Consider the following 244,492-nt stretch of genomic DNA (forward strand, 5'->3'; position numbering starts at 1 on the left):
CCCGCAACCCAGTAGGATAAGCGGTTTGGAAAATGGATGGATGGATGGATGTGTATTATGTTCCTTGTGTTTCTGCCCTTTGCTGGGGTCCTTACCTTGTCTGTACTTAAGTTGAGTATATAGTCACATGTGTCCAGTTTATATCCTGTGTTCCCTGGATCTCTTAGTGATGAAGCCCTTAGTAGTGATGTAGCCCTTAGTTCTTGGTTGAGTGTTAATAACCATGATAATAACGCATACCTGTCCCTTGTCAAGACCTCATTTCTTATCCATATACATCCCTGTCTGTTCTCTATCCCATTGTCAGCTGTTCTATGCGTTGAATGTGTTTGCAGTTAGATGGTCCCTGTGAAAACCCTGCTTTGAATCTTTGCATGTGCTTTCCATTTTCTCATGTTTGCTTTAAGTCTTTGGTAGTTCGATGTTTGCCTGCCTGTCTTTGCCATCGTGGTCCCTTTGGATTCTTGTTTGTGTGAATCTAGTGTGAAACCTTCTTCATAAGCCAACCACTGGATCATTGTCCATTGTGCCCCATTGTAACAGGCACCCTGGATGAGATGTAATACATCCATCCATCCATCCATTTTCCGAACCGCGTATCCTACTGGGTCTCGGGGGGTCCGGAGCCTATCCCGGAAGCAATGGGCACGAGGCAGGGAACAACCCAGGATGGGGGGCCAGCCCATCACAAATGTAATACATTACAGTTTTTAAGTTAATGTTATTTTAAAATAATGAATCTTGTGATACATTTGCAGGATGATAGAATGGTAATATTTATCATAATCATCTAAACCTAAATTGTGGCACAGTAAGGTCTGGCATTGAGAAACTTGGTCTCCATGTATTGGGACTAAGCACTCTAGGGTGTGACTGTAACATTCTTAACATCATATAAATTAGAGCATCTTAAATTTCTGTTCATCAAATGTTTATCAGTGTTTCATCAAAGGTTATCAATGTTAAATTGGTTCATGGAAAACCCATCCATTTTCCAAACCGCTTATCTTACTGGGTCGTGGGGGGTCCGGAGCCTATCCCGGAAGCAATGGGCACGAGGCAGAGAACAACCCAGGATGGGGGGCCAGCCCATCACAGGGCTCACTCACACACCATACACTCACACATGCACACCTATGGGCAATTTAGCAACTCCAATTAGCCTCAGCATGTCTTTGGACTGTGGGGGGAAATCAGAGTACCCGGAGGAAACCCCACGACGACATGGGGAGAACATGCAAACTCCACACACATGTGACCCAGGCGGAGACTCGAACCGGGGTCCCAGAGGTGTGAGGTAGTGCTAACCACTGCACCACGATGCCGCCCCACATGGAAAATCATCATTTATTTTTTTTTACGTTTTTTTCTAATAAATGTAACAGGTTTGTGCTTGATTTGGCCAGTAAGTTTGTAAGTTAGCATTAGCTAACGTTTTGAATGTAATAAAAAAAACTGCTGGGCAAGTTTTGTAGGAGTTACAAATGTTCTGTGTGCCTTCGACTACATGCAACATCATGTATCCACTTCTACAATAAACAGTGTCGTGTTCATAGTTCTCACGCGTTTCAGCTTTTTAGGCAATGAGTATTTTGTGCTGCTGTTGCATTGTAGACCTAAATTTTACACGCCGATGCTCAGGCCCACCCCATAAATACATTATTTTTAAAAGTTTCTAATTAAGTACAATGCAAAACATCTCATCCCATTCCCCTTAAATCACAATAGATCCGACAGAACTCATAATTCATGTTTTATTTTTTATTTATTAAATTTTTTTTTTTTTTTTTTTTACAAAAATAAGTATTTTCAAAATATAAACAAAATACTGATGTTAGAATCCTCCTTCTCAGTTAAAAACAGGGTAATAAAATCCAAACAAACAAACAATAAGATTGCATGTACAAATGTGCACATGGAGTGGACCCATATATATAAACAAACAGCATCACTCAAACCAGAAAAGGCACATTGATGTTACTTCAAAGTAATATAGCAAAACACAATTATACTCTGCTTTGAAAATGATCCTAATAGAATGGAAATGAGCACTACAGCACTGGGCACATGAAATTCCAAACTGCAACATATAATTTTCCAAAAGTAATATGAGGGTCTTTTAAAGTAGCTGGATCATACGTCTGGTCATTATTACAAAAACAGAAGAAATCTACAAAGTGGCGTAAAGCTCTTTGCCCACTGAGCATTCGAAAGTTGATCTTAGAACTTGGTGAAATATAGTTTTCAGGCTTTTAATAACTGCTTTGTCAGCATAGAGGATATGAAACCTATCCTAGCACTGCAAATACAATACAGGAATCCAGAATACCGAAATGGTCTCATAAATCTTCATGCTGGACACCATGTTCTATATTCCAACCAGCTTTTGCAGACATTTTACGTTATATGATCAAACAAAATATGCATGCACAAAAAACACTGCACTGTTTTTAAGCACTAAATACCTTATAGAGTGTACTTTGGGGTCCACAGAAATGTCGGTATGTTAAATGCTGCAGTAACAGATTGCACAATTGAATTGCATTACATAAACTGTGGAAACTAAGGACCACATGCAATGTTGCTAATTAATTTTTGCGAGTCATGACAGAGGATGCCTATTTCCAAAGCAGACACACCAACCGATTTTCAGCATGACTACTGCAGCTTCCGGTCACCCCTTAATACGCCTTGGCCAGCGAAACTCTAGACCCTATACTGGCAATTATTCTTTGGCTGGACAAGCTTGTGCCATAGACAAGTATACCCAGGTTTTCTGGGAGAAAAAACAATCATAATTTGGGGACAAATCAAAATAGGGGCAGGGATATTTACATTATATCATGCATGTGACACAGGATCCTCTAAATCAATGGCTGTATAAGTACCACAAGCTTATGAGACAAGATGAGAAAGGTATAAACATTACATGATCAACAGCAAAGACAACCTAATGGATACAGAATCTTTCCAAATCCTTTATCTCCTTGTAAAATGTTTAGAACTGCTCATCAGTTGAGTGGCATTTTTAAAACGCTGCTTTTGATCATTTCCTATCTGGAATGCCCTCTAAAACTCCGAACACAATTCCAAGGACAACATGCTCAGGCCTCTTTCACTTTCTAAGTCACGGCTACCTGTACTCAGGCCAAACCTCCACGCTATCGTCACACAACGGCTTGGTCAGAAAATCTAGGAGACAGTGAGAGATGGACAAATACAGCGATCCTGAAATGGTACAACAACCGCGGTTTGAAATAGTGCCACATCTTTCATAGTCCAGAAATTCCACGGACAGATGATCTACAAATCCTTACAGATGTCGGTCTCTTCGGTCTCCTGCCTCAAGTCGCCTCCTATTAGTTTGCTACTGAGCTGCAGTCTGCATTCCCGCTTCGAGCAGAATGGTCGATGAGTAAGGCTGGCGGTCTACACCATCTCCTTCACTTGGCCACCCGGTAAAAAGCCAGGTTGAGGGGTTCCTTACTGGGCACGCACCAGTCATCTGCCTCGTGGCTCATCTTGTAATGTCTCAGCGCTGTCATGTTGAACACAGGCAGCTTCTCCACAGAATCAGTTGACAAAGCCTGGTGATGGGAGAACAACCATCAACTTGTGTGCAGAATAAAGACAAAGAACAATGCTTCTTAATAGGTGCCAGCCTGTGTTTGAGATGCTACACTAATACTTCATGGATATGCGGAGCATATAGCTCCATGCAGCTAAGAATAACCAGGGTGACTTACTTTCAAGTGGATGACGGCATCAGTGCCGTGACCCTCCATCGAGTAAAGCTGCAGATCTCCTTGGAAGTACTGTGCGTACAGCCGTGAGATGGGAAGTCCATAGCCAAAGCCAGCCTACAACCAGGGTGAGGAGTACAAGCCATTTAGCTGCTTTTACATACTGCTTTTTAACGTGTGTGCCAGCGGGAATCTGATGTTTTGTGTGCTGCAGGTACTGGTAGAAAGATTTACCAGTGGGGTTCGCTGGTGCTGGCCGATCTGTGGTGTGGGAGCTGTAGAATACATATAGCTGAATAGCTTCTCCATCTTCCGGAAGGGCACGCCTCCACCCCTGTCACTCATCTGCAAGACAGAATGGCAGAATTAGTCAGCAAACAGGTGACTAATGCATAGCAGATCAATAGGCCAAAATCGTTTGTTCAAGACACAACGATAAGCACTGAACAAAAAACAAAATTTAGGCCAACATCCCGTACGTCAGCACGGTTACCAAAAGTCAAACGAAAACGTACTATAGACAGAAACTGTTACAGCAGCACAGATATTAAAAACAGATATGATCACCGCCCTGCTTTGTTAATAAACTCCTAATACAGCAGTTACTGTTTAACAGATTGTGTTAACCTTATCTGGGATTAATGGATAAAGTTTAACAGTGCTGGATAAATTGCATAACATAACCAGCCTTGGACAACATTCATAAAATGAACTGTAAATACAGCAGAAAGTGCTCTAGAGGGAGCCAAAAAAAAAGGGAAAAGGCTAGTCAGCTAAAAAATAATACCTTGATTGACAGGTCCTCTCCACCAATCGCTACCATGACTTGAATTGGTGGAAGGAAGTTACTGGCCTCATGGTTTTCAATCGTTGCTCTCATAGCATTCTGAAGACGGTAAGTTATAGTTAGACAGTGACTCATAAGAGTGTTCACTGACAAACATTTTAAGACAGATAGGCTTTCTTACCTTGAAAAGCTCAAAGAGGATGTGATACAGGTGGGAAGGCACATAGACAATGTGGATGGGTTGTTTGGCATTGTTTGCTGAGCAAGGGGGGGAAAAAATCCTTTTTTAACTTTGCATATCCTAACATGGCCTCAAAAGGACTGTGACTTTCACCATGTTGACTCAACAGATTTACATGGATCACCTCACCTGCTGGTACTCAGTGGTACACAGAATTGCTAACAATCACAAAGACAGCCAGTCATATGTACTTTTTTCTTTACGGTGCAAACTTCATACGTTCCATTAAAATGTGCTTGAATTCTATAGCGCTGTTAGATCATTTGGAAAGTAAAGTCAAACAAATAACTGCATAATCAAGGGATTTTCAGCAGCCGGCATTAAAATTTTAGGAAGCAACTGAGCTGTGCTAAGCAGTTTCACTTACTGTTAAGTTCTTGCAGCTCCAGGTCAGGTGAAGTGAGGTAATACTGGTTACAAAGCATCTTGGCACTCTCGAATGCATCTGGAAGAGGACATGTGGACAGACAGCACTTTAAACTCGGCTCTGCTATCAGGCCTAATCTCTCCACGTCGAGGCTAATCATGACCTGGGCTTGCAGACTGACATAACTACTTTTTCTTCTGCACAACAAAACAAAGACCTCAAATCATGCCGACTCACCTCTTACAACCTCTGCGACATGACAGTTGGGGTCAATGGAGCCAATAGTGTTTGGGTGGGCTGGGTTTGTGGTTCCATCAAAGATAAGAGCTACATGAAGCAAAGGAGGAAAGAGCTATAAATTCAATCTGAAAATAAGGCAGTCTAGGAAAGGCCGCAACTTAAAAGTACACTGCCAAAAAATTATACCGTCCTCCTTAAAGGTTCAAATATCACCAAACTTTATGACAAAACATCCATCCATCCATCCATTTTCCAAACCGCTTATCCTACTGGGTCGCGGGGGGTCCGGAGCCTATCCCGGAAGCAATGGGCACGAGGCAGGGAACAACCCAGGATGGGGGGCCAGCCCATCACAGGGCACACTCACACACCATGCACTCACACATGCACACCTACTGGCAATTTAGTAACTCCAATCAGCCTCAGCATGTTTTTGGACTGTGGGGGGAAACCGGAGTACCCGGAGGAAACCCCACAACGACATGGAGAGAACATGCAAACTCCACACACATGTGACCCAGGCGGAGATTCGAACCCGGGTCCCAGAGGTGTGAGGCAACAGTGCTAACCACTGCACCACCATGCCGCCCCCTATGACAAAACAGAACAGCAATTCAGCTAATGCCACAAAGCTTCGCTGAAATTTCTGCACGTCAAGCGTGTCAAGCTCATCACATTTAATAACCTTTCTCACCACACTCATATATCTTATTATGCAACATATTTCTGCACAGTAGCGTTGCTGTTATTGTTCCTGGGCAGTAGATGCCATCTTCATTAGAATTAAACTTCAGCTTAACTACAGCCTGACACTCACTGTGCTGGTTGATGAGCATGCGTATGGAGATGCGGCTCATGTAGAAGCGGTCCAGGAAGTACTGGATGTTCTGATTGGTCACGGGATCCTGGCTGAACGCCTCCTTGTACTCAATGACGCCTTGTGCCATAGTGGGCACTACATCATTGTGCCTGTTCCTGATATTGACCAGTGTCTCCACAAAGCTAAACGAAAATATACAGAGCGAGTCTGAGACACAATCCCACAAGATACAGACTGAATAAAGCACGAAAAATACAGCAACTAATGGAAGACTTACTCTCCCAGGACTTTATGGTCTTCAGAACTTTTGTCAAGGAATTCCAGGATCTCCATCAAGCTTTGGATATACCTAAATCCACAGAAATGGGGAGACGAATGTGCATTTTCAAATTCTGTGAAAACTAAAAAACACACCAAATGCTATTGACCATTTGCAACTGCAGTGAATCACTACATGTAAACAACTGTATATTTGTACTGAGTTTGACAGTGACAAACACAAGCAACTTAGCTAAAACTATTTGAGCCCCCCCCCAAAAAAAGTAATTAATAAAATAGAGAGTAACTGCCCATTTTATACTTCAAAACTCACAATATTTTCTTTTATATACAGCTTTTGTATTTTGTTGTTTGTTGATCCATAGCCTTCAGCCACTGCAGTTTTTTTTACAGAATGTGCACCTGTCTGCTTAAAAAGCAGTGTAGGTGGATCCCGTATAAAAGTTTATATATATATATATATATATATATATATATATATATATATATATATATATATATATATATATAATTCAGTGCGCATTGTTTGCATAAAGCAACTCAATACAGACGAATACAGAAAAGCACCAGCGCTGGCCAGAAATTGTTCACTTATTTCAAATAATTATTGCAAAAACAAAAATATTGTAATAAAGCGAAATGGGATAAAACGGCATTGAGGGTTTCCGTTGAAAAGAAGACTACAGATGGCCTTTTGACCCATGCACCAAGAAAAAAAGAGGCTCAGACTGTACAGTTGGTGCAGAGTACATTGTGTTCCCTCCGCTGCAAGAAAAACAAGCCCAAGCCCACCTAGAGGAAGAGCAGGGCAAACGCCACTGTGTTCCGGGCCAAACGTCTTGGCCGCTGCATTACATTTTTAGAAGTATTGCTTTATTATGTAAATAATAACTAAGTAGTCCGTACTGTTGAAAAAACACTAACCATATTATTCGTTTGCCTGAAATGCAGTGTAAACACTGGACTGAGCGAAAACATCGAGACACGTGACCAGCGGAGGAGGAGGGAAGTGGGACAAAGTTCACAGCATAACCATCGTACTGTAACCTACCCACATAAGCCAAGTAGAACAAAGGACAAGCTATTTATAAAGCTGACGATGCCCATTCTGCTAGAAAACAACTAATAAATACGAGACGTAAACGTAAAACTAACACTTTCATAACACAAAACACGTTTTAAATAACATAAAATCTCTTCTTCATGATAAGCCGTAAACATGCATTTTATGACTGTCCCAAGTCTAGCACACACAATGCTGTTACTTCAACTCGGCATCTAAATAAATGAAAATGCAACGATAATTTGCTCATACCAGCTCTGCACCAGCTGTACGGAGGGGGTTGTCAGCAAACGGCTGGGCAACAAATTGATCTCCTTCATGATGTTAGAAAGGCGGACGGGAAGCTCCTGTCTCAGGAAGGCAAACGACGTCTTCTCACATGCATTGGTTGAACCTGCGATTGCAGAAATTCCAGCGTTTATTGCCAGTCTTTTTAAAAATACAAAACAAATTAAATTGCACTATTTTATCTTGAGAATTTGCCATTGCAAACAAGGAACTGACCAGATACTCCTATTCCACGAAACACCACAACACTGAGTAGTGCTGAATCCAAGATACAAAATGCAGTGCTTGCTTAGGTTAAAAAGCATTTGTTGACCCACTATTGATCTTTATTATCAACTGTCAAGTACACAGTTCTGCAGTTCTGTTATAATGTGACAGATGAGAAAGAATATGCAAAAAAAAATGTTACCAGTAACCGATATCTACTAAAAAAGCTACTGCCTCATTTAATATTAACATTTCTGCTTTACTGTAGCTAAAGATATTGCTGTGATGGATGAACGTTCGTAAGTATTTAGACTGTAAACAGCTCTAAGATTAAATTGCAAATTACGAATGACCAAGCATTCTGACGCAAATGCCACTGAACTAACCGGCCAGAAGAGTACAGTAAAGCAGTACGTTGCGAAACGAAGCACTCCATGCATTTGAAACGTATTTTTTAAAAGTATTTGCATAGATTGTTGCAGATGACTAAAACCCACAACACAAAGTAAATTGTCACTTAAGCGATAACAGATACAAATAAAACGCTATTAGCCACAGCAAAATAAAACGTTATTTAGGCACAGCAAAATGCGAATCTACTTGTTAACCATCGGTTGCGAAACATAATCACGTAAATATAATGCATGTACAAAACCCTGATGACGTTAAAAGTAAACAGTGCTCACCGAAATCAAGAAACTGTTTCATGGAAAGAGGAGAAGGTGAGAATTTAGAAAAATGGTCAATGTGCTTTGGCACGTTGGCCAAAGCAGCATTCTTCATGAGGAACCTCACAAATTTCATTGTGATGGTAAAAGCATAACAACCGCAAACGAAAAATAAGAACGCGCCCCAATAAACACCTACTAGGAAATGAGCACTTATTATCTGACACCAGTTAGCAGTCTGTGGGTCTCCCCTAAAAGGTGTGGTTTGTATGTTGCATGAGGGTCTGTATGTTCAACCAATCAAAAGCGCCGTGAGGCAGTTTTATCCAATGAATTAGAGAGAGGTGTGTCCAAAATCATGCAGTCAGCAACGTGTACGTTAACATACTGATGTATGTGATGTTTATGTGGATTTCGTGGGACGTTCTGTACTGCCTGCATGTCCTACTTAAAACTGGGCAGTGGTTCGAGGAATGGGATAAACAGGAAAAATTCCCTTCAGTCCGTGCCTCCTGAAATATCAGGGTGGTATTTAGCATCATGGAAAAATGCATTGTTTCAAAATAGAAATTACACGACATTGATCGACTTTTTCATAGTAACCAGCTTTAGTCTACATGCAGATTTAACATTTCAGAATATTTGACCATGGGATTTAAAACGGACCATCTATTAATATTATTTTGTTTTCAATTGTTTCAGTTTTTCAAATATGATGTTTTGTTTGTGCTGGGGAAATTATGAAGTTTTTGGCCCTAGGGTAAGCTTTTATCTTCCAATAAAAAAATGGATGTCATGAAACCAAGGCTGGTGTGATATTTACCTGGACATGACTGCGATTTTTGAAACAAATGTATGATAAGTTTATTCAATACAGATTATCCATCATTTCAGTCACATACCCAGTACTGGGACACACAGAGCCTGGAAAATATATAAGAGCAAATGGCAGAGGGATCCCTAAATAGACTCCCAGTGCTGGACAGGGCACACTCACACACACACCCTGTATTGCATAGTGTTGTGAATATACTACCTTCATTAACATTATATACTGGACTCTTCTCATTTTGCATGACCTGATCTCCATATCACGATACCTATTCATCACTTATTTATTGTTTACTTATTTCTATACTGCACTGTCTTGTCTTGCACTGCCTGTTGTTTGCACATCTCCCCCCCCCCCCCCCCTCTCGGCAACTGTGGCACAAGAATTTCACCGTCTTACTCAAACACATCTGATAATAAAACATGAAACATACAGTCACTCCCTATGAGCAATTTAAGGATTCATTCCACCTAGCTGCATGTTTTTGGACTGCAGGAGGAGAACATCAGAAGCTGCACACAGAATGGGGACAGATTGTGAAGCCTTAGCCCTGGACCCCTCCCCACTAAACCAGCATGCAGACCCAGTACTACTAGTGGTAGACTTTTTTTCCACATTTACTTCTTTAGCAGAGACTTTTATTCAAAGTGACAGACAGGTGAGAAAGTCAGGATAAGATAAGATAAGATAAGATAAGATAAGATAAGATAAGATAAGAAAAAACTTTATTTATCACGAGGGAAATTCTTTTGTCATATACATGCTCAGTGAACAAGAGGAATAAAGGTAAGGTATAAGCTATAACAAATATAATAAAATAACAGATTATTAGTGCACGTGGTAATGAAAAGTGTCTTAGTGTTGTGCCTTGAATAATTGAGACAGCAGCATGTGATGATGGGATAAAACAAACATTCAATACCAAACAGATGAGTAATATTGCACAATCCAAATAAGGATTAATGACAAATTCTGAAAAAGATCACCTACAAAATGAGGAAGAGTTATACAGTCTTATAGCCACAGGTAGAAAGGATTTCCTGTGGCGATCGGTTCTGCATTTGGAATCTATCTATCTATCTATTTGGATATCTAGTCCCTGGAGAGGCTGGGGGTAAGGGCCCAACAGCGGAAACAGTTGGCCGATTCAAACCGGTGATCTTCAGATCACAGTCACAGAGTACAAACCCACAGAGGCGTATGCTGCCCACCGGCTGGCCTGCAATGAACCAGCATCCTGACCAGCCCCCTGTTTCATGCCCCGTGCTTCTGGGAATCCGCTGCAGATTTTCCAGACTTTCTTTACAGCGTAAGTGGTCTAGAGAAATGGATGGATTGTTGTTGCTGTTGTTGTTATAAGTACAAAGTATCAAGGGGTCATCAGTCGTGAACGAGACCCCGAGATATTTGAACTCCTCCACTTGGGGTAGTACCTCCTCCCTGACCTGAAGAGGGCAATCCACCCATTCCTGGCTGAGAACCCGCTGTTTCGCTCTCGGGTGCAAACCGCCCCAGAGCACGCTGGAGATGAAGCCAACAGGACGACATCATCCGCAAAAAGCAGCGATGCAATCCTGAGGCCACCAAACTGGACACCCTCAACACCCTGGCTGCGCCTAGACATCCTGTCCATAAATATTATAAACAGGGCCGATGACAAAGGGCAGCCGTGGTGGAGCCCAACACGCACTGGGAACACGTCCGACTTATTACTGGTAATGTGGACCAAGCTTCTGCTCCGTTCATACTGGGACCGAATCTCCCACAAACCCCATATAGCTTGAAGGTTGGTCCGAAGGACCCCGAACCCCATACTCCTGAAGCACCCCCCACAGAGCACCTCGGACCTCGGGAAGCCCGAGTTTTTTCCGAGTCCACAAAACACATGTTGACTGGATAAGCAAACTCCCAGGCCCCCTCCAGTACCCTCGCAGGGGTATAAAGCTGGTCCAGTGTTCCACAGCCAGGACGAAAACTGCATTGTTCCTCCAGAATCCGAGATTCGACTATCGATCTCACCCTCTTCTCCAGTACCCCGAATAGACTTTCCCAGGAAGGCTGAGAAGTGTGATCCCCCTATAGTCGGAACCCTCCAGTCCCCTTTCTTAAATAAGGGGACCACCACCCCGGTCTACTGTGCCTGACCTCCACGTGCTGTTGAGAAGGCGTGTCAGCCATGACAACCCCGCAACGTCCAGAGCCTTTAGGTACTCCAGGAAAATCTCATCCATCCCCCGGGGTCCGCCCACCATGGAGCTCTTTAACCACCTTGGTCTCCTCAGCACCAGTGATGGACAAGTCCTCCCCAGCCCCCTTGGGCTCCGTGCCCTCAGATGTCTCAAAGGCGGTGTGCGTAGATGTATCTGAGGCAGGGTTAAGGAGGTTCTCAAAGTATTCCTTCCACCTCCGGGTGATGTCCCCAGGTGAGGTCAAGAGCACCCCTTCCCCACTATAAATAGTAAGAACCAGGCGCTGCTTCCCCTTCCACATATTCTGGACGGTCTGCCAGAATCTTTGTGAGGCCGACCGAAAGTCACCATCCATGGCCTCACCAAACTCCTCCCACGCCCAGTTTTTTGCTTCTGCAACCAGTCGAGCTGCCTTCCGCCTGGCTTGCTGGTACCTGTCAGCTGCCTGCGGAGACCCCCGAGCTAATAATTCCTGGTAGGCCTCCTTCTTCAGCTTGACAGCCCCCCTCACCTCTGGTGTCCACCATCGGGTACGAGGGTTTCCGCCACGACTGGCACCGACCACCCTGCAGTCACAGCTCCGTACGGCCGCTTCAGCACTGCCTTCCCTTGGCTGCCACCCGATACATAATGCACCAAACCCCTGACATTCCCCTTGCGGATGGTGAGCCTACCTGGGGACGGTCCCGCATACCTCTTTTGCACTGGGCCCGGTCAGGCCCCATGGGCCAAGGCCCGGCCACCAGGCACTCGCCAACAGGCCCCTCCCCGAGGCCTGGCTCCAGGGTGGGGCCCCGGTAACCATAGTCCGGGTGAGGGAAATGAGACCTTACTATAATTCTCTTTCATCAGGGTTTTTTTTTTCGGATTGCTCTTCATCTTGCCCCTCACCTGGGACCTTTTTGCCTTGGGAGTCCCTACCAGGGGCTATTGCCCCCGACAACATAGCCCCCAGGGCCACTGAGGCACGCAAACCCCTCCAGAATGATAAAGTGGCCATTCATGGGAGGTAGCAAAATATGGAAGCAAAAAGGGTTACAAAACAATTTGGACAAAAACCTTCATCTCATGTGATATAATTTTTATAGTCTACTCCAATCTAGCACTGTTACAATACTGTTATTAAAAATATATTGAACATACATATTTTCATTTAACAACATGAAAAGAATAAATGTCATTTTATTAGATTTTCCAATCATCATTCTTTTTCCATACCCATGCAGGGTCGCATAGATTATGTGTTACACAATTAATTCATTTATTACGGCGGGTGTATGATTAACAAATTTGTATAAATGACCATAACACTTCTGTTGTGTTATATTTATTACAACTTATCAGCTAGTTTAAATGTGCAGATAGGCTGCACTATACTATCAATTTGATCGCTAAGTATGACTGTGACCTACTTTGATTAATAATACTTGCCTGTAGATAAAACATACCTCAAACATACAGACAAGCGCCACCATGTGGTGGCTGTGGGAAAATATTATAGTAAACATACATGTTGTGTAATAGTATCAAATGTATGTTTTCCCACAATGTAAATGCATTATATCTAAGAGCAAACTGGAAGTGTTCCTGGTATATAGGAAATGAGGAGTGCTGTGACAGATGACCTGGCCCCCACAATCCCCCGACCTATAACATATAAAGTTGTTTTGTCATGAGTTGGATCGAAGAGTAGGAGCAGAGTAGCCAGCATGTGCTCAGAACTTGTGGAAACTCCTTCAGGCCTGTTGGAGAAGCATTCCAGGTGGCTGCGTCTGGAAGCTGGCTAAAGGAATTCCAAGAGCCTGCTATGTTGTCATCAAACCAAAAGAGGATTGAGAGTATAAAATTTTAGAAAATGTTGGTCGTTGCAATATACAGTGTCCTCCGCAATTATTGGCACCCCTTGTAATGATTTTTAAAAAATTCACAATCAAGAAATAATTATCTTTAACAAAAACACATGTGACATGATTATTGGCAGCCCTGGAAGTTAAAGTGAGCACAATGTAACGGAAGCATGTTTCCCCTGTAAATTACATCTTTGAGTTGAGTGGAGTGAATAGGAACCTTCAAGCTGTAATCCAGGACTTCCTGGTTAACAGGGATACGAACATGAGGTGACACAGAGCCCAAATTCCCTTAGTCATCCACCAACATGGGAAAGATAAGATAATATACAACCCAAATGAAGGAGAAGTGTGCTGACCTTCATAAGTCAGGGAATAGGTATTAAAAATAGCTACTCGCCTTAAAATGCCCATTTCTACTGTTAGGACAATAATAAAAAAGTTAATAACAACTGGAATTGTTACAAACCTGCCTGGAAGAGGAGCCAAGTTCATTCATGTACAGTGAGGAGGATGATAAGAGAGGCAAAAAAATCCCCAAGGATCATGGTTGGTGAATTACAAGGCCAAGTAAAATCTTGGGGTTACCATGTCTCTGAAAAAACTATCAGACAGTCAGGACAAGAGCAACCTATGCTCCCTCTGCAGGCCAAAAGTTACATTACACCCACACACAAACCCAGCACAAGTTTGTAACACACTGATCAAATTTTGAGACAACTTCTCAAAAATTGAAGCAACGTCGCTTAGTGGCAGTGAAAGTTTACAGCTTTTGAACTTCTGAATGTAAAAAATGAAAAAAAAAAAAATTGGCAGTTAATATTTCTGCTTCACTTAAACATTATATGAAAAAAAAACTGAGATAAGAGACTTGACATTGTGAATTCTCTTTGAAGTTATTACTCTATTTACTTTATTTTTTGATAGATCTTATTTCACAAAAAGACATTAAATGGATGAAAAGTTACCCCAGAAAAACTGCATCTGATACACCTTTGATAAATTGCACCAAAACTGACCAGCAGCAATAGGTGGCAGCAGAGGATGGAAACAGCAGCGACGGGACGTAAAGGCAGGCTTGCAGGTACCTTACCGTAAACGCAGCTAGCTGAAGTATTTTTTTCAAAGTTCCCAGGAATGTCGTGCGATGATTCTCAAATTGTGGGATTTCTGACTCCTAGCTCTTGGCCAATAATTCTAAGCCCTACAGGAGAGACGTGAAACTAAAAACTGGCGAAGGAGCCTATTGATTCTTCTCTGAATAGAACAGATTAAACGTTCTTCTTCTGTACTAGGACTTTATATGAAAACACATGCACCTCCCAGGGCTCCTCTGAAGGACAAAGGGACAGACAGTGGAAGGCATTGGATCCTCCAGTAGGCTTTGCCTCCTCTTGTGGCTCTTCAGCTAAAAGATGTAAGGAAACAGACAATTCACTGGAGTCCATATCTCAACACTGGACTGGCTTTCCTTTCAGGCACAGACCTACCTGACGTCCTGCTTAAAGCCTCAACCCCACAAGCTACATGTATGTCGGGGAGAAACAGCCCTAGCCTTCCTGAGGTCTTTCAGGATCTGAGTCAACAGCTTCTCTCAGCATTCCCTGGACTGAGCCTCCGACATTGTCACTGCTTCGGTCTGAAGTCACACTCCAGCGCCTGGACAGCTGGCACTGTCCTGGTGTACAGGACAGGGGAATTACTTCATGTCTAACTAAACACATTATTTCAGAATACCATGTGTATTTTCTTACTCAATGCTTAACACTGTACTACCCACACCACATCTCTTGTTTTCTCAATGTAATGTGCCCGTGTTGCACATCCTTTTCATCATACCGCATCTCTTGTTTTCTCAATGTAATATGCCCACGCTGCACAGCCCTTTCATCAAACACTATTCCATTATACATTATGCATTATACGAACATGGAGTAGAATTGTACAAAATAGAATTTGCACCAGCCTGGCAATGTAGCAATAAAAGTTTCTATTCCATTCATGCAGTCAGCACTGTGGGAGAGCTTCACAGAGGATTGCATGGCAGCCAGACCTTTCTGTATCCTGCTGCCAAGAGTGTCTTACTTTTTCAGTTCCAAAGGTTTTGGCTCCCCACTCCAAACTCTCCACAGTGTTCTTCTTGTTCAGGTGCCTGCACCCCCCCCACTGAAGCCACGGGAGAGCTGCTGCTTCCTAATACAGCTCCATCAGAGCCCACAGCTACCTCAGAAACATTTTCAATGCCTCTCTCAGGCCCTTGAACAGATGTTTCTTTTTATTTGATATATATAAACATTAAATCCTTTCAGCAGATCGACTTGCAAGACAATACTGCTAAATAAGTAGATATACTTGTACATTCACACTTGCTATCCACTTGGTGGCAGTACCTGATTAAATTCAACAGTATATGTTTGCTTGCATGCAGGGTGGCACTGTACAGTATCACATAAGCAGAGCAGGGACGCCAGGCGAAATGGGGGCTCAGCCCTTTTAAATGAGGGGATTCGGGAGTCCACTGCAGCATCAGCATCATACTCACCAAAGTGGTTCAGGGCTGGAAGTGTGAAGCAGTCCCGGAGAACCTGGAACCATGCAGTGGGTTCTGCCAGTGCACGGAGAGCCGAGGGCTTCCTGAAGTGTATAAATACTTTTATATGCTCACTGGTGAAAAAAAATCAGATAATAACATTCTTTATAAAACAAGAGTTTCTGAGCTGGTTTAGCCTGAGGAGCCACATTATCCCTTGGTCAGTAATGACCCAAAATCACAAGGAGGCTGCCGATTGTTATTTATTTATTTATTTATTTTAAATAAACACACTACTTGCGACCCACTGAAAATGGTCTCACCACCCAATTTTGGGTCACGACCCATCAGATGAGAATCACTGCTTTATGCAATGCTGCTTGTAATTTTCACTGGCGTCAGAAGGGCAGTGTTGATTGCAGAACATTAAATATTAGGGATTTAATCTCACGCTTTTCCAAAATTAGTGGAATGATTGAAAGGTACAGATAATTATGATTGCCGGTAATTCTAGTGATGAACAGAAGGGAAGCTGCTGTGCGCGGTACAAGTGCCTAATTAGATTTATTGTATGAAATGACCACCCATCCAAAGGATGGCATTGCAAACATCACAGGTAGCTGTTGGGCTACTTTAAGTGTCCATTTTAATGTTTGTGGTTTCAAGTTATGTGCCTCAGGCTTACTGCAGCATGCGATGGAACCTTACAATCTGCATAAAATTGGACAGACATGGGAAATTAAACTCCGGTTTCCCCCCACAGTCCAAAAACATGCTGAGGCTAATTGGAGTCGCTAAATTGCCCATAGGTGTGCATGTGTGAGTGTGCCCTGTGATGGGCTGGCCCCCCATCCTGGGTTGTTCCCTGCCTCGTGCCCATTGCTTCCGGGATAGGCTCCGGACCCCCCGCGACCCAATAGGATAAGCGGTTTGGAAAATGGATGGATGGATGGATGGGAAATTAAATAGGGCCTTGTATAGCCCATATCGATCAATTGAAAAATACCTGGATCAGCACCGAACCCGATCGTTGATATCGGCTTGGGAAATTATCGGTACATGGAGCAAAATAAAGGGTGCGTAAAAGGCTGTTGCATCTTTAAGTTTCTTTGAAAGAGGAACCTGAGGCAGGTTCTAAAGATACTATATCATTGACATACAAAAGGTATTGCTAAAATAACATAGTGGTTCCTCTGTTCCTTTGGGAAATCATCAGTAATTCAGTGATTAGGGACAAGGGCTCATCTGCCTGTGGGTGAAGGGATGAGAGTTTGATGCATATTTACCTTCTAGGCAAAATGTGCTGCTGAGAAGATGTGGTTTATATATGAAAAACAAAGCAAACCGAAAGTTCCGGCATTTACAAGCAGGAAGGCAGGCACAGGAGACGGGGGGGGGGGGAGGGGGGGGCACAGTCCTTTCAGAGTGAAACAGACCGAACAGAGAGCATGTGCACCTCTGGCTTTCACTCTCCTCACTGGGGGAGGCAGTCTCTGCCCCTGGTTGAGACCACCTGTGTTTTGTGGTCAACTGTAAAGAATCCATGGTTACCATAGGTCCGTGTGGTGCTTATCGCCCCCTGCTGCCGACTTCCCCGTCTTCCTTCGTGCCTCAATGACACAAAACCAATGAGGGAAGCATAAAGAGCTTTGGTGGTGCAACAAACGCTGAAGTTTTTGAAAGGAATATGAGAAAGGGCAGTAGAGACAGACACCTACTAAAATTATACTGATACAGTTCACCTGACATGGACATTACTAGAGGAACGAATGCATAAATCTTATACCTTTTCTGTGTAGCACTTTGCACTGTGGGTTGTGCTGCAGCTGTCCACCAGGATGCCATTACACACCAGCAGGGGGCGATCAGCACCATGGGGGCCTATTGTAACTGTGACACCAATGACAGCTGGTGACCACCAACTGTCCCAAAAAGAGGGAGGGACTGTCTTCCCCAGTGCAGTCCTTAGGGGAGCATGCTATCCTGGCCCATGTAAATACTGGAAGATGTTTCCCTTTAATGGCCTGCTGCCTCTCAAATGACACTTTTGTGTATTTTCTCCCCTTAAGAAACCTCGCCCCTTAAGGGGAATCAGCCCGCAGTCTAGCCTCCCATTCTGGCTTGTCTGCCACAGAGCATTGGGGGGGGGGGGTATATGGGCATGTGAGATAGCCGAAGGGCATTGCCCCCCCAGGGGAGAGAAAAGTAAGGGGAGAGTTCCTCTCCACACTTCTGATCAGCTTGTAAATGTATAAAATTATCCTTTTTAATGAGGAGGTTGAGGAGTAAGTAACGAGCTGGTTCAGGGTGTAGATTTGGGTGTGGACAGTACGTACACATCCCTACCAATACTGTGGGAGTGCTGTGTGTGTTTGGGGGGGGGTCGGGGGTCCAGGCTGATTTGGTTTCTACCCTGTGCTTGGCTCTTGTAGTTTTCTGGTGCCACTTTGCAATAAGGCTCCATTTTGTCACTCATAAATAGTAGCAACTCATTAATAAAAACGGTGTTATAACTTGTTTATAACTGTCTATGATTGATTTACAAAGAATACGCGTAACAGCATAATTAATGATCTGATTATAAGCCATTTATAAGAGGAGTCTTACTGTAAAGAGGTTCCAGTTTTCCTGCAGTTTTTTTGAGCTCAAATGGTGTTTGAGATGCTTGCCTTGTTTGCCCAAGCCTGCTGTGCTCTGTGAGCGTCTGTCCGCCCTCCAGTCCTCCTCTCATGTGGATCTGTTTGCAGATACCAAACCTACAGGGCATTTCGTCATTAATTTCGGAATGACTGAAAAGTTAACAATTAAATAAAATAGAGAGACTTTACACGAACCCATGAGGAAATAATATTTTTGCTTATTATTACATTTTGCATTCCATGAGACACAGATAAAGGGGAGAGAAGGTCGGGGGGGGGGGGGGGTCACAGCAAGGATCAGGCAGCATCCAGCACCCCTGTAGCAACTGGGGTTAATGGCCTTGCTCAAGGGCCGAATGGTGGCATCCCACGGCCAGCCTTGGGACTTGAACAGCAACCTTCTGATGACAGGTATAGGATTCTAACCCACAGAACCGCACACTGTCCCAAGGCATATTACGTTTTTCCATTGTAATAATTGTCACAAAATGACAAGGATCCATGTGAAGATGCAACAAAAAAAATACCCACAGTCCGTAAATAGGCAGTAGATTGTAGGGCAGGGCCAAGCAGCTCAGGGGATTACAGCCACCAATGTGAGCAAAAACACGATAGATCAGGTACACTGGAACAGAACCGAAACACAATAACTCACTACCTGGTAAAGAACGGCATGAGATACACATCCAGTTCCTGAGCTAGAGGCGTGTTAATATTCTGATGAGGCAGACTGCATCATGACCTGCCTGTACGATCCGATCCTTCCGTGTGCTACGCCCCCCTCAGTACCTCGTGTGAAATCCCGATGTGACCAGCTGTCCCATGTTATTTCTGATTAGTCTCCTGTATTTAAGTCCGCCTTCGAGTATGTTTCCCCAGTCCTGTCATGGACGTTTTCACCGTGTTGCCAGCAATAAACCCCCTTGTTCTGGATCTCCGTGCACCTGACCCTGATTCCCCGCTTCCTGGTCGCTCGGCCTGCACACGGTCATCACAGACTGGGCAGACTGGGAATGGCTGAACTGAGATCCTGGCTGCATGCAGGTGTGACAGTACCTCTCCGAATCAACCTTTCTTTATGAATAATAATAATAATGAGTGACATTTATTTAGCGCCTTTCACAATCCCAAAAAAAAAAGAATCAGTAATCGGTACAGGAGGAGGAGACAGAGGAGAAATGTTCAAAGAAAAGAAATGAATCTTATGAATCTGTACTGTGTCTGTCCATCCAGTGTAAGAACAGCACACATTTACATACAGGTGTCAGTTTCTTATATACCTGCAGGGTTTCTCTTCCCATAGCCTCACGCAGAAAGAAGGTGATGCCCTTTTCCGGAAGTCTCTGTATTGCTGAAGCACTTTCATGATAAATTATCCGAATGTCGGAGCCAAAATTCCCACGATTCCCTCATACCGGTCCCGCATGACTTTAGTTTCATGAGGTCATTTGTGTACTTGAGCAGCCGATTACAGTTCAGAGGGCTGCTGAGTTGGCTCAGCTCTGCTTATTTTTACATTGTTTAAGTAGCTAGCAGAAGGGTGCTTTTGGTCTTTGAATGAATGTATTTAGGTAAATATTTACGTGATCGTGAATGTGCATTTACAGTACCAGTCAAAAGTCTGGACACACTTCCTCTTAATCCATATTTCTCTATTTTAGCTGTATTGCAGTAAAAGACCTCTATATAATGAAGTAATACAGATCAAATACTGAAACTACGAATGGAAGTGTTCCGATTTTAAGCTTTCCAAAATAGCCCCCTTTCGGTTTAATGACAGCACTGCAAACTCTTGATATTCTTTCAACCAGCTTGCAGATGCTCCCAGTCCCTTGAAGAAGCTTCCAGAAGTTCTGGGCTGCCTTTCTCTTATGCTTCCATCCAGCTCATGTCAAACCAGCTCTGTCTGGTATAGGTTGGGGGATTGCGGGGGTCAGGTCTTCCATCAGAGCACTCCATCTCTTTCTTTGTTCATAAGATCTTACTACTTAACTTTGAGGTGGCTTAGCATTGTTATCTTGTTAAAAATCAAATGATTTTAGTAGGTATGTCCAGAATTTTGACTCGTACTGTATTTCAGCATATATACGTAATTAATGGAACAAAATATTATAATAGACCTTAAAGCTGAGGCCTTGTTTTTATTACCTATCCTGCCCTCTGCCATAACCTCAAATCCTGGAGGGCTGGGAGTCACCATGAGCCTGGACCTATCCCGAAGCACCATTGTGCAATTTACAAAGGGTTTAAGACTGAGGCTTCAGTGCTAAGCAATGAGCTGGCCCACTTAATGATTTGTAAAAATACATTGTAGCAGACATAATATTATCCAATGAAGTTGTAGATACAAAGGTCTAGTTTAGGGTTACTACAGTCTAAAAAATATCCCAGGAAGGTGTGAAGTTAATTACATCCTGACGGGGTCAAGTTCATCACAGAGCAGTCACCTGACATTTAAAAAAGTTCTTGTGCTGATGAAGAAAACATCATGACTTACAGTCAAACCCAAAGGTTACATAACCAACACTGCAAGGGTTCTCACAGAAATAACATTACAGTCTTCAGAATCATGCTACATTCATGTGGTTTCAAATAAGCTAATCTGTGAGATATTAGGAGTACAGTGCAAAACTTCGCTGTCTGCAGTCAGCATATTTAGTTGTAATTAATCATCACTTCATGAAGCTCACATGGACAATAACTATTGTGGATTACAGATGGACAAGCACAGTCATGGCTGATTAAAGGTCAGCATAATATTGGAAGCATCTGGAGATGTTTTAACGACTAAGCAAATTCACTCAGATTCTCAGAAAATCTGTTATTCAGCGCAACTTAGTCAGCCTTGGCTGAACAAATCTGTGAAACAGAATGAATCAGAAACCAGCTCTCAAAACTTAATTTTATAAAATGTGGTAACATATCATGTTGGTGTTTTGAAAGTTTTGTTTCCTGCAGCTAGATTCATAGATTTACTTAAAACAACCTCTTGAGGTTTTAAAATATAAAATGCTGGGTAAGTGAGTCCTTCCGCATTGAGAAAAAGAAAAAGAAAATGATCGCCTGTAATCAACAAGACAAAAAATATCTCAAAATAACCATCTTGAAAATCATTAGAAAATATACTGTGCAGAGTTACTGATTGTCTTTTGTTCATCAGTGTGTTCAGGGTTTTAAATTGCGTAATATTTGATATTTACAAGAAAATATTACAGCACAATATTTACAACAAAATAAAGGCACCTTCCAGTTATTAGTTATTCAATGCACAGTGTGATCAGGAGCCGCACAACATAGAAAAGTGGCTGGTATTTGGTGTTCAATCCAATAATGCAGCAGTAAATCAGTTGCATTATAGTCGCAGATCTTCAGGGCTTTCAATTCAGTTCCTGCCTTGGCTATGTCAGTGCTGCTAGTATGTTCCCTCTGCGTCTTTGCAGTCCTAAAACATGCAGTAAGGTGAACAGGGTATTACATATAGCGTGCGATTATGAGCATGCATGACAGTGCCCTGATATGGATGTATGGATTATACTTCAGGTTAACATCTTGACCTGTTCCGGTTCTACCTGTACAGTAAAGACATTTCAGTCCATTGCCTTTCGTGGGACTTGAACCAGCAGCCCTGAGAGTGTTAATACCACATCTTTTGTGATATATACCACCCTGACCTACAGGTTATGCATAAATGCAATGTCTGCACAATATAGCAATTTAAGGCCATGGTGTAATTTTAAGCCAGTGATTTAAGATAAATGGATATGTTATACATTGCAGTGGATGTGATACAATAATGTTATAGAGCTTTAGAATAAGAAAACACTTAAGAATTTTTTGCAGCTAGCCAGTGGGGCTAGTTCAGTTAAAAAGGAACTAAGCCAAGAAAAAACGAAGAGACTAAATAAATGGGATCTCTTACGGCGCAGTGCAAGAACCCAGGGTTGGTGTTTGACGATGATAGATCGTCAGCCTCATCCTTACGGAAGCCTCATTTAATGAAACACAGCTTGGTACTCATGAACACATGAACTTATGAATTAAATAGGGCAGGATTAATCGGGGTAGGATTAAGAGGCGGTTGGAGGTAGCTTTGGATGTGTTCCCACAGTGATCCTGCTGGCATAGAAGTTTCGTGAAGCCTCATTTCGCATTACCAGTAGTTGTTTTGGGTTTTCTTTTTGCTAGTTTAGCACTATTTTTTTGAGTTCACCATTTAAAATGGGCCGTGACCCTGTTTTGTGTTGTGATTTCATAATAAAGGTCTAGCTGTAAGTGGCTAGCCTGCACCCCTGTCCTCTTTTCGTGGCTGACCTCCACACCACAACTTTTCAACACAGTATCCAAATAAATGTCACAGCTGATTCATTGGGGTCTTTGTTTCACTGAGTGCTGTGAGTTTTCAATACGAACCAACTTTATGTCACAGTCAGGCCAGAATGTGGCAAATACAAAAAGAACAGGGTGCATTTTCTTTTTCAGTATGGCTTGATTTTATTCAGCTACCTAATTTTCCTTACATTATTTTAAGCATGTTTTGCCCAGAGGCAAATTTGTCCTTGCGTTCGCCAAACATTTCTCTCTCAAAACATTCATTTGGATAAATTCCTCCAATCCATGTAACACGATGCTACGTCAGTTTCACCTAATGGCATGTTTTTGACTGCGAGAGGAAACTAAAGAAAACATGTACAGCCCAGGCAGAAAACTGAAGAAGAACAAACCCTGGGATGGGAATCAAGCCCAGCTGCCGGGAGGTACGGTACCAGGTCACACTGCTGTCCTGTGCTTCTCCCCGGTACCAGAATAGTGCTTCCATTTATCTACAGCTTGACCAGACGAGGACATTATCCTTAGCCTCTTCATTTTAATTTTATTGAAAGCTGCACCAGGAAATGCTCTGGACATGGTGCAGGGTCACAGCAACCTTATCAATCATTCCACATGAAATTATTAATGCAAATTATATATTATTATTATTATTGTTTTATGAATATGTGCTTCTTAAACACTCAGGGCAGCTACTTTTAACTTATGGGAAAATATTTCTGATATTCTATGCAGCACATATAAAAATGACCACAGTTATTAGAAAAACAAACAATATTGTTGTGGTTTGAGAGTCGAAGGACTCATGGCCAGGCACTGGGAGAATGAAAAGGGGCTTTATTAAATCCAGACTAAACAGGGACTGGGAAAGATACAGGACTGCGAGGGATCAAAAACGGAAAGATGGGCACAGGGAAGGGCACAGACAACAGGAAGGTCTGACGTCAATGGGGGACTGGGGGTGGTGAGACAAACAGGGACTTATATATAAACACGAATGAGTGGCAACAAGCGAGCAAATCATCCGGGTAACATTAGTGAGGAGATACTGTAGGAGGGTCAGGCGGACGAGACAGGCGGGATGTTACAAATATATAAATGAACAACAGAATGCTACTTCTGTACTTCATAATGTCTCTGGTCAGTTAACAATTAGCTGCTTACAATAAAAATAATATTTGGACAAAAAGTAAACCTACAACGAAGATTTTGCAAACAAGTTTAAATGGTTATAATCCAATCGACTGTAGGAAACCGTACAACTTAGATAGCTCTCTAACACAGCTAAAGGACAGAGAAAAATGTCATTATTCAGCTGGTTTCCTAGGATATTTCATCAGAATTGCACATCCCAAAATCAATCCTGCTTTTGGGATGATTGTGGATCAGTATCAGTTAGGTGTGGTCCAGTATTGAGCTGTCTGGTCAGATGACGATCAGATTTGGCTGCTATATTTACCCTAATGCATTCGGTTCATAGGCTGACTGTCGTTCAATTTAATACTTGGGTGGATCTGGACTACCAGATATGGGCCATCAAAACTGCCACATTTAATTCAGAACTGGGCCACATTCATGGTGTTATCTGGGTTGAAGCCATGTGCATGTGTCGAGGTAAATCTCTAAAAATGAACAACTGTAGTATTTTGTTTTGTGAAACATAAATATAATTGATTGAAGATGTCGGGAATAGATAGCTTATGAATTAACTTCAATAATTCTGTCATTCGCTGGTGAATGAAGCAAAGGGTTTCACTCTGTTTCTTAGATTAAATAAATCTCTGATATCATATAGGTCAGCCATTAACCAACGGAAATGATGTAAATTAATGAAATGTAGCTCTTTAAGGAGCTGGAGCAAACTTAAGATCTTTTTCTGGAATGGTAGGAGGAAATGGTACACAGAGCATTCTTCTGCAACTCACATTTTCTTCTTTAACTCTATTAAAGCTCTTGTTTCGTACTGTATACAGTTTTGCCAACATCTTGTTACTCAGCCTTCATAGTAAAACAAAGCAGAACAATAGCTAGATAGATAAATAAACATACGAGCGTAAGCTACTTTGTTTCTATAGATCAAATCAAACCAGTCACATGGCCCTCCTACCACTACTACGCTGATGACATTCAGATATACCTCACCTTCTCTTCTGAAGCCACCCAGATCTCCATTCACATCTCTACATGCCTCATGATATTGCAGCCTGGATGTGGTACCATCGCCTCCAACTAAATCTCTCCAAGACCAAGTTTCACGCCTTCCCTGTTAGCCCTACCATCCGCCATGACATCACTGTCAAGCCTGTATCATCCACACTGTCTCCATCAAGGTCCACCAAGATATTTGGGGGTATTGATAGACAAGCGGCTCTCGTTTGCTGACGATGTAAGAGTGTTCAGGCAAAACCAATCTGTATAACATCAAGACATCAGGCCTTATCTGTCTGAAAATGCAGCTCAGCTTCTAGTCCAGGTAATTGAAAATGTGGCAGCATATCTGGTATTCAGTTAGCTTAATGCTCTCATGTCCAATCCCCCCCCCCCCCCCCCCCCATCTCACTTAACTGGCTCCCCATTGGTGCTCACATCAAGTTCAAATCCTTGGCGCTGGCCTTCAGATCCATTAATGGACAGGCACCCATCCTCCATCAAGAGGCAGCGTAAGTCCTATGTCCCAATTCGCACCCTTCAGTTGGCAAACCAACGCTGCTTCACCATGTGAGAAGTATCATTCCAGATGTTCCTCATCTGTGGTTCCCCAATGGTGGAATGAAGGCCTCAAGACCCAGTTGTTCCGGGACTTTCACTATTAGCCTGACACCCCTGCTTGTTTCCTCGATGTTTTTTAACATTGTACTTCAGGTCCTTGAATAGCCTTAGTAGGTTCTTGCCTTGTTAGATGTTGCTGTGTAGCTCCTGCTCCAGTGCTTCTCACACTTGTACCTGGACATTTATTGGAAGCTCAGCCTAGCTACACTTACGCCTAGTCGACTCCTCAACAGCACATATGTTTCTAATGTGCTATTTGCCTCACGTGTACATCGCTTTGGATAGAAGCATCTGCTGTACTATAGTAAATGTAAATGTAAATTTATTTTTAATTAAATTATACATTTTTTGGTATAGACTTATATACAACAACACATTGCAAAAAAAACACTTTAAATTCTTTTTTCCATTGCATAGTGCCCCTTGTCTTCACTAAGCAATATATTCAGGGATATCTCCTGAAAACACAATTAAGGGGACACGGTTAATCTTAAAAAGCTGGTTAAACCTCACTTTACAAATTGAATGTGTCACTCTGCGATTATTAAGTAGCACAAACTTCAATGCCCATACATCAACACTGTTTGTGAGGGAAAAAAAAGAATTCAACTATATCCATGACATTTATGTCCATGTATATGAGATAGGTAACTTACTGTAGCAGCATATACCTAAGATGCACTGTAAGACAAATTTTATATATACCTATTTATACAATTTGAAATAAACCTGGAAGTTATATGCAAAACTTTTTCGAAACACTTGACTGTCACTTGATTTACTGACAAAAATCTTATTGTCTAGATTCTGTTTGGCATAAAAACGTGTCTCATCCTCCTAGATATGAACAAAGAGCTGGAAAGCTTTTTATGCCCGTTCAGCTGGAGCCTGTGCAATACAGCATAGGGCATAATGCAGGGGAACATCCTGGACAGGATGCCAGTCCGTCACAGGCACAGGCTCTGACACACACAAGCTCACACTATGGGGAAATATCGATGCCAGATCACTGAACGTCGTGTCTTTGAGTTGCCGGAAGAAACTGGAAGGAAAACCCACACGACTCACGGAGAACATGCAAACTCCACGCACACACAGCGTTGGGACCTAAACTGTTGTAATCCCACTGAATAAATATATGGTCAACCATAGCTGTTTTTAACAAACTGGGAAAACACTTCTTAAATTCATAAGTAGTGTTTTGAGCGACATTTAAAAGAACGTTTAAGGAATAATACTATAACATAGTTATTTAATTGCTGGGATGGTACCAGCCTTCTGCTACCTATTGGTCCTAGGCTCTTATGTAATGTAAGACGTAATTCATTTATATGGAGAATATTATAATGTGTGTGTGTATATATATATATATGTCTTAAAAGTTGTCGGTAGCGTATTGAAAATATTGTACCCTCCCCGTTATTTACGGAGATTGACATTGGTCCTATTGAGTAGCAGGGATGCTGAAGAATCCACGCCCAGCCTGAACAACAGCAGCCTCTCATCTCCTCTAGTTAGCGCGGCTGGAAAGCTGCTTCTCACTGACAGCGTGAGAGCGAGGGGGCAGCAAACAGCTTCAGCTGTCTTCAGATACCGTTGGGGTACAATCGTTTCCTTCCTGGTCATGGCATTTACGGATTGTGCAATGGGCGACCGTAAGTATGTCTTGGGTTTTTTTCTTCATAACGTTTTCTGATCCTAGCCAGCTGTTTTAGACGCGCGTTATGGAAAGCAAAAGCTGGCGATACTGTATGAGTAAAAGATGCACAGGCAGCGCAAACAGACGTGCCTTCCGAGAGGAGGACGGCGACGGAGCGCACCATACATACAGCCATGTTGTAGTGGCCGTGCTGCAAATGAATTTATGGTTAGGATGAAGATCTTTTGTCTTCCTCAGTTGGCCACAGCACCCCCAAATATAGCGTGGGCTCTGAAACGTAATGAATGCAATTCTTTTTACAGAGCCCGACTGCACGTGATTTTATAGATATAAAGGCTATTCAGTTACACTGAAGCATTCCGGTAACGGGGCCACTTGTGCCGGATATTATTGGCAGCAGTAAGCCGGAGTTCTTCAGCCTTTTTTAACTTCAGCGAATTGCGTATCGTGTGTGTGTATCTCTGTGTGTGATAAATTCGCTGCGCTCTTCCTGTTACTTGAAAACAAAACGACAATTGAGGTTAAGCCTTGAAGTACGAAATCTGCTATATGGCGTTGCGCTTCTGTTTTCTTATGCATAGTAAGCTCCAATTCTTAAAAAAAAATAACTGATCCCTACCATGGATGTGTAAATCTTGTAAAAAGAATGTGTTACATTGTAGCTATAAGGTATCTTCTTATCCGTACGTTATGGAAACACATGCAAACAAATGTATCTTTTACCTAGTGTAATTATGTTAATTCAGTATGTCCTCTTCTTTTCGCGACGAAGGCTCGTTGTAGTTTTGATGTAAAATGCAACGTAGGAAGCTGCATGTCGCAGACCTGACGGCGATTCGTTGCCTGTTTACCGGCTGGAAGCGTAAGAGCGAAGCGCTGGCGAAGACAATGCAGACCAAAAGGATGGCGCTGGGGCTTTAACCTGAACATCGACCCGTGACACTAAAAAAAAAAGTGGACAATTTTTCTACAATTGCCTATATGCATTACAATACGAAATAAATGTGTTGGTACTCTGTATGTTTACATTTTTGTATTTGTTTCCATTCGATCAACAGCTGTAGTCCATAAACCACACTTGGAGTGAAAAACGAATAGGCCAGGATCGTCCTGCTACATTATTATTATTATTATTATTATTATTATTATCACCAACTGTGGTTCAATAATACCATAAAAACAAAGACTGGTAGGGTGTTTTCACTCTCATTTAGGTCTGACGAGTGATTGGCGAGTTTGGCATTTTTGATACTACAGGGGGAAAAGTAGACTCTCGATTTGGTCTTTATTGTTTCATGCCCTTTCTAATACGTACAGTTACAAATTTGTGAAGGATCATTCACTGTGTCCTTGGCTGTCCTATGTTGGGTTCTGAGTGATCTAAATTCTCATGGTTACAGGAGCCATTTGTAGGGCTATTTTCTTGTAACTACTGTTTGTGTCTGTGGGCTGATATGCTTCTTTTCACTAGAGGGAGATGTATGCTGAGTGGTGTTCAGGTGGTGCATGTTGGAGCTTTTAAGGTTGCAGGTGAATAGAAGTGGGTTTGTTGAAGTAGCTGAAGCTGTAATACCACACAGCCTTAAAAGTGCAGTAATGTACCATAGTATTTTATCTGTACTACCATCAAACAAATTGGCTGGATTGACCCATGGGATGAAATATGACATTTCACTGGTGTTATGGGTTTTCATTTCCTGGGAAGTGAAATGGATCAAAATATTCCCCAATTACAGCATTTGTCTGGACACATAATATTTGTCAGCATGACGAACATTGTCTCATGAAGTGGCAGATTTCAGACCTAATTATGATGATTGGAAACAGTGGCAGAACAATTTAGCTGTAGAAAGTGGACAGAACAGTGGCTCAATGGCAGATATGATTAGCCTGTCCATGTGTTTCTGTGTGGTGGAGTACAAACCTCACGGAAGTTTCCTTTGCTGTGTCTAAGCCTTAGTCTGAGATATTTGGGAAGACGGAATCTTGTATGGGGGCGGCATGGTGGTGCAGTGGTTAGCACTGTTGCCTCACACCTCTGGGACCCGGGTTCGATTCTCCGCCTGGGTCACATGTGTGTGGAGTTTGCATGTTCTCCCCATGTCATGCCGGTTTCCCCTCACAGTCCAAAAACATGCTGAGGCTAATTAGACTTGCTAAATTGCCCTCACATGTGAGTGACTGGTGTGTGAGTGTGCCCTGTGATGGGCTGGCCCCCCATCCTGGGTTGTTCCTTGCCTCGTGCCCATTGTTTCCGGGATGGGCTCTGGACCCCCTGTGACCCAGTAGGATAAGCGGTTTGGAAAATGAATGAATGAATGGAAGGATGGAATCTTATACCGCTGTCCGCATGTTTCATGCAAACAAAAATCCCAGCTACTAGATTTAGAATTTTAGCCCAGTAAGTACAGCAAAAATAATGATTTTTTGAAATGAGAATGATTATCTGATGATACATGTTCTGCTTTGTTAAAGAAGTCATGCCTTTCTGTGACACTGAGTAAAAATACTGATAATGACTGATAATACAGATGATGACTGATAATACGGATGATGACTAAACAAACCAACATAGGAAGTCAAGTGAGTCACCTGGAGAGGAAACTGGCACCCATATGGTTGACCAGGAACAGAATTTATGCTTCCTGTTTTTACCGTATTAAAGTCTTAATGTAATCCACTATCTTATTAAAGTTAGCAGGCATAAAGCTGTGGGCATTTTTCCACTGCAACAGGTGTCATATTTCTGATTCCAGCAATTCAGTACTTTCCCTTTCCATTGATTTCTGGTCAGGTACCAGTATCAAAAGTACCAAACCAGCTGGGTTATCTTTTCAATACTTTGGTACTTTGGGGTGGGACTCACAGGCATTTATTTTCGATTATTTGTAAAAAAAAAATAAATAAATAAAAATAACCTGCCTCGCAAACACAAAGTACATCCGCTATCCTGAAAATGCGTAGTTGCCAACTCAGAAAACAAAGATCAACAAAGTTAGAAGAAAAGACCAATAGTAATGATGGATGAGTGGACATATGATGACACTTGAACTTTATTTGCGATATTAGCTGCAATAACAGATTCAGTAAGATGGATATCATGACAAGAAATAAAAAAAGTATTTGCTATAATGCACAGGCGCTGCACGATATTGAAAAAAATTCAGATATTGCGACGTGGTTTCCTGCGATGGGTTGGCACCCCATCCTGGGTTGTTCCCTGCCTTGTGTCCATAGGCTTTGGACCCCCCCCCCCCCCCCCGACCTTGAATACGGCTAGCGGTTTCAGAAAATGGATGGATGGGTGGACATGATTTTGTTGCAATTAATAATGGAATATTTATAAAGCAAAAAATTTCTCATAAACCTGTCTATAGGACTGATTTAAACAATAATGAAAGTGATTATATTTGTCTTGGAGAGCGAATGCAGAGCTCATGGAGGTGCAGCGGGGCTGCACTTTAACCTGATTTTGTAAACATATACGAGATGTTGAAAAAGAACAATCATTAAACTTACTAAGTTCCTGCGACAAAGTAAAAACGTTTTAAATAAGCTTAAGCCCTGTCGCGCTGTAATGTCCAGACAGTGTGAAAAAGGCTGATCTCAACCCAGCTGTCTTGCTCCTTGTGATGTGAGAATTGCATGTGCATGACATGCAATGTTGGTATAATTATCACATATCCCCCAGTCCTATACTATAGGCATTCTTCAAATTCAATACAAAGTATTCCATCTTGTGTTGTGATGATGTCATTCAGCACTGGTATCAGTTGTAGTAATTTTCTGAAGTACCAAAAGTATGGTACCTGGTGCAGTGGGACAGCACCCTAAGATATTAGTGCTTTTGACTGTCTGTGGTATGTAGGGAGAGGTTAACCAGAATTCTACAGGATGGAGCCAGATGAGGTGTCCTGGATGGAGGTAAGCCTGGAACTTCACTTTCCTAATGACTGAATCGACTTTTTAACAGTTTCTGTTTTACCTTCCTTTTTTATTGAACGCTGAGAATTCTGAAACTTTTCTACACATTGTAAAACAACCCTATCCCCAGTACACTGTAAAAGAGCCCTAATCCTAATACCAGAAAATGTTTGTGGCGCGCCTGGAGCTTATTGCATGCAGCATGGGCTAACCCTGGGCAGGATGCAGGGCACACACTCACATGCGCAGTCACACAACTGGTAATTTAAAGATGACTGACTATGTGTTTTTGGGCTGTGGGAGGGAACTGGTGTCCCAGGAGGAAACCCACAAAACACAGGGAGAACATGCAAACCTCAAACACACACACACACACACATACACACACACACAACCGGGGCAGTATTTGAGCCCTATGACTCACTGTGTCCCCCACTACCACTATATTTACGCCGATTTCCAGAATTTGCTTTCAGTCTCTGCATGGGCAGGTTATAAAAAAAAGAGCAAAGAGGAGTCTTCTGCTGAAACCATGGCATACCTTGGTTAAATTAGACAACTAATTAAACTGTAATAGACAGCAGCAGTAGTGGATCAGGACCAAACGAATGCCCATGCTTCGGAGTTCCTATTGACATTAAAGTCAGCTGCCATTGTCTTAGCAGCCCCCTCTGTCACAGTCATGACTTCATTAGCTTGCACTCAATTTGTGCTGCTGTTTTCTTAAGCCCAGAGGACTGTCGGCAAGATGTTACTCAGAGGACAAATGCCTAGAACTGCAACTTTCCTCCTTCTGGTAATACACAGATTCAAGCTGAGCTTTTCACTTGAGCTTTGTTCCGTTATGAACTATTTATACTCTTGTCCCTGGTAGATTTGTTTGGAAAATGGCTTTGACATTTTGTGATAGACAGACTGATGAAAAGCTTATGATAAAGGGTGACCCTGACGCATGCAGATGAGCAGCAGCGTTTGGTCGCCTTTTTACATTTGTAGGACACTCAGATGTCCAGATTAGAGTAAAAAAAAATGGTGAGGTACCATTTCACTTATCTTTAAATCATGGAGATCAGATATAACCAAATTAAAAATGCATTCATACATATTCATGAACCACATACTCACACTATGACCCAGAGTCTCTATGATCCATTATAGGGCTTGAGGTGAAGCTCAAGTAATTCCATGTTGGGCAATGATGCATAAACACAGTTGCATGCACAAACACACACGGCTTGGTTACTAAAACTCACTGTGGAGCAACAGGTTATATGAGCTTTATGTCATTAGAATGCAAACGTGAAGACAATAAATCACAGACAAAGATGGATTCCTGCCCATAAAGGATGATAAATTTAAAGCCATCGTCACATTGTGTAACTTAAAGTCATTCCCTACCATCGAAGGATAATCTCAGCACATTTCTTGGCTCAACAAAGCTAGACTTTAATGTCGCGTCTGTGGAAAAGCACTGTGCGCAGCAGTACAGACAGGTCGGTCTGTCACCTATGAGTCACCCCTGCATTCAAGACCATCTCTCACAAGCTGACCAGTAAGCACCATCTCTAATGAGCTTTGCTAAGATAAGCACCACCCAGTCTTCAGGGGCGTCTGCATGAATACTGCTGTTAAAATAGCTGACACAGCACAGTGCTCCTGAGACTCGGTCATTATGTGGACTTGCTCACGAACGCCTCTGTAAAGAGCATTTAAGCTCTTACATTCGCTACTTTTCAGTTGAAAAGCTTGGAAATACCTGTGATGGGTATGACGCAGCTAGCTACAGTACGCGCGACTCTTTTCATGCTTTTATTTTTAACTCATAAGATTTGATGCAATTGCGCGTTTATGTAAGCCACTCGCATGATAAATTTAGCTGACGGCAAGTGAGTGGCATGAATCTTCCTTGCCAGGTAGGTAGTTAACATGGACAAGAGGAGCCTTACAACCCATCATGGGCTAATTTTATGAGAATTTAAGTAGTTTCTTTCATTTTTATTTATTTATGCTGATTCCATCTGTTTATTCATTTGTTTATGATATGTATAGCATTAATAAATCAATATAACATATTATCGATATGTAATTTAATAATTAGTAAAATACCATATTATATTAATATATTACTATTACACTATATTGGCTTAATATAATATCTTGAATCGAAAAGCCCATGGAAAAAGCCCTGAACTGCTCTGTTTCTCTACTGAGCACCTTTTCTCCCCTTTTAAATAAAAAATGATGGGGCTGTCCCATCAAATCCAAGATTTTTAAAAACATTTTCACAGCAGAAAGAAGACAGCTTGTTATGGAAAGCTCTGATTTATTTATTTCAGCCTCTGATTGGCTCGTCAGAATTTCCGGAGATGGTGAAATGTCATCTCAGTATTGTACCCACAATACACCAATATCATTCTCCTAAGATGCCTGCTACTTTGTACTGAGTGGTCAGTCACCCGGTGTTTCCGCGATGGGACAGAACATCTTATTTTTGCTGAGCCCTTCCTGCTTTCCCAGGTATGACTGATTCTGACGCCCGGCTTCACTGCCGTGGAGAACACCTGCTTTATTGTGTTTTTATGTGCAAGTGATGTAACTGCTCTGGGATGTCACGCCTCTCAGCGCCCACTCAGGACTCAGGAGCTCTGTGCCTCTATGGAGGCGTAACCTGATATATTCTGGTAAGAGGGAGTGCGTGTGAGCAAGCAGCAGAGAGAGATAAATACATCGGGAATGAAGGACAAAGTAAGTTTGTGCGAAGCAGCGAATCTTGTCAATAGGGGAAGAGAAAAGGGCGACGTTCCAGGTTTGGGCTTTGCCTCTTTGATCATTCTTTGTGTTTCACGTAGCCCCCACCTGGGATTCCCAGTATGCTGGCCCAGAAAAACCAGGTTACCCAATTGTTTGTGCTTGGCTCCAGATTGCAAAATCGCAGTAGGTGACATTTAAAATATCTGTTGCTGCTAATGTGGAGAATCTCCACACTGTAAGTGTATCTTGTTCTGAGCTCGAGTATTACCGCTGTAAACACCGCCTGCAGGACTGGTGACGCGGCCGACTGGGAATCGGCCTTTCGAGTTATGGATGTGTGTAAAATTAAATGCTTGTTATCTTGACGGGTTCACACTCCATTTCCAAACATTTCTATAGCAGTGATTGTAATATGTGGCGAGAATTATGATGCTATATAAACAAATTCATGTTGTGGCTGCACCATTGGCTGAGTTAAATAGAAGGCAAGATGCATAATATACGAATAAAATATGGAAGGATGAGTCACTAGTGAAAACTTGAATGGGGGATGGAGCAAACATTCTCTACAGCAAGAATAACTGTATATTGTTAGAGTACAACCCTGCTGGAGTCAGTGTGGAGAGGAGGGAAGGGAGCCATTGAGTGAATAGCAGGTGGACCATCACGGCTGCATGGTTACTCATTTCACTTTGAATTCCCAAGTGCAGCTGGAATGCCTGAAAATCAGCCCTAAAACACGTAAGACGTCAAACAAGGAGGCTGACTGCTGTTTAACATGCTGCTGAACTTCAAACCGCACACACAAGGCAGACATCTTTCATTTATTATGATGCGTAATGATGATAAACTAGCACAGAAAAGAATAGTGATTCCATTTCACGAGTCTAGTTTGTGGGTAGAAAAAATTTGTCCAACCGAGGATCTGCAAAAAGTTTCTCAGTCCATATTGGATTGGTCAGAGCCTGGGTGACCAATAACAACGCCTTCTGCCGCACACGAGGACGGGGGTGACAAATATGTTATCGGTGCCATCATCTCTGTCACTACCAGTGAAATCTGTGGGAGAGAAAACTTCATCAAGTTTAAAAATGAACTTTTTTTTATTTTTATTTTTTTTACCACAATCTAGCTTGATATTGACCAAGACAGCTAAGGTTTATTCATGCTGGTTTTCACATTCATGACAACACCTGAGTACAGTACCTTTTGACAGCACTGTAAATTCTCACCTCTGACAATGATAATACTATAGTAATGTAGTAGCTTAAAAAACTAACAAATGTGATTTATATGCATGCATGTCACCCTAACTGCAGTGAATAACAAGGAACTGGGTGACGGCAAACATTTCCGTGAAAACTATGAGCCATTAAGAAAAGACTCCTTATGCTCATATCTTTTGCTTTTATTGTCATTATTACTACAAAGTAACGCTTTGACATTGAATTACCATTGATGTTTATAGCTACAGAAAATAACTAATCAAAACTCTAAACTTTACTACCCAGGGTCACAGCAGAGAGTCGGGCTGAGGACTGGCACAGATGCCCCAGTTTCATTGCAATTCACTAACTAATAATTTGATTTAATGGGATTCGATTCTGATTCAATATCAGTCCGATAGGAATGAGATATGAAATCCTCTATAGCAGCTTTCCATATTTGGAGAGATGTTTAAAAAGCTCTAAATGGAACACAAATTTACAAATGCAAAGTCACTGGAAACAAATTGTGACAACCATTAAAGAAAAGCCAAAGGCTTGTATACCAAAATCTTTTTATTTCAGGAACACGTGGGTCTAGTTCCTTAAAAACAAAATCAGTCCCCTTCAAAGCACAGAAAATGACTTCTGACTGAATAGAATAGCTGAAAATAAAACTGGGCAAGTCTAAAACTGACACGCAATGTTTCAAGAAGACTTTAGCTTCAAAACCTGTCAAAAAATAAATTGGAATCTTTTTTATTTGAACGACAAACCGGTATTGTTTATTGCTGAGAATCGGCCCTGACCTCACAATTCAATCGATAAGTGTCGAATTGGATTCTATTTTGAGTCTATTCAATCCACAAATTCACTAATTTGGCGTGATCAGGCCAGAAACTGTAAAAACAAGAGTCAGAACACTGTAGTATTAACATAGCAAAGCAACTTAATCAATCAAGTTACTATTAAGTGACGAAAATAAGATCTATACAAAATAAGTATGAGATTTATTCTTGATTTATTTATAGATTTATTTGGTGAATGCACCAAAATATTTCATCCACACTTTTCCCTCTGCAATTCTTATATAAAATAAGACTTACCTGTATACTTTTGGCCGCTTTCATTTGTTTCTGTGTTACTCATGACATTTGCAAAAACAGATAATTACCAGTATTCCCATAACAGACAGCAGGTCACATCCAATAATATCAGTTTTCTCTTTACACCATTTGCTTTTATTTCAGTTTTTTAATGTTCCTTTTATATATTATTTTTCGTCACCTTAAGCGGTATGCTGAGAATGATTGGTGTGAGAATAAAGCCCTACTTGACTTGACTTGCTTGCATTCATGCGCTCACTGTGCTCATTACCATTTCCTGACAGTGCACCAAGATGGAGGTGCGTAATACAACTGTACAACAATCCCACAGGTGAAAGAGAGAGTAGCACCACCTATATGATAGGAGGACCGATACAGGTTATATTCAGTGACAATATTTTCAAAGTCATGGCAAAAAGGCATAAATTAACTAGATCGATGGAATTTTGTGAATTGATATAGAGTCATCAAAACCAGGATCACAATTAATTGTAGCAGAGGACCCCCCCCCCTCCACAGTATTAATTTATAACCCAAAAATTAATGGAGAGAGACTCGAGGGGGGGGCAAATATATTTTTATGTGTATTCAGATAAGCCTTAAGACCAGCTAATTTCTGCTGCTAAAGTAAAATTTTTTGTTTGGTTTAAGCCCATCATAATCCGTGAGATAGCAGCAAAGACTTGCGCAAGACTAGACACCTATGAATATGCTAAGTCTGAGGAAGACCAAATTCAGTTACATAAAGATACTGGAATTCACAATTAAGACTCAACAGACAATCCATGAACCAGTGAGTTTATGCTTTTAGAGCTTGCTGTCTAAAAATGTCCTGCTGACTAATATAATTGACCCCTAGAAACAATCAAGAAGATGGACTTGGCACAGTCCAAATAGTGAATGCCAGAGCAGAATTGACTCTTCTATTGAAAATGCACTTTGACACAGGTGTGAACATTGCCAGGATGAGAAATGTCAATGGAAGTTGGTAGTTACTGAAGAAAGCTGGACAATAGGGAGCATTTGATCTTGAGTTCCTGAATCTGTTACGTCAGCTAGAAGATATGATTCATATAGTGTTTGTTCATCACAATAGTTGGTGTTTGAACTCTTCTGACACCATTTTCTAGTCTGCAGTAAGTGATCAATGCACAGAAAGTAACAATAGACATCGTAAGGACTGTGTTGGCCTTGCCGAAAAAGAAATTGCTGAGTGAGAGCAGCAAGAAAAACTAGCGATAATCTGAACAAGCATGACGAACAGGGAGTTCTTCTTCGTTTAAAAAAAAAAAAAAACTGCATTTACAGTATTAAATAGTGTAGCGCTAGAGCATGCTGGGAATATTGCAAATAGCCTCTTGTTGTTGAGTGTGTGCTTGCCTGTATCATATGTGAAATCTGTGCGATCTTCGCGTGTCTTTAGTCATTGTATAAATTACCTAACATGTATGTGCCTTATTGTCCAGCGTCAGACCTGGTTGTCTTTCTGCATTATGTGTGTTTTGGTGCTGCTTTCATGCCTGTATTAGTCCTTTTAAGGGCTTGATTAAAGGGTGTTCTTATCCTGTTAAAAAGAAGCCTCCTTGTTTCTCCCAGCTGTGATGCCTCAGTCTGCTAGACTTCACAATACAAAGAATGTCAGACGTCTGTAACTAATAGACAGAATGCTGTTCAAAACTATATAATTGAAAGATTGGGTGGGACCCTGTCAAAATACCTAAGGTATTTCTATTTCAGGGTGGCTAAGCCCAATGTTTTTGTGAAGAGCTGCAGGCTTCAGTGAGCCGTCTGAATGTAGGGAAGTCAACAGAAGTGGATAAGTTATTGGGGGGTCTGGTGCAAACACGATGAAATGAGCCAAATCTCCATGCTAAAACCAGTCAGCTACAAGATCTGCCACGCAAGGATGTGGCTTTGCGTCTAGGGCTGTGGATCACCACACTGCCCAAATTAACCAAAGTAACTGCCCTTTTAATTGATGCTTGTCTGATTGTTTGCCTCTAAATTCAGATTTTGTTTTTCCTCTGTGCTTTTGCTGTACTAGTTTTATTTTTCTTCAATTGTAGTTTTCAAAAGGCTGATACTCAACACAGTTTGCTCAGAAAAATAAGTGTTGAAACATTGTTCAGCAAAGTTCTTGTACAACGTACAATCACAGCTGGTCAGAGAGCTGCTCCAGCCGGTGAGTAAACAGGTAGATCATTAAAGGAGGTCTATCTCTATAAGTTAAAGTTTTAAGCAAGTGATTTGCTGCAATATGCAGTCGCGTTTCAAAAACACTCAGACAAAGCAAATAGACCTATGTAAAACGTTACCCTTTTATTTTCTCCTTTGTCCTGGCAGTTTATAACAGATTTTTAAGAGTTGAACATTTGTTTGAAAAGAAATTAAGTTAATATTTTATGGTACATCCATATAAAAAACTGGTATTAATTTTCAAAGCCAAACTATGCTCAAGAGAGCAGAAAAGAGAGCTTGAAAGAACCACACAATTGCCCAATCATTTGCCGTCATACTGAAAATTGTGCTACATCCATAGATTCTCTAAGATGTCCGAATGGCCTCTAGGTTAGGGGCTATGTATGGTGTATATATTGGTAACAACTACTACATAGTTTTATACAATATCACTCTGGGGATTGTTTTGTGTATTTTTGAAAATAAACTTGAAAAAAATCTTAATTTGAAATGCTTTTTGGCATATAAGTACATCAGTGGGAATTGATGTTTAACATGAATTTAGCAGATGATTTGTTCCTTGCATCTTCTCAAGCACTTACCCTGGTCATAGTTGCAGGGGGGGCTGAAGCCTATCCCTGGCAGCACAGGACACAAGGCAGGGGTGCACCCTGATGACACACACACACACACACACACACACACATACAGTGGGATATTTAGAGATGAAGTTAGCCTCACTGCACATCTTAGACATGTGGAAGAAAACCTGCCCAACACACAAAGAACATGCAAACGCCACACGCACAGAGCAGAGGACGAACTCAAGCCCCCCAATCACAGAGCTCTCAGACAACAGTGCTGCTCCTCAGATGATCTGTTGTTGTTTTGATTTTGAGTTTTAATATATGTTGTGCAACCAAGCCAAAGTGATCTTGAAAGTCAATGAGCTGATGGTGTTAAGCACTCATTTGCCTTTAAGGCCTTTAGATACCATGTTCTGAGTGTTAGGAATGCTAATTATGTTGACTTGCATGAAGAGGTCTATTAGTCTTGGTACTGGGAAACAAATCCGTAGAATTCTCAATATAATGTTTCCCCAACTGACTAAACATGGTATTTATACCTCAACTGAAATTTAAGTTCCGTTGTTTCTGTAAAATCTTTATTTTATTTTTTTTAACCTGTTCTGCATCAGTAACGTTCATTGAAATAATTGGAATAAAATCAAAAGACATTGTCTGTTATAATAAACTAAATAAAAAACGAAGTGTCTGTTGCAGCAATGTGTGTATGTGTGGGAGGGATGCCATAGCCAAATGACTGAAAGTGCTTCTCTTTTTTAACCACCAATAATTACGCAAAATTTACCGAGAGGGCTTCCGGTTGAGCACCTGCACATCAAAAAGTCTCTGCACGGGCCTGATCTGTTGAAAGCTGAAATAAAATGATCAATTCCAAAAACCTGGAGAAAATATCGAAAACCTATTTTCTTAACTAGCATCTTTAAAGTTATTCAAACCTTGATGGATTAAGTGCTTTTTAAAAATCGGATGCCGGAAAACAATTCGTACTGCCTTTCATATTCATTTGAATCATTTTGCTTGGCAGAAAAATATACGAAGGATATTTGTCACTGGTCATCTGGCTTTGAAACAAGCCAGCCGTCAGTATTTCTCGTTAGAAACAATTAGCCTGTACGCTTTTTTCCTCTCTTTTGTTTTTATCCAGATGGCAGTGCATTGCGCACGGAAAACGCGATATTTATACAGTGACATTTATTCTATTTGTTATGTAATTCTTATCAGTATTATATACTTAAATTATAAACTAAATTATATACTTTTATTGGTATATAATTTATATTAGTATTGGGTATTGTTATCTGCAGATGACCCCAAATGTATTTTGCTAAGGACTACGAGGCCTGATTTTGGCTCCTTAAGAATGTGTGCTGCCCTATGCATGGATTATACAGGACCATTTTAATCACACGGAATGTGTTAGCATTGGATACGGAGAAGCACACATGCAGCCTCTTGGCTTGGCAGTAATCCTCTTCAGCCACACTTCACCTAGCGGTCTATCAGTGAGTTTGGTTGGCGTTTCCGCAGGGAGATTAGTTGGAATCCCCGTCTCTCCCACAGTCCAAAAAAACAGGTGAACCAGTGAGACTAACTGTGTGTGTTTGTGTGTGTGTGTGTGTGTGTCTGGGTCATGTATATATTACACTGCAGGGTCCAAATATGCCCACAATGCGGTAAACACCTGTCATTTTGGCGTTGCGGCGACCAATTTTTGGTCCCCCCTAGAGGAAACTCAATTTTAGAAAAATCTGTGACTGCAATCAAAAAACTTAAAATGGCAAAAAATTGTGTTTTGTTTGGTTAGTTATTACTTACATTGTTGGGATTTAGAGTTATGCCCATAGAAATTCATGGACGGTCCCCACAAACATGTGAATACAAATGTCGGTGTGTGTGTGTGTGTGTGTGTACATGCATGTGAGTGCTTTGTGACACCTGCTGCACTCAACCTCGATCCTGCGAGCCACAGTGTAAGAGTGTAAGCGGGCTTTCCTACTGCTCAGTAGGCATGTAACGATGAACTAGGTATGTAACGATTAATCGTGATTCGGTTACAAATCGATGTAAATGTATGATGATTGGAATGACGATGTGGAAAATGAATCGCTACTTTAGGAGTAATTCAGGGATTTTTCTTAACAGAAAAACTGGTGTAATATTACATTTGATTTCACAAGGTCAGTTTGACGTCAGATGTCACTGCATATTCACGTCGATGTCGTACCACCGGCACCACAGTGAGCTCAATTTACCACCGCCAGAGCGAAGATTATTAAAAGTGCGAACCGCGCTAAAAAGCTGCACATGCAAGTCTTAGTTTATTTGGTAACGCTTTACGTTAAGTGCACCTTCATAATGCATTCATTATGCATTTATAGAACATTCATAAGCAGCATGCAAGTACACCTTAACATCCTAACATCCCTTTACAGCTTTAATATACATTAATAACAAACATTACATGATTATATAATTATAATGTTTGTTATTATTATATAATGTTTGCTATTAATGTATATTACAGCTGTAACGGGATGTTAGGATGTTAAGGTGTACATGCATGATGTTTATGAATGAATGAATACATTATGAAGGTGTACTGAACGTTTTATGAAAGCAATATAAAAGCATTACGAAGATGCAGTTAATATAAAGCGTAACCGTTTATTTATTTGAAGACTTTTTAAAATTAATTCGATTTTTTTAAACAGATGTTATTCAATTTCAGTTGCACTGTTAAGAAGAGGACACATTTTGCACAGTTTAGAAAGACAAATAAAGGAATATTTTGGAATAAATTTGTCTGCAGCTCAATCTGTTCAAAACTCGTGAGAAAATTGTATCGTGAACTCAGAATCGTGAATCGTATGGAATCGTCAGTTGAGTGTATATCCCTATTAAGTGTACATCCCTACTATCAACAAATCATTTATTGGTAATTTTAATTATCGAATATATATATACGAAACTACATAATCACATAGCTGGTGAATGTCGCAAGAGGCTACGTCACATTTACAAAAATATATACGTATTTTCCCAAACACGAGTAACTGGCTGAATAGTCTGTAACAAGAGCAAGTTAGAATAAAACACTGAGTTCATACATTTATTTCGCAGATGCTTTTGGTCACAGTAAGCTACATGTGAGGAAAGCTTTGGAGTCAGAGCACGGGGTCAGGCAGCACCCCTGGGGCAGTCAGGGCTAAGTTTCTTGCTCAAGCACCTAGTTTGACGTCCTTCTCCTTGCCACATGAGACCGGTTATTGATAACCTAATTAAATGAGCAGTTATTGGAAATAGATGGATGGAAAGCAGTTTGGGAAGTAGCTCCATGTATCATTATGAAGTTTACGTCAATAAGTCTCCGCTTAGCTGTCTTTTTATTGCTTGGTATGAAAGTGTGTATATTCACTGAATAAAAGATAAGTGACTGTACGCATTAGACATACATGAATGTATTCACAATAATTTCCGATAGAAAAAAAAACTTATGGTGTTAAAAAGCTGACATCATCGGTGCTTGAAAATAAAATTCATACGACACTGAATAAATTAATAAAATGTGTGTTTCGTTATTTAAAATTAGAAACCGATATATACCAGAGATGCCAATATTGTTACGTGTATTTATATATTCAATATTCTGTACAGAAAAGCGAGATTTATACGCATGTGGTATTAATGGCTTACCAAGTTCAAAGTGTTCTTTATGGATGCTTGTGCAATCTGTCATTTGGATGATGTGTTTCAATCTGCCCCGAATGTAATGGAAGTCTTGAGGTTATACAATATGTTTCAATATATTCTTAAAGCTTTCAGGCCTTTTGTTTTGACGGTGTTTTGTGAGTAGCTGAAGGGTGAAAGGTGCACTGGGGACTTGTAGAGGTCGCATATGGCCGTCATCGAAGCAGGATTGCTGGCTGCTGCATGCCGGGTCTCTAACAGAGTAACGGAAGCTGATTCCGGGAAGATGGCTGCTGTGTTGGCTGCATTGGCTGGTGTAAGGATGGTGTAAAAGCTTTGGAAAGATCTTAGATGTGTTTTTTAATTGCCTGCAATGAAAGTCTACTTAAAAGTTTACGTATGAATATGTTTTATAGCTGAGTCATGAAGATGAAGTGTTACTGAGACCTTCTCTTTTAGAGTAAATATCAGCATAAAGTATAACTAAGATAATTCCCAGTATACTGCATTCTGCTCTCCTGTACTCCCTGTACAGATTTCAACAAAGGTGTTTCTTTATGCCTTTATGGCTATTTATTGCATTTAAGATGCATGCAATACAATTTCCTGTGCATGTGTAGAAGGTTATAAACAAAATAAGCTGATTTTTGTGTGTGATTTCCCTTTTTAAGCAAGCACACTGATGCATTTGCACTGGATGATTTTTTATTTTTTTTTTCTGGAAAGACTAACCAACCCAAAAGCGCATTCACTATTCCTAGATGTCTGCCACAAGCAAGCAAAAACCACCGGCCTGTGGTAATTAGCCTGTCAAACAAAACACAGAAGAGGTATGTCAGTAACGATGGTCAGGAAAGCAGAGTAATGCGTAGGCCAGGGGTGTCCAGTCTTATCCGCAAAGGGCCGGTGTGTATTCGGGTTTTTGTTGCGAAGGGTCTGAGTTCCGATAATGACCCAGTGCCTTTTGCACATCAGTACAGGTCTCGATTATTTGTATTTTCTTAATGTGGCCTATTTTAACTTTGACTTGGTGGTGAACATTTCCTATTTTAGTTACTGTATGTGTAACTGTTGCAAACAGAATGTTTCTAATCGAACTCTTGGATTCAAAGAGCTTCTTTTGAGGGGCAAGTGCACGGAATACGAAATATTTGCTGATACGAAATGTAAATAAAGCATTTGCAAATTAATTTCTTTTTGGTTGGATTTATGCTAGAACAGTCGCTTAAAAGAGAATGCTTCTCGTTATCTCTGGATATTCAAAAGGGGCCTCAAACAGGCAGCGTTTGTTTTTAAGCTTAGGCACCAGTCACCTTTGAAGTCTATAAATACTACAAAAGATACATGGAAAATCTTTGTCTGACGACATTAAGCACGTACCGCATGCAGGCATTATCTTATAGAGACACCTGACATGAATGCTTGATGTTAAGTTGGGCGTATGTTTGCAATAAAATATTTATCGCCGTGTCAAGTTCGTGGTTTGTTGTGTTCTGGATTGGCAGTCGCTGAGCAAACCTACACTGATGATCAACTGTAAACTGGGGATGAACTGGCCAATGAAAATGACTGGGTAGATTCCCAGTGGTCCGCTGCATCCGCTGTGTCCCCTGCCATGAAACGTATTTGGGGGGATTTCGTGTTCAAGGCTGATGCTTGGTATTTTCTTAATGTGGCCTATTTTAACTTTGACTTGGTGGTGAACATTTCCTATTTTAGTTACTGTATGTGTAACTGTTGCAAACAGAATGTTTCTAATCGAACTCTTGGATTCAAAGAGCTTCTTTTGAGGGGCAAGTGCACGGAATACGAAATATTTGCTGATACGAAATGTAAATAAAGCATTTGCAAATTAATTTCTTTTTGGTTGGATTTATGCTAGAACAGTCGCTTAAAAGAGAATGCTTCTCGTTATCTCTGGATATTCAAAAGGGGCCTCAAACAGGCAGCGTTTGTTTTTAAGCTTAGGCACCAGTCACCTTTGAAGTCTATAAATACTACAAAAGATACATGGAAAATCTTTGTCTGACGACATTAAGCACGTACCGCATGCAGGCATTATCTTATAGAGACACCTGACATGAATGCTTGATGTTAAGTTGGGCGTATGTTTGCAATAAAATATTTATCGCCGTGTCAAGTTCGTGGTTTGTTGTGTTCTGGATTGGCAGTCGCTGAGCAAACCTACACTGATGATCAACTGTAAACTGGGGATGAACTGGCCAATGAAAATGACTGGGTAGATTCCCAGTGGTCCGCTGCATCCGCTGTGTCCCCTGCCATGAAACGTATTTGGGGGGATTTCGTGTTCAAGGCTGATGCTTGTTCCCAGTCCAACTCCAATGTAAACTACAGCCTCTATTTATCAGGTTTGCTTACTCAGCATGGTTGTTTTAAAGCTTTGCCAAGTATAAGCTTGATTTAATATATAAACACCTATAATATTAATTTAATTTAAAAGTCATATAATAAAACGAGAATAACCAAAAATGTTTAAAACGGTGCTTATTACTACAGTGAGCTCTTCGAAGTCAGTCCTGGCTTATTGCCTAAATTGCTTTTAATATTTCCTTAACAGACACTTTGAAAAACTGATGCTGAAGTTAAAGCCAAGAACAGAATAGAGATGCTATATTCATCCCTGTGAGGAAATGATCCTCTCCCCCATCATGCATATACAGGTGAGAGCAAGTTAGGGGGTCACAGTGCAGGGTCAGTGAGCGTCCAGTGCCTCTTACTCAAATGCTGTGGGATTCAAACTGGCAGCCTTCTGATCAGGGAAAGCCGCACATATTAATAAAATAGATATATAATATTTATTATTATTAGTAGTAGTAGTAGTGGTAGTAATAATAATAATGGTAGTGATAATAAAATGATTTTAATAAAATAGTTTTACTGGTCAATTGTAAAAGTGATACGTATTACATGTAATGTACATATAATTTAAAGGAAGCTCCTGACAGTATGAGTAAACCCACTGTAATTATTTTCCTGGTATATTTCATAGCTTTTAAGCTAGATCTTTAAATCCTGGGAAAGGTTTTGGCTCGTGCGTATCATGGTGTGGTGCTGGTAGACTTCACGCATGGAGATGGCGGTGAAAGGCCTTGAGGACGAGGGTTCGGTCTTCGCTAGCCTCTTGGCATCTTGCTACAAAGTGCTTGTGGAGGATTTACTGCAGGCCTCATTTGGGCTCCTGCAATGGTGACAAATATGCTGTGCCATATTGCTGCTATTCCCAGTGTTGTACAGCACCAAACACTTACATAATCTGCGTATAGTCTTTGTTTTTTTCAGCCATGTGCTCCATTCAGCGATTTTTACACTCAGGCATCACAACAATGCATTAGTTCGTGAAAGACTATGTGATTCGTAGCTACCTAAAATACCAGGGGATCAACGATGGTTATTCCTAATAATCACAAGTCAAGTGATGCTTCCTACCAAAGAACATCAAAATTGCATCATTATAATGGAGGCTGTGATATTTTGGCCTATATCCATCCATCCATCCATCTTCCATAGCCACATATCAAGAGTCTGGGACAAATCCCAGGAACCATGGGGCAGGGGACACCCTAGACTGGATGCCAATTTCTGACAGGGCAGCCTAGCCTGTAATATGAATTACCATATTGTGTTGGTTGGAAACACAAAAATAGTCAATGCTATACTGTGAGGGTTGTCCCGTTTAGGCTCTGAGAAGTCGGTCGGTGCTTCTTGTCCCGAGAGATTATCCTGACAGTCTCTGTTCTTGATTTTTTTACTAGCAGTGTGATCACAGTTACCATTGAGAACATCAAGCAGATATCCGTGTCAGGTACATTTATGCAGAGATATGAAAGCTAACTGTAAAATAGGATAATTTATAGTCATTACCTTCCCTTCCTTTCTCATTTTTTATTAATGCCAATTTTCAGTTCTTTCAGAATACTGTCCTGGGAAGCAGTGCATGCGAATCTGTTTATTTTGCACCTGAGTTCTCCGGCTCTCCTTTAAAACCTTGCTTAATGAAGCACAGCTGTTTCGAAAAACATGCCGCTAAATTTGTGTAGTAGGCAGTTTTAAATTGTCCACAGATGGGCCAATATAGACAGAAAGCAAACTGCACAAAAAGATTCCACTGTCTGATTGCTATGTGCTGGAGATTTTTTTATGAAAACAGTACCTATATTCCAGTTTCTCATGGGTAATTGAAGTTTGAGGAGTTAGTAATGTTGCAGCGTGTTCTATATGAATTATATATACCATTATAAATCACTCTATTTCCTATTCGTCATTCACATATCAGTTACATCACAGGCCCATATGTCAAGAAATAATCTGGCTCATGTTATAGCGCTAGACACACACATATGCACACACACACACACACACACAAAGGCGCAGGTCGGGTATACCTGTCCTTATGGGGCCCGCTCATTCACTTCTATGGGAAAAATGCTAACGCTAACTATGACAACCTTAACCCCCAGCTCTAACCAAAAACAAGAGTTTTTGTATTTTTAGTTTTTTCATGGCACAAATTTTTATAAAATAGAATTTTCCCTTATGGGGACCGGAAATCTGTGTGTCCCCATAAGGATAGGTATACCCGCTCGCGCACACGCACGCACACACACACACACACATCTATATCTAATCAAATAAAATAATCAATGCTATATATATATATATATATATATATATATATATATATATATATATATATATAAAAATATATAAAAATCCACTGAAATAATGCTCTCTATATATATATACTGTATGTGTGTGCGTGTGTTTTTGTATGTTCATCTTAAATATAATTTTCTTAATTTGCACATTGTCATAAATGGGGATTGCAATAGGTAACAATTTGAACAGACAGACGAACAGATGGTACGCGTAGTACCTGGTAGGTTTGTGGTTGGCTTGGGAAATTTGACTTCCATTTTTGTTAAGCTTTACGGCATTTTATATCCGCTGGCTTACAATATTGTGTGGTCAGAGTCTCTCTTTGAATATTTATTTTTTTGCTTTTGTTTTTAAGGGCGGCTGAAAAGGATGGTGGGTCTTTACATTTCGTCTGGAAATCGTGAGTGGGGATGCAGTTGAATATGCGTGTGTGTGTCGCTCTCCCTCACTCTTCTGAAGCTTCTTTTCCTGACTGTTCCTCTCTGATTCATGCTCTGCTCCACAACAAAGCAGCTGATGGGTTTCCGTGCATGCGGCGTCCCTGCAGAGACCCTGCTACACGTCGGCAGTGCTCATGCAAAGGGCTGTCAATCCGTCGCCGCGTTCTGTTCATCCCATGCAAAGTCCTTCAGGATGTTCCCCCTGCCCGCCCTCCTGTTCCCGCTCTGTTGCTTGTTCTCTGCTTGTTTTCCTGGGTACGTGCCTTGCGACACGCAAAGGTCGGCCGCGATGGCATTCTTCCCAAGGACACTTACCGCTCGCCCGCTCGCTTCCTTTGTCCACTGAAGCTGTACGCAATGTACAGTTTCAGCAACATTTCTCTGTGAAATCTGGTGTGCGTGTGCAGGTGGATATACATAAATCATCAAACATGCTGTACACTTATCGTTCATAAATGGATATGAGGGCTGGGAGGTGGGATTTCGTTATACGAATAAAAATTGAATTTTAAAGACATTTACATATTCAACAACAGAAATCCACGGTCATATTTTTTAAGATTTATGTGGACGACCATTAAGTCATCTAACACATTTCTTCATTTTTGTTCTGCACGTAAGCCATCATCAATCGTTTAATTTTACGCCACAAGTTTTTGTTGTTGCTGCTGCTGGCCTTCGGGTAGCTAAAAACCAAAACATTGTATGTTATCATCTTGTCATTTCCTTCACTTAAGACACTAGCAAGCTAACGTTGCATGTTTCAACTTTCACGGTTGGTTGAACAAATCTGCTGCACGATGATTGGCTGCATGGCTCTGTAGTATAATTGCAATTAATACCCAGATTAATTCGAATGATAAACATTCAAATTCCATTTTAAAGTAGCTTCTCAGCTCTAGGGTATACAGTTTTCTGTTTTTTTCTAAAATGATGGTGTAAGTTTCATACCTGTCTGACCATCACCATATCCGTAAAAAGGACCTGATTTCTGACTGTGATCCTCTGTCCTATAGCCATGCCGGCTCTGGAAATTCCATATGAGGGCAGTCGCCTCATTTTCAAATGTTCAGCTCTAAGGGTTTATGGGGTTTTTTTTATGCAAGTGTTTCAAACGGGTGTTTGACTGAATATGTTATGAATATAAAGAATGAAAGTATGAACTAATAAAGAAAAAGCAAATAGACCCCAAATAGGCACCTAAAGTGTAGCAAATTTTTACGGCCATGTCAAACTTTGATTTAACTTTTGATTTGTTTGATTTGCACAACAGAGTAAGTGGCAGATAAGATGAAATGTAGTCATTACGAAACATTACATTATAATTCAGTTATATGCGATATAATGTTTTGCCAGAATGTCGGTACAATAACATTTAGCCTTTTGACCGGGGCAAACTGGCAACAAAAAGCAGGCCAGGATTTTGGGGGCAGTCCGCTTTGCTATGTCTTGCTGTCGAAAGTAATAATTTTTTGTATAGGCTCTAATCGCTGAGGTTGAGGGAAAAGAACAGGCTATCAGGAAAGGCCAGGCCATGACTGACTTTTGATATCTGATGCTACCATTAATCAATTAATAGTCTTTTGCAACTCCTTCCTTGACCACGGTCTACTTTATACCCAACATTTAACCCTTATATTGTCTCCATTAGGCCTGAGTGTCATTTGTCCAGGTTTTCATCTATAACTCACCAATGGCCACCTGTCAACTCGGCCCCTCAGCTGAATAGGTGTCATTTTGACAGAAAGTCGTTCAGCTTCTTATTCATGAATATACTTTTGACCAATGTTTCGAATAGCCAAGGGCTAAGCCAGGATTGTTTGGCTGCTGTTGAGCTGTAAGTGTGGTGCAAAAGTATACATCATTAAAAAGCTATTTGAAAGCTTTTCCATGCCTGCTAATTAATTATAATTCATTTGCATCCTTAACCGCTTCTTCAGTTGGGACAGCAGCAGCGCAGAGAGTCACGGGGTACAGGGCAGGCATACCCTGAACCGGATGGTAGAGGCAATCAGGCAGCATCTGTGCCCAAATATATTCATAACAGTGTGCTTGACTTTGACCTTCGGGACATCATCAAAATAATAAAACTTAGAAGGAGAACGCAAAGTCTTTATTGGCAGAGGTAGGATAATTAGCACCCGCAGCCATGCTGTGATCATGGATATGTAAAGCTAAACATGTGACGAGGGTTGGGAGGGAGGCAGCTGACGGTGAAGCTTACACAGGTCATTACATGGACTGCGATCACGTTATTGTAGGGTAGCATATCGCTATGGAAGCCTTATCTGTTACTGTGTCTCCACTGTACGGTCCATACAGTCCTTGCATTCTCATTTGTCTCGGCCTAAATGCCGTCCCTTGCAGTGAAGTAGAAGCGGCAAACACCCCTGGCTCTGCACCTCCAGCCTACACACCCGTGCTTGTTACCCCGAGCCTTTGAACTTTGACTATAATGTGTTTTTACGGGCACCCCGGAGCGAAGGCAAAATGCTTAGCAACCAGCACTCCCACGGCACTGTCCTACACTTGCTTTTATGTGACCAGTGCCCTCCCTTCCCAAGGGTCTTTGTGTCTTAAAGCGTCATCGCGTTCCAAGCGCTGATGTAGAACCAGCAAACCTAGAGCTGTAATGCAAAGTGCAGTGTGTGAACAGGCACGCAGCTCGGAAACAATGGATTGCCTTTGATTTCATGGGCTTTGCGACATTAATATATGAATTAGCCATGGGATATAAACATATGGACATTGAATAATTTGCCTCCAGGGAAGTTCTACTGCATCGTTGTTTTCTAGACTCAGAACTTACTGCTGTGCACATTAATTGTTACAGTATACATGTCTAGTTTGTGATCATCGTTTGCCTTCTATTTTTCTAATCCACGTCTCTGTGTGTGCTCCAGTGTGTAGGCAGTGCATTATATTTTCTAGCAACTGCAGAGGAGGTAAGACAGAAGTTATTAAATTTATCGGAGGCTCACCAAATAACCACAAAGGACGATTTGTTGAAACCTTGTTAGCACTCCTCAGGTCTGTGAAGCTGCCATTATATTAACCCTGTACTTTACGGAGCAGAGAAACTCCCTAATTACACACTGATATCCGAGTAATTAGAGTTTTTTCCTTTTCGGATCGTGTCATGGAGATGTAGTTCATAAACTGTCTCTTACATAATTTATTTGAACGCCTATAAATTATACATTTAATATAAAAAATGTTTCTTAGGCTTCCATGTGAGGGTTATTGTGATTATAGCTGTGGTGTCTGTGCAGGTATCTCTGACAATGAGCTGGAATGACCAGGAATTATCTCCAAGGTCAAAGTTTCCCCTGCTGTTAATTTTCGGGGATCAAAGTTCGACAATCTGTCATCAAAGGAGATAAGTGCTTTTTAGAATAGAATGTCGTTATTGTCATTGTGGCAAAAGAATTCAGCCTGCATTTAAATCAAGCCAAAAACCTGGGAAATGAGTCTGAGAAGCTCCTCAGCATGATGCAAAGGGGTCGGACGGAAGGCCAGATACCCTGAGAAGCTGCCCGGGGAGATGGGAGACAGGCCTGCTCCCACAGGCATAGTACAGGTCCAGCAGCCGGCTGTAGGACCTATTGTCTGAGCTGATCCCTTCCATCAATCTGCCGTGTGACACCCACAGACGCTGTCGCCCGCCTCGCCGTCCTGCCCCGACTGCGACAGCATGAATCACCCACTCCATAGAGATTAACTCCTACGGTAGCAGACCTGAGCTTGAACCTCCTAATAGACTCCACCAGTTGCCTCGCTTCCTGATTTTATTCATCCCCTCAGCCTCTCTCTATCCTTGGGCACTTTCTGCTCCACTGTATTGCAGCTCCATCCACATTTAGCGTGACCTGGCCAGGCCGTTGGGAGGGCAGGGAGCGCTGCATTCTCACCCACAGAAATATGAACATGCGAACCTCAGCGCTCTGTCCTCCCCCCCAGAGTCACGCATGTCCGTCTTTGGACTGCGCAGGTAATTTAGGTGATGGGGGAGGCTTTAGCATGTCCTCGTCAGCAGTTCCCATCTCTCCCATGTGGTGCATGAGCTCTGCACCTGTTTCTCGATCCGGTAACACAGCCCTGCCGGGCTCCTCCAAATGCAGAGCGCTCCATGCTCTATTCTCATCTCATCTATTCTCATCTCTTCTCATCTATTCTCATCTCTTATCATTTGTTCTCCTGAAAGCACAAATAATAGAAAGTGTTATAAATGTGCCTGTGTGTGTGTGTGTGTGTGTGTGGGGGGGTGTTTCTGTATGTCTGTGTGTCAGATCCACACACCAGATCATCCATCTATCTTCTATCTTTTGTTCTGGTCCAGTCATAGAGAGTCAGGGGTTCATCTCAGACAGAACAGAGCACAAGGCTGGGGCACCTGTACAGTATTGGATGGCAATCCATCACAGGGCACTTACATGCACAAACAATCATACACTACTGACAATTTAGACGCTAGTTATTCTGACTTCATGTCTATGGACTGTGGGAGGAAGTCATGTGACATGGCAAGAACATGCAATCAGCATGGTCATCAAGCAGAGGCAGCTTTCAGAATGGTAGCACTGCTGGTGGGAGGCACCACTGCTAACTTCTCAGCCACCTGAGCATGAAATATACGTCAAAGAATTTATTGCAGTATTAATTTGTATGAGCCATATGGGCAGAAAGTACGGGGACTTATTGGGGATGTGGCTGAAACGAGCTTAGAATGAGCAGCGAAGACAGGAAGTGAAGAAAGGTCAGTGCGAGGAACACAAACCAGCAAAACAAAACTGGTGGTGTATGGATGGCCAGCAGGCGGGGGTGGGGGGGTCGCTGGAGCTGTTTTAGGACTTCCTTAACCACCCTCCCCTCCAAAAAAAAAATACATAAATTAGTTTAAATAATATTCTCATTCATTTTTATTAAAATCAGACTCACCCTACTAAAGGTTCACTGCTAACCCCCCCCCCCCTCCCCCAAACCCCCGCCCCACTTCATAAATCTCTGGTGATGCTCCTGGCGTCAGGGTCTGAGCTGGGTCACTAGACAACGGGAAACAAAATTCAATCTTTTATAAGGACTATAAATAAGGAGCTGACGACCCCGAACAGTCTACCTGACTTTGCCTGCCGGAGACACTCTCCTGCAAAGTTAATGATAGTCGCTGCATGAATATGCTGATTGCCAGTCATCGCCAAGAACATCACATATCTACATAATGTGAGACACCAATGGAGTGTGCTGAGCTCTGCGGTGGCCTGCTACCAACATCGGCTGCATCCTTCAGCTGGGTTGGAAATATGTAGTCAGGAAATTAGTTTCTTTTAAGGGTAACAGCAGCTGCACTTTCTAAGAAATCAGACTTGCAAATCGTCTTGTGCTGTTTTCTTAGGAGAGACTTGAAGTGTTTCTATTCATAAACTGTTATTTATATTTTTTTTAAATCAGAAAACATTACCATGGTGATGGTAGCTTGTTCTCCCGGGTTCTAAACGATTTTAATAGGAAATAATTTGAAATGGCTTTATTTTTATTTTTAACCATCATAATCCCATTAGAAATAATTGTATGATGCTTTAATAGCCTATTGTCTTATTTAATTTTATTTTATATGAAGTACAGATAATATGATCTTTTTTAGAATTTATAATTAATGTCGTTAAAACTGTGAGTGCAATACTGCATCATTTATGTTATTTTTAACTAACTACCAGTTATTTATACAAAGAAACTGCACAGTAGGGATGTGGGGAAAGGGGAAGTATTCATCACCATAGTTACCAAGGCTTTTGTTCAGTGTTAAACTAGAGGTTATTAAGATTCTCAAGCCTGCAGTGACTATCAAAAAACTTATGAAAGGGGGGAAATTATGCCTCTTAACTGTCACTTTCATCGTAATTATAATTTTATACATATTCAGAGAAACCCGGGTCTCGTAATTTGATTGATAAGTAGAATGGCAGGGTTGGACCTAAAACCCTGAAGTCAGAACTTATGCCTTGAATGACTTCCTCCGATTTCATCTTCGGTAGACAGATTTTTTTGGGAATTTCTATTGAAATGCTGGCTAATTATATGGAATATTATTTAGTACTATATAACGTAGAATACTTGTATTCTACGTTATATAGTACTAAATAATATTCCATAATTACTAAACCCAAAGACCATGTTTGGCTTGAAGTTCATCATCATAAAGCCACAATCAGAGTCTATTTGCCCCTATATATGTTTTTAGATCAGATAAGATGCAATCAGCGATGATCACAGACCAAAATTTATATAGCACTGTTTCAACCACTACGTTTCCAAAGCATTTCAGAGAAATTTTCAAAGAAGAAAAAGAAATTAAGATAAGTAATAAATGAATAAATAAACAAACTAAGTCTAACACAGGCAGGTTAAATTAACAAGAACTTCAACAGGCTAGGAAAACACAAGGAGAAACTAAAACCAAACAGGTTCAAGGAGCACAAGCAAGAAAGACATACAGGAACAAAGCAGGGAGCAAACACAGGGCAACAACAGCTGCGAACACAATGACCAACCGGCGGATCAACGGATCACCGGCAAGGGAAGTCACATATATACACATATAACAGATCAATTAGGACATAATTACAAAACTAAATGCAGAAACAACTGACCAAGGTACAAAACAAGGAATCATACAAGAACACAAGGAACCATAATAAACAAGGATATACAACAGAATTTAGGGGCATGGAACGAAATGTTCAACAAGTTAAGGCCAGGTTCAAACCCATGACAAAGGAGATGGTCAACCACATAGCCCAATCAGCCATGCAGTAGCCCCAGGAGCAGGGAAACACACTAGGAATAGAGTAGAAACATCGGGAGACAGGACAGCCAATGACATCTGCTGGTCAAACGGGGAACTGACATACAAAATGGGGCAGGACAGGGACCATTCCTCACAAGCCCTACTGGGGACTCCAGCCCCCACCTCTTCTGGGGCAGTGACCCCCAGAATTCTCAAAATTAAATGAATAAAATAACTGATTATTAAATGTGCTTAAAATGAAATAATAAATAGCAACAAGCACTAGCTGTACAGTGTTGTCAACATTTTCTTTAGCATGAAAAACAGTCAGCATCAGCTGAGTGAAACGCAAACATAGCACTTCTGATTTTCTGATTCTGTTGTGTTCTGCAGGCTTGTCTGATGGAACATCTATGCTTCTGCAGTTCACCTCACTATTTTTGCATGTGTTTGTGTTTTAATTATTCGATGGCAACAGTTATACAATTGCATATAATTATATAGGTATGATCAAATTATAAATCAAAGCAGATCAAATTATGGATCCATATAAAATTAAGAATCGCATCTCTTTGTAGTTCGTAGAAGATAAAGATATGAGAATTGAGGGAATGTTATTCTAAGGTTTAATCACACATATGTTGTAGTTGAGTGATGATCAATGGTCAATCCTATATGCAACATAGGCGGCCGCCTAGGGCACCAACTTCTGAGGGCATGGCGACTTGCCAGCCAGCTTCAGTTTTCCTTGGACGGGGGCAACGGCGGTGATGCTCACCAGGGGCGCTACCTTGGCCAGGACCGGTACTGGTGATGATTATTTAAAACACTGTCACAATGAATGCCTCTCTGGTCCACCCTAGACCTTTTTGGAGAGTAGCAGTATTACCAGTAATATCAGATTTTCTACTGAGATGTTTTGTTACGTTTCTGTTTGAAGTTCAGCTGGAATTTGACTTAGTAGTTTCAGCATGCAAACTTTGTAGAAAGATTCCACCGCATTGCATCATGCCCCCTACCCACGATCACCAGCTGGGTGCTGACATGGATCTGAACAGACCTCCAGATGGTGTCCTCCAGCCTCCTTTGGCCCTTAGATGGGAACATAAGTGCTTTCTCTACCACTGTGTACCTGGGGGGGGGGGGGGGGGGGGGGGGGTTATGCGGTTGGTTCTTTATTATTCTCGTCCATCTCTGTCTCCCCTCCCCTGCTATAATCTGTCGGCTCACTTGAGATGGGTGTTGGCATCCTTGGAAATTGCAAGGCTGTCATCGCTCTGCCACGTCTTTATAAGTAGCTGAGAATGACATGCACTGATCCAGATGAGAATCAGGTGCGTTTACATGAGACCTCATTTTCTCACAGGTCAGCGCTGGCCAGGTCAGGGTTAGCAAGAAGGTCGAGTTGGAGAGTGCTGAGGCTGCATGACGCCCTGTAAGCTGGCCCCAGTAGAATATCAGACGGAAGAACTCGGTGCCTTTCACAGCACCCATGATGTAGCACAGTGATTCCCAACCGGGGGTACGCGTACCCCTAGTGGTACGCGAGCACATTACAGGGGGTACGTGGAAAAAAATTTTATATTTAATTTCCCTGATGATGGGTAAATATTATCAGCCATTCCATTAGCTGTGCCCTGGTATAGAAAGAAAATCTATCTGGGATGTGTTGCTTAATGAATAACAAACCCAGCTTTTATCAATGAAAAGAGCAAAAAAAGACATAAACTATTGAATCATCAACACATTTGACAAAGGGGGTACTTGTGGTATGAGGAAATCTCTCAGGGGGTACACAATTCAAAAAAGGTTGGGAAACACTGATGTAGCAGATCAAACAAGACATGGGTCACAAATGCACATGCATTTCCTGCGGATTTTGAGGTGGACCAGGCTGCTTTTTCATTCTGAGTGGCGGGGAATATGCTGGATGCAACACTGGAAAAGTATACAGTCCAGGCAGTACTGCAAGCAGGATGCTGAACAGAACCATGGATACGGGGAGGGAACCTTACTTGGTAGCAGGAGTCAGGGAAGGGAAAAGGACACACAAGAAAACAATACAGGCATTGGGTGGCGGGTTCTGAAATCTGGATGTGGGGTCCAAAATCTGCTGCAGTTTTAAATAGGATTCAAGGATTTTAAAGCTCTGTTGTCAATTGTATAAATACAAGTATAATTAAATACTTTCCTGTATGCCACTCTGCAAACTTAAATAACAAATAATGATGAAGGACAATAAATAGCAATAACAGAATAGAACACAATAACAAACATTATGCATACAATACACAAAACATATAATATATAAGCAGTACACATACAACATACAAGGACAAACAAGTAGGACAAGATACAGAGATTTGAAGTGGAAGTGATTAAACATTGGTGATTGGGATTATAGCTCAGGTTCTTGGTGTATGTATATTGTAACTGGACTTTTGGCACTGGTCTTAATCAGAGTGGCTTTCCCTGTCCTGGGATTCCTCATCTTTACTGCATTCCATACTAAATGAGGACCATACCGATACCCAGGCCTAGAAATGGAAATGGGCAGAACAGTGGTTCTCAAAGCATACCTCAGTCAGGAGTGTCTGTGACAATTAAGTAAGACGGGGGGCAGCATGGGAGAGTCCGCGTGGCAGCTGGGTCAGCCTTCTCAGACTTGGGTTGCACACATTGTGTCAGCACTGTTCCACCCGGCCTTGGCATCGATGGTGCTCTTCCCTACAGCCCTGTTAATGGGTTCCCAGTGGCTTTGCCAGAACCTGGTCCAAAACAGCCTCTGTGAAGCACCCCCCTACAGGGCAAACACATGCAATGAGGGCGATGGAATGCGGCAACTGATCTGAGCATTAACCTGTCTGTGTTCTGATGTCTGATTTAGAGGAGCCATATTGCTTGAATAGACACAGCAACAATATATACTAGTAAGTTGCAATTAAAGTGATTGGTTTTCTGTATGCTTGTGTGTTTGTGTGTGGAGCTATGGGTTTTATCCAACAGTCCAAAAACCAATTTACCTTTAAATTACCACTTACTGTTGTGATCGCAGGTAGACGGGCAGGCAGGAAGCAGGGAAGGACGAGGCTGGCAGGTGGGGATGCTGGAAACGGGGTTTATTCAGGGGAAGACAGGGCAGATGGCGACACCAATGATGGACCTGGGGAATACGAACTTAGACGTGGACTAAATACACAAGACAAGCCGAAATAACAGGGAACAGCTGGGCACAATTGGGGAAGCACACGTGGATGATCAGGGGGCGTGGCACACACAAGGACTGGACGCGCAGGTCATGACAGGGCACGCACTCCCCAAGTAGAGCGGAGGACAGGACAAGACCAGGGCACAGGACCTGGAAAACAAGAGCAAAACCATTAACGAGGGACCGGGAACAAGATGGACAAACAAAACAAGCACAAAGGCAGAAGCCAAGACAGGACCGGACACAGGACAGGGAACGCGGACAGACAAACCAGGAAGGGAGATACAGGGGAAACACCAACAGACGGGAGAAAGGGACTGGGAGGAAACGGAGGAACAGAAGGACCAGGAGTGAACATGGGAGGCACAGAGGGACGAAGAGCAGAGACAGGAGGGACACAGGGATGAGCAGCAGACAAGGACAGGCGGAGGCAGAGGGGCCCTAATTTAACACACCTGATACAGATAATCAGGCCCTTCAGTTATAGCTCAGTATGAGAACCAGCTTAACTTCAACATAGCTGACTCTGTGTTAAATTAGAGCTGTACCTAAGCTCTGCAGGGTGGTAGCTCTCCTGGAGCAGGATTGGGCAGCCCTGCCTTAAACACATACCTAGAGAACTAAAATTTTAACCTGTTTAACGCTGAAGTCCAATCTGTTGGACTAGAGTTATTACAAGGGAATATTTAGGATTCAACCAATTGGTATTGTTGGATTCTGTAGAGTCTCCAGAATTAATCTGTGCTTAATTTTTCATTCAATGATATTCACTTGCGATATGCAAGTCCTATTCCAGGACAGGCTCATGCTGATACAGTCGAACCTCGTTACTACGTACCCCAGATACGTTTTCACCTTTTCAACGTACAGGTTTCTAATTCTCGTTTTTAGCCTATGTATTATTGCAATAGCAGCCATTGTTTACAGCGTACAGCCTTACAGCGTAAACTTCGATACAACATCCAAATTTCTAGAGAAAATACGAAAACTAACCATCGTTACAACGTACAGCGCTCTCCTCGCCCACCACAACTTGTGTCGCTACATCTACCTGTATCTACCTGATCTTCGCCCGACAATCTCAACTCTTTATTAGTCTATAACTCTGTCGATCAGAACCCGGAAAATGCAAATATGAAGCAGGGGGGTGTTCCAGGAAGCAGGATTAAGGGAAAGTCTGACTTATTTAGACAAATCTGGCTCATTTAAATGGGAGTTCTGTTCCATCAACGTGTCTTAAATGAATCTCCACTGAGCTACCATGGTAACTTATGCGTATGAACAAGTCTGCTCCTGTCTCTGGAGCGGGGAAACACAAGCAGGAATCCAAGATGTCAAGGAACACGGGGCTTATTCAAGATCTCACACAGGGAAACACACAAATGACATTAAGGACCAGACTGGGAAAACATTCTCGAACACGGACTTAAATACATCAGACTAATTAACAATGAGAAATAGCTGGTCACACAGGGATTCCACATGAGGTACATGAGGGGGCGTGGCACACGGGAGAATCGGACGAGCAGGGCATGACAGCTCTGGACCAGGTTAACTGTCTCACTTAGTTAAGCGTTGTCTCAAAGAACGCCTGACGTGGGGGAACTGATTCTCAAAAGATCGTTCCGACAAATGAAATTCTGCGCTCTCACTACTCATGTCATGTGATCAATCTAATAAAGCCTATAAAAATCATGTCTCAGCATTCCAAATTCTTCCAAATTAATAAAAATAAAAGCGTACCCATATTACAAAGTTCAAACGTGAAATGGAATGACTGAAATTGAAACATATAAAAAACCATTAAAATAATATGAACTGGAAGATATTTTTATATTTTGTTTAGTCACTGTGTACTTTTAAAGTTTATTAGTAAACCGGCAATTAATTTGTCAATAATAAGCCGGTAAAATTGTCAATAATAGACGGCTATTTGTGCAGAACATTTGACAGGGATGCGATTGAAAGTACAGTGGTACCTCAGTTGTCGAACTCATTAGAACTCGAATTTCTTAAAAGTCGAATCAACCAGTTGGAAAAAAATTACCTAGAACTCGATCTGAATCTCAGAATTCGAACCACGAACTCGAGTCGACCTAAGATAACTTGTACGCACAGGGGAATGAGTCACGCTGTGCGTCTCTCAGCGGAAACAAAGGGTAATGCTTCAGTCTCAGCCTCGCATTCGCTGCGATAGCGTCATTTGTTGGTGATAGTGCTTTTTATTGAAAATAAATCCTGTTCTTTTTATGTTTAAATGCTAAAAAAAACAACATATTTAGGTGTATTTTTTGGGGGGGCTGGGAACAATTAATTGGTTTTCCATTATTTCTTATGGGGAAAATACGATCAGAACTTTTTAGGATTCGAACCCCGAGGTACCACTGTATTTTACGGAGATCAAATAATACAGAATAACATTATACAGTAAGAATGACTGTGAACTCGACCCAGAAGGTTCCCCATTGGCTATGGGGATCGAACCAGAAACTTTCACAGTGTAAGGCAACAACATGAACCACTGCACCACCGTGCCACTGTACTAGGCACTTGTAACATTTACATAACTTACGCATTTAGTCAGTCTGAAATTCGTTGCCAAGTCAACACGCTGGCTTTATTTATGGCCACAGTATTGCTTTTTTTGTAGCAATTACATCTTTGTATTCTTCATACAGCTCCATCAGCAGCATTTGTTCTGCGGCGGAAATAAAACACTGCTCTTGTTTTACACGCTTTCTGACTCCTTTGATCGATCAATCGTTCATCCATTCATTTGGACTTAAAGTCTGTCTCGTATGAACCTTTATTAGCTAAAGCTGAACTGCGTTGGTGGAACGACATGAGACAATGAACTCCAATGAAGTTTAGAGATGGTGCTAGTTTGAGTCTGACTTTTTCGGGAAAGTCTGGCTTTCTTTAGCTACTTTCATGGAACACCCCCTAGCATTTCTTGTTTAGCTGGATAACTTAATCATGAATCAGATTTAAGGCAGTCTAGGCTATATGTAAGTGAATGAAAATAAAGTTAATTTAAACTAAGATACCTTAAATCTGACAAGTTATCCAGCTAAACAAGAAATCCAGTTTCATTGTATATACCGCTGCTCTCCGCTTAGTTCAGGGTTCCCCAATTTAAATGGCTTTTATCGTCATTCACTTACATTTAACCCATTCTACCTTAAATCCGACAAGTTATCGCCTAATCATGGCTTGTGTTTATATGTAGTCGACCAACCACATGCCAAATAGTCTGTTGCAGGCATGCTCACAACAGACTGGTGCAAATATGCATGATTTTTGGGTTTACAAATGTTTCTGACTGTTAAGATAATTGAAAAACATTTGTCCTCAAATTTACATCACCTCAAATGTCAAGCAGCACAACTGGGACGAGGGGCTTTTAATTTAAAAGTCAGTTTAGTAACTGGTGCACTGTATGTGACATCATAAAGAAGAAGTGATCTTCATAGCACAGTGAAAAGGTTAGGCCTAGTAGATCTAACACAGATACAATATAATCCCATTATAGTGGATTCACTTATAACGGAATATTGTCTATAACAGACGAGGTCCACTGGTCCTGGCTGTGCGCCTTCACGAACATGCATAAAAACATGATATAGTGGACTCGCATATAACGGAATTTCGCTTATAACAGAAAAACAGTTTGGTCCCCAGGGGCAATTTTAGTATAACCGGGGTATAACGGACATGCAGGCTCCACCTACAAGGCATATGGCGTGCCAGTGATATCCAATGCAGATACGTAGTCGGGATTATTAATAGTCACGCTGTATAAATAGGCATGGTGTAATAGCAGGCAACACTGATTGGTCTGTGTGGCTGTCCATCACCAGGCACGCTGTGCGTCAGCGGACGACGCTCGCAGCTGGAGGGATGCAGTAAGCAAAGAGGTGAAGGTGACTACTGTACCGTACATGTATAACCACTTATAGGCCATAGATACTTCCAACAGTCAGGTAAAGTTGGATTACTACATGTACAATATAATAATCTATACCACAAGTGTTTCTGCTGGGGTGTGTCATGAGTAAATGATGTCCTGTAATGTTCTGGGCATACAGCAACTCTGGATATATCAGACTTTGGTTATAACAGACTATTTTGCCAGATCCCTTAAAGTCCATTATAATGGGATTGTACTGTATTAAAACAATATTTCCAGCTCATGGTTAGGCTTGCACAGTTTGAAATGAGCTTGAAAATGCAGGTGGCGCAAGCGTAGTTAATATTACTACTAATCATGAATGTCATAAATGCAAAAAACAAATGCGCATTAACAATGTCAGATGCATTGTGGACACTCAAACGGTAACTTCTTGAAGGTATTCATTTAAAAAATAACTAAAATAGAATATTTTTTGGCTGCACCATCTGACTCTTTTCAGTCTGTGAAACCCACATGCAAAATATATTGAACACGGGCAAGCAAATGTCTATATTCTGATTACAGCTAGAGGTACCTTTTGTTTTTTTTTTTGTTTTGCTTTTATGTTATGTGTTTGCTTACTCCATTGTTTTGTTGTCATGTATTCTTAGAAATGAAAGATTGTTGCACTACATTGGGAGTACAACAGAACCTACCAGAAGCAGGTAGAACATTTCTATAGATTCATAGAAGCAAGGACTCTGAGCAGAGGTGGGCCAGCACACTCTTAGATTCTGTTTTTAACTGCACTTGACCCAAGAGGTTTGCTAGTGAGATGTTTATGTTTAATGACTTTTGTTCTCTCCTTGTATTAAAACTGCATGCAAAACTTTAGTGTAGTTTTTCATATATAATCTATTTTTAACTGTTTGAAGTAGTAGCAGAAAACAAGAAGAGCTGATAGTACAACTAAATAAAATGTTGGTTGATACAGAGAAACTGCAGTTGGGATTATTAAATGGACACAAGTACAAAAAACGAAAGTTACGTACAAAGAATATTTGATGTGTCAGACAGGACCATTTTGGTTGGTTTGTTCGTACATAAAGGTAGAAGGTCTCAAATGAAAAAAGATTATTACTTAACTACATGAGACAATTTACTAATTACCCTTGTTGAAGGGCAGCCTGCAGGTATTTACATAATGAAGAAAGGGGCAATTCAAGTTAAATGTTTTCAGTTATCGCAATTTACTAAAGAAATGAATACATTTAGTAAATAAGAATGAGGATACTGAATGAAAAATGTGTATGGTGTGAGGTGAAGGCAGGGGGGCGCTGTATAATAGCTGTATTTTTCCCATGGGCTACTAAGACATTTTGGATTGCGATAATGAATGTGTCCACATACAATGTAATTACAAAGTGAAGTGTCATTTGTTTAAAAACCCCACACATGTTAAAAAAGGGTCAAGGGTATAATTACACACAAAACAGAATGGGACATCTATCTAATTTGTACTCAGGGTGATCTGTGTGCTGGGGTTAGGGACAGTTTTCCTTCTCAGGATAGATCAGTCATAACTCGATAAGAGGTTCCTGAACACTGGTGGATGGGTGCAGGAATAGAGGGATGACAGTGTCCAGGGCTGAGTCTGGGCTACCTTACAGTATGTATTAGCTGGGCTGGTAAGTCTGCAAATCTACAGCTTACATCCACTAATACCTGCTCTTAAACTCCCAAACAGCAGCCTTTCCCCAGCATCTTTGGGCTGCGCGCCCACGTGAGTATGTGTGCGGATTTGCGTGGCCCATTCCCGGATTATCCTGGAGGCCGTAATAAATTGAAGAACATTCACAGTTGGCAGCAAATGTCTGCGGGATGTTCAGAGCAACTTCAGAAGTTAGCATATCGACGTGAACCTGAATATTATGAGTCATGTAGGATCCACATCCGGCAGCCAGCACGAATTAACAGATTTGCACATTAAATTTTGCCTCATATGTTTGACTTTAACCTTGTTGCCTCTGGATTCCTTTATACTGTATTGTAATATGAATAATAATTTGTAATGTTTAAATGTCATGGCAAAAAGCACAGTAAAGGATTGTGAAAATACAGTCATGCCTCAGCAAGCACTCAGCCAGTCAAACTTGGAGAACCTGGAACTGCACACATTTCCTGTGACTGTGCTTGCAGTCCCGCTAACGCGCCACATGGCTACTGCTAACACCCAGTACCCCTTGTTCTCCCGGCTGCTGCTACTCTTGTCCGCTCCTCATTACTATCATCTGTTCATTTTCAGTGGTGATCCTCCCCATGGAGTCCATTTGTGAGAATGTGTTGTGTGTGTGTGTGTGTGTGTGTGTGTGTGGGGGGGGGGGGGTGGAGGGAATTAGCAGGGACTCCCTGTGCTGGAGTAGTTTGCAGGTTGGTTCCTGCTCTGCTACCTTTGCTGGCTCACACATGCACCTGTGCCTTGGTATTAAGGCCGTATCGGCTGCAGTCCACGGGCCTCCACTTGCCCTTCACTGACTCGCAAGTGGAGCCCCGCAGGCTGCAGCTTAGAGGCCCACGGGGGCAGGCAGGCTTCTGTTCCTGGAACTCACACTGTAAATGTGTGTATTGCATGTTATACACAAGCCTCCTGAGGACCGGTGCCATGGCTGTGTGGGGGCTGGGATGGAGTGGGTGGGTTTTATTCCTGCTCAGGTACATCTATAAGCTTCTAATGCATTTAATGAGACACATTTGTGCTGGTTGGACTGTTTCAAGGCCTGAAGTAACTAATGTATTTGCATGCCAGTGAAATCGATGGCACCAGTTACAGAGAATATATCTTTCCTCTACATGAACAAAAAAACTCTGTGTGCCTTCCTCCGCCAATGCTCTATAAATAGAAAAAGATATATATAGAGAGTATGATAAAATTTCACATGACCGTTTTTAATAAAAATAGAAACTAGCAGAATAGATCATTTACCAGATGGTTTTACTACCTAGGTAACAGTGAAATGTGTGAGTCAGAAATGAGGAGTATATCTATTGAAATACATTTTTGCACTGGATGTACTTGAATTTAAGTGTAATGCCCATTTTTTTGCCCGACATTGGTCTCTGATCCTCCAGTTTTCTGTTTGTGTCTTGCTTTGCAGATTGAGGGTCACTGATGGAGTCTTTGTTCGGGGGTGAGCTGGGCCTTCTGGGCGGGGGCGAGGGACTCAAGGAGGATGTCTGTGGGGTGGGTTGGCCCTCCAGCCCCATCCCCGATGACATCTACTCTGCCTCCCACTTCGCCCTCATCACCGCCTACCACGACATCAAGACTCGACTCGTCGGCCTGGAACGAGAAAACAGCAGCATCAAGAGGAAACTCAAGCTGTATGAGATAAAGGTAGAGCGTGTGAGCGTCCCCAGGGTAGGGGACGGGACGGCACGTCACAGAGGGCTTTTTGTGGGATTGACTGAACCTTCGGATCTTACGAAAAAGAGGAGCACTTTTCAGTATGTCTAACTCCTCAGTGTTTAACCATAGTGCAGAGCCTGACAGTCACATTCCTGGACTTCCTCAGTGAGGTTCTGGCAGATCCAGACAATGCAGTAAAGTGAGGAACGTAAAACCGGTTTTACGGATAACAATCATGATAACAATAACGAACTAATTATTCCTTTCTGTCCACGTGGCTTTTGCGCTGTGCTCTCATCTCGTCAAACATGCAAAGCCTTGCTGAGCTGTCTACCTACAACTGCTCTGAATCACTGAGAATGTCACATTTGGTTCATCAGATCAAACCCCGATCTTTGACACTGATCAAACTGAAGTTCTGAGTCCTGTCTTGGGATGCTGCTGCTGCATGTCTGTTATACAGCTGCTGTAGTCTGACGCTGGTAAACGGACGAGCAGAAAGAATGGCTAAGTAGATGATTTTTAAAAAGCCGAATCTGAGCTTCTCCAATGTATTGGATAATAGCTGCGGAAGCAGAATAGAAAGCTGTGAGGCTAGAGAGGTGGACACATCTGCTTATAAGTTCACGGCACATTTACATGCGGCGGCTACATGTGTTGTCAGTGGGATTCTCTTAATACACAAACAGCTTTGTGCTCAGGATGTATTTTCCGCTCAAGTTTAAAGACAAGATCTATTAAATCCATTAAATGGGGTTTTTCCACTAGAGTAAGAAAATGTTTTGATATGATAAGTGAACCACGGGTGGGTGATTCTATAAAAAGCTGCCCTACTACCATATCTTGATACAAAAAGCCTTTTGTGGATGAAGTTGGACCAAATCACTAAGATGTTACGCTGTTAATACATTTAGACTGTTAAAGGTTAGAAGAATTCTGTATTCAAATCTAAATTTGATATTACAGCAGAACACATTACTTTTCCATCATTTGGTGCTAATATTATGGTCATGTAATTTACCTGTGAATTTATGAATGTTCTGTCTCCTCTGGCCCCGCCAGAAGGTCGGGTAGCAGCATTCCATAGCAGAAAGTTCCAGGACATACTTCTAATGTCTAAATCATATGTTAGATCCAGGCTAATTGTAACACCAATCCTTCATTTCAGAAAAACTGCGAGATGCAGCCATTGTGACCAACTCGGAAACTTTAGGTGTTTGCACACAAAGGAAATGTGTGCCACTGACAGCAATGGAAGCTATTACCATGCATTGCAATAATACATGAGAGAGATGAGCAAAGGACCCAGCAAGGAGCCCTGTGGCACTCCATGCCTGCCTGCATAGTAAACAGAATATATGAGTTTACTCTAAGACCTGAACCAGTACATCAGCTGTCTGCTGAAACCAACAAGGTTTTGTAGGTCAAGAGAATATGGTGATTTTCATGGTGCCAAAGGCAAGGGAAAATGCAAATACAAACGTACACGAACAAGAGACACGATCAAAGGAGAGAATTGTTTAACGTAGCAGCAACTGGGTCAGTAGCATGGTGCTGCCCAGAACCAAACCGATATGTACCGTGGCCATCGGCAGACTGTGAGACGGTGGACGGCTATAATATTTTTTGTTCAAAAAAAGATTTGAAGACGTTATGTAACTAGAGTGGCAACAGACACACGGAGAGTACAAAATGTATTAGACGAGGTGGATGGGCACAGATATCAAAACGCACAAGTTTTGGAAATGCACTACCTATATAAAAATGTACTATGATGGTTGTGTTATGTGTGTGTATTTCTGAGTACCACCGTCATGTGATATCTCTGCATCCTCAGAGTTCGATATGTTTCTTACTGTTTTCTAGTCGTTATCAGTTGAACATGACTATCATGTCATAAAAAGTTATCATTAGTTCCCACACATTACACCTAACATACTGATATAAGGTTTGAATGCTGCAAAGCTGACTTGCCCCAGAATAGATGGGGTGTGCTCATTGGCTGGCCGGCAGATCATGTGACCGAGAAGCTTGAGGAGCTCTGAAGTGACAGATGCCATCAGCCAGCAGCACCAGTAGCAGCGTACTTACCTTTCACACCCTCGCAGATGTGCCCGTGCTTACAAACGGCCTCTATCCCAGAGCAGGCGGTCAGACCAGGGCATTCGTTCTGGTGACCGAGCAGACAAGAAACATGGGGACATTTTTGCATAAAAAGCAAAACATGTTAGAATGAATCAAAGCGAGAACAAAACAAATCAGTTTTGACTGGCTTATAGAAGAGTTATGTAAGGGATGTAAATGGTAAGACAAAGCTGAAGTAAAGAGGTATAGTGTCTGCTGGGAATTGTCCTGCTCAATTGCGTTTTGGATCCAACCACGTGACCGAGTCCCACGTTTAGCTAAATGACCGTAGCCATTACAATCTTCATTTGTCATGGCCACCGTGGGCTGGGTGTAATTTATCTGGAAGGGTGTAACTAGGTTTCAATGACCCGGTGGTTCTCACGTGCTCGTAAATGTATGAGGAATTGGAATCCAACGTGCTGCAAGGTCACCTCACCCCTGTGCGATGCTCTTTTCAGTTTCCTATGATCAGCGAGTTCGGAGAGGACAGGAACTCGTACTGCTCATTTGAGCCCAAGGAGACTGCTCTGCTGCAATCAGAAAATGATAGCCTGCAACAGAAAGTCAACACCCTCACCCACGAGGTAAGGATGGAAGAATCTGGTGGGGGAGGTGGAGGGCAAGAGAAGGAGAAGCTCGAAAGGGGTGGAGTAAAATGGAGGATGCGCATCAGAGGGTCCCTATAAGCTGCCAGATCAGAGGGTTGTGATGCCTCATGTCTTGGGGAGCAGTTAAAGAGTGTTGGATACATTCCCGGGACCTGCGTCATGATTCACACCTTCGGTGCTTCACTACAAGAATGAAAATGCCTCAAAAGTCCAGCAAACATACACTTTTCATGGGGCTCCAACCAGCTGCCCAGGTCTGTGGACGGCAGCGTGTTACAGTGGCCACTATGGTGATTAGCATCACCGGCTCCTACTCTCTGCCGGCACTTAGTTTCTTCTCCTTCTCTTCTTTGAACGTCTTTCTCAGCCCATGCGTTAGCCGCTCGCCGAACTTTTCCCTCCTCCTCATCCACTAGCACTTACTGTCTAATTCTTCTAGGCATTTGTCATTTTCTCATAACATAATGTCAATTAATTTTATTGGCATTATACATAACCTTCAGCTGCCAATACACTTGAATCTTTTTTGACAGTTCAGTTCCTACCACAATATTTTGAGCCAGCCCCACTTTCTGAGGGCTTAGTCATAATGCTTAAGTCACTGATAATCTTCTTTTCAAAATCTCTGCAGAATACATTTCACATGCAGCACCAACATTAAAGATAAAGATGTCAAACATGCCTTTCCTTAAAATTCAGATCTCCACTTGAATTACAGATGAAGAATTGCTTCCTGGTTGCCATTCTCAGTGCTACGTTACTGTTCATGCACATTAATATCAGATATTATAGTCCAAATCTACCATCATTTGTTGTTTGGCACTGCTCTTGGCCTCAATGTGATGTGACATCAGACCTCAGGGAGCCAAAATTTAGAACTTTTGAAAAGTAATACTTAAGTTCCAATGTTACCCACTTAAAATAACTGGTTTCTAACCCCAAAATGTTTTTACCAGTTTAATCCAGCAGTGTCTTTCTTCCTTGCTCATGTGCACTCTGATCTTCAGGCCCCCTTCTTCTCACAATCTCCTTCCTCCTTCGCTCACAGCTCCAGAAGAGTAAGGAGCGTGAAGAGCAGCTGGAGGATGTCATCCAGGCCTATGAGAAAATCCACATGGAGAAAAGCAACCTGCAGAGAGACCTTGACAAGATGGTTAGAGACAAGCAACCCTCTATGGTTCTCCTCAAGCATGTGAATGACTTTAGCCTGAAACTGCCCCAGTCCAAATCAGGGTAAACTGTAAGATGGTGTAAACGATGGTCAACATGCTCTTATAGAACTTTATTGGTGGTCCTTCTGCCCCTTGGTTTACCAGATCATGTCAGGAGCATGTCAATATGCTTTTCATATAGCATCGTGGCTGCTTGCTATTGGAATGTGTCCCATGATGCTATATGCGGTTTTGACTGCCTACTACCTAGTCAACTAAAAACCCAGCTTAATATTCCAATATAATATATGTTTATAGTGCTGAAGTCCAGTTTTAGCTAGAAGACACTGTTATTAATGCATTTGTGATTGACGATACCAGCCTGGAAAATAAGAACATAACTGGTATAGAAGTGATTACAGGGTATAACTATGTTTCAGGCAAGAAGTGAAATTTGGATTTTCAGTTGAGTCTTCTCGATCGCCACACCTGTCCAAAGACATTCTGGTCATTTAGCCTCGCTGCCTTGAACTGTGTTGTAGACGACGCTTGTGGAGAAGCACGTGGAGCGAATCCGCGGCCTGGAATCGGCACTGAGGCAGCGGGACAGTTCTCTGCAGAAGCTCAACTCGCAGCTGCGCAGCAAGGATGTGCAGTATCTGCAGCTGCATGCCAGCCCGACCATCTCTCACAGTGAGTGCAGCTGCTGCCCCGGTCTCTCGCTCACCTCCTACCCATGATGGCCTGGGGGGCCCCTGTTCCCAGTACTCCTGCTATCTTTGCTTTGTGTCCTTTCCAACTGCTGTGGCCACTCTTGGGCACTTTTAGAGGGTTTTATTGTTCATCCTGCTGCAATGTAGACACTCTGAAGTACTTTAATGATGGTTTGAGGCTCAGGTGCACCATGTAGCTCCCAAAGTGTTCTCATACATACACTGACGCACAGAAACACACACACACAGAAGCATTCTGTACCCCATCCACGCTGCGTGGTCGTCCTCGCTGAACTGGTCCCGTTCAGCAGCACCATCACTTTCCGCCCACTCGCTCGATCTCTCTGCATGAAGGCAACATGATGCATCACGGATAGATGCTCTTCAGGGCCAAGAGGCACCAAAGCCTTTGTATGGTCCGCTCTCCTACGATTGTCAGCTGGCTCTCAGCCAGGGACTGGCTGTCCTGCTTTGTTCTAATTTCCAAACCAGGCTTCCAGAACTGGCCCAAAAGAAATATAGGTATGCGCATTTTCTTTTGTGAATTTGAAACTGTGTTTTTGTGAAAGGTGACTCAGTTTGCGGGGCTTTTTCATAGTGGTTTTGCATCGTTGTCAATGTACCGGACCCATTCAGGTGGGACACCTTACTGGGCACGGAGGCAGCGAGCTACTTCTCACTCAGAGGCATTAGTCATGAGCGGAGGTGCCCCGCCACACGACGGCCGGTGCCAGCTGTTTCTTTCACACACGGTATAGGCAGCGATTAACAGGAGCGCAGATTCGCTGGGAGTCGATGTGCCGTGTGGAGCCGCACGCTAGCGGCCGGGACGCTGGGGAAGCCATGTGGCACCAAAGCTGACAAAACCGGCGCTAAGCAACACAAATGCAGGGGGGTCACCATCCCCATCAGTCCCGAAATTATCCTTCTCATACATATGTTTGACAAGGAATCGTTTCGAAGAATTGGGATCAGTAACTTGTATATTATTATTATTGTAATAATTCTCATTACTGTAATTGTTTCTTCGGACATTCAGTTAGATTAACCGGTATCACCGAATTGGCCATTGTGTGTCTGACTGCGTCTGCGTGGATCCCTGTGAGGAACTGGCATTATGTCTGAAGTGTGTGTGGTGGCAGCTTTGCACCCTGCACCCTGCCTGGCATAGACTCCTGCTCACTTGCACCCCCAACCAATATACATGGTTGGAGGATTGATGGATGGATGGACGACTGTTTCATGTTTCTACTCTGAGTGCCACTCTACTTAAATTACTTGTTTTCCATCCATTTTCCAAACCGCATATCCTACTGGGTCGCGGGGGGTCCGGAGTCTATCCCAGAAGCAATGGGCACGAGGCAGGGAACAACCCAGGATGGGGGGCCAGTCCATCGCAGGGCACACTCACACACCATTCACTCTCACACGGATTCCTATGGGCAACTCCAATTAGCCTCAGCATGTTTTAGACTGTGGGGGGAAACCGGAGTACCCAGAGGAAACCCCATGACGACATGGGGAGAACATGCAAACTCCACACACATGTAACCCAGGCGGAGACTCGAACCCGGGTCCCAGAGGTGTGAGGCAACAGTGCTAACCACTGCACCACCATGCCGCCCCCATTACTTGTTTTTTTCTAGATATAAAAACATGATTACAGTAAGAATAATTACGTAGGTACGCTCCTACATCAATCGATCGTCAGGTCGTCTTCAATCCGTGATTATCTGATGGGAGAATGACAATGATTTATATAAATGGAGCAATAGAAGTATCGATAGGTGACTCATGGGCCACCAGGTGGCAGCATGCACTCACGGGATACCCTTTGTTCTTCAAACAATTAAGGGTCCGGATGGCAGGTAGAGGTTTTCGCTCTGCAGTTTCACCACATTCCTACAGCGACAGTATGCGAAATGTTATCCCTCAAACTAGGATCTTCAGTAATGTAATGGTAACACGGCTGAGCAAGCTGGTTAAAGGCGATATTGCGAAAATGTGCATATCGCCTCTTTATGGCCCTACAGTTGCAATCTCCGTATTGCAGACAGATTTTTTTTAATTAGAAGTAAAATAAGCACCATTATTTATATTGTTTATATATTGTGATCGTTCTGATACTGGTAATGGGATTTCAGTGAGGTTGGTGATGCGCCGGTGTAGCTTGTGGTGAACCTCCACACGCGTGTGCGCTGCTGATGCCTACGTCTTCTCTGGCGCTGCCTCCCCCAAAGCCAAGTCACCAGCATGAGAGAGGCAGCTGCAAAACGCCCGTTCACGTTATTGCAGTGCGTCACCAAAAAGAAAAATTACAAAAGAATACCGGAGTCAGAGAAGGGGGAAAAAACGCAAACGAGCTGCAGCAATCATTCGCTGTTAATTTGCGTCACTGAGTGGAAACAGGCTGTTGACTAGTTTAGCTTTGCGAGGACTGACTGCGGCGCACCGTCAGTTGGTCAGCTGGGAGCCCATGTGCGAAAAATCTAATGATGGAAAAAAACGAATAACCACTTTGTGGCACTGTAGCTCAGGTATTTCGTAGCCTGCATGAAACAATGATCGTGAAATAATAATCAACCGTCACATCCCACCTTATCGTCTCGATCGTTTTTAAAACGCACAGCTGCCGATTTACGTTCATGTGAATTCTAAGGAAACCACCTTCCACGTTAACTGACCTCACTTGGAAACTGCTCTGCAAAGCGTTTTACATCGTCCCAACAGTCTGTAAACTTTCCCAACGTTTCTGATGTAGCTAATTTTAGGTTTATAATGGAATAATATATAAGATTTCTTGCGTAAGCGTGAGAGTCATACCAGTTGCCTGAGAGCTGGCAAGCCTGGGTTATTCAGCTGTAGACGTTAAGGGTGTTACACTTTTTCTGTGTGTGTGCATGTGACCAAAGGTGCGGAGAAGCTCAGTCCGCTGAAAGTCTGAACCACCAATAGACATTACTGAAGTTCTTTTGTATCATCAGTACCTATAAAGAGCTAATAACGTTGGAAATTTTGGTGAAATAATCATAACATCAGCTCATGTATTTGTTGTAGACAGATGTAAGGTAATTCATGCAGGGAGGAGAAATATTAAGAGCAGGTATTTTATGGGTTCCACAGAAATAAAGGTAGACCTTGGTGTGTATGTTGATGCTTCCATGTCCCACTCTCTCCAGTGTGGGGAAGCAATAAAAAGGCCGATAGGTTGTTGGGTTACATCTCTAGGTGTGTAGAGTTTAAGTCAAGAGAGGTAATGCTTGGATTATACAATTCCTTGGTAAGACCCCACCTGGAATATTGTGCGCAGGTTTGGTCACCATACCTTAAAAAGGACATTGCTGCCTTGGAAAAGGTGCAACGTAGGGCCACAAAAATGATTCCTGGTCTTAGAGTTATGTCTTATGAGGAGAGGTTAGCTGAGCTGAATCTGTTCAGCCTCAGGCAAAGGAGACTAAGGGGGGACATGATCCAGGTATATAAGATTCTAACAGGTCTGGATGCTGTTCAGCCAAATGGTGACTTCAATATTAGTTCAAATACAAGAACTCGTGGCCATAGGTGGAAACTAGCGGGACAACATTTTAAACTGGATTTGAGAAAGCACTTCTTTACACAGCATGTAGTTAGAGCATGGAATAGTCTTCCTGTTAGTGTAGTGCAAGCTAAAACCCTGGGTTCCTTTAAATCAACACTAGATAAGATTTTAACAACTCTGAGCTATTAGTTAAGTTCTCCCCAGACGAGCTCGATGGGCTGAATGGCCTCCTCTCGTTTGTAAATTTCTTGCGTTCTTATGCCTCTGAGCCACTGCATGATAATTAACCCCACACTATGTTTATCTTTGACGAAATAGCACAGAAGGGGAGCTGAATCACTCTCAGTACCGCTGCTTCCAGCGCCGCTGTGTGTGGCATGTATCTTTATCCCAGGGTGCGTTTCCTGCAGGCCTGATGCTTGCCTCATACTGTCCGAGGTCATTATTTCTAGGTGAACTGGTAATCCGGGAGATAAATAGCTGATTGATGAGCATGTTGGGGTTCCACTGGATGGGCATGACGCCTTGCATGTGTTCCCACGCCCACAGTGTTGGACTGCCCAGCCCTGACCCTGCAGAGCTCACGCAGCCTGGACACCCTTACTGACATGAAGCTGCAGAGGCTGGAGGCGGAGCTGGAGGGGGCGCGGCACGAGGCCCAGGGCGCCTGTCAGCGGGAGGAGGAGCTGAAGGCCGAGTGCGAGCGGCTGCGCGAGGAGCTGCGGCAGAGCTCCCAAAGGCAACAGGTCAGGGGCCGCCGAGCACAGCGCCCCCCACAGCCATACAGAACTTACTGCGCGGAGATGCTCTCCTCTTAATTAAAGCTTGTTATAGGCAGAATGGAGTGACTTATTGGACACTAATTATGAACTTGATAATCAAGTCAATTAGTTGCACTTACTCCTAAATAAGTATCGAGGGTGGAGAGTGACTGAGCAGGTTAGGTGATCGGTAGGTCGCTGGTTCCAATCCCAGGGTTGGAAGAGTGAGTTATTGTTGGGCCCCTGATCAAGGCCCTTAAGCCCCAATTGTTGCAGGGACTGGCTGACCCTGCTTTCTCTGTAATTTACATTTCTTTGTTTAAAAGCATCTTCTACATAAATAAAAACAAAGAAGATGAATTTATTATGCTAGTTTGATAAAATGTGATCTCTTGCTTTTACTTCTGTACCTTAAGTTTGAGTAAAGACCTCTGCAATGCGATCAGAGTGCTTACAGTACCTGTCAGTACATGTTGACCGGGGATCAGTATGAAGTTAATAGCCCCATCTGTCAACCAGCAACACTGTGATGCCTTTTTGATGCAGGGTACCCATGAAGGGGCAGATAAGGTTAGACCACCGTAGTGACAGGCGCCAGTGAAGTCCTGCCGTCTCGGGCTTATAGCTGTTGCTTGTGCCGCCCAGTAGGTGGCGATGCAGGCGTACCCTTCCCCCAAGAGGTCCCGTCACATGTGAGAGTATCTCACCCTAAATGCATGGCGTGAGCGTCCCAGTCCTGATGTCTGTCTTTCTGCCCCCTGCAGGACATGCCAGGCATCTGCGAACAGTGCGACGTGGCCTGGATTAAGAAAGCGGGGGACGAACAGTGAGTAACCAGCTCACCTCACACTGTCTCATATTTATTTATGTTTTAAACCTAAAAGCATTATGCCTGAATTACCCGTAGTGTGTGTGTGTGTGTGTGTGTGTGTGTGTGTGTGTGTGTGTGTGTGTGTGTGTGTGTGTGTGTGTGCGTGCGCTCACGCCCTGCAGTGGATTGGCAGCTTGGCAGCAGGCTGATCCCCTGCCTTATTCCCTATGCCGCCTGCCACCCAGTTGACCAACATGAATGGGCGAATGCTTTCCCGGGCAGCACAATTTTAATTCGCTCTGGAGGTCTGGCGACTCTCGTTTTTGTCATCCGGCACACGTCCATAGCCCACGGTCCGTGGCAGACCCGGCGTTGCCGCTGCCTGTCGGCACGCCGGAGGAGGCCGTATTGGTGTGGAAGGCAGGGTTCCATGCACAGCAACTGCAGAAGTGCAGAGAGGTGCTCCGTGAGAACAGGAAGCGCCTCGCGGCTGGGCTGTGGCTTCCAGTCCGAGGGAAAACAGTGTCACGGCGAGCCGCTGAGACCCAGCCCTCTTTATCAGCTGTTTCACAGGCTCCCTGTAGGGGGGCGAGGGGAGGGAGGGGGTGTGGGCTTGTCAGGAACTATGGTATGGGTGGGCTGCCAGGGGCCGAGAAACAGCAGAGTTTCAAACAAAGCGAAAAAAATGAAGCGGAGGTTCCGCCCGGGGCAGGCAGCAGAGGGCAGCGGCCGGTGGCCCACTGTCGGAGATTTTCCAAACCTGACTCATTCTGTCGCTTGCCACCCCCTCTCTCATATTTGTATTTTCTGTCTGAGTGGCTGTTCAGTTCTTGTAAGTCCCGTCTTTTAAAATCAGGCCAAATTGACTTGAAAATTGCCAGCATTTTCTTTAATTCTGTACTCTGGAATTCTGTAATGTGAAAAAAAAAAATCTAATTGTTTTAAACCTTCTGAAAAGTTCTGAAACAGTTGAATAAAATAAAATTATAAAATAAGCCACGAGGATTTTGTGACAGTTAATGATTATATTCAGGATTTTTTTCTTATTTAGAATGTCTTCGAATCTGAACCGGTAGTTAGGACTTCAGTTTTTGCTTGATTAGATAACAAGATAAATTGAGTATGTGATAATGCAATCACTGCCCCTTGTGAGACACGTTTCCTCGCAAAGACGGTTTTCTAGCCTTGCTTGCATATGAATGTGCGCCTTGTGAATTTTTATCAGACAAATGTATTGCTGTTGTTCACTGTACACTAAAGGTTCGAATAATCTTAGGGCCATGTGTGTGGAGTTAGCATGTTCACTCCATGCCACCTTAGGTCTGTCTGTGTGGAGTTAGCATGTTCTCTCCATGCCACCTTAGGTCTGTCTGTGTGGAGTTAGCATGTTCTCTCCATGCCACCTTAGGTCTGTCTGTCTGGAGTTAGCAGGCTGTGCACAGCTTTTCTCCAGGTACAAAGTCCAAAGTAATAAGTCCAAAGTCCGGCTGACTGGCGGCTTTATGTTTCCTGTAGTGTGTGTGTGTGTGTGTGTGTGTGTGTCTGTCTGTCTGTCTGGCATCCCATCCTGGGTGTACACATTGTACTATGTCCCGATCGCTGTCATTTGGGTCAGTTCCAGGCCGCAATCACACTCTCTGACATAATTGCCTCTTTGGTTTTGAGAAAAATGATTGGTTCCTTTCTGTGTGTGTGTGTGTGTGTGTGTGTGTCATGTTTATTTTACATTGTGTAATAAAAACCTCTTTTATTTAACGTTGTGGGGACGATTTTTCAGGTGCCCACAAAGATCTGTGAATACAATCATGAAAGTAAAAATGTCAAAACTCACGTATTTTGTTTGGTTACTTATGGTTAAGGTTAGGGCTCATTAGGGGTTTAGGTCATTGTGTTGGGATTAGAGTTTTCCCCATAGAAATGAATGGAGCGTCCCCACAAAGATATAATTACACACCTGTGTATGTTTTAGTAAAAGTTTTTTTAACAGTAAGAAAAGGATTTTCAGTGTATTTTCCTTTTCTTTTCTTCTCTGTATTCCATGCAGTGTACAAACTGCCAGTAAGCCCCAAAAACTGCTTTTCTTTATCATATTTCACGTAGCAGTGGTTTTAAAGTAACATTTTAGTAGTGGTGGGCGATATGATGATAATTAATTGTGGCTGGTTGCAATAAGTGTTTCAGAATTATCACGATACAGCACTACTTGACACTGCTATTATTTTTACAGGCGACAGCAACATCTTCATGCTGTCTGAATATCTCACATCTTTGTCAATTATCTGTCTCAGTGGATCCTAACTTAGTCACTAGATCTTGAACTACTCTTTTCTAATATTTAGCTAACTTGGTTAAAAAAATAAATCTTTTTATGCCATCAGACAGCTAAAAATGTTGCACTCACATCATGCAATAAATGGTGTTTAATGTACTGCATGCGGTTTGGCTGATAGGGAATAATTGGTTCCAAAAAATGGTTCTGTTTTGATTTGTGGAAATGATTTGGATTGGCAAAATTCTACGTGGACTGATCTAGTGATATTTCGAAATTTACCATTCATATAATCGTGAATGTGTACTCAAAACTTTTGATACTTAATTAATAAAAATGCTTTTGGTATAATGAGTCAGTTTCCTTTATATGTAAAGTGATTTAATACCTTAAGTTTGTTATTATAAGGGTACACAGCGTTTCTCGTGAGGATAGAATTTCTGGTTAAGTTGCAAGTGGTTATTAATCAGAACTACATACATACCTATTTGGTTGGCTTGTAAACAAAAAAAAATATATATCTCTATCTTTAATCGTGATCCTAACCAAAGATATTGTTTTGTGGCATTTTGGTCATATCTTCCGCCTCTCTATTTTATCATAGTTGAGCTGAAAAGTCAGGAATGTGCATTTTGTAGATTGTGAACGGCAGCCGTAAAAATTAATATTTTAGTATCGGACTATAGCTTTATCAGTAAATAACCCTTGGCAGCAGATGTTGGTAAAGTATGGCTTAAACTCACTGTGGGTAAACTTTGCTATGAAGAATTTTAGACTTCAAGCCAATTCTAGACGATAACCCTGACTGTTTTATTTGAAACGATTACTGAGCTAAAATCTCTGGCCAGAACCCCAATCTCAGCCAGACTCATGCATTAGTGGGAGAGCGTCTGTTTGTGAGAACAGTCGACACAACTCTTTCGCACTAGTGACGATGGCTCTGTGGGCTTGGGGGTCGTGCCAGCTTGCATTCCAGACGGCGCCAACACGTCTGCTCCGATGGCTTTTGTGACGCCCTTTGTGGTCGCCGGCGATGTCACTGAGACCCTGGCACTGTTTCCACATTGTGGCCAGCGAAAGTCTGCTTTCTGTCCGACTGCACTGACAAAAGATGGCAAAGGCATTCCTGATTTGAATCATGTAATGCAAGTTGTTTTTCCCCTTCATTTGTTAAAAGAAAATAAAAGTAGTGAGGTCTACGTGGTGGACTGTAACCTAGAGCCAGCCGGGGACAGTGAACATGGCAGATCACTGCCCCTAAGCCACAGCCTCTTACCGCTTGTTTGTTTATTCTTTAGTGACACTTTACTATCTATCATTCATTATGAGGAAACGAAATACCACACTGAAATGGAAACCAGGAAGCTTAGCTTGTCTTGAGAGAAGGCATGACTAAAGCTGAATATACTGTTGGGGGTTTTTTCTTTTCACATTCAGTAGGTTAAGCGAGGCAGTCAACCCTCCTGAATAACTTTTAGATTGAGTTAAGTTCATTTCTAGTCCAACTCTAACCCAACTTCTAGTCCATGCCAGTGTGCTAACAAGCAGACCCTGTACTGTTACGTTACACAGGAGTAACCATGTGCAGGACTGGTGGTCGTGCACGCCCATATCATACAGACTTGCAACATGTTATGTCTGTGGAAACTTGTATGCCGACAGACACACAGATCTATGAACAAATGGCACAGTGAAATTCCTCCTGAAAGAAGCTCATATTCACTCATGCAGGTGGGTGCAAACATGCAGACAGACTGCTGTTTATGTGCAGTTAAAGTTGGTAAAGGAGGGCAGCTTCCTCTGACAGAGCGAAGCTGCAGTGGCAGCCACCTGCCATTTGTAACACATTCTAGGCATTCACACGTACTGTAAGCTGTAGTATGAACTAAGTTCACTTTGTTTCTTTCCAGTGTGGAGGGTGAGAAGAGCAGACCGCAGTATGCCACAGGGCAATGGTCCTTTCTCAGAAGGAAACAAACTCTAGCACGTTTGAAGGTGTGCTGACTGAGATGGATTTGCAGTCTGTCTTTGTGTTTGACCTGCTCGTAGCGCCACTGTAAAGCTCCTGTAAGTATGGGAAATGTGAGTGTGACTGTTCTGTCCTGGGGGGGGGGGGGCACAGGCCCTTGGCAACTTCACTGGCATGCATAAGGGTGCAATGCACTGTGTCAGCAAATTGGGTCGTGCATGTTTGGGCTTCAGTTTATATGCGTGCCTCTAAGTAGTGAGAGATCCCAGTAGCAGCAATGCTGGTCTGCATCAGAGTTAGAGAGTTCGTTTGGAAACCTTGCTAACATGGACCAGAAAATAAAGGAGTCTTTGCATATGTGTTTGCAACTGCAGTATGGTTCACTGTAAACAAATACAAGTGGTGTGGAATAGTTTTTCGGCAGGGATCCTGGCTATTAAAATGCAATCATGGTTGTGCTGTATTGTACTCTTAATTTCATGTACCGTTTATTTTTAGAAGTGTTTAGCTATTTTCGCATAGGAAGTATTAAGACAGGACTGAGGCGCAGCCTATGCATGCAAAACAGAAAAGGGTCTCTTTTGCTGAACTCATGAATGTTCACCGCTGCCTTCGTCTTCAGAAAATAATCATGATGCGGCATGAATCCACTATCTCTACTCTGCCTAACCTCCTGGTTGCCGTGAGTAGTTTTTGAGTAGCGTCATTTATGCAGTGATATTTTCGTGTGGTCTGCGACACCATCAGGGTGGCTGTTTTTCTGTCCTGTGAGGTTTGTTTCTAAGTAGCAGAGAAGATGGTCCTATCATTGTTGTCATCTGTACCTGCAGTCATTATCAGTTCAGATCGTGCCACTCCTGTCAATGAAGATGGTTTGTGTTGAGAGCCAGAAATAGGAAATTGTAGTTGGTTTTTATGCTTTGATTTTTTTTTTTTGGTTTGATGGCTTGTTTTTCTCTCTTGTTTAGTCCAGGAAGTACAATAATCAGCTGATACGCTGCTAATTGATGCTGGTACAAAGCAACCAAGTACAGATGCTTGTTATATATTCTCTGCTATTAATAATCGACCACTTTTCATGTCTACAGACACATGACATTGCTCACTTCACATGGTGATTTTTCTCGTTTTACCATGATGCTGAAACCTTCCCCGAATACGGACATTTAGATGCTGTGGCCTTTTCCCTGCTTCTGGTTCATGTCCAATAAGTCAGCCAATTATCGCTGGAAATTTTGTGTCACGGGTCAGAACGATATTGCTGTGGAGAGCCACACAGACCTTTAAGATTACAGCTGGGAGTCCTTGCTTGTGAAATAATTGTCAGGAAATTGCTGTTTAAAAATAAGACAGTTTTAGCTTGTATTTTTTTATGCTTTGCATATGTCCTACGTATCACATATTAGTCTGCATTGAGCATTGCGACCAGCTTTATTAGAGTCTATTTATTGGATGTTCTTTAAACAAATGTAATATTTTAAAGTATTTTAATTCTTTTAATACAAAGCACTTATTCTTTCTCAGTTATTTTCCATAGGCATTAAAGCATTTTTTTTAAATGTATACTTCCCAAAATCTAATTTGATGATTGAAACGTTGAATAGATTTTAAGCCTATATTTAATACAATTAAACGAGCGGTTTTAATCCTAGTCTTCCAATATTGGTCTGCTTCTACATTTTGTAAAATAAGTTGCCATCTTGTTCTGTGACGAATAGTTTTTATTTATGATCCATTTCAAAATTTAGGATCAGAATCAGAATATTTTATTCGCGATGTACGAAAAGTACAAGGAATTTGTTTACAGGCAGGTGGTGGCATGAGGTATACAATTAAACATACAATCAGGACAGCAGTACAAATGACAGGGAATAGACGGTGAAAAAATAAAAATATGCTGAGGATAAATGAATAGCAGTGGAAACGAAACTACTGAATTCTATTTTAAAAAAAAGTATATTGCTAAATGTGAAAATAAACATGAACCCGATGTGCACCTTGTAAGCAGCTAGTGCCAGTTTGAGTCATACTGGGTTGAATCATTCGACATTGTAAGCTCAACATGTATTTCAACCTTGAAAGACTCACTCATATCCATGCCTTTTTTGCCAAATGTTCACGATGACAGGTCTAAAATATTAAAAATACATCTTTAATCCTCCTTTTGTGAATTCTAACTTTAAATTTATATTGCTCTGTTGTTCAAACTCTATCTCAGATCATGTGTATCACAAAAGACTGCAATTATTCATGCTGAGGGTTTTACTGAGCAGATTCGTGTGTCAAATGTCAGAGTTTCTGTGTATGCATGCAGTCCTGCTGCATGTGCAAATGTGGGCGTTACGACAATTATCACACACCTTTTATTAAAGCCACTAAATAAAACCTGCCCTGTTCATTTTAAAGTTTAAACTCCACACACATGTGACCCAGGCGGAGACTCGAACCCAGGTCCCAGAGGTGTGAGGCAACAGTGCTAACCACTGCACCACCATGCCGCCCCTTGCTACTAATATTTTACTGTTAAATACAAGTGTACAGCTACAAATGATTTATTATTATTGGCTTTAACAATGTTTTATTCTTACATTACCTTCTATTCTAGACATTTCAGTGAATGCATTACATTCGAGGCAGTAAATGAGCATTGTACAAATCTACAGATTTGAGTAATTCAGGTCCAGAGAGTAAAAATCCAGACCGGGATTTTGTTTCAACCAACCAGGTGAGTACTACTGTGACTCTTTATGCTTAACTGGTTGGTTAAAGCAGAATCTTGGTCTGGATTTGTACTCTCTGGACATGAATTATCCAACTGATGGTCTATGGGGCTGCTGTGTACACAGTGTTCTTCCCCCAGCTAAGCTCTTAATTAATAAAGCATGATTTGGTCAGATACTTAATGTAGAATTTGCATCTATTAAAGGCTGGTATATTAAATAAAACATATTTCAAGTTATATTAAGCTGCATTCATGTAAAATATGACCGTGTTCTCAATATGGTTGAATTGCTGCTCATGAATTTGATGAGCAGCATCTGTCAACTCGCCTTAACGCTCACATAATTGTTAGTTTATCAAGTGTTTAGATGACTAGCAGTTCAGTATCAGTACGTAAATTTACATAATATATGTGTATTTATGTTATCATAGTGTTTCCTCCAAGTACTCTGGTTTCCCCCCACAGTCCAAAATCATGCTGAGGCTAATTGGACTTAATAAATTGATGGTTGGTGCCCCATCCTGGGTTGTTCCCTGCATTACACCCATAACCTCCAGGATAGGCTCCCACGACCCTGACAAGCAGTTACAGAAATGGACGGTTGGATGGATGGATTATGTACTTCCCAGAAAAGACTGACGGAAATGTTTAGGCGTGTTAAATCATAGGCAGGATTAAATCAACACATTAATTAGGTATTTTTTTAATTGCCAGACAGATACAAAAACCAGCTCTCACAGTCGGTCCTGGACAACAGGGTTAAGAAAGTGTGTTAGAAAAGTGACAGCCTTTGCCTTTTTTCTGAATGGCAAACTGATGAATTCCCCTCCCTCCCACGTATGCAGGTAAATATAGTTGATTTAGGAAAATGGGTTTCCTAGATATCAGAGCTGCCCTGGCCTGATAGGCCGCCGTTTAAAACCATGAGACAGAGACTTGTGGGTAATCGTGTTTTTTCTGGTGCCTTTCGGCCGCAGCCCTTTCTGTCTTCCTAAACTGGGGAGCAGGAAGTAGGCGGTTGATGAGTCATGCCTTGGTGAATACATGAAGCCGCTGCGAGGCCCAGTGGGACAGGGGTTATTAATGCTGCCACATGAGTAATTTTCATCTCCTCCCCCCTTTGTACCGCATCATGCGGTGGGCAGAATTCGAAGCAGCCAGGCGAGCAGCCAGTAGAAAGAAGCTGCAACATGTTTTATTGCCCATCAAGTGAAAGATTTATTTTATGCAAGGAGCTAAAAATAGTTGTTCAGAATAGGTACTTTTAGTTAGTGTGACCAGATAATCCATCTCAGGGAAGAGGCTCTGAGCTAAAACTGAAAGGCTCCTGTGTTTGGCTAAATAGTTCAGTTCTTCTTGTGCTTTGACTGGTTTGTTTCCTTGATTGAGAGACTCATCCAGCTGTTAACATTAGTGGCGCATGCATGATTATCGGAGACTGACCAATCAGCACACAGCATGAACTCGGTGCTTAAGTGAAATCCATAATACGATGGTAGTTTGTAAATCCCGTCTTATCTCAAAATGTCCTCCCTGACATGGATTTGGTTACCCAGTTTTAGTGTGTGATTTCGTACCAGCTTTTTCATTGTTGATCTGACGTTTTGTTAGTGTGGCCATTACCTGAGATTCATCTTTAAAAAGGCCTGATATTTGCAGGTATTTTGTAAGTACACCAGGGATTAGATGAGGTTGTTAGACATGAGGGGAAGCCTGGACTCTGTGTCCTCCCTTATAGATTTAGCCTTTGTTTGCTTTTGTTAGTAGTGATCTTTCAAATCTGTCCTTGCCCAGAGATACAATTTCCCTTTTATAAAAAACAGCAGTTCATTTTCCATTGTACTGTGTAGGTACTAATTGTAAATGTGGTTGGCTGTTCAGCAACAACACAAATGCTTGTGTATGCAGGCTGATAGAAAGTATAGCCCAAAAATTATCTGTGATGGGTGTTTCAACAAAGAATGTTAAGGTTTTCCTTGAGTAGGCCATTCAGCTGTCTAAATAATTAATATCATATTCGTTTGCTTTCACGTCATGCTGTTACGACAATTCAAATTAGTTTAAAACATGGAATCTTTCACCCGTTTATAGAAACATGAGACAGAAATGTGGTTCTTTCTTTTCTGCATACAAATATCACTGTCCGTGATCGTGCAGGAAAGTGGTGCTGTAGCTGTAGGAAACCTCATGTTCGTCTTTTGCAAAATGAAAGGAACTACGAAAGTGGCAAAGCTCAACTATGAGTAAATCAACCTACCCTTTGACTGTATGACTGCATTCTTCCTTAGACTGAGTTGTACTGCGTTTATTATTATTATTATTGTTGTTGTTATGCTATTTTATTGTCATAGTATTCATATAATCCTTGCACTGTGATGTTATTACTGCTCATTGATACGTATTGATCATATGGATACTATATATATATACATACACACACAGGCACACACACAATTAAGTAGTAGTTGTACCCAAATGAGATCCAGGAGGAAACAGTTGAACATTAGATATCTGCATCTAATGCATGAAGTCAGCATTTTTAGCTGTGGAAACATTTAAGATGAAACAGTTTCTACTTTTACTCAACAAGTACTTTACAAATATTTTATTACGATAATTTTTTTTCCCATCTCTGTTGATAATTATCGCAGTATCACTCAAGTGATTATTTCTATACTTAAAGGCTCCATTTTTTAACGGAGCCCCTGAGGGGACAGGTGCAAAAAAAATAAAATGCTGTTACTTTTGACACGCAAAATTATCTCGTGCGCACGGAAAATTATCTCGTGCGCACGCAAAACTTATTCATGAGCACGCAAAAGTAATAGCTATTTATTTTTTACACAGGTCCTTTCTGAGGCTCCATACTTTTGCTTCCATTATGATTATCCTTAAACTGATTCAGAACATAAAAAAGCCAAATTGAATGGAATGCAAAGTGATATATAATTTTACTAAATAAATCTTACAAAAATTACAAGAAAAAAATTACGACAAACTCTGCTTATTGTAGTGAATGACACTAGAAAAATGCCGACAATAGCTTTTGTTGCTGGGTTTTTCTATGGCTGCCTCGCCGCTTATTCCAGGGAGCAGGTTTGACATTTCTCGTACATGTAGAGTTGTCTCTCATCCATTATTAAAAAATAAATCCTTAAGTCCCATTTTAAACCAATATGATATGAAATTAGTCGCACATTTCTTCCGATTGGAAGTGGAAACCCTAATTACAGTACTGGTGTCTGTAACTGTAAGTGCTTGCATTCTGTATTCTCTATTGGATGCCAGTGCTTCAAGTGTTAAAATAAGTTAGTTTCCTGAGTTTACAAGACGCAGCACCGGTCTGTTGCCTGGCAGACTTTAAACCGTACAACGTGTCGCTTTTTATCTTGTTTATGTACAATATCTCCTTTTTGAAAAGATGTTGCAGCTGTTGAACTGCTGCTTTCTTCACCAACACTTGAAGATTACTGAAGGAGTGCTAACGTCCAATGGCAGTTGTAGGTACATGCATTCGACCTTAATGTCCTCCACATATTACTTACACTACACTGCCAGCATTAAGAAGCAAAAGACAATTTTGAAAACTAATAAATTATTTATGCAATCCTTTGCAGTTACATTTTACAGCTTTTGCAAATATGTTACTCTGATTTCTTGAGACTGTCTTGCTGCCACACGCTTGATAATTTTTTTCTGTCGTTAACTTCACTCTTCACCAGCTGAAGCTGCTTGACCTACCGCCGCACTCACATTGAGTACGGCAAAAAAAATGTGCTTATGTTTGCATTTTGCCTGTTCCCAGCGCACAGAATTTTAGCCCACATATATAAATTAATAATAATACATTTATTTCAGACCCACGTAGCACACACATTTTGGGGGGCCATAGGGGGGCCATGCATGTTGTCAAAGGGGCAATTCCCCCCCTTAGAATTGCTGCTGCTGATTTCGTGCATGATTTTACCAAAACAGCCGCATGTGTAATTATGTGATATTTTCAAACAATTAGTTAGCAGGGAAAGAGTTCCTTACATGAATTATGTTCTCTTCCCTGCACAAATTTGTTCTTTAACAAGCAAACACGCTTTATTTGCGATTTGCACAGGTACAGGTACATTGTACAGCTTGTTCTCCATAGCTTGGGGGTCACAGCACAGGGGCAGCTAACGTGCAGTGCTCCTTGAGGTGGGGGTTAAGGGCCTTGCTCATGGGCTCACAGACATGTGACTTCTGCCAAGGCCCGGACTCGACTCAGCAATCTTCTGATCACATTCGTTCTTCCGCTTGTCCTCTGAAATGTGAAAATTACCTTCTCGACTATGGCCAGTGAGAGCCAGTGAAAGCCAGTGAGGCATGTAATGGCATGCTGTGAACGAGCATATGATTGGCTTGAAACTAAACCTGGGACTGAATATATGCACCTACCATGAATAAACGACAAGAGTCTTTCACCCACTCACTCACCAACTTGGTGAGTGAGTGGGTGAATGAGAGACAGGCTACTTCTTGGTCATGACTGAATAAGAGTGCCGTACTGTACCTCAGTCATGACTGAAATACACCATCTACTGGTATAGTATATAGCCTACATGTACAGTTACTTCCCGTATGCTGCACTTGTATTCTAGACACACAACATTTTCATGATTTAAAACAATTTTAACCAAGATTTGTTAGTGTTTGGACTTGTTAGCTGACTATGTGATTAGCTGACTATGTGATTACCAATTAAAATTGACCTTCTCTGGTGCTCAGCAATATGGCAGAAGGAAGACGGCGCAAAGCATATCAAGGTACAAAAAGGGAAATCAACGTTTGTGTGGAAGCCATTCAAATTAAAAGCGAATGAGAATGCAGTCGTCTGTCAGTATCAAGTACAGCTTAAATATCACTACAGCACGACTGCAGCACAAGTACAGCTTAAAAGAAGACATTCAGGTTTGACAGATTGACCCAATAATGCAAGATTAGCAATAGAAATGTGCCAGTTACCTTCTCGGAGTAGCTTAGCCTGCCTTTGTCACTGCTTTGTCGCACCATAACGTGATATGGAACATACATAATAAGCACGTAATATTCTGTCTTGTGTACGTATTCTGTGTCTTCAAGGGCTAAATGATATAGAAAAAGTTCACATTACGACAATTGTTGAAAATCTGAATTGAAAATTAACTATGTAGCCAATGCGGTGTAATTACGTAATGCATCGTCACACACTGTGTAACAACACATTATGTAATAACACCATATTATGTACCAACTCGACAGAATGTTACAAATTTTAATTAGATAACTTTTCAGGGGTGCGTTCCCAGAAAGTTTCACCATGCTAAGTAGTTCATTTTCACGCACTAAAGATCATTCGTTGATAAATGAGTGTTTCTCAAAACCTTGTGCAACTAAAGTAGTTTGTAACCACATTCATAATTTAATGAGTGATCCGACCCACTCGTTACTTTCTGTCATTCTTCATTTGACTTTTGATCACAAAAACATGCCTATTTCTTTGTTTTTTGATGTTGTAGTAATAAAAATAATAATAATAATAATAATACCAATAATGAGGATAATAATGAAGACAATAATAAAAATTCTAGGTGAATGTTGCAAAATGTAATAATGTAGCCTATAAATTTACTTTTTGTAGAGTCGTTACATAATATGGTGCTATTACATAACGCATTGTTACAAACTTATTATGTACCAGCAGAGTCTGTCAAATTAGTTGCCATAAGTTGTGCGAACAGACACAAAAAGGTGCCGACAAATCACTTGCTTTTGCTCAATATCATCTCTCTGGAATGCAAAATACTGGTATTTCCATACAAAGGAAGACAATGGTCTTTTCTTAACAAGTACTTGTTTGCTTTTGTCCTCTTCACTCATTTCTAATTTCTCGCTTACACATGCACCACATGGTCTATGAGTGAGTCCAACAGCAAGCAGGAAAATGACTGTCTCAGAGAGTGTGTGCAGAACTCATGAAAAGCAAGAACAGTGACTGACAGCCCTGCTGAGTATTTTTATATATGGGTCAGTGACAAATAAGGTCTGGCAATATGATGCAGTTCAGTCTTTGTTTGTTAAAATGTACATTTTATATTCATTTTGGTTTCATGTAATTTGAAATGGCATTTGGACCATTTTTATGAAAGGTACGACTGAACATGTCTAATGGTGTAACCGCAAAAGAATGAGAAATATTTAATATTCCATGCACCTTGACTGTAAATGTACTTAAAAAAAAGTCATTTAAAAATATTGCATAAAAACAGATTTTATTAGCATTATCCCTAAATTAACATTTTATACTTTTTTTGCAATATTGAGTGGGACGTATGCTTAAAACACCTCTGTTTACTAAATAAAATTGTTTTAAAATATTACTACACTACAATAGAGGATTATATTTTATTCCACATTGACTTTCCTATATTTTCATAGTTTTAATGAAAAATACTGGTCACACCAATTGACACAAACCAGTCACACCACATGACCATTTTCTTCTATAGTCAATGGCCATTGCTTGTTGAAGACACAGACAGTGTGACAGTGAACAAGGTCAACTAAATTTATTTTATTTGATTTGAAATCAGGCAGTATGGTGGTGCAGTGGTTAGCGCTGTTGCCTCACACCTCTGGGATCCGGGTTCAAGTCTCTGCCTAGGTTACATGTGTGTGGAGTTTGCATGTTCTCCCCATGTCGTCGTGGGGTTTCCTCCAGGTACTCCGGTTTCCCCCCACAGTCCAAAAACATGCTGAGGCTAATTGGAGTTACCAAATTGCCCGTAGGTGTGCATGAGTGAGTGAATGGTGTGTGAATGTGCCCTGTGATGGGCTGGCCCCCCATCCTGGGTTGTTCCCTGCCTCGTGCCCATTGCTTCCGGGATACGCTCCGGACCCCCCGCGAACCCAGTAGGATAAGCGGTTTAGAAAATGTATGGATGGATGGATGATTTGAAATCTAACTATCAGAATCATGAATTCATGTCTTCTATTGTGATTTCAGTTAAGAAAAATATCTAGCAACAATGACAGTGTAAAAACATGTCTGTCTGTGTCTGTCTATATGTGTATATGTCTGTCTGTTTGTATGTGAGCATTTGTCTGTGTGTTTCTGTCTGTCTGAGACCCTGTTTATACTTAGTTTTAAAATGTGTCTTGAGCAACTGGATCACAAGCGGACAGCACAAAATCCAAACATAAACGATATCTAAGATGCATTATAATCTGGTTACTCAAACCACTTGCCAAGGTGGTGTGGGACACATTTCAGCACATATCTTTTATAGTGTAAAGAATAATGCCTCCTGATGCGTCCTAAACAAAGGTGTCATAATAAAATACGTCGTCAATGCAGGACATAGTGGTTGTTCTGGTGACAGCATGTCAATGGAGAAAATGCAGCACTGATGTATGTAGCTGGAGTACAAGTGAAACCAGACGCCTAAGTTACATTAGGGCAGAAGATTCACTCCAAAGACAGCTAGACGACTCCTATGGTAAACGGGCATTTCTGTTAACTAGGTCTTAACTAATCTTAACTAGGTCGCATTTAACAATGGCCATGTGTCTTGGCTGCCCACTTACGATCCAATGGCCCAACACGCATTTTAAAACCAAATGTAAACAGGGCCATTCTGTCTGTCCGTGTGTCTGTCTGTCTGCTTGTGAGTGTGCAAACTGCCTTTGACTTCTTTTGGCTATAGCAACTTCTTCCTTGCTTGAAAGTGCCATCTATTAGGGGAAAGGAGACTCTGTTATGCTATATTAGTTATGAAATAGCAGAAATTTAAGAAATTGTATTTAAAGATGTCAATTTTAATCTTTGAGTAACATTTCTTCTATCACTGAATTATTGGAGTTTTAGGTCTTTTAAAACTACTGTTCAGGTTCAACAGTCACTGTTCACCGACTTCATTTTGCTATGTTATAAAATTATGTACATATATTACATTATGTATTGCTGGAAAGTGTAAGTGAACGGAAAGCAAATATGCATAATAGATAAACATTTATAAAACACCAGGGTTGTAAAAATAATCATTTTATTCTAGCCTTACAGAGCTTTGATGATAATGTTGTGGATAAATCTAATTTTCCAAAAATGTAGCATTGAACACTTGAAAATAGTTCCAAATAGTAAGTTAATTCAAATTACATTTACCTACCATCATGAACTACAGATATTTGACAAAATTGGCCTCAAACAGAAAGGCTTGCGATAGGAGTTAAATGGTGTAACCGGTTACAATTTAAAATCAAGTTTGACGGGCATTATCAGGGACACTTATGTAAGCACATGGCCTTATATGAATGTTCGAAACATAATTTTTAAAGTACATTTTCATAATTATGATGAATTGTCAGTTTTTTCCTGTGGTCATACCATTTGACATGTAAACTATCTAAAGTATATCTGACCATACACTAAAAATGTCAGATTATCAGATATTGTAACCTTGGCATGCAGCAGTCAGGGCCGTCAGAGGTCCTACTCTGTGATGTTATTTCCCATGACATGGATCTCTTGCACAGTAAGAGCAAAACAGCTCCATGAATGGTGGTTACACCACCTTGACACTAAAGAAGTTTCCCTGATTAACATGAATCACCAAATTAATTATAACATTCAGAACAATGGTTTTCCATTAACCGGGGTTTGCGTCTCTGCCTTGGCTCCTTGTGTGAGGAGTTTGCATGTTATCCACATGTTATTGTAGATTTTCAGTTCAAAAACTTGCTACTAAATTACTAAATTTCCTGTAGGTATGCATGTGTGAGTGACTGGTGTGTGAGTGTGCCCTGCAATGGTTTGCCCCCCCATCCTGGGTTGTTCCCTGCATTGTGCCCATAGCTTCTGGGATAGGCTCTGGACCCCCCCATGACCCTGAGTAGGACAAGCAGTTACAGAAGATGGATGGATGGATGAATGGATACTTCTAATGTAAGATTATGGCACTTGTTGCTACAGTATTTTGCTGAAAATTTCACAATTTTTCGAGCAATAAAATAAGTTTCATCATTTGGTACCAAGTTTTTATGGTTATACTAGATTGACTTTTTTGCCATCATCCTCCAAGCATTTTCTCAAATTTGATGCAAACCAGAAATTTTAGACTAGGTCCTCAAAAAATAATATATGCAAGTAATTTACAATTTTGTTTTTAAACTTCAGGGCCTTTAATTTTAAATTTAGTCATCAGTAGCGTGTCTGTCTGTGGAGAGAATGTCGACCGTGTTGAGAGGTTCACTTACCTCAGCAGCGACATTCATGTCTCTGGTGACTCTTCCTATGAAGTCAGCAGACGGATTGGGAGAGCATGGGGGGTCAATGAGGTCACTGGAAAGGGGTGTGTGGTGTTCCTGGTATCTTTGCAAGAGGACGAAGGTCCAGGTTTTGAGAGTCCTGGTGCTCCCTGTCTTGCTGTATGGCTGTGAGACATGAGCTGAGTGAGCTGAGACGAAGACTGGACTCCTTCGGTACTGTGTCTCTTCGGAGAATCCTTGGGTCCCGCTGGTTTGACTTTGTACCGAATGACCGGTTGCTCAGGGAGTCCTGAATGAGGCACATTACCTGCATTGTGAGGGTGCGTCAGTTACGGCACTACGGCCATGTGGCGCGTTTCCCTGAGGGTGATCCGGCTTACAGGATCCTCAGTGCTGAGGACCCGAGTGGCTGGGTCAGGCCGAGAGGACACCTACGTAACACCTGGCTGCGGCAGATGGACGGCCATTTCCGGAAGGTGGGACTAGACTGTGTCTGCCTGGGGGATCGACGGCTGGGATCCTGAGGAGTTTCCCTGTGTGGTGGTTGCAGCAACGTGCTCCATCAGCGAATGCTTCCCAACCTGACCTAAATTTAATTAAACCATATGGACACAAAAAAATAGCTGAACCTGGTGCAGAACCCTCTGATCTACAGGTTGACCCCTCTTCTATACCATCTGGGGGGGGGGGGGGGGGGGGGAGAAGCGTTGTGCCGCCTTATGGGCTAACCATTTTACCCATTTGCAATTATGTGGTTTGTCCTGCGATGGGTTGGCCCCCCATCCTGGGTTGTTCCCTGCCTCGTGCCCATTGCTTCCGGGATAGACTCCGGACCCCCCACGACCCAGTAGGATAAGCGGTTTGGAAAATGGATGGATGGATGGATGGTTTGTTTTCTTTTCCCCACTTAGTTGAGACTACCTTCCATATTATATATTGTTTTAATGACACAGAGAATGAGATTCAGATGGAAAAAGGAATGATGTTTGTACCTGTGGCACTGGGTAGTAGAGCACAAAGATCTCAAATGCTGTCAAATGCTGTTTTGGGGGATCTCTTTTAATGTGGGACTTTATCTTCAGATGCTGGTACAGTAGATCCCAGATCCTCAACTAGAAACATATCAGCCTCACCTCATATTTGTGCTTGAGAAAAAATGAAACTGTACATTCCTCTGTGTATTGTAAATTCAGTATTAATTTTGATTATATACTTTGCCTAAGTTTTGTCTTGATATGAACAGCTTCACAATTTCACTTCAGTGTTCATTCAGTGTTCATCTGATTGCAGGGTCAGTGAACACACAGGGCCAATGAAAGGTGTAGCCTATCAACTGTTAGCTTCTGTTTATCTCTAGCATGCACACTGGCACCTAAGAAGTACGAATGAAGGACTATAATGAATTTTGTGTTATAGGTTATAAATCACATTTGCATAGATATTTACAGTTTGCATAGTTAACTTTGTTTGAATTAAATGTGAACAAACAGGAAATTATTCTATAATTGGTGTCTCATCGTGTTTTACCAGTCAGCCAAAGATCTTTCATCTGGCAGTGACAGTTTTTGTGTAAACTGGACAACATTCTTCAGCGCCATTTCGGAGAAAAGCATGTTCTGCTGTGCTTTCATGGGCAGGTTAACACTGGTCTTGTTTTGTTAGACCGGAGACCCCAGATTTTTGCAGTGTCGCCGAATTCATTGATTACTTTTAAACATTGTTTTGTGAAATAACCGCATGGTTCATTGTTGTTATGCGTCTAAGAATTGATAAATCTGTGAGTATTGTATGAATTTTCTAACAATATACCCTCAAAATCTGACTTCTTTTCTTCCAATGATGTCTTTGAGTCCTGTTTGACTTTGGCAGTTTGTGGGAGAAAACAAAGATATTACTGAACTCCGGTCAGTAATGAACAGAACTTGTATGTCTGTAAATATTTTGACAAAGTGGAATTTTCAGAATTTGTTTTACCAAACAATATAGAACATGTGTATGATGTCACACAGTCATGTAGAAAAACACGTCTTCAAGTTGAAGAGTCAGTTGACTGGTGCACAGTTTGTACTGAAGTTTGCCAGTGTCATGCGCTGAATCGCGTTTGTGCCGTAGCTCTTCATACAGGCTGCTTTTGGAGGAATTGATCGTTTTACTGAGACATAAATATTTGCTGGTGCATTTCTAGTAATTCGACACTTGCTGTGCTTTTTTTTTCTTATCAAGCACCATCTTTGATTCCAATTTCAGACTGAGTCAAGTTCCGATAAAAACCAAAGCATTTCAGGAAATTGGTTGGAGAGATGAGATAAAGGCTCCTTATCAGGAACATGAGGAAGGTCATCTATGCTGCTGCAGCCTCCATCACACACCATCATCTCAAGATTTACAAAGTTAAAATTAAAAACATAGAGTAGTTTCATATGGATGCTGGAAGTTACCTTGTCTGTCTATAATTTTGCATACTCGTCTGATTGGTATTGTGGCTTTTGTAAGAGGTTTTCAGTTTTCCTAGAAAAGCATTATGATATTCTTAGTTTCTTCGTGTGACAATGGCATTTGTTATTCTTTATATGTTTTTTATCTTACTTATAATCAGAAATACTGAGGGTGCTGGATCATTTTCGATGTTTTTTTTTCAGTTGTGCGAGTTTGTTTTCTCCTTAATTATGCAGATAGGCACTGTAGGCTTTCTAGATATTTTTCGATAATTGTAACAGGAGTATGACCACATGTTTTTGAATGCTAGTGATTTAGCTTTGATTCATGTGCTTTGCAATCCAAATTGAATGATGATACACATTCTAAAACGTGTGAGAAAACTGTGTTTCAGTAATTAATGATAATCAATGGGTGTATTTCCCACTTCATTTGTTTTACATAACAGACAAGATGCCATTCATGGGTAAGCTACATACAAAGTTCAGCTTTATAACAATAAAAGGTTTTAAAATGATGGTGTACCATTTAGTACAATTAAGATTTCTCCAAATAGGCTGCATAACATATTTTTAAATTAAGTGAGACTCGACTTAAAAGGGAAAATAAAGTTAGCTTTGTCTCTGAAGTAGTAATTTGCTAGTGATTGACTGAATTTTCAAGTTTAACTTACCAAGTCATTTTTCATGATTATCGTATGTGCTTATGGCAGTAATGAACAATACAATTGAAAAATGTGATGTAATATGCAGCACTATATATGAGTATCCAGTGTGAGTTTTTGTATGCCACATTTCAGATTCGGTGATTTGTATTTTTCGAGGGATTAACTTAAAGTAGTTTTCACTTCTAAATGGAATGCCCTCCAAGAAGCTATGAACCAGTTAAAGTATTTTTTATTATTTTTATGTTTTGTGATGCTTTTTGAAACATTAAGGTGAAGAGAGCTAAGTTTATGACCACCGGAGGAATTACGGCTGGCTCTAGGGGAAATGGTAAAACTGCATGTATCACAGAACAAGCAGTAGTGGCTCATTAGTGGAGTGCTTACTAATGTTTGATGATTGTTATTTTATTTTTGTTTTTTTAGAAATGTTCCGATAGAATACGTGTGTGTGTGTGTGTTTGGTGTGTATGGTGTGTATGTGTATGGTTAGGGCTGGGTAGGGGTTTAAGGTCGTCATCTACTTATTTATTTATTTATTTTACAGTCTGTCCTTTAGGTCTGAGTATTTTGTTTTGTTTGTTTGAAACAGGTAGTGACTCATTTAAGTTTGACATTTATGTAGTGATGGAGTAGCTGTGAAATTAATGTTCCTATATTCCAGTCCATATGATTTATTAACTTGAGAATGTAGCGTGAGAATCTTTGCTGTTACTGACTGAGAAGGACATCCATATGCCCCAGTTAATGAACATACTATTTTTAGTGAGCTGTTTACTCCCCGTGTAAATTTAGGATCAGATTTGTAGTGGATTTGAAATAGGACATCCTCCATTAGGCTAACAAAGTAAAAAAAAAACTTTCATTCACTTGATCGTTTCCAAGTCAATTGTAAGCCAGCGAGAGCTGCCCATTAAATATATCATTTATGACGCTTGAGCTACGAGCCCAGTAAGGTTAATCACCACCACATACGCAACAGCGCCCCCAGGCTAGGGCAGGATGGAATAGGGCCTGCATGCACTTCTGGTTGTGTCACTGTTGCATGTCTGGCCAATTAGGTGGCCAGATGGTTTGTTATCCCATGACTTCCATGGAAGCCCTTATTTCCTTGCACCCTTTCTCTTCTGACTTTTTACTCATTGCTCATTAATTCAGCCTCAATTGTTAATTTTGTCATCAAATATTTCAGATTAAATTAAAATGAAATCGAATTAAACTGCATGTTGAACGACATCATATATCCCCTGGATGCCCCCCACCTAATTCCTACTCCTCCCAGACCCCCCAATCACTACAATATGTAACCCTCCTACATTAGGGTTCACACAAATTTCCAAATGTTTCAGTACATATACACAAATGGGTTTGTACAACTGTTACCATTTGGCACAATTTTCAGTTGTTTTAGTCTTTAGCCAAAATATATTATGTAGTTATGTAGTATTGTCATTTTGCTATTTTTGCGTTATGCAGTGCTGTGTAGCTTTTTGCTTTGCTACAGTACCGTGTCTTGAGATGTGAAGATATTACATGCACATGCGAGTGCTTTCTCTTGCCGGTGAATTTTACATACCGTGATGTAGAGCATTGTGATGTCGAAACTGGTGTCATTGGCATGAATAATATATCTAAGCATTTTGACTTTCATGGTGTATGTGTGTATATATATATATATATATCCATCCATCCATCCATTTTCCAAACCGCTTATCCTATTGGGTCGCGGGGGGTCCGGAGCCTATCCCGGAAGCAATGGGCACGAGGCAGGGAACAACCCAGGATGGGGGGCCAGCCCATCGCAGGGCACACTCACACACCATTCACTCACACATGCACACCTATGGGCAATTTAGCGACTCCAATTAGCCTCAGCATGTTTTTGGACCGTGGGGGGAAACCGGAGTACCCGGAGGAAACCCCACGACGACATGGGGAGAACATGCAAACTCCACACACATGTGACCCAGGCAGAGACTCGAACCCGGGTCCCAGAGGTGTGAGGCAACAGTGCTAACCACTGCACCACCATGCCGCCCCTATATATATATATATATATATATATATATATATATATATATATATATATATATATATATATATATATATATATATATATATATATATATATATATATATATATATATATATATATATATATATATATATATATATATATATATATATATATATATATATATATATATATAGGGAGAGAGAGAGAGAGAGAGAGAGAGTTTATGGAATCACAGGAGATATCCTGGTCTGAATCCAAACGGTCTCTTGATTTATCTGTATCTTGCAGTACATTTGAAAACTTTCAAGCATTTGCAAATATTGCAGAGCTTGCTTGATTTTGCATCAGTTTCTGTGATTGCGGAATTGTAAAATCCTGGAAGGATATGCAGTCACCCTGTCTGTCCTCTGCTGCCACCTAGCACTTCTGTATTAGTTTTGGGGTGATTCATCTCAAAATTAAATCATGTGTAGATTTTCATCCATATGGTTTTGTGAGGTGATAATATGATCCATCAATGATCAAATACAGTAATAAGATCAAAGTTCCTGTGTCTCCTGCAGTTAACCTTCCCTTTGTTGCCACTAGGCAGATTTGGTTCAATTATGGTGCGTTTTTTCTGCTAAAGATCGCTCAGATGTTTTTGTTATAGATATCACACTAATACGATCAGGCGTCAAACTTGCCCTTTTCTTTGCTATCACTATGCAACACTGCTTTAATTGTGAAGCGATATATCTAAAAATTTGATCATTTCCAGCTTCTCATCCATACAGTTCTTCTGCAATGGTTGGAAATGATTCAGCAAATATTTTTTGAGTTATCATGGTAATAAACTCAAGTGGCTGAAGCTGCCTTTCTCCTTCTACCACTTTACAGCATTGCTTCAGTTTCTGGTGTGATTTCACACAGAATTTGATCAGTTCCAGCTCATCACCTATACAATGCATCTGCAAAGGTATTAATGAGAAAGTGTCTGCACGGGCAGACCGGTCCCAAAGCCGCATGCATTCTCCAAACAGGCAATACAATCATGAACGATACAATAGATGCAAGCATCTTCCACTATTACTGTACTTTCTTACTGTCACTTTTTTTTTCCTAAGGGAGCACTTCTGCTGTGAAATTCCTGTAATAGATTTTCAAACAAAACTTGACAGATCTTAGTTCCCACCTTGCTTATATGAATATGCATTATGGAATCGACTCCATCTGCACATGGTCATTTTTGTATCACTTTCTTACAATTTCACAAACGTGGTTTTATAATATGATGTACAGTAGAACCTTGGAACTCAACCAACTCAGATATCGAACAGGTCAGTTGAATTTTTCACGACTTGTACCTCGACCAAAATCTTGGAACTCGACCGTTATTGGTAAAACTTGTGTGTCGAGACACGTTCATCTCTACCAATTCAGACCTCGGACGAGTTGGTCAGATAAAATCTAGCCACAGTTCAACCAAAAACTCAGAATGAGACAAAACAGACCTACTACAACTCTTCGTCTCTGATTGGCTGAAACAAAAGTAAACGGACCTACTAGGGTGCCGGTACCTACGAACATGGGCATTGCCACCATTTAATCTGAGGGGGACGTGTCCCCCTCACATTTCATAATTATTCGTTTGGACCCCCCCACATTTAGCATAAAATATTAGTTTTATGCCAGTGTGTCCCCCCCCCACATTCAAAATGCTTCTGATGCCCCTGCCTATGAATCACTCTGTCTTGCAGTACCTCTCGACTAAGTTTAACATGTGAAAGCTGCGTTATTATGTTCGATGTGAATTTTTCCGTGCCTTATCTGCAGTAAATTTAGTGTCACAGTAATCATGGCCCCTAAGACAGTGAGCAGAGACAGCAGCAAACAAAAGAGGGAAGTAGTGAGAGCAACTGCAGAACTTAAAGAGGAAATTATAGCGAGACTTGAAGGTGCCGCACGTGTGTCTGCTCTCACTTTAAACTATGGGATTGTCATTTATTTCTTGTTTATTGTTTTTGTTTGTGTGCTTTTTCATGTGTGTATTAGTTTTATATTGATCATCGTTTTCATCATTAGTTAGGAGGTAGATAAGTTTAATCAGGCAAACATTTGGGGGTTTGGAATGAGTTAAATTCATTTACATTATTTTTATGGGGAAATATGAACTCAAACTCGACCACCAAATGTCCCCCCGCAGTGTAATACAAACCTGTTATTTTGATGTTGTGGGAATCTTTTTCAGGTACCCACAAATAACTTTGAATGCAATCAAAAAAGTCAAAATGCCGAAAGTCTCGTATTTTGTTTGGTTACTTATGGTTAAGGTTAGGGCTGGGTAGGGGTTACGGTCGTTATGTAGGGATTGGAGTTTTCCCCATAGAAATGAATGGAGAGTCCCCACAAAGATATATTTACAAACCTGTGTGTGTGTGCGTGTGTGTGTGTGTGTGTGTGCATACATATATGTTGCTGATCTTGAAGAAGTATTTCCGTCACATTGCCTTTTCCATTCTGGGTAGAAACGTTTCGTCAGAGCCTTATGGAATACCTTAGAGTACGTTTTCATTCTCTCTCACTTCCAGGTGAGAGTTGAGTTCTTGGCTTTTGTTGCACGGTTGCAGAGGTCGTTTCTCCAGATGCATAGCAATCGAGAGCACTTGTAGGAGAGGTGAATGGTGGGCAAACGAGAGTGAGGGCTTTCTGATGTTAGATCTGTGATCGCATCAATCTTCAGTTTAGCTGATGGCTAATGTGACGAGTAAGAATTGTTTATGAACTTTAACAAACTGACAGGAAAAAATCCTGACAAATGGTGAGCAGGGGTGAGCAGTCTTGAGGTCAGTCCCAATTATAGCCATGCCAACAGTTTAGAGCTCTTTAGTCCCTTTGTTTCTGTGCACATAACCGGTACAGTAAATTATTTTCTAGAAGATCAAGGGTCTTCCCTGGGATCTGCAAAGCCTGACAAACTGCATTGTTGATACGTCAGCCTCTCCTCTGCCTTGTGCAGCATTTGCCACCAACAAATCAGTACATAAGGCTCCTCCCTTTCATTTATTCTCTCAAAACAAAGGTTTAATTGTCTCTTTCAACGCCAGCTAATTATTGAACATCCCATCTCAGCCTCCTGAAAAATATGTCAACCCCCCCCCCCCCCCCCCCCCCGGATCCCCATTCCTGTAGTTAAACTTCTTAATGGGGGGAGGGGGGGGAGTCCTCTTCTGGGGCTGACCTTAGTTTTAAATAATTGAATATAACATTGTCCTTTAGTGGTAACGTAGCTCAGGTCCTGGTTTTAAAAGTTTTGAAAAAGCGTGCAAAAATGCAGGAAAGGCTGTAAGATAACAGCATGTTGTTGCAGTGCTGTTTCATGGTAATAATTTTTTAAGGTATTTGGTCGATGTATTTCACTCTGGTTCAGTCTGTACAGAAACCGTACAGGCAGAATGTCTTGTTCACTAGCTCATTACGAGACCACATTACAGTGGCTGGTTTCTGCTCTTTTCAGCTTTCTGCCTCAAATGACTGAGACGGTCTGCAGTAGGGTGGCTTTCTCAGTGCAGGCTGTGTATGGTACAGGTGACACTCTGTGCCCTGGCCATCTTCACCTTAACAGCGGATTCTTATTGATCAGACGTGGGCATATTTCATGTCCAATGCCACCGGTTTTCAGTCTGCCTTCACGCAAGCATTTAATTAAACTGATAGCTATTTTAGTCATTAACATTAATGTGGATCATTTTACCTACAGTAATTTACCTATCTTGAGCTTGTCAGGAGTATAGAGAGGAAGGAAACATGTGTTCACACTACAGGACCTGGCATAAAAACCCCATTTTTATACATAAATATGTTGACTGTCTAATTAGGAATGTGTCGCTGTCATCATTAGTGATAAATGTTGTGTGACTAAAAAAATAAATTTCAAAACACTAGGGAATATGGAGTAAAACCATTAAGGCATAGTTGCTGAAAGTCATTGCTGAGATCTTAAGCTTTTCACCATGTATGTTTTTAGATTTCTGGAGGTTTTTGCAACCTTGCTGCTGTGAATTTTGAAATACAGGACAAAACGGTTGCCTGTCGAAGCATAGATTTCTTGTGTGCTTCTGTGGTTTGGATGCAGAAAATAGAACAGCGGGTAGCTTCTGAAAAACAAACCTGGAGGCCTGAGTGTTGGTGAATAGCAGCAGGGGTTGGGGCTCTTTGGAGACGGCCTCTGCGCCGTGAAACCAAAGAGACGCTTGCAGTAGGAGTTGGGGCTCTTTGGAGACGGCCTCAGCGCCGTGAAACCAAAGAGACGCTTGCAGTAGGAGTTGGGGCTCTTTGGAGACGGCCTCGGTGCAGTGAAGCCAAAGAGACGCTTGCAGTAGGAGTTGGGGCTCTTGGGAGACAGCCTCGGCTCCATGAAGCCAAAGAAACACTTGCAATCGGGGTTGGGGCTCTTTGGAGACGGCCTCGGTGCAGTGAAGCCAAAGAGACGCTTGCAGTAGGGGTTGGGGCTCTTTGGAGACGGCCTCGGTGCAGTGAAGCCAAAGAAACACTTGCAATCGGGGTTGGGGCTCTTTGGAGACGGCCTCGGCGCAGTGAAGCCAAAGAAACGCTTGCAGTCGGGGTTGGGGCTCTTTGGAGACGGCCTCGGCTCCGTGAAGCCAAAGAGACGCTTGCAGTAGGAGTTGGGGCTCTTTGGAGACGGCCTCAGCGCCGTGAAGCCAAAGAGACGCTTGCAGCAGGAGTTGGGGCTCTTTGGAGATGGCCTCGGTGCAGTGAAGCCAAAGAGACGCTTGCAGTAGGAGTTGGGGCTCTTTGGAGACGGCCTCCGCACCGTGAAGCCAAAGAGACGCTTGCAGCAGGAGTTGGGGCTCTTTGGAGACGGCCTCGGTGCAGTGAAGCCAAAGAGACGCTTGCAGCAGGAGTTGGGGCTCTTTGGAGACGGCCTCGGTGCAGTGAAGCCAAAGAAACGCTTGCAGTCGGGGTTGGGGCTCTTTGGAGACGGCCTCGGCACAGTGAAGCCAAAGAAACGCTTGCAGTCGGGGTTGGGGCTCTTTGGAGACGGCCTCGGCGCAGTGAAGCCAAAGAGACGCTTGCAGTAGGAGTTGGGGCTCTTTGGAGACGGCCTCGGTGCAGTGAAGCCAAACAGACGCTTGCAGTAGGGGTTGGGGCTCTTTGGAGACGGCCTCGGCGCAGTGAAGCCAAAGAAACGCTTGCAGTCAGAGTTGGGGCTCTTTGGAGACGACCTCGGCGCAGTGAAGCCAAAGAAACGCTTGCAGTCGGAGTTGGGGCTCTTTGGAGATGGCCTCGGCGCAGTGAAGCCAAAGAAACGCTTGCAGTAGGGGTTGGGGCTCTTTGGAGACGGCCTCGGCGCAGTGAAGCCAAAGAAACGCTTGCAGTCGGGGTTAGGGCTCTTTGGAGACGGCCTCAGCGCAGTGAAGCTAAAGAGACGCTTGCAGTCGGGGTTGGGGCTCTTTGGAGACGGCCTCGGCGCAGTGAAGCTAAAGAGACGCTTGCAGTCGGGGTTGGGGCTCTTTGGAGACGGCCTCGGCGCAGTGAAGCCAAAGAGACGCTTGCAGTCGGGGTTGGGGCTCTTTGGAGACGGCCTCGGCGCAGTGAAGCCAAAGAGACGCTTGCAGTCGGCGTTGGGGCTCTTTGGAGACGGCCTCGGCGCAGTGAAGCCAAAGAGACGCTTGCAGTCGGGGTTGGGGCTCTTTGGAGACGGCCTCGGTGCAGTGAAGCCAAAGAGACGCTTGCAGTAGGGGTTGGGGCTCTTTGGAGACGGCCTCGGCGCAGTGAAGCCAAAGAGACGCTTGCAGTAGGGGTTGGGGCTCTTTGGAGACGGCCTCGGCGCAGAGAAGCCAAAGAGACGCTTGCAGTCGGGGTTGGGGCTCTTTGGAGACGGCCTCGGCGCATTGAAGCCAAAGAGACGCTTGCAGTAGGGGTTGGGGCTCTTTGGAGACGGCCTCGGTGCAGTGAAGCCAAAGAGACGCTTGCAGTAGGGGTTGGGCTCTTTGGAGACGGCCTCGGCTCCGTGAAGCCAAAGAGACGCTTGCAGTAGGGGTTGAGGCTCTTTGGAGACGGCCTCGGTGCAGTGAAGCCAAAGAGACGCTTGCAGTTGGAGTTGGGCTCTTTGGAGATGGCCTCGGTGCAGTGAAGCCAAAGAGACGCTTGCAGTAGGGGTTGGGCTCTTTGGAGACGGCCTCGGCACAGTGAAGCCAAAGAGACGCTTGCAGTTGGAGTTGGGGCTCTTTGGAGACGGCCTCGGTGCAGTGAAGCCAAAGAGACGCTTGCAGTTGGAGTTGGGGCTCTTTGGAGACGGCCTCAGCGCAGTGAAGCTAAAGAGACGCTTGCAGTCGGGGTTGGGGCTCTTTGGAGACGGCCTCGGCGCAGTGAAGCCAAAGAGACGCTTGCAGTCGGGGTTGGGGCTCTTTGGAGACGGCCTCGGCGCAGTGAAGCCAAAGAGACGCTTGCAGTCGGCGTTGGGGCTCTTTGGAGACGGCCTCGGCGCAGTGAAGCCAAAGAGACGCTTGCAGTCGGGGTTGGGGCTCTTTGGAGACGGCCTCGGCGCAGTGAAGCCAAAGAGACGCTTGCAGTAGGGGTTGGGGCTCTTTGGAGACGGCCTCGGCGCAGTGAAGCCAAAGAGACGCTTGCAGTAGGGGTTGGGGCTCTTTGGAGACGGCCTCGGCGCAGTGAAGCCAAAGAGACGCTTGCAGTCGGGGTTGGGGCTCTTTGGAGACGGCCTCGGCGCATTGAAGCCAAAGAGACGCTTGCAGTAGGGGTTGGGGCTCTTTGGAGACGGCCTCGGTGCAGTGAAGCCAAAGAGACGCTTGCAGTAGGGGTTGGGCTCTTTGGAGACGGCCTCGGCTCCGTGAAGCCAAAGAGACGCTTGCAGTAGGGGTTGAGGCTCTTTGGAGACGGCCTCGGTGCAGTGAAGCCAAAGAGACGCTTGCAGTTGGAGTTGGGCTCTTTGGAGATGGCCTCGGTGCAGTGAAGCCAAAGAGACGCTTGCAGTAGGGGTTGGGCTCTTTGGAGACGGCCTCGGCACAGTGAAGCCAAAGAGACGCTTGCAGTTGGAGTTGGGGCTCTTTGGAGACGGCCTCGGTGCAGTGAAGCCAAAGAGACGCTTGCAGTTGGAGTTGGGGCTCTTTGGAGACGGCCTCAGTGCAGTGAAGCCAAAGAGACGCTTGCAGTTGGAGTTGGGGCTCTTTGGAGACGGCCTCGGCGCAGTGAAGCCAAAGAGACGCTTGCAGTAGGGGTTGGGGCTCTTTGGAGACGGCCTCGGCGCAGTGAAGCCAAAGAGACGCTTGCAGTCGGGGTTGGGGCTCTTTGGAGACGGCCTCGGCGCATTGAAGCCAAAGAGACGCTTGCAGTAGGGGTTGGGGCTCTTTGGAGACGGCCTCGGTGCAGTGAAGCCAAAGAGACGCTTGCAGTAGGGGTTGGGCTCTTTGGAGACGGCCTCGGCACAGTGAAGCCAAAGAGACGCTTGCAGTTGGAGTTGGGGCTCTTTGGAGACGGCCTCGGTGCAGTGAAGCCAAAGAGACGCTTGCAGTTGGAGTTGGGGCTCTTTGGAGACGGCCTCAGTGCAGTGAAGCCAAAGAGACGCTTGCAGTTGGAGTTGGGGCTCTTTGGAGACGGCCTCGGCTCTGTGAAGCCAATGAAACGCTTGCAGTAGGGGTTGAGGCTCTTTGGAGACGGCCTCGGTGCAGTGACACCAAAGAGACGCTTGCAGTAGGAGTTGGTGCTCTTTGGAGACGGCCTCGATGCAGTGAAGCCAAAGAGACGCTTACAGTTGGAGTTGGGGCTCTTTGGAGACGGCCTCGGCTCCGTGAAGCCAAAGAAACGCTTGCAGTCGGGGTTGGGGCTCTTTGGAGACGGCCTCGGCGCAGTGAAGCCAAAGAAACGCTTGCAGTAGGGGTTGGGGCTCTTTGGAGACGGCCTCGGCGCAGTGAAGCCAAAGAAACGCTTGCAGTCGGGGTTGGGGCTCTTTGAAGACGGCCTCGGCGCAGTGAAGCCAAAGAAACGCTTGCAGTAGGGGTTGGGCTCTTTGGAGACGGCCTCGGCACAGTCAAGCCAAAGAGACGCTTGCAGTTGGAGTTGGGGCTCTTTGGAGACGGCCTCGGTGCAGTGAAGCCAAAGAGACGCTTGCAGTTGGAGTTGGGGCTCTGGAGACGGCCTCGGTGCAGTGAAGCCAAAGAGACGCTTGCAGTTGGAGTTGGGGCTCTTTGGAGACGGCCTCGGTGCAGTGAAGCCAAAGAGACGCTTGCAGTCGGGGTTGGGGCTCTTTGGAGACGGCCTCGGCGCAGTGAAGCCAAAGAAACGCTTGCAGTCGGGGTTGGGGCTCTTTGGAGACGGCCTCGGCTCCGTGAAGCCAAAGAGACGCTTGCAGCAGGGTCCTACTCTGTTTCTGAAAGGAGCTTCTCACCGCTAATGTGGGTTTGTTATGATTCGACTTTCAGGCATCGCTCTCATTTTCTGTTCTGCCGTGCATTCAGTTGGATCAAATAGATCCATGAATGAAGCAAACCGCTCATTTTTCAGCAGATTAACTCATAATAGAAAAAGAGAAACTTCAAGACGACAAATCTGTACTGTCCTATAATGTTCTGATTGTATTTTTAAAAACATCGCAAATAACTTGGCATTTGTGTGCTGAAGGGGACTGTGATCACCACATCTGTTTTAGTACAAATTCAACGTTTGCTATTTTAATCATTCAACAAATTCCCCAGAAGTGATGTCACCTCCTGCCTCTCATGTCCTCAAGTGGAAGATTAGCATTGATACAGGGCTATGGTAATAGCAGAAAAACCTATGCTAATTGTCCTAATTGTTCAAGTCACACTTCCAGTCTAAGCCAGACTGTCATAAGGACTACTGTACATAGAGTTACTGATGCAAAGACTTTCCAAATGACCTCAAGACAGAGCAAACTATACCAGCCAGTAAGTGCAGGTTCTGCAAAAGCTAATAGTCATACTGGGCCTTTTTCCTGCAAATGTGAGCGAGTGGCGAGACTGATCACCGATCAAGGAGCTTTTCGGAAGGAAAGCCGAACCTTTACAGTTATGTTAGCCATTAATGCCTGTAATGTGGTATGGAGAGCAGAGTATGGTGGACACATATAAGGGAAGTTCCGTTTTCGTGGCTGCGCCCTCATCTTCAAACCCAAGAAAACCAGTAAGAATGATACATTTGGTTATTTTGCTCTACTTGCTGTTCATGTCTTTTTGCGGCCTCTCTGATGTGTGCTGAGCTTGTGACTTCACTGCTGAGCCAGTCATTCCAGCGCAGCTCTGTGGTGGTTCGCATCTTAGTCAGACAGACAAATTATTACATTTATAATTAGTTAAAAAATATTTTGATTCTGTAACAACACAAAGTGCCTAGTTTTCTCAATACAATGCCTGTCATTTATAGAAAGAATTATTCCCACAAAGACCTTGTATAATAGAAGTCTTTGATTGTTTTTAAGGCATTTGTACAAACTACTGAAAAAACGTCAGTTTTAAGTAAATGAGCAAGTAATAGATACCTAATATTTAGATTTTTTAAATAGTGCTTTCACAAATTTTCCTCTGATTTATTTACAATGAAATATACATACTTTTATACATGAATCCATTTCACCCCTTTACCAATTTGTATTTTTAAAGAATCCACATTATAGGTTCCTGAACTGCACTAGATTTGCTGTCACCTCAATGCACAGGAATTATCCTTTTTGTGATGTTTACTGTGCTGAACATAATTCCACGAGCTGCTTTGCTAATGAAGAAGTAATAGGTTTTGGTTTGTCATGTGTTTGATTTGTAAGGTATAAAAGCTATTAAAGATGTGTTTCTCAACCCAATCTTCAGAGATCCCCCCGCCCCAGACAGTCCACATTTTTGCTCTCTCCCAGCTCCCAACAGACCTGTACCGGGTATCAGGCATTCTGGATTGGCTGGGAGCTGGAACAGAGCAAAAACGTGGACTGCATGGGAGTCCATGAGGACTGGGTTGAGAAAAACACATTCTTACGTTCTTTCATCCTTCTTTTTGCCTTGGATGCGCATTATTGTTTGCAATTATTGACCATGTGCCCGGCTTACATTCGCCTGCTGGCTGATATTCTTCAGGGTGAACCTGGCGCTGGCCTACACCGAACTGACCGAGGAGCTGAGTCGCCTACAGGCCCTCAGCGCCAAGCAGAATGAGATCCTAAGGAAAATGTCACAGGAGCAGGCCAGTCCAGGTGAGATGGCGCCGTGCTCGTCCCACTGTGCAACAGGCTCAAAACCTACAGTTTTGCGGTTCTCAAACTACCGTCTCTGACTGCCCCAGGACATCCTGAATCTGGTGTGCAGATTACTTCCCACCTCAATCAGTGTTCACACAGGTAAACAGCGCCTGTGAAGTCGGAAGCGGGGGTGCTGATGCACTTGCATGGTTGTCCGCTCTCACGCATCTGGCGTGACACTCACGATTTCTCACTCACGCGCTCACGCAAGAAATCTTACGGCATATCTGTGTTTCATTGGAAACCTAAAATTAGTTGCATCAGAATCACCGGGGCTGTTTGCAAACCCTACAGACTATTCACAAGGTAATGTTACATGTATGTAAAGGCGTGTGCATGTGTGTGCAAACTTATTTCGAATTGATAATCTCACGCCAGCCAACTGACCAAAGTTAGCAATCCTGCACCTGTAATCTCAATCTCCGCAGCAGAAATCGACCTTCCATTAGCAGTAAAGGGAAAAACACAAACGTATTCCAGCAGCCAGTCGCCATTGTTTCACTGGCATGTGTTTCGTTTTATTGACTGAAACAATAAAGCATACAGAAACCAACAAACTGTTACATTTTCTCCTGTATAAGATAAAGAGCATAAACGACCTATGACCCATCTGTAAGACCTGCACACCTAACCACACAACCACAAAGATTGTTTTCTCTTTGATACTGGATACAGAACTTGAGCAAGAAGTGTAGATGCGAAGACCTACGGATTTTTAGGAGCTATCTTTTATCTTTATTTTTATTTTCTGTGCAGGATACACAATTCATATTACTTACCTTTGAAAAGGTCATTCCAGAAATGAGAGAACACTGTAAAATAATCTAAGAATACTTTTTATTTACATATTAAGCTAGAGGAAGGTTGCATACTATGCTCAAGGAAGCATGAAAGCAATATTAGTGAATGATTACAGTGGAAAAAATTGTGTTACAAATGTACAGCGAAAACCACTGAGGTGTGAGGCAGGAAGCAACATAAAAAAGTAAATGGATTCTGGTCATTCAGCTTATGATCAGTGATCTTTAATACTGGCAGTTTTTCCTCGCAACTCTCATTACATATGGATGACAAAAAAAATTTGACTCACGGTTAGTGGTTTTTTATTGGGCTGAAAACTAGGATATGCTGATTGGTCCAAAGCAGAAAAAGAATGCAGTGTGTGACTCCTCCTCATAGAGTTCAGATTTCAAGCTTCATTGTCATGTGTTTCAGAGTGAAATTTTTGCGCCATGGTCGTAGGGGAGGGATGGCTGGATGGAGGCATAGTCAGCATTGCCAACTCTCACGCATCCGGTGTGACACTCACGCTTCCAGACTCTCACGCAAGAAATCTTACGGCAAATCTATATTATTCAGTTATAAACCTAAAATCATTCACATCAAAAGTGTTGGGGCAGTTTGCAAACCTTACAGACTATTTACAAGGTAATTAGACTGTTACATACATGTGCACGTGTGTGCAGACTTGTTTCAGATTGAATATCTCTCTCCAGCCAACTGACCAAAGTTGGCAACCCTGTGCACAGGACAGACTGTAGCACAATACAAGAAAAACAATGTAATGAGCAGTTATAAATATATATAATATAAACATAATATAAATAACCACTGTGAGGATAAGGATGCAAAAGATCTGCTTTTTTTTTGTAAGTAATCAGTTTGTCTTTGGACTGTTTCTCTCTGTGGTCGACCAAATGTGGCCCATTCTAACCCCCCACCGCTGTGCTGTGCCTCCCCAGTTCAGCTGCACTCCCCAGTCCAGCTGCACTCCCCCATCCCACAGAGGCACTCCCCCATCCCGCAGCGCCACTCGCCCGTGCCCCAGCGCCACTCCCCCATCCCCCAGCGCCGCTCACCCGTGCCCCAGCGCCTCTCCCCGGACATCCACCGCCGCTCGCCACTTCCCGAAATGACCGATGGCCCGGCGTCCTACTCGTGCCGGCCCACCCCCCACCACCTGCGGGCCAGCTTCCAGGGCCGGCGCAGCTACTCCGAAGTGGCGGACCCCTCTGCCTACCAGCGGCCGCCTCGCTTCACCCTGGACCCGGTGTCCACACTGCCCAAACCCCGGCCCTATGCGGAAGGCTACGTCAAACAAGGGATTCCCCAGCCTGGGCCTCCAGGGGGAAGTGGGGGTAGCCTGGCAGGAAGCCCGCGACACAGCCGTGAGCCTCCCTTTCCCATCTCAGAGGTACCCCATCTGCGTTTTGATCCGCCTCCGGGTCCCGCCCCCCTGCTGCCCCCGGCGCCACCGCAGTCCTCCGAAGACGAGGAGGAGTGGGCCTGCGCCCACTCCAGCAGCCCCCCACGCACCCTGGGGGCATCGGCTGCCACCTCCGCTGTCCGGGGGCCATCCTCCTGCTCAGCTTTTCCAATCCCCACAGGGCCAAACACTCTCAGCTGCCATCCACCTGGCTACATGCACGCCGATCACGCCCAGTCCTGGCCCTCCATCAACGTGAGTCATAGAGCACAGATTATCCGGAATTTTCTTTGATACGTTACTCCGGGAAAAAGTACATCTGCATGAATTAGGGAGGCTTAGCTGCGTCACTTAAACACCTTTTTCTTGCTCATAGATATGCCAGTGTTAAGCTGAAATTGTTCTGAAAGATGTTAAGAATTACGTACTTATTTCTGGAAAAGCAACATGCAGTTTTGATAAACAAATGAATTTAGTATTTTGATGAATTCATCAAAAGTAGTGACTCGTCATGCTGCTAATAACCCAAGTCTGTTGGCCATTTATTCAGCAAAAACTTTGCTTTTCCACCCTTCTAAAAATATAGAACAAAACAGAAATGAAACTTGTGGGAAATGTAAGCAGCCACCTCAGTAAAAATGCCCGGTAATAAGGTCAGCAAAAGGACCGCCGTGTGTGACGGTATTTTAATGGCAGATTTTAATTGATTTCAGCTGTGGATGGAAACTGAGGAGAATGACATCCGGAGTTGTCCCCTGTGTCAGCTGATCTTCCCCGTCGGTTACCCTGACGATGCTCTCATCAAGCACATCGACACACACCTGGAGAACAGCAAGATCTGAGGCACACGCCTGGGTTCGGCCACCCAGTACCTTCTGCAGTCTCAGATCGTTTTGTGAGAACACCACATGTTAACTGGGTATCATTTTCCAGAGTTGAGTCATGCATGCATTGCTGGAAGGAAGCAGAAACTGCAAAAAAAGATAAATAAAGCAATTAGAGAGGGCCATTATAGAAGAAACAGTTGCCTGTACTCCTTTACTAACTGACTGTTTTCAAGTCTCCATCCCAGGGTAAATCTTGTACAACACGGTGAGTGAGGGTGGATGCTTTCAGGGACTTTCAGAATGACAAGTTGATCTGTTTGATGAGACTGTAAATGGACTGAGATTTGATGCAGAGTCCTGGTGTTCGACGGCAGCCGTGAATCATTGCTGATGTCTGTGGAGCATCCTGCCCCCACATCACACTGAGGCGGCATCACCACCGCTGTCATCGCTCGCGATCTCAAGCACACGAACGAAGATGCATGACCTTGGAAGCGCTTGCACTTTCATTCACGTCAGCGACGGTCTGTCCTCTCGTGGACGCGTCCAGGACGGCCACACGCAGCTTGCGGAGAGGAGCGGAACAGCTGCTGTCAGTCTGCTGGCCTTTACTGTGTAATTCGGCGACGAAACCCAGACCTTTAGGGTCCCACCTCATGATCTTAGCAAGACATCACACTTAGTTCCTCCGACAAACTCACAGTACCTACAGACTGCATTTTGGTAACACTGTTTAGCAGATAGCTAAGGACATTCTCCTAGAGCAGTAGATTTTAGTTGCATTTTTTATTTGAATGGAAACAGTCTTTCAGAGGGAGCAGTACGTGCAAATTTTCATTTTAACTAATTGCCTAAAGTAATTATTTTAATAACTGAGCTAATTTAGTGAGCTTTCTTTTTGTGTTCAATTTAGCAGCTAAGAGAGAGCAGGAAGACCTGTACACAGTTGTCCAGGACCATGAATAGAGAAAATGCAGCTTGAACAGGCACTAATTTCACTTTCAGGAGTTTTGGGACGTATTTCCCAAAGCAGTCTTGTCATCTGTCACGTTTTCCTGTTTTTTTTTTGGATGTTATTAAAGGATTTCATTTGATCCAGGGAGCAAGTGTAGTCAGTTATTTAAGAACTGTACTCAGGTTTGCCAGCATTCGAACACGGGGCAGGCAATGTGGTTAAGATGCCCAAATGTCTCTCTCCATGTGCTGTGAGGTTGTAGGTCATGTGTTTCATACAGATGAAGTGTGCTGCTTTTAATGGTTTCCTCTGTGCATGCAATTAACTTGTTTAAGGGTTTTTGGTAGGGAATAAATTAAAAAAAATAACTTAATGGGAGAATACAGATCTGACAAAATCCTTTCCTGTCAGCTAATTTGAATTTAGTAAGTACTGCTGGTGTATATAATTTTTAAAAAGATCAAACGGTATCGCTCTTTCTTTTTTTCAGTCAAGTGATTGAAAGTTTTGTTTCTGAATTTTTATATCTCCGCCCCACACGCATCGAGACTGTATGGTTTCTGAGTATAAGGTGCCAGGGCTTTTGTTTCATGACTAACTGCCTTTAGTTGTTTGCACATAAGCTGCTTTTCGTTACGTCTTCCTGGACATTAGAGGAACGCGGTGCTTATTTTACAGCTCAAGCTGAGGCCATAAAGAAAGACTTGTGGTGACGTTAATTCATTTTTTGCACCTCGCAAGAGCCATGTCTATTGGTTTTGGTGATTAATAGCAAACGCTTCTGCTGTGATGTAGGGCACAAATCCCACAGATGCGGTCCTCTTATGATGAACGTACCAGACAGACAGCTTGCTGTCTGATCCCACTGATTCATATTCATTCACCAAACCACCAGTTTATAAATATAATGAAGCATTGCAGTGATCTGAAGTGTTGGTTGAAATCAGTCCACAGAACAGGAGGATCCCGTTCTTAGTCTGCCTGTTTCACCTTTAGCTCCTGGGTGATTCTGAAATCTTGAAGCCTCATAAAGGTTCACATGGGCTTTCAGAATCACTCTTTTTACGTCAAATTATCCAATGCAGGGCCAGATTGTACATGTACATGGCCTGATGTCTCCTTGAGAAACCGCAGCCACTCCATGTAGTTTTTCTCTAAACTAAGTGATCCTCTGGCACATGTTTAGTGGAATTCAATTTGCGAGAGAAGAACTAGAAAAAATATAAGGGTTGGCTGGAGAACTCAGAATGATGTCGCCTTGAAAAACAACTGAGGCACAGTAGCTATTGATTGAATTCCTGTTCCTTTTTAATCGGTGTTGCTAATTGGAGAAGAACGTTATTAAATCTCCAAGAATCACAGTGTTTAACTGACCTTTGGTTGCTGAGCAGCGGCAAAAGCTTAAGAACTTAAGTACATGTATGTAGTGGTAGGGCACGCACTGCTATGGTTTTGTGTAAACATTAGTAGTAGCTGAAATCAATTTCTCCATTTTGTGGCGTCTAGAAAACGGAAACATACTGTTATTAGAACTTGTGTCTGTCTGGAGTCAGTATGTTTTCCAGGTATTTGTGTGGCTTCCTCCCCTGTCCTCTGGATTTCTCTCTCCTAGGGGGAAAGTTCAGGGGAATTCAGGATGACTCTAGGTGACTGAACGCATGTGTGCATGTGTATGATGTATGTTGAGCCAGAAGAGAAAATTAAACAAAGAAAAGTGTTATCAGGACAGGTTCCCCATAACAGAAAAGTGATATTGTGAATAACATAACCTGGTATTAGACATAATAGGAATTTTCCCTATTCCCTCCTTTTTTCCCCGTACGTTATGTTTGATGCCCAAGTTAGATATAGGCAATGACACTGAATTGCATTGAGACTGATGCTGATCTGCAAATGCAGTCTGTTAAAACACGAGGCAGTGAGGCAATGGTTGTCTCCACGACACTGACTTGATGTCTTTGGATACCGTTGGCAAAAAAGTTGCATATCTCTGTTGAATAGATTAAACTGCCTTGTGTGAATATGATGCTAATTAAAATACTTTCAATGTGACTTTTAAAAATACCAGCTGTCCCCCACTGTAACTAGTGGAGTATTTTAGAGTTTTCAGCCGTTGTGTTCGTAGCTATTTTCTTTGCACTAGTGTACTTGCTTAGAATCTTTCTGCCTATCGCATGGCATACTGGAGACTACTTATTATGTTCATTTAAGGATTTGACTCTCAGAGAGAATATAAGCTGTCACAGAAAGCTTCTGCAATTTCGATTTCAGCAAACAACTGCGGAACGGTCTTCGTTTTTGACTTTTTCAGTTTGCAGCATAAACATCTACTGTGGTCCTCTGTAAGTAACTACTGCATTCTTACAATATTTAATATATCAGCAATAAAAACTGTGCCATCCCTCTTTCTATCTATCTATCTGTCTGTCTGTCTGTCTGTCTGTCTCTGTCTGTCTAATCTGTTTGCTAATTTACCAATTTAGCTGTTTAGCTTGTCTGTAATTATTCCATTATATTTTAGTGTTTTTGCTTTACTGATCCTTTATGGTTTTCTGTCATCGCCGCAAACCGGCGGCTCTGCTGCCACATGTATCTACACAATCAGTCACAGGGGCAAACCAGGTTCTTCGTAACCCTCTATAACAAATTTCTTCATTTTCGTGACGTATCCGTTTGATCCCGACAGATTCTACAGTTTCAATGAATATATCAACGTAATTTTCCTCTGTCAATGTTTAATTGCCGTTAGTGTGAAAGTTGTTTTTATCGTATGTGTTTTATTCACCGAGTGCCGCACAGTCATCATTTTGTCGGCGTTAAAACAGAATGTCAACTGTTTGTAATTTATGACTTTTTCAAAGTGTAATGGGTATCAAAATGCATCAGATATGTTCAAATGATGTAACACATAAAAATATCTAAAGGGGTGTTTTCCTTTTGTGTGGCTGCCTTCTACCGCTGCATTTCGTTGAGAATGCTTGTGACCCTCTGTGTTCACTCCTACATGCACAGATAGTCAGATTCATCCAGCTACATCCTGTCCCATGCTGGTTAAAGTCGCACTTCTCTCCGCAGCAATCCCTTTTGAATCATGCTTTCTTTTTAAATGCTGATTATGTACCCATCGCTTGATGCATTTATTATAAATCACAGGCGCCGTCTGTGCCAGTCCTCTCAACAAGCCACCCAAAGGAAACGCCTTTCTTAGATTTTCTTTGATGCTTAACTTATAGGTGACATAGAATCGGTTATCTAAGTACTCTTAACATGGTGGTAAAGGACGGAGGTTGAAAGTTAAAAGTCCTCTACAGTGAGCCCCTATTTCATTTTAACGAAACAAAACTTCCATGAATTTTTTGGCTTGTATTGTCAATTTCAGAAACTTCCAGTCCTGTTCCCTGCATATAACTGTATTTGCTTGCTTGTGTTCCAGTTAATCAGTAAGCATTAGCTTCACGTGAGCTGATAATTGAAATCATTAAACCAAATGTGTTGGATTTGTTACTATATATTTTTGTCATACTTAGCTGAATTTTGTGTTAAGAAATTTCAGTAATGGCAAAATGAAGATGTGACTATTTTATAGATTTGTTCTTTAAAAGGAAATATCAGTTTTCCGAACATTTGATAATGAAAATGTGAGATTAGGCCTAATTAGACCGTTTTCCTTTGTTTGCAACATGAACCACACAAAGTACATTTTATCAAAGGCCTAGTTCTGATAAATCAAGACTTTATTTATTTTATGTAGTAAGACTGAAACACTGCAAAAAACGATAGTAAGTCTCCCCCAGTGCATTATGTTGATTGTCGTCATTTCAACCAACTCATGCGTTCGCATGCGTACAAAACCATCATGGTTTGGCCAAATAATGAGACTAGGAAGCAGGTAAATAGTACAGAATGTAAAAAGTTGCAATTGTTTAATCTGTGGATGTTTTATTGAATTAGGAGCAAAATCTCCATGTTTAATTATTCAGCTGTTAAAGCATCATAATTTGTATATAGTATTACTCAACGCAGTGTAAATACTTATATGTTTCTAATGAATTATCCAAATCCACTAATACCACAAAGCAAAAACGGTGTGACTCCAGCCATTATTCACAAAGAATTCACTCAGGAGTTATTTAAAGATTTGCTCTATTTATTTTTTAAGTCGCACTTCCATAAAGCCTGTCGGTGTGGAACATGAAGCTTCTCTAGAATCGTCTGTTTTCTATCTGCAGTCGCTTCATTTAAAGAAAAAAAAATTGTGATAATAGAGAATAAAGTTCTTAAATAACTCAGGGGGCAAAGCTTTGTGAATATGGCTTCTCTTTAGGGCACACCCCCCTCCCCACAGGGACTAAATAACAAATAGCCAAAGTTGTCAAGGCATTTAAGTAATATTAATGGGGAACCCTAATAGGACTATTTTGTGATAGCACTTGCTAGTTTGAGGATTTCAAAATAAACAAATTGTACAAAAGCTTTACTTTTTGGTTTTGTAAATACTGTGAAAAATAAACTCTTACTTGCACTGAAACTTGCACTGTGCTCATTTCAGTACTTGTGAAGGACTGTGCCCTGCAGCGTTAACGGCGGCTCGCATTAGTAGCTGTACTTGCTACCTTTCTGGTCTTTCCACTGCCCTTTTTTGGTCATATCTGTCCCTGTCGCCAAAATCTCTACAATAAAATGCAGTATTTATACTCCAGTTATAAATTATTTTAAAAGGTCAAATATATCGTGATTCCTTAGTAATAAAGTGCGACGGGGTTTAGAATTTGAAGTTATCCTGCCAGGTGCTTGTGGTCTTGGCTTCTAAGGTTTGGTAGATTTGAGGGTATTATAGGCAGTTTGTAGCATTGTGCTGCTGCAGAACACGAGACCTCACGAAGAATAAAGAAATGCTCTTACATATGTATATAGTTGAAATGGTTTCAGACTTAAAGTTAGTGCTTTCTCGGAGTTCAGTGAAGGAGGTGGAAATCTAGATATTGAGTTTTGTAAATGATAGGAAAGAAGCTGGGCTTGAAAGTTCATCCATACATAAATCTTTTGTAACCATTAATCAAGTACAGGGTGCAAGGTTAAAATGAACGCTAGGTAAACGTGCTTGCTGCTTTGTGCACGTGGAGTTTCTCATTTGGGGTTTATAAATAAAGAGCATTGTTCATATGTTTATTTTGCAGCTGCCTTTTTAATTACAGTGTTGCCATGTTCGTTCCTCCCTCTGCCCACCCCCAGATTCATAATTGTCATAAATATAACAAGAACACCATGAATTTTTTAATTCTGCGCTATTCATTTTTCCAGCACAGATATACTCAAATTGATGCACAGAATGCTAATTTTCACCGGTTGTCAAATTTCTAATATGAATAAAGCATCTAATCATAATTAGTTATATTGAACTTGAAAGTTGTGTTTTTCCCCTTCAGTTTTGTATGTGAAGCAGGGAAATTTGCCTCTGCAAAATAAGAGTTTTCTGATTTCATGAAATCATGTGACTGCTTTACATGACCGTGTGTCATAGCCAGTCTAGTGACAAGTGGATGGAATCAATTCTTCAGTCTCTTGCCACCGACTCATCACCTCCTACACCCAAAGTGTGATTGCATACTTTTTCACTTCTGCTTCATATGATTGATGTTTTTCTTCCACTTCTGCTTCGCATGGTCAAAGAGCCGATGCGATTGTGACTGTGTGGTACAGCCCTGCTCTGCTGGGACAAACTGAAAGCTGAAATCTGTCGCGGCCTGGCAGCCTGCTAGGAGCATGACCTTTACTCTCTGAATTCTTCACCAGGGCCAAGTAGGTGGTGTCAACAAAAATATATCGATTTCACCCTCTCCAGCAATATAGGTTCTTCGCATTACGGCTGTAAGCTAGATAGCAGTCCTTCGAGGTTCGGATGCATCTACCAAAAAATAATTTCACACCCAAACTGAGATATAACAGTGTTTACAATCAGACATGTGAAAACATTTGCATAGCAGTTGTCTTTTTACTGTAGACTTACTCTTTATAGGACAAAAGGGTTATTTAGCAGCAGTGTTGGGAAAGTCCAGAAAGTATAAATCCAGACCAAGGTCTTGTTTCAACCAACCAGTTGAGTATAAAGCGTCCTAGTCACAGAGTACTCAGCTGATTGGCTGAAACAGAACCTTGGTCTTCCTGGACCTGAATATTCCACCTCTGTTTGTAATGGGTTACTGTTGTGAGTAACTTCCCCAACACTGTTTAGGAGTAGAGCCTATTTTTGGCATCACATGCGACCAAAACAATACAATGCTGTTATCACAAGCAGATCATTTTGTTAGATAAGGCTTTGTGTCAGCCCAAGATGTTGGTAGGTAGCTATGTACCCATTCAAAATTGCTATAGCCTTATTGTTAATATACACGGAACATTTAACTGATGAGCCGTCTACCTAAGAGCTATGACTAAATCTAGTGGTCCACAGTTTTAGGTCGCTGGTCCTGTCTCAAGCCATTTAAATTGTATTGTTACTCAATAGATCAAGTCTTTATCTTCAGTACCAATGATTATAATCTTAGTCTTTGTAAAGATGACAGCACTGTCGCGTGAGTACATTTTTAATAAGAGGTTTCACATTTTCATTATATTTCACTTGGTAATATAGTATCACACCTCCAAGTTTGTGTGGTTGAATACAGCCCCGTGTGTGTGTGTGTGTGTGTGTGTGTGTGTGTGTGTGGATTATGTTAATATTACATTGTGGGGACCAAATACCCCCACATTGTAATAAAAATCTGTTATTTTGATGTTGTGGGGACCATTTTTCAGGTCCCCACAAAGATCTGTGAATGCAACCAAAAAATGAAAAATGCCAAAAGTCTTGTATTTTGTTTGGTTATTTATGGTTAAGTTAGGGCTGGGTGGGGGTTAAGGTCGTTATGTTGGGATTAGTGTTTTCCCCATAGAAACGAATGAAAAGTCCCCCCAAAGATAATTACAAACCTGTGTGTGTGTGTGTGTGTGTGTGTGTGTGAGTGAGAGAGAGAGAGAGAGAGAGAGAGAGAGAGAGAGCTTGTGTGACAATGTACATGTCAGCATATTTCACTTACCTTTCTGAGGGTTTCCTCCAGGTACACAAGTTCTCTGTCAATATCCAAAGGTGAGTTTGTGACCATTGTTGTGCATTAACATAATGGAGACCCAGTCACATGACCGAAGAAGATGGCTGAGTTAATATCCTATGTGTTAATACCAAAACAATGCTACAGGTGTCAATTAAATTTTTAATAAGTACCCTATGGTTTATTCCTGTATATCATGTGATGGTATTACCGCACTGTTGTGTGTTGAGGTGCAGGTGCATTGAACAAAATATTATTAGTGTAAGAAAAGGTTTTATTCTTATATGATTATATTATTATGAAATACAACCAAAACGACCAGGTGTTTAGGGATTTGGATGCAGACAGTTTGCTTGCAGGGGCAAAGAACGGCTTGATGGACAGAAAATATCAGACATGGATGAAACAGATTGTTTATTAAACAGTATTATTGGGTCACTAACCTGTCTACATCTTCAATCTTATCACAATGGGAAATAACAAAGAGCTGAGACAAGATTGTGGACCTTCACTAAGGTGGAATGGGCTACATGACCATCAGCAAGCAGCTTGGTGAGAAAGCGACTACTGTTGGTGCAATTTTTACAAATGGAAGAAAGACAAGATAACTGTCAATCACCCTCAGTCTGGGGCCCCAAGGAAGATCTCATCTCATGCAGCATCAATGATCCTAAGAACTGTGAGGTCTAACTCCAGAACTACATGGGAGGAGCTCGCTAATGATCTCAAACCAACAGGGACCACAGTCAACAAGAAGTAACACATCATGCCGTTACAGTTTGAAGTCCTGCAGTGCTCCCTAAGTACCCCTGCTCAAGAGGGCCCGTGTTCAGGCCTCTGTGAAGTATGTCAGTGGACACCTGAATAATTCCAATGAGGCTTGAAAGAATGTGACATGGTCAGATGAGACCGAAATCAAGCTGTTTGGCATCAACTCTACTCGCCGTGTTTGGAGGGAAAGGAATGCTGACTATAAGCCCAGGAAGACCATCCCTACCGTCAAACAGGAGGTGGAAGCATTATGCTTTGGGGGTGTTTTTCTGCAAAGGGTACAGGGCGGCTGCACTGCATTGAAGGAAAGATGGATGGAGCAATGTACCGTAAAATCATGGATGAGAACCTTCTTCCTTAAGCCACCCCTTCAGTGGGTCTTCCAGCAAGACAGCCACCCTAAGCATATGGCTAAAGCAACAAAGGAGTGATTCAAGAAGCAGCACATTAAGGTCATGGGGGGCCCTAGCCAGTCTCCGGACTTTAATCCCATAGAAAACCTATGGATGGAACTCAAGCTTCATCTATCCAACTGACGGCATAAAAACCTTTGGATTTGGAAGAGATCTGCAAAGAGGAGTGGATGAAAATTCCTGCTGAGCTGTGTGCAAACCTGGTGACCAACTACAAGAAACTTCTGACGGCTGTGCTTGCCACAATGGTTATTCCACCAAGCACTATAGCATGTGTTCCAAGGGATCAAAAACGTATTTCCCTAGATAAATGACAAATTGGTTTGTAACTGTGAAATAAACCTACCACTGAAATTATAGACTTTGCACTTCTTTATTAATGGGTCAATTTAAGAATTCAGCAGGGAGCCAAATAATTATTTCACTCACTGTAAATAATATTGAAAATGCTTCACATTTTGTCATAAGGGTGGATTATTAGGATTCTGTACTTTTGGCTGCTGTAACTATTTGAATTTGCCAACAGTGGGATTGATAAAGGTTCAACTTATCTTAATCTAATCTTATCTTATCTTAATCGCATCCCATCTTGTCTCATCTTATCTCATATCATCTCATCTCATCTTATTAAGGTGATACTTCTGAATAGGAATCTTACCGCACAACTTACCAGTTTAGACAACCCACCTATCCATCTTCCAGCTGCTTATAGTACTAGGTGACAGTGAGCCAGAATGCCAACCCCCTGCAATGCTCATATACACACTGGCAGCCTTTATACATACTACTCAGGCTAACTGTACGTCTTTGGACTGTGGGAGGAAACCAAAGTACCCAGAGGAAACCTGCAGAACATGGGCCAGAATGTGAAGGGCTGCCCCTATGCCACCCTGCTGCCCTCCTTTACTGCAGAATTAGACGATTAGTGGCAAATCAGCCTCAAAAGAAGACATAGTGATTTAGCCACAATGTAACCAAACTTCCTCTCAGATTTCAAGTATTTTTACTATTTAGGATACTCCAGAGTAACGGGCTAATGGGTTTTAGTCTAGATACAAACTAATGTGGTTGGCTATTGCTTTTAATCCCCTGCTATACTCTGTAAAACTACTTAATCACTTATTTCTTTTTTTTTTACTATGACGATTACTGTGCAAGGCTACAGCTGAGTAGCTTTTCAACACCCTACTCACCAGCCTGAGTGACAGTTTGTTATCATCTGCACAGTGCTGCCTTGTGTTTCACCAGTGTTTGTTTCCAGAGGTTCTTTGGTAAAAACTCCACTGACACTCTTATAGGCATTTTCGGGAGGTAATTACAGATACACTCAAGATAAGACAGTCATGTATCACGGCCAGATGTTTATTCTTATTAATAATCCATCTCATAGTTAAATAGGCTGTGTTATTTGAAAGATGGAGTAGCAACATGAACCATGCAGCGATATGGTACCGCAACAGGAATTAACACTCGTTTAGACAAGTGCTAAATAGTCCCTTGGGGTCTTTTTAAGAAGAAAAGGGGGTTTTTATCAGATGACTTGTAAAGTTACCCCTGATAGAGGGGGAGTTGAAAGAATGAGAGCTCAGGGGGGTTTCCTGCACAGAGAGAAAAAATAGACAAACAACTAGAAAAAAAATTAATTAAACTGTTTGAAAACCAATCAGGTAAGTGAACTTGTCAAATGTGGCAAGACCTGAATGCGAAGCAGCAGTACACATTGTCTCACTTCTGCATTCTCTGCTTTTTCTCAATGAAATACTACATGTATTAATGTATTAATTCATATTATTAATGACTTCCATATTTCTGGCAAGTGTTATGTGGAATAAAGTCAGTGTTTAAGGATCTTAGTCTAATCTAACCCTGAGATGATAATAGACTATGCATGCAGGACACCCACATTATCTGTGAGGTAATTATGCATTACTGCCCTCTAATAAAGAACTGCGAGCATTTAACAATCAGTAAAAGTTTGTTAATTTCTATGTAAACACAAAGAACAATAATATGAACAATGTTTTGGAAACAAGTTGTCTGCATGCGTAAAAGTGCAGGACCCGGGATAGTGTGGTTCTGCATGCAGTTTAATTATCATCTGTACTGCAAACGTCTGTATGCTTTGTCGACTTTCAAATAGCAAACAGTTATAATGACTGTTATGTCTCTAAATGAGCCGAGGCAATGCCAATAAAACGGCACCCGGAGTGCCCGACCCTGCAGTGCACGCACACACAGGCACAGTCTCTTTGTGTTAACACAGGGCTAAACTTCAGACATGCAAGCATTCGATGAACCCACCCATCCTGTTCTGGAAACCACAGGGCCATTATGAGGCAGCTGCCGTGCAGCACATGCTTCTTGGCCTCTGCTCTCTTTCACTCGACCCTAAAGCAGCAGAACGGACTCCTATAAATAGACATAAAGTCAGTGCTGTTGTTCTCTATTCAACAGTAGCTCTGAAGCCCCCCCCACCTCACACACACACAAACACACCGCCAGCAGCGACCGCTGTCACCACACACTCTATGACCACCCACCTACACATAAACCCCAGTACCTTCATCCAACAGCATAAATACGTTTCTTCTCCATTCTCAGACCAAGTTCCCTCCATTTCACGCCCCCCGCAAGCAAATAAAATGTCAGAAACCGGGCAGTTTAGCAGAGTCGCTGAAAGCAACTTGCATTAAAGGATTGATGCGAATTCAACAGCCACTCGGCCTGTGCAGAAAAGGGTTACACGACATTTACACTTTATTTTACAATTTTAAGACTTTGTTTCCATTCCCAGGTACCATACTTAACCATTTAGAACTGCCTTATTTAACAATTTTTTACTCCTTTTTAAAAATACATTCTGTTTATGTTCTTCATTGAAATACTTTGGAAGCATTGATTTGTGTTAAACCATATAGACATAATGTAGTGCGTTGTAAGAGAATGCAGCTGAATCTTTTACACTATTATCAATGGACAGATTAATCTATTTTGCGTTTCATGAACTTGTGATAAAATTACTCTGCAGGTGCAATATGCTTTGTCTATGTGTCACCAGACTGGAAATCAGATGGATTTAAGGATCCCTTTATATTGATCAATGCTGTAAACCACATCTCCATTCATCTATTCATAGCTGTGTTACTGTGTTAGTCAAGTTAGCCGGAGTGCTACTAGATACGTGACTAATTAGCAAATGTACGCAAATTTATTGGCATCCCTTTAGGTCGAATGTAACGCCACAAGGTTTGCACATGTTTTTCTAGACATTTGTGCTGAGAAGGAAATATTTCTGTTTGAGAAACACAGAGATTTATGCAGAGAATACAGGGTAGCCCCAAATACATCCATACAGTGTGATGATTGACACCTAATCTAACAGGCAGATTTAATCACGAGCAGTTTTAACATTCAGTTATATCCAGCCTCTAAATGATTACACAATACGTTTTTAGAGCTGAACTTGGAAGGGACTGCTAGCAGGAAAAGGTATTTTTGCAAACTGCTTCCTTCGTTTTTGTAGTGTGAACGTGTTGCACTTGATTACACACAATGATTGCATGGGCAGGAAGATTCTGAACCTTCTCACCTGACTGCTGGCAAAGTAACACACAAACAGAAACTCAATGACATATGCATTTCATTAACAGCACACGAAGCAGGACTTCTAGGAAGACAGCAGCTCAAACCACGTGTTGTCAAATTCTGGAACTCTCCTAGCCTCCTCTCATTTTACTAGCTTATCTATTTTCTTACCAGACTTTTATATGCATTTCACAATCCACATGTTTTTATAAAACCCAAGTTCATATGTCATTAGTCAGGATATAATCGCACACATGGTAGATTAAATGCTAAACTAAAAGGTACAATAGCAGTGCCCATCTTGTGATTTGAACCTTCAATCAAGGCTGCATCCTGTTCTCATTTCAGAGAAGTACGTTCTCCCTGATCACACCGCAGTTCCATAAGTTCTTTGAACTTTTAAGATCTTTTGTCGTCTTGAATTTGCAGATCGTAAAACAGATGGACTTAAGGATCCCTGTATTTTATATTTGTCGGTGCTGTAAACCACATCTCTTATTCATAGCTGTGTTAACAGGAGTGCTACTGGAAATGTGACTAGCAAATATACACTGATTTATTGGCGCTTCCCTTTGGGTCAAATGTGATGCCACGTGGTATGCACATCTCCATGAGATGTGACAAGGATGATGTGACAGAGAGAGGCTATTTAAGAGCTGGGTCACAGCTGCCATATTTTTGCCATCACATTCGGCCTTCACCAAGAAAGACTTTCCCCATCATAAATTTCCAATTCTGCAATCGAACGCACTCCTTAACAAATTTTAATCTCTATAAATGTTCAGAATTATTCAGCCGTGTCTGCAAATTAATCTTAATCCAAGGAAATGGAACAAGTTGAACAAGTTGAACAAGCTGAAATGTAACAAGATTACATTCAGTATCATCCCTTTGATTATCACTATTTTTTAAATTCCTGGTATGGTATAATTTGGGTGAACTTAGATGTTGCCTATATGGCATTGCGATAGAATTAAGTAAAATGTTTTTTGTTTTTTATTTACTTAGTTGTCAAAAGTTTATGTTAAGTTGAATTATGACTTTTATCACCAGCAAAAATGAAGGTATTATTGCCACATAAAACACCTTTAGGGTTATGGTCTTACATATATTTCATGGACAGTTTACAAGCTCTCATAAATAACCCACAAACTGCAGTATCTATGAACTACGCGTGAATAGAACATGAAGCACACGGTGCAGATAGATTCTGAACCTTCATATCATTTTAGGTAATTCGTTAAGGCCGCCGCGGCCTGTCAGTCTTTCTGCACACATTAGGGGCCGTCTTGGATCTTTGGTAATATTCGATGACAGTGCTGAAATTTCCCGAGGCGGTCTCATTTCACAGTGAATCACTTGCTCAGTCCCCACCTACCTCCCCACTTCTCCATCTCTCAATCGATCTCCAGGCTCAAGCGAACAGCGAGGGACACACGACGCCTTTTGTTTACTAAATGTCACATTTTCTGTTACTTGTACCAACGACTGTAGTCAAGTGCACTGAAAGGCCTGTTTTATTTTAAGCAGTTTGGCAGACTGTGATTTAGAAACGGAAATAAATCTCAAAGTATAACACTAGCAGTACAACTCCCAGCCCTTGGTATTTTTGCATACTCCGTCTTGTCCACTAGGTGGCCAGCCAGCCTAAGGGAAACCAAAAAGGCAACAGCACAATGGACAGGGACCTTTCCCAGAGATTAAATGTAACCAGTTCTACTCCCGCCCGTAATAATGAGAGTCAGGCTTAAATTCTGTTGCTACATCACAGCTGCCACGTGCCTCACAACACAGCCGTACACATTTTTACTGAAATAAGCTACACATGCTACTAAAATCAACTCCACAAATGATATAGATATGATAAGGTGGTTCACTACTCTAAAAATGTTTTGTCAGTCATAGGTGATATAATCCATTGCATTGCAATCTTCATTTTCATTTATTTTAATTTACACAAATGTAATATTTCTTTAATCAAACCACTAGCCTTTTCAATTGTTTTTATTTACTTATTGTTTATATTTCAACATTTATAATACTTACACTCTTCATTATTATTAATGTTGCTCCTCATGCTTACGGATGGAGGAATTTACATCAAATCGTTTCGTTTCTTGTAAGTAATAAAGAGGCATTTACATGGTTTCTTTCCCGGCAGGCTGATCACAGTTGGATGTTTCATACAGCATGAGTCTAGTCTGCCGTTTCTCTTCACATACTATACTGCCAGCTTTTGGTAACTGGCATGAGAGACTCACTCACAAAGGAAATTTTGTTTTTGAGCTGAAATATCAGGAACACTTGACATTTCCTGGGTAAACAGAAATAGTTAGAATTTTCCGGGTGTATAACTCTTGGTAACACTTTACTTGGGGGGACATGAATATTGCAGTAGTGCATGCTCATTTAATGCATTAATTAACCAGTAACTAAGTATCTCTTAAGTACTGATCCCAGGCTTGTTCCTCGTTAATCAACCATGGCAGTTTTCATGGGGGAAACCAATATTAGTTCATGATTTGTTGTTGGGTAGTAAATGAGTTGTTACATGTTTTTCCCTCTCAAGTGAACTCTTACCATTATTAAGTAATTAGGTAACTATGAATTAATATAGCGCCTGAATAGTAACAGAAGTGTCTCTCAAGGGTGTGTCTGTTTATACACACAGGAAATTAACCAGACACACTGTGTGTGCTTTTGGGGTGGAATTCCCATTTAAATGCTAGAGTTTGGTTGGCGTTTCCATTTAAATTCTAGTATTTAATTCACAACAGATCATGAATATTGACTATTCACTAACAGTAAATCACATGGTTTTCAGAACCCAGTGAAAAATGCCTGTGTGCCCGAAACCCCAGAAGGCCACGTGTCTCATATAAAATATTGGCTTTTGTCCCTTATAAATGTAATTTGTTTGTTATCATACTGCACAGTATTAAAAAAAAACAATGATAGTTGGTAAAAAAAAGAGCCAGATTTAGAAAGCAGATAAAGGCAATAAAGACTCATAAGGTGACGTACTTCCACCGCGCTCGCTCGCTCGCTCGGCCCTGCTTAGCTGCTCTTAGCGGTTTCCTTTGCTCTTCACGCTAATCAAGCAGTGATGTACATCTGCACCCCTGCTAATGTAAGAAGCTTTGACGTTTGTTGAATACAAATTGACCTTCCATTTTCCTGGTCTGTAATCTGTGTGCATGCATCAGTCTCTGGATACTGCGCACGACGATTAGCATGAGATGCTAGCTGGCAACAGAGCATACATGCTTTAAAGTCCAGACTTCACACTGATTTACTGTGTGTGCAGGAAGTGAAACGAGCAGTGGGATGGGAATATATATATATATATAGGGTGAAGTTAGACATCAGACAGCAAACCAAAACGAGCAAACTGGCACAAAACATATAACTGGATTATGCCGGTATTTACACAGACATCTCCAGCCCCAAAACAAAGCAAAGAAAAATGTAGAAGCCCTTGTATATGAGAAGTACCGACTACGTCAGGCTTTGATCGGTGATAAAACCATCCACACGAAAGAAATCTATAGTCATAAAAATGTATTAAATGTAAATTCATTGATTTACACCTGCACAGGATCCAAAGGTGCAGGCTACTTTGGCACAAATATAAATAAGTGAATATATCGTTTCAGTTTGTTGAAAACAGTTTGGTGCCTTAGTTGAGCATGGGCCTGTTTCAGCCAGTATCACTGCAAATATGCAACCATTTATCCATCCTGCCTGGAGCCTGTCCCTGGTGGCACACAACACAAGGCAGGAGAGCACTCAGAAGAGGTGCCGGTCCATTGCAGGGCACATACAGTCACACCCAAACACTACAGGTTGTCAGGGTCAGCTCCTGTTGCCTTGGTCTTTTGTGTCCCGTCCCCGTTTGGCCAGCAGACATCGCTGGCCATCCTGTCCCTCCTTTCAGTCTTTGTGTTTTCCCTGTTTCCTAATAGCCGCATGGCTCAACATGGTGTTCGAATCCCACCTCCCCCTAGTTTAGATTCTGTTTCCTTCCTTTCTGTCAGTCTTAGGTTTTCCCCTCCCAGTTCCCTGAGTTAATCAGTTTCACCTGTTCCCTGTTCTTGTACCTGCCCTTGTGTGTTTTCCTGATTGCTCCTTGTCCTACACCTTCCCCTATTGGTTAATTGTCTGTCTCACTGCTGCTGTCTCATTACCCAGTTCAGTTTTCCTATTTAAGTTCTTGCCTTGTGTTCTCCAGTGGTTCATTGTTTGTTGTAGTTTTGCTGTTTGATGTAAGTCCTGCCTGCTCCATTTTGTACTTAGTCTTTCTTTGTCCCTCTGTAGATCATTTGGTTTTGTTAGTTATTTTATACACTTTTAGTTTTGACCCCTCGTGGTCCTTTATGTTTGTAGTGTTCCCAATGTTTTCTGTTTTGTTTAATAAACACATTCTGCCCCATGAACCGCAAGTGGGTCGTCCGCATTTCTGATCGGCCTGCATCATGCCTCATCCTCGCACAAAACCCTCAGTATGCGTTCTTGACCGTTCTTGTGTAACCGTTTTACATCATCTGCCTTTGCCAAAGACAAAGTGCTCAACGTCAGAAGCACGAAGGGTGGTAAACGCCCCCGAATGCTGCTCTGGCCCCACCACAAATAAAGGATATATCGGTTTCATCCTCGTCAAATGAGACCAATCCCATGAATCTCTGCACCCCAAGTTCATTCTTGGAGGCGAATTAGCAAGACCGGTCTTAGCAGGACCACAAGTAAAATCTCTGTGTTCCTTGGTGTTGCCAAGCACCCCACGTCTGTAGCAGGGAACTGGAATCCATGTAACCTGAGAAGATCATGCAGATTCAAGGAGGAAGTCACCATTAAAGTTTAACCTGTTGACTTGTCTTTTTTTTGTGGGGGGGGCTAGGCAGATGCTGGGACAAAGGGGGTTGGGCAAAGAATTAAGCAAAGTGTGGCAGGATTTGGGCTTGTTTTTCTATATAAAAAGATAAATAAAAAGAAGGACATAAAGAAAGCAAACTGCGAAATGCCACAGAAGCAGGATATGACCCGGACTGCCTTTTGACAGATAACTGGATAACGACACTGCGTACCTGAAGGCCGAGCAGCAGCATCTTACTGCCTGCATCTGGGCGTCACAGAGGCTATTGTTCATGTGTCTGTTATAATGTAAAAAACTGGACCTAGAAGTCAAGCAACAATGGGATGTGACTGTCATTCATTTGAAGGTGGATCCTGTTAGAGGTCTGTGTCTGATGGTTGCAACTGAGCAACTGCTCTTGCCCTGGGTCAGCAAGATTGGACAGAAATTTTGGAGGTCAGATCACTGAAACTAAGCTCTTTTCTAAGCCAATATCACAGTCTGATCAGTCGAAACGAGTGTTTCTTTCCTGTCCCTTCCATCCAGCCTTTCTATTCCTCTCAATCAGAGAAAAAATTATCATTACAATCTCCAAAGTAAGTAAAGCGAGATGGGGCGTATAAGCTTACGCAAACTGATAATTACTTTCATACTGCAGTGCAAATGTATGACTGACATACACATAATTGTATTTTGTTAAGTCGAATCATTTATTTTTTAGGTAAGTAAGGTAAAATTTCCAATAAATGAATAGTCTATATTTCAAGATCAGAAATGAAGTATAGAAATGAAATACAGAAAACAAAGCGTTTAACACCATAAAAATATGACTACATAGACATATTTTTATATGCATATTTTTCCATTAATACTAGTAAAAATATCTGACGTAATTATGTGTCTGAATAATATATAACAACATAAAAGAGGTCTATAGCGTAGAACGAAATTCAGTTCAGTGATTTTGTATAAGTGCGGCCTTTATAGGAAACAGAATCTCTGAAAAGAAATTCACCGTGGAGTTTCCTTTTTGGATATTATTCAGTGTCTTTCCATTCTGAGGTCTGTGATCACAAACAACTTGAACCAACTCCCCCCCGTACACGCAGTTCCATAACCACACACCCTCAGAGAAGTGTATGCTCACCACGACCTCCTACACACACTGCTCTCGTCTTCAGTTTTCAGATAAGTTACTTGCATATATATTTGCACGGTTTCCTCGATTGTTTTTGTTGGGCTATGTACTCTGTGTTGTCACATTCTGTGGTGTTTAAGCATGAAGTGTTTCATTTTTGTCTTCTTGCGTTTTAAAAAACTTTCACAGGAAAACAACAAAGTTATTAAAAGAATCAGGTATAGAGGTAAATTGGCTATCCAAATGAATCATAACAGTAACATTGTTATGCAGAATGACTTGAAATAGCTTTTCAGTTAAATTGTTATTGTTTTCTGAATATATTTATTAAATAATGAAACAAGGGTAATATTAAATTATAAATTCTAATTTCTCACCATAACAGTGTTTTAGAAACACAAAAAACAGAAAATGTAATTACATGGGAAGCCAGTGCCAGATCACGAGCGTATAATCTTTATGCAAATATCCCACATGTCACATCTTGCCTGCCATGTCCATCTGACCATCCTGTCTCCACCCTAGCATGGTCCTAACAAGCCACACCTGTTACTCATTTGTCTTACCTCTTGTTCCTAATTCTCATGTTAATATCACTCCCAGCTGCTTCTCATTAGCTCCCTCATGACTTCTGTATATACGTGCTTCCCAGTCTAGTAATCCCCAGTCCGGTCATTGATGCTGAACCTTCCTGTTGCCTGTTCCTTTCCTGGTTGTTTCTTCTCTGATTTTCTATCCCTCCTAATCTTGTTTGTTTCCAGTCTTTGCCCATTTAATTCAATAAACTCCACGCCTGCCCTTCAGTCCTTCAGCAGACTTATACCTGTCTAACCATGAAGCTACCTTTCAAATACCATGTATAATGGCAACACTTTGGCTAGTTTCTGCTCTGGTAGAATTTGTCTACACTCAATATATTACTAGAACCTTTGCTTATTCAACAGATAGTTGAAGAATATAGCCAGTCAAGGTAAGGCACTTTGCTCATTATACAGGAAGCAAAGCCATGGGTCTCACTGGTTTATCTATATTCTCAGGTCATTCACTAATCCTCAGTCGGCTTCATCACATTCCATGTGTCTTGTGTCTTTGCAGAAAGCATAGTTAGTGTTATTGCACTAGTGCCTGTCTGAAACCACAGAACCACACAGTACTACTTTCTACATGTACCGAGGACACATAGAGGTGAAGCACTTTCTCTATGAATCACCTATGTTTTCGTGTTGAGGCTGACGGGCTCATGGTTCCTATTCATCTCTCATCCTCAGGTTCGATCATATGTTAGAAAGTCTGTCTTGAGGTTGTTGTGACCCAACGTTAAATGCCAGCCTTTCCTCACCTGCATCTTTCATGAAACCACATATAAGTGTGTAACAGTGAAAACATGCAATTTGTTTCACTCAAAAAATTTTGCCCAAATCAAATTCTGCACTGAGCTTTTTTTTTCCTCCTAGAGTTTCCCGTCTCCTCAGGAAATCCAAACCGTAAGTCACATGACTGAGTGTAAAGAGCATCGGTTTCCTACCATCTCGTATGATTGTCATCAGGACAATCTCATTTTAGGGAAGCCGGAGACACTGAAGAAAAATAATACCACAGAGAGTGGAACGTTTTCACCCTTTTCTAAGAACACTGTCTCAGCCCGTTTTTATCTTTCAAAACTTTCACCATTTCAATGATAAATCTAGCAACAGTAACTGATGAAACTCATTCTTCTGTTTCTGTTTTTTTATGTATTTCGGTGGCACAGAATTAACAAGTGAGGTTTTAGCAAACCATATTTTGGATACTGGTCGATGGGAGGCTTTGAGCTTTGAGCTTCAGACAAGCTCTTTGGTGTGATCAAGGTGTATTATAGCCATTCCTTTGGGAGAAACGGTCTGTGATTTAAATTCAGAATAAATAAAACATAGTCCATCTTTCAGGGCAGTGCAGAACCCCACACCGCTCTGCCCTTAGACAGTCTTGTGTTGGCACTTTTTTGCACCTGTAAATGAGGGATCTGGCCTGTGCCGATTGGTGGGCGTGTGGCCTCAGTGAGTAGTCCCCGTCACCAGCCTGTGCGGCTCAGTGCCGAGCGACACGCCCCTAGAGCAGCCAGTCTCCCTTTCACTCCCCAGTATCACAGCTCCAATCTGTCACCCTCCACTCACCCTAATGTGTGAAAGCAAGACGTGTTGCGCCTATTAGCACTTTCCGGTAAGGCTGGCACGCTGATCCCCTTTCCCCGGGGAGCTGGGCAATATGGTGCCGCACGGATAGCGCCTGCCAGCCCGTCCCCCCGTTGTCACAACACATCAGTGAGCCTCCCGGGCCGGTCGACGCCGGAGATGGCCTCAGCCACAGCATCGCACACAAGCACAAGCACAGCGGAACACAGGCCGGCTGATCAATGTGCACAGAGACACAGACAGCCTGACTGACACACACAGCACAGGAACACACAGGCCAGCTGATCAATGAGCTTAGAGACACAGACAGCCTGACTGACACACACAGCACAGGAACACACAGGCCAGCTGATCAATGAGCTTAGAGACACAGACAGTCTGACTAACACACACAGCACAGGAACACACAGGCCAGCTGACCAATGAGCTTAAAGACACAGACAGTCTGACTGACACGCACAGCACAGGAACACACAGGCCAGCTGATCAATGAGCTTAAAGACACAGACAGCCTGACTGACACGCACAGCACAGGAACACACAGGCCAGCTGATCAATGAGCTTAGAGACACAGACAGCCTGACTGACACACACAGCACAGGAACACACAGGCCAGCTGATCAATGAGGTTAAAGACGCAGACAGTCTGACTAACACACACAGCACAGGAACACACAGGCCAGCTGACCAATGAGCTTAAAGACACAGACAGTCTGACTGACACACACAGCACAGGAACACACAGGCCAGCTGATCAATGAGCTTAGAGACACAGACAGCCTGACTGACACACACAGCACAGGAACACACAGGCCAGCTGATCAATGAGCTTAGAGACACAGACAGCCTGACTGACACACACAGCACAGGAACACACAGGCCAGCTGATCAATGAGGTTAAAGACGCAGACAGTCTGACTGACACACACAGCACAGGAACACACAGGCCAGCTGATCAATGAGCTTAGAGACACAGACAGTCTGACTGACACACACAGCACAGGAACACACAGGCCAGCTGATCAATGAGCTTAGAGACACAGACAGCCTGACTGACACACACAGCACAGGAACACACAGGCCAGCTGATCAATGAGCTTAGAGACACAGACAGCCTGACTGACACACACAGCACAGGAACACACAGGCCAGCTGATCAATGAGGTTAAAGACGCAGACAGTCTGACTGACACACACAGCACAGGAACACACAGGCCAGCTGATCAATGAGCTTAGAGACACAGACAGCCTGACTGACACACACAGCACAGGAACACACAGGCCAGCTGATCAATGAGCTTAGAGACACAGACAGCCTGACTGACACACACAGCACAGGAACACACAGGCCAGCTGATCAATGAGGTTAAAGACGCAGACAGTCTGACTGACACACACAGCACAGGAACACACAGGCCAGCTGATCAATGAGCTTAGAGACACAGACAGCCTGACTGACACACACAGCACAGGAACACACAGGCCAGCTGATCAATGAGCTTAAAGACGCAGACAGTCTGACTGACACACACAGCACAGGAACACACAGGCCAGTTGATCAATGAGCTTAAAGACACAGACAGCCTGACTGACACACACAGCACAGGAACACACAGGCCAGCTGATCAATGAGCTTAGAGACACAGACAGCCTGACTGACACACACAGCACAGGAACACACAGGCCAGTTGATCAATGAGCTTAAAGACACAGACAGCCTGACTGACACACACAGCACAGGAACACACAGGCCAGCTGATCAATGAGCTTAGAGACACAGACAGCCTGACTGACACACACAGCACAGGAACACACAGGCCAGCTGACCAATGAGCTTAAAGACACAGACAGCCTGACTGACACACACAGCACAGGAACACACAGGCCAGCTGACCAATGAGGTTAAAGACGCAGACAGTCTGACTGACACACACAGCACAGGAACACACAGGCCAGCTGATCAATGAGCTTAGAGACACAGACAGCCTGACTGACACACACAGCACAGGAACACACAGGCCAGCTGATCAATGAGCTTAGAGACACAGACAGCCTGACTGACACACACAGCACAGGAACACACAGGCCAGCTGACCAATGAGCTTAAAGACACAGACAGCCTGACTGACACACATGCACACAGATGCACATGGAAAGACACACAGTGATAGACAAGAGAATCAAAGCACTGACTTGCTCGCACAACTACTGACATGTACATATTAATATATACACATGCATATATGTATGCGACCTACACATCATTAATATGGACACATTTATAGACCCATCCATCCTCATTCTTACACTCATCACAGTCACAGAGGATCCTCAGAAATATTCCAGGTAGCATCAAAATTATCAATACATAGTTCACTTCAGTTCCTACCAAAAAGCCATTGCCCCCAAGGGCTTAACAAAGAATCAGAGATCCAGTTTATGATAAAGGTATGGATGGATGGATGGATGGATGGATGGATGGATGGATGGATGGATGGATGGATGGATGGATGTCAGACTAAGGACTGAGAAGTTGCGAAGATAATTATTTCACAGATAATAATGGCAATCGATCAATGGTGACCCATTGATGTACTTCATCAGAAGGAGAGGTGATACTTTCTTTAGCCTGGAAAGCCTGAGCTGATTCTCAGTTTCAATCATCGATCCACATGGGTCAGATATCTGCATGCTGCCTTCTGTGCTGTTTTCTGTTCATTTCAGAAGAACACAGAGCAGGTTAGAAACAGTCAGATAATTTGTGCATAATTATTAGGTCAAATAAAAAAAAAAAAAAAAAACTTGATGCATTGCATGATGTAAGACATTCAAACACAATCACAGCAAAAGAGATGGGGATGTTTCTCTATGGAATCTTCATCTCCTCCCCTCTGCTATTGTTGTTGGGTAGAAAGTTCTGGTTGGGGATCTGCAGATTTTCACCTGAAATCAAATAAAGATTAAGAGCCCTAGAGGTCTGTCCAGGGCTCAGATGAGGAAGCATCATCTGGGGGGGGGAGTTGTGGCAGACCTGGGTGCCCACTTGCCACACGCCTGACTGCCTGCCTGCTCATCATCCGCGACGACGCTGAGGGGCCACATGGCCCAGCCAGGGACGCAGGCGGGGATTCACACGCCCTGTACACGCGTGTACGCATCTGTTCGCTCATTCGCATACAACTGCAGATGTGTGCTTTGTGTTTGGAGGGGAGGGGAGGGCAGGGACACGGATCATAAGCAGCTGGGCTGACAGATGAGGAGTGGCACCGAGCGGCGCCCGGACACGACGCCCCGGAGTGACAGGGCTGAACTTTGGGACATCCACACAGTGGACAGGTTGAAGAAGCACAGGGCACCCGACGGTCACCAGGGGCAGAACTGTGGTCAACAGGGATGGTACGGCATTGGGGGGGGGGGGGGGCAGAGACTGGGACCACGGGGCACAGAGGTGGGGGGGCATATTAGACATCACAGTATCACTGTAATGTCAGCTCATGTCATGTGCAATCAGTGTTGCTTCTAATTTTCTGAGCAATTAGAAAGCTTATATTGAGCAGAGCAGGGCTACAGCAGCTGGCAGCTGTCTGTCACTCCCAGCCTGAGCTCCTCCTCCTGCAGCCACACCAACACAATCTCCTCTACTTCTCTTTTGATGTCATCTTCATATTTGAAATGCTTTGCGCACTTTGCTCGTTATCTGTGACCCTGTACTAGGGGAGCTGTTGGATGAATCGATGGATAGACGCCGATAAATGATAAAAATGTACTCAAACAGCCCCTTTTAACGTAAACTGGACTCATAATAGATTTATATCTAAACACTTTGGAGTCTCATAATTCAATTAATACCTCAATTACCAAACAGAATCAGTCTTCAGTACAATACACTTTCAACAAGACAGTGAAAACGTCCCAGATAATGAGGTTAGAATCCATCTGCCCATTTTCCAAAACCATTTATGCTATACAGGGCCATGGAGGGGGATGCAGAGGCTATCTCTGACGTCATGGGCATGAGACTTGGAATAACCCAGGAGGGGGTGCCAGCCCATCACAGGGCACACATACCTTTCACTCACACCTATGGGCAAACTGGTAATGCCAAGCAATCTCATCATGTTTTTGGACTGTGGGGGGAAACCGGGGAACCCAGAGGAAACACCACAATGACACAGGAAGAACATGCAAACTCCACACACATGGAGACATGGTGGGGACTTGAACCCTGGTACCAGAAGAGAGACAACAATGCTAACTCCCACTGTGCCACCCCCAAGGTTAGCATTATATCCAGAAGAATCATTCTTTCATTTCCGCATTTCCACTGTGGGGGGGGTCTTCTCTTTCTGTCTCACTTTTTCCTTTAGACTTACTGTCATTTTCAGCAAGGAGGTGCCCAGTTTCGACACTGACAAACACACTGCCCTCGTCTTCCTACTGCAGTAGTGCTTACGCTGCCATCTTTCTCATGTGCTCTCCTCTCTTCCCACTCCCCTTCCCCCCAGCATGCCCCCTCCTCCCCACTTGTGACTAAGCTCTGATGTCAGTGACTGATCCTCTTCCACTGCAAAGGCCTTTCTCAAAATAACCAAACCTATGTAAATAAACAGTCAGAGCTTGTTAGCATGTTAGCATGTTCTGTCCGTCCTTCGCTCATGTGCCCCGTTGCCATAATTTTCATTCTAATTGCAGGCAACATTCTACACAGCAACACGAAGTGCCACAAAATCCACATTAAACTATCAATCAACCATTAATACCTTCTACTTAGACACCACAATATACATAATGCATATTTACCATATATGCTTATTGCCTAAAACAGGCATTGGAAACCTGTCTATTCAAAACCAATCACAAATTAATAAACATGGAACATAAATCATCTGCATCCTTACAGAAGAGGGATTATAACAGAATAGTGAGGAATTGTGTTTTAAGGTTTGTATCTCCATTCTTCCTCTAGGAATTAAAATTAAACATTGAATTTACAATACGTGATAAGGTAATATCACATTAAGGAAACATACATTACATCAGATTTTTTTTTAATCCTTCAGATTACCTTCCATCCATCCATCCATTTTCCAAACCGCTTATCCTATTGGGTCGTGGGGGGTCCGGAGCCTATCCCGGAATCAATGGGCACGAGGCAGGGAACAACCCAGGATGGGGGGCCAGCCCATCGCAGGGCACACTCACACACCATTCACTCACACATGCACACCTATGGGCAATTCAGCAACTCCAATTAGCCTCAGCATGTTTTTGGACTGTGGGGGGAAACCGGAGTACCCGGAGGAAACCCCACGACGACACGGGGAGAACATGCAAACTCCGCACACACGTGACCCAGGCGGAGACTCGAACCCGGGTCCCAGAGGTGTGAGGCGACAGTGCTAACCACTGCACCACCATGCCGCCCCCAGATTACCTTTGTGTATGAAATTCCATTGTTTTATCTTGGGTAATTAATTAAATGTAGCCTAAAATGAGATAAACAGTCATTACAACATGAGTCAGCTTAGTCGAGTTATTCTTACATTTACATTTACATTTACAGTATTTGGCAGACGCCCTTAGCCAGAGCAACTTACATAAGTGCTTTAAGACGCTGTGATGAATTTTTTCCGATATTAGCTCAAGCTATGAATACCATCTATCTGAATACTCCTGGTTGCTTAAACCACAATTACAATCAACTGACTGTCAGGTAAAAAAAGACTGACGGTTATTCCATACAGTACCAAGCAGCTTTTATAACTATGATAGTGTGACACATAGACCATCCAACCTTATCTCCTATACAGGGACATGGGGAGGGCAGAGACTATCCATAGCAGCACAGGGCACAAGGCAGGAACACCCTGGATAGGATGCCAGTCCATCCCATGGCTCACAGTCTGAGCAATTAAGAGTCACCAGTTCAGGTAACTGCATAACTTTGCACTGTAAGAGGAACCTAGAGTACCCAGGAGAACCTTGCATGATACAGGGAGCAAACTCCACACACACAGAGTGCAGAGAGATTCAAAACCCAAGCATGAGAGATGTGAGGCAAAGGTCCCACCCACCCTAACCCTAACCCTAACCCTAACCCTTCCAGTCATAGAACGTGCTTTGTTTTATTCTGTGAAATTTCTTGGTTTTATCTTATGTCTTCATGCTGTCTTTTGTTTGCACAAATTCGCAACAGTTTGCATCACCTACATGTAAATGTAATTTAGTTCCAAAAGTGAACGGTGCAGGGGATGGAGAGGGTCCTGAGAAGGTCAGGCCACCGGTGCTGAGCTGTTGTTCTGCTCAAGCGGCTCTCCTACCTTCCTACTAAGGCGGAGTTCACTGGTCTGCTTGCTATCATCGCTGCCTCATGTCTGAGCAAGTTGGAAGACACCAGCAGGAGAAAGTCTGAATGTCTGCTGAGATCAGACAGGAGGATTGCCGCTCACCTCCTGAGGATTGCCGCTCACCTCCTGAGGATTGCCGCTCACCTCCTGAGGATTGCCGCTCACCTCCTGAGGATTACCGCTCACCTCCTGAGGATTGCCGCTCACCTCCTGAGGATTACCGCTCACCTCCTGAGGATTACCGCTCACCTCCTGAGGATTGCCGCTCACCTCCTGAGGATTACCGCTCACCTCCTGAGGATTGCCGCTCACCTCCTGAGGATTACCGCTCACCTCCTGAGGATTGCCGCTCACCTCCTGAGGATTGCCGCTCACCTCCTGAGGATTGCCGCTCACCTCCTGAGGATTACCGCTCACCTCCTGAGGATTGCCGCTCACCTCCTGAGGATTGCCGCTCACCTCCTGAGGATTGCCGCTCACCTCCTGAGGATTGCCGATCTCCTGCTAACACAAAGCTTCAGTGACACCACTTATGTCATCGAATGCGTTACTGACACAAGTCCCTCATGAGTCGGCCATCTCTTCTCACGCTTCAGCTCTCTGTCTGCTATGATGTGGCCCAAGTCGGTGCCATGTCACTTCCAACAAACCGCGAGGTGCCAGCCCTTGCTGTCCCATGCCCGCTTGGATATCATCACAATCGATATCCTGATGTGTTTGACGTCCCCCACCCCCATCTATTGTCTGGTTGAGGCACTGTGGCAGTTTTTGTCAGAACAGCCTTTTCAGGGATGATTCACATAAATGACAAGTGCAGCTCACAGGGGAACAACTGCAAAAGACAATGACAAATTAAAGTACAAAGTGCAGAGCTCTTTTGTCGGATGGCTGAAGGTCTGTTTGTGTCTGGTTTTCCAGCTTTAACACAAGTTCTGCAAAGGTATGCGATCCTCCAAAAAACATAAAAAGCTCTTCATACGAGACTGCTCATTCACGGAGAAGTGCATGTATTTTCAGAAGCTACAGAGCTCAGTGGGCCAAGCTTGTGTGCCTGGGATCGGAGGGCCGCTGGTTCAAACCCGGCTTCGACACGTCTGCAGGTCCTTGAGAAAGACCCTTGACCCACCCCCCTGGGCACCGCAACAGGTGGCACCTCTTCACAGCCAGGCCACTCTACAAAGAGCAAGTTGGGGGAAGCTTAAAGAGAATTTCTCCAATGGGATCAATAAAGTGTTAGCTATTATTATTATTATTATTATTATTATTATTATTATTATTATTATTGTTGTTGTTGTTAATGGATTCTCTCCATGTTCCCATCTGGGTGGTTCCCTGCCTTGCGCCCGTAGTCTCCAGGATAGGCTCCAGACTCCCCAGCACCCTGAATAGGACAAACATCTACAGAAGATGGATGGATGGATAATGGATTCTCTCAGTCTAATTTAAGTTATTTAGACTTAGCCAGGATAATCAAATGTAGGAAGGTATCACCATTTTCTAGCAACACAAATATTAATTCAAGCTCAAGAAATTTATGCGACAACTTTATTATCAGTAAAAGCATGCATGCCCATACACAACCCAAAATGAAGAAAATGCAGTGTTTCCATTGCAAGACTGATTCTGGTTTAAGCACACCAGTGAGTGACATCACAATCCCAGGCTGATTTTGACTGTGATGAGAAGAACAGACTAGCCTGGGACCAGAGACATGCTTGTCTCACCTCCACAATGTTTAGGATGAACGGTATATAAATATCGTCAGCCTCAAGGCGACAAAAATCACAGTGGGGCTCTTTCCACCACGTCCTCCCTTTTTGGTGTCTAATTAGAATCTTAGGCTCGTTAGAGCCAACAAGCCTCAGGCCCCCTGACACAAAGTTGATTCCATCTGACGTAACAAGTCAATGTTAGGGGGTGGATGTTACTTTTAATTAGTAAAACAAGAGAGGTGGCCAAGGATGGGTAATAATAGGAAAAATGGGAGTCATCAAGGTCTGCTACAGAGCTTCTCTATAAATGGGGCAGACAAAGGTTAATCCCAGAGGTAGATGGTTCGTGGCCAGGAAGTGAAAATCCAGAACAAGATTTAGTTTCAATCAACCAGTTCAGTATCAATAGTCTCAGTCATAAAATACTCAGCTGGTTGGTTTAAACAAAATCTTGATCTTGATTTTTACTTTTTGGACCTGAACCTCTGGTCAATGCCATAGACACCTTCTCTTGATGGTTCCCTGAGTACGATGCATACAACTTGCGTAAATACATTCATTAGAATCAAATAGAAATACTTCTGTGTAGCTCGAGGAGTCCAAAGAGCCACCTGGCCCAAATGAACATTTATAGATATGACCAACTGAGTCGCTTACGTGGACAGCTCAAAACCTTGTTGGTGTAACGTCTACAGCCTTCCAGTTTTTGGATGAATATGCAGTCATCTAGAGTTTCCTCCTTATTGTCATTGTGCTATTCTTGCTAAGTAGAAAGCTTTGTAGGTCTTTTCTGTTCTCTTTGTCTTTTTGTTTATTGTGCAGTTGCCGTCCCTAACTCTCCCTGTTGGTCTGTACATCCCTCCCTTCATCTGGTCTTCATCTCGGTCTTCCCCATGCCCTAGTTTTACCATGTGATCTTAACCGGAAGGTTAACCTCTAGAGGGAGGAGCCTGTCAGCCCTTCCACCACACCAGCCCTTGTGTGAAGGGCGCCCTTTGTCACGTTACATTCCCAAGTTGCCAGAATCATGGTTCCGTTGATGCTCATTGTTGCTGCATCTCACCCCTGTGGTTTTACCATAATACCCCTGTGGTTTTACCATAATACCCCTGTTCTGGGATATAATTAAGCTCCTTGCACAGGTGCATTGTGGAGGGGAAAAAATAACAGAAAGATTCTTTGTTCTTCGCTCACCCCTCCATTTCAGGGGGGTTACTCTATTGTGAGAAGACTTAATAGGCCCAAAGTGACACGTACTATAAGCATAAAAGAAGGCCCCCCAATTTCAGAAGTGATTGATATAATGTGGGTGGTACTTGTGATCTTCTTCTGACCTGGTGATGGTCCAGGCAAGGTCCCTCTTCTCCCAGGGGGTCAAACATCACCTCAGCATGGCCTAATGCTGCTGATGAGCATAAGTCCACCCTGCAGGCCTGCAGCCCTCTAGGGCTCACGCCATCACCGTGACCTGAGCTGACAGAACCACACATAGAGACACACGCAAACATGCACACACACACACACACAGACACACACACACGCACACAGATAGGCTAGAAACTATTTACGTCAGCAGAGGTGACTATATGTCAACAAGTGGCAGAAAGGGATAGAGGGTTCTTTCAGGCGAAGGTAGTGGGACAGGACCTCCATCTTCTAGGTCTCACCGTTTCTGCTTGTGAATGGACAGGTCACACATACATGCACAAAAAGACCATTCTGAACACCACACGGGGATTCAAGAACATCTGAGACCTCTGACCCCCGGCTTCTTCTTCCCTGAGCAATGGAACATATTACAGCACCATGGAGGTGCATCAAGATGACAGTCCTGAGAAGAGTTATGTACACCTGACGCAGCATCTGCCTCTTCCCAGTTAAAAATGATTCATGATGCTTCTAGTAGAAAGACTAAAGATTAATTAACGGTGTAAAGCGTGCACCTCTGAAAAGAACACTGGATTAATATATGATATAACTGTAGCCAACTATTTGCACCTAGGCACTGTATATGACTTACCTTGAACACCTGTGGCCTGGTGGGATTCAAGTTCTGTCCCTGACCGTGGAATTTGGAATTTACAGGTTTTCTCTCTATTGTCAGCGGTTTCCTCTGCAGATTAGTTAGCCTAATTACCCTTAGGATGCGATTATGTGATCTCCAGTGCAAGATGTCTTCTGCATTGGTCCCATGTCTTTCTGGGATAGGGCCCAGTCTCACTACTACCCTGTACTGGCTGTGCCCTTATGCAAGATGGAGAGATGGTGAAATTATCTTGAACACAGTTAAGTATTACGGACAATGCAAAGTAGGAACACAGGAATGCATAAAGACATTTACATCATTTTTCTAAATATGATGAGATTAACTGTAGCAGACCTATGCAGAAAAGTCAGTACCCTTTCACCATGGGATAGTGTATAAGCCAATGGGAAACATAGCATGAGCACAGAGTCACATCATAGTAATTTTGCACTGCCATGGCGATTGACAGCTGAGGCTTAGCCATAACTGAGGCCTAAGCACAGGGGGCTATATTTAGACAGATTACTCAGCTAGTCATAAGCAGGGCTTGGGTTTAGGTTTTAAAGGAGAAAAAGAACCAGAGACAGTTTCTAGTCGTATGCAGTGATGCTTAGCTGCTGCTCGGATGGGGTTTGCTTGCAGCGTTTGTCTGTGTTAAGTATCTGCTGCCGAAAATGGCACGGATCACATTGGATATAACATTGATCTTGCTGACACCAGGACAGGTTCACCAGTGGTCCAACAGTGTATCAATATTTTGGTTGAGAGGAGCAACATACACATGTTTTTAAAATCTCGACACACTTCATTTCAGTATGGCCTCAGATGGATTAAGTCATATGGCAATTTAATGGTAGGAGGGATGAGACTAGATTACAGTCTTAGAGCAGTTAGAGGCTGAACGTGTTGTGAATCAGGAAGAATTGGTTAACTGCACTGTAAGGAATGACTCAAATGACGTGAATGATGACTTCACACTTACCTGGTCACTGCCAGGCCATTGGCAAGAATGTGAAATGGAAGAGCATCAGTCCTCTATTTGTAGGTCAGACAGGGGCCACTGCGGGGGCCACTGCAGTATTACAGTATTAGATTGGGCGGACAGCCACAAAAATCAGACGCAGAAAACACAAGCATAAGCACAAATGATCAGTCACACAGATGATCAGCCGCATAAATGATCAGTCACTTATCATCAAGCTGCAATATAATCACTAAAGTGATTGACAGCTCTACCTCTTAAACATTTAGTATTGACAATGAGGTATACAGTACTATGAAGAACAATGGGAGCCCTTTACATGGGGAGTGATGTGCCAATAGAGTTACAGATGGTTTGCGTAGGGAAGTGGTTTAATAGTCCACAATGAGGTATGCTCTGAAATACAATATGTGCTCTTTGTATGGGTAGTGATATACCAATAGTTTGTCTAGGGAAATGGTGAAGTTCTCCATTATAGAACTGCTAGCTATAAAGCCTTCTATCTGACGCATTACATCACTAAAAGGGTATTTTAAATTAATAAAATTTTCTCAGTAGATTGAAAGTTTTGGTCATACAAAGGATAAAAGGAGTTGGGTGCTGCTGCAGCATCACATGGTGTTGTGCTTAGCATCGGGGTTTGATTCGCACGCTCTGGTTTTCTCCTGCAATCCAAAAACATAAAGGCGTCTCAGTGGGTGTCTCTTAATTACCTTTAGTGGGTGAGTGTTTACCCAGCGATGTACTGGCATCTTACCCAGGACCCCTGGGCCTCTTGGCACGGGCTCCAGGCTCACCATGACCCGGTAATAGCTAAGTGGTTATGGAGCACAGATGAATGTCTCGATGTTATAGGCGTATATAACCCAATCTGGAACTATGTCTCTTTTGTCCCTGTTCCCATTTCATGCTTCTGAAACATGAGGAACATCCAGCCTCGCGCCCTGCCACAGTAAGCTGCACTCTCACTCAGGGGGTCTCCAGTGACCCCTAGTCTTTTGACTCAATCCTTGGGCTATAGCCCAGATTAGGCCCTCACTGCCAGTTGGGCTATTGCCAGAGGTGTGAAGCTCAGGATCAGAGTGGAAACAATGATCTGTTTAAGTGCTTGAGTACAAGTACTGAAGTAAAATGCTTGTGGCCTCGTCTTGTATCTTGGAGGGTCATCATTTCCATATGTCACGCCTTGGCAGTTTTACACCCAACAGCCACCATGTGGAATGGTCATATCATCGTACCCCCCCCCCCCCCAAACAGTACTCAACAAAAAAAGGAAAATATTTTTTGCATTTGTTTTTTTTATTTCTCGTTTACTTTTAAGCAATACAATTTGATTAAAAAAAACAAACATTTGTTTATAACAACAAGGCCAACTAGAACAGAAAGCCCAACATATTCTGGCGAGTTGGTTTAAAATATGAGTAATTTTTCACTGTCACTTTTCAGTTTTATCAGTTGCACAATTCTGAGATCAAAAGTTCAAAATAAACGGCCGTACTCACTGAATCAAAGCGCATCCCTATCTGTCTGTAGCCTGTAAGTAGTTGTAAGTAGTTCTTGAAGACAGAGAAATGGAGGGAGATCAGCATAGTCCAGCGATAGATAAAATAATGGCTGATGGTGCAAGAAGGTAGGTAATAACAGAATGGATAAGGAGTGAAAGCGAACCCCACGGTGTTGATCTGCTGGAATGCGGAATGGCAGCACTGCCTGGGTTGGCACCTAACCCTAAATACCTCAACCAGCCTTCTTCCTGTGTCTCTGTCCTCTCAGCTATCAGTCTCCTATGAAATGGGAGACCCCCCTCTCCACTTCTTCCTGCTGATTTACTCTACCCACCCCCACCTCCAGAATACCACCCCCATTGCCATCCGGCTGTCACAACCGGTTGGCCAGAATAGAAGCGTGACGTGTTTGCAGTTACTGTCCCCAGAACTCTCGAATCGAGGATCGAAGGTGCGCAGGAGCACGGGATATTCTGGTGTCATATTCACTATCTAATGATGTCTCAATCTGTTCTGCGCACAATAAAAGTTTCATGGTTTTTTTTTTGTGGTAGGTAATGAGATCACCAATATGTGTTCTAGAACATCCAAGTTCTTCTACACTCAAAGCAGAGAAAGAGAACATCTGCAGAGTGGAAGAAGCTCCAACTAGAAGATCCTCCATTGTGCGCTCATTGTTATCCAAAGTTCCGGAACTGAAGAATATAAACGCACATCTCTTTTCGGAAACTTGTTAGGGGGCGGTGGGTGGGTTGTGAAGGGAGGGTTGTGTTTCAACGTCAGTTTTGTAACCGGCTCATAATGCGTGTTGATTTGGGCCCTGCGTTAGTCAGAAGAGGTGTCTGCTGTAAGATAGCCCTGGAACCCAGATTGACACTCATTAGCATAGGGCTGTGGGCCAGGAATCGGGGGGTTTGATGCGAGGGGACGAGGAAATGGAGGTGGGAGGGGGGTGCGAGTGTTATTTTTCAAGAACAGTCCCAGGGTGCCTCTGCCGACCCAATTGAGGGCTGTTATTGGCCAAGCCCCCAGGAACGCACAGTAAGCTACATCCTGCTAAAAATAAACATCTGAATGATTGATACAGATAGAGGCAGACTGATAAAGCCACATAAATTAAAAGCAAGAGGGGAAAATGAGCCCCGCTCAGAAAAGCCGTGTCAGATAAGGAGGCCGCTTAAAGCCATCAGGACCCCCTTACTGCCTGTGTTTACCCTGCCTGGAGGAGAAACATGCTTCCCATCTTCTGCCACACACAGGGAAAACACCCTCCAGCCACCATTAACATCACGTCTGCTTAATCACCACCACCCTGTGAACGAATAGAAAGAGCAGGACCTGTGGGTCTCTCTCCCTCACAGACACACACACTCACAACGTCGTGTTCAACTCTCCCGCTGTGTTCACCTGCGCTGCCCTAAACAAGTGTCTATCAATGCCCCTGAATGCAGCAGTTCCCTTTCTATGACCCTATATGTCAATGAATGAATCACTTGCTGCATTATTACAAGAAATAAAAAAACCCCTTTTGGGAAGTTATTGGGGAAGATCTAGAGGTGCCATTTCCCATACAAAACTGAAAGTTGATCTAGAGCCGTATAATGTGTCCTCTTCAACAGGTGCGTATTTACATCTTCTTTAAGAGATATAACGCGCAAGTGTAAGCAGTCTAAGAAATTTATTATCGCTTCCTCTTCTCCTTTTCTGATCATTTGCTTAATGTCATTTTAATTTTACACATTTGAACTGTATTACTTTATTTGGAAAACAGATCATCTTTAGGCCTAATTAACATCTTTTCCTACCAGAAGAAGCGAAAGTGAATAAGAGAAGAGGAAGAGATGGTATCATTACAGGATCTTCACTCCTTCCTGGACTCCTAAAAACATCTCTCTCCAAGCCTTTTTCCCACACGGATCCTTCCTGGACAAAAGCTAAAAATACTACGAGAGTGGCACGAATGTCTGTTCTGGACTTAACAGAAGGTCGACTGGCCAAGGCCGGAGTACCAAGCATGTCAGCAGGAGTAGGTAAACAGTACCATGTTGAAGGATGGATTAGCGTCATTCACTGCCAAAGTGTGACCACAGCAAAGTAAGATCCCAGTGACACGACAGGCACTTCCACTAACCGTGCTCTCAAATTAATGCAAAATCTCTCTGATGCCGTCTCTCTTAGGCCGTGCTTTTGTCCAAAGTGACATATTGTTTTCACCTACTTATACACCTGGATAATTTGGGTAAAAATCTCACACATGGGTCTTGCATGGGACCCAAACTGTCAGGTTGCCAACCCCCAAGGAAGATGCCACCCCCAAGGAACCTGCTGCCCGCAAGAAAGGTGGGGGCACTGAGCTTCTCAGAACTGGTCAAAAGAGAAAACAATTATACACTATTGGAAAATCATCCACCTCATTTAAGTGACGTGAGTGGGTGGTTGGGTGTAATGTAGATATTACACTATGTGATATAGCAGAATATGTAGTTAAATATTAAAACTCTGCAGCTCATTGCATTTTTTCCAGTATAAAAGAGAGATTAATTGCTACGTGACCCAGAGCATCAGAACATGAAAGAGAGCCATCCAAGTTCCAGAGTCTCGTGGGAATTCAGTCATGGTAATAACCCTTTATTATTAACGAGAATGGCAGTTCTATGTCTGTTTGAGTTAGGAATGAAGATGGAAAATGGAAGACATTAACTTTATTTACCGTAACTAAAGGTGATGGTCATTTCTACAATCAAGTTGTCTTGAACTAAATGAAATGCAATGGAGATAATTAGTGTGTTTCCTGTAATTCATAAACGTCCCAAACTACCTACTGTAGGTAAACTGGTGGATAACATTAAAAAAGACATATTTCATTCCCAAACCATGGATGATCAAAACCGACCCGCTCTGCCCCCACCTCCCTGCACACCCTGTACGGAGACTGTTTGCACCAAACGATAGCAGACTCTGTCCTTCCTCCTCAAGATTCACAGCAGTCCCAAAGCCTGCTTCTTCATGTGAAATAGAAATGGCAGTGTTGCACCACCAGTTTTCCTCAGTAGCCCAAAAAAGTGAGCAGGATGCAATGCTTAAAATCAACCGATATCGCTAGGGACAGCTTCAGCATTAAAACAATTAGTGTGAAACAATGAGTGTTTAAAAAAAAAAAAGAAACAGCACGCACTAATGCACAATGGACTACCACCTGCAGCACTGTGTGGTCAGCTCCCAGCCTGCCTGCACCATATTTGTGTGGTTCTGATCCCAAGCTTTTTAGGAAGAACACTCAGTGTAAGACATTAACTGAGCGTCAGCGTTAGGAGGTTACATGCAGCTTAAAAAAAAACCCACATACAGGGACACTGTTTACTCGTCATACACTTATTGTATATTATATATCTGCTTTTGCTTTAATCTTATTTTATCTCATTATATTTAATGTCTATGATTTATTTTGTACTGTCTTATTTTCTATTATATTTATCTCTGATAATTTTCATTGATTTTTTATTCAGTGTTATCTCATTCTTCTTTTCCTTTTTATCATTTCTGTAAAGCACTTTGAGCTACCTGTATGTGCGAAAGGTGTTATGCAAAAAAAGGTATTATTATTATTATTATTATTATTATTATTATTATTAATAACAATAATTGACAAAAACATTTAGTGCATTGCAAAGCCGTAAAAAGCAATTTAAAGTAACATCATAAAGGTAAAACATATAAGGTATAACCTAGTGAGTATGCAGAATAATTTCATAGCTGACTGCTATTCGATACCTCCGCTATCATCTGAAATATGTATTAGCTCATTAATGGAGGATTTAAGGATGTTCAAGTTATACAGGAGAAGATTCCCTGTCATGCCATCAAATTCCTGTCATTGAACATCATGTCAGATTTAGAAGTGGACAAAATCTGCTTAACAGATATCTCTGCCTTTCCAGGTCAGTAATAAGCGCTTTTGGCTGTAGGCATATAGGGGTCTCTTGCGGGGGGGGGGGGGGGGGGGGCCAGAGCTCTCTGTTCGTCCAGGCGGGAGAAGATGAGGTCAGGTAACCCACAGTTACGAAAAATGCAATTTGACCCATAAAGAATCATAGCAATTTCCAAAGGAAAATTATCAATAAATTTGTGTTGATTTTATCAATGACCCATTGATGACTAATCTCTGTGGCCTCAATTATATTATAAAGCAGCAAACTGAGATGCAACCGTCACCAAAAGCAATGGTGTGAAGATGAACAGATAGATAGCTAGATCAATAGATAGATAGATAGATAGATAGATAGATATCTAGATAGATAGATAGATGTAATGTACTAAGATTTATAATGATTAAGTTTTTAAAAAATCATGTGTGATAATATTTCAGTAATTACTGACTGCCACTGACGTTGCCCAAGAAGCAGAACCTAACTAAACAACGCAGAGCAATTGGACCTTGGGGGGCTTTGCGCATGTAAGCTAAGGAAAGACCGTGTCATAGAGGCTGGTTCCGAGCACCAGGGCAAGCCAAAGGAATGTGTCTCTCTAGCAGCTGCCCTGTTCCATCAAATCCATGCAATCTGCAGTCGGAGCAGCGACGCATCAGAGTTTGTCATGTGCAGAACCCACTGCAGCCAATCCAGACATCAACAGCAGGTTAGCCAGACACATGGCGATAGCGTCCCCAATGCAGCTCCATAAGCCCCATCTCAAACAGGCTTAACATGTCTGATTGAAGCTGTCATTGGTTTTAAACTTAACAATGGATCAGGTAATAAGCAAGAAGAGCAGATGCCACCCTTCGGCCACTGATTTTGTAGTTTAATGACAAACTCTGCTTGATACACTGTGTTTGTAGGGCATCTAATGACGGTCCTTTTATGGTTTAGAATTTTACCTTTATCTGTTTATATCATTCAGAAAACGATATCAGACATGATCCCATTCACTATCCTTCTGGAATGGAGACTAATACTGCTGAAGCAGATATCATCCTTACCTCCCTCTTACTATCACTGGGTTTGTAATGTTCTGCAGTCTCTTAGTAGGGATTGTCCCTTCTTGCAAAACTTAATAGACAAACTTGGGGGGGGGGGAAAGAATAGAAAACGATAATAGACATGGCAGTGTTTTGATTTCAAGGAAGTTTGGGTTTATTGTCATCGGTAACATTTCCAATGTGTGCAGCCTGGGAATACAATGGGAGTTCAGCCTACTCTAGGTGGGCTCCCGAAATGCCTAGGGCCATTGGTCAGGGCAGGCATTCATGGGGGTGGGCAGGGGATCACAAGCTGACTTGGAGATTCGTACTATCGCTCAAGTGCTTCATGTTTCTATCTTTACGCTGCCATAACAAATGTCAGGGGGCATAATGATGTATCTGGGGGGCCAGTCTGGGGGGACTCAGGTGCTGCAGATACACTAGAATTTGTTTCTTGGAATTCCTCCAATTAATAGTTTACCCTTGATCTCTTGGGCTTCGCTTGTAAGACAATAAAAAGCGACTGTATCTTCGAATTACTCTTATGCTGGGGAAGTATATCGCTGGACACTGCATTTGTTAAATGACGTGTCTAGAAACTGCTGCTGATTATAGGATGGGGATGAAGGTAGCAGCTGATAGCATGGCCGAGATAACTGTGCAGATAACTGCGCAGTGTAGTTTAAGGAGAGTTTAAGGTGAATTCCAACATCTCAGCCCACCGTGATGGCCCCCCAAAGCAAGGTCAGCTGCCTTCTCACCGCCGAGGAACCCAGCATTGATTACCAGCTAATTATAAACCAAGGAAATGGCAGCTTATTTGTTTCTAGGGTTGCAGTGGAATACATGAGGAGTTCATGTGATATCAGGTGCGAATTTCACAGAACGCTAACTGCACTCTTCCCCGTTCACTCTTTCTCTGCCTGGAGCTCCTTCTCCTTTGCTATCACGGCTCTGCCCGCCTCTCACAGCCTCTCCAGGTGGTACCTCCTCCAGCCTGTCTTCACGCTCCGTGTGGAGGTTTAAATAAACATGTGTCCCGTTAATTACCTCTCAGTGCCATGATGCTTTCTGAGTGCCTTTTAAACAGTGAGCTAAGTCTCATTAATCGGTACCTTTTACAGAGTGGTCATTTGATTGGTGTTCTCTTTGATGCCTACAAGGAGCGCATTAGTTTGAACAAAGTTAAAGCTAGGCTGTTGTCAGAAACCTTGCTGTTTATATATTATTTATCAGCCCTATTTCAGAATATTATTGTTAACTGTGCCCTTGAGAGGGAAAGGGGGCTATCCCACATTTTTGACCCCTTCCCCTTTTTTTGAATATTAATAAGTTGTTAATAAGTTGTTATTATCTAAGTCATACCTTTGTGCTACCTATGATATATACCAATTGTAGGGTATAGGCACACATATTTTTTTTTTAAATTCAACTTTGGAGCTCATTTTCTCAAAACTTTGTTTTTGTGGAATAGCCCACTTTACCTCTCAAGGGCACAACTGTTGTTGCAGGTTATCATTATGGTCATATGCAAGTCCAGCTGAATTTTGGGATAATATCCAAAATGCACCTTAATACATTAATTTCCCAGCTGAAAAAAACAGCAGAGAGAATGATTTCCATGCTGTGCTGTGCTAATTAGTGCTGGTTTGGTGATAGTGCAGCAATATTTCATTAATAATGTTTGTCCACCAGCACCAAAACACAATATACGTTGGTATAACCAGTATGCATTATACTGGTCATGCTGATAACCAGCTATGCTGGTCTATGCTGTTTTTTTCAGCAGGCAATCAGACTGTAGAGGAGGTGTGTCTAAGCACCTAGAGGAGGCAGGACCAAGACATCTGGTTGTTTACTTAAGAATTATTGTGGCTTTGTTTTTCAAACTGGAAAGAACTTTAAGGTCACCTTAACATTAGGAATACTCTGATATACTTTTGGGCAGAATTAACATGTACACTCCTCCATGTTTTACTGATTTGTTTAATTTATTTTTGCATTGTTTTTCCATCCTTATTTTCTGGAAAAGCATGACAGAAACTTGCCTTTTATTCAGAAACAAGCCCTTCGTTTTATATTGTCTTGCGCTGGACTGTGTGGGGGGTGGAGCTTATCTTCTGTCAGGGGCACCAAATAAGTATGAGCATGCTTACCGGTATCAGCATGATAAATGGTCTGCTGAAGATCCATGTGATGACATGAAAAAACTAGAAATGATGATGTAGAATAATGTGGCTCCGGCCTGCTGTGACGACCGGCCCGGTCTGCTCGCTGTGTCCTCGCTCAGGTTTCACCCATATGCTTTTTCAGCTGTAGGCCCCATTTGGATGACTGTAACCCAACCGTTTTCCAGCGAAAGCGATCTGACAAACTTGTGACGTCATGCCAAGTGAGGGAGCTTGACATCTACGGTGGTCATACGGTTTGGCCAACCAGTATTGAAAGCATAATATAACTCAGGGTCATTTACAAATTCCTGAGAAGCAATTAACATTTATTTCTTACATCAGATGACCAAAGGACTTCAAGAAAGCAGTTCCCGCAAGTTGTCAGTCTCAGTATTTTGATATGATCTTACAAAAGTTATATAAATGTGTATAGAGTCAGGATTATTGGCCAAGATCTAAAGTAGATTGGCATTTGTTATTTAATGTACTGAAGTGGTCCAGTTAAAGAAACTATAACAAAGAAAAATAAAATATGAAGTAACACCAATTTCTCCAACTAGACCCTTTATTGGGTGAGACGCCATGCTACGAATTCACACTTTAACATTCATCTATCCATCACCCACCTGCTTATCCAGTGCAGAGTCACAGTGAGTCTGCCCCCCATCCCATAGAGCAGAAGGCACAAGGCAGAGGAGCATCTTGCATGGGATTCCAGTCATCCACCGCCATGTACAAGTGCCCATTTAAAGATGCAATTCACTTAACTGCATGTCTTTGAACTGTGGGAGGAAACCATGGCAGCAGTATGAAAGGATCAAAACACAAGGAGAACATCGAAGCTCCACACAGCCGCGCTAAGAGCTCTCATGTGCTCAGTAACTGTCATTGTGAAATATTAGTGATGACTATAACAGTATTGGATCAGCTAACTGTTTAATCATCTACATAAAGTGCAATTAATTATAATGGTGTCATCCTGTCCAAAGTGCTCCCTGAGTCCTGCACAGGGCTTCATGGGAGAGACTTCAGGTTCACTGGGTCCCTGACATGGACAAGAGTTAAAGAGTCAAACACAAAGAATATTTAATAGTTATTTTTTCAAAATTCATAAACCCTACTTCAGGACAGACATGGTGGCCCAGTGGAGGCTGGGGATGGTGAGTGGCTTAGCAGATATGGCCCTGTGCCTCTCACCAGAAGATCATCAGCTCAAACTCCAGCCCAGGTGGAACACTTACATGTCTGCGGGCCTTTGAGCAAGGCCCCTAACTCCCCAGCTCCAAGGTCACTGCACATTAGCTGACCCTGCACTGAAAATCCCCCCTAAGATGGGCTTGGTGAAGAGAAGCATTCCAGGGTGCTTGTCTAAATAGCAAATAAAGCATGTTTATTGTGTGGCACAGTTGTCTTTTCTGCATCTCTTCCCTGGGACACTTGGTTTCCTCCTACCACACAAAAATATGCAATTAGATTGATTAGTGCCTCTAAAATACTCACAAAGACTGACTGAGTGTCTGTGCCCTGTGATGGACTGGCATCCTGTCTAGGCTGTGCCCCAGCCTTGTCTTATCTGGAATAGGGTCCAAGTGACCCTGACCAGGGTAAGTGGCTGTAAAATGGACAGAGAAGCCCATATGTTTACTGGTTGGAAATTTAACATTGAATGACAGACTTAGGAATGGCAGACGCCTGTATAGAGAATACAAAAGAATTTGCCTCCATGTAATTTCAGCTAGCATGACACTGTCCCCACCGGGATTACTCAGCCTTTCTGTTTTTGCCATTGTGAGAGAGGAATTATTTGATGAGACAACTATTGACTAAAAGTCCTGTTTCCTGACCTCACTCAGTGAGATGTGGCTGCTTCATGGCCGTCAGTCCTTTGTTACACTGCTTGATCAACAGGACACTGGACAACTGGCAACACACATACACTCCCTCGCTTCTCAAATACTTGAAAATCAGTTCTTGCTTTGTAGGAAAGCAGCATTTAACATTCTAAATAGGGAGCATCAGGGCATAACTTTAAAACCATCATTCTGCCACAATCAATGAGAAACACAAATCGATCGTGATTTTTATAACCACCAAGATCCTAAATTAAAACGCGATCAGGGTGATCAACGTGTGTCTGTTCAACCTATCCAACCCGCACATGTGGGGTAGGAGAGCATCCCACTCCATCTGTTCGTCACATTAACACAATTAACATGATATAATTGTGTATACAAGGTAATTTCCAAGAGGCTCAACCTGCCGAGGAAAATAGTAGGAACGAGTGCACTGGCCTTGGGGTGTGAGAACCCGGCTGGCCAGCCTGACCGCAGTGTCACCCCACTGCATCCTCACTGTCCAGGATGTCAAGACAAATGATGTCACCACATGCCCTTGTGAGCTCACCTTGCTAGGAGACACACAGGAAGTAACATTTACGCAATGCCAGTCAAAAGACAACTGTGTCATACCTGCATTGGGGTTACTGCATGTTTCTGGGAGACCGACTGCATTACTGTATATCCAAATTTCTATCTATTTAAATTCTGATATAGTCGCTTAGCCCTGTGACATTCAAATTTAATCATAATTATTAAAAGTTCTGCAGACTGCCCCCCCCACCCCAACATTCTTTAAGAAGGGACACATGTTTAGTTGTGTGTACACAATATGACTGAAATTCTCAACACAATGCTTTCTTCAAGCGGGGCAAAGAGAATCATACACTGGGTATGAGATCCGATGTGTTTTCACACAGACAGAAATGAGTCTTAAGTAATTATTGGTGTACGGTGGCTGACATAAAAGAGGATACTTTTCACTCAATTTCTGCCTGCCTTGAGACATCCATCAACTGCCCCCCTCCACCCAAAAATCACATTCATGCTGCGCAAAATGAAATTTGTAAAGTGACATCACTCTCACTATCCACTCTCACTACAGCCTTCCCTGATCTTCTCAGCCTTTCGCCGCATGGTTTCCTGTGCAGTCCTCCATTAGCAGCTAACATTACATAACAATATCTCCGTGTTTGTCATCAAAGAGCAAAGGCTGAAAATTCCAAAGTGAATACAGTAAAGTCACTGTATTTCTGGTACAGAATGTAAGTCTTTGATGTCAAGTCCATAAAAATCAATGGAAGAACCTCAGTACTGCAGTTCTTGTATTTTTCCGTGCAGTGTATTGCGGGTTACAAGTAACACCATTTCCACAGAACAGTATGCGAATTTTCCAGTGAAAATGCAATTGTTTTCGAAAACAAAATTGCAAAGCAGTTTTAGTTAAATGCAATCAAATGACTAAATGAAATTCTTTATTGCAAAAAATTTACAAACCCCAGAAAAGTTACAAATAGCAAATAAATATCATTACCACCACTTACAATATTGCACATCAAGGCATTTCAGGAGGTGGTACTTTGAACATCGGCTTTAATAGTTTAACAAGGCTTTTCCTGTTTTTCTCACTACAGGTTCAGTTTTATAAGAGCTTACGACACCATACAGGCAAAACTCCACATCCATACATTATACATTCACATTTAAAAATCTCACCAATTTGGTTTAATTTAAATATTAAATAAAAGTTGCTTTGTTACTGTAATCCATATACTAACGCAACAGTGTCCAGAATAAGTGGCTAGAAGATGGAGAGATGGAAATTAATTAACTATTAATCCCCGCTATATCGCGGTTCAGCTATCGCGCCCCCTATATCGCGTTTCAGGTATCGCGCCCCCGCTGTATCGCGGATTTCTCCCCGACGCGTCATAGTTCTCCGCCTATCGCGTACCTTGCTTGTGGTCCGATTGTTGTGGGAAAACTTTTTGTGAACTTTTCGACTTATTTTAAGTACCACGATGTATGGCCCAAATTGTAAAATGTTCATTCATACGGTCTTTCTATATCGCCATCCATCCATCCGATCTATCACTGATGGGTCTGGAACTTCCGCGACAGGCGGGGGACACTGTATTGCATGTTGAGTTTATTTGGATATTGCGGGGTGATCAGCACTCTTTTGGCAGTACCTCACGCAAAACCAAAATTTCATTGTTTTTAAAAGTCTAAAGGGAAGCGACTCCCGCCTTTTAATTGTCTGCGTGTGACCTTGTGCACATGGTTCACCGACAGTGCAAGTTGTCATCAATACGGTTACGGGTTAAGTTGTGTACCAAGTCATTCGTTGCTGGGTTTTTGCGTTATCTCCGACCTTCTGTGGGTTGTTTTCTAGAAAGTCAGATTTCCTAAAAAAAAAAAAACCCGTTCAGTACCGCCTTGTTTCTGTGAAATAGGAAGAACGTTGCCCTTAATGCCCCAGAACACTGCAGCTACTATTGATTTAAACCCACATTTAAATTAGCTATAGCAAATATCAAGAGAAATAGCAGACTTTCAAATATATTTCATTAATTAACAGAAACTGCAGGCCTCGTAACAGTTATTTTAATTAATCACCAATTACTCTAGTGAATAAAAACAGTTCAGTTACACAAATACCACAACTCTCCGAACACCACAGAATTTTTCATGATGACAGTATTTACACCAGTCTGATAATATATCCTAGTCATTTATATATGCATAGGCGACATATGATATATTATGCATTTAATATCATTGTAAATGAGTTCTGACTGAAAAGAGGGGAGTTTATTATAAGATAAAAAGAATTATGTACTTGGGCAATTGAATTCCGTAAAGGCCGGTCTGGAGGTGCGCTTCTGTCCTTTGTTATGAGCCCTACTTTTCTTCCATCGCTTACGAAGCGGTCTTTAATATTACATTTCTGCATTCCACGATAGGATTTAATTTAAAGACACGTTACCTACCATATTGGCACAGAATCATTTGCGCAGTCTTTTACTCTATGTCAGAAAATAGTTTTGTGGTTATTGATCGGCAAACAATTATTTGGCAATTGAACCGTTTGCTGCTATTTTTTACACACACGACCAACGGCGAATCATTGCTTCGGAGACTTCCTTTACAGGAAAGACAATATTTCTCGGTTGTGTCAGCAGTGAAATAAAGATTTATTAATTTGTTTAATCACATGATTTAAAACTATTAAATAGGGGAAAAAATAATAAAGTAACAGCAATTGGTCTAAAAAGTGAATTGTACAGATGCACCGATCCATGGAAATGATTTTTAAAGATTCCGAAAATACAATATGATTCCTTAGCAAGACATTTCTCCTCTAAATATTGCTTATACATAAGGCTTTCTTGAGTTAATAGAGCCATCTTACAGTTAAAGTTATAAAATTATCATGATGTCATGTATTTAGGGATTTGTTTTCCATAATCTGAGCAGAACGCCATGACTAAAGGTATGTGTGGCTCAGTGAGATCAGACTCTGTGTTGGCAGTGGAAAGGTCGTTAGTTCAAATCCCGGTGTCGGCTGAGTGGTTCTATTGGCTAACTCAGTAAGGTCCTTAGCCCCCAATTACTCCAGCGACTTTATGTGGCTTCAGATAATGGCGTCTGCTAAATAGATATAAGTATTTAGACTTTCGATCAGATATTCCGCTTCCTAATTCCAGTTATAAACTTTCAGGATAAAACACAAATTAATTACTAAAACATCCCGTAAATCGTATTGCTTAAAGAAGCAACAAGGATGTAACAAAGAAATTCACGGCACATAAGCGATGCTGTCTACGTAACTGGTGTAGAGTTACCTCGTAACACCACCTGCAGCTGATGCTCAGGGAAAAGTCTGCATTTTAAGTTTATTAAACACTAATCTATTCATTCGTTTGAAAACTAATAGTGATAGCATATTTACTCAAAAAAAAAAGTTTTTTTTTACTTTTGCAAAATAAAGATCATTAAATGACTGTTGGGGTGTCCTATTGTAAACTTTCAGGGACTAAAACGCTCACAGTAAAGAGGCGCAGCACGGAAACTTGGCGCGTTAACCAATCACACGCCCTCCTCTGACCCGCCCCCAATGCGATCCCCCAGACACGAAATGTATATATTATTTGTAGAAAAGACAGGCATGTGTTTTAAGAGTTCAGAGGAAGCTAGGTCGAAAATAAGGGTAGACAAATGTATTCCGAGATTTAGAATTAAAAATAGCCAATGAAGAGTGTTATTATGTTACATCTTAGTTTAAATCTAGTTTTTGTTATTTAATACGTATTTTCACGATAGAACCTGAAAAAAGAATGTGAAACTTTATGCTTAGCATACAGACTAGTCAATAACCTAGGTCGATGTAACAACCATAACGTTTTTTTCTTTTGAGTAACGAGTAGTTTTTTTTCGTAGTCATTGCCATTATTTTTTTTAACTAAAACTTACAGACACTGTGAACTTATGACATTTCAAAGACGTTCAGATTGTAGCTGCAAATGGGCGGTATAGGTGGTAATTTTTACCCCAGTATGTTGAATGGGACTGAAACGCAAATTTTTGAGAAAGACGCTGATATTAACAACCACGTTTACCGCACCAAGGATTTAACTGACCTTAAAATGGGAATCCAAGATACCAGATTTTATTATCAAGACCCTATCCAAAACAGCCCGGACAATCTGTCTCTCCCGTACCATGCGGGTCAGGCTGTGGCCGGATTCGAAGCGCAGACCGGGAGGTATTACTCGCATACGCCGCTCACCAGCTGTCCTTTCAATACCATGAGATCCCAGGGGAGAAACGGCTCGGGACAAGGCTGTGCACTGGCAGGAGGGGACGGGTTTGCGACGACGGCCAAAGACGTTTACCAGGCTGGCGGAGAAAGTTACACTTCGCCCTTCCAGCACCCGTATCCGCGGCCAGCCTTATACCCTTTACCTGGGCTACAGGTGTGCGGAAAGACGCAAGCTCTTCTGAACAACTTCCCACTTTGGGCAAAGTTCCACAAATATCAAACCGAAATGATCATTACCAAACAGGGACGGTAAGTACAGGGTTGCGCACTCAAATGTTTTAAGAGTGAATTTATGATTGACCAAGCAGGTAGATGGTACTAAACTTTTACCAGCAAAGTGTCTGTCAAAAGTGGCTCAATAACAGAAAGCCTTCTAAACAGTGGAATACAAGAAACTTAGGTTAGTGTATACGGTTTTCAGTTTTCTTTACTTAATCTCAGAATACATGTTTTACCAAGGGTTTGACTGGAAGCATTGGAGCTCTGAATACGGCGGTCTTGGTGTCCATGCGACTCGTCCTATAGGATCCTCTGTGCTTAAGTGTCTGAAACTACGGACTTAAATTGTCAAGAAATTTAAGTATTATGATGTAGACCGCTATTTATTCATAAATGGGAGAAATGTATATAGGTGCGTATTTCTTGTTCATATTACTATTGACCGCCGCTGTAAATGTTTTTTTTTACGTTAATCGTCTGACGTTATAACTATGACAAGGAGAATGAATGTATATTCTAAAATGCAACTTATTCAACTTGTAGGTACGCATACAAGTAGGTACGCGTACACTGTATAAAGTGTGTCCCATTAAAGAGTGGCGCTGCGTATTTTTGCACTTTACCACACGTCCGTGTAAACTGCACATAGTTAAATATACTACACCTAGGGTTTGCTATAGATCCAATTTTACTGTCTAAATATACCCGACAATTAGATTTTAGTATACCGGATGTTTGGTTTCATTTTCCATTCGTTTTTCTTACATACTCTGTCATCGTTAAATATTATTTTGGTGCTTTTCTGTCGGTGCGTTTCTCTTTCATCTGAACTGTCTGAAAATAGTTCGGCAACGCACTGAAAGATAGACTCATCGTCATGAAAAAGTCCTGCGATGTTTACGATTCAACTTTTCCATGTTACTGTTTTGTATAGTTCGAACGAAACTCAGCAGCACTCGTAATGTCAGCGGAATGATGGGTGTAATTTTATATCCAAAAGTCCTTCAGTCTCTCAAGGTGCGACAGGAAAGGGGAGGGGTGATAGAACTGCCATTGGGGTCCCGATATTCACCAGCCCCCCCACCTTACTGGCAGTCAGCGGGTAGCAATCGCTTTCGGATCTCACCTAGCATTACGATTATTACTCTCTGATTAATTCACTAATATGTTACCTGCACATTCAACTTTTTCGTTTTTTTCCCCTCGCGGGCCCGAATAGATTACTTACAATACTAAGAAATACTGGAATTGCGATCAAATGTTTGGCTTCCAGTATCTTCGAGCCCCAACCCAGAGTGTTTAATATGGTTTTGAATGTCTATAACTAATGTACTGGGAAAACTACAGTGATTGATTGATACTATTTTATATGAAACAGTAACTGGGGTATGCCAGCGTTTGTACATCATTTTAAATAGTCAAATTTGTTTAAAATATTTGGCCTTTCTGATATAATAAAAATCGATATTCCTTTTTCAGAAATGCGTGGAGTTTAATTGAAATCATTCATGTTTCTTATTAAATAAATAAATATTATCGACTTACAAAACCTAAAATTTTTAGTGCCGCTAAAGACAAGGCCAGCCAGAAATTAATTTTTTTTTAATTGTCTTTGTTGAATTTATGTCAACTGCATATAAAATATGAATTGAGCATTTTTTATTATGTCTTCTGAGTGTAAGTTGCATCATGACACTAATGTTGCAGTCTTTTGCTTTACATACTGTCATGCGATATGTGTGATGCAGGTAGAACCATTGTATTTAATTTGGAGGGAAAACCTATTCAAGATAGTTGTCTAAATATCCAAGTTGGTTCCAAAGTTGTGAAACTTGATAAATATGCTATTATATATAAATATATTCTGAAAAAGTAGACTTCTAAACTTTGGCCCCTGTAGTTACTTGGGTTAAACTGTTAATAAAATAATAATAAGCAATGGATTTAACCAACTTGATCTGAAGCTTTACTGATACATTTGATAACTGCGCAGTAAAGTTGCAGTTAGTATCTTCAGATGGGCCCAACATTTCATGCGATACCGTGACAAACAATGACTGCTTGTGGCAGGTTCAGCAGCTTAGTGCCCAGGTCAGTAGTGTATCTGGTGATCTGAGTGTGTCTCATCTGTGATGTGGGATAATAGTCTTTATTATGCCTCAAACAGCAACATCGCAGTTTGCCAGCTAACATTCACCTTATAGATACCTCACAGATGATACTATTATTCAGAGACATGCAGGTGGATTGAAATATTCTTAACTTTGTGCAAATCGTATTTGTAAAATTCTTGTTTTGTTGCCGATGCTGGGTTTACACCGGCTGTGTAACAATAATTGAGAATGTCAGTAAATGCACAGCGAATGTTACTTGGGTCTAATACCTACCTTTTGACTTTGGAACTAAAACTTATTATTTTTTTTGCAGTTGTGAGGGCCATATTTAATGCATAAGGTTTTTTCGTAAAGAGAAACTTGCCAGATCAGAACTTCGGTTTCATGTGTATCTCGCAAAACGGCTGACGCATAGTAACATTTTTCCAGGATCTCGATATTGCTGCGTGAAGGTCAAGTGGCAAGAGTCGTTTCTCATAGGCTCGGCTGACAATGTTACTCTACGCAGCGTAAATAAGTTTTGCTTGTTTGCCATTGATACCTTATTTGTGAGCGATATAAGTTACGCCATTGTGAGAATATGCATTTGACATGAGATATAATTAGGCTTCCTGCGACTCAGAAATATTTTCCACTGTCGAATGTCACTTCTCTCTTTTCGCGTAGACATACTGATCAGTTGCTATGATGCCCATAGGGCAGGTGATAAAGAAAGGGCCAGTGGATTGTCTGCATAGACACAGTGGACCTGTGGTTAATATCATTCAGGTGTCAGGAGAAGACTGGGAAAGTTCCCACAATATGGATTTTTAAGTTGATATTATTTCTCATTGTTGTGACACACTTTGTATACGTGTTTTCAGTGCTGTCCGTCAGTCAGAGATGTGTCCTTTTTGAATGATCTATTTAAATAAAATGGATAATTGAGAAAAGAAACAGTGATGTATCCTGTTCACCATCTGAAACATAATCTGAACACTGAAGCAGTGGTCTCACACTATCGCTCATGTTCGCAGTCTATTTAAAGCCCAGACATGGGCATCTGTGTGTGTGTGTGTGTGTGTGTGTGTGTGTGTGTGTGTGTGTCTGTGTGTGTGTGTGTATTAATTAAATACTTCATGTTGACTATCACTGGGATGTCACTAAGGCATCTACCCGCACTAGTCATATCAAAATCAGACATCACCCAATAAAGCAAATATGTGAACATACAGAAAACAAAGATTTATGTATTTTAAATAATGCAAACTGGGCAAACGGAATCCCAATAGAAAATCATTTTCTCAAATTTGTCTCCTGCAATATCATTTTACAAATATGTAATGTTTCGATTAAAGTTCACTGGCGTGCTTAGGTCCCCTTAAAGAGCCAGTTCTATCCTGTTTGCAGTAATGTGCTCCTCACAGTCATGTTTCCCTGCTCACTGCAGAGCTCAGGCACTGAGTAAGTCAGACGGCTAGACTGTAGGTGGCACTCCTGTTTACCACTTGCTTTACACAGAGCGGTGCATGTAGTCTCATCTTCTCTGGTTGACAGTACTCTCAGTTTTACTTACATATATATTTTTTATTATCTCTAGAATAATGCAGATGCTGCTTTGTAAAAAGTAATCAAGTTATATAGTTGAAAATCTCCCGGAGAAAGAGATGTAATTTTTAGCTCCAAAATTCAGATTTCCAAAAACCCAGTTTGCTTATGCCTGCTTTTTTCAGAAGTTCATCATCTAATAGTCTATGAAGTAGTTATTGTAAAAGACCTACTATATAGAAGTAGGTGTAATGTGACTGACTGCAAGCTCATATGTGGGGGATGAGTAAGTGTTTAATTCAGACTAATCTGTCATTTCATACAACGGCACCTGCTGATTTTGTCCTTTTATTTATCATACGTTACAGCTCAGATTACATCTACTAAGCACCTTCTGGGAATTGAACCTCCAACCTGTCAGTTACAAATCCAGCTCACAAGATGGTGCTTAGCATGTGTGCCTATGATTATAAGAATCTGGGGATGTAGCATAGTAAAATTCAGTTCCATTCCAAGACCTAGATTACTTGTGTTTTAATGCCTGATTGTAACAGGGCCAGGAATATCACCATCCATTAAGTCATAAATGAACATATTTGTTTTGAGCCAAATAATGCAGATGGTATTCTGCCTCCGATGTTGATTATAAAGGTGAAAAATGGAAGATTGAGGTCTAATCTGGAATATAAACAGGGATTATAGTGAACTAAAGTGAATAAAAGTGGGCTCCTTTGTAGATAAGGCAGGGTATCATGATTTGATTGTGACAATGAACCCCGAGGATGAAGCTACCAATGCGAAACGGTCCTGCCTCACAGTACGTGTGCAGTGTTTGCAAAATCCCTCTCTGATAGGGCATTTGTAAAGCAACTGAATGGGGATTCATCAGACCACAGATCTCTCTGCACAGACTCACGCTCAGCTGTTTCCCAAGCAACACAAGGGGAAGTTTAGCCCTAGTGTTTGTATATGATAAGGGTGGCAACCTAGGGTTGTGGTTGCCCACATGTCATCTTTTCAGAGAATCTGGCAGTGGACGCTTGTCAAAAAAAATAAAAATAAGACAAGAGCACGCTGCCACTGGAAATATACTTGCAGTGTAGAGGCCGGACTGTACCTTCACTGTGGTTTTAGAAGGTGAGCTCTTTGATTTGAGTAGAGAAATTGTAAAAACGTTCAGGAAAGCATTCTTTGGTTCTCTGTCACATGCTGCAGAATTCATTGTACTGCAGCGAGGAAGAAGAGGGGAAGGGAAGCAGACGATTGAGCACCACTGATGCTATGATGGCAATAGTGAGTACTGGAGGTGCCTTTGAAGTGCATGAGGGGGGAAGCTGTGTTTTTTTTATCTTTCTTCATCCTCTCTTCTTCTGGCATATTTAGAGAATAACAAGCCATGATCCTTCAGAAGCTGGCACTGGCTCTGAACCTTAACTTTGAAATGTGCATTAAACCACATAGCTGATCTGAAACTGGCTCTTTTCAAGTTTCCCACTAAACAAACCCAGTTCGTCCAGCACTGTTCTGGCACATTCTATCTGTAGCAGTACTTATAAACCAGCTAAAGTTGTCTTGTTAAAACATCTATAAGAAGTCATCACTGAAGTTGATATGACTGGCAATTTAAATTTGCCCAGAAGTTACCCTGCTTGACAGTACCCAGCACTGGTTAATAGGCTTGGTGTGATATTGCACATTGAAAATCAGACCAGTTACTCTGAGTGGCATCATGTCAAGGGAACTAAACTTTTAAAAATCTAGTATTCAAATGTAGCTCTTGATGTCTTATATACGGGAGATGCATCTGTTGAAGAACTTCAGTGGATTATGGTAATAATAGCAATTAATAATTACTGAAACTGTGTTAAAGAATTTCTTAGTGCCATAACAGAGAATTAGTTTTAATATTGGATAGTGTAGCATATTTACTTCATCTGCAAAACACGGAGATTAAAAACGTGTTTTTTCGACAACTGTGATAATCTCAAGAATTAAAGTAGTTGAGAATAGTACACTACATTTGAGCATTGTGCATACTATATTTATCTAGCGCTTGTTTCCTAATGATAAATGGTCTTCCTGTTGTTGTTTTGCACATCCTCATAGAGCTGATAAGACACAGGGTGGTTCTCTTCTGCCTTTTGATCTAAAGGGCCCATTAATGGTCATATCCGTAGATCTTCTATAGGCGTTCTCTGCCAATAAGTAGATCTCGCCCTTTTGAGGGATTTTTCAGTTGAGCATACGCACTTATTTCAGTATTTATATATGCATGCAGGTATTTCTTAAATTCATGGATTTGGCTGTGCAGATTTCGTTGTAACATAAGAAATACGATCCTGTTATTTGGTTACTGCTATTTTTTATTTACTCAGAATGTCGTACACATCCATGATTTGTCATGCATAATACGAGTTCTTTTGGCTGTTTTTAGGACAATTAATGCAGATGAAATGCTATTTCACACTCTCCTGTTCTTTTTCTCGGTGTCACAGGGTAAATGCAGAAGTCTATTTCAGGGCTGCGTTGTACTCTTTGTCTTTTACTCATCAAAACACTTCCTGTTGAACAGATCGTGTTCACATCTGGTGTGCTTGGTCTTGCAGTTGCTTCTAACAAACCTTGACTTCTTGGTAGCTATATGTATTCTAGGTAAAAATGAGCTATATGACTTTTAAACTTTGCCCTATTTTTTTGCTCCAGTAACCTGGTTTTATCGCCTAATGTCTTTATACCGTAGCTTGATTATTTATTACAATGTTATTCTCTATGCACTTTTCATGCGATTTGATTGAGAGCTCCAAATTAAAAAAATAGGATTATTTTTATTAATAGTGAGCTGACGTGAGTCCAGTCACTAATTATGAACCAGTCTGGTTCCATGTTTGCAAAGGAGATAAACCCTTTCTGTTCCACGTTATGGCTAATAAAGATGTAGCGTGTCGTAGAACCTGAACAGTGCAGGATATGTGCTTCGCTATACTCCTACTGTATCACAGAGAGATCATGTACATGTCGGTAACACAGACTGAAGCTGAACTCCTGTCCCTATTGATCAGTGAATCGCTGGAGTGAGAGGCCCCAATGTGCCCTCAGCTGCTAGCACCTGCTTTACACACACACCTCCCCTCCATCCCCCCACCCGCCTCTATTTCATCTTCTCAAAGAAAATGGAAATAACCCTTGTTCTTCCTTCTCAAAGGGCAGAAGTTCATTTCAGTTGTTAATTGTGGAGAAAAAAATGCACCCAAGACTGCGTTAATTATCTAAAACCAAATACGACCTTTGGGATTCTAAAATCTCGCTGAAAACTTGAAATGCTGAAGGAAATTTTAAAACAATCATTCTCGTTTTATATTTCTGTTGGTGAGAACTACTTCATAAGCAGCAATCACAAAATCTTGAGAACTTTAAAGCATTACAATCAGCAGGGGAGTTAGAGAGGAGTGCTTTGCAGTGTTTTCCTGCATTGTTGGTCTCGGTGAATGGGTGTTGTATACACCCATCCTTTAGTGCTGACATTTTCCTTTTTGAACTTTGTGCCACTGTGCAACTGAACTTTTTATAAAAGTGGCACCTGTGTATTTATGAACACTCATTAGCTGTGGTTTTCTTTGAGACCTTCTGAGATGAAGACACTAGCTGTCACCACATTGTTGTCAAAAGGTAAACGTTTGTGGAGGTACTGCTCCATATTTTCTATGTCATCTGCTTTGGTGTCTGTCTTAAGAAAATGAATATCTAGGTCGGTCATTGTACAAGTATTCTATACATACAGTGAAACTGCATTCTCTCTCAATGCTAAAAAATAAAAATATATACATATATAAGACTACGTTGAAGTGCAGTAGTGGAATCATATGATAATTATGTAATGATTTATTGTTTGGCTGCTGAATTTTACAACCATGTGTTCAAGGTCGAGCCTGCAAATGTATATCCAACAATCTACCTAACCACCTAGTAGAAGAATTGGTGTGTTGAGCTAAATATGCAGTTTGAACTTTGCATCATTTCCAAGAAGTGATATCCCCATTGTACCTGCCATCAGCTGCAGTACTTTAGCAAAAATCAGGTATTTAATGCTAATTAAAATACAAATGAAAACCAATGCCAATATTCCTAGGCATTGCTCATGTTACAGTAATTGTGCTATCTGCTGTATTGAGATCCTGTAATACAACCAGCATAGAATGTCGTGTCACATGATACGTGTTTCAAGCGAACAAATGATTGTTGAGTACATCATGGATTACAGCTTTTAGTCAGCAGCAGACATGATACAATTGCCGATTCATGTTGGAAACCCAACATCATTACCACAGTCTGGTAATGATCTTTTAGGAACCTATTGGAATGTACTCCTAGATAGTAAATGGGAATTACGTTTATGGATGCAGGAGTTAAGATGCACACTATGTATTTTTTTGGCACTGTGCTAGGGCATTTAGGGTAGGTATTTTGGAAAAAACTCAAATCGTTCTTTAAAAGCGTTACTATTTTTGTAGCTAGAGGAGGTGGAGGAGTTGGTAGACGAGTAAAAATGAGTAAGATGTGAATTTTGGGGAAGGTATAAATGGGGTGAGCACTATGTGAGGAGGTGATCATTTGCAGTGTTTTGTCCTGAGAGCCAGCAGTGTTTTTGCAGTGTTTTGTCCTGAGAGCCAGTGCTGATGTCACATTTCCCCTCTGTGTGGAATACGGCCTTTCTCTCTGTCTATTAGTGATGGCCGATTAACTTGCCCAGTTGTAGTTCTGGCCTGACACTGGTCACATGGATTTCCCTGCTTCTGGTTTGATTCCTTGTGGTTCTGCATCCTCTGCCTCAGCTGGCCTGGCTCAAGACATCCTCTGCCTTAGCTGATGACTGAACAACCCATTTTAAGAAGGGTCTACAGCAACAGTTTCCTTCCCCATATATCTTACAAGCAAGTGTGCTTTCAATGAAAGCTTTGATTCCCCTGCATGCAAGTTTGCCTCCCCGTGGTACACTTGAGTTCCTCTCTAGAAGTTCTGATTTCCTATAAAAGAGTTCTCTTTTTATAAGTGATAAGATAAGCGCTCAGTCATATGAAGAATATGACAAGTCTTGTGGGGTCCCCTTTTTAATCATAGTGTGGGTCGTTCAGGATGACTTTTCATGAAGGAGGCTGTACTTCCGGTTTCTTTTTTCAGTTATATTGACAGATAGAAGAAGCCTTGTCTCTCCTCTTGTCTTTCTAATCCACATTGTGGTTGCAACAAAGAAACTAAAAGGATCTGCACAAGCGTAGGTTGATCCCTCATTTGCTATGCCAGGCAGTAGACAGATGCATGTATATATCTATGCATACAGGGCCTGAAGGGGAAGTGAGAGGTGTGAGTGTTGCTCAGACAAGCCTGGGCAGCCCCTCGTTTCTCCTGGGACCCAGTGCTGCATGGCCCATGGTCAGGAGCTGGGCCCTGCAGCTTAGCTTAACGTAGGGGATTGAGTGTAATCATTTGGTGATTCCACATAGGAGGTGCCTGTAAGCTGCAAGTTACCCAGTCGTGGAAAACTGAGTTTTATGGTACAGCGAGTGCCGCTCAGTTGTCTGATGCCAGGGCGAGCAAAAAATGCTCAGCATCCAGATGACTTCAGTGGGAGAATGTCGCCGTGGTGTTACACTGCACTGACATCTAACCTCAATTACGGACTGATTTGACACAAGCCACTCGTTTTACACTCCGAGCAGAATGTCAAATGGCAGAAAAGATGCAGTGGAAGATGCAGCATTTATTTATTTTTTTATAAACGAGTGATTTTCCTCATGATTATTCTGGCTTGTCACAGTTTGAATAATGCAGCTTGTGGTACTTCAGAAATCACCAAAAAAAAAAAGCCATTTCTTTCCCTTTTTTTGAGGTTTTCACTGCAGGTTTGATAAGACACTGCAAGCATAAAGAGAAGATTTGAAAATGCAATAGTATTTTATTTATCCTTTCTTTTACCAGGAAGGTTCCATTGAGATACAATCTCTTCTTCCAGGAAGTCCTGGCCAAGACGGCAGCAAATAAGAAAAATAAGACAAAGGTTTCGTATACATGCGCACAGAGATGATTAATATAAACACAAACTAAAGCACGTACAAATTCTCAAACTCTCCAAAAATACACAGAATAAAATTAATTTATATGAAACAATGACACTGTTCTTTAAGCTTAAGAGTTTAAGAGGTTTTTAAACACATTCAGAGACGGCATGGAGTCTAATATAGTGGCAGGTGTAACAAATCAGCTTCTTGTTTCTCCCAAACCACTACAAACATGGACTTTTGGTGATGGACATTAGCAATGAGCACCGCTGAAGCTTCCCCGGTCAGACACTACGGTAAACTACAGCCCACAGGAAGCTGACCACCTATCGCTGCAGAGTGTCCTTCCGAGCAGCCGGCTACAGCACCGGCAAGACAGTAGGCAACTCAGTGCATCTGTCACTAAGGTTTTCCACTGCCAGTGTGCAGCCAGTGTGTGGATCAGAAAGGCTGACAGTCCCTAGTCCCCACATGCTTCATGTGCTTTTGGCAGACAGAGCACCTTGGAGCAATAGTCAGTCATAAGTCACCCACCTCTGCATCTCTCCAGCTAACCACAACACTCCCACATGCACAGTGCCGTGCCCGGAGACGTACTGCTGTCATTTGTTTATAGTGCAGATCGCATCAGAGGCAGCGCATAAGCATGAAACATTCTTGCCGAAAAACGGTTCACATCTCTGACGGATGGGTACATGTGGGTAGTTATTAAACCAGTAAGAGCGGGTTTCGCAATAACATAGCCCTGGTTTAAATAAAGTACTACTGTGACAGGCAGTTTTATTTCTGATGAAGAAATACGTAGATAAAAAAATACTACTAATGCATGTTTTATGCTTCCAGGTGTTATGCTAGTCAAACTTAGTCAAGCCTTTGGATCCACACACCACGGCCTGTCGCATTTCACTGGGGTCTCCCTTTATGTGGCTGCTGAGGATCAGGCTCCTAACTTCATATTTAGGCAATATAACATAAAAAGGCACACACTGAGATTTCGGCACGTCCCTTAGCTGAGCATAACAAAGTGCTATATCAGTGCAGTGTCTAAAAGTTTACGAGTGTCTTTTTAAAGATGCCTTTATGCTACATGCAGTTCCACTAATCAGCCATAACATTAAAACCACTGACAGGTGAAGTGAATAGCATTGATTACCTCATTGCAATGGCACCTGTCAGTGGTGCCATTACGTAGGCAAGGGAACAGTCAGTTCTTGAAGCTGATGTGTTGGAAACAAGAGAAATGGACAAGCGTAAAAATCTGAGCAACTTTGACGAGAGCCAAATTGTGATGGCTAGACAACTGAATCTGTATTGGACCATGAAGCAATGGAAGACTGTGGCCTGGTCTGAAAAGTCATGTTTTCACTTACATCATGTTGACGGCTGGGAGCATGTGCATCGTTTACCTGAGGAAGAGATGGCAGCAGGATGTATTGTGGGAGGAAGGCAAGCCAGCGGATGCAGTGTGATGCTCTGGGCAATGTTTTGCTGGCAAACCTCAGGTCCTGGCATTCACGTGGGTGTTATTTTGACGTACTATCTACCTAAACGTTGTTGCAGATAAAGTGCACCCCTTTGTGGTATTCCCTGATGGCAGTAGATTCATTTAGCATGATAATGCACCTTGCTACAATGCAAAAATTGTTCAGGAATGGTTTGAGGAACATAAAAAAAGAGTTTAAGGCATTCACTTGGCCAGATCTCAGTCCAATCAAGCATCTGCAGGATGGGTCCAACCCATGAAGGCCCCACCTCAGAACTTACTGGACTAAAATGATCTGCTGCTGATGTCTTGGTGCCAGGTACCACTGGATATCTTCAGAGGTCTGGTGGAGTCCATGCTTCAATGGGTCAGAGCTATTTTGCTGGCAGGAGGGGGACCTACACAATATTAGGCAGGTGTTTTTTAATGATGTATAGTGGTGCCAGTAATGTTTCATCATTAAGCAGAGCCAAGACTGAAGAGTTATAGCTGACCTATATCCAGGTTCTGCTCACACAGAATATTAGTTACAATCACTCTGATGATATATAATTTAATATGTATTTTTCTAACTTTTTTGGTGTCAGAATCTTTAATGGAAAAAGGTTGTTGCACAGCATCTCTTGGAATGTGCTTCACTCACAGAGTAGAATTTCATCATTTATTTGTGCACACAAGTGCCACAAAACCCCTGTTCTGTTTCGTGTGGTTTTATCTGCATTTAGGTGACTTTGCCCTCGTTGTGTCACCTGAGGACTCAGTGACCTCCTGGTTACCTCCTGACTGTTGACATCCACCGTGATCAGAATAAGTTCAGCATACACAGCTAGTGCAGCTCACTTCTGCTTCTACTACCATGTTTTATTAAAGAGCAACATTAAACTTTCACACCAGCCTCCCAGCCCTCCCACTTTGCCTCCTGTCTTAGCCGCCTCTTAACCATCCTCACCCATCCCCTACAAGGATCTATTTCATTCCTTCTCGATTGTACCGTTTCCATCTTTAGATTCTGAGAGCCTTAGAAGTCTTTTCCTAATAAGATATATGGCTAGTCTTTTCTATTGTGGCAAACGAGTTCTACACTGAATGTCTTGGCTGCTTATATCTTTATGAGTTGAATGAATGAATGACTGAATTAATGAACAAATGAATGGATGGATGGATGGATGAATGAATGAATGATCCATTTGAATAGCACTTTTCAAGACACCCAAAGTGCTTTACAGAACCAATATGGAGCCAGTTGGACTGGATGATACAACAGCAGCCATTCTGTACCAGTACACTCACCACACAGTGGCTAAGGTGGTGAAGGGGCAGGGGAGGATTCACCAGTTAGATATAGGGGATGATTAGGAGGCCAGATTTCATAGGGCCATAGTGGACAGTTTTGGCCAGGACATCAGGGTACCACCCCTCCTCTTTTGAAAGACGCCCCGGGGTCTTTTATGATCTCAGAGAGTCAGGATCTCAGTTTTATGTCTTATCCATCATCTGAAGAACAGTGCCATGTTTACAGCACAGTGTCCCCGTCACTGCATTGGGGCACTGGGATGCACACAGACCACAGGATAGGCTAACATGGTGGCCAGTGTCCTCGTCACTGCACTGGGGCACTGGGATGCACACAGTCCACAGGATAGGCTAATATGGTGGCCAGTGCCCCCTTCATTGCACTGGGGCACTGGAATCCACACAGACCTCAGAATGGGCTAACATGGTGGCCAGTGTCCTCGTCACTGCACTGGGGCACTGGGATGCACACAGACCTCAGGATGGGCTAACATGGTGGCCAGTGTCCTCGTCAGTGCACTGGGGCACTGGGATGCACATAGACCACAGGATAGGCTAACATGGTGGCCAGTGTCCCCGTCATTGCACTGGGGCACTGGAATCCACACAGACCTCAGAATGGGCTAACCTGCTGGCCACACCTCATTTAAACGACACCCATGTGAGCCTTGTTCTTTTGTTACAGGAGAATGTTTCCCTATCTGAGCTTCAACATCAGCTCTTTGGATCCATCTGCTCACTACAATGTGTACGTGGATGTGGTTCTGGCTGACCAGCACCACTGGAGATACCAGGGTGGGAAATGGGTGCAGTGCGGAAAGGCTGAAGGAAACATGCCAGGTTTGCCTTTCATTCGTTTCTGATTTGTGTCATTCACCAGTTGTCATCAGCTGTTGGCGGGAAGAATTCAATGCCGAGTGTTATTTACTATGCTTATGGACTACCAGAGTTGGGTAATTCAGGTCCACAGAGTAAAAGTCCAGACCGTGATTTTGTTTCAACCAACCAGTTGAGCATAAATAGACTACAGACTCTTTTCATTAAAGAAGATGAATATGGGGATATATTAGTATCTATTAGGTGAACTGGCATGGGGGTCATAATGCATATTGGATATGATAAAGTTGAAGTGGGTTGAAAGAAAAATATATGTTGCCAACACAGCTTTAGGGAAGTTACTCACAAAAGTAAAGAGGTGGAAAGTTCAGGTCCAGAAATTATAAATCCAGATCAAGATTTTGTTTTAACCAACCAGTTGAATACTCTGTGACTGTGACTCTTAATGCTCAACATGCTGGCTTAAACAAAACCTTGGTCTGGATTTGTACTTTCAGGACCTGAACTTTCCACCTCGGTCTGTAATTGGATTACTTTTGTGAGTAACTTCCCCAAAACTGTATGTTTCATACCAATGGGTTAAGTTGCATTAATTAATGCGATATATATTATACTACACACTGAGTGACTGGATGTTTGCTGTAGATAATGCAAAAAGGGGGATTTTTATGCTAACAAAATTATTCTCATCAACGTTGGGTTTAATAAGTCAGCTGAATGATACCCATTCATCTCTAGAGTGACTAGAAACACTCTGATGAGCAAAAGTGAGTGTTAAGTCTAGATTTGTTGTTATCACTCCTGGATGCGGTCAACACCCTGAGACTGGTAGTAGACTGGATTGGGGCAGACTAAGGTTGAGTGTATCTGGCAGTGGTGCTGAGTGTCTGCCTCTGATTGTCCTCTGCAGGTAACCGGATGTATATGCATCCTGACTCACCCAATACAGGGGCTCACTGGATGAGACAGGAGGTATCTTTTGGCAAACTGAAGCTCACCAACAACAAAGGAAGCTCCAACAACGTGGCACAGGTGGGTAAACACGTGCACGCTCATGGATGGGCGTGCGTTTGCCTGCGTTGATCCTATTCAGCCGCGTTCGCATTCTCCGCTGCTGTCGAGCGGATCCACAGTTGTGCAAAACTGCTGCTAATGCACATCTGTGAACACAGCAGCGCCCACGCCACCCGTGACTGTTCCGTTCAGAAAATCACTTGGAATTACACCGTAGAATCTCTGTCTCCCCAAAGATGATTGTGCTGCAGTCTCTACATAAATATCAACCCCGACTGCACCTTGTGGAAGTGAAGGAGGACGGCTCAGATGATCCCTTCGCGACTTCCAAGACCCTGACCTTCGTCTTTCCCGAGACGCAGTTCATAGCTGTCACCGCCTACCAGAATGCAGATGTGAGCCACCTGCCGTATTCACCTCGTGTGCAATATGTTGTTCTCTCCATAAGTGCAGCAAGTTCTTTCAGGCTACTTTTGAGTAATTTCGTGACATTACTGACTCTGTTTGCTCTTTCCTTGTCCTCTCTCCTTCTACTGCTATTTATTGTACAGATCACTCAGTTAAAAATAGACCACAACCCCTTTGCCAAAGGTTTCCGGGACAATTATGACGCGTAAGTAAGAAGCTATTTAATTCAGGCTTTTAATGTTTATGGACTGCAAATTAGGGAACAATAAGAATTTTATCCTGAAGGCACCTGAAGGCATTATTATGATTATATCCAACCTAAGAATATCTGCTCACTAGAATGATCATCTGAACATGACATTTGAGGGCATTTCCCACAAATTGCTGGGACTGTTTTTCTTATTACTTTAGTGCAGTGTTTTCCAATCCAGTCCTCGGGGACTCACAGTTGGTCCATGTTTTTGCTACCTCCAAGCTTCCTGTCAGATAGTCCACATCTTTGTTCCCAAAAATGTGGACCGTGTGTGGGTCCATGAGGACCGGACTGAGATACACTACTTTGTAGTGAAACAAACTGTGACAAGCCACAGAGATTTCTGCCCTGATCTATAACAGCAGCCATGAAGACCAATAAACTCCTTGGGCAAGGAATTGCCTTCTGATTGGTTAAATGTTGTCCAGTCACAGAAGAATGTTTTGTGTCATACACAGTATCTTAATAGGTAATAAGTTCAGTAATAAGTAAAATAATACAATCACACCTCATTAGTGACTTAGTTCTGTTCCAACGACAAGATTATTAATCGAAATGGACGCTAAGTGAAAATCACGTAGGCGTGACTGCGACTGCCTTCCATGCCCAACTTCTTTTACTCATTTGAAAAAGAATTGTTTATTACCGTCATATTTGCAAATGACAACTTATCCGAGGTAGTTGCTAAATGAAGAGTGGTTATGGACTGTCGGATATAGTGGTTAAGCTGCATTGGAATTATAGTTTTACATGATGTACAGGAGAGGTCGGGATCATGTAAATAATTTGGGGTTTTGCTGAGAAGCCCCAGTTATTGACCAGTGTGAACCCCCACCCCCCCCCCCCTGCCCCACCCCCCCACAGGCTATATGCACCTCCCGACACGGAACGGCTTACCCCCTCCCCTTCGGAGAGCCAGCAACTTCTTCCTGGCAGCTGTTACCACCAGCCCTACCTTCCCGACCAATACATGGGCGCCCTGCCCCAGAGCCGCTTCTATAACAGAGAGCGGGTGACCATAGGCCAGCAGCCCAAGGACGCTAGTAACAGCCCCCATAGTCACTGGTATCTCCCCAGCCAGCAAGGGACGGGCTCCAGCCGGCTAGACTTCAACTCTTACGAAGGAGACTACTCTGGTAGTAGCTTCTACAAACCCTTCTCCCTCCAGGGGCCATCACACTCTCATCTGGGGTACTATCCGGACCATCCCTTCACCTCTGCCAGCATCAGCGCAGCCACTCCTGGGGTCTGGAATACAGGCCGACCCTCGCCTCAGTACCTGAACCACTCCCTGCCCAGTAAGCCCACTCCAGGCCTCGGTTGGTATTGTCCTATGTCGTCGTCTTCCACCGATCACCGGCTGTCTACCCCATCTCTCCTTGAGCCGCCACTGCCCCCACCTCTGCTGCAGGACAAACCTAAGGAACCGGGAGACGACGCCTGGCTGGAGCCTGCCTCTGTCAAGTCCGTGGACTCGGCCGACTCGGGCCTCTACGAGAGCATGGAGAGCAAGAAGCGGAGGGTGTCCCCCTATGCTTCCAGCACTGAGAGTTCCCCCCCCAACCGCAACACTGAGTCCAACGAGAAGGACAACAGCAGCGATGCTGGCTACTATGGCTTCTACAACAACTGAAAAAAACAATCCACACCCCAGGCCAAAATAAAAGATAATTTGTGACCCACTTGCATACGCATCCATTCAACCCAACAGTAGAGAGACTTCAGATGAGATGACTCTGGAAGGGTGCAGGGCTGGGGGGTTTCAGTAGTAAATCCCGGACTGGAGCAGACTTAAGAAGGAACTGTCCCTGCTTTGAGGGTATTCCCTTATTTAGCTATCATGAAAGCAACATCAAAGCCAGGCCAAGAGTGCATTACACATAAGCTAGACTAGTCAAGATACCTCAGTCGGTCTGTTCATTCAGGTTTTCACACTGGATCGTCTCCCGAAAATAAATAAATAACATAGAAGTACTTGTTGCACAGTGAGACGATCCACTCTTATATACCTTTAAATATAATTGTTTGTAGGGAGAACAGCTTAAAATTGGGGCAAGGGGCTTTGAAAACAACCAGGCTTGGTAATGCAAAGTATATCTTGCAGCCCTATGAACATGCAAATTAAGTGGTTTTTGCGTTCATCACTGATTACCAGTTCTGTAGCCTAAGCGTTGTTACCCAGGTCCATGCATGCAACTGGGACCATTGCCTGACCTTGTATTATTGTACATGTTTGGGCCTAGAAGGCGACTGATCCTAGAATGAACATGTTCCTAATTAACTCATCCTGGATTTAGCTTCTTATACTGTGTTCATTTTCAGTGTCCAACAGCACCACATGGTGGTGAAACCAAGAAATAGCAAAGCAGGAAAGGCACCGAACCCAACGGTAGAAGATCATCTCTGAAAAGACCATTAGTAAAACTCAAGTGTCATGATTTTGTCCAGTTTTTTTGTGTTCTAGAATAAAACCCTACCATGCAGAAGTTCCACAGGCATTTGTAAAATGGATTATAAAGTTTTGTATTTAGATAATAATAAAATCTCTGTAAAATCCCTCCATATATATAATCCATATTACTCTATCACACACAGCAAGTTATAGAAGCAAAATGTTTAAGACAATAAAGCTCCTCTATGTGAAGCGTAAATGTTTTAAAGACACCTTGTTTAGAGTATCAGTGATCAAACTGAAGGGTCTCTTCCAGGGCAAACAGTGGCTCTACAAAATGAGACAGGATTTAAACCTGCGAATATTTCACCTTCACAGGTTCTGATGTTCTCCCCACACCAGAAGTGGGTGGTTTCAGAAGGCCCAGTGTGGCAGCTTGTAAAGTGAAGCATGGTTGTCGTCCCCTGCTCCCGGACCAGGTCTTAGCGTTCCTGCTGCAGCCGCAATTATCAGATGTAATTGGATAGCATGTGGGCCGCAGATGCAAAGCTCTTGATCCCATCCTCTGTGTGTCCTCCAGTGAACTTGGCCTTTTTGAAAGGAACATGTGCTCTCTCTCACACTCACATACACTAGAGCTGAGGCTCTCGGGGCCCCTCTAAGGGCCATGCCGATACAGTCCAATGAGAAAGACTCAGAATTAAAGTGAGGCATGTTATATGGACCTTGACAGATTGCGTGAAAGTCACATCATAGATATTTTGGATATGGGGCTGCCTTCTTTATACCTGAATGACCCCTGACATTGTCACAGTAGGATAACAATCTCCTGCATTTACTGCAGACTGAAGAAGGATGAGATGTTCAGACACTGGAAGTGGTATAACAAAGACAGAGATGATGGTCTTAGTAATATAGTGCGGGGATGGAAAGTTCAGGTCCAGAAAGTACACATCCAGAGCAAGGTTTAGTTTCAACCAACCAATGAGACATAAAGAGACGCATTCACAAGCAACTCTGCTGGTTGGATGAAACAAAACCTTGGTCTGGATTTGTACTTTCTGGACTTTCATTCTTCTTCAAAATATATCTGCTGATATTATTGTAATGATTTTTTTACTTGAACTCCATACTTTTGGTCTAGCTAGTAAATAGTTACTTACCCCTTTCACTTGCAAAAAATCCCTACATTCAAGTAGCTAAAAAATTAAGGAAGAGTGCAGCAACAATCCCCCAAATTCATATTACATTTGCTTAGGATTCATTCGGAAGTTAGGAAGCAGGGGCTAGTTCATGGTAAATGGAGATCAGTATAGGACCGCCCACAGAAAGCCTGCGTTAGAAAGTGGAGTGTTGTCCAGTAAATTGCTCTTTAGTCTTAAAAGATATGATTTAAAATGTTGGCAAGAAAATGCATGTTAAAATGAGCCAGTCATTTGCAGAGATGATGTTATCAGTACAGTGACAGTACAGTGAGTTTTGTCAGCCAGATCATGAGGGGAGCACAGAGACATTAAACAAAGGGCATCTGTGCCTGCAGCTTAGATTAGGCAGGTTCTGTTACAGAAGGATGCCGGGCAGATTTGCTTAAGGAGACAACTTTGGTTCTCAAAAAGAGACAATCGCAAAAAATGATGAGATGGTGTACTGTAGAAGACCCAAGGAATATCACATAACTTGCTTGTACGTTAGAACAATGACTCATTAATCCCCATATTGCAAAATTTGCCTTTTCTCTCTAAAAGTTGTTCTGACATTCTGTAAACTTGTAAATAACATATTAGACTCATTGTGTCTGGGTAAATTTAAGCCCTTCTGCCACTTTGATCATTTCAGTATTATTTTCAAGTTTGTCCTTAAAGGAGGGAAACGGATTTTAATCCTGGGACTTGCTCTGTGCATTTGTTGTGCTTTGTTGCCATCTAGTGTTATAAAAAAAAAGTGCCTTGGACAATTTTGCAAGTCATTGTTGATTTACTGTAAATGCATTTTAATACTTACATTTGGGATAACGCAAGGTTCAGTTAGAAACTGACATAATGAATAAATAAATTACAAATCCTCTTCTAAAGGTAAATTCTTTATACACAAAACAATAATACAAAAGCTGACAGTAGGAAATCCAACCATAGGTGAGCTGGCCATGGGCTGCCCGCTTAATGGCAAAAGCCAGAATGGTGAGTAATAGATAACTAGTGATGACTGGCTTTTGATGTCCTACTTCTCCCATTATCACACCTTACTAAAAGTAAAAGTATATCAGAATTTTCATGTGGAATCAAAGTAAAATCTGTCATTGATATGCCACTGATGGCCAGGACACCGGTTCAAATCCCAGGGTTGACAGAGTGATCTCACCGATGGGCCCTTAACTCCCAGCTGCTTCAGTGATTGTCTGACCCTCTTTTTCCTTAAAAATGTACGTCGCTTTGGATAATAGCTGCTAAATAAATTTCCTTTAATATATATATATATACTTTTTGTGTTGGACTTTAAAGCGAAATTTTATAACAAAAATTGACATACACTGGCAAAATGTTCAACCACTGTATTTGGCTAAATCCATGATATATTGGTGGGCAGGTATGCAGTGTCACGACTTTGTTTGGGGTTCAGATCTTTCCCTCACTGTGCCTGTTTTGAGTTATTCCCCCGGTGCTTTGGTTTCATCCTGAATTCCAAGGAAAGGTGACTAAGTGTCTCTATTGCCTGTACTGTGTGTTCCTTGTGATGGACTGGCATCCCATGCAGGGTGTCCCCTGTCTTGTGCCCTGTCCTGTCTGGGATAGGCTCCAGACCCTCATGTGACCTGGCACTATTGGACGGTTGAATGGATGGCAAAATGAGGAGTCATACCACGTTGTGTCTGCTTACGAAGACCCACAATGTTTTTTTTTTTTGGGTTCTAACAGTCATAATAAGTCATAATAACCACAAAGAAATGCAGTATTTAACTCAATCTAGCTGGATTTGACAATATTTTTTAAGATTTCATATATGGATAACAGTAGTTCGTTTTTACAAATAAACAAACTAAAGTGGTCATGCTAAGATAAGACCGGATTTATTATGTTTTTCTTCTTATGTTCTGTCTGCACTATTTGTTTATGGAATTATAAACCTGTTATCCATTCTATGGATACACATTAGAATTGTTTTTGGATAAAATGTCTTTTTGAAGCTTATGGAAAAAGTGTTTCAGATATTAGTGACCACAGTATAATACATGTAAATATTAAGAATTTAAATACAGTACGTTCTCGTAATGAAAAATTAGCTATATCTGACAATCTGTCGATGAGGAAAAACATTTATTTATTCAAAGCTGACTTTACCTGGTGTATTGTAATGATTTTCTTTTTTTATTCAGAATAAATGTTTAAATACCAGGTTGTGTAACTCTCTAATGGAGGCTTTTTCATGAAAAGTGTAATTATTACATTTGCTCTTTTATTTTTGACATGCTGGTAACGAAATATAAGAATGCCAACAACTAAAGTCATCATTGAGCATACAGACTCGTTTTTGCACCTATATGAATTTGTTCATCATCACATTTTAGTTGATCTCACGTAGTTTATTATGTAGATAAACTAAAGGAGAATTCAGTAATGATTTTCGTAAAGTTTCATGCTAGGTATTCATAATAATATGCAGCTGCATTGTACCCAGACTCAGCACATCTTGAAACATGGCATTCAACTTGTTCCTTTCCATGTCCATTTGTATAACAACTATCATGCAACCCATAAACGATGAATGGCATATTGTAAACATCCCCAAAAATATATGGAAAATCACATCAATGTGATTACATATCGTACTACATATCGTAATTGCCGGAACTTCTGAACAGTCATAACCACCACCAGCTAAATATCCAAAACTTTGGCCATCTCTTTCAGCCAGTCTTGCTTCAATTCATGCAGTGTTTTCCCTTTGATAATTGTCTAGTTAGTTCATGGAAAAAATTAACTGACAATTTTGTGCACACATTACTGAAGGCATAAAGTAAAACTCTAAAGAAAAACTATGTCACCTGAAGAGTGACCCCATGACCTCAGTTCAAGACATTCCCACAGTTCAGTATGATTATAGTTTTCATTGCAATATGTATTTACATTTATATAAGCTAATTCTTCTCATTTGACACTGCAATTCAATGTCTCTGTCATCTAACATTGCTTCTCTAGAGTCTGCAGCTCCAATACCTAATTCAATCTCACTACTAATGTACAGATAAGTACAAACAAATGTGCCATCGCGAGTTAATTTGTAAAAAAATCTCAGGTACAGTTGAATATAAGGCCCTTACATATATGAGGACCCATGAATAAAAAATAAAACTCACAACTAAAAATGCATATTATATGAGATCAATTATCATTCTGTGTTTTCCAAGTGTATGCACATAACTATAAATATAGCAGACATTTTTCACACATCCAATTAATCTCAGCAGTTATAAAAATGAACACAATGGTTTACGTTCATAAGAGTATACTTAACGGCTCTGTAAAAAGATTATAAAAGATTTGGGTTTTTAATAAAATCATGACAGCATCCATGACATGATTTTCTTTAAAAAAATTAAAATAAATAAATAAATGCTAGGAAGTAACATTTTCTGTCCTGTTTGCATACAATAGTTTCCAGCTCAGCTTAGCTGTCGGGGAATAAGAGAGGGAGTAAGAGAAGGTCACCGTGGCCCCAAGGAAAATTCAAGGTGAAGGAGAGGAATGAAAAAGAAGATGAATGAACCTGCCCATTGGACACTCCAAGGCAAACTGAATTTCATGACGAAGCACACCAGCATCTCTGTCAGCTTATGTGCTCGTTGGAAAAATTAAAGCCTTTTCATATGTGAAACAAATGTCTAGTTTTTCTATGGCAGCAGTCCCATCTAAAGGGGTAACCAGAGATCAGGATTTTTTGTGTGAGAAAATCCCGGATTCTCTCGGATTTCCCAGTAGGTTCCGTTGGTCAACCACACCTCCCGGCCTGCAGCATCTAGGGATTTCCTGAAGACAGAAAGCACATGCCGTGTGATTCTGGTTAGCCCCTCACGTATGCACCTCTCATAACATCAATGTAAGTGTGAAAAATATAACTTAAAGGATCAACCAACTCGAAAAAGCGAGGTATATGCTCCTCTCCCTTCTTGGCGAGGATCTTCCGCTGTTCCCTCTGCTTCTCCTCTATCTTGTCCTTCAGCTTGTCTGACTCATTTACCTTCCCTTCCTCTAGCAGCCTAAAAAGAAAAAGTGGGGAATTGTTTAGCTAATGGCAAAACAGAGACATGCTACTTTAGATGCATCAACAGCTAACATTGTTACATGAATGCTTCCCTTAAGTTCCTGTGCTCAAATAACTGTGCTAGATATGCAAGATGTCTATTCTAGAGATGTGTAAAAGCATATTGATCCAGACATTCAGACTACTCTGAGAGCAGCGGATCTTGAGGTTCTGTAGTTTGTGGACAGTGTCGGGGAAGTTACTCACAAAGGTATTCCATTACAGACAGACGTGGAAAGTTCAGGTCTAGCTAGTACAAATCCTGACCAAGGTTTTGTTTCAACCAACCAGTTGAGTAAAAAAGTCACAGTCAGAGAGTAAAGGTCAACTGGTTGGTTGAAACAAAACCTTGGTCAAAATATTCCATGTTCTGCTCTGAGCTATGCTGCTCACCTCTGGTCAGGTCGCAGACGGGTGTCAGTCGGGTTGAGCCAAGGCTTTAGATCAGGGGTCAGCTCATTTAGCCTCATGGCAAAACTGGAGAACCCATAGTACAAGACGTGGTCTTTTGGCTGAGGGTCTGCAGGAAGTCAGGAATACAGGTTCCGGGTTAGACAGGAGTGACTTGGTCAGCACCATGGGCAACTGTGAGTGTCTACAGAACGGCAGTAAGTTTTGTTAAGCTTTGACTAAACTCTAACTATTATAAGACACATTCTGCCTTTGATAGAGCTGATATACAGTAGAGTGCAAAAGTCTTAGCCAGTCAAAGAAGATTTTAAAGATACTTATCTGGGTAGTAGGTGTATATTGGCTCAAATAAAGTACTATTTAACGTTAGAATATTGCAAATGTGTGAAGAAGCACATCAAAAAATAAGAGTGTATCACCATAAAGTAACATATTGATTGCTGGATGGCTAGATGGACACCATTTTGGTTCCAAAATCTCTCCTCGGGGGCACCTCAGCCATTCGATATATTAATTGATTAGGCTGGTGGTGAAATTTAATCATCTTAAATAATCTGGTGAGGGTTTTGGTTATGCAAAAGTGGTTGAGTCGACAGATCCATGGGTATGCTGGTTGCTGCAAATACCGGGGTGACTTTCAGAGACGTCCTGTACCAGCTAAGCTAGAAAAACTTTGACAGGCATAAATTCTTTGACTGCCTAAAACCCTTGCATAGTGATGTATGTTTACATTATTAAAAACAAGGTTTATGCTGAGGTACGTACACACATGGTCCTTTATAATAAAAACAAAAGTGTCTTTGTAAACATTCCCCTTAAAGTTGGTTGGTACTCACTTGGCTTCCAAATGCACTGAGGGGTAGACAGAGTGTCACAGTAGATACCCTCATGCCAGTACCCTCCAAAACGATGGACGACGGTGCCAGACTGATCGAGAACCACACCCTGCACCTCGTTCATATTTGTGTCTGATCCCCAGTAACGGGCCTACAGGGACAGGAAGAGTACAAGACAGTCATGTTGTTCTTGCCCACTGTGCTAGTGTTTCCGTATTGAGATTTCCGAACCAACTGTGGACACATGTTATAAAGTAACAACACATCTGAGTAATTTGCTTTAACACACAATAAATGATTTATATTCACCGACAGCTTAACGTACCAATTTTCAAATCCAAGGATTGCCACACCTTTACTAATTACTGAGACATTTTTGGGCCGGCCAGGGATTACCTTAACAAAAGTAATCTTGCAGGTGCAGACGTCGCTCTTGAGGTTGCGGATAGTGACTTCACCATAATGCTCCAAGAACCGCTGCTGACTCAAGACTTTGTGGATGCAGGTGACCACCTTGTTCCACTCATAGTGATCACCAAACCTGCAGGGAGGGCCAGGGTAGTCAGATATACCTTTGTCCTATCAAATCCCCTATGAGACAATGCCCTGTGGACCAAAGGCATGGAACTGACCTTGGAAGAGTGACATTCACCATTCCTGCTGGCATGATCTCCAGGGATTTACCCCAGAACTTGTTTTTCCACCGCTGGTCTGTTATGAAGCACCAAATGATGCATTAAATGTCATTAATCTACAAATATCTTTACTGCAAATGAAAAACAATGTGATAAATCTGAGCTAACATAACTTAGGAATTCTGCAAATGTAAATGCAACCACATGTAAATGTATACACACAATGGTGGCAGTATACTTCAGGTTTACCTTGCCAGAAGGAGAAGTTCTTAGATTCAGCATGGCAGGCAGAGACCGGTGGGTGGTGGGAGACCTACAAGCAAGAGAAATGTTCCAGAAAACGCAAACCCATTTCACCGCCTCTGAATTACCGAAATAACCATGACTGGGGGCTGTTTAGCTGTTTCCACCAACTAAATCAGTGTTTCCCAATCCGGTCCTCAGGGACCCCCAGATAGTCCATGTTTTTACTCGCTCTGAGCTCCTTGCCAGATAGTCCACAACTATCTATCAGCTGGGAGGAAGCAAAAACATGGACTGTCTGTGGGCCCTGAGGGCTGGATTGGGAAACAATGAATAATACTAAGTGTTAATAACTGGTTAGCTTCCATTGACCAAAAGCCATGTCTTGTAGCACCACATAACAGTGTTGCACATTTAATGTGTGGGCCTAACACTAAACATCAATAAAAATGTGACCTGACTGTAGCACATCTGCCTTTGTTACCTTCGCATACCTCACAATCGACAGAAATTCATATAATAAATAAGTACATTTCCAAAGCTATAATTTCCGTGTCAGTTCTTAAGCACCAGGACCTGGTTCCTTAGCTATTGCCTCCTGTGCTGCAGTTCTGTGTTGAACATCCTACTGACATAACAGTGATAATGTCTGACACAGGGAGGCATGGGTGTTTTAGGGGAGGGTCAAGCCCCTCTACTCAATGGAAACAAATTATTTAAGAGCATAAAGCAAGTTCATTGTGCATTAAGGAGACAGATCAGTAGCTGTCTTGGGTTGATGATTTTACCCTTTTAAGCTAAGAGCTAAATGGTTGCTTGCATGTAACCCAGTTTGACTCTCCTACACATCCCAAGGGTGCCAATGAAATAGGCCACTTCCATCATCCAGCCTCTGGATGCCATGCGTCTGCTCAGATGAGCAATTTTTTTCACTTGGTCCTAACCTGTTCGCTGACATATCGGAAGCCCTTGTCCTCCCGTTCACACTCATAGGTCTCTCCAAGGATGGGGTTGAACGGTTTATACCTGTTGCGATAGCGAGCAGTGGCATAGCCAGAAATGGCAAAAGCTGCAATATATACCTGTGAGGAAAAATAATAAAGACACTTCAGTTGAAACTATATTTATACAAAATGGATGGATGGATGGATGGATGGATGGATGGATGTATATAATATAAACCTGCATGGAAAAATTTCTCTCTATATATCTATTTGCCAAACACTTTTCGAATATTGCCAACGCAAATATTTTGGCAGCTTGGGGCTTAAAAACTGGGACAAAAAAGATCAAGAAATTAGATCCAAAAACCGATGAAGGTTATCAGTAGAACATCACTAAGAGTAAGAAAAGAATGTAGTTCTAAACATTGCTGTAGTTTGAATAGACAGAGGAGCCAAAAAGCAGAGAGGCAGGAGGACTCTTAGGGGAGTTACCATCCTCTGATAGGGGTCCTGGGTGCTGTTGGCAACGTCCAGAAGCTCAGAGTACTCTAGTTCCTCACACAGCCTCTGCAGCAGACACAGGGGCTCGTTGAGGGCCGCGGGCATGGACACGCGGGAAAGGTCCTTTCCGATGTTGTTGTAGAGGATGGTCATCAGGCCGATGTGACTGTTGTCAGGGCAGGGGGCCGGCAGGGCAGTGCGGTAGCCTGTGTCTTTGGTGACAGGCCGGGGTAGATCCGGGGCATGGGCCATGCTGGTACGATACTCCAGGGTGCCAACCACTGGGGTGAAATGAGCTGGAATCAGATGCAAATGGATGGCGTGTCATTTCACTGCTGATACGCTCAAAAACACATCGAAGAAGGATTTAGAGCAGCATGTTTCAGGTGCTTTATACACATTTGTTACATACATGCTACATATACGGCTCCTACAACTCAAAAAGAAGATCATGAGTTCAAATCTCAGGAGGCATTTATAAACTGTAAATGAATATTTCAGTTTGTATGTGACCAGATCCCTTTACAGGCCAGGCTTCTTTAAGATGCTTTTTGTAAATTAAACATTTTTAGGCCAACAAAAAAAATTTCCTTGTAAGACTGCAGTACACAGCTGAAGCAGAAGATATGTGTCGATATGCGTCTGCTGCAGCTAATTTAGTAGGAACAGTTACACATTAATTTCTAAGCATTTTGAAATATGCGTGACTTTGGCCAACGGAGGGAGATAAGTGAGGCCTCACCGCAGTCGTCGTCCAGGTCGGAGTTGGTGGAGGCGCCATCGCTCAGACCAGACTCGTCAGACGCCTCGTTCTCAGGGTACGGCCTGTCCTGCATAACATCACTGGCATCATAGTAAGTGGATACCAATGAGGGAGTACGCTGAACGCCCACCTGGCTGGATGCGGACGACTCAGGCTGCAGGATGCACATGGAGAGAGATGACGAGAAAGGCAATGATAAGGTCAGGGGGCTGGTTGGCTACCGAAGCTTTTCATAAATCTGGAGTTAAGTGGTGCCCATAAAAGAAAGGCAGAAGAGTATAAGGAGGAGGAACGCACCTTATCTGGCCGGACAGTGCAGAAGGAGTCCTCCGTTGAGTCCGAAGACACGGACAGGGAGTGGACTTTCGTCAAACGGGACTGCATCTCCAGCTACACACAGAAACACGTTAATGGACAGTAATTAGGGCGATCATTCCAATAACTGATAAGAAAACCGGTAAAAAAGACAAAGAAATGCTACTGGAGGTAGAGGTAGCAAGTGGCAGATTTTCATAAATATTCAGAATATAGAAAGGGTACAGATTATAGCAAGTCAGATTATCCAACCTACACACTTCTAAAGCAGTTGCATCACCACACTTTTACATAGCATGCATCATGTGACTCATTCCCACCCCCATCTCTGTTAGCAGGGGGCAGCTGACAGGTGAAAATGTGGCCGACCTGTCCAGTCAGTAGGAACAGACACACTCGCTGCACTGGAAGACTTTGTGACTCATGACAGATGTGCATGATGTTAACGCCGACGGGCCGTGGGACCGGCATTTCCGAAGCTTACCTCCGATAGGGTGGTGCAAAGGGTCGCCAGCTGCTGGGTGGTGGACTGGTGGAGGTCAGGAGCAGCCCAGGCCTCCTGCAGCCTCTGCCAGTCCTGAGCCAGAGCTTCATGCACAGCCTTCAGGGACACATGGACTTCAGGAAGTCAAAGCCAAAGGAAGGTCAGAAACATGGAGGCCCAAAACTGGCACTGATCACAGAAATATCAACACCAACAAAGCTTATGCCCTGACTTCTACTGACAGCCAGTGAAACTATCTAAAGAGCAGATTTGTCTAAAGCAGGGGTCTCCAACTCTGGTCCAGTGGAGTTACTGTTCAGTAGGTTTTCTGTCCTACCTGGCTTCTGATGAGCCACACTTGTTCTTGGTATTTAACCTGAGAACAAGTATGGCTCATGAACAAGCAGGTAGGATAGTAAACCTACTGAACAGTAACTCTGCTGAACCAGAGTTGGAGACCCTGGGTCTAAAGGATGTTTTATGTTTTGTGTCTTGACAGGGATCATTGGCTTACAGACCCAGAGGGGTCACTAAAAATGTATGAGGGATGGGCTATATATCCCCTACATATCCCCTACATATCCTCCTGCTAACTACACAATGGGACACATACACAAAGTGGTCCTTCTAGGACCACAGCTCCTACTGAACACATGAGCTACTTGACAAGGCTCACCCCTCTGGGACACGTTGCAGATATCCTGCTGGATCTTCTTGCCTTCAGGGGAGGTGCTGCTTAATGGAGTCACCTGGGAACCCACACACTCTGGGATGGATGGGGCCGAGGCTCCCAGATGGCTGGCAGAGTGGCTGGAGGACAGCTGACACGGGGTGGAACATACGTGTGTGATCATTTTAGGAACACGACACAGAAGAAATTCACTGTATATGGCATGATTCAGCTAAACATATTTTGGTTCACTCACCGACTTGTTGATCATACGAAAAGGCTGTAGGTTAAACAACAAATGAATCAATATTGAATGCTACATCACAGTTAGAAACTCGCCATTTCAAGGTGAAGCTCAAACAGACCTATATGCTATAAAGCCTTTGCTTCCAAGTGAATGTGCAAGACTGTGCACACTGACTGCAGGCTAATCACTGTGGGATTACCGCACAGCACAATAACACCCCCTCCCACCCCCGTCTTGAGGATCATTACCTGGGACAGGGTGCGAGAATGGCCCCATATCCTCCCAGGTTTCTTCTTGGGCTTCTCTAGAGACAGATTCTAGAAAGACAAAGACAAAGCTTTCAGAAACATCAAAACTACCTTTAAAGTACAAGGCCAGCCTGTTCGGCAGGATGCAGAGATTCTCCAAGGAGTCGACAGCTTTTCGAAAGGCAGCTTCACTTGTGCATGTCTGTCTTATTTATTCAAAGACCCATAAGCCTTTGCCACAATGCGTGCTGCTTGTACTCTGGGTAACTCAGAATGAACCTCAAAAGGGTGCCGCACCTGAATGCTTATAAATCGCTGTAGGTCTGCATTGGAAAGCGGATTGCTTCCTTCCATCAACAACAGCTTCTGCACCAGCTGGCCCAGTTCATTCAGGTCCGCCTGACAGCGGGTCAGTTCTGCAGACCGGCACAGAGGTTATGAGTGGGCATGTCACTTCCACCACACCGGCTGCCACAGGATGTAGTGCTGCAACCGCCCACATGCCAAGGGCAGCAGTACAAGGCACAAAGCACTGCCTTGACACTCAGGAGAGGCAAAAGCCATCTGGCTTAGTAGTTCACCATTGAGAATAACAGACTTTCAAAGGTATCTTGACCATCACTATCCATCTGTTCAAATGGGTTACCCATGTACCTTGGTAGCAGCTGTTAGCTTGCTGGCTCTGATGCAACCAGGTAGAGACCTTGCCGTTCACCCCCGGGGGTAGAGTGGGCGGCTCCTCATCCCTGGGGGGCATTTCATTCTGATGATGTGGTGTGTTGCCATAGTAGGGTGAGTAGGAAGCCTGTGACCCAGTGTGAGACAAAGGAAAGAGGCTGTCACGGACCCCCAGATGCTCCAGGTTTTTGCTCCCTCCCAGCTCTCTGCCAGACAGTACACATTTTTGCTCCCTTCCAGCTCCCTACCAGACAGTACACAACTTTGCTCCCTACTGGGAGCTGGGAGGATTCAAACCGTGGACTGTCTGTTGGTCCCAGAGGACAAGTTTGAAAAGCACTGGTCTATGTTAGAGGTCCACCTGTCACAACAGCCATGATTTCCTATTCGATCTACTGAATAACTCGCATGTTTACATCAACATCAACGCAATACCAAAGGCAGTTGGGAATACTCTGAGTCAGGGGTGCCACTAGTGATTTTGGGCCCCAAGAAAGCATATCACATTGGCCCTCCAACCCAGACCAATCCAATCATGTTCCAAATTTTTTTGAATCATCCTAATTTTGCCCCCTTTCTGGCACCCCTGCTCTCTGCTGCAACCGTTACATGTGGGGTTTCTAAAGCCCACGACATTTTGGGATCATACCTCTTAACTTGACCAGGCCAGGTAAACATTCTGAAGATCTTATTTCATTAAGACTAATTACGTTAATGAGTTATGTCAAAATAAGAAATGGCTTTATTTTCATTTAACATTCAGATTGTGAAAGACGTTATGAAGCTTCGTGAAAAGCTCACCATCTCCGCTATGCCCCGGTTCCTGTGTGCCAAGCTGGCCACGCCGGGCAGCACGCTGGGCAACACATTGCCGCCCTGGGACAGGGCCTGCAGGAGGCCATTGTGTGCATGCACTGCCTCACACTTCTTGTGCATGCGATGGGCACACAGCTCCTTCACCCAGATGTCAAACATATCTGAGCTCTTTGTCTGCATGAGAAAAACTACCAATTAAAAGCACAGCCCAGGGACAGCATAAGAGCAGCTGCAGATAACCAAAACACCCCCTGATAGTCCGGCAAGCACAGGACCGCTGATTATCCACTGACATTTTGCATTCTGGACTTTTACAATCAAGTTTTTACTGTATGATTTTGCCAGCCTTACAGTAATTAGTTTGGCTTTGATAAATTTCAACTCAACCATCCACTGGTCAGTTCTATAAGAATAATGGTAAATTTCTCCCGGTCCATTTCTATATGTTAGTAATATTAGTAGAAGCACGTCTTATGTGTCAGAAACTGAAAACTTAATTGAGTATTCATTTTTGCACAAACCATCGTATTTATCACCTACTTTGCATTTAAACCACTTTGTGTCTTGTATTTATTCGCTGTGTGTTTTACGCCCTAATTGTTAATTGTCTGTCATCATGAAGTCTTCAACTGTAACAAGGTGTCTCTACACAAATTTCTACTGGGCTTGGTCATGTGGCAACAAAGATTCCAACGGTTACTGCTGAGTAGCTATTTTTTGACGAAGGCTGAACATAACTCTTCTATTTCAAATCATTTCAAAAGAAGACAAATGCGATATTAAAATAACAAAAAGGACAGTTACCTTTATGTGATACAGACTGTGCCCAGCATCCAAGTCTATGCGTTTTGATTTCTTGTTGATTGACATAACAGCTAGACTAACATCTAATGAACCGTGCAGTTTCCCCTTTGCAATCTGGTTAAAAGAATCAAAAGTAAGGAGACATGCGATTAGGAATCAGACCTGCGAAACTAGTTCCACCAAGAAGGACGCAGGAAATCCAACTTACGTCTTGCTTGGTTTTGGCGTATCGGAGAATTCCTTTGTCCAACACAAAATACCTCTGAAAATAAAGGGCAGAGATATACATGGGTATTCACACAGCAAACAGCATCTTCGTGTTTTGCGGTTTACGTGGCGCTATACTCCCTTCCCAGCATGCCGTTCACCTTGTGCCAGCCCTTGAGGGGCCACTTCCTCTTCTTCATCAGAAAGTCCTCACAGATGTCCGGCATGGTGGTGTCCTGTGGATGGTCCCCTCCCAAGGTCATCTCGGTGTAACTGTCGTCCATCACCTCCCAGTCCTTAACATTCTGAAGCAATAAACAAGGGCAAAGGTCATGAGAAAGGAGGATATCAAGTGCTGGACATGCTATATGGCAACCAATCCTGTCAAAAAATACTTTGTAAGGGGGTGTTGAAAAAGGATATAAAGGTGCATTTTTTCTTTGTTCAGTGTGCAAGCACCCAAGGTATGCAGAACATCCTGGCACGCTAATTTGCATCATGTCATTTGTAAGGAACATTTTACCTTACTAATTTTGTGTGACAGATTTGGTTATTTTTCTGTTTGTAACTAAGGTATAGTAGGGTCATTTGGAAATATTTCTTTTTCTTCCATAGCAAAGGCGAACTCAATGATCCAGGCAGCACATTTAGGCATATTGAAGCATGGACCCATATTGTCATGAAACATTTATCACAGATGACCCATAATGTCCTCCAGTAGCTTGGTAAAATTTTCCTTTACCAAGAAATTTGAATGCAATCAAATCCTCCTCAAAAACTGCCCCTTGAAAAAGTATGGCAATTTAAAGTTGAGTGATTTTTAGTACTTAAAATTCACGGGGACCAAATTTATTAGCAGCTGTCATAAGAAATCAAACAAACATGAAAATCAATCAATTACTTATTAATTAATACATATTAAACATTACATATGAGCTTCTTTAAAAACCCCATTGTTCATTGCTGTGGCAGTCACACAGACCACATTGCCACCATCCCACCTAAACCTGTTTGCCAGTTCACAGTGTCCTAATGGGCACCACCTGCACCAGCAGACAGGCATAAACTCTCCAGTGAACTCATAGCATAAATACATATCCATTGGCCCAAAAGCTTCCAAATGCTACTGTAATACAATATAGTTACGTTATTTCCTCCGACGGTATATAATGGTTTTGTGTAAATCTAAGCCATTTTCTAACCACTTTAGAAAGGGGTAGTAATAAGGAACCACATAGTACTTTCAGTTTTGTAAGGAAAATAATAAACACTACATTTATTTACATAATAAATCTGTCAAGTGTGCCAAGACCCTGCACTTGATGGTCATGGGACATCAATGAATGGATGAAATGGGTTGAAATTCTCAAAGCGTTTTTGAGAAATTCAAAACATCTTGGATAAGCTGTGAAAAGTTTTACTGAAATATTTTGCAAAGAGAAATACAAAATTTTTCAAAACTGGTGAACCTTGTGTCTTGTGATATCAGTATTTTCAGCTTGCAAAAGAATTCCATTCCAGATAATTAATGTAATAATGATAGTAAATGTAAAGATGATTTAAGTTAGTGAACCTTTCTCAGATTTAAAATTTCTGGAATGTTTCGAGAAGAAAAGATAAAAGAGAGGTGTGGGCGGAGCTTACTTGGCGAGAATGCTTAGCAGAGGAGGTGCTGCTGCTCCGGGAGTGGGCAGGCTTACTCCAGCCCAACGGGGGCTTATTCCATCCCGATGGAGGCTTTTCCAGACCACTCATTACTGATGGAGCCTTACTCCCCCCTCAGAGCTGAGTCCTTACAGAGAAATAAGTGCGTGCTGATGACACCCAGTAATAACACAGCAATAAAGATTCAATTGATTACTGTACAAAGAAAGAAACACTGCAATAGATTCAAGATTCTTTTTATAGAATCAAACAATTTACTGTCCAATGGACAATGAAGGAATTGCAGAGGGTATGGTGTCTGGACACAACATCCCATGGGCACAGAAACTGAAATGTTGTTGTATATTCCTGAAGCTACCTAGACATGCCACAGCATGCCTAAAAATGACAAAAAAAAAACCCATACTATTTAGACAGTCCAAAACTGTACCTTGGTTTGCTGATAGTAAACGATCCTGAAAGGACACGCCTTCCTTTTTAACAACGGCACATGAACAATACAGGGTAAAGAAAACCAGTTTTTTTATTAGATAGGAAGAAGTCAGCAAAAATAAACTGAGACTGACGTGTAAATTCACAGCTTGATTTTCCAGTTGGAAGTATGTAAAATGACTTGTGTTAAGTGCTGTGTCAAGATCGTGTCAGAATGTGAGCCCCAGATGACAAGGACAAGTTTCACGATAATCCAGTCGCCTAACAGGACTGCAGCAGATCTCTATCATTATGAGGCAAGTACACCCAGTTTCACTGCAGAACTTCCTACTAGCAGATAGACATGCAGTTATGGAGCACCTTGGACTATAAAAATAACCATAGTTTTCACCGAGTAACTAAAATGCATATAAAGGCTCCGCAGTTTTTATCAGAATCAATGACACTAATTCTTTACCATAACAAATTTACATTAACATTCAGGCGACATATTCAGGCAATTACACAGACAATGAACCCTAACCAGTTACATAGTGTTTTTCATGCTGATCAGCGCTTTTCACACCCCTGGCATTATTTTTCTACATAAAAAGTTATTCCACAATCATTTAATATAGTTACACTTCTGACATAAGCTGCAAAGAGCATATTGCATGAACTACAGCTGTACTGTTAGATTTAATAACTTCCCTTAAATTTACAAAACCAGCCAGAGACAGGCCTTGTTATAAGGCATTACGCATGTATTACATACCATATATGGTATATACAATACATGGCAAGGCACAGAAATAATTACAAAAAGAAAAAAAAAAACAAATGTGTAAACTATGTTTCTTGAAGAGAGCAGGGGGTGCCGTGGTTAAAACAGGAGCCTTTGACGCTAATCCCTCACAGTCCTGCAATTAGGGGTGAACTTTCTCAGCAAATAAAACTGCAAGAGTCAGAGGTAAAGTCAAAGTTTCCAGACAGGGTTTAAATCAATAGCAAGTAAGGCTATGGAAAACCTTTTCACACTGTCAAAATAAATCTGTCTATAAAAAAGAACACAAGGAGAGAGAATTTCAACACTCATACAGAACCAGCAGCATCCACAAACAATGACCGAGTACATAATCATAGTCAGAATCACTGGCAGGACGTAAGTTGTTTAAGTAAGTAAGGAAGTACAGATGATAGGCTTGGTTTTGGAAATTTGATTAGCTAACAGCAAAACTGCGGATACATTCAAAAGATGTCTAATATTAAGCTGCCGTACCAATCTGTGTGCCACTGCTCTATCTGACATGGCTGCGTGTGCCACATGACAGGCTACAGCAGAGAATGTTAGCAGGTGAATTTCCCCTGCAATGCAGTTATCTTGGAGGGGCCTATCTTTTTTAGCAGTGCTACAGCTGAAGAGTCCTTGAGTATGAAGTAATAAGATCAAGGCAGAAAAGGCAGAAACGACAAAGGCCAGGCCCTCCCACAGGGCACGTACACGCACACAATTTAATGACATCAGTTAGCCTGACTATGTGGACATGGACACCTATGAGTCACAAGGAGAACATGCCAATCCCCTCCAACAAACATACAGCGAAGGTGAGATTCCAATTCCCAACACTGGAGGTAGGAGGCAGCAGTGCCACCCACTGACACCACTAGGGACATACTTAAAAACTCTGACCCCCCCAGATAAAGTGTCACCTTGCCCCCCAGCCACTTTTAGTTTAGGGCCTGATTTTATGGATTCTGGACTGCCTTTATCTGCCAGGGTATCCATGCCCCTCCAACGCTCATGAACATCACATCATATCACATCATCCTTGCGACCAGCACAGACCTTTCAACTAGTATTTCTGGCTGACATATTTTGATAACGTGAAACTGAAAATGGAGAAAAGATTTTACTTTTACCCAGACGACTATCAGGTTTGACTTGTCTGAAAGATAAGTCTTATGGCTGAAAGTCACTCATCTGTCATCTTTAATAGGTTCAAAGATGATTTTTCCCCCCCTTTTCGTACGGTGGATTAACAGAATCTGAGATTAATTTATGGCGGAGTTTGAGAGATTCAGCAGTCCGTGCTCCGCCACCTCAAACGCTACACCCACTAAAATCAGTTAAACGCTGGAATAAATGTAAATTTAACTAAGGAAATTTATATTTATATGTTTTGTATGATCTTGTTTCGCTTATCTGACTTTTTATTTGAAACGGAAAACCGCACCACGCGCGCGGAGAAAAACAACTTTTTGTCCGCTCTAATAGATGAGGTTACCTTTTGGATCATTAAACTCATCTAATGGAGTACGTCTGTCTTTGGTGTGACTAAGAGGTGTCAACAGAAAATATTGCATTGTTACGTGTTAAGTAATTAACAGCGCATTATCTTTGTTAAAGACCGATTTGTGTGTGACGTCATCCAAACTCAGGGCACTCCGGCTTTTCACGTAATGGTTACGGTAGGTCAGTGTACTAAATATAAACTCCGACACCTGTTTACCAATTAAGCACTGCATACTACGAATTTAATCATTCCTTTTTGTGCCATGTCATGATTGCAAACCCTGAGCGATGTCTTAAAGTTTGCTCGTAAAGTGAAAAAAAAAACATTCAACATGTCATTTCCCAATAACAGAGTGTAACAGCTTGGCAATAATAAAATGCGTGTAATGTGTACACATACCTTTTGGGAAAACTTATTTTAAAAATGATTATTTTTTGGTTAACTAACCTACAGCATAAATTATCTATGTTCTTCTAATAAGTACTTTGTATTTTGTATTATAAGTACTCGAGGATGAAAACCATTAGAAAAAAAAATCACACTAACAAACGCCTATTGATAAATGCAAGTAAAACTAAATTTGAAACAAATTTTGAAATGTGATAATATTTAAACCTTCTTACTAAAGATGTTCCTAAACTATCGATCGTGGCGCGTATTAAAGCGTTAGTCTACCACTAGATTCTACCGTGTTAAAAACGTCCACCCCCCACCTTCCCGAAATAAGATGCTATATATTGGCGTCCCTTAAACTCAGCAGTACCTTCTCGTCTTCCCTGCCCTCACTACCTGGATCCCGGGTCTCCGGCGGCTCCCTCTCCGGACCAGATCTCTAAGTCAGGAGCGCTCTGCTCATTTCTTCCTTCATAATTGCGCAAATTTATGACATCACATCATGGGGAAGCTGGAGGTACCAGTTTTACTCGTAGGCATGTAACCGCATCCCAAAATACCACGGACAGACTCCCGGGGCGGATCTGCCAACACGTTCTTCTTTAACACGGACTGAGCTCTGCAGTCGTCGTCCCTGGTGCGATCAGCGTTTCATCCGATTTAGTGTCTTAGTGGAGATACACGAGCTCATTTGACTCTTCCCGGCCATACACTAAGTAGCTGATAACTCGTTTCCGTGAACACACCCATTTTTAAAACTCAAAGCAGCCCGTGGTTGCCTAATCCAAACAATAAATTCATTACTTCGGGAATATGCCAGGTCCCCCCATTTCAGAATGAGGTTTACAACGAAGTGCGCTTTTGTGTGTGGTGGGTTGTGTCTGTGATCGTTAGTGGATCTCGCCACAACAGTCGACTGAATAATTACCTTCTGCTTTACCAGTAAAACAATAGTAAGGAGCCTCTTTCAAAAACACAAAAAAGCAGCAACGGACTGACCTAGACTAACACTATGTAATCCGAGATTAGCTGTAATCAGGAACTATGAAAATGTTTCACTTGTCTATTACCAGACCTATCCTGCTGCTAACTCCCACAATTGCATTTACTAGTGCCTTGTCACTAGTCACAGGGGCAGTCTGCCACAAAATGGGTTCGATACATCCTGCAGGAAAAACTCCTTTTACAACTCATGTTAAATAACAGTAAGAGAGATGCATCTGAAAGCAAATGCATAGTTGAAACAATGTGCCAGTTATAAAATAATTTAGTAAAATAAACAAGGTAAAGTCGCATTTCTAATATGTAACAACCCATATAATTCTTTCTGGATTTCAAAATCTGTGACAATTGAAAAAACAAATTGTTGTGCTAAATTCTTTTACGTTGCAGCCCTGCCTTCCTGCATGGAATTTCTTTGTGATGACGAACAAAGTTAAAATTAGCTCCAAATAAACCTTCTCCGAATGTGCACTACAGGGGAGTAACTGCGCTAAATTATTATTGGTTTCCTTGAAAAGAGTGAATGATCACAGAGTCCACTGATAGGCCCCAAGGTGCCTATTACATAAAATTACTGATATATGAGCTGTCAGTAGAAACACTGCTTTCCAGAAGACTGTCCTGATGCTCAAATATTAACCTAACCAGTCTGCCTAATTATTTATCAATGGTCAGCAAGTTTTATTAAACCCTCTACAAAATTCTTCAAAACTTCATAAAAAAATTAAAAATGAAATGCATGAAATCAATGTAAATTACAGGGGAAATGAAAGCTGTTGATTCCTTTTAATAAGATCCACCATGTTTTTTTTTATGTATTATTTACCCAGGATCTACACAAATATTTACAGGGTACTTCAAGCACATAAGCGAACAATAAAGACACACAGGATTAGCAGCCATCTGCACAGAGCAGGGCTGCACAGCTCAGCTCCACAGAAACCAGACCTGCAAATTTTAGAAATCATAATTCGCAGCTGACACTCAGATGACTGGCTGTCCGAGTTCAATCATTATGGAGCCAAGGCATTGTGGAACACGGCATTCGCTGCAAGTCTTGGAGACAGGAGTTCAGCTCCTCCAGAACTGCCCTTACGCTACACTGTCCTGTGCCTCAGGTCCAGTCTCCTGGGACGGCCCCCGCTGCTTGAGGTACTGCTGGAGAAGAGCGGACAGATGGGCAGGGTGACGGTGCAGCATTGAGGTAGTCTGGGAGCTCAGCAGGCTGAGGCCACCCAGCACCTGCCCCTGAACCGTGACCAGCGGTGGCAGTTTGGAGTAGCTCATTATGCCCTGCCTGCTCATCAGCGTGTCGTCCACACAAGCTCCTGCGAGAATAAAAAAAAAAACGGACAGACAAAAGCAAGTGAATCACCTTATGTGTTGAAGATAGTTATTCCGAAATTCAGAGAAAATCTTTAAAAGAGTGCTGGGAACATCCAGGATCTGCAGCATAAAAATGTCCTCTTCACTGACCTGGCACACTGGGATTTTTTTAGAGAGGACAATGCTTCTACTGGCTAAATTTATAGCAGTATTACTTGCATGAAAAATATACAATGAAAGACTGGGGAAAAAAAACGTAACACTGTTGGTACAGTGTCCCAGGTTCGAGTCTCCGCCTGGGTCACACGTGTGTGGAGTTTTCATGTTCTCCCCATGTCGTCGTGGGGTTTCCTCCGGTTACTCCGGTTTCCCCCCACAGTCCAAAAACATGCTGAAGCTAATTGGAGTTGCTAAATTGCCTGTAGGTGAGCATGTATGAGTGAATGGTGTGTGAGTGTGCCCTGCGATGGGCTGGCCCCCCATCCTGGGTTGTTCCCTGCCTCGTGCCCATTGCTTCCGGGATAGGCTCCGGACCCCCCGCGACCCAGTAGGATAAGCGGTTTGGAAAATGGATGGATGGATGGATGTTGTACAGTGTAATGAGTTTAGACTCACAGTAACCAAAGAGCACATAGATCTGCAGCTATCATCATATTAACTTTCCCTCAAATAAGCTAATTTCAGATGTAGAAAATGCATGAAAGTTAATACACAGTGTATTGAAGCCTTTCAAAAATGTGTTCTATGAAATGATTTGTATGCTAAAACCATCCAGAAAGTTATTTAGCATAATAATAATAAATATTAAGGGATTTTTTTTTCCCCTATCACAATAACTGCTCAAGAAGGAAACACGAAGCCAAATACATTGCTATAGAATCATTGACTATAGGCAGTTAAGAAATGCAGTACTCTTAAAGTGGGACTATCTTCTGATGTGTGATTCATTGTGTCAGTGATGGTCACGCGAAGTCTGTCAAAACCTTTTGCTGCTGTTTGGAGGTCTCTTTACTGTGGACCGACTTACCAACCAGTACCAGCTGTGGGAAGCTCTTCAGGATCTGCAGAACCTCTTTCAACTTGGGCTCCTTGCTAACAAACAGGACTGTGGAGCCAATGAACAGGGGCTTCATGTTCTTGTGCATCGAATCTGACAGGAAATCTCTCATTACCTGCAGACAGAAGCAGAGCATTGAGCTTTAACTTCCATCCACTGAGAATCATGTTCATACCAGGGTTTTTCACCTGAGGATATGGCAAGAAATATTAAAGCCCACCCCAGCACTTAGCTACTTAAGTGATCATGCATGTGGTCAGTGGTCCATTGCTCTGGTCTATTTTCTCGGGGGGAAAACCCCAATGGAAACCGCTGGTTTATATAATCAATGGCACATTGCCCAACTAATCATATGCCTGAAAACATATTGTACAAAGACGTCCTTCTCAAGAGTTTCCCCATGTTTTGGAAGTTATAAGTCGTCCCGTCCTGTATTGTTTGTCTACTGTACGCAAGGGACAGTGGGACACGTAATCTCGATATCCTGATATGGCTAGTACATGTAAAGCAATTGACAATAAAACACTCTGACTCTGATCTTTGGAGAATAAAACACCCAATTATAAATTCTCAGATTACAACCGATTAATGATGCTGACCAATGGCTATACTGTGAGTACTTGTTCTTACTGTAGTGTGACTATCACACCAGGCCCTGTACCACTGCCCATATACAGAACACTCAACTTCATAAGAATTATCATGCATTCAATTCAGCAATGAGTTGTACAGAACAAGCATCAGCTGTCTAATAGTCATAACTGTCACTCACTATAACATCACAGCTGTGACAGAAGTTGATTTTGGCATTTTAAGCGTACCGTTTGAAATGAAAAAGCGCTATTACAAAACTGCAAGCAGAAAAGTGAATTAACTACTATATTTCCTGACATTAATTGAAGATTTTACATTTATTGTCTAGGAAAGCTAATATTTCCGAAGCAATTTTTTTAATATTGGCATAAAATCAGTTTCTAAAGAGGTCATCTGCCACACACCAAATAAACCTGCACAATACCTTTCATTTCAAAAGATTTTTTTAAATATCTGGAGCATAGAAACATAGCTAATAAAGCCATGGATTCAAGTATGGGCTCCAGATGATGCAGCACACCTAATATCCTGCATGCACAGCAAAAGGTAGGGATCGTATAGTTAAAAGACTCACCTCTCATCATAAATATATATATTAATGCACAATCCATTCCCAAAACCAAACTCCTCAGGCTGAATATATATACACAGAGGCATAGGGACAGTACAGGCAAGGCCCCCAGATGGGACGGGGCCCCCAGATGGGACGGGGCCCCCAGATGGGACGGGGCCCCCAGATGGGACGGGGCCCCCAAGGGCAGCTGATTACATAGTACATTGCAACGACAAATCTGCTTTATTTGTGTATTCTGTTTTTCCACAGTAATGTGAAAACAAAGCAATTGTTGATTATTAAATTAGCTTTGCTGATATTATCAATTTACACTTCACAGTAAAACAAAGGCGATCATTTTTACCAGGTTGGGTGTGGTACGTTTTGGGCTCCCAGTGCCTTTTGAATCATCTCTGTACATACATGCCTATCAGATACTTACTGCCCAGGCAGGAAAGCCTTGCGACTCTGTGGCCCCTTTAACACAGTGAAACCACAGCTACAAGCTTCGTCTCAGAGGAAACACCTTCATAAGCTCTGGATATCAGCCTCACCTGGTTTGGGAAAAACTTGACACTGACGTCATGCTTGTGAAGCCGGTGTCTAAGCTGCAGCATATCCTCAGTGGTGGTGGCATTGTTCTGAACCACAACAATCATCTTAGACTGCTGGAATGTGACCTGCACCTCCCTCTTTATGAAGGCAGTCATTCTGCTGTCCTAGTGCAACAACGATAAGAAGTATGCTAACCAGTAAATAAAACCTATATAGACAGCAGCAACATTTGACTGTAGTGCGATTTCATTGACTTTCACAAAAACAACATCTAAGTGCACTAAAGAGCAATCCACAATAAAGGAACTGAAGTGGAGATAAAACATATCACATTAAAATGGAGTAAAGTGTCAAGCTGAGTTCATTTTTGCTAATCAACAGGTAATATATTTCATTATTTACAAAAGAAAAGAACATTATAGGCTAGAGATATCAGAATTTGTTTTTCCAAAAAAACCTTACACTTATAAACACTACCTTTGGACATCAGCAGACATTTCTTAAACAGTTTTTGGCCAAAATCTGTTGAATGTAAAATTTCAGGGTTCTGAAAAGCAGTACCCTTGGTGGACACTTGCATAACCTATCACCAACTCACTTTTCAGCCAATGTGTTTGTATTGGGATCAATAAAGTTTATCTTAATATTAGAGTAAATGTTTTCTGTTCAGTTACATTGTGTTAAAATTGAATAAGACCAAAACTGCATGTGCATGGCAATATACTGATTTCAGCTCTATTTAATGAAACATTATATATTGAAACATAATATTAATATAATAAAAACTTAATGACTATTTATTGAGGAATTCTTTGCATTTAGTGCATTGTTTGGTTAAGTCTATACAATACAGTGTGAATAAAGGCAACATACATATAGTATAAAATGCAGGAAACCGATATACAACTACCAGACATCCAGAGTACAACCAAATGAAATGATAATAAGGATACAAAGAATATGAAACAGCAATGTGGTTATAACTAAACAGCAATGACACTTTCAGTGTGGCCTCTATTAACCTTAACAAGTCACCACCTACTGACTTGCCTGCTTTGTCTCTCTGGTGCTGGACACTCTGGAACATTCCTCAGGTTTGGGAGGGATGTATTCTGTAATAGCCAGCAGCTTCTGCTTAAAGAAATGCACTGGCTTCCTGTGCCTGGTGACGGCCTTGGAGCCGTAGCGAACACACTGTCTCAGTGGCAGCCATCCTGCTAGACATAATCCAGTAATTGATCATTTTCACAATTAAACATGCTAACCTCAGAACCTGCAACAATGTCAAACAGAATATTCAAGCATGGAAATAAATATAACAATTTATGTGCTAGCTTTACACACTGCAGCAGCACTCAAGCACAGCATTGACAGGCTTTTATTTCAGCTTCGTAAAACCTAAAATTCTACTTTTCACAGTACTCTGAAATAACAGCATTAATACACTACCTAATTTGCAGAGCATACCACTTGGAAGCTTAGCAATTATAGAGTAGCGGATGAAAAAGAATCACAAACGTCTGCTGAACAACATCTGTTCAGATTATTTGCAAATTATTATAATATAATATAATTATTAAGCACAGGAAAATCCAATGTATCCTTTTCCTATTGGAAATATAATTTCGTTATGGCACATTATTACCTAGCCTAATTACTTATGCTGACTTCTAAAGCGTCGTAACTCATCTAAAGCACAACGTTTGAATGTTCCACGCATTTAAACAATATTGTTCGCATCTAATCGTCTGTCTACATATTGCAATTGCAGTATCATACCTTGCTTAGGCAGGAACGTGAAGCACAAGGTCGCCGCCATCTTTGACCGGAAATGTCGTTTCACGTATGTAAGAAGGCGTACGTTGTAGTTTTTTTCAGTTCCTATGTATCGTCTGATACATAACATCTACTATGTTATGATCGGTGTACCAATGGAATTGTAGTATATTTGCTATACTACGTACTTCTTACATTGACAAGAACGATGCTTAAATATTCCTCATAATATTCTAAGACACTACAAAAATAAAAACTGAGGAGTAATATGAAATATTCATGATACAGGCATTCTGTTCCGATCATAAGCCAAAATAACTTGTCGTGTAACCCCTGCCGTGGGAAATAACCACATTTGCAAGGAATTGTATGACGGTTGTACAAACACCTAGTTCAGTAGTTGGACACAGAATATACTCTGTAACTATAAAAATAACAATATTCCAAAGTTCCAAATTATCGCACGCCTATGTGTTTTTTTTTTCATTTTTCATAGTACATTTATAGCATAATTATATCAAATTAATTCTAGAAAACACAAATACCATTCTAGTGTCAGACATACATTTGAAAATTTGTGGTATGTTGGTTAGTAAATAATGGTAAATTGTATCTTATTTATTTAAGTAGCAACAGTGTTATATAATTACATAAACTGTCAGACAAAAGATAGATTTTTTTAAATTATAAATAGTAGTTTAATGAATTTGACCGTGGCGCTGTCGGCAAAGCTACGAGATAAACATGACAGTCCTACTGGGATTTACATGCGCAAATATGTGCGTATTTACGTCAGGTAAAATGTCACGATGGCTGCGTTGCACAGTCGTGATGCGCAATTTGGGCATATCGATAAAACGTACGGCGAATTTCTGGAGTGAATTCCAGCTTCCGTTTGGATCGGGTTTGTTCTTTAGTGCGCCTGCTTCGACTTTCGGGAGAGGACCGATACAGGACAGTGCAGGCATGGATCTCAGTGACATGAGAAAGACATACAAGGCAGATGAGGAGGTTAGCTTTTGCGTATCCGTGCTATATTGACCATTCTTAATATGAACCTGTAGTCTTCGCTGTGCCATCCAAAGGGGGCACATGAAATGCAGTTATACATGCTAGCTATGAAGTTTGTAAGACCGATGTGATACGATATTATGAAATGGCTCTCTTGCTTGGTTCAAGGTCTTAAGATCGTATTTCTCCTATTACCGTCTGAAGAGATTGTGTCCACTTAAATCTAACAAAAAAAGTGAAACGGTGGCGTAATGTATATTAATAGCATATTAATGTATATTAATATTAATAGTCTTTGGTTTTCAAACAGGCCGTATCAAAGTGAGAGTACGACGAACTGTACTTTTTCAGAGAAAACGCAGTTTTTAACTGGGGCTTATTTTATGTTTAAAATATTTTTATGCATGTTAATGTGGTGCAAGGTGTGACTCCCTCCGAATCAGTCCTGGGGTGTGAGTCTGATTAGCGATGTCCTTGCCTGGCAGTGCTTTGAGGAGGGTCACTTGGCGTCCATGGATCCCATCAAGCAGTTTGGCGATTGGTTCAACGAAGCGGCCATGTGCCCGGAAGTGGGAGAGCCGAATGCCATGTGTCTGGCCACGAGTACAAAGTAAGGAAGAACTTCAAAAATCAGGATAAAACTGCAAGGAAGCAGTAAAGCATCTATAGGGAAATTTCAACAACAGTCAGTTTAATTTTGTTTGATCAACATGTGATTATCTTGTTGGTTTACAGTGGGGTTGATACTATATCAATATCTATACTATATATTAATATCGTTGATATAAATAATCGAATAATCTACCGATTGATTTGACGATTAAAGGAGTAATAGTTTATATAAGATAAAAACACTGGCGCAAGGTAGGAACCAGCCCTGGACGGAGTACACACTCACTGCCCTCCTTGCCTAAGTTGCCGCTCTTGATCAAATAAATAATTCCTTAATTAATAACGACGTAGTCTTCAATACGTCGGCATTATATTGATTTGGTGAAGTACGCCCCTACGTCTCTCATACCTGCGTGACTCGGGTGCTTTATTTTTCCAAATCAAAAGTGATTGCACTAGTCCAGGGGTCACCGATATGGTGCCTTGTGCCTGTAGCTTCCGGGATAGGCTCCAGACCCCCCGCGACAGAGAAGGATAAGCGGTTTGGAAAATGGATGGATGGATGGATGGAAATCAAAATGACGGTGTGCACGTTATTGCCGCAATGAGAACATAAAAATATTGTTAAGAAACATTAGGCCAATTCCCCTATAAAGACTATACTACCTGTTTATCTTTTTTCAATTTAAAGAAATGATTTATTTTTTGGGGGTAGCACTTGAGGGGGCACAAATAATGTAGTAGGACACTTATTTAATACAGGCCTATTAAATAACAAGAAACAGTTTAGTTTTCGGATAATATTCAATAAATAAATATGTAAATGATTATTTAAATGACCATTTACTATTTCAGTTATAATTTAAATAATAATTTAAATGACATTCATAAATAAATATTTGAATTACATTTATTTATTGAATATTGTTACAAAATGCCCTCCATAGTTACGTACTGATCCCATGTTCATTCATCATTAAACATAATTGTTTTTTTGTTTTTTTAGAAAAGTAGAACGAGAAAATCATAAATGCAGCTCTGTCATCTACCTTTGTAAAGGTATGTAAACATGAGGCTAAAGTAACTTAGAGGGTTTGTTGCCCTGCAGGGAAGGAATTCCGTCTGCGCGCATGGTGCTTCTGAAAGGCTACGGGCACGAGGGCTTCCGCTTCTTCACCAACTATGAGAGCCGTAAGGGGGCGGAGCTGGTGAGTCGCAGACGCATAGGGGGCTGCAGGGAAAACTGCTAGAAGTCGGTGCCTCACTGACAATGCGTTGTGCTAATGCTCAAAGCTTTTTCGCTTAATAGCTCCAGATATTCATTAAGCATGACATTACGCGGCATACTAAGTAAAAGAATCTGTACTAATTTAATTAGTTTTACCTAAAATTATATCGGTTAATGTATTTGACAATTTACGATTACTGCTAATTTTGACAAATCATCATTTCCAAAAGAAGAAATAATAAACTTCTTGACGAAGGAAAATTTGGACGAGCAGATGTATTTTCTGATAGCTTTGTGTCTTCATTTTCCGCTTAGCTTGGTACTCCTTGCACATTTTTTTACCCTGTTGTTTACTTGTTTAAAGATGAATAGTGGTGACATGATTAATCGAGAGTAATCAAGAGATTAACCTCTAATACTTTATTTTTAACCATATAAAATTATTTAAGTAGTTCTTCTCCCAAACCTTAGCATTTTCCTTTTATTATTAAATATACATAAATATGAATGCACTTTGCCTTTTTTCTTGCTGCTAGTGTTGTACTGCAGATGTTATTTGTCCGTAATTAACATTAAGGCCTGACTGCTTTTTCTGTTGTTTCAGTGGGGGGGGGGGTGGTATGTAGGCCTAACTAAAAAGCTGTCATATTTATACATTTGTTTTTTTATATCCCGTAGGACAGTAATCCTTTCGCCTGCCTTGTGTTTTACTGGGAGCCTCTAAACCGACAGGTGAGAACAAATAAGGAATGCAAATAAAATCAAGATTGTTTAGGTATAACCAGACATGTACTTTTTGTAGCACAGTACAATCCCGTTATAACGAACTTCAAGGGACCTGGCAAAGCAGTCTCTTATATCCAGAGTTGCTGTTTTCCCAGAACACAACTACAGGACACCATTTACTCATGCCACACCCCAGCAGACACACTTGTGGTATAGATTATTATTACTACTACATGTAGTAAACTTTACCTGACCAGATGCGTGACTTTTAATAATGCCGACTACGTATCTGCGCTGGATATCACCGGCACGCTACGCGCCTTGTAGGCGGAGCCTGCATCGATCTAAGTAACTGCTTTCCCTTCCCCCTAAAAGTAACTGCTAAATATACAAAGTAATTTTATAATATGTTATATTATAAAATATTATAATTTGGAAACCTCTGTTTTTTTGTTTAAAAGAAGTTTATTTTGTTGCAGTCTGTAGTTGGATTGTAAGTGACATTAAGTTCACTAGTCATATAAAGTTATTTCAGTAATTTCTGTGAATATGTGTTACGTGTTCATATGAAATCTATTTTGCAACTTTGACTTCCATTATGACGTCAATGGCAGCAGTGAAGTGTTCTTCAGTGTGTAAGCAAATCAGTCCTCCTTTGTGCCAGTGGTGCACAGCTGGACATCGTTTGGCCCCATTTCTGCGCACTTCTGTCATGCTTCCATTACATTACAGTTATACACAAAGTGATTCAGTGACTCAACATACCATTAAAAATTTAATGAAAAAAAAAAATCTGTATTATAAAGTGCTCATTAAGAAATCAATAACTATGTGTTGCGATATAATGTTATGGTCGAGGGAAAGGGAAGTTGTTCCCCACCCCCCCAAAAAAAAAAAATAAAAAATGTGTATTTATTGGCTGGAGGTGGCTGGGGAGAGGGAGGTCTGGGCATCCCTGCTTAGACTACTGCCTCTGTGACCCGACTCCGAATGAGTGGCAGAATGTGGATGGATGGATGGATAGATAAATGGATGGATGGACATAAATGTACATGAAGAACTTGTAGCCAGAAAGAGGGGAGGGAATGAAGATTTCTGTAGTAGTTAAGCAATAAACAATATTGAAATACACTAAATATAGTGATAGCTAAAATATGGTTTCATTGATGCAGATGTAGGTTAGTGGTGATGTGCTTCTGCCAACATTTCTCGCTTCCTGTACAGATTCGTATCGAGGGTCCTGTGGAACGTATTCCCCACCAGTCCTCCGTTGACTACTTCCAGTCCAGACCCAAGAGCAGTCAGATCGCCGCAGCAGTGAGCCGACAGAGCAACGTCATCCCTGGCCGGGAGGTGAGACCTTTCCTAAACACACCACCCCAGACGAGTGTTTATCTCCCTTCCCATGGGGTGAAAAGCTGTTATCCTCTAAGGCAGTACCTGCTTTTCTCATCGTTACACATAACCCGTGATGGCTCTAATTCCCAAGGTTTTTTTTTTCTTAAGATGTATAATCTAAGAAAGAGAAAAGCTGACAAAGCTTGACTTCTTTCCGGCTGCATGAAAGTACAACAGAAGGCTGATAATTCAGCACCATCCTGGGTGACTGCTTTACCACCCAGCAAAGTAAAAAAACAGATTGAGCTGGAAAGTGCAGTGATTGTGAAATTGCAGTCAGCGTTACCATGTGGGCTGGAGCCTGACCACCTGTGGATTTCTGGGTGCAGTGTTGATTATTCCGTATGCTCACCATTAACATTTTAGAGGTAAATGAAATGGTGCAGGACATTGTTTCAGCATATGCAGCTTAAGAAGAAAGACAGTTGCCTCATTTAATACTGCAGTAAATGTTTTTTGCTTATGCCGCTGGTGAGTTTGCGATTTGCTGTGTATGCTTGTAACATTTAATGCATGGGAAATGTTTGATTCTTCTGAGATATTTGTCAAAAACCACCCCTCAGCTGTAGAATTCTGTTTAAAATATAATTTTTTTTATGCTGGTGGGGAAATGTAAATTTCAAAATGAGGCATTATTAATCAGTGCAGATGAAAATCGCCCCTTGATCCATGGTCCGAAGCAGAGGTCTTCCCGACCCAAATTCAAACCCAAGCGTTGTCGACCAGAGGTGGCAATGGCAGTTGTCACTGGTTGGGCCTGACTGGATGAAAAACATTTTTATCTATCTGAATAATTGGAATACACAGTGTCACATATTGAGGACATATTTCCTGCTTGCTAGAAATATATTTGTCAACATAGACGGTCTTTCTCAATGAACCTTAATTAAACGGACGCCACCGTGTTGCATTCTAAAGGGTCTTGAAAAAACATTTTTAATTAGGCACTTTGCATATGATTCAATTAGCATATGATGAGAAACTTCGAGTCGAGGGTACAGTTTTTGAGAAGCAGAGTAGACTGTTCAGTTGCCTACGATCAGGCAGTGATTAATGTTATTAACCATCAGTGAGAAAATGCAAATGGTGCTTGTGGTTAGATTTTTTTGAATATGTGAGGTTCCTCTTTGGGAGCCAAACAGGCACTGCTAGGTGTTTTGCTCACCTGGAATATTCAAAGTCCCTGTGTGCTGAAGATCCATTTCCTGAAGGAAGCAGATTTTTTTACAGAAAATGTACAGTAATATGCATATACATATTACTTTTAAAAAAAGCCTGTATTATCGGTTTCATACATGATCAATGGGCTCTGCCACTATGGTAGACTGACATTTAATCAACAGTTAGGGCTACTCAATATCTGATATAATATTGCTTATCAGATTCAGGTTGACTAAACAGTAATGATGTCAGTTTTTTTTTTATGGTAACATGCAATATATCTTGTTTCAATATGATAACTATAATATCATTACTATTAGGTAATACCAATCCAAGTGCAGTAGGTTTCAAATAATATCCATGCTTTTTCCAAGTCATAATTCTAAGAATTATGTTTCTTTATTTTATTAAAAGTATCAGTATGCATTAACATGGATAATTAAAAACCTTTCGGAAATCAATGGCCCTGCTAAATCGTTTGTCTTATGAATATACTGTGCTCTTGAAGGTGATAAATGGTAGAATAACGCTAGATTTAAAATGGGGAGTGGGGTGCCTAAGGGGGACTGATGATGTCACTTTCCTTGATGAGAAGCATTCATTCAAACTCCAGTCAAAATGATGAGGAAACCTGCCTAATGCATGAAGCAGAGGAAAGAAATATATGGGAGGGAGACATCAGCTTTGCTCCAAAGCCAGGAAGCAAAACAGTTTTACTTTTCTGCATAGAACAATGTTTTCCAACTAAGTACCAGACATGATACGAAACATGAATCTTGACCACCAAATGCATGTGACACGAAACACTAACAAAAAATGGGTAGCAAATTATAAGACAAAATATACAAGATCAGTGTATTTGTCACCTAAATAGGGTTAGCAAATTGATTCTCTGTCTTCACAAATAAATTAAGTCTAATTCTGTCCTCGAATTGACCATCGGAATAATTATCTCGACTTTTCCCCCTATGCTACACCCAGAGTCTCAGGAGGTCTTGCTTAACCATTGACCAGTTCAGTTTTAAGTGAACAAAATACAGTCACCCCTTCAACCTGGCGACTCTCCCCACGGGGTCGGCATAAGAAATTTAAATGGGGAATTTTGAGAAAGCCACAAATGACACAGAAAGGCCAGAAGATGACACACACAAAGAGTTTAGTGACTCACGAATACATAAAATACACATCCGGTGCTGGTTTGGAGGACGCCGAGCGTGTTTACAGCTGCCTCGCACCCGATATCACGCAGTGATCTTCGCATCTGGCATTTCTCATACCTTTTCCCTTTGCTTCACTCCGCTGGCGTGTTCACTTTGCTTGCCAGGGGTGGACGGGTCAACTCTGTTAACTAATCAGTTAAGTTTCCTGATGTGTGTATCTACTTTTATACAGATTTCAGTACTGAAATCCAAACCTGTTGAATTATTTGTATATGTGTGAAATAATAAGTACATTAGCATAATTTTGCATTGTTTATTTTGTAGTATTGGTTACCTATAATGTAAGATTACTTACATTAGAAGTTGAAATGGTTGATGGTTGCAGAGTCACATACATGTAGTTGTCTACATGCATTTGTTTTGTCTGTATCTCATGCATGTTACACACACAGTGATCTCTTCTGCTGTAGATCTGCTTTGCTGGAAATCTAATCTAACCTCAACAGACTGGCTTCCTCTTTGTCCCCTATCGTTCACTGAGACACACCTAAATTTAATGAAATAATAGACTAATTTGGGAATTAAAATTCACAGCGAGACAGTGTTGATCTTCAATCAACATCTGCTAGCTCCATGTCTGTCTGGGTGTCTGATGGGTTCAGATAGATATGCAATAAAAAGACAAAAAGGTGGTGGTGGTGGGGGGGCATTCCCCATATTAATCTGCTCTTAGACCACCTGAGCCCTGGAGGGGGGTGACTGGGTTCATTTTCACTCAGGCCTTAGGGGGCCTTAACTGATCTTAATGGTGAAATATGAAACCCCCTGCCTTATAAAATCAGTCTCCATTTAAAAATACTCGTCAGCTCTGTAATAATCTGCATGTCGTGGGGGGGGGGGGGCATGCAGCTATATTATCGGATCCCAGCAGGTGTTTTGTAGAATGTGCAAAATGGCCTCCTGACTAATTGTCTTCTTTTTACATGGTGCCACTAAGACAATACATCAAATTACACATGAAGTGACTTTGTACTGTAGGATGTTCCAAATTAATACAACATTGATGCATATCATAATATGTAAATTGCATTTTGGCTCTGGATAGTGGTGTAGCAATGTTGAACTGTTGAGCCAATACGAATTAGGCTCGGGCAGTACGACAGTATTATAGTACACCCCATTATTTAGAAATCCCAAAGGTATTAATTTTAATAATTCCATCAAAAATACAGACAGTCCATTCTGTTAAACTGATACAGAGATGCTGTATTGAGGTGGTGTATTGTAGTGCACAGCATTAGCAGTGACTGGAGCCTAAAAAACAAACAAAACCAAGTCAGAGAATAACACAGGTTAGTGTGGTTAATGGCACAAAAACAAAATGCGCTGTGAATGCGCTGTACATTGTTGGAGCATGCGTGGCATACATGAAACCTAGTGCAAATGCGACCGCAGATGAGGCAGTGACAGTGGGGCCAGTAAACGAAGGGTGATCGTTTTCTCTTTAACAAGGAGTTGTCTCCTAGTTTCCCTGGTGCTCAGCTGCCACACTGATGAGTCTGCTTAGGCTCTCTCTGATTGCAGAGTTTACAGTAGCCTACAGGGTGTACAGTTATTTTTTTAATACTGTCATATACCACATACCAGGTTGAAATGTCTAGAAGGTATGACGGTTTGAAAATATAGACAATGCCCAAGCCTAATACCAATAACTAATATATTATTGTCTAATATCGCTGAGACCAATAAATATTGGTCGGTAACATCAGCTGTGGGTGAATGTTAACCGATACATCGTCCGTCTCTGACTGCTACATTAACCGACGCATCATGCACCGCTGCCCCTCGTCCCTTCGCTCCCAAATGGCTAACCTTGACACAGCATTAAATCAGCGCAGGACGCCTTGCTCTGTCACCTCCCTGACCACAACCCACTGCCTGCATTATCAGAATTGCAGGACTGACCCGTGCCTTATCTCCACAGTACCTGAGACAGAAGAACACAGAGCTGGAAGAGAAGTACAAAAACACAACGGTCCCCATGCCAGACTACTGGTGAGTCCATCCGTGCTGCATGACCTGGCAGAAATGCCTTAACAGTGGTAATTATTGGCATGTACAGCACACTGAACTCCATTCCATCTTGAAGATTCTCCAGTTTGATACAGTTAACATGTATATCGTCGTACGTATGTGGCATGAAATCCCATCCAGATGTGAAGAGTCATGCTTGCATTTTACCCCCCTTCCAAAAATCAAGTCATCTTTCCCCATTCAGGGGCGGCTACATTGTCAAACCCCACATGATCGAGTTCTGGCAGGGTCAGACCAACCGGTTGCACGACCGCATCGTCTTCCTGCGTCCAAAAGATGGAGCAGTCCTTGGGGAGATGCAGCACCAAGCAGAGGGTGGCTGGGTGTACCAGCGCCTGTCGCCCTGAGGCTGGGACATCCAGCTGATTAGGGAGGGTACACAGGTCTCACATTTTGCATGTAGTCAAATCAGCGTTGAAGTGTAACATTCTTCTTGTATACAAAATAGAAATAAGCTGAATAACACTACTCACAAGATTAAACTGTGAGTTGCCGAGTTGAACTGTGAGTGTCCAATACATATGATATTTTTAAGAATACCATATATGATTTTGTTTTATGATTATTATCTGGGATCACACAATACTTGAAATTTCTTTATTGAATCATGTTGCCTATGGGGTATGACAGTCATGTGATTTACTTGTGACTGAATAGCATTCCAACAGTGTTAACGTTGTATGTTCAATTCCATATTACATCCATCCATCCATTTTCCAAACTGCTTATCCTACTGGATCGTGGGGGGTCCGGAGCCTATCCCGGAATAAATGGGCACGAGGCAGGGAACAACCCAGGATGGGGGGCCAGCCCATCGCAGGGCACACTCACACACCATTCACTCACACATGCACTCGGCTTTCATTTCATTTCATATTTCTGTCACGTCAAACTGCGGAATCGTTAGTATGTCTGCTGTGGGCGGCAGCTTGTTGGAGAGATACTGTAAGGTTCAGAGGTATTTTTTTTTATGTTTCCCAGATGATGTAAATTGTTTTTCAATTATTCAGTTATAAGACGCAGAAGGATCCATATTTTATGTCAAATTAACATTTGCATGAAAAGAATCATTTAAAAATTGAAATTATGTATTAAAGCTGGAGTGACGTAGTTTTTCTCTGCAATGTCTGATTTAGGTTAATTACTCAGATCTTAGAAGTGTCATACCCTGTTTCTGTCTAGCTGTTTGGACTTTGTCTTTTATTAAAAGTGCTGTATTATTCAGTGACCACTGCAGTGTTTCTTAGTCTTTCTTCGGTTTCTGTAGGTCGGTTCCTGTAATTGCTGGAGACTGTAAATCTCTATAAGTAATTTGTCCACGTTTTGTGAAAACGGATTGCCATCGTAATAACGTTAAGTGAATATTAGTAATATCCATTTCAGCTTATAGGTTAGAATATCTTAAGGAAAACTTAAACGTTTAGCTGGTAATATTATATTTGTGCACCAATGGGTGGCAGCATCACACAAAATTTGCCTGAAAGTCAGACATGTTATGGTTTCGTGAAATGGACCAGGCCCAACACCTACTACTTTCTTGAAACTAGCATTTTTACACATATTTTGTTTGTAGTTTCATTTCTCATGTTTAAGAAAATGTATGCATATTGATGTCTTTAATTTCACATGCTTACTTTTATGCTTCAGTATTTACAGGTAGTCCCCAGAACATCTGACTTATGAACAACTCATACTTACCAATCACATAAAAAATTTGAGCTTAATGTAATGGGTCGTAATAACAAACGAACTTCTGAGCACACAATTTTGTGATGCTTGTGAAAATACTGCACACCTTCAGCAACTCATCAGCGTGTGGTACGGTGTACTACCATATGTACTTTTATAACTACTGTATTATGTACTGCATTAATTTTCAGAGTTATCTATAGATCCGATTTAAGCACAACAAACTTAGGGAATGAATCTCATTCATAACCTGGAGATTGCCTGAATTATCCATATTCATCCATCCACTTATCCTGGTCACCGAGATTTATCATCCCTTACCTTCTGAATAGGCTATTACAATAACAGAAGCTTTCATATTTTTGTGATTTGTGAAGAGAATGTTCCTTTAGATGTCAGAAATTAAATAAAATCATTTGAAAAACAATGTTGCACTCACTGGGAGGAGGAAAATAACAAAGACCTGCATCAGGCTTCATGTGTCTTAGACCAAAATTCTGATATCTTTATGACAAAAAAAACAATAGGGGGACCAGCAGGGAAAAGGAATGCATGCTCAGAACTACACTCAAAAGATATTCATTAGAGACTAACACCAAGTACAGCCTCTATTTGCTCTAAGAACAATACTCTCAGTACTTTATGGCATGCAATTTCTACAAATGTGTGAACTGCACATCCTACGAATCTCTGATTCTACCACAACCCAAAGATGTTCTATTGCAGGGCTGCCCAACCCTGCTGCTGGAGATCCACCAACCTACAGAAGGTACAAACAGATAATCAGACAGTTCGGGAGCATCTCAGTACTGGAGTCAGCTATGTTGAAGCAAAGCAGGCTCTAATAGAGAGACACTATTAAAAGGTCTGAATCAGGATTATTAAATTAGGCCTGCTTTTCCAACCACCAGTATCACTTACAATGTCACATTATCTAAAGTGGGAATAAAACAGCTTTAATAAGAAAACACAGACTTCTTTAGTGTCAAATATTTTATTTATATCTAACAAATCTTGGTTGTGTTATTTCTACCTAACCTTTAAGACTTTCTTACTATCTAATCACCATTGCTTTATTTTTGTCTATCTAATCTCTATGCTGTTATTTCCATCAACCTACATGTCCATTTATCTATCATTATCCCTTTATTTTAATCTATCAATCTACATAAAATAATTATGCCTTTATTTCTATTTATCAATTCTATTTATCTATTTATATATCTATTTATGTCCATCAAATCTTTATACCCTTATTTCTAATATAATCTCCATGTCATTATTTCTATCAATCTATTTCATCTCTATGCCTTCGCACAAGGGAAGACTTAAAGAAACTTATGCTCTAAAATCTAATGCACTTGCCAAACTGGTTCTGCTGCAGGAACAAGTTCTCTTATCATCAAAGGAAGTAATCTTATCAAACACAGATTTTCATGTGCGTTGCCTCCGATTGTCCTCTTAGAGGCATAAGTGCGAGGCATTGGATGTGGCTTGTTTGTTTTGTCTATCAACTTGTATGGAAATGTTTCAATAACAGTGTTAAGGTGTTTAAAAGAAAAATACTAGTTATTAACCAAGACATTTAAACACACTGCCAGTTCATATGGTACAACTCCCTCAAACAAATCATGAGCGATATCAGGTGGATACCCTCTCGTGCAGTGAAAATGGGAAAGACTTTCAGTTAAAACACAAGCTATCTTCACCCCAAAGCAATGTGTGGCTGTATCACTAGCATGTCTGACATGCATGTCGTGCATTGCTGAACCTCGCATTTCAAATACTCCAGAAAGTACATATTTACTCTGAATTTCTGACCTCTCAGCTGTACAAAAGCGACAGAAGTATTCTGTCTTTCAAGAAAGACTTTCAAACTTGCAAACTTTCAAGAAACCCAGCCAATCCATGTGCCCCCAAGTTATCAGCTATGACACACTGGACAGTGCGTTTAATAAATTCTCCCACCTCCTTGACAGAAATACCCTGTTGCTCCAAAACAAAAGGCCATATGACTTAATGTTAGAACTTTTGCATAAAATAGCTAAATATATAGATGACAAGGCTGAACTTGATGATAATGTGAACCTGGTGGTAAGTTACTTAAAATCCAGTACACTCCACAGAGTTTGTCCTTTTTTTTTTGATATACCCAGCTGGTTACAAATTTCAAGCTCGTCAATATATAAAGACAAAGAAATTTTCCACTTCTCTCCATTAAGAAAAGCATTCTCTTTGAAGAAGCTGCCGTCCTGTATAGATGTGTATGACTCCTCTCCACATTCTGAATGTTTCTTCTTCTGGTAAGCTATGATCTTGTCTAACACTTCTCCACTAATCAACTGCTGCAGAAATGGCAATAAAGGGACATACTGAAAAGTATGATTTAGTTCCACATTTAAAACAAATTCTACAGGTTCAACAACCTTCAAATGCTTTTTGTAACAGCGCCACCGTTTATAAGCTGTAGCAACAGGTTCCCCTTTTCGAAGAGCTTTGCAAACTCGGTGGTCAGTGCTAACTGCAGAAGCTATTTCCTTAATGACAGAGTAATCAATATCAAGACTGATGCTGGAAAATCATAGACACACTATCACAGGTCAGTGGAGTTGACACTGAACTTAAGATGAAATGAATCTCAGAGTATCTCATCAACTGCTGAAGAAGAAACGACACACATTTTCTAATTTGCACAAAAGAGATGCTATTCTTTGCTCAGTTTCATTTGAAAGATCAGTATCACTTGTGCCATGTTTCACTCACTTTATCTACCTCATTTAAAAAGGGCGACTTTACCTCACTTATCAATATTAACCTCTGACTGCTGAGGACCTGTAACATCCACAACACCCTCTTTAAAATCTGATAGTGTGAGGTTTGTTTCCTGTTTTTATGGGAATTGAATGTTGCATAAATATTGGTTTCAAACTTTAAACATACAAGTAATGGTTTCAAAGTTTCTTAAATGACCACCGACGTGTAAAAAGTACTCGTTCAGATGATAAATTATTACTTGTGCATGTCTGACAAGAAAATTTTGCCAACTGTACTGCTGTAGAATCCGCTTGAGAGGAATGTCCTCTGTAAATATGATTTAAGAAAGTCTTCCATAATTTAAAAGTGCAGGGCCAGTCCTTATAGATGCAGGTATACCTACTATGGCCAAGATGCCCGTGTTTCAGTCTATAGTGTTTTAGCGACTCGTATCTCTTCGATACCACCATCAAACACAGCTTGCACTTCCACATTGACCTGTAAACCTGAACAAAAATTAACTTAATGACATGAAGCAATCGATCACGTGTAACCATTTAAAACTATCAAACAAATCTACTCTGCAACAATACTCTAATTGGTATTACATAGAATTGTTTCATACTAGCGTAGACGGTAATGGCGACATGACGACGGTGAACGCAGGATTTAATTAAGTCATTCATTGTATGGGAAATGTAACTTGATTAGTTTATTAGATTATCGCAAGCAGTATTAAATCATAACTTTTAAAAACCGCTCAGAGAAGCGGCGAAGGCCGAGGTAGGCAGGCGGAATACGGAATAGCCGGGGTTTATTCGGGTTAAGATCGGGGTAGACAGGGCAAACATCACGACGATACATCGACTAACATCAATGACGGACAACCAACACAGGAAGACGTGGTCTGATATACGTAAGACAGGGCGAAATAACAGGGAACAGCTAGGCACAATTGGGGAAGCACACGTGGATGATGAGGGGGCGTGGGACACACGAGGACTGGACCTTTCCTTAACATAAATTTATTGGAAGAAAATTCTGACAACAAAAGAAAAATTTGTAAAGATATTTTCCTATGACAGTGCTAAGTGGTTCTGTACAACCACCCATTCTGCTAATACGTGTTGCACTTGCAGGAGATTGCGTGGCTGTGTGCTTAATTATAATATCAACAATAGCTTTGGCTTAATTAGAGTGTTCCTCTAACTAATGGTGACCGCAACCTTTACAGCGAGTAACATACACTGACAGATATTACATTTGGTAACACATAAAGGTCTGAGATAAAACCAGAAGCTGCAAGAACAAATTATCAAGGAGGACCATGAAAATTGAGGCTTTCATGAGGCTGCTGTAAACAAAGTATGTCATGCGATTTTACCAATAATGATTATGCACTATTTGAGAGTACATTATTGGCCACTAACCTGGTCATTTGTTCATAGCTGTTATCAGTGACTAAACACTGCACATCCACAATCCATTTATATACTTACTCAAGTAATGAAATGTTAGTTTCACGTTATCTGAATTGTGAATAAACAGCTTTAATAAGAAAACACAGACTTCTTTAATCTCAAATCCTTTATTTATTTTTACCTAATCAACATCACTTTATTTCAATCAATCTACTTAATCACTATCCCTTTATTTTTATCAATCTATGAATGTATTTATCTTTCACCAATCTACCTAATCTGTCTTTATTTCTACCTAATTATTATCCTTTTATTTCTATTTATCAATCCATGTAGTTATGGCAATCCAATCACATTCCCTTATTTTTGTCTAATTTCTATACCATTACTTCTATCAATCTATCTAATCTCCATGCCTTTATTTCCATCAATCTACGTATATATCTACCTAATAATTATCCCTTTATTTCCACCTGACTATCCCTTTATTTCTATTTATCAATTTTATTTATGTCTATCTAATCTTTATGCCTTTATTTGTCTAATCACATTCACCTTTATTTTAATCCATCTAATCTGTCATTATTTCTATCAGTCTAATCTCTATGCCTTTATTTCTATCAACCTACATATCTATCTAATCACTATCCCTTTATTTCTATTCATCAATCTATGTATTTATGGCAGTCTAATAACATTCATTAATTTTTGTCTATCTAATCCATGTCATTACCTCTATCAATGTATATATCTAATCACTATCCCTATATTTTTATCTATCAATCTAAACATCAATCTAATCTCTATACCTTTGTCTATCAACGTACAAATCTATGTACTTATTTATCTACCTAATTGCTAAGCCTATATTTCTACCTGATCACTATCCCATTATTTCTATCTATCAATTTACATACAGTATCTATGTATTTACCTTTCTACATAATCTCTATGCCTTTATTATTACATATTAATGTATCCATAAATCTATACATAAATCAATCAATACATAAATCAATTGTGGAATTAAAATTGGACATCGGTAGGCCCGGGAGGTTGGCATATTGGGACTGTGTGTGTCTTTAGGCCTTAGGCAAGAAGAGATTGTTTTGAATACTGTGACCTCGCTTCGAGATAGCTGCCTGCAGTAAGTTCCGCAGACCCTGAGGAAAGCTCGGGCCTTGGAGAGGCAGACAGCGGAACAAAGGGGGGGGAGAAACCACTTGCAGGAAGAGATTTGAAGCTGCCCCAACTGGTGCACAGCGAGTTATAGCTTTATAAAAAAGTTGTGGCAGACAATATGTAGCAAGCTATGCGGTAGTGCAAATGTATAAGTAATTATGTTAATCATATTAATCATATGTTAACCATGTATTTGCAGTGATTCAATGACAATGTCAATACGTTAATCATTAATCAAAGGACAACCAAGTATTTACAGTGATTCAATGTCATGTAATCAATATCTATATTCATATCTCAAGTAGGAGCCTAGCAGTCGAGACATGTTCTGGTAAACTGAGCTAGATGGGTGGATTTTACCTTGCCACCAAGGTAAACCAATAGAGCAGGAGAATTGTGTTTGTTATACGTTTGAGCTCGGTTTGTTGGTGTTTCGTGACCAATCAGGACTTAGAAGTCCTTATTGGGAATTAGGAGTTATGGTTTATCAACTGGTTGCTCTGAGAGCTCCAGGTGACTTGGTACCAAGTGCCAGAGTGTGATGAGAGTGCCTTGCTGGAATGCTGGAATAAAAGAGATTTTCCTTTACCTCATCAAACTGAGAGGTCCGACTTTTATTCTAAGTGTTATATTCTACATTTTTCTACCACACAATCAATACATAAATCAATCAATACATAAATCTATCTATCTATCTAATGTAAGTTCCTTTATTTATGCCCTATGTTAACTCCCAGTCGATGCCGACATCCGGTCCAGCTTCATCCGCAGCACATGTGTGTCTCGGAGCCTCCTCGGTGTCTCCTCGGTGTCTCCTCGGTGTCTCCTCGGTGTCTCCTCGGTGTCTCCTCGGTGTCTCTTCGGTGTCTCTTCGGTGTCTCCTCGGTGTCTCCTCGGTGTCTCTTCGGTGTCTCCTCGGTGTCTCTTCGGTGTCTCCTCGGTGTCTCCTCGGTGTCTCCTCGGTGTCCTTCTGTACTTGTAATTTCACACTCATCGGTACCATTTCTCTCCTATTTTTACTCAACACCAAAAGACGCAGTTTAACTTACCTGCTTTTAAGAAATAGTCCTCAATACGGAGTCATCAGTGGACTATGTAGGTTCCTACAAAGTATCACATTTTTGACATTACATGTGCATCACGTAGTACAATTCATACCATTTTATTAGTTTTATATTTCTGGCAGTATGACATGCTACAATGAGGTGGGTAGCTGTGTTCTGGGGGGGGAGGGGGGAATGTATCCATTGTGTCTGAATTTAGCTGCTGAATGTAATACAGCAGAGTGTAATTTCAGTGATTCTCTACCTGCTGGGTGTAAAACAGCATGTATGCGCTGCTCTGCCTCTTCCTCAGGACATGTCCCTCATCCAGCCTTTTCACCGTCAGGTCACTGAAGGACAGCCAGCCCTTCTCTGAACGACTGAAGTTGTCGCTGATATAGTGACCTACAAGGAACGCAGGAAGGACATCCTCTGAATATACGTTCTAAAAAATCTCTTCTAGGTCACATGACTATTTAGCATCTTCGCTTGAATCACATTTGAGCAGCTACTCAAGCATAAGAATTCTCCCTGCCTGAGTATAACATAAGTAAGAGAAGGGCGGAACGTCATAGTACTCGCGAGTGACGTCTCGTCGTGGGACAGAACCTGTCTGAGGTCCCTGTCTGCGCATATATGTATCCTACCAGAGGTGGCGCTGGAGCCCAGGTGGCTGAGAACACCAGCGAGCTGATATCGGTGTCTGGCTGGCTGTGCTCTCGGCGTCTCGGAGACCGCTGGCTCTCCCTGAAGGGGAAACTCACCCTGAACTTTATCTACCTCTAAGGTACCTTAGCGCATCTCTAATCTCTCTTACTCTCTTCTCTTACTAAGCCTTAGCAACACTAATGTCGCTCTCTTTCCCTCTCACTCACTTGACTTCCTCCAACTGTCCCTACTCTCAGGAGTGCAGGCGTATGCTGCTCTGTGCCTGTCTCAGGTTCATCTGTTTAAGCGTCACAGGAATCATGGGACAAAAACACAAATGAGATGACAGCAGGTGCTGTGGGGCGTTCATCTACTCTTACTGGCTTCACCGCTACCACCGTGAGATTGTTTAACTATAATAAATCTCTCTACATACTTTGCTGCATAGCACAGTGTATTATAATGATGTATAACGGCACTGTCCTGTGAAGGTGTGAACCAGTGCACACAGACTGCTCTGACAGTATTCCTTTGAGAAACTGTAGCCCATTACGTGCTTGAGCCCATGCAGGTTTTGGTATCTACGTACCTGCAGGGGGCGGTGAGTCCACTGTAGGTAAATTGCGGCACGAAGTATGGCTCTCCTCCTCCACAAGTCCTGCATCGCCGCTGCCTGGCATCCTAGGGACATCCCCTGGAAGATCTTCCACTGACCTGCACAGGATCCATACAATCAGACTATTGTCCATACGCGTGCATGTGTGTTTATAAGGATGGTTTGTCTATTTACAGCATTTCCCGGTAATTTAAAGAATTCAGAATTTGTATTATTATGAGTCTGCTCTAATTTTGGCATTTACTGTACATCTCTATGCAGATAACTTACGCATGTGCCTCTTGTGTGGTTTCGGCATCCTTCAGATGAGGCTCCTCAGGGTCTGCTGACTGGGGCCTGTCTGTGACCTGGGAGATCTCCCTGAAGTGGGGGAGCAGGGTGATCTCCCTACAGAGGAGAACTGGGTCCTGCACTTTCTTCAGCTGATACTGTGGGGTATAGCTGAACCTCTTCAAGTGCAGGACCAGGACACTGCAGATGCAGAGGGAGAGTCAATGACAAAGGGGAGAGGAACAGTACCGAACACACACATCTCATTGATTGTAAGCAAATTAACTACATACAATACATGTCAATCCAAAAACATCCATTAGTCACACTCTACACATTGCTGAGCAATATGTTTGTATATGTGTGTTGTTCATATTCATTGGGAAAATAATCAACTCACCGAGGCAGTGTGAGGAATGTCCATGACAGGACAGCCTCGCTCCCACTGCAGGTGGCACAAGTCAGCTCCACCTCTGTGTCCTGTATCAGTACACAACAGTACTCAGCAAGGTTGGCCTTTTACTGTAACAGGACCATTACAACGCAACACTGCTACGTGTCTGTACCAGCTAGAAAAGAGCCGTCAGTGGTTGTACAAGTGTGTGTTTCTGTGGAAAACAGCTAGTCTTGTGTGATGCTGTGCATGCAGAACCACAGACACCTTGAAATAGTTCTCCAGGAGGTCTTGCACCGGGACGAGGGGGATGACGTCCAAGGACAGATTGTTGAAGTCCTCCGTCCTGGTTGACTGTCCTCCACAGCTGCCAGAAATCAAGAAGGAGGAAAGAGATACAAAGAAACTGAGGCTTTTGTAAATCACTAACAACTGGACCTTCAATAACAACTGGATCCCTAACGCAGGTGTTTTATTGCTTTATGTCTTTGTGGCAGCATTATGCAAGTCATTCAGCAGGTAATTAAACCAATAAAACCTGCAGGGTGTACCTGGCACAAGTCCTCTGGCACAGCATCTGAAAGCCCATGTTTCCTCCAACCGGACAGGTGTATGTGGTCGTCCTCATCCGGGCCTGGATCAAGTTTCCCAGCTCGCTGATCCTGGACATCAGGCAGCTGAAAAACTCATGGGCGTCCTAGATGACAGCAGATAAAAGATACTTGCAATCTGACACTGTTTGTAAAAAAACTGGTGTTGCTTAATATTTCCCACTATATTGCGTGACGCAATATCTTTCTTTCACATCACAAACTCCTTAGCAACCACCCTATCCCAAAAGAAATCTTAACTTCAGAATAGCTTAGTGATTCTGTATTCAAATGTCTAAGAATTCACTTACATTCTGCTCGTCTTCATCGAAATGGCACGACACCTTGGGGAGCAGATGTTTCAGCAGAGTCTTCTGCTTTCCACTTGATCCATGGGCGGAAGCCAGATCGGTGAAACATCTGGAAATTAGGATGAGAATGGCAGTTGGTATCTCCACGGTCAGTCAGATAATTGTGATTTGTTGATTATGTCATTAACACAAGTACAGACATCTTTGCGAGTTTGTACAAGGTGGATACTCCTACTACGTGCCTCAACAGGTCAGCAGACGGGACCAGCCGCCAGTATTCCTCCTGCCGACTGATGTCCTCGCAGAAGGACGGCAGGTGGAACAGACACTGCAGGGTGGCGTTCATGTAGCAGGTCTGCCCAAGGTTTGGTAGCCTGGAAGACAGAGAAACATGTGCCTCAAAACCCCGCCCACCCAGGATTTTGGGGCTGGTTGGAACAGCTGGGGAATCCTGCTCCGGAAGGTTCACAGGAGCTTAACACTCACCCAAGGCAGACCAGCCGCGGCTGCTGTCCCTCCGCCGCATCACCCCTATCCCCCATGAAGAATGGGGCCGGCCATATGGGGAACCTTAGACAGGAGACGGTGCAGGAGAGAAAGGGAATGAAATGACAGAAGGACATCAAACATCGAAACAGAGTTAATTACAGATTTGCCACTGTGATCATACATATACTGCTTACCTTCTCGGCCACATTCCAGGTCCCTCATTGGGGGGGATGTCCCGTGTCACCTCCGGAGGGGACGGGTGCTCCTCTACACTACTCCCAGTAGAGGAGGCGTCCGATGTCAATGACTTGGAGGAAACAAGAACACGTTCGGTTTTAGACTGGGAAACGAGGATACTGCTGTACTCTAAAATCACACTGGAAATATCTCTGATCCGTGTACCTCCGAGTCGACGATCGTGAGGTTGCGGCTCTGGGTGCTTGCCAATGCGTTGCTTGACCCAGAGTCCTTGCAGTCACCTGACGACCGTGTGTCCTCGTCGGAGCTAAAACAGACAGAACTGCCATCGTGAGCAGAGTTCAGGTATGAAAGAGTGACTGATAAAGTTAGAGCTCTAAGGAAAAACTGGGGAACTACTGTACCTCTCCTTTGCTCTCGACTTGGCAAGCTTCAGCCATGGAAACTTGCGCTGGAACTTCAGTCTTCTCTTCTGGGGTCTAGTTGTCGTAACCCTGTTGACTTCTGCCTCTTCAGCAGCACCGATGTCGTGTTGCTGTTTTACAGAAGATTAATCAGTGTACGGAAATGAGTCACTGTATACAGAGACTGTGATAAAGAGTATATGCTGTCCCAATTGTCACCCTCTTTAGGCTTGGCTTAGCAAAGCTGTGCTACTCAGGCCCAAAAAAAGGCAGAATGTGCTAATAATGAACTGCAAGCTTGAATAACGGAGAATTTATTATATAACTTAAGGCTGAAGATTAAGGTCATTTTGGTCATTTTCTCGGACTACACTTAGCCCATATGTCCGCAATTCCAAAGATGGAGATGCCATTGTTTTTTAAACGTGAATGTGCGCCTTTGGAAATTAGCCCAGATTTATCCCACCGCTACCAGTAAAAGGTAACGGTTATGAAATTAAACCCGTAAAAAAGACATACCTTTTTTCTGGGCCACCAGCAAAAAAATAAGCAAGACATACTTAGTACTCGATGTGCGCTCATACAGATCGAGAAATGGTTTCAGAAGGACACGCAGTTAAGAGGAACCGCTGCGGAATCGCGCTCTCTGATTGGTCGCTACAGAGATTCGTATCATAACCAGGGATGCGCCTAACTGCCAGTCGGCGTTCACCTCCACGCGCCGTAATACATCGCCATTTAAGAAATGCGCAGGCATTTACCCACGAAACACATTTCGAGCTGGTTTACACGTCTAGGCAGGACAAATACGACAACAAATACGAACTAAAGATCAGTAAACAGTTGCATGAGATCAAACCTTATCTTGGAAGGAACAAGTCGCGGTAATACGGTATTACCGTAATATCACCCAAACCTGGCCGACAGCCCAACCCCGATATATCATTTAATATTTTTCTCTCAGCAAGAGTTAAAACAACGTATTTGCTACGTAAAGGTCCACCCACCCATCCATTCTCTATAACTGCTTGCCCTATTGCACGGTCGCGGGGATCAGGAGCCCATCCCGAGGGGCGCAACCCAGATAGCACACATTTGTTGAAATGACACTGATTCCATGTCAGACAAAAAGATTGAAACAACGTTGATCTTCAATCTTTCACTTCATATCAACATTAAATCAAGGTTTACCCACCATCGATTTTTCAATATTGAAAATCTGACCAAAAACCAATTCAGTAATTTAACACGGATCATAATTCAACGCATCTAACTATAATTCAACGCTGAAACAATAACATGATGCTATCTGCGAAGCATGGTTGCCGACTCTCACGCATCCAGCCATCTGACCAAAGCTGGCAACCCAGAAGGACCCAGGATGGGGCGACAACCCACGGCAGGGCAAACATATATAGGAATGTCACTGATTTTAAAATAAAATTTATTATAAAACCCAGTTTGATAAAGCAGGAAACATGTAGACTTATGAGCGATATACTAAAAGACTGACCGTAGGAATTGGCGTCCCCCAAAGCTAAGTAAGGTAATGGAACCAGAATAAAAATTCACTTACCACTGGATCTGGAATAAATCCATCCGTGTTACTAATAAAAATGCAATCAATCCATAATATATACACCTAGGCTAATTTGCCGATGCTGATTTATTCTGGTTCTATTACATTATAAAGCTGTTGTGCTTTAAACATTGATGTACGCCTTTGGAAATTAGCCAAGATTTATCCCACCGTTACTAGTAAAAATTAAAGGTCATTAAATTAAATTAAATTAAATTAAATTAAATTAAATTAAATTAAATTAAATTAAATTAAATTAAATTAAATTAAACCTGTAAAAAGGACATACCTTTTTTCTGGGCCACCAGCAAAGATATCCACAAGACATACTTAGAATTCGATGAGCGCTCATACTGATCGAGAAATGGTTTCAAGAGTAACTAAATTACAAGTCACACGCAGTTAAAAGGAACCGCCGCCGAATCGCGCTCTCTGATTGGTCGCTACAGAGATTCGTATCATAACCAGGGATGCGCCTGTCTGCCAGGCGGCGTTCACCTCCACGCGCCGCAATCCATTGCTATACAACAACAAATGCGCAGGTATCTGATGTGCATTCGCCATGCTATGAGAAGAAATTAGCGCAAACGCTTATCAAATACTTACGCATTTGTTCTTGTCATCATGTAGATACAGGTTAGGAGCTTCTGTTAATGTTCACATCAAAGGTCCGAGGAGAATGGCCAGACTGGTGCAAGCTGACAGAAAGGCTGTGGTAACTTAAATAAGTACTCTGTACAACTGTGGTGAGCAGAAAAGCATCTCAGAATGTACAAAGCACGAATGTGAGAATCACAGCATGGATGTGCAGCTGACAAATCTGCAGAATTTGTGTGATGGAGTCCTGTCAGCATGGAGCAGAAGCTAAAAGGAATGATTCCTACATCTTGTGGAATGCAGGCCACGAAGGACAGAGCCTTGTTTTGAGAGCAAAGTGAGGCCCCACTCAGTGTCAGTAGGGGGTGCTATTAGTATAATATAGCATAAAAGGTGTGGCATTCATTAAGTGTATCCAACATAATTATCTCGATATATCGCACATTTTGAAATTCCACTTAGTGGGTACTTATTTCGTAGTAGATACACATGCCGTCCATACAACCACACTGAAAAAAATAATTGTCTCGATTTTTTTATATTTCTACATTTCAATTGTATGACAAATTCCCATCAAATTAAAACAACTTCTATATTAAAATTCACACGACTGAAATTACTCAAGAACTAGTTTAATCAATTCATTAATATAAATCTTAATTTAAAAATGACTAATTTAAAAGTATGTAATCTGTCTTTATACATCTTACAAAATGTAAACATACCATACATATGCAAAGTATTCAATAAATGGATTTCTTTTAAAAATATGCACATAATTCAAATACTCCTACTGTAAATAATGCATATACCATGTATTTAAACTTCAGCTGCCTTTTCAAATTGTTCCTTACTGGCATACGTAGTGTACTTAATTATTTCTTCAGCCATGCCCTCCAAAATATCCGGCCTTAGTTTCGGAGTTGGATTATGGAGGATCCCACTTACTTTATACTCGGTATCTGCTCTCTCAGGCTACAATTCTGCCGCATAAGAAAAACAGGGGACTACAAAAACATCCATGTACATCCATGTAATCCAACTTATGCTCTAAAATCAGTTCGTTGACTGTTTTTATGGGAATTGAATGTTGCATAGATATTGGTTTCAAACTGACATCCTTTAAACGTACAAGTAATGGTTTCAAAGTTTCTTAAATGACCACCGACGTGTTAAAAGATGATATATTATCGGATCCCAGCAGGTGTTTTGTAGAATGTGCAAAATGGCCTCCTGACTAATTGTCTTCTTTTTACATGGTGCCACTAAGACAATACATCAAATTACACATGAAGTGACTTTGTACTGTAGGATGTTCCAAATTAATACAACATTGATGCATATCATAATTTGTAAATTGCATTTTGGCTCTGGATAGTGGTGTAGCAATGTTGAACTGTTGAGCCAATACGAATTAGGCTTGGGCAGTATGACAGTACACCCCATTATTTAGAAATCCCAAAGGTATTAATTTTAATAATTCCATCAAAAATACAGACAGTCCATTCTGTTAAACTGATACAGAGATGCTGTATTGAGGTGGTGTATTGTAGTGCACAGCATTAGCAGTGACTGGAGCCTAAAAAACAAACAAAACCAAGTCAGAGAATAACACAGGTTAGTGTGGTTAATGGCACAAAAACAAAATGCGCTGTGAATGCGCTGTACATTGTTGGAGCATGCGTGGCATACATGAAACCTAGTGCAAATGCGACCGCAGATGAGGCAGTGACAGTGGGGCCAGTAAACGAAGGGTGATCGTTTTCTCTTTAACAAGGAGTTGTCTCCTAGTTTCCCTGGTGCTCAGCTGCCACACTGATGAGTCTGCTTAGGCTCTCTCTGATTGCAGAGTTTACAGTAGCCTACAGGGTGTACAGTTATTTTTTTAATACTGTCATATACCACATACCAGGTTGAAATGTCTAGAAGGTATGACGGTTTGAAAATATAGACAATGCCCAAGCCTAATACCAATAACTAATATATTATTGTCTAATATCGCTGAGACCAATAAATATTGGTCGGTAACATCAGCTGTGGGTGAATGTTAACCGATACATCGTCCGTCTCTGACTGCTACATTAACCGACGCATCATGCACCGCTACCCCTCGCCCCTTCGCTCCCAAATGGCTAACCTTGACACAGCATTAAATCAGCGCAGGACGCCTTACTCCGTCACCTCCCTGACCACAACCCACTGCCTGCATTATCAGAATTGCAGGACTGACCCGTGCCTTATCTCCACAGTACCTGAGACAGAAGAACACAGAGCTGGAAGAGAAGTACAAAAACACAACGGTCCCCATGCCAGACTACTGGTGAGTCCATCCGTGCTGCATGACCTGGCAGAAATGCCTTAACAGTGGTAATTATTGGCATGTACAGCACACTGAACTCCATTCCATCTTGAAGATTCTCCAGTTTGATACAGTTAACATGTATATCGTCGTACGTATGTGGCATGAAATCCCATCCAGATGTGAAGAGTCATGCTTGCATTTTACCCCCCTTCCAAAAATCAAGTCATCTTTCCCCATTCAGGGGCGGCTACATTGTCAAACCCCACATGATCGAGTTCTGGCAGGGTCAGACCAACCGGTTGCACGACCGCATCGTCTTCCTGCGTCCAAAAGATGGAGCAGTCCTTGGGGAGATGCAGCACCAAGCAGAGGGTGGCTGGGTGTACCAGCGCCTGTCGCCCTGAGGCTGGGACATCCAGCTGATTAGGGAGGGTACACAGGTCTCACATTTTGCATGTAGTCAAATCAGCGTTGAAGTGTAACATTCTTCTTGTATACAAAATAGAAATAAGCTGAATAACACTACTCACAAGATTAAACTGTGAGTTGCCGAGTTGAACTGTGAGTGTCCAATACATATGATATTTTTAAGAATACCATATATGATTTTGTTTTATGATTATTATCTGGGATCACACAATACTTGAAATTTCTTTATTGAATCATGTTGCCTATGGGGTATGACAGTCATGTGATTTACTTGTGACTGAATAGCATTCCAACAGTGTTAACGTTGTATGTTCAATTCCATATTACATCCATCCATCCATTTTCCAAACTGCTTATCCTACTGGATCGTGGGGGGTCCGGAGCCTATCCCGGAATAAATGGGCACGAGGCAGGGAACAACCCAGGATGGGGGGCCAGCCCATCGCAGGGCACACTCACACACCATTCACTCACACATGCACTCAGCTTTCATTTCATTTCATATTTCTGTCACGTCAAACTGCGGAATCGTTAGTATGTCTGCTGTGGGCGGCAGCTTGTTGGAGAGATACTGTAAGGTTCAGAGGTATTTTTTTTATGTTTCCCAGATGATGTAAATTGTTTTTCAATTATTCAGTTATAAGACGCAGAAGGATCCATATTTTATGTCAAATTAACATTTGCATGAAAAGAATCATTTAAAAATTGAAATTATGTATTAAAGCTGGAGTGACGTAGTTTTTCTCTGCAATGTCTGATTTAGGTTAATTACTCAGATCTTAGAAGTGTCATACCCTGTTTCTGTCTAGCTGTTTGGACTTTGTCTTTTATTAAAAGTGCTGTATTATTCAGTGACCACTGCAGTGTTTCTTAGTCTTTCTTCAGTTTCTGTAGGTCGGTTCCTGTAATTGCTGGAGACTGTAAATCTCTATAAGTAATTTGTCCACGTTTTGTGAAAACGGATTGCCATCGTAATAACGTTAAGTGAATATTAGTAATATCCATTTCAGCTTATAGGTTAGAATATCTTAAGGAAAACTTAAACGTTTAGCTGGTAATATTATATTTGTGCACCAATGGGTGGCAGCATCACACAAAATTTGCCTGAAAGTCAGACATGTTATGGTTTCGTGAAATGGACCAGGCCCAACACCTACTACTTTCTTGAAACTAGCATTTTTACACATATTTTGTTTGTAGTTTCATTTCTCATGTTTAAGAAAATGTATGCATATTGATGTCTTTAATTTCACATGCTTACTTTTATGCTTCAGTATTTACAGGTAGTCCCCAGAACATCTGACTTATGAACAACTCATACTTACCAATCACATAAAAAATTTGAGCTTAATGTAATGGGTCGTAATAACAAACGAACTTCTGAGCACACAATTTTGTGATGCTTGTGAAAATACTGCACACCTTCAGCAACTCATCAGCGTGTGGTACGGTGTACTACCATATGTACTTTTATAACTACTGTATTATGTACTGCATTAATTTTCAGAGTTATCTATAGATCCGATTTAAGCACAACAAACTTAGGGAATGAATCTCATTCATAACCTGGAGATTGCCTGAATTATCCATATTCATCCATCCACTTATCCTGGTCACCGAGATTTATCATCCCTTACCTTCTGAATAGGCTATTACAATAACAGAAGCTTTCATATTTTTGTGATTTGTGAAGAGAATGTTCCTTTAGATGTCAGAAATTAAATAAAATCATTTGAAAAACAATGTTGCACTCACTGGGAGGAGGAAAATAACAAAGACCTGCATCAGGCTTCATGTGTCTTAGACCAAAATTCTGATATCTTTATGACAAAAAAAACAATAGGGGGACCAGCAGGGAAAAGGAATGCATGCTCAGAACTACACTCAAAAGATATTCATTAGAGACTAACACCAAGTACAGCCTCTATTTGCTCTAAGAACAATACTCTCAGTACTTTATGGCATGCAATTTCTACAAATGTGTGAACTGCACATCCTACGAATCTCTGATTCTACCACAACCCAAAGATGTTCTATTGCAGGGCTGCCCAACCCTGCTGCTGGAGATCCACCAACCTACAGAAGGTACAAACAGATAATCAGACAGTTCGGGAGCATCTCAGTACTGGAGTCAGCTATGTTGAAGCAAAGCAGGCTCTAATAGAGAGACACTATTAAAAGGTCTGAATCAGGATTATTAAATTAGGCCTGCTTTTCCAACCACCAGTATCACTTACAATGTCACATTATCTAAAGTGGGAATAAAACAGCTTTAATAAGAAAACACAGACTTCTTTAGTGTCAAATATTTTATTTATATCTAACAAATCTTGGTTGTGTTATTTCTACCTAACCTTTAAGACTTTCTTACTATCTAATCACCATTGCTTTATTTTTATCTATCTAATCTCAATGCCGTTATTTCCATCAACCTACATGTCCATTTATCTATCATTATCCCTTTATTTTAATCTATCAATCTACATAAAATAATTATGCCTTTATTTCTATTTATCAATTCTATTTATCTATTTATATATCTATTTATGTCTATCAAATCTTTATACCCTTATTTCTAATATAATCTCCATGTCATTATTTCTATCAATCTATTTCATCTCTATGCCTTCGCACAAGGGAAGACTTAAAGAAACTTATGCTCTAAAATCTAATGCACTTGCCAAACTGGTTCTGCTGCAGGAACAAGTTCTCTTATCATCAAAGGAAGTAATCTTATCAAACACCGATTTTCATGTGCATTGCCTCCGATTGTCCTCTTAGAGGCATAAGTGCGAGGCATTGGATGTGGCTTGTTTGTTTTGTCTATCAACTTGTATGGAAATGTATCAATAACAGTGTTAAGGTGTTTAAAAGAAAAATACTAGTTATTAACCAAGACATTTAAACACACTGCCTGTTCAAATGGTACAACTCCCTCAAACAAATCATGAGCGATATCAGGTGGATACCCTCTCGTGCAGTGAAAATGGGAAAGACTTTCAGTTAAAACACAAGCTATCTTCACCCCAAAGCAATGTGTGGCTGCATCACTAGCATGTCTGACATACATGTCGTGCATTGCTGAACCTCGCATTTCAAATACTCCAGAAAGTACATATTTACTCTGAATTTCTGACCTCTCAGCTGTACAAAAGCGACAGAAGTATTCTGTCTTTCAAGAAAGACTTTCAAACTTGCAAACTTTCAAGAAACCCAGCCAATCCATGTGCCCCCAAGTTATCAGCTATGACACACTGGACAGTGCGTTTAATAAATTCTCCCACCTCCTTGACAGAAATACCCTGTTGCTCCAAAACAAAAGGCCATATGACTTAATGTTAGAACTTTTGCATAAAATAGCTAAATATATAGATGACAAGGCTGAACCTGATGATGTGAACCTGGTGGTAAGTTACTTAAAATCCAGTACACTCCACAGAGTTTGTCCTTTTTTTTTGATATACCCAGCTGGTTACAAATTTCAAGCTCGTCAATATATAAAGACAAAGAAATTTTCCACTTCTCTCCATTAAGAAAAGCATTCTCTTTGAAGAAGCTGCCGTCCTGTATAGATGTGTATGACTCCTCTCCACATTCTGAATGTTTCTTCTTCTGGTAAGCTATGATGTTGTCTAACACTTCTCCACTAATCAACTGCTGCAGAAATGGCAATAAAGGGACATACTGAAAAGTAGGATTTAGTTCCACATTTAAAACAAATTCTACAGGTTCAACAACCTTCAAATGCTTTTTGTAACAGCGCCACCGTTTATAAGCTGTAGCAACAGGTTCCCCTTTTCGAAGAGCTTTGCAAACTCGGTGGTCAGTGCTAACTGCAGAAGCTATTTCCGTAATGACAGAGTAATCAATATCAAGACTGATGCTGGAAAATCATAGACACACTATCACAGGTCAGTGGAGTTGACACTGAACTTAAGATGAAATGAATCTCAGAGTATCTCATCAACTGCTGAAGAAGAAACGACACACATTTTCTAATTTGCACAAAAGAGATGCTATTCTTTGCTCAGTTTCATTTGAAAGATCAGTATCACTTGTGCCATGTTTCACTCACTTTATCTACCTCATTTAAAAAGGGCGACTTTACCTCACTTATCAATATTGACCTCTGACTGCTGAGGACCTGTAACATCCACAACACCCTCTTTAAAATCTGATAGTGTGAGGTTTGTTTCCTGTTTTTATGGGAATTGAATGTTGCATAAATATTGGTTTCAAACTTTAAACATACAAGTAATGGTTTCAAAGTTTCTTAAATGACCACCGACGTGTAAAAAGTACTCGCTCAGATGATAAATTATTACTTGTGCATGTCTGACAAGAAAATTTTGCCAACTGTACTGCTGTAGAATCCGCTTGAGAGGAATGTCCTCTGTAAATATGATTTAAGAAAGTCTTCCATAATTTAAAAGTGCAGGGCCAGTCCTTATAGATGCAGGTATACCTACTATGGCCAAGATGCCCGTGTTTCAGTCTATAGCGTTTTAGCGACTCGTATCTCTTCGATACCACCATCAAACACAGCTTGCACTTCCACATTGACCTGTAAACCTGAACAAAAATTAACTTAATGACATGAAGCAATCGATCACGTGTAACCATTTAAAACTATCAAATAAATATACTCTGCAACAATACTGTAATTGGTATTACATAGAATTGTTGCATACTAGCGTAGACGGTAATGGCGACATGACGACGGTGAACGCAGGATTTGGTTAAGGACATATCTCCTGTGCAGGTCTTGACAGGAAAAACAAAAACAAGTCATTCACTGTACGGGAAATGTAACTTGATTAGTTTATTAGATTATCGCAAGCAGCATTAAATTATAACTTTTAAAAACCGCTCAGAGAAGTAAAAACTTTCACAATTCTCTCCCTTCTGGAAAACAAGCGTAGATGTGCGACGATCGCGGGGAACTGGCAGGCAGGTAGCGGCGAAGGACGAGGCAGGCAGGCGGAATACAGAATAGCCGGGGTTTATTCGGGTTAAGATCGGGGTAGACAGGGCAAACATCAATGACGGACAACCAACACAGGAAGACGTGGTCTGATATACGTAAGACAGGGCGAAATAACAGGGAACAGCTGGGCACAATTGGGGAAGCACACGTGGATGATGAGGGGGCGTGGGACACACGAGGACTGGACGCTCAGGGCATGACAATATGGCGTGGGTTATCGTCGTAACATTAAAAACAGGCTACAAGACAATTCTGAGTACTCATAAAATCTATAACTATGCTAAGTTTAATTTACGTTACATTTACATGAATGCAGAAATACCAAGAAAGAATAAAAAAGCAATACAGTAATACTCCTGCCGCCAAACTCAGCGCGCGAAAGACCAAGCAAATAGCGGTTGGAGCACATGCGTATTACCGACACCACTCGTCTTACAAAATTTCATAGTTGACGTTTTAAATAGTTTATGCAATGTGTATAATTAAAGTTTACCAAAGATAATATTATCTTCAAACATTTTTATTTTCAGTTATCATTTAATAGCAAGATGCTTTATAGTATTAAACTCAATATAAATTAATGAGGAAAACCCAACCTTTCCATAAAATAAATTTATTGGAAGAAAATTCTGACAACAAAAGAAAAATTTGTAAAGATATTTTCATATGACAGTGCTAAGTGGTTCTGTACAACCACCCATTCTGCTAATACGTGTTGCACTTGCAGGAGATTGCGTGGCTGTGTGCTTAATTATAATATCAACAATAGCTTTGGCTTAATTAGAGTGTTCCTCTAACTAATGGTGACCGCAACCTTTACAGCGAATAACATATACACTGACAGATATTACATTTGGTAACACATAAAGGTCTGAGATAAAACCAGAAGCTGCAAGAACAAATTATCAAGGAGGACCATGAAAATTGAGGCTTTCATGAGGCTGCTGTAAACAAAGTATGTCATGCGATTTTACCAATAATGATTATGCACTATTTGAGAGTACATTATTGGCCACTAACCTGGTCATTTGTTCATAGCTGTTATCAGTGACTAAACACTGCACATCCACAATCCATTTATATACTTACTCAAGTAATGAAATGTTAGTTTCACGTTATCTGAATTGTGAATAAACAGCTTTAATAAGAAAACACAGACTTCTTTAATCTCTAATCCTTTATTTACTTTTACCTAATCAACATCACTTTATTTCTATCAATCTACTTAATCACTATCCCTTTATTTCTATCAATCTATGCATGTATTTATCTATCACCAATCTACCTAATCTGTCTTTATTTCTACCTAATTATTATCCTTTTATTTCTATTTATCAATCTATGTATTTATGGCAATCCAATCACATTCCCTTATTTTTGTCTAATCTCTATACCATTAAATCTATCAATCTATCTAATCTCCATGCCTTTATTTCCATCAACCTACATATCTATCAATCTACGTATATATCTACCTAATAATTATCCCTTTATTTCCACCTGACTATCCCTTTATTTCTATTTATCAATTTTATTTATGTCTATCTAATTTTTATGCCTTTATTTGTCTAATCACATTCACCTTCATTTTAATCCATCTAATCTGTCATTATTTCTATCAGTCTAATCTCTATGCCTTTATTTCTATCAACCTACATATCTATCTAATCACTATCCCTTTATTTTTATCTATCAAAATATACATCAATCTGATCTCTATACCTTTCTCTATCAACGTACAAATCTATGTACTTATTCATCTCCCTAATCGCTGAGCCTTTATTTCTACCTGACCACTATTCCTCCATTTCTATCGATTTACATACAGTATCTGTGTATTTATCTTTCTACATAATCACTATGCGTTTTTTCCACCCGACAATCCCTTTATTTCTATTTATCAATCTATGTATTTATGGCAGTCGAATATTTAAGCCTTTATTTCTATCTAATAACATTCATTAATTTTTGTCTATCTAATCCATGTCATTACCTCTATCAATGTATATATCTAATCACTATCCCTATATTTTTATCTATCAATCTAAACATCAATCTAATCTCTATACCTTTGTCTATCAACGTACAAATCTATGAACTTATTTATCTACCTAATTGCTAAGCCTATATTTCTACCTGATCACTATCCCATTATTTCTATCTATCAATTTACATACAGTATCTATGTATTTACCTTTCTACATAATCTCTATGCCTTTGTTACTACATATTTATGTATCCATAAATCAATCTATCCATAAATCAATCAATCCATAAATCAATCAATCCATACATCTATCTATCTATCTATCTATCTAATGTTAGTTCCTTTATTTATGCCCTATGTTAACTCCCAGTCGATGCCGACATCCGGTCCAGCTTCATCCGCAGCACATGTGTGTCTCGGAGCCTCCTCGGTGTCTCCTCGGTGTCTCCTCGGTGTCCTTCTGTACCTGTAATTTCACACTCATCGGTACCATTTCTCTCCTATTTTTACTCAACACCAAAAGACGCAGTTTAACTTACCTGCTTTTAAGAAATAGTCCTCAATACGGAGTCATCAGTGGACTATGTAGGTTCCTACAAAGTATCACATTTTTGACATTACATTTGTATCACGTAGTACAATTCATACCATTTTATTAGTTTTATATTTCTGGCAGTATGACATGCTACAATGAGGTGGGTAGCTGTGTTCTGGGAGGGGAGGGGGGAATGTATCCATTGTGTCTGAATTTAGCTGCTGAATATAATACAGCAGAGTGTAATTTCAGTGATTCTCTACCTGCTGGGTGTAAAACAGCATGTATGCGCTGCTCTGCCTCTTCCTCAGGACATGTCCCTCATCCAGCCTTTTCACCGTCAGGTCACTGAAGGACAGCCAGCCCTTCTCTGAACGACTGAAGTTGTCGCTGATATAGTGACCTACAAGGAACGCAGGAAGGACATCCTCTGAATATACGTTCTAAAAAATCTCTTCTAGGTCACATGACTATTTAGCATCTTCGCTTGAATCACATTTGAGCAGCTACTCAAGCATAAGAATTCTCCCTGCCTGAGTATAACGTAAGTAAGAGCAGGGCGGAATGTCATAGTACTCGCGAGTGACGTCTCGTCGTGGGACAGAACCTGTCTGAGGTCCCTGTCTGCGCATATATGTATCCTACCGGAGGTGGCGCTGGAGCCCAGGTGGCTGAGAACACCAGCGAGCTGATATCGGTGTCTGGCTGGCTGTGCTCTCGGCGTCTCGGAGACCGCTGGCTCTCCCTGAAGGGGAAACTCACCCTGAACTTTATCTACCTCTAAGGTACCTTAGCGCATCTCTAATCTCTCTTACTCTCTTCTCTTACTAAGCCTTAGCAACACTAATGTCGCTCTCTCTTTCCCTCTCACTCACTTGACTTCCTCCAACTGTCCCTACTCTCAGCAGTGCAGGCGTATGCTGCTCTGTGCCTGTCTCAGGTTCATCTGTTTAAGCGTCACAGGAATCACGGGACAAAACAAACACAAATGAGATGACAGCAGGTGCTGTGGGGCGTTCATCTACTCTTACTGGCTTCACCGCCGCTACCACCGTGAGATTGTTTAACTATAATAAATCTCTCTACATACTTTGCTGCATAGCACAGTGTATTATAATGATGTATAACGGCACTGTCCTGTGAAGGTGTGAACCAGTGCACACAGACTGCTCTGACAGTATTCCTTTGAGAAACTGTAGCCCATTACGTGCTTGAGCCCAGGCAGGTTTTGGTATCTATGTACCTGCAGGGGGCGGTGAGTCCACTGTAGGTAAATTGTGGCACGAAGTATGGCTCTCCTCCTCCACAAGTCCTGCATCGCTGCTGCCTGGCATCCTAGGGACATCCCCTGGAAGATCTTCCACTGACCTGCACAGGATCCATACAATCAGACTATTGTCCATACGCGTGCATGTGTGTTTATAAGGATGGTTTGTCTATTTACAGCATTTCCCGTTTATTTAAAGAATTCAGAATGTGTGCTCTAATTTTGGCATTTACTGTACATCTCTATGCAGATAACTTACGCGTGTGCCTCTTGTGTGGTTTCGGCATCCTTCAGATGAGGCTCCTCAGGGTCTGCTGACTGGGGCCTCTCTGTGACCTGGGAGATCTCCCTGAAGTGGGGGAGCAGGGTGATCTCCCTACAGAGGAGAACTGGGTCCTGCACTTTCTTCAGCTGATACTGTGGGGTATAGCTGAACCACTTCAAGTGCAGGACCAGGACACTGCAGATGCAGAAGGAGAGTCAATGACAAAGGGGAGAGGAACAGTACCGAACACACACATCTCATTGATTGTAAGCAAATTAACTACATAAAATACATGTCGATCCAAAAACATCCATTAGTCACACTCTACACATTGCTGAGCAATATGTTTGTATATGTGTGTTTTTCATATTCATTGGGAAAATAATCAACTCACCGAGGCAGTGTGAGGAATGTCCATGACAGGACAGCCTCGCTCCCACTGCAGGTGGCACAAGTCAGCTCCACCTCTGTGTCCTGTATCAGTATGTCACGTGGGTATTATGGGCATGCGGGGTTTTGTTTATATCCTTGTGCCTTTGGTACGTCAGCCGGGATCGCGGGACTAATTAATTGCCTTGACAATTGCGGCGCTGGAACAATGGTTGGGATTGGTTGGGAAAGTGAAGGGGGAGGATCGCATTAGAGAAAAGGCACCCTGGAAGGGGGGAACCGGATGAGACACCGGAAAAAGGCGCACCAGGGAGTGGACAGAAGAGACACCGGACGAGGCATCGGGAGAAGACGCACCGGAGAGTGGACAGGGGAGCCGATACTGGAGAGCGGAACACCCCGAGTGGCGATCGCGTCTCGAGACGCTCTGGCGGGGAAGGAGTCGCTGGGACGCCAGAGCGGGGGAGAGTAACTGGGCATTCCCCCCGCAGCGAGTTAAGTGAAAACTGTTCGCTTGGACAGAGCCAAATATCGGGTCGGCGTCGGATCTGGGGTCTGGTTTAGGCTGATGTAGTGGCGGGTGTTCGAAACCAGGTTATCAATCCTCCCTGTAGTGGATACCGTGATATGGTGTCGTTTGTAGTGGGTGTGTACGGGTGTTTCGATTTGTGTGTGTGATTATTGCGGTGCCCTGTGGGGGTGATAAGTGTGCGGTAGTGTGCCTTTGCCGCGATACTCTCGGTATCCCTATACGGCGATTGCGGGTCGTGCTGCGGTAGAATCTGTTTGCTCGCCTTGTTTTTGTGTCGCCCTTATAGGCTGGGGCGGACGGAACCGGGCTGGTGGGGATCATCTTTTGCACGGACATCGCCTGGCCCCGCTGATCTGATAGTGGGCCCTGAACGGACTAAATTTTTATGACGTTTTTGTATGCCATCGGCTAGCCTCGGCATTTTAAAGTGTGTTTTTACTCTTTGTAAAATAAATTGGTAAAATACAAACCATCGGGTGTTTGGGTGTCTGTGGAGCGACTCATACCAGCACAACCAGTCAGAACCAACTTGGAGGGTCCTGGTGCCCTATGGTAACATCAGGTGGCGTAGTCGGGGCTTATAAGGTTTATTGGGGGCTTTATGGTTAGGTTAACCATTGGGTTAAAATAGTGCTAACAATTGCCCCTGTTGCCTTAAGTGTGGCGTTCGGCCCACGTGACGTAGCTGTGACACTACGTCTTTCGTGGCGTAGTCGGCAGGATATTACTGGTTCGTGTTGGGTGAGTGGAGTCCATATACCCCACACCTATGATGGAGGCCTCTGGCCAACCGCGTTCAGGAGCTGCTCAGGGCCCTTACTCGGGGAGTAATGTAGTAGCGATGTCGCCTTTTTTTATTGGGTCGCCTTGGGTGCCTAGATTTGGGGGTAGAGAGTCAGCTGTCTCATATGGGGAATGGAAGAATAGAATTAAGGCAATGTTGTGGAATGAGTCCTGGGATCTGCAGCAGCAAAGTGATTTTATAGTGGGGGCTTTAGAAGGTGGTGCCAGGAGGGAGGTAGTAGTGTTGGAGGAGCCTTTAAGGAATACCCCCGAAGGGATATTTGCCTACCTGGATGAGCTCTATGGTGATCGTGTGCCTGTGGCCCATTTGAGGGGTATGTTTTTTGATTGTAGGCAGAAAGCTGGTGAGACAGGGAGGGCCTTTGCCTTGCGGGTGCGGGAATTACATCAGCGCTTACAGCAGCGGGACCCGGTTATGATGGGGAATGCAGATCAAGTGCTGAGGGACCAGTTTGTGACAGGGTTGCAGGATACAGATTTAAGGCAGAATTTGAACCGCTTGATCCGCCGTAGGGAACTTAAGACGTTTGATCAGGTGCGAACCGAGGTCCTCTGGGCAGAGGAGGATCGTCAGGCCATGGTTTGGCAGCCACCAACTTGTGCACAGGTTTCAGCTAACAGGGCTCTGGATGGGAGAGAAGATGATTGGAAGGCAAAGTTGCAGGAGGAGCTGCTACAGGAAGTTCGTGGGCAGTTTGAAGAACTGCAGAACAAAGTGATGTCAGAGCTGCGGGACCTAAGGGCTGGAGCGGACTCTAGGATGCAGGGGATTGAGCCAATGCCCCAAGGGACGTTACCAGGACGGCTAAGTGGTGTACAGGATCGTATTGGGCATGCTCAACCCACACAGGTGCTGGCCCCTCGAACAGCAGCCCAGAACCCCAGGACCCGGCTACCACGTCATCGATTTCAATGGGATGAGCAGGGACGTCCCATTTGTGGCCGTTGTAAACAGGCAGGGCATATTGCACGGAATTGTGGTGCCACCTCCCCAGCTTTAAACTAGATTGTCCAGACACCAGGGGCCAGGTGTCTGGAGTGGAGTTGCAGGGCCTCAGTCAGTCTTCAGAGGTTTTAGTTGGGACCTGCCCTTTGGTGACTGTTGGTTTTAATGAGATGGAGGTAGAATGTTTATTGGATACAGGGTCAGAGGTGAGTTTATTGCCTGAGAATGTCTTTGACAAACTTCCAGGGAGAGATGAGAGGGTTGTGGGGGAGGCTACATGGTTGACTTTACGGGCCGCGAATGGGTTAGAGATCCCTTATGTGGGCTATGCCCTTGTAGATGTGAAGGTGGGTGGATTATTGCTGCCCAAGAAGGGAGTGGTAGTAGTAAAGGATTTAAAATCATGCCAGCAGCCCATTTTGGGGATGAATATCATTGGGGCATGCTGGAAGGAACTGTTGGCGAAATCCCTCTCTCAGTCTGATTTCCTTTCAGGACAAGTGGACTTCCAAAGTCACCACGGGTGGGCCAATGCCTTGGCACATTGTAAGAGGGTGGTAGTGGAGGCAGAGGACATCCAGCCAGGGCATGTACGGATAGGACAGCGCAAGGGTGTGATTGTGCCCGGCCAGAGCGAGATGGTTCTAGCAGCCCGAGTGTTTGGACCTAGGGTGCAAACTGGGGTGTATGGGCTGGTGGAGCCATTGGAGGGAGGGGGACCAGTGGATGTTGCCCGGAGTGTAGTTAAGATCGAAGGCGTTAGGGTCCTCCTCCAGGTTAGGAACCCGCACCCGGCTCCAGTACATCTTCACAGGCATCAGAAGTTGGCGCGAGTGACCCAGCTGAGGCCTGCAGATATTGTTGACCCAGTGGTCACCCTGCGAGAGGTAGAGGGAGGTGTGATTGAGGTAGGTGTAAGGGCAGCGAGTGTGGAGCCGGCGGGGATGATGCCTTTGTTGCAGGAATTGATTGATCGGTGCGAGGGATTGATTGAGGAAGAACGGGAACAAGTACAAGGGCTTGTGACTACGTGGGCAGGTGTGTTCTCCTCAGGAGACCACGACCTGGGTAGTACAGATGCGGTACGGCACACGATTCCCACAGGTAATGCCGCCCCTGTTCGGGAAAGATATCGTCCAGTTCCACCTACCCTGTATCAGGAAATGAACCAGCTGTTGCAAGGCATGTTATCCACAGGTGTGATTCGAGAGAGCAGCAGCCCGTGGGCAGCACCCGTAGTCCTGGTCCGTAAGAAGGATGGTGCACTGCGCTTCTGTGTCGATTATAGGAAGCTAAATGCAATCACTCACAAGGATGCTTATCCCCTGCCCCGAATTGAGGAGGCCCTCACCAACCTTAAGCAGGCAAAGTACTTCTCAACCTTGGATTTGGCCAGCGGCTATTGGCAAGTAGCAATGGACCAAGGTGACCGGGAGAAGACTGCGTTTGCCACCCCTATGGGTCTGTTCGAATTTGATAAGATGGCCTTTGGCTTGTGTAATGCCCCGGCAACCTTTCAGCGACTCATGCAGCGATGTTTGGGGGACCTGGGGACTGATAAAGTGTTGGTGTACCTTGATGATGTGATAATATTTTCTGCCACGTTCAAGGAACACCTGGAACTTTTAGAGAAGGTGTTGAGCCGGCTTGGTGGCTATGGGCTAAAGTTGAAGCCGCAGAAGTGTAAGCTGTTTCAGCACCAGGTCCAGTTCCTAGGCCATGTGGTGGACGAGGCTGGTGTCCATCCGGATCCGGAGAAGATCAGGGCCGTGACAGAGTGGCAAGCCCCAAAGACGGTGCGGGAGGTGAGGTCTTTCCTGGGCTTTGCGGGGTACTATCGAAGATTTATCAAGGGGTTTGCAAAGATTGCTCGACCCCTGCACGCATTGTTAGTTGGAACGGCAAAAAAGGGGCAGACACCCGTTGTGTGGACTGAGGAGTGCAGTCAGGCCTTCGTTAGTTTGAAGGAGAGGTTGACCCAAGCGCCTGTGCTGGCCTTCGCAGATTTTTCATTACCTTTCCGGCTGTACACCGATGCGAGCCTTGAAGGCCTGGGGGCGGTATTGGCCCAAGTCCAGGATGGACAAGAGCACGTCATAGCGTATGCTAGCCATAGCTTGCACCTGGCCGAGAAGAAGGATTCAAATTATAGTTCGTTTAAACTGGAGCTCCTGGCCCTGAAATGGGCTGTGACGGAGAAGTTTAAGGACTATCTATGGGGGGCTCAGTTTACTGTGTACACTGACAATAATCCTTTGGCACACTTGAGAACGGCTCGATTAGGGGCGACGGAACAACGTTGGATGGCCCAGTTGGAGAATTACACCTTTGACCTCAAGTATCGGCCGGGGAAGGAGAATGTTAATGCAGATGTGTTGTCCCGGAGGCCGGATGCAGTGGAAGATGATGGAGCGACTCCTCCATTGCCAAGAGTCCAAGTCCAGCAGAGAAGTATACAGGTGGAGGAGGAGCCAAGCTGGGGGTGGGACCCCGCACGATGGAAAAAGCTCCAAAGTCAAGACGTGGCTCTGAGGCAGTTGGCAAAGTATGTGTCCAGAGGACATCTTCCTGATGGAACTGAGAGGAAGCGGGCAGGTGAGGTGGTGCGCAAGCTATTGAGACACTGGCCCCGCTTGTCATTGAGGGAAGGGGTATTGATGAGGAGAATCCAGGACTCCGCCACTCTGGAGGTTCATGGGCAGATACTGGTTCCCCTCTCTGAGAGGAAGGCAGTATGGGAGGAGGTCCATGTCCAGGTAGGCCATTTGGGAGGAGAGAAGACCCTTTCAGTCCTCCGCAGACGATTCTTTTGGCTGAACATGGAAACGGACAATAGAGATTGGATTGCTGCGTGTGAGGTGTGTCGTCCGCAAGTCCCGGACTGAAGGCAAGGCCCCCCTGGTCCCCATTGTGACCTCTGCTCCCTTGGAGGTGGTGGGTATGGATTTTTTAACATTGGGTCGACCCTGTGATGATTACCAGAACCTGCTGGTTGTGACTGACCTGTTTTCCAGATTTGCGTGGGTGATTCCCACCAAGGACCAGACGCACGCACTGTTGCACAAGCCCTTTGGCATGCTGTCATACAGCCATTCAGTTGCCCACAGCGCTTCCATTCTGATCAGGGGGCCAATTTCGAGTCTAAACTGGTGGCAGAGTTGTGCAGGTATTAGGCACTAGTCCTACTCTTCCTACATCCATATCACCCTCAGGGTAATGGGACCTGCGAACGTTTTAACCAGACTCTTTTAAACCTGTTAGGTACGCTGATACGTACCTTTAGGAAGGCGGGGCTGGGTAAACTTGCTAATCGGTGGGAAAGAACCCCTTGTGTGGTGGTAGGGCAATTACCGTCTGGGATTCCAGTCTACCAGGTGAGGCCGGAAGGCAGAGATGGGCCTTTAAGGACAGTGCATAGGAACCGATTACGTACCTGTAAGTTTACTCCGAAGCCAGTGGTGGAGCCTCAGGTCGAGCCACCACGTTCTCAGGAGAGACCCAGGTGGATGGGGTGGCCCTGTTGGGGTGCCCCGTATGTACCCAAAGGGCCAGTTCCTGGGCATAGGCGGGAGTACTCCCAAGGACCAGGAAGTAGTGTTGGTGGGGGTGTGGAAACAGTGCGCAGGTCACAGCGGGCTAATTTTGGAAAGAAACCAGTGCGGTATACCTGAAGGCATGCTATGGTGTATGGTTGATGCATGGTGTGTTTTTTTGGGGAAGTTTTAATGTACCGCTGGGAGCAGGCTCGAGGACGTGCCTATGAAAAAGTAGGGAGGAGTGTCACGTGGGTATTATGGGCATGCGGGGTTTTGTTTATATCCTTGTGCCTTTGGTACGTCAGTCGGGATCGCGGGACTAATTAATTGCCTTGACAATTGCGGCGCTGGAACAATGGTTGGGATTGGTTGGGAAAGTGAAGGGGGAGGATCGCATTAGAGAAAAGGCACCCTGGAAGGGGGGAACCGGATGAGACACCGGAAAAAGGCGCACCAGGGAGTGGACAGAAGAGACACCGGACGAGGCATCGGGAAAAGACGCACCGGAGAGTGGACAGGGGAGCCGATACTGGAGAGCGGAGCACCCCGAGTGGCGATCGCGTCTCGAGACGCTCTGTCGGGGAAGGAGTCGCTGGGACGCCGGAGCGGGGGAGAGTAACTGGGCATTCCCCCCGCAGCGAGTTAAGTGAAAACTGTTCGCTTGGACAGAGCCAAATATCGGGTCGGCGTCAGATCTGGGGTCTGTTTTAGGCTGATGTAGTGGCGGGTGTTCGAAACCAGGTTATCAATCCTCCCTGTAGTGGATACCGTGATATGGTGTCGTTTGTAGTGGGTGTGTACGGGTGTTTCGATTTTTGTGTGTGATTATTGCGGTGCCCTGTGGGGGTGATAAGTGTGCGGTAGTGTGCCTTTGCCGCGATACTCTCGGTATCCCTATACGGCGATTGCGGGTCGTGCTGCGGTAGAATCTGTTTGCTCGCCTTGTTTTTGTGTCGCCCTTATAGGCTGGGGCGGACGGAACCGGGCTGGTGGGGATCATCTTTTGCACGGACATCGCCTGGCCCCGCTGATCTGATAGTGGGCCCTGAACAGACTAAATTTTTATGACGTTTTTGTATGCCATCGGCTAGCCTCGGCATTTTAAAGTGTGTTTTTACTCTTTGTAAAATAAATTGGTAAAATACAAACCATCGGGTGTTTGGGTGTCTGTGGAGCGACTCATACCAGCACAACCAGTCAGAACCAACTTGGAGGGTCCTGGTGCCCTATGGTAACATCAGGTGGCGTAGTCGGGGCTTATTAGGTTTATTGGGGGCTTTATGGTTAGGTTAACCATTGGGTTAAAATAGTGCTAACAATTGCCCCTGTTGCCTTAAGTGTGGCGTTCGGCCCATGTGACGTAGCTGTGACAAGTACACAACAGTACTCAGCAAGGTTGGCCTTTTACTGTAACAGGACCATTACAACGCAACACTGCTACGTGTCTGTACCAGCTAGACAAGAGCCGTCCGTGGTTGTACAAGTGTGTGTTTCTGTGGAAAACAGCTAGTCTTGTGTGATGCTGTGCATGCAGAACCACAGACACCTTGAAATAGTTCTCCAGGAGGTCTTGCACCGGGACGAGGGGGATGACGTCCAAGGACAGATTGTTGAAGTCCTCCGTCCTGGTTGACTGTCCTCCACAGCTGCCAGAAACCAAGAAGGAGGAAAGAGATACAAAGAAACTGAGGCTTTTGTAAATCTTTTAACAACTGGACCTTCAATAACAACTGGATCCCTAACGCAGGTGTTTTATTGCTTTATGTCTTTGTGGCAGCATTATGCAAGTCATTCAGCAGGTATTTAAACCAATAAAACCTGCAGGGTGTACCTGGCACAAGTCCTCTGGCACAGCATCTGAAATCCCATGTTTCCTCCCACCGGACAGGTGTACGTGGTCGTCCTCATCCGGGCCTGGATCAAGTTTCCCAGCTCGCTGATCCTGGACATCAGGCAGCTGAAAAACTCATGGGCGTCCTAGATGACAGCAGATAAAAGATACTTGCAATCTGACACTGTTTGTAAAAAAACTGGTGTTGCTTAATATTTCCCACTATATTGCGTGACGCAATATCTTTCTTTCACATCACAAACTCCTTAGCAACCACCCTATCCCAAAGGAAATCTTAACTTCAGAATAGCTTAGTGATTCTGTATTCAAATGTCTAAGAATTCACTTACATTCTGCTCGTCTTCATCGAAATGGCATGACACCTTGGGGAGCAGATGTTTCAGCAGAGTCTTCTGCTTTCCACTTGATCCATGGGTGGAAGCCAGATCGGTGAAACATCTGGAAATTAGGATGAGAATGGCAGTTGGTATCTCCACGGTCAGTCAGATAATTGTGATTTGTTGATTATGTCATTAACACAAGTACAGACATCTTTGTGAGTTTGTACAAGGTGGATACTCCTACTACGTGCCTCAACAGGTCAGCAGACGGGACCAGCCGCCAGTATTCCTCCTGCCGACTGATGTCCTCGCAGAAGGACGGCAGGTGGAACAGACACTGCAGGGTGGCGTTCATGTAGCAGGTCTGCCCAAGGTTTGGTAGCCTGGAAGACAGAGAAACATGTGCCTCAAAACCCC

The 244,492-nt window shown here is 42.2% G+C and overlaps 7 protein-coding genes and 1 long non-coding RNA gene across 18 annotated transcripts; 3 read left to right on the forward strand and 5 right to left on the reverse strand.

Moving 5' to 3' along the window:
* Window positions 1-1,738: 1,738 nt before the first annotated feature.
* pdk2a (pyruvate dehydrogenase kinase 2a) lies at window positions 1,739-118,653 on the reverse strand. Of its 2 annotated transcripts, none has more exons than XM_049015218.1 (11): window positions 118,650-118,653; window positions 7,793-7,934; window positions 6,476-6,547; window positions 6,196-6,380; window positions 5,376-5,465; window positions 5,139-5,216; window positions 4,712-4,788; window positions 4,531-4,629; window positions 3,978-4,088; window positions 3,747-3,860; window positions 1,739-3,587 (listed from the first exon to the last, which is right to left on the reverse strand). In XM_049015218.1, exons 2-11 carry the CDS (start codon window positions 7,858-7,860, stop codon window positions 3,444-3,446), a joined length of 1,038 nt encoding a protein of 345 aa, XP_048871175.1. In that variant the 5' UTR covers window positions 7,861-7,934; window positions 118,650-118,653; the 3' UTR covers window positions 1,739-3,443. The 2 variants fall into 2 exon arrangements, with proteins under 2 accessions (XP_048871175.1, XP_048871174.1); XM_049015217.1 differs by lacking the exon at window positions 118,650-118,653 and adding an exon at window positions 8,722-8,956.
* tbkbp1 (TBK1 binding protein 1) lies at window positions 27,331-115,179 on the forward strand. 2 transcript variants are annotated; one of them, XM_049015202.1, is made up of 11 exons: window positions 27,331-27,490; window positions 47,966-48,010; window positions 65,090-65,328; window positions 67,926-68,051; window positions 69,124-69,228; window positions 69,769-69,919; window positions 74,027-74,223; window positions 75,003-75,064; window positions 106,503-106,618; window positions 108,406-109,124; window positions 109,583-115,179. In XM_049015202.1, exons 3-11 carry the CDS (start codon window positions 65,104-65,106, stop codon window positions 109,709-109,711), a joined length of 1,830 nt encoding a protein of 609 aa, XP_048871159.1. In that variant the 5' UTR covers window positions 27,331-27,490; window positions 47,966-48,010; window positions 65,090-65,103; the 3' UTR covers window positions 109,712-115,179. The 2 variants fall into 2 exon arrangements, with proteins under 2 accessions (XP_048871159.1, XP_048871158.1); XM_049015201.1 differs by lacking the exon at window positions 47,966-48,010.
* An 18,124-nt stretch (window positions 118,654-136,777) lies between the features above and the next one.
* LOC125743177 (uncharacterized) lies at window positions 136,778-143,450 on the reverse strand. Its single transcript, XR_007398300.1, has 3 exons — window positions 143,239-143,450; window positions 137,350-142,401; window positions 136,778-137,160 (listed from the first exon to the last, which is right to left on the reverse strand). It is a non-coding gene; the product is annotated as an uncharacterized LOC125743177 (long non-coding RNA).
* Window positions 143,451-156,371: 12,921 nt separating this feature from the next.
* Window positions 156,372-178,127, forward strand: tbx21 (T-box transcription factor 21). 5 transcript variants are annotated; one of them, XR_007398059.1, is made up of 7 exons: window positions 156,372-157,281; window positions 170,407-170,561; window positions 171,469-171,590; window positions 171,809-171,967; window positions 172,124-172,185; window positions 173,098-175,078; window positions 176,195-178,127. XR_007398059.1 is itself a non-coding variant. In XM_049014181.1 (7 exons), exons 1-7 carry the CDS (start codon window positions 156,734-156,736, stop codon window positions 173,653-173,655), a joined length of 1,512 nt encoding a protein of 503 aa, XP_048870138.1. In that variant the 5' UTR covers window positions 156,372-156,733; the 3' UTR covers window positions 173,656-173,782. The 5 variants fall into 5 exon arrangements, 2 of the variants coding, with proteins under 2 accessions (XP_048870138.1, XP_048870137.1); XM_049014181.1 differs by lacking the exon at window positions 176,195-178,127 and having other exon boundaries at window positions 173,098-173,552; window positions 173,645-173,782; XR_007398061.1 differs by lacking the exon at window positions 156,372-157,281 and adding an exon at window positions 157,294-157,663.
* A 585-nt stretch (window positions 178,128-178,712) lies between these two features.
* Window positions 178,713-194,253, reverse strand: osbpl7 (oxysterol binding protein-like 7). Of its 2 annotated transcripts, none has more exons than XM_049014179.1 (23): window positions 193,882-194,253; window positions 190,367-190,514; window positions 188,884-189,027; window positions 188,724-188,777; window positions 188,516-188,629; window positions 187,697-187,885; window positions 186,872-187,022; window positions 186,515-186,633; window positions 186,218-186,286; window positions 185,979-186,002; window positions 185,729-185,873; window positions 185,053-185,186; window positions 184,551-184,643; window positions 184,233-184,407; window positions 183,482-183,786; window positions 182,990-183,127; window positions 182,052-182,115; window positions 181,800-181,878; window positions 181,564-181,708; window positions 181,168-181,318; window positions 180,314-180,440; window positions 179,754-179,876; window positions 178,713-179,646 (listed from the first exon to the last, which is right to left on the reverse strand). In XM_049014179.1, the coding sequence occupies exons 2-23, from the start codon at window positions 190,475-190,477 to the stop codon at window positions 179,529-179,531; spliced, it is 2,772 nt and encodes a 923-aa protein (XP_048870136.1). In that variant the 5' UTR covers window positions 190,478-190,514; window positions 193,882-194,253; the 3' UTR covers window positions 178,713-179,528. The 2 variants fall into 2 exon arrangements, with proteins under 2 accessions (XP_048870136.1, XP_048870135.1); XM_049014178.1 differs by having other exon boundaries at window positions 193,856-194,251.
* A 1,005-nt stretch (window positions 194,254-195,258) lies between these two features.
* mrpl10 (mitochondrial ribosomal protein L10) lies at window positions 195,259-200,466 on the reverse strand. Of its 2 annotated transcripts, none has more exons than XM_049015653.1 (5): window positions 200,352-200,466; window positions 199,623-199,786; window positions 198,572-198,736; window positions 196,841-196,985; window positions 195,259-195,815 (listed from the first exon to the last, which is right to left on the reverse strand). In XM_049015653.1, the coding sequence occupies exons 1-5, from the start codon at window positions 200,389-200,391 to the stop codon at window positions 195,580-195,582; spliced, it is 750 nt and encodes a 249-aa protein (XP_048871610.1). In that variant the 5' UTR covers window positions 200,392-200,466; the 3' UTR covers window positions 195,259-195,579. The 2 variants fall into 2 exon arrangements, with proteins under 2 accessions (XP_048871610.1, XP_048871609.1); XM_049015652.1 differs by having other exon boundaries at window positions 199,623-199,789; window positions 200,352-200,449.
* A 656-nt stretch (window positions 200,467-201,122) lies between these two features.
* On the forward strand, window positions 201,123-227,510 carry pnpo (pyridoxamine 5'-phosphate oxidase). Of its 2 annotated transcripts, none has more exons than XM_049013967.1 (7): window positions 201,123-201,359; window positions 201,845-201,969; window positions 203,080-203,179; window positions 203,878-203,931; window positions 205,150-205,278; window positions 209,629-209,699; window positions 226,467-227,510. In XM_049013967.1, exons 1-7 carry the CDS (start codon window positions 201,126-201,128, stop codon window positions 226,627-226,629), a joined length of 876 nt encoding a protein of 291 aa, XP_048869924.1. In that variant the 5' UTR covers window positions 201,123-201,125; the 3' UTR covers window positions 226,630-227,510. The 2 variants fall into 2 exon arrangements, with proteins under 2 accessions (XP_048869924.1, XP_048869923.1); XM_049013966.1 differs by lacking the exon at window positions 226,467-227,510 and adding an exon at window positions 209,923-210,966 and having other exon boundaries at window positions 201,124-201,359.
* On the reverse strand, window positions 218,255-223,735 carry LOC125742191 (ubiquitin carboxyl-terminal hydrolase 37-like). 2 transcript variants are annotated; one of them, XM_049013953.1, is made up of 14 exons: window positions 223,616-223,735; window positions 221,748-221,878; window positions 221,548-221,650; window positions 221,340-221,452; window positions 221,143-221,226; window positions 220,899-221,030; window positions 220,657-220,765; window positions 220,307-220,452; window positions 220,023-220,122; window positions 219,762-219,841; window positions 219,362-219,562; window positions 219,065-219,189; window positions 218,703-218,773; window positions 218,255-218,574 (listed from the first exon to the last, which is right to left on the reverse strand). In XM_049013953.1, the coding sequence occupies exons 1-14, from the start codon at window positions 223,676-223,678 to the stop codon at window positions 218,287-218,289; spliced, it is 1,746 nt and encodes a 581-aa protein (XP_048869910.1). In that variant the 5' UTR covers window positions 223,679-223,735; the 3' UTR covers window positions 218,255-218,286. The 2 variants fall into 2 exon arrangements, with proteins under 2 accessions (XP_048869910.1, XP_048869909.1); XM_049013952.1 differs by lacking the exon at window positions 223,616-223,735 and adding an exon at window positions 222,267-222,376.
* Window positions 227,511-244,492: the final 16,982 nt, after the last annotated feature.

The sequence above is a fragment of the Brienomyrus brachyistius genome, chromosome 5 (assembly GCF_023856365.1).
Source record: "Brienomyrus brachyistius isolate T26 chromosome 5, BBRACH_0.4, whole genome shotgun sequence".
Lineage (NCBI taxonomy): Eukaryota > Metazoa > Chordata > Actinopteri > Osteoglossiformes > Mormyridae > Brienomyrus > Brienomyrus brachyistius.

What these genes read in the sequence shown, in the direction of transcription:
- pdk2a (XM_049015217.1), bottom strand. Translation starts at nt 8,839, where the DNA reads ATGAAATTTGTGAGGTTCCTCATGAAGAATGCTGCTTTGGCCAACGTG. An exon ending in GGAGCTGCAAGAACTTAACA is followed by an intron (nt 4,789 to 5,138) that starts GTAAGTGAAACT and finishes CCCCTTGCTCAG; the next exon opens with CAAACAATGCCAAACAACCC. An exon ending in TCCTCTTTGAGCTTTTCAAG is followed by an intron (nt 4,630 to 4,711) that starts GTAAGAAAGCCT and finishes TACCGTCTTCAG; the next exon opens with AATGCTATGAGAGCAACGAT.
- tbkbp1 (XM_049015202.1), top strand. Translation starts at nt 65,104, where the DNA reads ATGGAGTCTTTGTTCGGGGGTGAGCTGGGCCTTCTGGGCGGGGGCGAG. An exon ending in TCAACACCCTCACCCACGAG is followed by an intron (nt 68,052 to 69,123) that starts GTAAGGATGGAA and finishes CTTCGCTCACAG; the next exon opens with CTCCAGAAGAGTAAGGAGCG. An exon ending in AGAGAGACCTTGACAAGATG is followed by an intron (nt 69,229 to 69,768) that starts GTTAGAGACAAG and finishes ACTGTGTTGTAG; the next exon opens with ACGACGCTTGTGGAGAAGCA.
- tbx21 (XM_049014180.1), top strand. Translation starts at nt 156,734, where the DNA reads ATGGGCGGTATAGGTGGTAATTTTTACCCCAGTATGTTGAATGGGACT. An exon ending in ATCATTACCAAACAGGGACG is followed by an intron (nt 157,282 to 170,406) that starts GTAAGTACAGGG and finishes CTTTTGTTACAG; the next exon opens with GAGAATGTTTCCCTATCTGA. An exon ending in GCTCCAACAACGTGGCACAG is followed by an intron (nt 171,591 to 171,808) that starts GTGGGTAAACAC and finishes GTCTCCCCAAAG; the next exon opens with ATGATTGTGCTGCAGTCTCT.
- osbpl7 (XM_049014179.1), bottom strand. Translation starts at nt 190,477, where the DNA reads ATGAGTGGTCTGGAAAAGCCTCCATCGGGATGGAATAAGCCCCCGTTG. An exon ending in AGCTAACAGCTGCTACCAAG is followed by an intron (nt 186,634 to 186,871) that starts GTACATGGGTAA and finishes GCCGGTCTGCAG; the next exon opens with AACTGACCCGCTGTCAGGCG. An exon ending in CATATACCTCGCTTTTTCGA is followed by an intron (nt 179,647 to 179,753) that starts GTTGGTTGATCC and finishes TTCTGTCTTCAG; the next exon opens with GAAATCCCTAGATGCTGCAG.
- mrpl10 (XM_049015652.1), bottom strand. Translation starts at nt 200,391, where the DNA reads ATGGCGGCGACCTTGTGCTTCACGTTCCTGCCTAAGCAAG. An exon ending in CACGTTCCTGCCTAAGCAAG is followed by an intron (nt 199,790 to 200,351) that starts GTATGATACTGC and finishes GATTATGTCTAG; the next exon opens with CAGGATGGCTGCCACTGAGA. An exon ending in GCACCAGAGAGACAAAGCAG is followed by an intron (nt 198,737 to 199,622) that starts GCAAGTCAGTAG and finishes TTGTTGCACTAG; the next exon opens with GACAGCAGAATGACTGCCTT.
- pnpo (XM_049013967.1), top strand. Translation starts at nt 201,126, where the DNA reads ATGTGCGTATTTACGTCAGGTAAAATGTCACGATGGCTGCGTTGCACA. An exon ending in GGGAGCCTCTAAACCGACAG is followed by an intron (nt 203,932 to 205,149) that starts GTGAGAACAAAT and finishes CTTCCTGTACAG; the next exon opens with ATTCGTATCGAGGGTCCTGT. An exon ending in ACGTCATCCCTGGCCGGGAG is followed by an intron (nt 205,279 to 209,628) that starts GTGAGACCTTTC and finishes TTATCTCCACAG; the next exon opens with TACCTGAGACAGAAGAACAC.
- LOC125742191 (XM_049013953.1), bottom strand. Translation starts at nt 223,678, where the DNA reads ATGAGCGCTCATCGAATTCTAAGTATGTCTTGTGGATATCTTTGCTGG. An exon ending in GCTGGTGGCCCAGAAAAAAG is followed by an intron (nt 221,879 to 223,615) that starts GTATGTCCTTTT and finishes TCTGTAAAACAG; the next exon opens with CAACACGACATCGGTGCTGC. An exon ending in AAGTCGAGAGCAAAGGAGAG is followed by an intron (nt 221,651 to 221,747) that starts GTACAGTAGTTC and finishes TGTCTGTTTTAG; the next exon opens with CTCCGACGAGGACACACGGT.